The sequence below is a fragment of the Accipiter gentilis genome, chromosome 14, assembly GCF_929443795.1.
Source record: "Accipiter gentilis chromosome 14, bAccGen1.1, whole genome shotgun sequence".
NCBI classification, from domain to species: Eukaryota; Metazoa; Chordata; class Aves; order Accipitriformes; family Accipitridae; genus Astur; species Astur gentilis.
The window spans coordinates 5,952,344-6,240,701 of record NC_064893.1 but is presented as its reverse complement, the minus strand read 5'-3'; the positions used below and the strand labels follow the sequence as shown (position 1 = coordinate 6,240,701).

At 43.1% G+C, this 288,358-nt stretch overlaps 1 protein-coding gene across 2 annotated transcripts; it reads left to right on the top strand.

Annotated features, from left to right (window-relative positions):
• Nucleotides 1-102,166: 102,166 nt before the first annotated feature.
• Nucleotides 102,167-269,278, top strand: EGFR (epidermal growth factor receptor). 2 transcript variants are annotated; one of them, XM_049816629.1, is made up of 28 exons: nucleotides 102,167-102,552; nucleotides 217,707-217,858; nucleotides 219,279-219,465; nucleotides 220,775-220,909; nucleotides 222,678-222,746; nucleotides 225,655-225,773; nucleotides 227,181-227,322; nucleotides 228,199-228,315; nucleotides 228,878-229,004; nucleotides 229,104-229,177; nucleotides 230,368-230,458; nucleotides 231,187-231,386; nucleotides 232,428-232,560; nucleotides 233,997-234,096; nucleotides 235,998-236,155; nucleotides 241,675-241,710; nucleotides 242,990-243,131; nucleotides 244,837-244,959; nucleotides 246,194-246,292; nucleotides 251,057-251,242; nucleotides 254,588-254,743; nucleotides 255,601-255,676; nucleotides 256,892-257,038; nucleotides 259,604-259,701; nucleotides 260,160-260,327; nucleotides 260,427-260,474; nucleotides 260,578-260,680; nucleotides 261,705-269,278. In XM_049816629.1, exons 1-28 carry the CDS (start codon nucleotides 102,447-102,449, stop codon nucleotides 262,079-262,081), a joined length of 3,669 nt encoding a protein of 1,222 aa, XP_049672586.1. In that variant the 5' UTR covers nucleotides 102,167-102,446; the 3' UTR covers nucleotides 262,082-269,278. The 2 variants fall into 2 exon arrangements, with proteins under 2 accessions (XP_049672586.1, XP_049672584.1); XM_049816627.1 differs by having other exon boundaries at nucleotides 260,575-260,680.
• The last annotated feature ends 19,080 nt before the right edge of the window (nucleotides 269,279-288,358 follow it).

Sequence of the window (288,358 nt, the reverse complement as noted above, 5' to 3'; positions counted from 1 at the left end):
TTGAGTGCAGCAGATGTGTGTAAGAGTTTGCTGCTTTATTTATCTTGGAATACAGAGACCCTAAAAGTACCCAAACTTTTATGTGCCCCAGCCAGACTGCAGTGTCGTTCCTCTGGGAAAATGTCTGAGGCTCTCAAGATTTGCTGTAGGCCTGGATTAACTGTGCTATCTTTCTAAGGACAGTTGGGAAGGAGGAAAGCATGCCTAGATAACACCTAAGAGAAGGTGATCATAAGGGCCTGTCTCACCATGTTGTTCTTGTTAAAAAATGCCATTTTGTTCTGATTGTTTTAGAAACTTGAGGTGCTTTTCAGTAGGCTGCTATACCCCAAGATGATTACACAGGATCATGTTCCTAATTATACTTCTCAGAGTGTAATCCACATCAATAGGAGAAGTTGGAAGTTGAAAGTCTGGCAAATGACAGACCAATGCTCTGTTAAGCTAAAGGAGACATATGAGGGATTGTTTTCCTGTAATTCCATTACCTGTTCAGTAATCAAAAATTGGGATTCTGTTTCCACTCAAAATGTAAAGATTTCCTGATGTTTCCAAAACACAGGATTTCAACAGGAGCACTTAAAAATATTTGTAATGTAAAGGTGTAAGAATTGTAAGCATATTTATCACAGGTCAGCAATGCTGCCAGCTTTGTACTCTACTTTTCTATTTTAGTTCCTTCTCCTAGAAATGACCAGTCTGTTGCAAAAAAGCATTGAAGTGACTCCAGATGTAATATATTTTCTTCAAAATCTGTGCTTATATAGCTACATAATCCAGGAATACCTGGTGGAGCTTAGCTATCTTACCAAATATGCAACATCTGTGAAATTTACAGCAGCACCAAAGTTAGAAAGACTGTGGTGATATGGCAACCTTGCATAGCTTTTACTTCTTGTAGGATAGGGATTAATATATTTAATTAAACTTGAGAATATCTAAGCAACCTTGTGTGCAGCAAATCACAAAAAAGTCCACCAAATGCTCTCAGGCCCAAGTGATTCCACTTTTCCATAATCACAGTTCTTTAAGATGTGTGGTCTGTGTCTGGTTTTGTGTGTGTGTGATTGTGAGTCAAGAGGACATAGCACTTTAGTTGTTCTTCTTCCTTAGCAATAGTGGTTGTGGACTGAGGCTCTGCCCCCCTTATGTGTATACATGTGGGCCAGGAGAGAAATTTCTTGCCTTTAGCTCTTCTGAACATACAATCCAAGAAGAAATAGTCAAGAGTAAGGTGAAGGAGGCAGAAAATGAACAAACATGTAGATAACATACCTCAAAGAATTCAAGTCACTGGTAAGTAGCCATCTTTTCTTTCTCCAGCAGAGTCTACACATTCTCCAGAGTACTTCAGGCAATATGCCACACTCATTATTACCAAGAGTTGAGCTATAAAGACCTTCATGAAAAAAATTGAGCTTGAGGGGGTTCTACTACTTGAGTACTGTTCCTAAATACCTCTGACTGCCTAGTATTGGATGAAGAAACTGAAAAAATCAGTCAGGTGTCAAGGCAAGATAATATCCCTTGCTAGAGGAAGTAGCTTATGCAGGATGAGAAAACAGCAAATAGTCCTCAAGCAGAGACGTGTTGTGCAGAAAAAGCTGCCATGCACACCTTGGTGAGGTTATTAGCCAGCTGTAGCCTTGAACAACAGGTAGGAATGGGAGCCTCAGATCTGGCCATCCCCTAGTTCTCCAAGGCTTATTTGCTTGTGACAAATCAAAGCTACTACACTGAGACTGGTGGTGTCAGAGAAGTATGGACTGACAGCTTCAGCACCATCCCCTTTGGTAATGAGGTAAATGCCTGTATGGCTTTCTGCATGTGAGTGGGGTTCTATCAGTGTTCAGGACTTCATTTCTATTTCATTGACTTCTTAGTATAGCTCACAGTCCTGGGACTGAGACTTACCCCTGTTGTCACATAGGAGAAGGTGAGGCATAACACACAAGATCCTCGCAACACTTACCAGACCCTGACTGCAAGAGAAAAGCTGTATCTGCAGGAGCTGGTATATATACACTGCTGTGCTACCTGAACACTTTTTGCCAGTTCCTGGTAAGAGTATTCTGGTGCTGAGATGGGATTGATCAACTGAAAAATGAGTGATAGGCTGCCATGCTCCTCCTAACTTCATTTATCCAATGATCCTATGATCTCTCTTGACCTTGAGTAGTTGTGGCCATGAAGGCCATGCTGTTTTCTTAATAACTCTTAAGTAGCAAGCTGTTTAGGTGATATTTTCTGGGTTTAGAAATCTGCAGAGTGAAATGGCCACCAAGCAGATGGACCACAGGTGTTCAAAGGGGTGATGTGATGTTCATAGGAACATGTGGCACCAGGTGCAGAAGTGAAATGCCACCATGGGGCTTTCACAGCATGTAGGTAGCAGGAGGAGGATTAGGCCACACACTTTGCTACATATGACAACCCTGAGAATATGTAAGGTCAGAACCGGGTCAAAATGAAAGAAAAAAATGGCAAGATAAGAAAGGAATGGCAAACTGCAGCTGGTTATTGACTGATGCCTGCGAAAGCAAAGGCTTCTATTCATTCCATGGGAGGATGTGGAAGGCATGTTTTGACTCATGTGTGTGCCTCATGTTTGGAGCAGGGCTTTGACCTGGATCTATGATATGGCTAATGGAATAGAAATCCTTGGCTCTAGGCCTTTGTGACTCAAAACAGCTCAGAGTATAAATGGACCTGTGCTCCATTACTTGAAGGAAAAATCATAGGCTGTTTATATGGTTACCTGAAGAAAAAAATTAATTCCACAGCACTGAACAAGCAGCAGTTGCTTTATTCAAAATATTTCAGACTGGGAGTCTGGATTTCTTGTCTCTGAATACAGAGTACACAGTGTTTTTCCCCAGGGCAGCAGCAAGCAATCCCATTCACCTCTGTAGCAGCTGGGGTGGACCTGAGATTCTGAATGGCATTGGCTTTGGCCATCGTTGTCCGCTTGCAACCTCTTGGGCTTGTGAGTCCTTCTGACAACTGCTTGGTTGAGTGCAGAGTGAAAAGAAATACTGCTCTGGTTATTTCCTGCTGCGTCCTCTCCTCATTCCTCTCCAACTATTTCTACGTGCAACCTTCTGTTCTTCAGTACATCGACCAAATTTGTGGTAGTTTGCTCTTTGCTCCTGCTTTGCATCGAAGAAAGGTACAAATAAGAAGAATCAGATAGTGGGCTGAATACACGCAGAAGACTGGATACAGGGAACAAAAGCATGAGGAGTATAGTGTGGAAAGAGAATCAAACGCCTCTGGAACTGTCGCTCTGCAAAGTAACTGTGGAAAGATTAATGTGCAAATTAAAATAATTAGTGGCTCCATACCAAGCTATTTGCTAAAAGTGCTAAAAGTGACTTTTAGAAGTTAGGGGTGGAATTTTTTGTGACTATTCAGACCTGGCTGGGTGCATCTCAAATAGATTTAGAGATCAACCTTTTGTCTGAAACTGTAGATGCTCAAATTCCCTGTTTTGGTTGTTGTTTTGTGGGGGTTTTTTTCTTTTCAAAACAGGTTTAAAATAACAGCTAGAGTGAATCTTAATGGGTTAATTCAACTCTTTACATATAGATGAGCTTGAACCAAACCTTGCAGTCAAACATCTGTGAGCTTTGGGGAACTCCAGGTTCATGCTTTGCAGCTGAAACTCATCTTGGTTTTAAATACATTTTTGTGACAAATGCCAAAACTTCCCATGAGTGATTCCTCCCCCCCCCCCCCCCCCCTTCCCCACACAAGTCAAACCAGAATATCATTGTGGCTTTATTATGGAGCTTTTCTTTTCTGGATTTTTCTGCATAGTAGCTTATGGCCTTTTATTAAAAGGTTGTCATCCAAGCTGTCTCTGAATGTAACATGAGATAATTCCCTTCTTATGTGTCTCCCCTGCTTGAACTGCAAAAGGTAATAAGTGCCTCTTCTGAATTGTTTGTCGTTCCTTTTTGCTTCCCCCCACTTCAGCTTACTGCACTGAATTTTGACTTGATACAAATTACAGCTGGGTATCTGATCTAAATAGGAATTTAGTTTCTGGCCTGGTAACCTTATTTTATAGCACGTTGTATAATGGAACCTTATGGAACACACTGATATAGGTTAATGTGAGGGGCCAGGTGTACATGCCTGTTAATCATCTTAAATATCTGTTCAGTATCTCTTGATGCTATTAACATGTTTGTCCTTCATTTCATATGCAGCAGGGAGGAGGACTGAGATAAAAAAATAAGAATTAATAGAGGAAGGCTGAAGCTGGTATATAACCCTGGATGTCCCTCACCAACAAGCAATAAAAAAAGGAAAATGGCAAAACCAAAGAACCTCTCCCAGCTGATTGGATCTGCAGGTTAAATTCGAATCCTAGAAATGGATTCTTCTGTGTATCAGACTCATAATTTGTAGAGAAAGTTGTAGCTACAGAGGAGGCTGCAGCCACAGATCTGCTGTCTTTTATTGTTTGGGTTTTTTTCCTAGGTTACCACACCAGTTTTTGTCCTTTCTCTACCTGTGTTACAAGTTAATATGGTCTCCATCATCCTTGTACTCGAGTGCCTTGCAGTTTGCAATATTCTTATCTTCACAGCCACCTTGTGATGTGAAGAGATGCTTATATTCCCATCTCCCCAAGGATAAAGAGATATGTATGACACATTGGCTAGAATCTGTTGGCTCCTCTGTTATTTATTTACATCTGTATTTGATCTGAAATATTCTCGGTTGTTGCCTTTAATAATGTATTCCTATTTACTGTCTTCCTCATTTCCATTTTCCAGGGTTTATTACCCTGTTTAAACTTGGCTTCAGCTGAACTATTCTTTGGGGCATGCACTGAGTTAACACTCTGAGAGAGAGATTGCCTGTTAAAGGGTTTCAGCAACACCTGTGCCTATGTACTGAGTGGGATAAATGGAGGTATTCTTCTAAACTCAGGTACGAGAGGCAGTAAGAGGTACAAGAGGCATGATTGTTAAATCCAGGACCTCAGGGAGTTTCTAAAAGCATAGTTGTGTCAATTTAATTAAACTGTGATTATCTTTCTTCTTTTTCTTCTTCTCCTTCCTTCACCCCTTATACCAGGCTTAATTAAAATGATGCAAAATTTTTGATGAGCACTGTCTTGGCTTAAATGAGGCATCTATTGATTTAGCTCTGTCACTTAGGAACAGCAGTTGCTGCCAGCAGATAACCTACCTACCATTTACTGAGATAATCTTAATCACAGAGATTAATTATTTCATTCTATTTTCAAGTCTTTGCAAGAAATGAACATATTTCATAATCTTTTTTTATTTCACCATTTCTTTCCATCTTTTTTGCTTGCTTCTAATAGCAAATATATTTTATTGTCCTCACTGCAAAGGAAATCACCCACTCTGTTTATTTTGGCTCATTTTCTGTAGGATCAATCATGCTGGCAGGATGACATACGATGGCAGTGAAAGTGCAAGACATTTTTTCCAAGCCACTTTGCTGTTTTGGATCTAGTTCCAAGCTTCTTAATGCCACAAAGAAAATATTATTAATATATTGTGATTCTTGGCGCTTTCTGAACATGCTGGTGGTGCTGAACAAGTGACTTTCTTTCCACATGGCATATAGAGTTTCAGGGCCAGGTTCCCATTCCTCTATGTACATGTCTGATCAATGTAAATACAATGAAGCCAAATAATGACATGGTCTTCAGTAGTTTCTCAGGATTAGGTGCTGTATGACTGCAATGAGAAACCAGCTCACAATGTCTGCCTCATCTAAAAAATGTTTCCAGTAGCACCAACATAAGAGAACAGGCAGAGAAGTGGCAGCGCTGAGCTCACTGGCAGATCCCTGGCACTGCTATGTTTGTGAAGGCTTTGCTTCCTTATCCAGTTCCTGCTACATCCTTAATTTGTTTAGCATACAGCAAGTCTCATTATTCCTAATAGGAGTTGTTGAGAAATGAGTATTTTTGAAAATCTGCCTGTACATGCTTAATGAACATGCTCAAGGGAATTCAAACATTTGGGATTTCTATTGAAATTCCTCATTGAACCCCGAAGACTTTTTTATGCAGGAAGAACAGTTACTTCATGCAGAAAATATGTTTTCCATGTGCCTTGCTCTTTCTCCCCTGAATCCTTTTCTCAGTTGCTATGTGAGCATATTTTCACTGTTTTTAATATATTTTAAGTTTATTTTACTGCCCACAAGCCAGTGGTAGAGTAAGAAAACTCTATGTTTTTCCATGTCAAATCGGTATGCGGTGTACCACTGGTGCAACTCATTCAAGGTACCACCATGCGGAAATCCAGGATAGGTGCTGGAAGTACCCATTTAACACCACAGGAAAGTACCTAACTGCTGATACACATTCCAGCAACCAACATAGTTTTACACAGGGGTTTTTGCCATCTAGCATAGATGGCAGGTTTTTTTCTGGTCAGGACAAAAGGCATCTCATTTACGCTGAGATGTACACTGTGCCAATTCCCATAGCGTCCATATTCTAACTCATTAGGACTCATCATGACCCATGTCATGATTTTCCACCTTCTGCATTAATTACTGGGAGAAGGGGAAAGGAGGGCATCTTTCTCACTGAGTGCTAGCCTCAGTGAGTTTCCAGTATGATGCCTAGACAAGAAGCACAGTAGTAGAAAGTCTCCTTCTCCCTGTTGTGACTACTGCTGTCCTCAGGAGGACAACCATTTTTATCTAGTACAAATTTTGATATCTAGAGCAAGATCATTAGTGGCCACTGATTCTGTGAAGGTATCAAAACGGTAAAAGTGATGTTGGATGCTATTGTACAACACCAAAAATGAGGAACCCTTCTTCTCCCCTGCATTCCTCAACCAGATTTGAGCCTTGCCTGGCTGGTCTCTGCACTGCTATCACTGCAATTACCTTGTTTTGACATGGTCAAAATGATCAGAAGCATTCAGCTAGGAAAACAGCTGTCTCCTGGCTTCATGCATGAATCACTGTCTCTGCATACCTGCCGGCAGCACCTTTCTTCAGGGCTTACCTGTCCTAATGGTGATCTCAGTGGAAGGCATGAGTCACTTCCAGTGCTTGTGAGTCACTCGGCCCAATCTGAAGACTAAGATAACAGCAACAGCCTTGTGGAAGAATTACAACATGTAATAGAAAATGCCATAATTCCATTAATTTTAAATCCATCTGTAGGTTATTGTAATGGTGTGCAATTGTCAGTGTGCTCTAGAAATGGCTTTATAAGATTTTATAGAAAAAGTATTATTATCTATAAAATTCTGTAGACCTTTGATCTCTCTAAAGCCCTAGCTTCATTTGGGGTTGTTCATCACCTTCTGGAGCAGCCTTTCACGATGAAGAATCATATGAGGATGTCTAATTCATACTCCTTCCGACTTCACTTTCTGCTGAGCTCCTCCTTCCTGCTGACTGGTTTACATGATCTTGGGCTGAAGTCACTGGGCATCTTTGAGTTTGATTTAATCAGAGCTGGGATTTTAGCTTCATACTCTTGCATCTATTTCTGACAAAAACCTTGAACCATTTGACATATAACCTCTGAATTTGGCCTACCGTTTTAGCTGTTCAAAGGGCTTTTTATTTGCAAAGCCCAGCATATGGGCTCCCTGTTTGTTTTTTAATTCAAGCTGGCCTTGAAAAATGACAAAACCAGATTGAAATAACAAAGCTACTTCTCTTGTTTTACTTTTAAAGCTGAGAAACAGCTAAGCAAATGTCAGCCAGATTTAGTTCAAAAAGAAAAATAGCCTTCTATCTAATGTGCCACACTTTACGTTGAATAATAATGAACCCCTGAAATTGATGATAGGTAGATTCTTTAACCGTAAAAAAAAAAAAAAAAAAAGAAAGAAAAAAGGGGGGTGGGAGAGTAGGATCGGGAACTATTATTGTAATTCAGTGATGCTAGACACATTCGGGAGCAGCTCTGCATTGTTAATAATGAGTGACAAAATTAGTTCTCTAAGTCTAGAAAATCAGTTGTATCAATTGTCCTCTCCTGGGAGAAAAGGAGAGCGTGGCATAGATGTGGAGGCTGCCCTGCATCCTGGTTGCCCGGTGGACCCCTTCGTTTCGGACACGTGAAGTGAGCTAGCATACTGTGTTTCTTTTTTGGCAGATGAGTGGAAATGATGCACCAGGGTGATCATGCCAGAAGTATGGTGAAAAAAACCCTAACCTTTCTAGATAGTACTTCTTAAGCTGCTCTCATGACAGGCATTTAAAAGAGATAAGAGTACGGCCGTGCTTTTCTTCTCTGCTGTTCTTGCCTGAGAAGGTAATTTTTCTCAGGAGCAAATGAGGAAAACGTTTAATTACATTCCTGAGAAAGGCAGCAGAGACAAGCAATGAGCTTTCTAGTTTGTACATGTGTGTGTTTGTATATGTGTGTGAACACACTGGGGGGAGAAAAAGTCTTCTCAGTTTCCCTGTTATGCATTACATGTCTGCAGCTTCCCTAATAGAACTCTGACAGGTTATCAGTTCTAAAAAAGAAGTCATTAGGGGATACTGATTTTTCTTCCAATCAACTTTCCCAGTGGCTCAAAGGTGTTAATGTTTATTAACAGAAGAAAGTCAAAGCAGGAGAAGAAAATAAATCTGTGAGCTAACAGGGGGAAAAAACCTGTGACTGCTAGTTCTTGGTAGGCTATTAACTATCCATCAGAGGTATGCTAACAGTCTCTCTGCCTTATTCTGAATAGCTTTTGTGATAAATGTGGTGTCCAGAGAAGGTCCAAAGATAATGGTAAAAATAAAGCCCATTTTCTTCCAGCTAATTGCATAGTCTAGGAAAGTAGGTTATAACTGTACCTAGGAATATTTTAGTCAGACAAATGCATATTGTTTTAACTGCCATGTCTAGCTTTGCTGCTAGACATGTCAGAGGAAGAGATAAGAGCTATCTTTTGAATATGTTTTAATGGAAAGCCTAAGGGTTAGACTGTAGTCATTGCTCAGATTAAATTGCGGTTAAGTGTGTGTGCCCAAATGGCTTTGGTCATCCATGCCAATGCTGAATTCAGTTTAATGGGATGACTTTGATATAGTGAGGACTTGAGGACTGGCATGTTTTCAGAGCTTTATATTCTGCTTTAACTGCCACTTTTCTGTCAGTATCAATGGGTGTTGAACAATTAAAACCAACGCTTCTTGATTCGAAATTCTGTTCCCGAGTGTCACGGTAGATTTACAGTTTAGTACATGCCATACCAAAAGGTTATATCCAGGGCATGATGTCCATCTGTAATCATCCAGAAATACAGACGCTGGGATTTCTTCACAGCTGCAATAACATTACTGTAAGATGTAATGTGCGGGACCACTCATGTCAGCTCCATAGATCATAGATAGTCCCTGGAACAGGATGCCAGATCAGATTCCTAATCCTGTCCCCTTAGGTCTGAGTGTGTTCAAACTTTCAGAAACCTCCCTCTGGGGAAGTCTGGGGGAGAGGGAGATTGAAAAATAAGCCTCAAGACACTTGGTCCTCTCCTTTTTAATCCTATCAACTTCATTACTAAGCCTCTCCCGGGGGAGTTGTTGGGTACTGTGTCCCTGTCGTCTTCTTTATTTGTACCTTAGCTTTGCACTGTCTTCTGAAAGCTCTGTGCATTTACTTGCCTTTACTTGCCTTTACTTCAGCAATTCCCTACTATCCATCCCTTGTGTGATTATGGTAAAAATGAGTTCAGGAGAAGCTCAATAGGCTTTTTTTTTCTGTTTGATGATTAGTTTGTTCTGAACAGAAAAAACTAGAATCTGATTTTAAATAACTTTTGCTCCCTGTTGGTTTTTAGACAAATAGCAGATTTATATTATGGGAAAAAGTCACAGGGAAGAAAAATTGCAATTTTTCATTGCGTATGAAAATGTTTTGCACAGCTTGTAGAAAAGTGACATAGGATAACAGAAGCTGAGTACCAAGGCCAGTGAAAATGTCTGAACTTGTTCAAAATTCCAGTGCCAGAAGGTCAGGCTGTAAAACAAACACGTGCTGCCCCATCAGGTCACTCCACAGGATTCCATGCTGCTAATTTTGCTTTAAAATGCCTCTGACTGATGTGACTTCTGTTAAATTTTCTTCTTAAAGGTCAAGCTGATACTCATCTCCTAAGTGTTGTATAATGGGATTTCTTGAATTCTGGACCAGGCGAAATATTTCTGTGTGGTGAGAAAACCTCTTTTTACATCTTGAAATGAGGGAGGGCTGAATTTTAGACTGGATGTACGCATAAAGCTTTTCCGTAAGTTAGTGGGCCTTCCATGTATGTTTCTTAGAGCAAAATGTAATCTTCATTTGGGAGTGTCTAAAGCACAAAATGTTGTTAAGCACGGTGCTAGGAAACACAGGATTAAGACCCCCAAAGAGTGAAGAGGAAAATGACATTGCACTTCTCTCCCTTCACAGTCCTAAACCAATGCTATTTTGCACAGATTCTGCTGCTTTGGCTGTCTCTATTTGGCAGTTTTGAGGCTTCCTGCTTGGCTGCTCCCCCACACCAGCCATCCTTCCCTGTCTCCCTCTCTTGTCCCTCAGTGAAATTTGGTTCCTCCAAGCTGGCCAGCAAAGCCATTGGGGACCTCTGTCAAATCCTGGCACGAATGACCTTTGCCGTCGGCCCTTTGCCAAGCAGGAATGAACTCATCATGGGGGTCCCAACACCATCAAGTTTCAAGTATGATTTGCAGCATGAATCCGAACTTGGATGTAGCCTTGACTTCTTTCTCATGAATATGACATCTGATTAATTTTACGCACATGTTGCAAAGTACCAATCTTTGTTTGTCTAGAGCCTGATGTATTTAACAGCTTGGAGAATGAAGACAATGCCAGCTACATCTGCTTCTCTTAGCCACATAGAAGATATGTAACTCTCCAATATAAGCACAGGCATGTATATATGGAAAATAAGTTCTCAATCTCTGCTGAGGAAGTAGCAGTGCCCAAAAGTTAAAGGAAAGATACTTTTAGCTTAAGGAGTTCTAATCAAAACCATTCAAAGCACCCAAAAGAAACATTATTCAATTCATTTAACTTTTACCCGAGCATTGGCAAGCATCCATGGACCTGTCCTGAGCCCCACTGTGAATGGCTTTTGAATCTGGGAAGCAGTATGTGTTGAAGTGGTGTTTGGATCTGCAATGACAGCACATGTTCAGCTGTGTAAGAGCAGAGCTGAATGGATGAGCAACCTAATGCTTGGTTCTCCTTGCACCAGACATATGGGAAGATATTTTTGTTTAAATTCACCAGTGAGAGAGAGGAAATGTTGCTGAGATTCTGGGAAGCTTCTGCCTGGGACTTGAAAGGGTGACATTCTCTGGTAGACAAAAAGCAGAAACATCAGGAAGCTCTAAAGGAATTAAATCCTCTTGGCTGGGATGGACTAAGGTTTACAGTGTGGATTCAGCTCTGCTCAAAGTACTCCAGGGGAGCCAAGCTGAGGACATACCTCAACTAGTGCAGTGTAGCACCTCACTGAATAGACCAACAGTCAGATAGAGCCGGTCTTGCACTTTTCACCTGCCTGCCCAAGGTTAAAGTGCATGTTGTTCCAGAGCTTACCGATGGGTGACTGTTTGCGCATTGGACCCCTCTCAGGCTGCATAATCATTCTGGGATAGATTCCAGCAGTTTCTCCAACAGTTTCTCTTCCTTTTCATGTTAAACCACCCCATAGGTCGGCTTTCCCTTCCTGTTGCTCCCACCAGTAGCCAAGTTACATGAACTATTGTGTGACTAAGTTTAAAAATCCTTTCTGCAGGCAGGAAGGCATTTGTGATTATCTCTGACGTGGGGATATTGCTTCAGTCACTTTTTAGGAGGTCTTGAGAAATCAGGCTAGAATTTCCAAAAGTTTGTTGGATGAAGAGTGATGGCCGGTGAGGTTACTGAGGACAAAGATTGCTGCACTAGGGAGCAGCTGAGGACCTAAAGGTTAAATCCCCCACTGGCTGTAGAAGACCAAGAATGAAATCCCAACAGCTATATAGTATGTCATCTTTCATAAGACTATTGTGCAAAACAAACCACTTTCACAGCAGGGCACCCTAGACTGCATTCTTGACTGGCAGTTGTTTCTGAGTGGGCTCTGGCTCCCTTTCTCCGTGGAGGACAGACTAAGGATGCTTTACAGCCTCACCTGAAAGTGAGAGAACTTTCTGTTGCCATGGACTCTGAAATATGCATTATGCTTCTGAAGGTGATGTAAAAGTCTCATGCTTTTGACCCAGAGACTAAAGTATTCACACTGGACTATTTGCCATGACACTTTTTCAGCCCAGCTATAGGCAACTGGCCGATATGGATTAAATTGTAATTTTTATTATAAGTCCCCCTTTTCAATGTTTTAAGATTTTTTTCCCCTGAAAGGACTGTTTTGGTGATACTGATCCTCCTGCTTTAACTCCAGCCAAGAATTAATGTATGTAGAAAGTTCCAGCAAATATCTTCTGATTTTTCTCCAAACTAGCCGAGTGTGAAGGGTCTGCCAGAGGGAATGAGCAGCATGCAGCGTCTGGTCAGGGCGCTGGACTGAATGCCTCAGACAGGGGAAAGATGACTCCAAAGCAACATTTAATCTTCACAATCCCCAGACTTCTGGGAAACTCAAATTTAAAATCTGTTTATTGCAACAAGCTCCCATGCCTCTCCAGAGTGGGGTCATCCCTGCTTTTGCATATCTAAAGGTCTTGTGACTTCACACAGTTTGGGATATTAACCAGCACTTAATACAGTTCATGGCTTGGTGCCTTTTACAATTTGATGTGCAGATGGTAGCTTTGAATTTCAATGCTTCTGTGAATATTAAAAAGCCTGATAACATCATTTTGTTAACATAGGATTGGATGCTGTTGATACCCAATGCTGGAGTATTTTAAAAAGAGCTGGATGCTCATTGGGTTGCTGAGAGTGACTACGTTAAGGTCTTATTCCTGAAGAAGATGTTAATCAGCTTTCTAAGGCTGCAGACCCATCACAGCCAGCTATGGTCTGATTACCTCCTTCCCAGATTTAGAGCAAGCCTCAAAATGCCACGGGAGGACCGACTTTGAGGAACTCGGTTTGGCTCCTGTGTGGCATCCTGGAGCAGACAGCGCACCCTGAGTGTGTCATCTGCTCACTGGCTGCCCAAGAGCCCCACCGCCATCTGCCTCTAGCCAAGGAAACACACAGGGGGAAACGAGGGCTGCGCAGAGCTGGCAGGCTCAGGCAGCCCCAAAACGCTGCACTCTGCATCCCTGAAAAGCATTTCCTTTTAAAATCAGTCAGCGAAAGTCATTGTGGGAGAGAGGGCGCATGAGCGAGCAAGCGAGCACACTCATCAGAGATGGTGAATAAAGATGAACTACTTGGAAAGAGAAGAGTCACGAGTAGTGTCTTGATTTAGAAAGATGCAGAGCCTTACCACACACAACTTAGATGAACCTCCACAGCGACATTAGTAACTCTATTCCTGTTATACATTATAGATTTTACTTTGGTCTATGACTTTTGTGTAATGGCTCTGTTGATTATCAAAGGCTGAATTGATTCCCCTCTAGCATCATGATGGCATTGGCATCCCAATACTGAGTTGATGTCATTTTAGAAATAGCTGGGCGGATCAGATTGACTCATGGCTGTTGTCCAGCTATACCTTGGGGTTTTAGATACTGCTGCTCATCTCTGTAGTGTCTGTCTGTCTGATTGAACCTCACTAGCACTAACACAGTCCCTAGTAGACTGTGAGCTCCTAGGATATTTCCATTTTGGGTTGAATTTTCTGTTTAGCAAGACTGTGTAGATACTGTCAGACTCTGACAGTAGCGTGGGTTTATTAATACTCCCTCACTCAGCCTCACGTTGGAACAGCTTTTTCAGATACAAGGGTCCTTCCAGACTAAACCCAGGTACAGCCCAAAGGCCTCTAACTTCATTGTTTAAGTCTATGTTGCTCTAATTATAGCTGAACAGTATATTTTACCATCTGCTGGCAGTTCTCTTACAAATTGCTAGAAAAGCTCACTTCATTCAGAAGCTTGTCATCCAAAGTTTAGTCTAAAAGCAGTGTATTTGGAAACAAATATTTCCAGATGCTTTCCTGAAATGAATCGCCAGCTTTGATTAAAAATAAATAAATAGCTGAAACAACCGAATGAATTCTGGCTTGTGGCTAGTTCATGCCATGATGTTCCTTTCCTCTTCCAAACACCAGCAGAAGTAAACCAAGTGCACATCTCGATGTTTATATTGGCACTTCAGGCTTGGAAAGGCCTGTGAGCAGGGTAGCTGGAGATGGCTGGGGTGAGCTGGCAGAGCAGGGCTTGTCAAAATGTGCACATCATCAGCTGGGCACATCCCAACGGAATGCCCGACTTCAGCCCCCACTGACTGCAGGGAAAGTACCAGGCTGTGAAACATCCTGTTCTGCCTTTAGGCTGTGATAATGACTGTAAGATAGTCACCTACTTTACTGAAAAAGGAAAAAGGTTTTTTTGATGCCCGTTCAGAGGACTTCTGGTTCCCAGTGAACTGACAAGACCAGATAACCACAGTCATCAGACTATGGCCAAGAAAATGCCTTCTTCCACAAATGTGTATTCCTCCTTGTAGTGGCTACCTCAGCTTCCCTGAAAGGAACAGACCTGAAGCTTAGTAGTCAGACATGTTTCTGAAGAAGATGCTAGACCTAATGACGGTTTTAAGAGTACTTTCCATAGTGGGCCCTGCTTTATGCATTAGTTAAATTGCACACACAATTTGCAACGATGGAATAAAATTCATTAACTCTCTCTTAATTTTTCACATGGCTGGATACTTCCCCACATCAGACAGATACCTCAGCATGATTGAAGAAGGGTAGACTTTCCTCTTTCCCCCTCCTCTCTTCTTCCTCTTCCCCCCTTTTCCCCCCCCCAGGCCCCGTTGTAGAGTACTCAGATCTGCTTTCCCCTTTCATGGAAGAAAAGGGCAAAGTTTTAGCCTATGAATTTTGCTGAATGTAAAATGAAAGTCATCCATGTGTGAAGAGCAGCTATATGATATGTAAATCACAAAATCACAGACCATGTAGGGCAGCCTGAATTCATTGTGGCTTTGGAGCTGGGAGGAGATTTCAGTAGCTGCGAGGAGAAGAGCAGATGACCGTTGCTCCCAAAAGGAACCTGTGTTACTGGTTTTGGCCAGGGGATGGAGATGGCAGCCAAACTGCAGCAGAGGAGCGGGGCGGGGGGCAGGCAGAAGTGGATTAAAGATTGTAGAGACAACCTGGCCAAGTTAAGGTCTTATTAGTCTGTTTTACTGAGGTTCATAGAAGTGGGGAAGCTCAAGAGCTAACGTGGCAATACTGTGACTGACCCATTTTCCTATTCTTTTTACATGGGTTGCGGCTTGGTATTGTACCATTATAAAGTGTTTGTGTGTTTCTGTGTGTAAGGGCTGGCTCAATAAACATTTCACGTGTGAATGACTGATTGCGCTCTGCAGCAGGGGACAGAGTGGCCATCCAAGGCAGACATGTTTCCATATCTGGGTACAAATCTCTTGTGTGGGAACATTAATCTCTCTTTAGCTATCAAAGAAATTTGCATATCAATTGTCCATTTCAGAATGAGACATATTTTTAAGTTAACAAATATTCACAAACTGCAGGATATACATTTAAGGCACACTGTAATAAGAGGCTTAGCCGAACACTTGCTGTTTGTAAACGGGGTCCTGACAAACTGTATGAGTTGCCAGTGTCTCTAGCCTCACTTGTCATGAGATAACAAGAAATGTCACTGAATTTGGTTTGGTTAGTACTCTGAAAACAAGCACCAACAAGTATTCATGCTCTTCACTCCTCCTCCTTCTCTCTTTCTCCTTCTTTCTTGAAACAAGCCGATCCAAAAGCCCTTCTAGACATTTTGAAGCAGTGTTAATGTTTATAGGAAGCTGAGCAAGCCTCCACATTACCCGTATACTGGGTAACTGTTAGAGTCCTGGCTAATGTTCGCAAGTATTTTATTGCTGCCCTCTAAGTCCCCATAAATGCCTTAATTTTCTGAGGCCCCTGCGCCCCAAGGCTCCAGACGATGCTGAGAGCAGGTGTGCACCGTTTCTACAGTGGCAGATATCAGACAAGCTAATTTGTTTTACACGTTTCAGAATCCAAGGTAGCTGGTGACCTACCTGTCTGGCCACCACCACCTTTGTCCTTGGAAAGGCAGTAAAGGCTGTTATGGCAGTGTGGGGAAAAGCAAGATGACTCTGCACGCAGCCAGGCTCCGTATTTTGATATCCATTTTGGAGGAGAAGATGGGAATGGAAGCACCATGCCTTGGGCTGCTTAAGTGTTCACAGCCAGGTGCTACCCGTGCTGCTTCTACAGGACCTGCAGAAGAGAGAAGGGGAGTGAAGGGGCCCACATCTAAAATTTGTTCCCATAGATCTGGTATAGGGAGTGACAAGGAAATTACTTCCTCTAAAAACATGTATCCTTCCTTGTAGTGGCCAAATCAGCTTCCCTGAAAGGAAGAGACCTTAGGTTTAGCAGCCAGGTATGTTTCTTAAGAAGATGCTGGAGCTAATGGCAGTTCTAAGAGTACTTTCACAGTGGGCCCTGCTTTATGCATTGAGTTGCACACACAGTTGCAACAGTGGAATAAAATTCTTGAGCAGTCCTTCATCTCCCCACCACCACTGTTCCTAGACACAGGGCCTTCTATATCTAGGTTCATTGGTTGGATGTGCAGAAATACTTACATATAAAGTAGTGTGGGATCAAATAGAAAGCAGACAGCGAGACCCCTCTGAAAAAAAACAGTCTGCCAGTGATTGGATTTGAGCTGTCTTAAAGCTCCCTGCAACTGTACTGAACAAAGGAAATGTCTCCAAGACATTTTTTGTCTCCTCCTGATAAGATACCATGCTCCATGCTATGTTCAAAAGGATAATGTTTTCTCCCGAGTCAGCTTTTACAGAGGGAAATACTTACTTCCATTTTTTTTCTTGGAGCAGCTCAGACGGAAGGAATGAGATTTTGGCAAGTCTGTAGAAAAGGGTGGTGTGTCTTACAGGGGAGGACGCTAAAATGGAAAAGTTTACTCCCTTGAATTGAAATGATTCTATTATCATTTGGATATAACTCAGTAAATTCCTTCTATTTTCGTAATCCTGGGAACTGTTAAATTTCTCACTGTGAAGAAGAAAATTGTAAGGGTTCCCTGAAAAGCCCAGAAATGTCTTTATAGTAAATGTAAGCAAATCATGGGTTTGGGTCTTAAATTCTGACTTTTTCTTGGCAGAGGGGAATGGTTATCCAAGAGGTTTCTCAGCTTTCCGCTCTAGAAGAAGGAATTCTTTGGTGGGTCTAATTTTTCTAACACATCAGCTAAAGTAGGAACAATTAGTTCTGTCTTTTTTATACTAACCATTAATGATAGTCTCCATCTTCTGATCATTGCTGCCTTTGTCAGCAGAAAGAAATTACAATCCCCATCTATACATTACCCACCCGGGAGACATGTGTTCCTTTGCAGTGACAGCGGATGGGAGCCACACATGGTGGAAATGGCTATGAGGCATGGCCAGAGCAGGAACCGAGCAGGAGAAGCCCAATCTATAGAGAAGCCCCCTTCTGCAGACATTTTTACCTCCTGCGGGTTTGGGGGTCAGCTGGCCAGAAGGCAGTGGGGCCAAGCTGGCAGTGCTTAGTTTTGATCTTTAGCTTCAGGGACTCCTCTGGTAACGCTGGTTTCATCAACAGCATCTCGTGCTGACTGCTTCTCTTATTAGTTCTTCCCACTGGGATTTCTGAGACAGCCACTTACACCAAGCTCAAAACAATATAAAAGACTTTAGACTCGATGACAGAATGAATACCATGTACGTCTTTAGGGGCCAAGAGTCTAAGAAGTAATCCTTCATTACTTGATACATAATTATTTTTCATTCTTTTAAAAGGCAGCAAAATTCAAATCTTCAGACCAGGAGAATTTTGTAATTAAGAAGCTTTGAAGTGGAGTAGAAATGTAGAAATGAGAAGCCAGGGAGCACAAGCATTTCAGTGCCAGCCCCCTAATAAAGAACATATGGGCAAATGATAAACTGGTCTAAGGCTTCATGTAGCACTTGAATGTGGCCAAACTCTAAGCATTCTCATAAAATGTTTTTAATGTGCCAATTGGACTATTATAGCGGGCAGGGGGTGCGTTGGGGGACGGGAAGGGAGGGGAAGGGAGTGAGAAGTTTTAGTTTTGGCCAACAGTTTCTGATCAGTCCAGAAGAAAATCCAGTTTCTCCTTGTTCTTTGATTAATACTTTGGGCTTACCTATGTGAATTTTCTTCCACACAGCGGAACAGTGGTTCTCACTCTCAGTACCTCTAAGTAGTGCCAACAATTTCTGTTGCCACTTCTGGCTTCTTTTGTATTGGTATCTGTCTCCTTAAATCAGACACATGTTGAGAATTCCAAGCAGTAGTTGCTAACGCAGCCTATTACGCAAAATGCAGAAACAGAGCTGTAAACAATATGACAGAACTAATTACTGCAAGCAGCCTTCAGTGTGAGCCAACCTGCAGTCACATGTGCATGCAAATTGTCCTGGTTTCAGCTGGGATAGAGTTAATTTTCTTTCTAGTAGCTGGTATAGTGTTATGTTTTAGATTTAGTATGAGAAGAATGTTGATAACACACTGATGTTTTCAGTTGTTGCTAAGAAGTATTTAGACTAAGTCAAGGATTTTTCAGCTTCTCATGCCCAGCCAGCGAGAAGGCTGGAGGGGCACAAGAAGTTGGGAGGGGACACAGCCAGGGCAGCTGACCCGAACTGGCCAGTATATAAACTGGGGGGAGTTGGCCGCGGCGGGGGGGGGGGGGGGGATCACTGCTGGGGAACTAACTGGGCATCAGTCAGCAAGTGGTGAGGAACTCCATTGTGCATCAGTTATTTTGTATATTCCAATGCTATTATTATTATTATTGTAATTTTATTATTGTTATTATAATCTGTACTATTTTTTTTCCTTTCTGTTCTATTAAACTGTTCTTATCTCAAGCCACAAGTTTTATTTTCTTTTTCCTGATTTTCTTCCCCATCCCACTGGGTAGGGGGAAAGTTTGTTAGCAGCTGTGTGATGCTTAGTTGCTGGCTGGGGTTAAACCATGACAAAATGAGACACTGTTGTGGGGTTCAATCAATGCTCCCATATACAGTGCTTACCTTTGCTTCATATTTATGCACACTCTATAAATGACATGAAAAATAGAAGCTAACTTTCACTTGTGGTATTGTGTCATGGAGGATACGACTGGTGCAGTAGAGAAAAATAACCAACTGGTGCTCTGACTCTGGAAACTGGCAAAGTAGATGTGATTTTCTGCTAATAAAGTGAGGCCTCTGGAATGGCAGAAGCCAAGGAAAGGTGGCAGAGACAGTATCTCCCCTGGGGGCTCGAGGAGTACAGCTGCCATTGTGACTTGGGCTTGCAACCTCAGAGCTTTGCTCCTTAGCAGTAAACTTCATTACTGGTGCATTAAAGTTATCTCACGGTGTCTCACTGCCTTCTGAAACAGCCCATTCAGCAAACCTCTTGCCTCTGGAGGGGTGGGAGAGTTAGATATTTTAGAATCATATCTCTGAAAACTCGGAGATAACAAAACTGTAGCACATGTCCAGTATTTTGAAGTCTATAGCTGCCCTTTCCCTGGAGCCACCAGTAGCCAGTGATAACTTTCTGGTTAGGTTCACTGGACTAGCTTTGTAGCCATGGTATTAGTCAGAAGAGATCTATGCATGTAAGGAAGCACAATTTAGATATGATAAGAAAAGATGTGGCCCGGCCATGTTTCTGTGCCAGATGGGAGAGCCCTGCTGTCTCACCTGGCCATGGATGAACAAATAGCCCCATTTAGCCCCAAATAGCCCCCACCCCACAGGTGCCTGTGAAGGAGCTCTGGCATGCCTTCTCATTGTGCTGCAGAGCAGAGGTGGTGGTGGCAGCTCTCAGCAAATTTCTTGCCATGGGAAAATGGTTGCAGCAAATGGGAAATGAGTGTGTGTGGCTAAGACACTACTATAGTTAGAAATCGCATTGTTTCCTTTACCTGCTTCTCCTTCTCTACCCCCTACCATTTGACATCAAATGGAGATTATAGTTGTGTTTGAAGCATTCAGTGTGTCACTCATAACTTGCCAACTGAAAGGAATCAGTCCTGGGCTGTATCCCAAAGCCTTGGCCGTTTTATTTCAGAGTAGTTACAGAAACCAAAAACATGGGAGAGGTGCGTGTGTCCTTCTTCATCAGCTACCATTTCCAGTTACCCTCCACTTGACCCAGTCCATTCATCTAAGCTTTTCACCAGTGAGATGCTGTTGATGTCTTCTTGATGTCTTCTACTGCAAGCCCAAGTGATGGCACATCTCTTTTTAGTTAGCCCCAAACGAGCAGTTTTCCAGGCCTAGCATCTGGCCCCTGCTGTGCTCTGACCTACTGAGCCATGGCCCTTGTCCATCCGGAGGCCTCAGTGGCCCTATTACTTGGGATGTGAATATTCAGGAAATACCTCATCTCTCATAATCTGTACCCCTGACTTGACCATCTCACCCATTCTGTCCTCTTCACTCATCCACTCTCACAAATCCTTTCTTGACTCCCATGTACTTTGATCTCCTGCCCTTTCCAGCAAACATCCATGTATCTACTTCATTTGGTTTTTAATGGGTTGAGCAACTTCTGGATTTTTTGTCAGCCTTAGACCATATTTTTCCAAATAAAATGAAGCAGATGGCAGCACTGTGCTTTTTTTTTATTTGTTTGTTTGTTCTACTTCCTGCCAAGAGTGAAATCTGGAGTGACACGGGTTGGGTGTAGGTAAGGTTAAAGAGGTTCTGCATGTCCGCTTGAGGTACTAGCTCAAAGCCTGTGGATAAATGCAAAACTGGCAGGATAAATTTTAGCAGTGCAGTTTGTGCATGTGTCAGGTAATCCATCTGTTTTGTGAGTGTTGAGCAGGTGCCTCTTTAGGGATCTATGCTCTGGATTCTTTTTTATAAACTCTTAAGTTAATTACTCTTATCAACTTTCCTTCACCAAAAGGAGAGCATGTGACAAGCTTGAGAAGGGGTGTCAAGCCATTAGGACTGTCTGAACAAGTTCAGAGCTGTGGTTTTATCTCAGAAAGGTCTGTTCAAACCTAACAACCTTAAAGAAAGCTCTTCTCTGTTTTGGGGAGTGGGAAGCTGTATGTATATGTGGCTCAAAGACTGCAAAAACAAACCACTTGGCATATACCCCTCATACCTATCACGCTAGAAGGTGAAGAAAGTTTCAGGACAGTCTGGATAGCTGTTGTTTTCAGAGCTCTTAGAGAAGCACCCCTGAATATCACAAAACTAGGACTTCATTCTAATTGCAAGAAGATTGCATCACATAAGCCAAAAATTTGTCTCTCTTATTTTGCAGTAAGTATGAGTAAACCCCTTCAATTCCATACCCTTGCTCCCCTGAATGTTACATAGTAGCTGGGTAGGCTTCATGCTGGTCTGTGTGGAAGGGTAGAAACTGAAAGAACAGCACTGAAAGATGATTAACTGAACACTTGTTTAGAAAACTCACTCATTTCTTTTAGAGAAGCATGGGAGATGTTAATTTTAGAAGTGCCAAGAGTTATGGGTAGGCAGCAGAAAACCATGAAGAAAAAATAAACCAACAGAAAAGCATTTTATAAATAACTGATATGATGCAATGATGAATAACTTGCAAAATATGTTTAGTTTAAGCTTAGTTCTTGTTAAGAAAGTGATTATTTTAGTGATTTGGCATCTGATGAATTAGGAGAGCTCACTTGACTAACATCCTGAGCCAAGTGGCTGGCAGGTGAGAGAGATGAGGCAAGCCTGCCCTCAACGACAGAGTGACTCTACATAGAAATAGTATTTGAAAGGTATGAAGTTTTATTTGGCTGCTGTGCACAGACGTGCCTTGTCGACTGTACAAACCTGGTTGAGATGGGTGTCTGCAGATGGGCAGAATGTCAGAGGTCATGCTCCCTGTTAGAACAAGGCGACTATGTCAATTTCTGGCACAAAGCTAAAAACAAATGGTAGAGTAGATGTCAAATGTTAGATACCTGAGATCAGAAAATGAGGCTCAGCAACAGCTGGAACAGGTTACTTAAAGATGACAGACCTCCAGGTTGCCTCTCCACTACATTTTTCAAAACGCCCTTACACAAAGCCTAAAGAATGGGTCCTCCTCTGAAGTATTGCCTATTTTAAAATAGTATCTTCTAATTTGATAGAGCTGCTTTCTGTCCTATCTGCTGATGCTGCTCATGAGAAATGCATTTTTCTTGCTACTGACAGTCAGCAGCTCTCTTGCAAACCACTGCCTACCAAACTGTAACCAGCTCCATGTGGCAAATCTGCAAAACCGGTGATGGTGCACGAGTTCTTCTGAGGCCACCACTCAGTCTGCAGCACCTTGCGACAGGTGGCCAGACAGAAGGACCTGGCTCTTGGGCGACAGTTCAGAGACTTGGCAGCATGAAGAAAGAGTGCTGCTCGCAAACTTTGTTGTCTCAGAATTACAGTATCCCAGCACATTATTTTAACAGTCGCTTTTCAAGACTGTGGCTTTGTTGCTCCTGGCCTCCATTACCAAGCCTGGTGTTTTCAGTTTGTTTCTTTTTAAAGCATATAGAGATAATGTACCTGCACTGCCAAGCACTAGGAAGTCTCAAAATATGGTTGGGGAGAGCCCAGCTTATGTGCATCCATGCATAACCCCCAAACGTAAAAATGATGTACTGGACAGTGTGCGTGAAATACCAGACCTCCCTCCAGCGCTGTCAGTGTGGTTCCAAGCCTGTCAATGTCTTCAGAAACCAGAGCCATCACGAATGCCCCATTAGTCAAGGGTTAGCTGGTCCCACAGCTGTCACTGTGAGTGCCCTGTCTGGGGCTCCATCTACAAAGCATTCACTTGCCAACATGAGTGTTTCATGGAGAAGGGGACAGTGGGGCAGCAGGACCATCTGCTTAGTTTCGAAGGACCAAAACAGGGCCAGAAAGTAATTACAAGCGTGTTAGGGGGAAGATGTAGCACAGGACCATGTTGCAAACCCCTTAAGAGAGAGTAGACCAAGCTGTGCTTGTAGCTGCACTGAAATTAACTGTGAAGAGCTTTATCTTCAGTGATGATACTCTGAGGTTACACTGTCTGAAAAAGATAAATATAACTTCAAATTCTATAATATTCTGTAGTCACGTTGAAGATAACCTTTTCTGTATGCGTACATAAAGCTATACAAAACCTTCACAATAAAAATCAAATGTACAAACTTACATTATATAACCATGGAAGTGAAAGACTGGATATTCAAAACTGGATGTCAAAAATCAGGATCATAAACCAGAAGCCAGACTTTCAAAAATGCTGAGCTACTCACTGAAGTCAGTGAGTGAGCTTAGTACTTTTGCTTCCTCACGTACATCTCTGATTTATATACTGAAAGATGTTTTCCTTAATTTCAACCTAAATCTCAATGGTTTCAGGGGGAATGTGCACTCTCAGTGACACTTACAATTCTAATCTTATAGCTCATATCCCTCTTGAAGCTATGGAAAACCTGGAATAATAATGCAAACCACCAGATACTGAAGTTTGACTTTTCTCATGGGTGTCATTCTCACAAAAGAAAAGAAGGAAAAAAAAGAAGAAAAAAAAAAATTTAGTGAGCAATTGTTTTGTTAAAAATTTACTTCTTGTTTCTTTGGGAAGGACGTTCCTTTCAAAAATCTAAACATTTTACTTTTTGACAAAAACCTGATATATAAGTTTTAAAGAAATTTAATTTTAAAAGCTCTAAAAGAAAACTATTCTCATTTTGCTGAATTCTTCATAGCAAATAAACTCTGTGCTCTCATCCACATGTGCGCATTTGCCCAATCTCTATAAAAGACAACAGAAGTACACTTTTATGCTGTACACCAGTGTTCTGGTGCATAAGTATTTCTGCTATCCCATATAAAATACACAACCAGGTTCCTTTACATAACCTCCTTGTTTTTTATTGCTTGTAAGCCTGAACTGAAGACAGTAGACACTATTTTGTTTTGAGTTGTTATAAATTTTGACATTTGTCTAAGGGGGTAATTTATGTACTGCTGTAGGACTGTTGTTTGAATTCCAACAGGAAAAAAATGTCTTGTTTTGAAAGAAAGGCTTGTTTAAAATCACAAATCTCATATGAGAAGCCAGATAATAAAGCCAAAAAAGGGAACAAAACCAATTCTTACAAGGTGGACCTCTAAGCTTTGAATTGCCTGATGTATGAGCTGTCAGAAATCCAAAGTTCACCATGTGCAGAGAAATGTTTTGTAAAATCCCTAAGTTAGGGCTTTCTTGGCAGGATGTATTTCCTGAGCAGCTTTTTGAAAAATTTCATTGCTTACAACTGTAAAAAGCTTTCAAAATGGTGCCTTTCTGCAGTATAAGTAGAAATGCCATGTTAGGGCCTATTTTCAACATTTTACTTGTGCTGCTGTAATCGCTTCTTTGCCATTTCTAGAGCTAATAAAGATGTATATCCTTTTGGTTCAGCTGTGCTACATGAACTTCCTAAACGTTTGGGGGGGGGGGGTTCTGTTAAAATTATTGAGTATTTAGGAAGTAGAATACAGCATCTGAAACCTTAGGTGGAAGGCCACCCTAGATCCATTGCTAAAGAGGTGGACCACCAGTGCTAGTTATTCAGTTAGGTAGGCTAACCTGAGTGGTGACTGACTTACAGTAATGTGAGAAAGAGTTATAGGTTTTAAGGCTCTATGTCCAAACACACTGAAGATACCTTCAGGTTTTGCTAGTACTATTTATTTGTGTGGTACGTTCAGCCCAACCCAGGAAGATAAGTATCAAGCACTAAGAATACTTCAAACCCAATCCTGTGTCTTAAATCAACTTCTGATTAGAGAAATGCTTTAACAGGATCCAGAACATGAATGACAAACATCTTTGGTCTGATTGTGCTTTTTCCGAACTCCTTATGGCAGTTTCCGAAGTAGAAGAGGGTTGTGGAAGAGAGGGACTGGACATAAGAGGTTCCAGCCCACCCCAAACCTGCACTTAGATGCGGTGTGGCCAGACCTGATCTCTGACGATGGTTAACCCACACTTCCATTCGCCTGCCAGAAGTCTCACAGCATCACAGCCAGCTGCATGCGAATGAGAAATGTGGGGAGCAGGAACTACAAAGAGAAAAGGCTCAGCTGATGCCTTTTTAAGAGGAGGGGAAGAGGTATGATAACACAGGAATGGGAGGAGTTAGGGGGGAGACCTGGTGATGAAGAAGCGTCGCCTACCTATTACTCCTCCACCACTACTTTCTCAGAGTATGTTCTGTGAGCTACTGAGGGTGTCCTGCAGCTTCATAGTAGCTTTAGCTTACCCAAAGGTCCACAGCAAAAGCTCTGATGCCTCTCCAGCAAACAGAAGATGGGCTTGAGCAATGTATCTTGTAGAATCCTGCACTTTCCAAGATGCACGTGGTCTTTCCGCTGGATTAAGAAGATACACGTATTCCAGCTCTGTGGTAAGTGCAAAGCTGGTTGTTAAGAAATGGGGATACAGCTGTAATGAGTGCAAGTTAGCTCTGTGCACAGCGCATTAGCCTAGTGGCTTACTTTTGTCCCTAGCTTTGTGTAAATTCTTCAGTATACCGTGGGACTAGAAGTGATGTTGTGAGCAGCAACCTTGTGGTTGTGTGAGCAGCTATTGCCTCTAATCCTAGTGAATGCTAAATCAAGCTCTGTCTCAAAAATAAATAAGCCTTTTGCATTCACTTCTCCCAGTGGCATGACTGTTTCAGATCCTCTCTGCTCAGCTGGTTAGAAACCTTATTTCCCAGCTGAGATGTAGTTATGGCTCTTTTATACTCAGTCTGAATTGAACATCTAGGAGAAATCCAGGACTCATGGTATATTCGGTGCCTGAGATGGAGTGTAATTGTACTGATGGAGCTGCCAAGGAGCTCTGCTCGATGGATTGAGGCGTTTGGAGAAGGGTGGTGCCCTTGCAGTTGTGAAAGAAATATTTCTCCATATCATCAAAGCATAAGCCTGTAGCTCAGCTGGTCCCAGTGGATGGTGAAGTTAGGAAAGATTCTCGTCTTCTAAGCCAAACTTATAAAACTTCCAAACATCTTTTGCCTCTTGAGCTCAAGTAACAATAGGCTTCATTTTCTCAGCTTCAGCTCTGTTCACTGAAACTAGAAGTATTGGTTCCCAGGGGCGAGAACTGATGCTAAGTAAAACAAGCTGTGTTCAATTACTGCTTTCTGAAAAGCAGGAGGAGCTTGGACAGTGCAAATGGTAAGGTTGGGTTCTTGATAAGAATTTTTTCAGAGCAGCACTGAAGGGCAAACCCCACAGGCCTAATTCAGCTAAACATCTTCAAGTCACATTCTGACCAAAAAAAGACTGGACAACTTTTCTGGGAACTACAGCTGCATCTTCAATTCCTTTAAAAAAAAAAAAAATCTTTTAAACATAGCATTTTCTACTGCATCTTATTTTGCCGTAGCATTACTGGTTGCTAGAGAGGGCTTAACTGAGGATAAGTAGTATATAGCAAGTCAGTGATGTTTGAGGATCAAGCAACACCCTGCACGCACCTGTGTTTCTCCCTGCACTTGCATGTTCTTCCAAGTTTGTGAGTTTTGCATCTCTTCCACCATTCCTGCTCCAGCTCCCTGCCCTGCACCTAAAGACTGAAAACATCCACTTAAGTCTGTTTAGGAGATTGTTATGATGAATGCATCAAGAAGTCCTGGCTTGTTGTTCTCTATATGGAGCCATGTGCATTTCATAAAAGGACAGGTTCTCTGATGGCCTCCTCTGCGCTTGCAGTAGCAGTGTTTTCCCATCCTCTACCCAACCTCTTTTGAACTGCTTTCAATATGATGACTGCTTCCCTGTCCTTCAAGGGCTTGTGCAGCACTAAGAGAGGGCAGCAGACAAGTTTCAGCTGGAGTGGCCCTGCATGTACCCAGGTGTAGTTGTCACCAGCTGGGCAAATAGTGCTGTCAAGGACACAGGAGCCAGAAGAAAGTGCAAGTCCCACTCTGAAAAGGCATGGCATTGCAAGGCTGAGAGATCTTGGGGGCGGGGAGTGCAGCAGCGGCGTTGTCACCCAGATTAGCTTACACTTCTGCACACGATGGGGACGTGCTGCCGTGATGTCAGATATGCTCTTTACCATTTTCCAGGATGGTTCCTAATCTCTGTGTCCTGCTGTATTTCTCTCTTCCCCGGGCAGCCAAGACAGCAGTAGCAGCTCTCTGTATCTCTTTGTAAATGGCAGCTAGGGCAAGGACCAGGCTGTATCTTTCACGAAGGCAAATATACTTTTTGTTCTCACACTGCCCATCTCTGCAGGCATCGTTTCAGAACTTTTAGGCTGTTCTGTGAGCTGGGATCCATCTGAAAGATTGTCTGTGTTCAGCCTGCCACTGGGAGCTGCCCATTTTGGACATTTGCAAGGTGTCCCCGGCTCTGCTGCCAGCCTTGCTTCGTTCTCAGAGAGGCTATTAGCACTGGTGGGGCTTTCAGACTTTGAGGGTGAGTTTTTAATCCAGCTGAAAGGTGTTCTTACTCTGAACACCTGCTTCTGATCTGTTCTTCACCTATCCTTACTGTCAATGAGGATGAGTTTTGTTCTGCATTGTCTGGAATGGCTGGATTTTAAGAACAGCAGAGCTGTTTTACTGTGTCTTGAAGCTCTGTGATTTTTGCTGCCCAACAGCCTTGTACTTTGGGGGGGAGTAATATTAGTATTTGAAGTTAAATCATGTAACTCTACAATTGTCAAAACACACATCTCTGTTTACTGAGTATCTTACATCTTAGTGCAGTTTTTAAAAGGCCTCTTCTTCTTCCAGTCAAGATGCCAGGGATAATTTCAGCACACATTCAGAGTCCTAGTTGAAAATACTGCTGATGAAGAATGCCCCTCACAGAGCTATGATAGATAGCAAGTTAAACTGAGTAGTTAGACTAAACTTTGCATAGTTCAGAGATTCCTATTCATAATGCTACTTATTGCTTTGTTGCTTACTTGTGGCACCTTTTAAAAACAAAACCAAACTTGTTAGCATAGTTATTAGGTTTTTGAAAATAAATGAAACAAACTCTGAAAACGCAGTAAGAGCTGTTTCACGAGGCAAACACTGACACAGTAACCTAACTGCTTATTCTGTATTCAAAGCACAGCACACACTCACACAAACCCTTGCTGCAGCTTACTGCAGCAGCAGCTTACAAGAGGGATCTAGAGAAAATAGTACATGACTATGCAGTGGTTAGCGATAACTGCTCCCCTCAGCTCTATGCTGAGCTTCAAAGCAAATAGCTAAGCCCTTCCAGCAAAAAGAACATGATTGTTGAACAAGTGTATGCCTTGGAGCCCACTCTTCCAGTTAAAAAAGGTATCCTTATGTTGTATTATTTCATTGTGAGGCTTAGTGTTGTGTGTTTATTTCTAAGAACTGCAGTAACTGTGGTTCCAGAAGTATTTGGTAATTTTTATTAATAATTGCAACAATTATTTCACCTGTCCCATTCATCTCTATCCCTCTCCAGCAAAGAGGAGTGAGGGTCATCCCCCATACCTTTTGGTCTGGGTTAAAACATTTCCCTGCATCAGGGGATGTGTGGCTTTACAAGGCTTCTGAGAGAAGGAACTGAACCTGGTTCTCTCACACAACAGACAAATTCTCAGACTGTTGAATTACTGCTTAAAAAGGGATTGGGAACATCACCACCACTCCCACCACATCTTCTTTTGCCTCTAGCTATGCTTAGCCAAGAGTGAACCACAAGAGGAAAGGATGTTAGGGTAGTAGGTAAGAGGTCTTGGTGGGAAGTGAGTGTGAGCAAGGTGTTAGTTGGTCGGTGACATCAGGCACTGGGGTGAGGCAGCTGAGGTGATTTTCATGGCTAAGGGATTTACCTCATGTCAGCTGGGCTGGTAACTGATTACCTGTGAAATATGGGGTAAAATGCATGACCCTGTCTGTATCTCTTTGCTTTGCCAAGGGGGAGGTGCCCACTCTCAAGACACAACAACTGAGAATAAACTTCAAGCACCTTTACCCTCACACTTTCAATGGGTTATCCTAAACTTACTCACAGACAAATATTGACTTGAGTCTTCTTTGCATGTAACCTCATAAAAATTGACCTTTTGTACAAAGAAATTCTTCTTCTCCCATGTTAAAGAACTCCTTTTTTAGATTTGAGATTTTTTAAAATTCTTGCCAATATAATACATACCGTCTATGAACCTGAACCTACAGAATATAATCATGCTAAAATCAGGATGGTTATATTTCTATTCCCCATAGTTTGAAAAGAAATTTCATGTTCTGCAACAGATCCCAACTTCCTCTGCTCTGTACTTTAACTGCTTGGACCACAGCTTTCCCCCATGCTGCTCCCTGAGTTGCAGCAGTAAAGCTATTTGTGAGGCTGGGCCACAAACCATATTGTAAATTGTTTTTTTAAAAGGGGGGAGGGGGGGCAGAAAACCACCCAGCAAAACCCACTTTTTTTTTGCCTCCTCCAACTACAGAGGGAGTCGGGTACTCCTATACAAAGTGAATGTCCCATGGGCAGTAGAGTTGTTTCAATTCAGTGACTTTTTACAACCACCCTGGACTCACTTTGCACAGAGCACAAGAAGAAACCAGGCATTCAAGGAGTGAGGCACCAAAGAATCACGGAGGTGGTCACAATATCTGAAATGAAATGTCATTGAAGGAAAATGATCAAAGCATGCACCCAGGGAAGATAGATGTAGACTGCCTAAAACAGCTGTGCAATTCTTTAGGGACTCAGTGGAGTTTTTGCTGGATCTGTGTTGCAATTGTTCTCATGGTTCATGCTTTGTAAATCCATAGCTTGCTCTAACTTGTAGTGGTGTGAACTTGATGAACTGCTGCTTGGGTCATTTGATATTTATTTTAGTAACTTAAACTTGGGTGCCTGACACCACCACCCCCACCCCCCCACCCCCCCCCCCACCCCCAATAAAATACAGCTCAAAAGCAACACTCCAGACTTTTCTACAATACAAATTTAATCCCATAGATCTGAAGATCAGAACTGAATAACAAACACAGAAAATATACTTGGAGAGAATAAAAGGATTAAACAAATAGCTTTCTATAGAAATAGTTTTTTAAAACCTTGTGGAATGTGATAGAAAACTGAGGTGCAGCAGTATGTTTGTGACCATCAAGGAGTGCAGTTCAAAGGGCTTAAGTGCATTCTGGAGGATTTTTTTAATAGGAAATTTTCAGGTCGCTTTCCTCGCAGTGCTGCGGTCTCTTCTGCTTTCTGATTGTCAGCTGTTGAAGGAGTGGCTCTCGTTCCCAGATCTCTGAATGTGTTTGATTTGGGTCCCTGCTCCAATTTCCCAGCTGTTACTTGAAGGCCATTTTGAGGTTTGGAGTATCTTCTCTGCCTCACTTGTTGAGCCCACAGAGGCCTCCAAGAAAACTAGGAGATTTGCCAAAGCATACAGGGTCAGAGGGAGTCCCCAAAACTGTGGTCACCCTTGCAGAAACAGCAAGCTTGGCAGCTGCAGCCCTGGTAGTCCTGGGAAGCAGAGTTGTTTGTTCGTCCGGAGAATCAAGAGCAGCACCATGAATCATTTTTGCGTGGGTAGGACTTGCAGCTCATCTCACTCGTGTCAGTGGGCCCCATCTCTGCAGTGTCCAAATAGCTCAGCCTGAAAAATCCCAGGCACTGCATTACACTCGCTGTCGAACCCTCCCCTCGTTTCTCTCAGATCCTGCAAGTGCTCCTGTCCTTGCCAGAAGCTTGAATGTTTGTTGGACCAAAGAAAATGGAGAAAAACGGAAAGAAGAGCGCAGTGATGTTCTGCAGTAGGACATCCGAGGCGTTAGACATCCAAAAACCTCAGTGGATAGATAGGCATGCTGTCTTTCAGATGACAGTCTTGCAGCGTGTTAGGGTTTGGGAGCTCTTTAAGCTAAAGGGTTAAAACAGATGGATTCAAAACAATACAAAACCAGTCACTATTCCCTTTGCATTCAGTCATAGGATTAGTTGGAAGACACTGAGTGATGTCCAGCAGACAAACAATTGTTGGCCCTGTCCTAGGATCACGCCCTGTGTTAATTACCAGTAGTTAGGCTGTGTTAAGTTGTGGTTATAGCAGTCATGTGTGCCATCTGAAGACAGCTGTGCTGTGTCCCCTCTTGGAATGCATTTGATGGATTATTTCAGTTTCTGCTTTTGAAACTATTAGAAAAGTGAAAACATTATACCTTTCTGCCTGCTATATCATCTAGCCAGGTTCTTGCCCAAGCAGTGCTAGTCTGTTCAATCTACCTATGGCTGTTACTAGGTGTGTGCATCTTACATGTCATCAGGTACAAAAGACTCACGGTAACTCTTATAACTATTATTAAATACAGACCTTTTAGTGGTTACCACTGTAGTAGTATGGAAGACCATCCACTGTCATCTTCCAGAGACTTATGATGTGAGAGGTGTTGTTCCTTCCTCCTTTTAGGCAACATTTTAACTTTATCAGCTGCTGTTAGCTGTATCCTATTTTTTTTATATTTACTGACTCCTCCTATAGACCAATTACCCTCTTACTCATCATTTAGCTGAGTTTTATATATATATATAGATAGATATATATACACACACACCTTTCCCCTCAGCCCCAAGCAATACTGCACACCTATTTGATAATTTTGGGTGGGCCTTTTGTGTTTTATAGCATGAGAAAACAGGCCACCCAAATATTGTAGTAATTAGTGTTGCAGCATTTCTTACATAAAAATCTGAGTTTGAGGCTCATGGGATGGCATGCACCTTGGAGCATTCATTACTTCAATGCATTATGATATTTCCTAACTTAAAACCAAAATAAAATCCATCTGCTGACACCACTTACTTCTAACTTCACTGTATCTAGCCAGACCATACTGAAATAATGCATAAACCTTGTTGTGGAGCCCACGGAAAGTGAGTGAGATCATCGGAAATTCAGCCCAGATTCGGTTAGGACCTGGCCCCAGTTTACTTGATTCACAAACTCCGCAGCATGGCTGATGAACACTGTGTACTATTATCCATGTACAAATTGCCACATGAAAGGGCAATTTTTCTCTTCCTTCCATGAAGCTGTTCTTTCTTAAGCACTGTGGCACCTTTTTTAGACTTCCTCTGGATGTCATTGGTGAAAATGAGAAGAACTGTGTACAGGAAAGCTAGAAGAGAAATTTTAGTGTTTGAGGGTGATCTTAGGAACTGAGTAGGAAGCTCAGGTGGTAAACTGGGAGAAACAAGAAGTGACCTGTATCACCCAAGCCTCTGGGATTAAATGCCAGGAAGTTACATGTTCTCCTCCTGGCTCTGCCAGCTCAGAGCTTTTGTCTGGAAGTAATGTCGGCCTAAACTGTTCCCTTCTGTCATCGCTGATCCCAGCTCCTTCTTCCCATGTTGTCCTTCCTCCCCTCACGTGCACACATTTGTTTTCTCAGTTGTAAACCAGTTGCAACTCAGGGGCTAGAATAAACTCCCCTTATTGTTTTGCAGGATGGTTCATTGTTGCGGTTCCTGATCCCAACCCGTGCATGCTCAAGTTGGGAAGAGTGACAGTATGGAGCAAGGCTGGGAACTCCCTTAGCTGGCACTAACTCCACAGGACAAGGCCTGTGGACTGGTGGTCTGAACTACCACCTACCTATGGGCCTGTTGTTTTATGTTCTGTCCCTGCTTTCCCGCTTCCTAAAGCCACAAGACCTTACATGTGACCATCCATCTCGGAGATGTTCGGAGGATTAAATAGCTAATACTGCTTCAGGCCGAGATTTCTCAAACTGATACTAGGCTTTTAAAATTGACTTAGGCCTGAAAAGTCCCAAAATAAGGCTCTGAATTTTAGAAGTATAGCAAGTTTGACAGTGATTGTATTGAAATAAATAGATTTACATACACTTCCAGAAGCCTGGATGTGATTGAAAAAACTCTGTTTCCTGATCATTTGAGCTTTCATGGATGGTATTTACTGTCACTCTTTGCCCCCTGTTTCTCAAGTTGTTTAAAGGGATGAAAGAAAAAACAGAAAAAGTATCCTGCATGAGCTTTTAAACAGAGAAATACAAGCCTCCTTAAAATGGATTAGCATAATGTATTTAAAATTTCAGAGAAATACAGATTTTTGGCTTGCCGCACAAAAGAGCAGAATTACTGTTAGCACCTTTAATCCAACTCTGAAAAGCATGCTTTATTATATGCTGTCTACTGATGCCCCAAATATCCATCTTCAAAAGTGAACTTTTCCATTTCTAATGAGAACAGTGATCAGAATGGCCCCAGCACTCCCCTTCTTCCCATGTTCCTGCTTCTTACTGCATCCAAACCAAATAAAGACATTAATGAGGATCAAATCCAAGTCAAGCTAAAACCTCAGTTTTTTCTTCTTTACAATGCGTGGTTGGATTAATTTGTGAGACTATTGTCTCTTTTTCATCCTTATTACGCTGTTTATCAGCTGATTGAGCTGTGCTTGTATTTGTGGGCAGAGACCAAGAATGGAAAAGATAATCTTCAAGGTGCCTGAGAAATTAAGACTGCAGGATCATTCCTGTTTTCCACACAAACCCTGCTATAAGACTCATGATCACGTGTCTGGAAATATTTGCTTTTGACAATGTGATAAAGATACTTTTCTTTCAAATAATGAAAGAGATAATTAATTTTTTGCCTAGCAGAAAAAAGATCTACCTGACTTAGCAGGCAGCAGAACAAGCTGTTTACACTTGCAGAGGAAGGAAATATGTAGCTCACATTTTGCACTTCCATCTGCTGCCTTTACTTTGGTGAAAGGCATGTTTCAGGTGGAAAAAGTAGTCCAATGTTTGGTTTCCTGACGCCTGGAGTGCAGAAAGAGTTAGGCTGATGTCTTGTTGAGAGGAATGGGCATGAATAAAAATAATGGATAGGCCTTACGTGTCTGATTTGTATTTGTTTGTGTTATCATATTTGGGAGCATTTTTGTTATAATTATAAGCACATCCTAAAATAGAGCAATTTTATCAAGTGTGAAAATGAGTCAGGTAACTACTTCTAAGCAGTGCTGGAGCCATCTTAATGCAGGGCAATAATTTGCACCTTTGGAGTGCAAAAATTGGAGCCTAAAAAAAAGGAGAGAAAGTTTTTGTAAAACGTTACCTCTTTGAAATGGCTGTCCTTAGCCTTTGTTCTACTTCTGAAGAGCAGAAAGAGCAGAGGAGTGGGAGATTAGCTAGAGTGATCAGCAGAGGAGGAGACGCTATGTAGGGTGGGCTGGGGCTGAGGCCCCATGATGTGACATGACAGTGACCTGACACCCTCCAGCTGTGAGTGAGATGTTCCTGCATGAGGCCAAGTAGCCAGGTCTCCTAGCCAGTCCTCAGCAGAAAATCAGAGGGACATTCACGTGCTTGTTATACTTTGGAAAAGGTGCAGCTGGTATGGCATGTTATCCGTTTTCCTCTTGTCCTTTTCTGTTGTTTCTTAAAGCATCCTTTGTACAGCTGCCCCATATATCCTTTGCAAGTGAGAAAGATTAGCTCATCTGAGCACTGAAAAGTTTATTTTTCCCAGGTTTGTAGGAAGATGCTGGAGCCAATAGTTATTAGTGACTCCTCACATTTGAGTTCCTCTCTTGTTACTGCCAGTCAGAGATCAACAGAAAGATTACATAATGAAATAACTCATTTCAAGGGGATTTAAGCTCCTACATACCTTTTCCAGGCTTTAGCTGGGTCTCAGCTTCCCATTTGCAACAGGCATTCCCATATCAAACGAATTGCAAATCTGTGATAATTAGGTGTTTCATAACTTATTGTAGAGGGTAGAGGCATCTAAATACAATGCATAGGAGGGGTCTTGGAGACGCAAGGTTATCTCCTTCTGTGTGTATCTACTTCTTCCTTACTGGGGATCTTGCTAGTTAAAAAAAGAAAAGAAAAGAGAGACAGAGAAAGTACCATGCCTGGACAGTTTGTTATGCCATTAACGTTACTAGAATTTTTTTTTTGTGACTAACATTTTACAGATTTTATGGAAAAAACAAAGTCTTTGTCACCTCCATGGTTCTAAGAATAATTTGGTGATTTAATTCCTTGGAAATATCTTTTCTTTTTCATGTGCTCATTTCCTCAGTCTTACTTTGAGAGAGAGAGACTTTTCAAAAATATTCCAAGAAATGAAGCAATACAGGACAAATGACTGAGGTTTTGGAATGTGGCGATGTATTTCTTTGGGAATCCTTGAAGCAAATGAAGTGATAGACAGAAATGTTTCACTGTAGCTTCAGCCTGGAGAACTTGTCATTTCAGAGCAGCTGGAGCATTGGCACAAGCTCCCACGTTATGTTTTTCCTTTAATCCGTTCATGATTCCCCCCAAATTATCCCGTTCTTTGGCTTAAAATGAAAATAGGCAAATCCACTATGCACCTAGAAAAACATAAAGCTCTGCTCCTTGCCTTATGCAAGCCTGTATTCACATTCATAAAACTAATTTGCTCCAACTAAGAATGTAGCCTTTAATCTGTTTTCAAACTACTAAAATGGAATAATCAAGAATTATTTATTGTCTAAGGTTCAGATGGATTTAAGTGCAAAGGTACCATAAATCCCTTCTCACTCTCTCTCTTTTCTCCCCCCCCCCCCCCCCTTTTTTTTTTAAATCCAACCAGAAGTCTCTATCCTTCCAAGCTTTAAACTCATCTTGTCTTTGGGGATTAAGGTTGACAAAGAAGTAGCTTTGAGGCTTGCTCCATGTTCTCTTCCTAAATATTTTTCATGGGTTTTGGTATGTGCTTTACACTCATTTTGTGCAAGTAAAAATAGCATGAAATAGTGTAGTCATGCAACCTGTCTGAGGTAAGATTTGTTTCAAGGTTTTCTTGCCCAAACTATGTACTGCAGGTGAGAATCTCTTCTCCCAAATGAAGGACCAATATTCATTTCAATATTTTGCTCTTCATATCTGCATGTTCCCCACTGCCGGCTGAGGATCCAGGAGAAAGCCGTGACTTTGGAGGAGACTAGAAGCCTGCTTAAAACAATGAGGACTGGGCTGCTTTTCCACTAAAGTCTGGATCATTTTGTGGGCTAGAGTTTAAAGAACACACATGAATACAGCTGATGCACTGGAATTAAAGCAGAAAAGCATGAAACCATGCTCGCCGTTGCTCATTATTAATGATCATGGCTGTGTTGGTGGTGTTTTGCACCCCTGCCAGCTAGCTTTTGAAGATGAACATGCCTAATTGGCTTATTGGAGGGAGGAAAGATGACAATAAGCTATCAGAGAGAGCAGATCCATGGAAAAATAACGATGATGGAAAACATGGTGAGTGGAAGGAAAGCAATTCGTAAGAGAAAGGTATTAGAGACCTTTCCTTCCTTTTCTCTTTTTCCCTCCTGAGGGTGGGGGAGTGTGTCCTTCCAATTTTCTCTGCACCACAGGTTTTTTTCCATTTCAAGGCCAAAAAGGACCATCGCAGTAAATCAGTCTGATTTCCTTTGTTGCATTATCTACAAAACTTCCCCAAATTAAGCCTCGATCAAAACCATGTGTGGAAGAGAAGGCAAAAGGAGCCACACCGTGAAAAATCAGCTGTTCCTTCTAGGCAAAGTGTGCGTGCTTCGTATAGTTGGCACATCCTAATGCTTGAATTTGGCGCAACTGCGGAGCCCTGGCAGAGGAACTGCCACTTGGTCAGGACAGTGGCTATGTGCTGAGGCAGTGAGACAGGAGGTGGCAAGGTAAGGCATGGGTGGCTGGGGTGCAGCCACCTGAGACAAGGCTGTCCCTTCTTCTGTATGTGTGTGTATAGGTCTGCTTACTTTCTGTTAACAAAAGGAAGACATGAAATTACATCATTGTATAGATAAAGCCATGCTGTGCTTAGAACTTGGCAGCTGCATGCAATTCTGGGCCAACCCAATTCAAATAGGCAGCGGAACTGGAATAAATATGGACAAGTGTGTCCTGGTTTCAGCTGGAATAAGGTTAATCTTCTTCCAAGTAGCTGGTATAGTGCTGTGTTTTGGATTTAGGAATGTTGATGACACACTGATGTTTTCCGTTGTTAAGCAGTGTTTATAATAAGTCAAGGACTTTTCTGCTTCTCATGCTGCCCTGCCAGCAGAGGCTGGAGGGGCACAAGAAGTTGGGAGGGGACACAGCCAGGGCAGCTGACCCAAACTGGCCAAAGAGGTATTCCATACCGTGTGACATCATACCCAGTATATAAACTGGGCAGAGTTGGCCAGGGGGCACCGCAGCTCGGGGATTGGTTGGCCATTGGTCAGCGGGTGGTGAGCAACTGTATTGTGCATCACTTGTTTTGTATATTGTAGTAGTGGTATTAGTCGTATTTTTAGTATTATTTTCCCTTCCTTTTCTGTCCTATTAAACTTCCTTTATCTCAACCCATGAGTTTTAATTTTTTATTTATTTATTTATTATTTATTTTTACGATTCTCTCCCCCATTCCGCCAAGGGGGAGTGAGTGAGCGGCTGCGTGGTGCTTAGATGCCATCTGGGATTAAACCATGACAAAGTGTAATACGGGTTATCCCAGGTATGAGATGTCTTCAGTACAAGGAAGAGTAAATAGAGTAGGACTTTTAAGGTTCCGTAAAAGAGATGATGTGGGGAAGCAGGTCTGTGAATTTGTGTATGGTTCAGAGAAAATGAATGGTGGATTCCTTAACCATTTTCATAGTTTAATATTTCTGTCTTAACCATTTTCATAGTTTAATATTTCTGTATTAAGCTAAAAAGCTTGTAGTGAAATCATGGTGCAGCAGCTTTAGACAAAAGTGAAGAATGTCTGTCTTTTTTTTTTTTTTTTTCCTTCTTCCACAAAACTTGTGATAATATTCTCATAACTCATTGCTGCAGGATGTATTGAAGTCCAGAACTATAAACAATTTTTTAAAAAAATTATTTTACAAGTCCATGAAAGATAGGCCTATTAGTGATTACCAAATGCTGTGGACCAGGATGCAATCTACACGTGCCCCTTGAAGCCCAAATTTGCTAGTAGCTAAGAGGGCATTGTGATCACAATTACTTTGTGACAAATACTTTATATAAATATCTGTTATATTTCGTGGGTGTCTTACCCTGAGCTTCTACTGTTTGTACTTTTAAAACAGGACACTAGGCTAGACGGATCTTTCGGCTGAGGCAGTATGTCAGATCTTATGTTCCAGGATCTAGGGGAATTACTCCATATACATTTAAGAGCCTTTCCACTGCTTTTCCCCTAAGAAATAGGTGAATTTTACTAGTTTCATGAAAATAAGGCTGACGGTCTTCTGGTTTTTTCTTCCACGTTTTCATTTCCTTTCAGTGAATTTATCTGTACAATGTCCTTTATTTAAAAAAAAAAACAAACCAGTACCGAGACTCAGAGACTTGATTCTAAGTAATTGCACGAAACCTGTCAGTCCCCAAGGCTTGTTAAATACTTGTTCAAAGTAGATTTTACAAACTTAGGAGCATATTGAGAACTCGCTTTCAAAGATGGGACTTTTCAGCTTTCATAGGAAAGCTTCATGAATCTTTGTGCTTCCCTTGGTGGCCTGAAGGATTAAAGTTAAGAGGGGCCACATTTCCGTTCTGGAAAAGCACTGTGAACTGTTGAATTTGCAGGGTATTTTGAGATAGCAATGTGCAAATAAATTTTAAGTGAGAAGAAAAATACGGACTACCTGAGTAGCTGAACTACATCTTTTTGGTTGCAGGCATAAACCATATCTTGGCTTAGACAGCAGCAACGCTGTTGAACCCTCATATCTATCTGAATAAATCCAAAGCAATGCCATAAAACTTCAGCTGTGAGTCATTCTGATGTAATGATCTACTCTGAATTTAAGGAGTATTTGGCCCACCAGTTGAAGGTCTCCTTTCAGCACTCAGCAGCCTGTCCAGTTCTGCTTCTCCCATTTGAGATTAAGAAGTATTTCCTCTATACTTGTTGTAGTTCTTCTTTTAAAGTTCATGAAGTGCATGTCTGGGAAGTACACAAAAACTGCAGGCATGGACTCACGTATCACTTCGTAGGAACGAAATCCACATTGAGGTCGCAGTTTCTCTAGCGATACTGACAGAGCATGCAGAGTGAGAAAATGTGATGCGGAGGTGTGTGCGGTGCCAGCAGCTCATGCAAATTAAATATTCAGTCCCTTTTATTTCACTTGTGTCAGTGATTTCCTCAGCCAGGCTTCAGTGGTTTTAAAAGTGCAGACCTGCTGCTTTCTTCATCACTTGCAGGGCCACTGGGACCTGCACTCAGCGTGCTCTATGGGAGTCAGCAGCTGCTTAAATCAGAGAAGGCATGTGGCTGATTGAATCACCTGTCATACTGATTTATGGAGCTCGAAGGTCATTTCTTCGTGGCTTGTAAGTGATTTTCTTTGGATGAAAAATATAAAAGAAGAAATTGTAGATGACCTCTTTATTAAGAAAAATGTAAAAATAATGAATAAAGACAGATTATATTTTTGGGGGTAATTCCAGTGGAGGAAAAAACCTTTCTCCCATAATGGCATCCATAGTTTAAAAAAAAAAAAAAAGGGGGTGGGGGGGGGGAATAGAAAGCCTCATTCACCACTGACAATATCTTTACAATGTACTGATCTATCTAGTGGTTTCTGACTTGGTGGTTAAGTACATTGCCACTCCTCTTCAGACTGAATTTAGGTACTTGCTCTGCAAGCTCTTGCCATAGGTTAAAAAAAGACTGCTTACAATGCATATGTAGTTACCTGAGTTTCTTGGTCTAGTTCTAGTGTTGCCATGCACCCAGCTAGCATCCAGCCCTTCATATCATGCTTGTTTTCAGTGCATAGTTTGTAGAGTAAAATGCTGTACAAGAAAAAGAAAGAGGAATCTGTTCTGTAAGAATAGAGCAGGCATACCTCAGGTAGTACTGCAAGAGATCTATTGCATTTTAATGAGGAATAATTTCTTTGTCTGGAAGAATTTATCTTTTTAAGCTTTTAATTGAAAAAAAACCCCAAAGATGAAAGGCTAAATAAAACATCTTCATTTATTTTCATTACACTAGTCTGAGTATGTCTGGAGAAGCCTTTTTTTTCTGGCATGCTAGAAGTCATGTGTAAGAGCAAAACTTGGCCTATTTATTTTATTCTTTATAAAGGCTTTTCCTCATGCCTTTCATTCCTTTCACCCATCACTCCTGAGTAGGAATGTTGTTGATCGCATGGATAAGACTGAGAGCAAAAGTCCATGAAGACCCACGAGTGCCAAGTTTCACCCTTGGTCTCCAGGTATCACATGCATCAAATACTGCTTCTATTTTTGTGGAAGCAAAAAGCTTTTCAATAGTGAGGCTCCTGGTCACTGAGTAATATAGAAACCAGGGCAATGCCAAGGCTGTTACCCATCAGGAATCCTCAAAATAACCAGAAATGCCCCCATGGGAGACTCGGAGCTAAAATAAGTTAAAGCTCAAACTATGCAGAACAGATTTCAGAAATCCAAATCGCAGTTTGCAGAACTGCAGTTCTGGTGCAAAGTCTGGGGCTTTTTCTGCTTTTTCACCTCACTAATGAATCAAACATTGTTTTCTTGTCACACACCAGGAAATTTTGTTCCACAGACCTATGCAGTTGCTGCCTTAGCAGCTGAGCTTCATTTTAGTTCTGGCAAAGGAACTAGGTGGATCCACAGGGAAGAACTGCAGAAATCCAGAATTTATAGAACTGCTTACAGCTCTGCCACAAAACTCTGACAGCTCAAATTAAAAGGGATGGATTAACTGTACCAGCATATGCCATTAATATAGATTTATTTCTTTACCACTTTGCAGTGATAAGTCAAAGCTGATAAAATAAAATAAAAAAAAAATCATCCTTTCGAAAGGGCCGATTGTGAAGCCTTAGTGATTCCTCTGAATGACAGCCTCTGGGACCGCAAAGTCAGGCAAGGTGGATGAACTGATTTTAAATGCATAGTAATTTTTACCTTTAGAGACAACTCAAATCAATGTTTTCCTTTTTTACTTTCCAGAAATGTTCATCATAACTTTTCCATTATTTTATGTCCTTTTGAAATTCTAGGTTCCAGACAGGATGAGAAACAGAAGTGCAGTAATTCTGTGAAAGAAATGGTTGTTCCAGCATTTCTGGCTTCTCGGGGAGGAAATAAGTAGTATTATATTTTCCATATAAAAGAATAAATATATGCTTCCAGTTGCAGTGACCTTTCAGATTAAGTGAACAAGACAAAAGCAAAAAGCAACATCTTCCTGAGAGGGTGGATGGTGTTGGCCTGATTGCTGCTGTCTGGAACCCTGCTAAATAATTTATGCTTGTTCGAAGTGGATGTACAGTGCTACCAGATTGCAGGGGCACGTTTACGCTCACTGCACAGGAGTTCAAATGTCAACATAAGGCACCAAACTGAGGGGAAGAAAAAAAAAGTGGAAGGAGGAGGGGAAAAAAAGGAGAGGCAGACTTTTTTTTAAGGCAGGCAGTGCACCAAATGAACCTCCACCTGCCTCCTGAACTTCTGCATCTGTAGGGATTCAGGAAAAACAACTTTGGGCTGCTTCTTACACTCCCTGCAATTGTCTTGGAAAGTCCACAGCCCATTTGCTACAAACCCAAGAGACCTGGATAGTTTGGATAGACATAGACATCCAGGTGCTTACCTGAAGCAAGGTTGCACTTCAGACTTGAGTTATGTTTTTAAGACTTGTTTCCTTTTTCCCTCTTCCGTGCCAGATGTTGCAAGTGACTTGTAGGAGGGTGGGAAGGCACCTCTCTCCCCATCTGCCCACGGAAGGAGCTCACAAGGCCCTGCTGCGGTGGAAGGGCCACCAGCTGGACCTGCCATTAGGAGCACATGCCTCCTGGCAGTGCTTTGCCCTAGGAGGAGCCTTGCTCAAAGGGACGTGCCGCTCTGTTCCGGGCAGTTCCGTACCCTCGCTGGAGGTCGCCATGTGCCAGGGGTGTCTGGTCGACTGGCAGCTGCTCAGCCAGACCTGACGCGTGGGATCTCAAAGCTGAAGAGAGACCGTGGTATTTTTATTACAAGGGGAAGTACCACTGTAGAAGAAGCCAAAATGTCAAAGGGATGAGGCTCTTGCTCAGCATGCGGCAGATTCTCAGTTTTACCTGTTCTTTTCCAAAATAAGCATGTCTTGGGGGGGGGGGGGGCGCCAATGAAATTAAGTTTTCCTCATTTCCTGAGCAAAATCCAAACATCAAGTAATTACAATTTGCTTTTGTTTAAATTAAAAATACAAAAAAGTCATGCATACGTATTATGTTCATATTGATATATATACTTTTAGTTCTTACAATTATGTTTGGCTTTTATCACAGAGTAGTTTTGCTTTATTGTCAGTAGCCAGCAATAGCTGTTCAGCAGCCTGTGATAAAGTCTGTATAGCACTGCAGGTCTCCTTGTTGACCTTCAGACATTTTACATTGATAAGAAGTTACTATTTTCTTTATCTTGCAGATGAAATACAGATGGTGGGACAAGAAGTGTCTTTTTTTGTTCTTGTTTTGTTGTTTCTTTTTTTTCCTCAGGGTTGCTCAAGGAGCTGGTGCAGGGCTGAGAATCATGGTCATACAAACCATGCCCAGGAGCGTGGTTCTCCCCAAACGTGGCTGCTGCATTTCAGCAGTGGATGAAAGCAGAGGAGATTTGCTGCCTCTCTGAGGAAAGTCCTGCAGAGGCATCCTTTTGCAGCAGTCTGTGTTAGGGAGAGAAAGGTAATTAAAGCATTTAAGGTATCAGCACAGAAAGCTTCCTTACTGGTTACTACTTTGTAGTTTACATGAGCCTTTAACAGATATAATTTGGCTATGATATTTGCTGTTTTGAAGTATGGCTTTGTGATCAGTGACCTTAGTGGAGAGCAATGCTCTTTTTCTGTGTGTGGTAGGGTTTGAGGAGAAAGGGTTGCTCTGGTTTTTGTCCTGGGAGAGCAGCATGTCGGCAGCAGACCCAGAAGCATTTTGGAATAAGAGCCTAAAGCCCTTATGGATGACAACTGCTACGTAAATCAAAGGTAGTGAAGATATGATAAGATAGGAAGTAATAAATTCCGGAAGTAAGCTGGTCGGCTTGTATACGAAGTTTGGTTTAGATTTATTGTAGTATTTATGTTGTGGTGTAAAAGACCGGTGCACAAAATCACTTGACAAGCAGTTCTCCAGAGAAGTGGTTTCAGTCTATGTTTGGCAGAGCCCTCATGGCCTGTGAGCTACTTCTGCGGGGATCAATTGACAGGTAAATAAGAAAGCAAGGTCCTGTCAATAAAGTGAAATTTCAGTCATCAGAAGGCTAAACCACCACTAAAAAAAAATGTTAGGAGGCTGCAAATCGATTTAGTTGCAAATCTTTAACCTCGTGTATTCAGTGCTAATGTAGGTTTGTAGGAGGGTAGCAGGTGGTGGGGAAGGTTGAGTATTTTCAGGGCTAGACCATGGCATTTTTTCTCATCTGAAGGAAATGTAAGGAGCCAGTATCTCATAAAGCCCAAGTACAGTATCTTGCTGTTGGAATTGTTGAACTGGAGATGAAGTGGGTTGGTATTATGCAAAGGTTCCTGTTGTACCAGGATTTGTGACATCCGGATTTTATTTTTAGCACTGTGCAACTTCAGGCAAGTCACCTTCTTTTAACAAGCTTTTATTTCTTCCCTATAAACCAGAAATGCTATAGAGAGATATTGTGGAGCAGAGTCACCTCAAAACAGACTTCTTTCATCCTCCAGCTCAGGGAACCAATCTTATGAAGCACTTATCCCACAGAGAGTGGGAGGCATTCATAGCTCTCTTAAATATTCCTTACATTAGAGGTAATGGTGACTGACAATTCTTCATGATCCATGTTGTCATTCCAGGAGCTGATATAGTAGCTGAGGCTGAGATAGCAAACCAAATCAGCAGAAATGAATTAACATTTTGTCAGAGCCATATCTGACATAGTGTTTGCCAGTTTAGCTTCCTATTGCATGACCACTTTCCTGCAATGTTTTGGAAAGGCAACAGTAGCCTTGAGAATGAGCGCTTCCATAGTGGAGCTGTAATTTCTATTTCTACAGTCATGTAACCTTCTCTGAAACTAAGTAAAGCCCTGCTATGGTGTTAAGTGTACTTGATTCTGATCAGAAGGGGAACGCTTGTCTGTATTTGAGGAGAAGGGTCTGAAGAAAATCCATTTAGCTTTGATTGGAAAAAACAGTAATGTGTGTTTGGACTAACGTGTATTAATTTATTTTTTAATTACTATTCCTTGTCTTTATTTTTATTACATTTCTTCCCTTTTCTTTTTCATTCAGTTCTGCCATTAAGTGTTCAGACTAATTCATGGAACTTGTACCACAACATATACCACCAAACTGCCTGGTGGAGCAGTAAACAGCTCATGAGGGAGTTATCTACAGTAGCTGCGGAAACCATGCATCTTTCCCTGTGTAATTTGGCTATTTGGACTACATAAATAGGGATGGGACAGGGCAGACTGGAAGGTACTGTTCTCTTGACACTCAGATTAGCTGAGCCAGAACCAGTTTCTTAATAAATCATTAATTTCATATTGCAAGAAAGAAGCAACGTTGAGTTGCAAGTGTCTCTGCATTGCTGCTTTCTTCCAGGATTTCTTTGCAGTCACAATGAATTCCATGTGAAATATAAAATAGTTGTTTTTTATGGATAAAAAACTATTCTGGATTTCAATGGATGTTCTATGCATAGGAAAAAAAAAAAAAGTGTGCAAGGGTTAAATAAGTCATTATTACCATGTACACTGTAAGGAACTTATGTAGGAACAAGTGTCAGGTAGTTCTCAATGCAGTGTTTTGCCAGAAAAATTTAAGTGAATTATGGAGTCATTTACAAATTCTTTGATGGTACTGGCAGCAGGAAAGTCTGACCTGTGAGATACAATGCATCCTTTAAGCTGCAGCCAAAGATCTAATTAATAATATACCCAGCTGCCGCAACCGCAATCTGCCCTTCTGGGCCATGTAGCTTTATAAGAAGTAACCTGTTAACATAAAAAGTCAATATGTGTTTTCTTTCATACTAATATGCATTTCTTTCAGTCACAGAGCCAAGGACCAGGACAGCTGGGTATATAGGATTCTTCCTCAGTGCAGGAGGAAATGCAGAAATCTTCTTGAGGCCCCTTCCTAACTGACTTTTCCACGATTTCCTCTATGTGTGACTTCTGAAGCAAGAACAATGTTTTTGCATAAATAATTGCCCTGAATTCACTTTTGGGAGGTATCTAGAGGACTTGAACTTGGCAACCGATAAGGTCATCAGTATTTTCTGCATAATGATCTGCTTGCCAATGTTTAGGTGGTGCTTTGGTCATCTGTAGACTTGACTGTGGATTTCTATCCCTGAAACAGGAAGCCCATGTCCTAATGTGGCACGGACTAAACATTTTACACCTAATTTAAGGAAACAGATGATCTCTTTGAGGATGTAGTAGGCAGGAGTTGGTTTTTATGTCAGTGACTGGCAAAATGCTGCTGCCATTATAGTCTTACCTATTTAAATTACTTTCCATGGCCTGGAATGAGGGATTTCCATACCATAGTGTAGATTGTCAGTTTTGATCCTTAAAATGGACAATAATGGTGTAGCAAGCCTACTAATGATAAATCCAACACAGTCTACAGTACATAACCAAGCTCCAGAACAACTCGGCCAATTTTAGAATGAATTCTGATAGATGTCATGTCCTCATCGGACCTACTCTGGTATTAATACTGTTGCTTAATACAACAGCAGGAAGCAGAAAGTCTGTCCTCATCTGAGCTGCTCTAGCTCAGGCTATCCAAGGGGATCCTCCTCTGCCAGCTATGCCACAGGACTGTAGACTTGGGCAGAGGGGGTGAAACTGGAGAAAAATCCAAATGTTGCAGTCTAAGACATTGCTCCTGCCAGCTGTTTTCCAGGCTGGGCACCCCTGGCAAGGGCTTCAGCAGCTGGTGTGGCAGAGACAGGGCTGCAGGATCCCACATTAACAGTGTACCTTGCCCAAGGTAATCAAGTTGTTCAGTGATTGACTGAGAGGATGCTGCCGCTTTCAGAGTGCGTTTTGTTTCTAACGCCTCAGGGATTTCTATGTAGCACCCCATCGCCTTGCAGGGAGGCAGCTTTGTGCGGTCAGTGCTCAGCACTCTGGGGTCCCAACTCCCACTGGGCCCCCAGGAGCTTTGATGAATATTGATAATTAATCACACTTCTGTGATTTTTTTTTTTTTGCCTGCATGTGCATCATGCCCCTCCTTTGTTGGCTTCTGTAGGCATAACCTCAGCCTCTCCACCTCCAGCTTCCATGCAACGGGTCTCTGACACTGCAGAAGACTTATTCCAGCTGTAAGTAAGGATGAGACCGGGCTAAACATGCTCTTCCATGCAGCACAGAGGTTCGTAGGGAGAGTTTTCCAGAGGAAGTGTGTCTGTTTATAAGGACCTGGAGTACACTTCAGTTTCAAAACAAGTAATTCTAGACTTACTGTTAAGGTTGCAGTGCTATCCTGGACCTGGTGAAGTCTTTTGATAGTTGACTGATCTACTGTGAGAGGTTGGGATTTAACCCTGGAGACATCTGGGATGATTTTACAAACTGTGTTACTTGGAGAGAGGAGTAACTGTGATATGGGGAGCCTATTGCAATGCTTTTGGCTGGCAGCAAAAGGAAAAGGCTGGATTTGGTTTCTACAAACCTCTAGCAAAGTATTGCCCTGGGCTGTTGCCCAGAAAACTGGCTACTTTTAAATAATAAGTCCTCCTTTTGGAGCCAAGATTACTGATTACATGAGACCCTGGCTGTTTCTCTCGTACTGCTTCCTTCATTCCAATGCACACGATGTGTTGATGTCAAGTCTTGTAGCTCCATCGTGGTGTAGCCCGGATTTGGCTGTGTGGAGGGAGCCCTCACCAAGTGACTGTTAACCCTGCGGTGTGAGGCTGCTCTCCTCTGCTTGCTGCACCAGTGAGGTGCTTCAGCTAGCTGCTCCCCACTGCTGTCATCATCAGGTGCTTTTATTCACTGCCTACTCCCATGAGTTGTTTCCCAGTTGCCTTTAGTGTGAAGCGGGCGTCCTGTAGCCCTGGGGACCCATAGATGCTCCTTGCTCTAGCTGGAAGACCAGTGTCTTGCTGCTTATCCCTTGTTCTGGGGTTTCTGTTCCTGCAGGCTATAAGCCTTGGAACCATGCCGTAGCACGATTCGGCACATTCAGGAACGGCTGGCTGTTTCACGTGTTATTTTGCTGACTACAATTTGCTCAGTTTTATGGCGTGGCTCCAAGACCTTCCAGACCCCACTGGTTTCTCCTCATCCTCTCCCTTCTTCTCTACCAGTGGTCCCACCCTTCTTGGTGCCTACTGCTCTGCAGCTTTCAGGAGGAGGACATCCTTGCTCACTAAGCCTCAAGCCATGTTCTGCTATTTTTCAGATGGCTTTCCCTGAGATATTCCCTTTTTACTTCTTGGATGCTCTTCCTTCCCCTACCCTTCATCTCTGTGTGCTGGGGAGCCCTCTGCATACAGAGTAACTTTTGCAGGCTGGGTCCAAACTGTGTCAGTGAAAGCACTGAGGCAATTTTCCCATGTAATAAATACACCTCACGTGATGCTTAAATCAGATTAGAATGGTGCCCAAGGTGTGTTTTTTAATAAACAGGAGAAGAAAATCCTATCCCACCCTACCGCCTCTCCCTCCGGTTATAGAGTATTTCTTTTAAGTTTGTCTTTCAAGACAGCTTAAAAATGGTCTTTTGGCCTGCTGATTCCCTTTCATCAAGCAGCAAGAAAACCACTCTGGTCCTTTCAATCCTGGTGAGCCTCAGTGTATCTAGTTGCAAATAAAGAATTCTCCTTTTTTAAAATTTAATCTGACATCGACATCCAAGTGTTAAATTCAGCCACAATTCAAAGCAAGGAAGACTCTAATTTATTGGTTAAACTGTGCTGTGGGAATGGTACACTATTTGCTGTTAGTATTAGCTGAGTGGTATCCCTGGACGTGTGAAACGGGTGTGTGGTAGAGTAAAAATGGCAGTAAGTGTCTAAAAGACCTCCAGCTGAGAACTTGTATCAGGTATCTCTGTTTCGTTTTATTTTCCTTCTTCCACCTTAAAACTCGTCTGTTGTAAACTGGCATAATTCTATTTGGGTCATGGCGAGGATTAAAGGAAATATTCTACTTTTTTTCTTACCTACGCGGAGGAGGAGTTTCAAAGCCTCGGCCGTGCTTGGCATCCCTGTGTTTTGGGTCTGCCTGAAGGACTTGGAAGGGAAGGCAGAGAGCGGACCTCGGGAGAGTGGGGCAGGGGTAACTCGCTGGCCGGGCTGGCAGCAGGGCAGCGGGAGGACTGAGTCACAGCCCTGCATCCTCTGCCTCCCAGCCAACGCACCTCCCTCTCCCTCTCTATAATACAGGGATTTTTTCTGATCCCTCAGTCAGCACGGTGGAACAGCAGTCTAGCCTCAGAGGGAACGTGATGTGCAGCACTCAGGCATTTCTTGCTTGCTATATTCTTCTATATTACTTTTTTATGAAGTGCTTTTAGTTTCAAGGAGCAGCTGACAAAACAGAGGCTAGCTTTGCTGAGAGGAAGCCTTTGCTACGGGAGCAAAGCTCATGCTTACTACAGTCTCAGCTTGAACACGTTTGGTTTTGCGAGCTGGCCCACAGAGGGCTGCTTGGGGAGCGACCCCTTGGGGAGGTGATGCTGGTGGCCCTATGCCGGCGGCAGACGCGATGCGCCACCGTGCCGGCGGGAGGATTTTGGCAGCAGGCAGCATGCCCTTTGCCTGCCTGGCCTAGCCCTGCAAGGGGGCTAGGCTGTGACCCTGCCCTCTCTCCAGGCGAGTTTTGCTGGGTGCTAGCGTACCCAGGACGTGCATGCCAGCCCCCCAAGGACAGCCTGGCTGGCTCCTGCAAAGAACGGGAAGAGGGAGAGGGGGCAGGCTGGTGAGCCATCCCATCTCCTGCCTTTACCTGCTCTCAGTACCTGTCTTGGAAAAGGTGCCACACAGTTGTGGAACATTTTATTTCCCCGTTGTGCGTGTGTCGCCCCAAAACAATGTGTGGTTTGTGGAGTCTGATGGTCAGGAAAGGAGGATTTGGAAGGTAAATAGGAACTTAAAAGAACTTTTCCTATTGCGCAGTGCTGAGGGTGACTGGGGGTGCCCCAGGAAGATGTCCCATGACTGCACCGACACCCCTGTGCCCACGTGTCCCCGCACCGTTGGGCAGCAGAGAGCCTCCGCAGCACCGCCCCATCCCTACGCCCCGGCCCTGGCTGCAAGAAACCCTTTTCATCCACACCCCCCCAATGCTCTGCTTGGGCTGCCCAAGCAGACCTGTCTTCTCTGCTAAGCTGGGGGAAGAAGGCAGAGCTGGTGGCATCCCCTTCATGTTGCCGTGAAGTAAGGTTTAGGTGAGATACGTGCAGTAGCGTAACGCAGGCAAGGAAAACGCTCTTAATGAGCGCAGGGGAAAGCCCGTGCGTGATGGGAAGGCAGAAGGGATGGGAGGAGGGATGACTTTGGGGCAGGCGCTCAAGCTAAGGATTTCTTGGCTATTTTTGTGCTTTAATTCCTATACTTAAAAATGACTCTGTTGTTCTTCCTCATATATAATGGGCCCCATGAGAAATTTCCTAGGTTAACAAAACATTGTGCTTGCATAACATCACTTTTGCAATATGTGCTTCTCCCCAGTGAGCAACCTGGGGAGCAGAAATGTTAAATGCTGCAATTGTCAAAGGACTTGCCTTGATCAAGGAACCCAAAGAAAACAGACTTTCTCGTGTAAAACTCCAGGAGCGCAGCTCAAGACGATAGAGACAGTCGAAGCCTGACTCCACGTTTTACAATGCTAAAAGCAAGGGTTGGCTCACATGGGGTGCAGGGAGTGCTTTGCCACGTGCCAGACACTCGTACATCGGAGGAGGGCCTCATCCATGGAAGTCTTTGGGGTTTCAATAGACTGGAGTGTAAAGCCACTGGTGGAATCAGGCCGGGTTGTACGTGGACTCTCAGGAGCATGGTATCCTGTGCCATGGTCCTGGGTGAGATGAGCAGCCTTGTCTTGAGCTCCCTGTCCTGGTCACCAAATATATTCTCCCACTGAAATACCATCAAATAGGGACTACGTGTCTGCATGTAGCAGCGATAGCAATCTGCTGCTTTCTCTTGTGGATGGAGACATGGCCTTTCAGTGCGGTAAATAATATGGGAATTACAAAGTTACTGCAGGGCTAAGCAAGAATGTTTTGTTGAAGAAAAAAGAAAAAAAAAAAAAGAAAAAGCAATAAAAGGGATAGTCAGGGCTGGCAAAATTGCAGTGTGGGAAGGATGGGAGACAGAATTCAAAGAGCATTTGGTTCATTAGCAGGCAAACATGCTGTGACAGCTCATTGTGAAACAAATGCTTTTCTCCATATGAAAATGCAGGTGTTTATTTAAAACAAAGGCTCGGGCTGAAATTACTTTCTGTGGCTGGCTGCCTGGGTATATGTGGCGTCCTTGGTAATCACTGCTTTACCTGTTTACTCAGGAGCAGGGAAATCTAATGCCCTATAAATAAATAAATGTATGATCGCTCTGTATTTGTGCAGCACGTGGCACAATGGGGACCCAGGGTTTCTAGGGACTACTGCAGCATAAATAATAACAGTAGGATGAGTACCTTGCTGTGAGAAGGCCTGGTTTGTTTTAAATTAGGTCTTTTATGGTAGTTAGGTGAATCATATTTTTTTAATATATAATTTTGAGCCTGTATGATTCCCCAACTCAAAACAGTGCATCTTTTCATTGTTTTTCTCTGCAAAGGGCGGATATATTTCAAATATTCAGTTACTCCCAAAATGATATGCAGTATTTCTAGGCATGGTTTCACCTGGACTCCAATATAAAAGATACCCAGCCACTGATTCATAACCTGGAGCCATGAAAAGTGCATCCCAGGCTCTAGTTATTGTGTAAAGAAACACACAGATCAACCTCTGTGGCATAGAAACTCAGTGGGAATGCTTAAGGTAGGATAGATATCGAGGTTTCTTTTGCATGATTAAACTTCCAAATAATACTGGATGGTTGGTTTAAAAAAAAGCTCAAGAAAAAATGAGATAGGAATCTGTACTTTTTTGAAACTGAAAGTGTTTGTGAGGATTATGTTGATTTTACAGTGTTGAGAAGAGAAAATGTTTAAATGGGGAAATTTTTTTTTTTTTTTTTTTTTACTCGGATGGCATCAATATATTTTGTTCTGGTTTTTCCATTTCTATTGGCCTTGCAGGGAATAATTTGGATTTATATATTACTATTTTATAATGGTTTATCTGTCAAATCTCTTTGAAATGTATAGCTTTGGCTATGATAATTAATTCTGGAGTGTTCATTTTGCAAAATTCTTTCATCTTTTTGCCCCACTTCAAACTAGAAAAATGTCAAATTATCAGTATTTTCTGGGAAGTAGAAGTGTGCCATTTTTGACCTCTTAAGTCCCAGGCCCATTATGCAAAGCCCTTAAACATATTTTGAAGTTCAATTCAGGTTCTTGGGGATTTATGCATGTGTTTAATAACTTTTTACAGAGCTATAAAGAGAAAAGAATAGCTTCACACTGTGTCAAAACTATTACCGTGGCCCCTTTTCAAGCCCAGGTATTATTATTATAACTATAATTTAGGAAATTATTGCAACTGTACATTAATTATTTTCTTGGCACCAAGAGCAGGGCCATATAGACTGGCACTTTCTCAAATGTTATTCAGTGCTACATACATATACATATATGCATGTGCGCATATATATATGTATGAATATGTATATATCTGTGAATACATTTAACATGTAAATTAGAAGGTATTTTCTTGCACAGGCTTCCAATACTTAGAACAAACACATTCATAACAGGGCCAGATAATTTTATAAACAAGATTATACTATACTGTTTTACAGTAACATGAATTTGCCTCTGACCCATGAAGTGTCCTTTTATTATAGACTTCAAATCCACTGAATCACTGAATATATTTACATTCAAGTGAAAATCAATAGTATGATATCACCTGCATGATGCATACTTATAAATTGGTGGGTTTAGGCCTTTGAAAAGCTTTAACATAGGTTCAATAAAAATTCAAGATTGTGTTTCAGCATTAAAAAGAGTGGAGACCTGCTGTGTGGAAAAGTATGATGCCTGAAAATCTACAAGCTGATTTAATTGATTAAATTTCCCATTGCAAATACTGTCATAAAAATAAAATCTCAGAATAATAAAGAAGTATTTTATTCACCAGAAGTATTTTAAAAATCACATACTGGAAATGAGGCAAAGCTTCAATTTTGATTTATAAGAAGTTGTTCATCTGTGAACAGGAAAAGTAAATGTTATGACCGAATTAACTTTGCATAAATAGATGTCGCCCATTTTGTGGAGGTCATTCAGCAAGAAAATGCACTTGTTATTACTTTGGTAGGAAAGAAGAATGTCCTGTTTACAAATGTGTCTACTGAATTAGATATTTTCACATTGTTTGGGATTGCTGCATTAATTTATAAGGCTCCAAACTTGAAGCTGGCAATAGGGTTTTCATATATTTCTCTGAAGACAGCCAAACTGCAGGTGATAGCTCATAAAACATTGCCTCTGAGAGAAACATTAAAGGCACTGGGAGAAATTTATATGATAACTGCAATCAAAATTTTCAGTCCTACCAAGTCCTGACAGACTGCCACGGACCTAAGCCTATGAAGGAAGATCTGATAGAAGGCCTTCTGGACTTGTACCAAAAGGCAATACCTTCAATACGTCTCTGTATTACAGCTCCAGATACATTAGGTCACCACGGGGAGCTATGTAAAACACTGAAATTGTTTTTAAACCTTTGTTGCAAGAACAACATTGCTTCAATTTGGAGCCATGAAGTAGAAATAATGGCTGCATCAAAATGAATGCCTCTATTGGTTAATGAGGGACATAATTTAGAGAATCTTTATTGTCATGCTCTACTTAATTAAAAAAAAAAAAAAAAGAAGAAGAAAGTGAGGCTTTTCTTTTGGCCAGCGCTGTTGAGCCAGTGAGTAAGAGCATACCCAGGCCCCAGGAAAGTACTCGCACATGTTCATTGAAGATAATGGGGCTACTCAAGTGTTCGAAGTTGTATTAAAGATACACATGTGCTTTCAAGTGTATTACTGACTTCAGGCCATAGTAATGAAAGAAACAGAATTTCAGGATAATCACAATAAAATGAATTAAAATCTTGTGCATGAATTTGAGGGGTCATGTCAGGTGGCCTAAATCTCCCCACCAATCCCTCAGCCTAACGTTTCCGGCTGTTGACTGGCTGTCAGCCTCCAGGACTGAATATTAAGACTATTTCAGGCCAGCTCCTGCAGACATATAGCACAAGATGGGTCTGCATGCTTTTTATCCCTCACAGTCTTTCTGTCGATACTTGAGCTACCTATGGTAGAGTTTAGACAAGGTCCCCCCCTTTCTCTTCCTTCTTCACATTCTCTTTTCAATAGTTTAAATTTAGTCATTCGTTATTTAGAATTTTGTTTCAGGAAAGATGCAAAATTTTGGATTGAAACATGAGGATTTGGGATCTCTTTCTTACATTGCTTGTTTTTGCACTGAAGCACTGTAATGTAAGATCTTGAGTGCTGACCACGGTAAATATGTTAAAGCTTGTCAGAGATGACGGGGGAATGTTACTTCTATGTGACACTAATTGGCCCAAAAATGAGCTTTCTGGTTATACCCTTGGCATAAGGGTATCTACATGTAGGATACCCTATATCAGAAATAGCCCGCTCTGACTTGAATGAGCACCAGCTGATAGTCTTGCCCTATGTGCTGACAGAACCGCTTCCAGTTCTGGAGGAAACCAAGACATTTGATACTGAGAGTGCCACACACCAGGCAGAGCCTTGCAGGATAATTTCTTATTTTAATTCAGCTTGTTTGGATTCTGATGAGAATCCAACTTTTATTTAATTTTCTGCAATCAAGCTGGAAGCTCTCCTGGCTTCGCCTGTATTCAAAAACGTTAATTTCTCGGGGCGGTTGCAAGCAGCTTCCAGAGCCCCCTTTCCTAAGGCAGAGCTGTTGAGTGCATGAGCCTTGGAGCCAGGAGCACTCGTGTTTTAGCAGCTCTGGCAGCGGGATGGTAACCCTCAGGCTTGTCTGCTCTGGGGCTGGGGATGCGGCTGCGGAGCAGATGCGCATGTGATCTGCTTTGAGGCCAAGGGCTTCGAGGCTCTGAGGACCACTGGCCTCAGACAAACTCTCCAAGGACCCATGTGCGGCCCAAAGTCTTGGATTTGGTAAAAGTTCAGTAAAAACAAAGTCTTTAAAAGCAGTGGTTTTTTCAAGGAAACTTTGTTTCCTTGTAAGATTTCCAACCTGCACCACCGAAAATCCCATTTATGCCCTGATTTGTTATAAATTCTTGGAACACACATCAAAAGTCTTCATGGATGGAGCTACCATTTACTTTGAGGAGAATCTGTGTTTTGTAACTGATTATATAACTAAATGTAATTACTTCTTCCAAAGTATACACAACAAAATCTCAGCATTTTTTGCCTATCGGTAGATCTTGGTTATTCGAGTTTATATATGAATTTTCATCCATGCCAAGCGTGATGTGACCAGGCCAGATGTTTTCAGACCTACCCCTATTTGAAGAATATATAATAGCACAATTGCAGGTCTGTGAAAATCAAGTGAAAATCAAGCATCAGGAGCATGGGAAAATTTATTTTTTTTCCTCTCTGATGTTTCTCTGCATAAATCCAAGCGTATATGGATTCTTTCATGCCCCTTCAGCTGGGGGAAACTATAAGAAATAGTAGCATTAATTTTGAGACTGGAAAACATTTCTTCTGTCTTCCGACCCCACCCCACCACTCCACCCCCTATGATGTGGAAAGGTTAGAGGTACGATGCAGAATCTTTGTGGTTCTGCTTTGAAACATGAGTTAGTAACGATAACTCCATCTTTGTCAACAGATCTACACTCAGACCTTTTAGATTCATGCTTGGATTGCTCTGATGATAAATATGTATTTCTCATTAACAGGCTTGTCTCTTCAGGAAGAGGCAAGAGGTGTGGGCTACAAAAATATGACCCTTTTAGTGATTCTGCATCACCTGGGGAAGGAACAATGCTCCAGACACAGGACCATGTCATTCTCCCAAGTGCCTGCTTGGGGCCACACAACCTGGTCTGTCCAGTGCTCTTCCTCCTGCGTGCCAAGTGCTTGGAGGTAACGCCAGGTTTAGGCTGTTACCTGTGGCACAGGAGAGGCAGCTCACCCTGATGTGATAAGGATTGGGCTCTCAGGACCACAGACAAGTGAGTTGTTTTTTTTTTTTTAAGGAATAATTTACGATTCAGCTTCCTAATCTGGTCTGAGCCTGTACTGTTGAAGGCCAGTTTTGGAAATGTAGGAGCTGGCTGGCTGCATGTTATTTTATTGGCCTGAAAGAAACATCTGACTAGGTGTTTGGTGAGAGCTTAGCTTTAGAATACCTAGCAGTGAAACATTTAGCTTCTTTAAATGACAACCTTTGAATTAGTCTTTCCAAACTTAGCCCAAAATTTGTTTGAAGGTAACTGGTATGTCACGCAAAGCGAGTATGCTGGAATGCAGTAATGCAAGCTGAAGCTGGGGAGGCATGTTCATATTTGGAAGGCTGCAAAAACCAGAGAGAGAGCAGATGCACTTAGAGAGAATTCATTATAAACCTGGTGAACAAGGAGTGAACAGCACCATGTTGCTCATACAGTCACTCAGGGCTTTCGTTGATATTCATTATTCACTCCTGTGACTCAGAAAGCAGGAAGATGCAGTCTCTGATAGACGCAATGCCCCAAAGTGCATGTGAACTTCTGGTCGCTTCCAGGTTATTTATCAACTTACCCCTTGTCCTCCTGTTCCTGAACACACTACGCTTCTAGATTTTCACTTTCCTATCCTACGTGCAAGTGAAAAACAAAGTATGTCTAACATAAATGTATATTTCATCTAAGGCATAGCAACATTAAGGATGAAGAGTGAAGATGTACTTTTTCAGCAAATGCAGATGTTAAAGACAAAGCTCAAACCCTAATCGAGGCCCCATGCTGAAGCAGAGGTGTTCAGACCACCCAAATTTAGCCACCCAACTTGGCTGGTTAAGCTAGCCAGCTAGGCTCTCCAGGTTCCCTCTGGAGTTAATGGAAAAACAGAGGGGGAGAGAGAGAGAGACTCGCTTCCAGGAGCAATTCGGGAAGCCTGTGTCAGGCTCCTGTTCTGAATTGCCTCTAGGAGAGCTTCTCTATTAAGGGAGTTTAAGGAGGCAAGCCAGGTAACTTAACCAGCTAGGCTGGGCGTCTAAATTCAGTGCTCTGAAAATACCTCTTGTTGTGCTGTAGAAAACAGCATCAGGTACCTGTACATCTGCACATGGTATCCTGTGAAGCCGCAAAAAAGTTCTTTTTCCTGCTTTCCTCTAGTTTGTGTGTGTGCTCTCCATCTTTCCAGAACTCTTTGTCCCTTTTCCCTCGCACCCCAAGAGATCCACAAGTCATCTGCTTAGGAGCCTGGAGGTATCGTTCACACACAGCATATGTGCCATCTAGTAGCAGGGGACATTGGCCTTTATTCTGTTCCTTTTCTCTGTGTCTTTCTACAGAACAGTATCATCGTATCCCATAAAAAAAAAACATTTATAGCTGTAATTGTCTGGCATCACAGGGCCGTTTGGAAATCTCCCGATCAGACAGGAGTCTGCTGGAAGATGGTGAGTTCGTAGAACTGAAATGCTGTGTTGAAATAGGTCAGTTTTGTTGGTGTTTTTAAAGGAAGCCAAGCAAAGCGACTAGCTGCCTGGCTTGTTGGCAGGTCAGCCAGCAGGCAGGCAGGTCCTGAAAGACTGTCTGTTTTGCCAGAACCACCACGATGCCAGCTTGTCACTGTGACACTGAACATAGAGATAGCAACTCCTCAATATACATTACAAAGTGAAAAATCTTTTTCTGGCCAGTTCTGAGCTACCTAAAGTTGCGGGTTTTCTTCCTCTTCCCCCTCCTCCCCATTCCCTATTACTAGGGAAAACCAGTTCATCTGAGGATCCATTGTTATGCTTTGTTTTGTTGTCCCTCCTCCTTGTTCTAGTGCCTCAATTATTTCCGATCTGCGTGTTTATTGTTTGGAAGGGAACTCACTTTCCTGCTCTTTCACCCGATACTTCCTTCCAGAAAGTCTATCTTTCTGGCACTTGGAGAATGTGATTTCAGCTCCAGCCTTGCCAACAGATGAGCTGCAGGCAGCTGCTGCTAACTCCACTGCTCTCAGCTTTGCAGTACGTACTCAGACACAGCAGGGAAGGAAGGAGCCAAGCACAGACCTTGGATATCTTTTCATACTTCAAGGATAATTTTTAAGGGACTTTATATAAGGCTCAATCAGGTAAGGGAACAGAGGTGACAGGGACGGGGTGGTGGAGCAACTGAAGCAGTCAGCACTGGAGCCAGAGGACCAAGTCTCTGCAGGAACATCGCACTAGAAAGGGGCACCTGGTCATCTGGGCTGGAGAATCAGAGGCAGCCCAGGGTGATAGTAACATCCCTGTCCTCTCTGCTGATGGCTGTGGAGTTGGTGTGCCTTGGCCACAGTAGCACGATGGAGCTGTAGGGCTCAAACGCGACTTTGTCCTGGGACAGTGTGACTCTGTTGACAACCAAGGCAAGCCATTATGTATTGAGTTACAGCTTTCCGTGTAGCCTGAGAGAGGGAAAGCTGGCCAGGATGCCTGTATTTGTCTTGAAATCTCCACAAAATGCGTCACTTGGACATTAAGAACTCTCCAGAGATGCGAGCAGGAGATGTGGTGCCACGTTGAGGCCAAAATACACAAAAGCCCATATTAGATACCATTTCACTGGAACGTAACCAGTGTTCCTTATCTGAAGGAAGGCAAACTGTTTGCCTACCCTTCTGCCAGGGAGCCCATCTCTCTGGCTGTTGTAAAGTATGAGAACCACCTTTATTAGGAGGATCCCAAATGTGTTTTGAGGGGCCAAATGGCAAACACCCTGCCCCTGTTCCGTCTCTCATCCTGGCCTTGCTCATCTCATAATGAAACGATGTAAATGTGTGCAAGAAAAGCGTTGACAGCTGTGTATCTGTTATGCCTAGCTTGACATGCAACTTTATTATCTGCAAGCCATTATTTTTTGATTGTTTTCTCTCTGCCAGGAATTCAAGGCAAGAAAATCCATTTTAATCTGAGTAAAACGACAGGCTACCCCAATTTAGTGGAGATCTCATCAGTTCACCCAGGCGGGCAGTGTTAGAAAATTATACAGGGACAGGTGCCCATAATAAATCAGCTTAGGCTTCTGTGCCTTCGATGCATTTATAATGATGATGGTGATATTATATACGTGCAGAGTACCTTTCATCCAAAAGGCTCCAGCACTTTGCAAACTACATACAACACATAATGTTATATCTGTGCAATGTTGAAATAGTTGCATTTTTTTATAGCAGCTTTGATCTAGAAGCCCCAAAAGCACCAGTGGATTCTTCTTTAAACAGGAGACTTTCTAGAAGAAAAATCCTCTCTGACGTAAGATAAATTAATTGTAATCACATGCTTTCAGAGTTGTGAACCAAGTGTATTTCAGCCTCCACCCCAGAAAGCACTTAAGTACACACTAAACTTGGCAAACGTGCACCACCCAGTTGACTGCAATGCATTAGCTGATGATAAGCGTGTGCTTAAAGGCTTCCCGGACTAAGACTAGGAAGCTGTTTCTTGAAGATTCAAACCATCAGCAAAGAGGGAGGAGAGGCAGGGAGTCTGTTCATTGGTTCTCAAATTTAAACCTATTGGCTGCTGCTGTAATTAAAGAAAAATGCTACAAAACTTGGCAGGCAAACCTGCGCTTGCTGTGCTGGCTGGAAACACTTACACTTTCATCCTGAAAAGAAATATTCTGAATGCATTAAGGCTTTTGTGTGTCACCCTGCTTAAGTGATGTGAAATGGAGAGCACGCACAGAGCCAGGACTGGCATCAGGTAGCTTGGTTTGAAATCTTGTGCCATTTCCCTGCCGTTTCTCCATCCTCTGTGTTTTGGCACAATCTGATGCATTCCAAAATCAGACTGATGTTGAGTCCTGAAGGTAAATCATCTCAGGTAGGAATGAGTTAGCAGAATTTTAGTGGCCCCACCATCCTCCACAGCTTTGCATCCATTACAAACGGGAATGCGGTCAGGTCTCCTGAAGGAGCTGCATCGTCCCACCACAACAGAGAGCCTGTCAGCAAGGTGACAGACTCTTTGGGAAGGGGCACTGCCTTGTCCTCACGGCACGGGGCAGGAGTGCCTCTGTGGAGTGAAAATACAGCCTAATTTACCATGTACGTGGTAAGAAAGGAGATGTCTTCTTAGCCTATGTCTGCACCCCACACCCACAGTGTGATTGCACTTGTGCAGCCACACAGGAGCCATTTGAGGTGGGTTAGGCAATGGTAATGCCGAAAGGTTGGCGGTGAAGGCACCTGTCCACTCCTGCTGCCTGCACCAGTGCTCTTGCTGCTTCCACTGATGAGAAAAACCAGTTAGCACTGGCACACAGCACCGCAAGCCATGCAGGTTAACCTGTGTACGGTGGTGGAGCCACTGAGGAGATGCCAATAAAGTGAATTTAGGCACTCTTCATTTGAGCAGCTACATGTTTGCTCACTTCTTGTAAACAGGAACCAGAGGATTTCATTCCCATTTTTGAAGGACAAACCAACCCCCAGATCTTTTCACCTCTGGGAGCAGGAGAGAGGAATATGTCACTGAACTGAAACTGCAAGAAATTTTCAGTAAGCCATACGCAATCCCAGCCCGGGGCTTGGCTGGAGCCTCGGCCTGACGCCTCCGCTCCCACCAAAGCTGTCGTGATCCTGGAGGACGCTCCTTGGCAAGGCGCTCGCATTGTGCGACACCCGTCGTGCGCTGGAAGACCAGTTCGGCCAACTTAGCACAGCTACTTCTAATGAGAAACTCCCCTCTTTGCAGCATTCCCATGTGAAACCTAGCATGTGGCCAGACTCTCCCCTCGCTGGTTAGTCTTCAGGTATGCCATCCTTTAAAAAATTTTGGCCCTGCGCTTTAACATTTCTGAGCATAGGAATGGATGTAACTTCACAGCTGCACATTTTTAATAGGTTTGGATTTACAGCAAGTAGTTTATTTGGAGAGAAATACAAAAGTAATTGGAGTTTGGCTGAGGATAGACGCGGTCTAAAGCGACTTGGATTTTCCTGTAGCACAAAGCTACCCAGCGTAAACAGATCTAAAAAAAGCCCACAAGGATCATGGACATTTTCTCTCTGAAGGATTCTTCAGCACCAAACTTGTAATTAAACAACAAAGGTGCGCTGATCAGCTTTTCACCCACTTGACACACACTGATAAGTCAGACTCACCCAAACACTAATACACACAGATGTAGGAGGCTAAATTTGGAATAGCCTGAGTAGAGTTTTTTAGAGTGCTTCACCAGTGCATGTCAAATAAACACTGTTGCCAGGATGTGAGTCAAGCATCATTTTTAGCAGGCAAGCTGGACTGATCAAATGTCTGAAAAAATCAAACTTGCACAGAATTATTTTATGAGGCCGCATAAGATTAAAACATTAAAGCAAATAATTGGCAAACAGTTAAATCACAAGCAGTGTTTCCTTGGTTGTCAGTGAGTTTGCAACTTTTGTGGCCAAACATAAGGCATTGGTTTTACAGAAACGTTTGCAGAAAAAGAAAAAAGGAGTGGAAAATGAAAAAAAGAATCACAGAGCCTGGACTTGAACCTAGAACATAATGTAGCATCCTTCACTTACCTGTAGGAAGTGTTAAATGATGTGTGAGACCCTCTTAGGCCTCGTTTGTGAAAGGCAAGCACTCTCAGAAGCACGAGGCATCCAAATACCATTGAAAAATGGAGCCTGTGACGGGACTGGATGTGCTCCACCTTGCAGGTAACATTGCCAAGGAAGATGGGCATGTGCCTTTACACTGGGAACTGACCTTTCCTCCCCCCCTTTCGGGTAAGGCCCGCTTCACTTTTTTCAGAAACAAGAAATGGGGTAAAATAAGTCAAAAACCCTGTAATTCTCACTAAAGATGTGTAAGATTAACCCTCACGTGCTAATAAATGTACATACAGAAGCAGTTATGATAGTCTGGGACCCGAGCTTTGCAGGCTTCATCTAGGCAATGAAAAAGCTAACTCTGAAATTACTGACTAGCTTCAAAAATGCATGTGTAAAAATGCATATACACCGATGTATAGAAGTGTTCACTGATTGGTCACAGATCTACTACTGAACTTGATTTAGTATTAATCTAAATCTAACTAGATGGCTTTGAAGAAAAAAATAATTAAAAACTAAGGGACTTATCTTTTTGGTGAAACCATTTCTCCAGGATATAGTTTAAATTTGTTGTTCTAACTACTTACATATTCCCATTGCTGAGCCAAGACAAACTCACAGAATTAAATCAGTGTATTTTTAATGTTCTGTTCAAAAGAATGAGGACTGTAGAAAGTTGGCTTTTCTTGGGACTGGTACCAGAACAAAGCAGTATGGCATCATTCTAATTTAATGAGTATCTTTGTATTAAATTGTGAGCATCACATCTTCACTGCCAGCAAAATATCCCAAAACATCTGAAAACTTGTTCTGGAGAGAATTCTTCAGAAACTGATGGCTTATACAGATATTTCATCACTATTTTTCCTCTTCTCTTTCAAAAGCATTTACAGTTCTCTGGAAGAAGTATGTAGCGAGATTGGGGGAAAAAAAAATGAATCCTTTCTATGATGGACGGGAGCCCTGTCTTCAGCTCAGGGAATTTTAATCCAACTTGTTATATTATCTACAATTAGATCAACATCTGCAAGTTTCAGAATGGTTCTGGAGATGGAGGATTACCTGAGAAGTCACATGAGGCTTCAAAAGCTGTCATCCACATTGCAAAGGCATGGGGTAACGCTGCCCATGCAGGACGTCCTTCCTCATTTTCTGCATGGAAAGCAGCACTTGGCAATAGGGCTGGACAGCCTACAGACCGCTAAGTGCCTCCTCTAGTATTTGCAGCAGCATGATCTCCTGCTGAACTGTTATGCCATCTGGAGAACTTCTGGTATGTACATGGTATCCCTTCCCTGAGAGTTATCTTGCTTTGCTCTCAGGACACGGGAAGATTTTGTAGTAATTTATGGGCTTTATCTTTAACATTAAACATGGATGGTATCTTTTACTTTATTTAAATCTTTTATTTATCACTTTGCAGCATGTACAAAATATGTATTCTCTTGTCTCCTGCTTTCTGGGGCAATACAGAATATTTCCCCAAAAGCTATGCAGCCCTGAACCACCTGCCAGATTCCCATGTATTATAGTCTTTTCGGCCAGCTGCTGTGGTAGCTGTTCGTGCCAAGGGCAAGAATTCCCCTGCTCCGGTTTTAGCTTTCGTGCAGTCCGGAGCCTGCTTTCAGCGGGTGCCGAACAGTGAGCATAAGGCCTGAGTCAGCGAGAGTTAAAATAAAAGGTCAAACTTCTCGGAGCCCATAACCAGTTGGTGGAGCCCAGGGATCATGCCCTGTGCCGGGTGTCAAGGCGATGCATCCCCTTCCTCTCCTCTGTAGTGCTCTATCCCAGTTCTTTACTGAGGGCCTTCTGGGCAGAATAGCAAATATACGGGCATAGTGATCCCAGAGGAAGTTTTTGGCAGCAAATACTGATGTGGCTGATTGCTGGGAGCTGGTGTTGTACCTCTGGCTGGGCCACTCTTAACCCCAGCTGTGCTACGGACATGCCGCTGAACCGGGTAAGTTGGAAGTTTTTCCTGTTCTGAGACCTAATGCTGGCCTTGTTGCGCTTTCTTTTCTTTTCTTTTCTTTTCTTTTCTTTTCTTTTCTTTTCTTTTCTTTTCTTTTCTTTTCTTTTCTTTTCTTTTCTTTTCTTTTCTTTTCTTTTCTTTTCTTTTCTTTTCTCTTTCCTCTTTTCTCTTTTCTTTTCTTTTCTCTTTTCTTTTCTTTTCTCTTTTCTTTATTTTTTTACTTTACAGTTGTATGTCAGATAGGCTTTTATTAATGTTCTTTTCTGATGCCTAGCATTTCTAAATAGTTTGCAGTTTTCTGGTGGACACATCACTTCCTTGTCAGAGTACTCAGAGATATTTGGGAGTGTTCAGAAAACAGTAGCCTACTTCCAAGTGACCATTTGTTTTGGGTGCTCAGTTCAAAACATATGCTGGGTATGGGGTTTTGATTCTTCGGAAATTCCTGACATTCCCCTCTGGAAGTCAGATGTCTCAGATGGGACATCCAAGATCATTGGCTGCTTTTCTGAAAAAAAGTCAGGCCACAGTGCTCCAGGAATATATTTAATCACACTCATGTCCACAACACAGGAGAAATACCATCGCTGCCTGAAGAGCTTGTTTCTGCAGACTGCTGATATAAAGGAAGATCATAATTACTGACTCTGTAGGCACTGTCAGAAAACATCGTAAACATGCACACAGAGAAACTTCCTTCTCAAAACTGGTTTGGATCTGAGCAAAGTCATCTTTTGTGCTGAGCTAACGCAGCTCAGTGATTATTTCCGTTTGGGTTCTGATCTCAGAAAAGGCACAACAGTCCAGAAAAGGAGAAATCCAAGTGGAAGAGGGAGATGAACAACTCTGTGATGAAAAAAACACTCTGATGAAAAATATGCTGTTGAAATTGCTGGGAAGAACCTCTCTGGATCCCTGCTCAGGAGGTGAAAAGCCTTATCTCTTACTGCAGGAGAACCAGAAGAAAAGGTTGTGCTCAGCCATTGAAAGAGTCCAAGTGGAGAAGAGGATATCTGGGAACAAGAGACTTACTGCCACTTGTAGCTGGTAGCTGGAGAGGCTCTGGTGTTGCAGAGCTGGGCTCCCACCAACACAGCTGGGAGCTGTGGAGAAGAAATGTTAGAGACCTAAAGCATTCTGGCAGAGTTTTAAGTACAATTTCTTTACCATCTCTGAATTTTGCAGGATGTGGAAGGTCTGAATGAAGCCTGTGTGGAATGTCTACACATGATGTTGTGAGGAAAAAATGGCACACCTTATACGTACTGAAAAAAAAACATTTCTGACTGCAGAATTAGAAGATTCATGGTAATAATGCTTCAGTCTTTGATACCATATGTTGAGATATTCATGGGTAGCTCCTGAAGAATTATAGATTTGATAACGAATTACAATTGCATTCCCTCAGATAGCCTTAACTTTTGAGCAGAGGCCTATGCCGCTCTTCTGTTGACCTGAAAGCAGATTGAAAGATACCACCCACAGCTTCACTTGCTTTCTAGCATCTGTACAACAGGCTCCTGAGTGGTCAATGCCCACCGGGGCTGCTCAGCAGCACCTGGCCAGCTTTATCTGCTCCGGACAGATGATGGGAGTTGTGGGGCAGAGTTGATCCAAGGGCATGTCCAGCTGTTCATTTATCTTGATTTTTTTCAAAGCCTGAATGGCCAAGTTTCACATAACACAGTGCTGTGCAACTGCTGCCTATTGAGGGTCTTCTCAGGTAGCATAGATTGGGCTTTTCGCATGACAGAAAATTTTTAAATTCATTTTGACTGTGGTGAGCAACAGATTACAGCAGTGTGTGTAGTCACGGCAAGACTACACAAAAGGAAAGGATGCCTCAAGTAAACAGTTAACGGCCTGTCGCTTTTTAAAGTGTTTGTTGAAATGGGCAACTTCCTGCTGCTTGCCGTTTTGACTTGTTCTGGTGGCCGATTGACTCAGAGGGTGACCTCGGGTGCTCTACTGCTGGGCAGAGGAAATTGGGGCATGTGGCTGTGAGAGCAGGACAGGACCCCTGCATCATTCTCCCATTGTTTTTCAGGCCTTTCCATCTCAGTGCATCTCCCTCAATGCTCTCCAGATTGAGCTCTTTGCCATATCTATAGTAGCTGTGGAGACATCCTTTCTCAGGATGGAGCGCAGGGCTAAGGAAGGTTGAGCGTTTGGACTGCAAACACAAATAGTGTCTTTTTCTTCCTGGTGGGTATGTTAATCCAAACAACCTATTAAAGAGCTGAGCCAGTTCTCACATATTTAATTGTGTGTCTTATTTAGGTTTTGGTTTGGGTTTTTTTTTGCTCTGCAAGTCTGAACAACTAGTCCTGCTCATTTTCACCTTTTTCCTGTTCGTGCTGGTCCTGGCTTTTTCCTGTGGTGCCGGTCCTGGCTTTTTCCTGTGAAGCATCTCTCTGTTGTGAGGTAAGTGGTGCTTTAAAGGGAATTCTTCAACAGAAGTGCAAGGGTAAAAACGGTGTGATCATTTGTCTTCATGTGCAAAAAGAAATTCCAATGGCAATTCTGAAGAAATTCTTCATTTCTGACCACTTCTTCCATCTGGTATTTCCTTCTGTCCTTCCCTTCATACCTCCACTAACTGAGCTATGATTTATTAAATAAATGCCAAAGCACTATAGTCTTCTTGTACAGCCAAAAAGCAGTGCATGTCCTGATGATTATCTGCCTCAAGTGTGATACTTCAGAATATTATTCATACTACGTAGGAGCAGACAAGTCTCTCAGAACACCTTTGGAAGAGGGTAAATTTTTCCATCAATTTCCACAGGCTTTGGATCAAACCCAAAAGATGTGTCTCTGCTGCAGTCATGGCTAACAGTCATAACAAACTCATGGCAAACTGGGCTGGCTTCTTTGGGGAAGTGTGTTTAGTCACAGGGTATATCTGAAAAGTAACACACCTATTTTCACCTTGCCACCCTCCAAACACAGAGCATGGAGTGGTGCACAAATATGCATAACTGCATTTTAACAAGATAAAGCAAATTTTGGATTCTGCAGTACCCTTGCTCACCTTGAGTAGGATTTCACTCTGTCGACAGTCTTGCTAGTTTTGATAGAGCTTTTGGGGTGAGGAGCTAAAAGCTGGAACACTGTTTCTTCATCTGTGTTTTTGAATGTGTATGGCAGAACCCAAACCTCATGGAAGAAATCATTAGCACAGCATGATTTAAATTGGAACAGACCTCTGGAGGTCATCTAGTCCAAAAAAAATGACTGGGTAGCATTTCGTTGTTCAGTTTTAACTTTGACTTCATATTATTTTCCCAATTCCTGGAAAAACTCAGGTATCCCATTATTGGGATATAACATGGAAACTATTAAATGAAGGCATCTACAAACAGATTAATCAGAGCTTATTCCCACCTGTATTTGATGATAATTCACAGAGCCCACTCATGAGGCACCTTAGGTTGGGAACACAAAAAAAACCCCAGTTTCTGTCATGATGAACTGCATCAAAATATACCTAAGTGGACTGACTGTAATTCCTGTCCACCAGAAAGTAAGTTAAGAGCTGGGGTCCTCTAAGAAATTCCAGGTAAAATGATAATATTGTAATTGCAAAGATCAGTAGTGGTTCTGTTATTGTGTCCCACATGGTGACAACACAGAAAGCCCATCTCATTTGGAAACAGACTTTTTAGTTACTATTCTCTAAGTTTTAGTAAGGACAAGCGAAGCCTTTTGTTGCACTACTTAGCATGTATAATGAGAAGGCTGTTCTTGGTTACATTGGTGCAACCCAGGGCTGTCAGTGGAGTTATATTGGTATACCTGAGAGATGTTTGACCTCCGTTTCTTCTCAGACATACTTAAACCCACTAAACTCTTCAAATGACAAGTGTAGCCCCATATCTCAGATTTCTATTTGAGTGCTAACTTTTGCTTGCCCACTGCCAGGATTTACTCCTCTGCAGCCCAAACATTCCTGGGCAGGAAGCTTCATGTCTGCCCAGCCTGTGGTTTTTCTGATTTGTATATGAAGTACTAGAGGGACTAACTGGTTTGATGGATGAGAGGTGTCAAAGTTAGACCATATGGCCTGCTTGGTCTCTGCCTGTGTCTGCAAATGCAAGCAAAAATATGCTGGAATTTTTCTCCCTTTGGAGTTCTTTCAGGGATCCCATTACAGAGTGTGCTTTTGCAGAGCCTATAATAACGGAGAGGCAGTTAAAATAAATCCTTGGGGTTTAAAGTTGGCAGCTACAGCACGCCTATACAAAGGGTTGTATGTGAACTAGGCTTTCTTCTCAGGGTCTATGACATGACATCAGCTGAGGACACAGCTCTTGTAGCCTTCCTCCCACCGCAGACTTCTTCTGACACCCCAGTCTGACACTCCAGTCTTAGTTCAATCAACAACGACGTCTTTGATGCCTTAGGTCAGATTTTTTTATCATAGTTAGATCTGTCTGTCTCATGTGGATAGTGCAAGACAGCCAAAGAGTATGTAAAGAAGCCTATAACTAACTGTCCAACTTCCAGTGCTGATTAACTAATTTGTATCTTTTTAAGACAGAAGGAGCCTTCCCGAAATACAGCAATGAGCAGCCCTACCCCTAGACCTTAGGAGAGCTGTGGTGGTAGCAACCATGGAGGCACATCCTTCAAAGATGAGAGGACAGGCTTTCTGGTAGCACACACCTTCTGCAAGAGACTGAAATCTGTGGATTTAGAAAATGAATGTAAGCAAACCCTGATGTGTTAGTTTTAAGGCTTGGAAGCAATAGAGTAATTTATGTATCAGAAACTGCCAAACTCTGGCTCACAATGATCTGACAGTTCCCATGTGATAGTGGCACTTTTTCTCTGTTCTGATAGTTTTACTACAGTGAAAGAAGGGAAAATACGTATGTATAAATTATTTACTTAGAGTGTTAATTTAGCAGAGACTTAAATGTTTTGATTCTTACGACAAGAACATGTAGTCTTCAAAGGCTGAGGAGATGTTCAGTGCTGATACGAGGAAGGGCCCAAGGACTGAGGTATGAGATGCCTGTTGCGAGACTGAACTGAGGAGTGCTCTGCCTACTCCAGAGGAAGACAGCATATAACGTATCTGCAAGAACCCAGGGAAAATTCATCCAAGGCTGTGCCAAGCCTCTTCTGCTGTCCCCTGAGGTTGCCTTTGCTCAGACCAGAGGTGAGGGGCACTGCCAGAAGCAGCAGCTGGAGCTGTAGGGCACACCAATGGGTTGGTGTGTGCTGCCAGCAGGCAGGGAGAACTGGGAGGTCTGCTCCACTTCATGCTGTGAGAGGGAAGTGTTGGGAGGGGAGTTGCACCTTATCACAGATGTTTGAATGTCATCTTTGCTGTGTTCCCCTGCCTTGTGCTCACATAGGTGTGCCACACCTATGACGGTGTCTTCCCAGTGAGGTAAGTGCTCATGCACAGGAGGCATCTCTGGACATCTTCATGAGTTAACATAGAAAACCAGATTCTTTTATGCAACAGAAATTCAGTAAGAATATATTTGCACTGGCTAGCATCTTCATTAGCCCTACCCGCCTACAACCTGCAAGCCATCTTCATAGAGGATTGAATTCCAAAGAGAAAGGGATATGAAAGAGAATTGCATGTGTGTATATTAATAAGAACTGGTCAAAGTATAGAATAGTTTAGGAGAGACTATCTAATGTTTAACTAGCATTTCATGCGAAGTAAGCCATGTTTCGTGGGCTTTCCCGCACATCCTCAGCAGTGGCTATGAACTGGCCATTAAAAACATACCACCTTAGTATAATGAACACTGTCCCACAGGATTTTGCTTATGTGGGAGCAGGCATCATGCTGGGACAGAAGGATTAATTGAGCTCTTTAGAATTCCCTTTGATCTGCACCAGAAATACCCAATATAATACCTCTGACCTGATTATATTTTAAACCTCAGTTCCTCAAGCATTTGGACTCTGCACTGTCCTCCCAAAAGGCAAATGCAAGCTCAGTACTTTGAGTTTTTTTCTTGTATCAGCTCCTTTATTTTAACACCACTTAACTATTACCTGGCCAATTTGGTGCTGCTTAGTGTACCAAAAAGATGATGTTTTCACTTGGAGAGAATGTCATTTGTGATAACTCTATCCATCACTTTGGCACTTACCCAAAAGATACAATTAAATCTCTATTAAAGCATTGGGACTCTGGAACACTGATCTTTCACTGATCATTTCATCAAAAGGCTCAAATAACTAATGGCTTGTAAAGAGGATGAGCCAAAGCTTAATGTGGCTATATATGCATGTATACAAAATTGAAGTGTATGGGATTGTCATGCTTTCACGGGAAGAATTTTATGGCTCTTCTTTTGCAAAGGGTTAAACATATGGTTAAGTTCATGTGTGTTTACATGCTCTTAGCTGTTCCACTAAAGGAAAAAGGCAAAAAAAAAAAAGGCTCAATGGAATATTTTCAGTCAGGTCTAATAACTTAAAAAAAAGAGAAGGAAAAAAAAAAACCCTCTGGCTTTTCAGCTCTTCAAGGTTTCCAAGCAGATGTATTCAAATCAGTCAGCTTCTGCTACAGGGAAACTATGCACAGATTTGGGTAAAATAATTCAAAAAATATATATATGAGGAGAAAAGACCTCAACAAGTAAAAAAAGGTATCTTCATTTAAACTTTAGAGAAATTAAGGAATTGTCCATAAAACATCATTCTTTACCTGTGTTCAAATTTATGTCTTTAGGAGCACATCTTCAGTGTTTCTTGCATAAATAATAGAAAGATCTAAAATGTGTTACTCTCCATCCCACTGGGTAGAGATTCCTTTGGTACTCTTTGCTACTTTATAAATGTACTTTACTAGTTAGAGTCCAAAGGCAACAAGAGGTCCCAATGATTCTTACTTTTCTATATAAATGAGAAGAGAGATCTCCTCTGTACTTACATGTATGTACTCATGTAACGGGTAAGTTCCCTTTCAAAGTGCTTGCTTACATAGGACATGCTCTCTGTGCGTAAACACATATACAGGCAGCAGTGCACAAAAGGTGGAAGCAAACACATGTAGAGGGTGGTTTTGAGACACCAACTGTTAGAGCTACAGCCTTTTGGGAACCTGGCAACCCTACACAACAACTGACTGATCTGGTTTTGTGATGGAACTTCTGTCCTGGTGCTTGAATGTGAGATTGGTGATTGCTTTGCATAGGCAGCTTGATTATGATCACAAAAACAATGCAACTTCTTTACGTATGTGAGTATGTGCATAATAATGCAATTCAGAACACATACGCTGCAATCTTTCTGTAAAGCTCTTGCCACATAACTGGGAGTTGATATACCTGTCACAGGAATGCAGTAGGCATCACAACATATAGTTTCTAAGAGCTGTGCTCAGTGACAAATAAATTAAGAAAGAACTAGTCCTGGTCCCATTGTGGTCATCATTAAAGAAATGGTTCTCCCTACTCAGAACAGGAAAATTGCCAGTATCTCCTGTGACTTGTTGCTATTCAAAGGTCTCGTACTCAGTGTGGGGCATCAGGAAAGTAGAAAAGGCGGCAAACTTTGGAAACAATTCCTTTAAATTATTTTTAGAAAACATGGGGCTGAACTGCCAACTTTGTTGTCTCTTTATAAGGGAGGAATCTCTGAAGTTGCAGGAAATGCATCTGCCCTCTGAGAGGAAAGGGAGTCGGAATTGATGGAGACTTGTACCACCTCCATGCAACTTGGCATGTCCTCTTTCCAAAGGGCCTTGTAACTCTGCTTGTTTAAGGGCAATCCTGCAGGTGCAGATGTAAAGAGACATCCACATTGCTAGTCAGCAGAGCATAAGCCATTCAATGCCCTTCTGACTGCAAACTGTCATTTTTTGTCTTCAGAATGAATGAACTAATGTGAGGACTGCATTGTGTTGTACTGGAGTCCATCTGAGGGCATTTATTTCATGCCCTGATAAATGGCATGAGGACACGTCAGAATGTTTAAGGGTACAAGACCAGCTGGGATAGTTTGGGAGTGCAATGCAGGGTGAAAGGAACGAAAATTAGTGCAGCCTCATTCATATTGGCTTGTGGGAGAGACCCCTACCCCAAACCTTGTGGATGATTGATTGCCATAGACCAAAACAGGGCAAGGACATGACTTAACAAGCCATGACTACGGGTCTACTGGTCAGGTTTGCTCCTGGACCTTCGTATACTTGTTTCTTAGGAAACATATCTATAGCATCCTCATCAGACCTTGTCCAAGCCACTGTGTCTTAGACATGACACAAGCCAGGGTAATACATCATTGTCCGCACTTCAGTGCTGGTGTATTAAAACAGACAAATCTATCTGAATAGAGTTTCATGGCTCAGAGTTACATGTGCAAAAGTCACGGAAATGGAAGTTATTCCCACAATTGTTTAACATGGTTCAGTGACTTTCTCACACAAAGGGTATCTTTTCCTCTCCTTCAGCTAGTGCTATATGAACTGTACGTGCACGCGTATATATAAGTGATGATATGCAATTCTGTAGACTTTATAGTGAAGATTATTAAAGTGTGGAGATTAAAAGAGTGGAGATACACCTTCCATCAGCCAGATGCAAAGGCATTCAAGACACAGCATTGTCTGTTCTTTGTCCCTTCATGAGGATGCGCTATGCTTGAGTGTGTGGTCTCCTCGTTCAGGTTACTCTTGTGTCTTGTGTTCTCAATCCTGTGCCTTGGTTCAATTCCCAAATAAAGCTTGGAACTAATTCCTGAGCACACTCATACCTCTCTACACTGAGTACGTGCACTGGCTACGTCTTTTAGGACATCTCCAAGCCAAGTTAAAGACTTATTTTGAAAGCTTTCCATTCACACATGGAAGATTATCCACCTTTAAAGCATTTCATGGTGGGCCAACCCAGGGGTAACAGTTCTCTCTTACAATCTTCAGGTCTCACCATAAGTCAGGCAAATTTGAAATGACTTTAAGACTACTTAAACCCCTCTTTTTTGAGAGTCTTGAGTTATTCAGCTTTGCTGAATTTCAGACTCATTAAGACCTGTGAAACCCAAACCCTTCCTCTGCAAGTCTTTCAGATGTTGTTACAGGATTTCTGGTTCATAGTATCATAACATAGTTTGGGTTGGAAGGGACCTTTAAAGGTCATCTAGTCCAACCCCTCAGGGGGGGGGGGGAAACAGGGACATCTTCAACTAGATCAGGTTGCTCAGAGCCCCATTTAACCTGACTTCTAATATTTCCAGGGATGGGGCATCTACCACCTCTCTGGGAAACCTGTTCGGCTGCTTCACCACCCTCATAGTAAAAAATTTCTTCCTTATATCTAGTCTGAATCTACCCTCTTTTAGTTTAAAACCATTACCCCTTGTCCTATTGCAACAGGCCCTACTAAAAAGTCTGTCCCCCTCTTTCTTACAAGCTCCCTTTAAGTATTAAAAGCTGCAATAAGGTCTCCCCAGAGCCTTCTCTTCTCCAGGCTGAACAACCCCAACTCTCTCAGCCTTTCCTCACAGGAGAGGTGTTCCAGCCCTCTGATCATTTTTGTGGCCCTTCTCTGGACCTGCTCCAACATATCCATGTCTTTCCTCTACTGAGGACTCCAGAGCTCCAGGTGGGGTCTCACCAGAGCAGAGTAGAGTGGCAGAACCACCTCTCTCGACCTGCTGGCCACGCTTCTTTTGATGCAGCCCAGGATACAATTGACTTTCTGGGCTGCGAGCGCACATTGTCAGTTGTTTACTTCCAAACTGGAGAGTTGGCAGTCTCACTGCTGACCTTGGCATCTGAGGTGAGATTTCATCCTTTGTCTTCTCTTGGCCTCTTCCCTCGGAGACACAAATTCTCTCTGCTTAAAAGCTTCATGTACCTTCCCTTCCTGATGTTACGGTACCCAGTAGCAGCCAGCCTGGAGCCCTGCTCCCAAGAGCTATTCTTGCAGTCCCTTTGACTCAGGTGTGGTGCAGTGGTCCCACAGCACAGAGCTCCCTCTACAGCCATCTCCAGTCTGTCTAGCCCTTTGCTCCCATTATGGCCAGCTAATTTCCCTCCTGCAGTATGTTTTTTCTGCAAGATGCTCTGACTCCCTCCCTAATGTGTCTGGTAACTGGTACAAGCCACCTGATCCCCCAAAATACCAAGATCACTTGTAAGGGTATGGGGGAGGATGCTGCTAATCTGTTTCAGCAAAGCCTGAGTTTGACTCCCCTTACCCTAACCTTACCCCATATGCTAAGCAGCCTATTTGGGGAGGGGGCGGGGGCAGTATTTTTCTGCATTCCAGTTCAAGGAGAGTGAAGAGGCATTGTTGTTCTTTGAAAAAGTTGACAATCAGTCTCACAGGCATAGTCCAAAAGCACTTTCTACACCAGCAGTTCTATTATATATACTTGATCATTGCACAAAGGTTACATGGTTTCAGATTTCCTAACCATAACCGTTTCTGGGAATGTGGACCCAAATTTTTGTCCTTGGCATATCACTAAACCCCCACAGAAGACACTGAAGCTGTGAATGAGACCAGCATTTGACCTACTTCCTATGATTGTTTTTTATTAAGAAAGTAACTTCTCAGGTATTAGGTTCATGTGAATTTCTGTGTTTAAATACACATCTAAAGAGCAGAATACAAAAGTAACTTCAGGAAAAACTACTCTTTCTATGCTGCTGCAGATCTGAAGAAACACTGGATACATGCCCGGAGATAACTTCAGACTCTTAATCAAAATTGGGTCCTCGAGCTTATGATGTTACTCAAGCTTCCCTAATGAATGCTTACGTGTTCCTTGGCAGCGAGCTAACAAGGCCGCATTAAACAAAATGTATATTAATACTGTCCTGTCTAAGTAGTGGTCTTTATAGTCCACTGTCATTATGCTGAATTAGCTGTGCAGAGACAACTTGAGGAAACACATGTTCGACAGTATAATGCATGCATCTTTGGGCAACATATGTATCATACATACCTGAAGCGAGAGTCTGTCAGTTCAGTAACATACCCTCGAATAAGAACAGGATAGTTCCTGGATCTCTAGGGCTCCTATACTGCCATTTATTTTCCATCAGTGGTACATATCGGTGTAGATCCTGACACTGTGTATGTAAATGACTGTGTGTGTGTGTTTCAAAGAGAACAAAGTAAAAAAAAGGGGAATATGAATCTCCAAAAAAAAGCCAGGTTTAGAAGGGGCAAATAACTGGTGGTGTGGTTTTGAGTGACCCTTGGGATCTATCATGGACCACCCTTCAGGACATGTATTTCTGGTTATTTCTGATCACCCTGTTTGGTAGCTTCCATGTTCTTTCATGCTTTGCCTAAAGGGAAAGGATTATTCAACTATTAGGTCATCTTGTACAACTGCTTTTCTTTCTAGGGAGTCCTGTTTTCCAGAAAGGTATTTCAATCAAAATTGTAGCAGAGATTCCTAAAGGATGAGATAATGTTGATAAGATTACAGGCAAAGCCAGCATGACCCAACAGTGTGTCACACCATAACAAGAAAAAAAGGCAAATTTGTTCTGCAGTTGCTCCATGTAGCATCTTTATAGAAATTTCCTAACAGATTAAATGGCAAAGTTTTTTCTCTGCCTTTCCAGCGCTTGCATTCACACAAATATTTTTGTACCACTAGCCACTGTGGCAGCAAAGCTCCAACAAAGATGGTAATTCTGAAAAAAAAAAAAAAAAAAAAAAAAAAAAAAAGGTGTCTATTTAGATATATGGTTTTGCCAAACACAGGTCTGAGATAGCAAAGACCTTTTATCATCAAGCAAACATGATATTGCCAAAAAGTTAATTCCTGCTCTGCCTTTTAATTTCATAGCAATACCACTTTACCTTATGATAGCTTCAAAGTTCAAACACTAAGAAGAATCTTGTGGTCATGCTTCAGGATGCAGGAGGTATTCAGCAGGTGTCATTCCTCACTGTGTTGATATGGTATCAAAGTGCAACATGTAAACTCATTTTCATGAGAATTTTCTTGCCCTCCTGTTGACTTTGGAGATCGGAGTAACTGGGCATGTTGTGGTTGGGACATCCATGGTTTGGGAGGCAATACTGGCAATCAAATTTGGTTTATTTCTTGCTGGTTGCTCCACACTGGCTGTGCTATCTGTTATGGAATAAGCTGGCTCTGTGTGGACTGCAGGTCCTGGGAGCGCTGCCTATCCTCCTGGTGTGGCAGGAGCCCTGGAGAGGTCCTGACACTGAGACCAAGCTAGACACGAGTGTCCATACATTCTTCCCCCAACTCCTCCTTGCATCCCACCTACACACTGCTGTCCACTGCAAGACAACCTGGGTGTGGAGGCTGGGTTGTCTTTGAACTAAAAAGCTGATCAATTAGCAGGTACTTTTTGCAGTAAACCTGCTTTGCTGACTCAGAAACCAAAAAGCATTTCATATATCAGCTACGATTTTGCCTTTCTCCTGCAGGTGGTTTCTAGCACCAGGTGGTGATCCATCAGCTTTGAATCATTCTTTCCTAAGTGGTGTCACTGTCTGTGGCTCCACCCATTGTATCCGTGTGGCTTTTTCCTTGGTGCAGGTGCACACTATGATTCCTCCATCACATACTGTTAGGCTTGGACCACGGAAAGTTGTGTGTGGAAGCTACTTCTGGGGGGATAGATAGATGGATAGACAGAGGAAACTGTGTAAGCAGCAATAGATGTTGTCCTGATACCTGACTAGGGGCAAATTTTCAAGCTCTTTTCAGTACCCTTAGGGCACTAACAGACCTTAATAGCCCAGACCAGCCACACCTGGACCCCCACACCCTGCCTCTGCCAATGGGCCCAGGACCCCTATTTAAGCACAGTCCCAGACCTTTAGTTCTTGCCTAAGCTATGTTGTGGGTGTGTTTGCACTCAGTTCTGACTCTGACTTGGTCTCCTGGGTGGATCTCCAGCTCTGTCTCCTGCTGCTCATGACTGGACCCTGGAATGTCCCATGGACCTGATCCATCAGCCTGCCCTGCAGGGGATTGTTAATGGAGCATGTTATCCCCGCCCTGTTTGTGCCCTGTGGGATGGCACCCTACTTGGTAAGGGCACTACTTGCACTGGGGTCACCCTCGGTTTCTGGCTTATCATTTCTTGTGAGGCAACCCTCATCTCACTGTTCTCTGACATTCTTATAGGTCTTAGCAGGAAGGCTCATTTGAAATTTTGGCAAGGGATTATCTTGTGTGCTCTTTGGTTATCTAATTTTAGTGTATCTTGTTCAAAAAATGCAAGTTGTGCTTATCATAAAGAAATATTTAATCTCTACTCTTGCCTTGTACTATAGGTATGAGAGTCTGGAATTGGAAGGAAACAATGATGAGGATGATGGTCCATCTAGGTTGGAGGTGTTGCCAAGGTTAAGTCAGCCTATGCCCTAAATCAAAACCACGTCTATGAAGAAAAGAAGATGGCTTATTTTCACAGGTGACTCTCTTCTAAGGGCAACAGAAGGCCCAATATGCCAACCAGACCCACTTCTTGGGAAGTCTGCTGCCTCTCTGGGGTCTGGATTAAAAAAAGTTACAAGGAAACTTCCTATGCTGGTACAGCCCTTGGATATTATCCATTATTGCTTTTTCATGCAGGCAGCAATGAAGTTGCAATATGAAGTCCAATGGCAATCAAAAGAGACTTCAGGGCCTTGGGACAACTGGTTAAGGGTTCAGGAGCACAAGTAGTGTTTTCATCTACCCTTCCAGTTGCAGGGAATAATGTTGGAAGAAACGGGCAGACCCAGCTGATCAGTACCTGGCTCTGTGACTGGTGTCATTGGCAGAATCTTTGGGTTTTTGATCGCGGGATAGTCTACAAGACACCAGGTCTGCTAGGGACAGATGAAGTACACCTGTCTCAAAGTGGGAAAAGGATCTTCACACAAGAGTTAGTGGGGCTCATTGAAAGAACTTTAAACTAGATTTGAAGGGGGAAAGGGATAAAACCAGGCTCACTAGAGATAAGTCACGGGATGGCATGCCAGTGTTTCAGGGACAGTGTGCTAGTGAGGTCCTTCAGCCTGCTTCACAATGTGCTGAGTACAGTGGAGCACATCTGAAATGTCTCTATACTAATGAGCACAGCATAAGGAATAAACAAGAGGAGCTAGAAGCTTTGGCCCAGTCCCAAAGCTACAACATCATGCCGTACGTGAAACCTGGTGGGATGAGTCCTGTGACTGGGGTGCTGTGATGGACAGTTACAGGCCCTTCAGGAGGGATAGGCTGGGCAGGTGAGGTGGTAGGGGGTGGCAGCAGTGTATGTAAGGGAGGGGTTGGATTGTATGGCACTTGCAGTTCATGATGACGTGGTTGACAGCCTCTGGGTAAGGATGAAAGGGAAAGTAAATAAAGCAGCTGTTGTTGTGGGAGTCTACTATCGACCACCCAGCCAGGACAACGATGACGCCAATGAATTATTCTATAAGGAATTAAGGGATATCTCTAGATCAGCTGCCCTTGTCCTTATGGGTGAATTTAACTTCCCAGATGTCATCTGGGAACAGCATACGGTGGACACAAACAGGTCTGGGAAATTTCTGAAGCGTGTTGAAGATAACTTCTTAGTGCAGGTACTAGGAGAGCTGACTCAAAGTATCCTCCTAGATTTGTTGTTTGTAAACAGAGAGACTTGTGGGTGAAGTGGTGATTGATGGCTGTCTGGGTCACAGTGACCACCAAGTAGTTGAGTTTCAAATCATTGGCAACAGGAGAAAAACTGTCAGAAAATCTTTGACCCTGGATAGGGGGAGAGCAGATTTTGGGTTGCTGAAGAAGCTAATTAGTAAGGCCCCCTGGGAATCTGCTTTTGAAGGTATTGGAGTCCCTGAATGCTGCTCACTTTTTAAGAGCTATCTTTTAAAAGCACAGGAGCAGGCAATTCCAAAGTGTGGGAAGGCAAGCTGGGGGAGGGGGGAGCAGAAGGCCTGCTTGGCTGAGCAAGGATCTTCTAGAACTTAGGCGGAAAAGAGAAGTGTACGGATGTTGGAAGCAAGGACAGACAACACAGGAGGACTATGGAGACGCTGTTGACCACTGTAGGGTGAAAATTCATGTGACCAAAGCTCAATTAGACTTCAAGCTGGCCAGTACTGTGAAGAACAAAAAGGGTTTTTAAAAATATGTTAACAGCAAAAGGAGGATGAGAGATAACATTGTTCTGTTACTTGAGGTCAGTTCTTTCTGATGAGGTGGGATCTCTCTCCATTATTTTCAACCATCTTGAGGATATGGAGAGGACCCAGTTGACTGGAAGCTGGCAAATGTTGTCCAAATTTTCAAGAAGGGTAAGAAGGAAGACCCTGGTAATTACAGGCCTGTCAGTCTCACTTCAGTGCATGGTAAAATTATGGGGAAGGTTATTCTAGGAGTTATTGAAAAACACTTGAGAGAATGCAGTCATTGGTCATAGCCAACACGGGTTCATGAGGGGAAAGTCCAGTTTAACTGACTTAATTTCCTTTTATGACAAGGTCACCCATCTAGTTGACCAAGGGAAGTCAGTAGATGTGGTGCTTTTGGATTTTAGCAAAGCTTTTGATACTGTCTCTCACTGTATCCTTCTGGGCAAAATGTCCAGTACACAGTTAGACAAGTCCATAATAATAAGTTGGGTGAACAGTTGACTTACAGATTGGGGTCAGAGTTATAGTAAATGGGGTTACATCAGGCTGGTGGGCAGTCACCAGTGGGCTTCCACAAGGCTCAATTTTGGGGCCAGTGCTCTTTAATGTTTTTATAAGTGATCTGGATGCAGGAATCAAATGTACATTAAGTTTGCTGATGATACTAAACTAGGAGGAGCTGTGGATGCCCTTGAGGGCAGAGAGGCTTTATAGAGAAATCTGGATAGACTGGGAGAGCTGGGCAATCGCCAACTGTATGAAATTTAACAAGAGCAAGTGCAGAATTCTCCACCTGGGATGGGGAAATCCTGGTTATACGTACAAACTGGGGGATGAGAGGCTGGAGAGCAGCCCCGTGGAAAGAGATCTGGGGGTTTGGGTTGATGGCACGTTGAATGAGTCAATAGTGTGCCCTGGTAGCCAAAAGGGCCAGCTGTGTTCTGGGGTGCATAAAGCACAGCATAGCGATCTGGTTGAGGGACATGATTGTCCTACTCTATGCTGCACTGTTGCAGCCCCACCTCGAGTACTGTGTGCAGTTTTGGGCACCCCAATGTAAGAAGGACATCAAACTGTAAGTGTCCAGAGGAGGGCGACCAAGACGGTGAAAGGCCTCGAGGGCAAGACTTAAGAGGAGCAGCTGAGGTCACTTGGCTTCTTCAGCTTAGAAAGAAGACCTAAGAGAGGGGTGACCTCATCGCAGTCTACACCTTCCTCAAGGAAGGCAGCGGAGGGGGAGGTGCTGATCTCTCCCTGGTGACCAGCGATAGGACACGAGGAAATGGAATGAAGCTGTGTCAGGGGAAGTTCAGACTGGGCATTAGGAAAAGGTTCCTCACTGAGAGGGTGGTTGGTCACTGGAACAGTCTCCCCAGGGAAACAGTCACAGCACCAAGCCCGTCAGAGTTCAAGCAGTGTCCGGACAATGCTTTTAGTCATATGATTTAGTGTTAGGTAGTCCTGTGAGGATCAGGGAGTTGGATTCGATGATCCTTATGGGTCCCTTCCAACTCAAGATATTCTATGATTTCCAAAGCCCAGGACACGTCCTGCTGTCTGTATGGAGGCAACGCTGTTATAAGAACAAGGCATTTCCACTGGGAAGATGAATGGTGTATGGAAGGCCACGTTTGCTGATCTAAGTCTAGTCATCGTTTTAGAAAGAGCAATTCATAGCCAGTTGGGTATGAGGAAGCAATGCTGCTTGATGAGTTGGCAGGACTACTTGTGTGGCTTTTTTCCCCAGCTTTGGCTGGCTGCAGATGGGTTGGCTGTGCTGCTTGATGCCCAACGTGGTCTCTGACTGTGGGTGGAGCAGCCCAATAGCACAAGAGAAAGTGCACCATTGCTTAGTGATCAGGAAATTGCAAAAAGGGCATTTCAACATGCCTGTTTACACATAGGGCCTCTGTAGCCTTGATAATGTTGCCAATGTCCTGGATGGCAAGAGAAAGCAGGGTGAAAGGAGGAGGTCATTATCCTGTGTGAGCTAGCTGTAGACCTAAGCTAATAGTAGCCATCAGCAGCTAAAGTAGACAGGGGTCAATGAGCTTTGCTCTCTCCTCCCCCACCACTGAATCCAGAACCACAGCCTGGAACACATTGTAATTCTCAGTCATTGTACAGGCAGCAAATTACTGAGCACCTTAAATAAAGAGGAAAGAAAAGGGCATGTACCATCAGAGGTTAATTTGCAAAGCACGATGGCCCTTGGGCCTACAGAAGGGCTCCACAGCTTTGTTAATACAGGTTATTTTGGGGTGAGTTGCTCTGCGAGGAATTTGCCTTGAACGTTCAGTAGGCTTCAGTGATGTAAAAATTGGGTTAGGTGTCCCCAGAGCAAGGACCATGGCAGCGGCCATGTCTCAAGGGGCAACCTAAATCTTAACCCATATCTAGGTGATACCCAGCTCATCCAAGAGTTGTGGAGGTGATGTAGTCTGGTTTCCTATGGTTTTGTCTTGCAGAGGTGTTCTCTGCTGTCTAATTAGATACAAACTCCAGTTGTTTCCCCAGGACTACAGAGTTCAGAACATTCGACTCTCTGCATTCAGCCAGGTCATCCATTCTGTAGCCTTCTCAGTGGGAGAATTCATGGGGATTTTCTCCTCGCTATCATCTGCTTGCCTATTTGCCTAGCTGGAGGAACTTAAAATATCTGAGGCTGCCATGTCTTTGTTAAATTGAACTGGTTGGCCAGCACGATCAGAGTTTACTGGGAGGCGACTGACTCAAGTTACGCATGCACATAAACATACACACAGAGTGCATGATTACATTAACTTCATTGCCTTAGGAAACTAGGCTACAAAGAGCATGAGATTAGTAGGATTATGTGAAAAACTATATTTTCCTCACATAGCAAGACACTCAAGTTTGTTTGGACAACCACTGCTTCAGTGATATCTGAACTTATACATACAGAGAGAAAAAATTAGCAGCAGAACAAAAGGGGACAAAAGAAACCCACCTTGAAAATATATACAAGTGACTACCATGTTTTTGAAGTGTGGGTGTGCTTGTAATACAATATACACAGGCAGGTATACTGACCAGTGGGTATAATTTAAGGTATGTTACTTAAAGCAAGTAGAATCGCTTTTATTATTCTTGCAGAAATAAAGAACAATGTCCTCAAGGTTTGTGGTGGATTTACATTTTTAAACCCACCGAGTGGAGCACTGTCCTGGCTACAGTGGACAGCAAGTCCATCCACAATATTTTCTTATGAAAGAAAAGAAAACCATTTCAAACGTCCAAAACGCAACCGTCTCGCCATGGCCAAGTCAATTTGTCCTAAGCATCCCCTTATGAATGATTATAGGCTATGTTTGGCTCCGCTCCTTGTTTCACATGGAACAAGATGCTGCGGCTGCCCCTCTAACCTATACGCTGTCGTAGTGGTCACGACGTGGTTACAGAATTTCCCACTGCTCCGGAGCTGTTGTGTGTATATTAGATTAGGACAAGATGCTGTTCCCAGTGCTCAAGTTTTGCCTCATGCCAAGGCTATTTTTGAGTGAGTTGCTCCGCACGTATTTCCTCCCAGCATTTGATAGGCTTCAATGTTGGAGGAATTAGGTTGTGTCACCTGAAATCTGCAATCCTCTCTGGTGTAACTGTAAACTACTGAGGTTAAATTGCAGAAGGCAGGAATTGCCTACTTAAATTCATCTTGACTTGTACAATACTTGGTAGGCATATAAAAATTCATAAAAGGAAGGATGGCAGCATTTAGTTCCGAATGATATCTATGAAGCTATTTCCTTTCTTTGAGTATCGAAAGCACTAAGTCCTTGTGCACAGCTGAGTTCATTGCAGACATTTCTGAAAGCAGCTATGAATATATTAACCTCTCCAAACTTGAGTAAGCCTCGGGTAAGCGCAAAATATTGTCAACTCTGTTTTGCATTCTCTCAGTTAATGTTCTGATGTCTGTCTTCAGCTTTATGCTACCACAGAGTTGGCAAGGCACAGGCAAAGCATTTTTTCCCAGCTCCCAACCATATTGTAAACTCCACAGGCTTGTAAGCAGCATTTATTCTGGTGGCATTCTCTAATGCAGTGAGAGAAAAATGCCTTAACAGAAAGGAGAGCTGCATCTCTCAATGATAAATTTAGTACAAATAATTGCTAATAGAAGAAAAGATTTTACTATATTGTGCAAGAAAAATTTCAAAGGCTAGCTGCCCACAGATTGCAATTGTTCTTGTATAAAAGCTGCTTTGAACTGTGCATGGCAAACTGACTCCCTGCTTGGGACTGCTGGAACTTAGCAATGATCCAGCAATATTCCTCAGGGAACCTTTCTCATCGTGCCCTGCTCTCGGCCTCCTCTAAACCCAACCTTCACAGAGATGCAGTGACAGGAATGGCATAGGGACATCTCCTACAACTCATTCTTGTAGTCATCCTACAACTAAATTGAACTTTATGCAGGAGGTGAAAAAGCCTCTGTGTGGAAGATGACCAGGAGCATCCCCAGGTCCCAGGGATGAGGGACCACGCCACCTTTCCCTCCTCCCCTTTCTCCCTGTACAGATAAATCTATATCTGGTATTGCAAGCCACAGAATTTCAAAACTCTGTCACACAGAAATAGTGTGATTGATTTTAGGACTCATGGCCTCTTAATATATATGGGCTCTGCTTCTTTGCCTTTTGGTGGTGCATCTACAGGTGAGATTTTCAGGCTTTTTAGGGTTTTTTATGTCAAGGGAAAAGGGATTTACTTCTCTCTCTTTTTCTTTCTTTGTTTGCCAGTCATTTCAATACCAGTTATTAAAGTTTTCCTGCAGCAACAATGAACATGGCATTTTCTTTAAAAACACATGGAATGGAATTCTCTTTTAAACCAAGGTAGAGGAATTAAGAAAGATACTAAATATCACAGGTTTCACACTAGAACAAGTGTGGTCCAAACCATTATTTATAAACGTGGACTAGATTAAATGCAATGAGTCCAATGAATAGCAAAAGCACAACCTCCATAACATCCATCAGAATCAGACAGGCTTCACAGAAGGATGCCAGACAGCAAGATAGAAATCAAATAATTCCCTTATCAGATGATAAAGGATCATAAGAATGCCCTCGCAGAAAAGTTTCAGGGCCCTGGAGTACTGAACATCTTTGAAAAACTTCAAGGTTGCAAGAAACCTAAGGAAGTATTGAAAGCAATCAGAGCATGTGTAACCAAGGAGGTGGTAGTTAGGGGATGCTCTAGAGGTCAAAACACCTTAAAGGACACCTGGCATAGCCAACCTGCAAAAGCTTGATTAGGGGAATTCTGTCTTCATATGCTACAGGCTCAGCAAACAGACCATCATTTGTACCCTCTGAGAGTCACTTATCTCCTTTGAATCGCAGCTTTGGATTGAACACAGAAGTTTGTACCATTTGAATTAAGTTTTCTGAATACCCATATTGCTGGCAGGTGCTTCTGCAGGGTTCAAATCCTGCCATGGAGAAGAAAGACTCTTGAGTCTCATGGGCTCTGGTTCAGTCCCCAGAACAACTGGGTACCTCATTTTTCTGCTATCCTTTCTCAACTTGGACTTCCAGAAGAAGCCATGATAGGCAAGTATCTCTGTCGTCCCAGAGCTATGCAGTTCAGGGCAAGACCACCAACACTCAACAGATGTGTCCGCCTCACCGCAACCTTTTTAGCAAGAAGCCAGGTAAGGACTAATTTTCCTCAATGGGGTGAGCAGGGTTACTGGCAGGCCCTGCGCAAGAGCCATAAGCGTACTTTATTCTTAATTCATATGGCCTGGCTTCTGGGAAGCAAATTATTGGTCTGTGCTGGTATGAAATCAGCTTTTAATCAAGTGACCAAGGCTTCTTTTTTGCTATTTAAAAATTCAAGCCTGGTAATGAACTATAATGATTCACTGAGAGCACTTTTCAGGTAAAGGTCTCAAGTAGCATCCTTAAAATTTCAAAACTCTCGTGAGGTAAGAATTAATGACTGGCTTTACAGATGGGTACATTTTGCTCTGGGAAGGCAAGAGGCCAATTTCATATAGGCAATTAGGTCTCTAACCCCATGGTACCCATACGCTTTGGCAAACATGGACCACGATGTTTTGCCCACAGTGGGAACGCAGGGTGGCTGGTGCTCAACTGCACACGTGTTTTGCCTGCTAGCCATCTTCTTTAGCCACTGGGTTCTTCTGCCTGGAGCGACTGAGTCCTGCGGTCAAGGTGTACTGCAGGCTACTGCATGTTTTGTGTAACAGACGGGCTCTGCCTACAAGGCAGCCTGGCTTGTTTGCTTCCTTCTTCAGACTGCTTTTTCCCTGGTCTCTAGCTAATACCTAGGAGATTATAACAACCTAGGCAGTGAACAGAGCAAAATGCAGAACTCCTAATAATAGTCACATTGGACTGAAAAATACTAGCTTTAATCCTTTTTGTGTTTGTGTCTGCATTTTCCAGCATCTATAAAACCTTATTGCTTAAGTACTAAAATACAGCAGATGTCGGTCAAGCGTTTCTACAGACTTAAAGCCATGCTTCCGTAACCATCTATTCCTCCTGGAGTGAGAGACTGGGGAATGGTAAAGCTTTCTTGTGTGTTTTATAAAGGCAGTAACCCTCCTGTGAGCTGGTGTGAGTGTGAGCTGAGTTCTCTGTTGAGATGCTTAGCAGGGAACGCCTCTGCACAGATGCCTGTGCTCTCCTGCAGTCATCCCATCTCTTGGAGTTTGCGGGCTTAGTATTGGATCTGCGATCTGGTGTCATTTGGGAATGGGTTTTTTTTGCTTTCGGCAAGCATGTTTGCTAAGTCCATGTCACCTGACTTCTCGTGAGTTAGTGCATGTGGATTGTCTGCTTGTGTTCTTTGTACCATGTTCACCATCTGATTTCTTCTAATAGTGCATTAAGCAACTCAACCAGTTATCACATCTGCACACAGGAATGCTTGAGAGGAGCTTTATTTCTCCATATATAAGTGCTAATCCATTAATCAAATGCATTTACAAAAAAAACCTAGGAAATTATTTTGTGTTAAGAAGGTGTGAATATAAGAACTGCTGGTGAATTTCATCACTATTTCTTTTTTTTCTTAAAATCACAGACTCTTTATATTCCTATGTAGAAAAAGTCAATAATATCTCCAGAGCATGTTTACTATTTCTGAAGGAGACTTAACTCTTAGAGGATTCTCCTTTCCTTATCTTTTCCTACGTGCGACGTGATGTGCTCTCTTCGGGCACTGTTCTCATACGTACAGATTGAGTCATCCATTCAGGGAATAGAAACCACGTTCCCGCGCTGAGTCACACTGGCCAAATACAGAGTGCCAAACATCAAAAAATGCAGAGGAGCCTTTGCTTCAGAGAGCTTTTGGAAATGGAACGTTTCTTAACTATTAAAAACATTTGTTGAGCAATTCTGACAAATCTGTAAAATTTGTTACTATATTGAGTGTAGGAAAAGGAGTAGTTCCAAGAACAGATGAACTAATGAAACCTAATTTCCTATAAATTTCTATTTCATTAAAGAAATATGTAGAAATCCTGTAAGAGTTAAAACTATTTAATTGTTCTAGTCTTTAGTGTTTGAAGAGGATGAGAAGTTCAGTGGAAATCTGTTTCATTACAGAATATTTCTATCTCTGTGAGGGCACTTGCTAGTCTCTAACCATAACCTCTAGTCTCTGTTTCGTCTCAGAAACCAGAATAAAATGACCTTTTATTTTTGGTAACTAGCAGTCACCAAACTAGAAGCAGTGCCTGAAGGGTTAGTAGTAGCAGTGAGGGAGGTGCTGCTGGAGGAGAAACTTAGGAAGATCCCATAATGTCTAACGTTGAAAGATAAAACAATAAAGTCAGATGGTGATAAAGCTATTTGCCTGCATATGAAATAAACTTTAAGTCTCCTATAAGTCTGCTTAGGATTGCATTACCTGGTAAAGCAGCAGTTTTATTCAGGGTCAAATGCAACCTGGTAGCTTGCAGAGTAGCTTCCTGTTTGAATACACACAATGAGAAATTAGACTGAGTCGTCTGGCTATGGAATAGCCAAAAGCATGCTGAGGAGCATGAGTTTAGGTATCAATCACTGTTTGGGTGCTTTTGGGTTTGGTTTCATTTTACAGAACTGCTATAAACAGTTCTGAATACCTTCAGGACTTGAGCCCCGCTTACGAGGTAGGATAGGTCCGAAGTTAGACAGTACTGTTTCCGTTCACAAACAGCACTGTTCACATGTGACTGAACTCGTACCTGGGCAAAAGTACGGACCAGGCAGACAAAGGGGAGCAAAGTATTGTAAGCCTCTTCCTTCTGGGACGGAGTAACATTCAGCTTATGGCTCTAAGCAGAACACTGCAGATGCAGTGATTTGACCAGCGCTGTTCAGTCTGTACTAACTGGCTTGGCAAGGACAATTTGAAACAACCTGCATCAGATTGGACAGGAACCTGGCACGAAGTTTGGAGGAAGGGCTTAGTTCACAGAGAGCAGGAGTATCACTAGAGCGATTTCTTTTAAAGAAAAACAGTTTAACTTCACAAGTTTGTAAGTGATCTAGAAAGCAATACGTGAAACGAGACTCAGTTGTGTACCACACATGAGCTGCTGTAAGACTTGAAGCTGTGAGGTGTCTGTCAGGCAGCGTAAAGGGGTTATTGTTTGGGTAGAGCTCTCAGCAGAGCTAGCTGCAGTGCCATGTACTCAGGATATGATATACCTGTGAGATTTATAAATCTGATAAAATAATATTAAGAACCTGATAACCTGTGGGAGGACTCTGGAAGTGCGAAAATTACGAAGCGTGGGCCCATCTGGAATGAACTATTTTCAGATTGCTTCTAAAATTGCACTTAAAATCAGGGAAATCGATATTCTTCACAGCCGTTTTTCCTTTTGTTTCCTTTCTGCTCCCAAAGCTTTTCATTTCTACGTTTCCAAACATAGCGATTTAAAACTACGTGGAAGAAGTAAGGCCATTCGCCGCTGTTAACGAGACATGCTTCTGGGTCCTGGCCACCAGCCCCGCTGCATTTAGTCTAGCAAGGCTGCTGCTAATTATGTAAGGGCTTTAAAGGAGATAGCAGCTATGATAAATAAGTACATAAAAATCTCAGCTCTCTAGAAAGCGGGAACCGTTTCCCCTTTTCTCCACTGTGACTACAAACCCTCCCCTCTGAGGCTAGAGAAGAGCCAGCAGCACTGCCCGCCCGGCAGCATCCCAGCAGCTGCCAGCCACCCCAAACGGCTCAGCATGCCCCGGAACATCCACGCTAGCCAACGACGTGCAAAAGGGCTCGCTGGCTGCCTGCGCAGACCTGCACAGCTATTCGAGCGTGTGCTCTCTGAATACCGGCAGTACCACCCAGACTTCAGTCATTAGCCTAAGGTCATCAGTACATTTCTGTGCATGGGAGTGTCTGCGTTTTATGTATCACTATGGCTTGTCTGGGTGTGTATATATTTGTTTGTGTGCTTGCCCTGTAATGATCCAACCTATCTTACATGTATATTTTAAAATATTTTATAAAGTGAGGGTAGATATCATTATCTAAAGGAAAGTGAAGCGCAGGGTCAGAGGTTATGCCCTTTGCTGAAGGATACAGAGCAATTCACTGGCGGAGATGTGACCGGGACACCGGGTTGCTGACATAAAGCCTGCAGTCTCCACTAAGCCATGTTACTTTTTTGCCTCTTCTGTGTAGGAAGCATTATGAATTGTATATTATCTAACATGCATTCATGCTGTTGTGCTTCAGAAAGCCCCGTGGCAATGGAGAGAGGAGACTGTATTTCTTTACCTAAGGACCTTTGCCACTACTGCTCCTACTGACAGCAAGGCTTAAGCTCAGCAAAACAATTTACATTGACTAAAACCTGAACAGCAAATAACAGCTAACAGGAGCGCTCACGTGCATCCTTCAGCAAATGTTTGACAGAGTGACTGGCCAAGTCCAGCTGCATTCATTTCCAGTGACCAAAGCAGGTGGTCACGGACCCAATTACGACCTGGAATGCTAAATCGGAGTCCTGCAGACGACCCGATCTGACAATTACTCCAGTCCTCTGCTTTGCTGTGGGTTTGTTTACAACGATCACTCTTTCTTGAAATGATTAGTTTTGGTTAGTATGGAAAAGCTTACTGAAGAGCAGGTTGTTTGGCAGCTTTCAGGTTTTGAATTTTTTCCTTCAGAATAGTTTTTTCCCCAGAATTTTTCAGTATTAAAAAAATGTAGAAAGAATCACTTCTGGGAGTGACACATTTTGTCCATAAGACAGTTTCTTTAGGAACTGTCTAGAAATAAAAGGGAAGTCTAGAAATAAAATTAATTCTTAACCAATAAATTAGAGTGCTTCAATTTCAGAATTTCTGAACAGGCTAGAAAGAATATTTTGGATTTTTTTAAAAACCACAATTTCTGGAAAAATTGAAACAGCATGCATTATCAGTAAAGCCTGTTCTGTGCTTCTCACAGAAAGCTAAAATTTACATGACAAATGTGCCCACCTCCAAAGTAGACTATAAACTCAGAGAACCGACCAAATAAATCACTTTTGAAAGAGAAAAATAATTGCCTTTAGTCTTTTTTTATACTGCAAGCCCCTTAGGGCAGGGATAGTCTTTATTTTATATTATCTATCAGGCCAACCCACTGCTGAAACTTAATAAGTGATAGTTTCAACCAGACTTGATTCGCATCATAAAAATCAGCTTCTGCCCTCTTGTTGACACCTCTGTATAGGACAAGAACTGAGCAGATATTCGGCCTGGATGTTGTTTCATTTCAAGTGGAGTTAGTGAGATAATATGGTGTAGACTGCAGAATTTCTTCATTAAAATAACATGATTTTTTTTATTCATTTCTCAGCTGTCCTAATCTCATTCTCACATCTCATTGTAGACTGTGAACTGCAAGCCATATATGAAGCAGTCAAAGAGCCTAAGTGTGTTTTTGTGACATATTACATGAGTTAATTTCAACACTTACCTTTAGGCTGTGTAGTCGTTGAACACAGTTCTGTTACAACAAAAATAACTAAGAGGGGTTTTTTCCCTCTTTTTTTTTTAATGTGATGAGGACAGACAAGCTTGAAACAAATTCCATTCCTTCTCCTTCCCTCCCACCCAAAATCAGTTACAAACATAATTCATGAGGTTATAATCTGATGAGTTTGATCTCTTCTTCTGCAGTGGTAGCAGCAGACAGGCTGGACCACTGGGCATAGCCAACGGAGCAGAGCAGAAAATGTGCTGTCTTGCTGTATGCTCTGCTTTTCTACAGCAAAATAGTACGTGTCCAGAAGTCTTCAAAGCTAAAATGTTGTTGCCTTTCTTTCTCTGTCATGGTAAATTGTTCTGGGGAATCTGCTGCTTGGGATGAAGGAAGGTCAGGTAACAAGTGTTAATGGTCCTGAGTATCCTTGTCTTTTGTGAGACTCTGCTAGGATCTGTGGAAGCTGTATGTGGACTTACGGAGGCTGGTCTCTTTTCTTAGTTCTGTTCAAAATTGCAATGCCTCTGCATGCGCATGGACATACAGACAGGTTCCATAAGCTCTTAGAGGAGCACATTCCTTAAATAACTTGTCAGCATCTTGTTCCTGCAGTTTGTTGGAAAATAAGATCAAGACCTTGTCCTACAGCTGTGTAAATCAACAGGGCTGTGTTAACTTGGGCAAGCTTGAATGTAGACTGAAGCGCTTGGCACCACTTTCCTTGTTTTGCTCTTTGTTATGCAGTGTTTTCCTCAGATCATGTATACATTGTACAAAGCAGAGATTTACATATTCAGTATTGCTAAGGTAGTGCTCCACATTAAAGGCCAGATTCCAAAGCTTTTACTCATGGTGAGTAGGTCCCTCCTCCATGAGTAATGCCTTGGAGAGGAGAGAAGCTCCTAGTGAAATGAAGCCTTACTTAACATGGGGTCAAGCTTTAGAGCCTTCGCCCGTAAGATTAGGACAAATATTGTCCTTCCCCTCCTGTACTTCTGGGTCAATCCGATCGCACACATACAGATCCTGGGTCGGTTTGTGTCACGTGGGAGTGATTTACGCAGCCAGCAGCCAGAAACACGTGGGCGGCAGCCTGGTATCAGAGCTGAATCAGGGGAACTCAACCCAAATTATCGCCCACCTCTAATGGATATCTCAGAGATCTGGCAGTCCCTAGACCCTCGTCACTGCACAAGTATTTTCTGTAGCTGGACAGAGCGTGTGTCGCAGTCCATGAGCTCAGGGAGAGAGCAGCTCCTGAGCTGACACCACGGAAAATCCCTCTCTGCTCTTCAAAAGTAGATCTGGTGGTGGCGAGTGAGGGTCGTTCCCTCCCCAGAGGAAGGAAAAGCCCTGTTCTGTGTAGGTAAACACCTAAAAAGCTGGGTAACAGTGCCAAAGGACTTCCACTTTTGCTTGCCAGTATTAATGCAGTGCAGCAGGAGAGCAGCTGGACTGTGTCCAACTAAAATCAATGCTTTCGTGACACTTCACCTTCCCCGTCCCACCCAACCCCAATGGCTGCTGTGGTGGTCTCAGCTGGGTGCTGAGACCTTTTCTGAGCCGACGGTTGCACTTGTGTCCCTGTATTTAACGGCCCTCAATGAACTTGAACTCTTTCATTAATTGCTCACGTACATCACAACATCCCGTGGTGATGAGCTCCATAGCAAAGCTGGGCACTGAGGGGTAAAGCACAGCTTTGGTAAAATAATGTTGTTGTCAAGTGTGGGCTACAGGGCCTGCAGGACATGGCCAGTGACCTCTGCTCTTCTTGGGCAAGTTTCGGCAGCACAATTTTCCCAATGTCCTGGCCCTGTCCCCAGCAAAGCTTGTGCCTGTAGCAACGCTGTTGCTATTTGGGTGGGAGGTAGTTATCTGTGTTAGACCCAGATTTATGAAGACATTGCAGTATTTAATTCTTAAACTTAAAGAAAAGATCTGTGCTGTGTTGAATATGAAGTCTAATCTGCCAGCTTTGAGTAGAGGCATATTGGTGAAACATTGGAAGAGAGCTTGCAGGACCTGTTATACTTGTTCTGTGAATAAGACGAGGCTTTCTATTTCCCAGACTGCCGTTCTGACAAATTTTACGGGCACTAAAATAAACAAATGCCTTTCCTAGAGAAATGTTACTATTAAAAATGCTCAGGCTGGATTTTTGTTTTGAAATGGAAAGAAAGCAAATACATCATTCCACTCTGATTACCAACAGCAGTGAATTATTCATCTGCTTTGGACCTGCCTATAGGCACATACGCAACCATTATGAAGCAAAACCCATCGGAGTTCATTGCCCTCTTTCACACTGGGCTCTGAGTAAGCATTAAGTGGGCTCCACATTACGGGCTAAGGGCGAGGGTTGAAGCATCTATACCAGCTGAAACCATGGAGTTTGCTGCTTGCAGCCTCTGTTCCCCTCACCCGCCTCATGCATACAAATGAATGGCCTCCCCCAAGCTTTTACCCTGGTTTTAATCCCCCTTAGAAAATGAAGTGTCAGATGATCATATTAATGTAGTGGTTAACCAGCCCGTGGCAAGAACTCTTTACTGGACTGGCTTGATTTATACAGCTCGTCACCACACCAGTAATTAAGAGTGAACAGAGCAGCAATGCCAATGCTGTATCTCATCGACTTTGCCATCCTTCTGTTTCAGGGATGAAGCTTCACTTAAGAAGTGAGAGTGCAGCTGTTCTGTCAAACAGCAAACACCCTCTCAGATATACCAAACCAAAAATCATGGTGAAAGGTCAAGATTTTAAGAATATTTAGCATTCCTAAAGCCTGCCCTGGCTGTAAAGCACCATGTAGTTATGAAGTTGTTATTCTTAAAAATTATTTAGCTATTTGTGCTACTTGTTATCCCCGTTTTACAGAGGGAGGTTGGGCTCAAACAGACTTACAGCTTACAAAGCTCTGGGTCCAACTTCAGCACCTAATTTTTCAGGCAGAGAAGTTTACCTCCTTTGAGAAAGACTTTTTTTCCTTTTTGCACTCATCAGCTGCGCAGGTCTCCCAGAAAGGCAGTGACGTGCTCCCACTTGTGTTTTTGAGACTTTTTCATTGTAATTCTTATTTTCCCTTGCCGCCTCCTCTCTACTTGGATAAGCCTGGTGTTCACGTATGGTCAGTCTTCTGGTTCTTGAGAAACTGCAGAGGAAACGCGACCTCCTTGGTTTCCTTTCCTGAGGGAAGACCGTGCGAGCCGGTGGCCGACTCTGCAGGGTAGCCCTCTGACTTCTGTGTGGGCTTGTCCAAGTAGGTCTGGCTTCTGTTGCACTTTATGTTAGCTTCAGGGGTGAGATGCAGAGATAAAACCAAAAGTCACGAGCAGATCTGTGAATGACAAACATTGGGATCATGGAGCGTGTATGCCTCTCCCATTAGCTGTAACAACTTTGGTAACCTTGGATCACACTGATGTCCCGATATAGTCTCTTTAAACTTTAAAAAAAAAAAGCCTTGAGAGAGTGTTCAGACATACTGCAGTGTGCTCCAATTCAAATAAGGTCATGGAGTTGCACTGTCTAAACCTGTCATTATTCCTGAGGCGCTAGCAAGGACATCAAGGGCACATTTCAACTGTTTCAAGTCAGGCAATCGCAGCTTCTTGCCAGCTCCCGATTTTTTAGCCTGGAAGCAAGATTCATGCAGTCGCTCCATCTATTGGTCCCCATCCCTGTTCACTAATTTTAACCAAATTCCACGGAAGAGCGAGGACCTCGCAAGCCTTGTGAAACCTGGCGGTAGGTAGGGACGAGAGGTTGCAGCCTCAGCAGCTTTCTGTTCTGTTGCCATCAGCCCACGTGGCCAATTAACACGCATACATCTCTGTACCGGCTGCCTCTAATCCAGCTGGGCTCGGAGGGCACAAGAGGGTATTGCAGATGACAGGCAACAAAGGGAGAAAGCAAAATCATTTGTAGAAAACCAGTCTCCAGTAGTCCTACTGCTGAGAGGCCCAGGTATTTGTTTTCCTTCTGCGGCAAACATACAGGAAACAGGCAAGATTTTAAACCACTCGTCCATTTGCAGACTCATCTGCAATTCCCACAAGACCCTTCTCTCAAATTAATAGATTGAGCAAGGCGCATAACAAAAAAACACTTGCTCACCCAAATAAACCAGAAAAGCCAAAGTATCGGTTTGCGTGAGCAAGTGCTTGCTGGGTGAGCGAGGACTAGGCAGTGTAGCATGAACACATGAAGGAAGAAGATTATTGAAGTTTAAATTAATAAAACCTTGAGGAGGTTTGAGTCACTGCTGATAAATTTCTGTCTTCGGAGGAAATTAGGTTTAAAGGGAAAGGAGCTGCTTTACAATATATTTAAAGTATCAAGTTGCATGTATTTATGCCAAAGTCACTTTCCCACTCCCACAGATTTGGAATAGAAATTGTGGTCCTCACTTGCCTCTTTGAAAACTGCAGCATCAGTTCTTTTACAGTCAAATAAGCAGTGGGGTCAGGAAGGAAGCAGATCCGGAGAAGTTAATGCTCTTGCACTAGGTCTTATTTTTTAAATGACTGGGTCTCTAGTTCTGCAGAAGTGGCTGGGAAAGGAAGTAATGCATAAAATCAAATGACAAGGAGCTTGTAGTTTGGTGAGCTGCTTATGAAGGTGGGGTGATGGAGAATGTGAAGTAGCCTACCCAATCTGACCCATTTCAGAAAAAAAAATGGCGGGAGATGGGTCGCTTTATTCTCATATATCCCTGGGCTATTTTATGGTATGCTTTCTATTATACCAGGATATTGTGTTCTTACCAGTGGTGCGGGATATCACGTGCTGGTAGCTGGGGGTTCTGATGGAGGTGGGAGTGTGCACACGGAATTGATTAGAGGTTCGCATCCTCTCGGCGGCAAGTCACGTGGGGATTTTAAGGGCCGAACCTGACTTTGGAGAAGAGGAAGCTGCAGAGACAGCTGTATCTTAATTACCTCTGGAAGGTTTACTGAAATGCTTGGAGAATTGCTCATCTGTCTGAACAGAAAGGGAGTACTGCCATCAAAGCTGCTGGGAGCTCAAGAAGTAAATACCAGGGAGCTGAGATCAAACAGATATCCTGAGGTGTGCTGGGGACCATGTTATAAATAGGAAGAAAAAGCTCAGAGCATTCAGGTGACCCCTCTCAACCCCTTTTTGTAGCCATTTTTTGACAACACCTAAAATGTGATGTCGGCCCTTGATTATCTGGTTTGTGGATTAACTAACTTTCCCTTGATCCAGTAGCGGCACTGGGTTCCTGAGGACGCAAAGGCCGGCGCTGGCTCCTGCCCTGCCTGCCCGCTACTGTGTGCCGCTGGACCGGCTCTCTGTAGAGCTGCCCGACTGTTTTCAGCCTGTTCTTTTCATTACAGGGCTTATGTACGTTTTGTATTACCCATGGGTTTACTTTATCTAGCTTATCTTGCAGTATCGCTGGGTAATGGGAAGGGCTTGGCATTCTCATCCCACTGTCATTTTCATATGGAGCGGTTTTCTAGGTAACCTGTGAAAGACTGGGTTTGTTTATGTTCTGGGTTTGGGGTCAGCCCAGTCTGGAAACCTCAAAGACTGAAGTTGGGACCCAGGCCCCATCTTGCCTTCTAAAGATTAAAACATCTGTAGGAACTCAGATATTTTTTTGTTGTTTCTTTTTTCTAGAAAAAGCAGATTGCGGTCAAGGGTATTGGCAAAGGGAAATAAGGAAGAGTGTAAAGAAACCCCATTTGTAAAAGCGTTTTGCTACGGAACAGGAGTGTGCTTTTGAAGGTGATTCTCTTCATGCTGTGGTCTTGGGGTGCACAACCTGTGTTTCTTCCAGGTAGAGCTGAAGGATGTCCTCCAGGGGCACATATAGCATACCCCAAGCAGTAATGGATATTCAGTCCATAGGATCACATGAGAGGCAGTCTGAACTAAAATGCCCAGAAACACGCGGTGAGGATGTCAGGGCCTCTGTACCAGCTGTTTTGCTTTACAGATCCAATCCTCCAGTGTCACATTACTTGCCCAAATCTCAGTTTCAGTGTTGTACATTGCTACATTGGCCAAACTGCTGTAAGGCCTTCCTCGGGGGCATTTACATTAGGTCCTCCCCATTAGAAAGCAAAGATGCCATTGCTGGGAAGTCAGGCACAGCATGACCTCTCTGGTCTCCAGAACCTGCTCTTCTGCTCAGACACATTTAGTGATGGTCTCCAACACACTCCAGAAAATATCTACTTGGGAAGGATTTTGGAGGTTAAAGGTATGAGAAAGGGAAAAAGGGAACTGGCTGCCTGGCTGTGTCCTGTGGGATTTGTTTCAGCACAGTTGCAATATCTCTGGGATACAGGTTAGATGATTAATCATATTGAATTGCCCAGCCTTTGCCACATATGTCTTTATTATTTAGCTATGCAGTGCTGAACAAAATGTGATAGAATTTCTTATTTAAGCATTATGACTCATTTTGCTTTAAATAAAAATGACCATCTACTCTGTGGTTAAAATGCTTTGGGGACACAACCTCCAAGTGCATGACAGAAAAATCCTTTTCCCATTCTCTTCAGTGACAGCTTTGCTATTGGGCCAAGTTTTCATGTGGAAAATGCAAGGTAATGATTTCAATGGCATATCCCTGGAGTCATAGAGAAGAAACAAGCAATGAAGTGTCTATAATTGTTAGGGTACTTCTTGTCTTACAGGGCTAGGAGAAAAAAACTGATGATCATCTTTGCTTTTTTTGGCTAGAAAGGGAAATTCGCCTACTGAGATACTCTAGTTATTGAATATGTGCGTGACGACATGAGTAAGAAACAGAACTGCTGATTTTGAAACATTGAGAAGTAGATTTGGCCATGTCCTTGTTGGCCAATTATGCAGGGAGTGTTGTCTGCACATTGTGCTAGATCATCTGCGCTATGCATTTATACAAACAGTCCCAGGCTGGGGCGGCTAGCGTTCTCCCAAACACGGCTTGAGAGGTAGCAGAGGCCAAGGATTGCTCCTGGTAGGTAGATTGGATGCAACCACACCCATCTGGAGGCTGAGCAAGTTTAGCCTTCTGATGGACACAAGCTACTCTGTGGCAATCCATTTACATGCTGGAGAATGGTCCTGAAAATGCTGAATTTACTTGTATAGTCAGCCTCCGTGTGTCTTTGTTTTAATTTCAGTAACACATAGGAATTCATGTAGGAAAGTCAGTTAAGGCAGAGATACCTCCATAATGCAAAATAAGGGATGGATGTAATGGAAGGCTGACTTCTTTCATATTTGCTAGCCCAAATAAGGACTGGTAGCTGCAGTTGTTTAGGAGAATCATGGTGTTGCAATCTCTTATCATTCCTATCTGTGACCGCTTTGGATGCAAACAGCAGGAGATGGCTGAATCTGAAGAAACCCCCGTTAGCCGCACCCTTGATGCAACTCACATTCTTTGTGCGTTGACTCAGGGCTATCAGCTTTCCTCACTCTCTCTTTGCCATAGATCTCACAGCACTACAAACACCTAAGGAGATGGTATTTTGAGCAGCCGATTGCTGTATTTGCATGTGGTGTTGAACTTCAGGTGGGAGCTGGGCAGGGGTAGATCAAAGGACTTTACTGGGAAGGGAAGGGATGGGGCAGGATAAGCACAACCAGCCCCAGCCAACCACCACACCTGAGCTCCCCTTCATGGCGCTTTTACTCTTCTCTGAAGTTCAGGGCACCGGCTTGTGCCTTGTTGTCCCCCTTTCTTTGTCACTGTGGACATAACGTGGGCTATGACAGCCTATGCGGCGTGTCAGGAATTTGGTGAGCAAGGTTATAAAGCTCCTTCTTCTCTTGTGCAGAATGGACAGTGAGAGTAACGCAATTAGCAGTTTTAGTGTTCGTAATCAGACATGTACCATTACTAGTCACCCATCTTGAATAACCATACGGTGTCATCTGGTGACATTAGCTCTGCTTCTACTGACATCCGATTTATTGTATTTGCTGCAGGCATACAAAGATCTGTGATTTCTGGTTGAGCGAAAGAGCATATGTAGTACAGTAATATCAGCGTAACTCACCCTAACAAAGTACAGAAATAAGGCAGAAGCTTGTTTCTATGTAGGAAGATACTGCACTGTTTGGTAACCAAGATTTTGGATATAACATACATCATTCCATCGCAGTATCAGTCCTTATGTCCTTGCACATACAAACGGTAAAACTTACTTAGGTAAGAAGATAGCAAGAAATGCCTAGCTTCAGGATTTGTTAAAATATGTGAAAAACCGCAGTAGTCCCTGCCTGATGTTACAAACACCAAGGCGATGGATGCTTTTAAGCAGGAAGTTTATTCTACCCTTTGAAATGATCTATTAGATGGCAATGGAGATGCCATATTCCCCAGCAGTTCAGTAGAGATTTTGCAAGAGGGGAAATAATAACTATATGGGAATTAAAACTACATACTTTTGTCAATATAGTATAATTATTCCCATGATACCCGGATAACATTGTTCAGTTTATGTTATGAATTGTAATGATTGTCTTCAATACTGAAAGAATTTGCTATAACCTTTTTTTGTTTCTTGTAATTATTTTAGATGTTAATCAAAATGCACAAAGCATTATTTTTTTATTGTTATTTTCTGCTTTATACTGGACAAAAATTGGGGGTCTTTTCAAAGAGAAGCCATCATTCAGAGAATAGATAGCTAGCACTTTCTCCTGTGCAATGGGTGGCAGTAACATCTTTGGGTAGTAAAACCCACTGCAGCCACACAGTTTTTATTTTTATATTTCCTTTTTTGTTGCCTACTTTCATTAGTGAATAAGCTGATGCTGCAAATCCCTATCAGAGCTTAAAACATTTTAAAAGTCTGTTTCTGAGTTAAGTGCAACTTCCCTGGAAAATGTGACATGGAACTTGGTGACTGAGATGACGGATAGAACCTGGATGTGAAAAAAATAAAGAACATGTAGGAACCCTCTTGAGATAACACCACGGTCATGTGTTGAAATACTGGCTGTGCAATTTACTATAATTAAGGTTTAATTCCAGCACCCATGTGTGTGTTGGTTTTGCCCTTTCTAGGTGGTGTTATACAAACAGTGTTAAGAGAAGGGAAAGGGAATCTGAGTGTGTAAGAATATGTAGATTTTCATCAGGGACACTCTCTAGAAGCAGCATGATCTGAGGTTTAAATACAATGTTTGGAATAAACAGCTCTTGAGTGATAACCCTAGCTCTGCCGCTAACACTCTGCCCAAGGCAAATTATTTTACATCTATAAAATGGAAATGATAGCTACTAACCTGCTTTACAGGAGATTTGCGAAGATAAATTAGTTAATGTTTGTGCAATGTTTTCAACATGCAAAGTGCCATAAAGCTCCGTGAATTATTACCTCAGTCCTTGCCTTAAAATGTCAGCGAGGAGTCACAGAATACAAACTACACTGCAAACTACAATGTCCACAATCTCAAACACCATGCAGATGATATCTGAGCAAGCGGGACTGTAAAACCTGGCTAATTCAGCACTACTTAATTTATTCTCTTCCAGTAAAAAAGCCTGCCCTTTAAAATCACTTTTGGAACACGCAGAGAAGACCTGTGTTGCCATCGAGGAACAGTTGCTGATGGATTTTTTTTGGAGGGGCAAACGCTGACCCACTTCTCAGTGGATAACGGAAACCAACACACGTTTTTTGTTTCATTCAAGGAAAGGATCCAGCAGCAGGAATTTCTTTTCTCTTGAAAGGATTTTGAGATTATATTCTGTTTTGAGGGAACGTGGAAGAGAGAGGATAATTAATCCTGCTTTTTCCACTGATAGGGAAATCAGTTATTCATCCTCTTATAGTTACTTCTCTCCATGTGTGTGGCACAGTAATCAGCTCAGCGGCGCAGGCAAGTGGCGGTGAGCAATCGCAGTTCAGTTCTGCAATCCGGCAGTATCTTCATGTGAAGGAACTACCAGCTTACCTGGACTTTATTTCACAGGTCAGCATGTTTATGCTTAATATCTAGAAGACAGGTGATATATACATACTGTAAAGCAAGCCAGTCAAAAGAAAGCTGAAGCAAGTTGTTGCATTTAGTGTGATATTCTCACTGTGCACTATCAATTTAAAAATTGGGGGTCAAAAGGTTGGCCTTTGTCCCATAACCTTTGATCCATGCACACATGCAGCTGGTAATAAAAGTTTAGCAATATGAATATTGCATGCCCTCGGTAAAATTCACGTAGTTACATTAGCTTCAAAGGAGTTATACCAAAGACAGTCACTGGGTATGTGACCAGCTCTTTAGGGAAAATGTCATGTTTGAATTCAAACTGTTTCAGAAATTGTTCTGTTGTGTAAAAAAGGCCTGAAAGCCCTGTCTGTGATCATAAGCGTTTCAAACCTCATGACCTTGGCAAGTAGAGCACAGATGCCATGAAAGTAACACATTTGTGCTCAAAAAGGTGGGAGGATGGAATTCATGGCAGCTTGCTGCGCAGCCCCTCCAGCGGTACTGCACTGCCAGCAGCGGATGAGAGTCTCCTGTAGTGGATATCTGCAGTGTGGGAAAGAAAATTTAAAGGGGAATTTGCCTAGTCTTCTCTTGCCCATCATGTGATGGGAGGTGTTTAGTTAGGATCAAATTCTTGGGTTTATGTGCATTTATGGAGGGACAGTACATGATGGGAGGTGAAGCAACTATGAAATGTTCCTGCTCCGTATAGCAGGTAGAATCACAGTTGCACAAAAAATTCTGCAAAGCAAGTATTTGTTCTTTAGCATGTTAGGACAGGACTTGGACAAGTTTCTCCACTGAATTCATATGCAAAAGATGTTTTCTTTTTTTTTTCTTAAGTTTAGTTTGTTTTTCAATTGTCACTTTGAATCCTATCTTTTTCTAGATTTTAACAACTCCATTGCCTTCCATAGTGCTCGCTTGATGCTCAACATGCGTGTCTAGGGGCACAAGTCTTTTATTTAGTATCTAGCTACAGAACTGATCTGAGGTTCCTTTCTTGGTTGTCTTAATTGCGTTTCCTTTCTCATAATGCAAGCTGCAATCATTAGTGTGTTCTGAGGATGCTCTTCAAATCCTCCCTCCCCAGAATTTGATCGTTTTTTCCTGCTCCTCTCATTTTTAAAGATCCTTCTATTTGTATAAATAAATGAAAATGCATCATATTCATGAACGTTTATGAAGTTGCACTGTGTGAGCATCTCTGAAGCAAATTGCATTAATGTTGTATTGTAAGCCCAGATTCTGCCCTCAGTTACAGCCATGAAACAAATCGTATGAGTAGAGTTCCTGTTACCAATGTCCGAGTTTACTTCGAAGTACATCTTTCACGTTATTTACAAAATATAATCAAACCAGAATGTCAGCTACGGCATACAAAAGCTGACTTGTCCCCCAATTCCTCTCAATAAATGATTACAGGCATGGCGGGATGATACCTGGTTAAAGGCATGTGGTCAGGCATTGGGTTTTGTGCTAGGGTAAGTAAATGGGATGGTGGTTTACTCTGCCTAGTTAGGACAGTAACTAGTTAAACTATCAGAAAAAGATTGTACAGAGGAAGTTGACTGGTAGGAGAAAAGTAATGCCTGTCTCAGAGGAACATGCATCACAGAGGAAAGTCCAGATACACTCAGAGGCTATTTTGCAATCTATTGTGTTCCAGTACCCTGTGATAGACACAGGCATTTAGCATGTCATCTCCCAAAACTCCTGTCACTCTGGACTTCGATTCTGGAGTTCCCAGTTAATCATAACAGTTCTAAGGCTTCATATCCTATTGACTGTGTGACCCAAGTCTTCACAAGAGCTTTCCAAAGAAATTGCCACCAGCATTTAACAACTTTGTATGTTGAATCATGATTTACTCAGAGATATCCCAGTCCAGACAAGTGACACTTCTATGTCCTATTTATGTGCCTGAGTGACAAGACGGTGCTTCCTCCCAATTTCCAGAGGAGCAGCCTGTTTAAAAAAAAAAAAAAAAAAAAAAAGAGAGACTGCAACCATAAGCGTATTTTACTGAATACTGAAGAGCTTGGGTTTGCCTCTCGGCGAGGAAAGATGTCGGGGGGGGGGGGGGGGGAAGGAGCACCATGCCTGTACTCTTCTGCTTAACGTCTGTGGATGTCCCCGGAGCACCTCAAGAACACTTATACTATTGCGTGTTTATTAAGTTGTTACACAGAGCAAGGAGCCCCTTCTCACTGCCACTGCAGGGCAATAGAAACGGTATGCACAGGTACGGACCCTCTTATCCTTGTGCTAAAACAAGCATAGAAACAGTGCTGTTTTATTTCACGCACGCACCTGGCCTCGCAAGCATTGGGCTTAAAATGCCCAGAACGAGAACAGGACTGTTTGCAGGGACGCCCAGTGGGCTCCGCTGATTTGGGAGGGGGCAGAAAGGAGGGCCGGAGCCCCGGGAGATGCGCCCCTGAGAGGGAGCGGATTTTAACCTCCGCAGCCGCTTCGTGGTCGCTGCTCCCCGCTAAAGCGCCTCAGCCCTTCCTCGCCCTCACTCCCCTCCCGGGGGGCTGGGGGGACGGGGGCGGGACGGGACAGGGTTTCTGCTGCAAAACGCCCCGGGGAACCCGCGCCGCCGAACAGACGCTGTCCCCCCGCGGGGGCCCGGCCTCCCCCCGGGAGGCGACACGGGGCGGGGGCGGAGGCTGTGCCGGGGCCACGCCGCTTTTTTGCGAGCAGCGGCGCAAATGCAAGCTCATGCCCTTTGGCAGCTGCCGGGCAGGAGCCACCGGGGAGCGGGGCGTCCCCCCCCCACCCTCTCGAGCAAGCAGTTAGACCGTCCCCTCCCCACTCACCCCCTCCTCTCGTCCTGTGTCCCGGGACAGGTGACGGGTCCGTCCCTTCCCCACCTGGGCGGGGAAGGCGCCGCCGGTTCCTCCTCCCCCCTTCTCCTTGCTCCCGCCCCATCCTCCTCCTCCTCCTCCTCCTCCTCCTCCTCCTCGGCGTCCCCAGAGGGAGCCCCTGCGCTCCGCGGCCGGGCGGAGAGCGCAGCCGGGCGCGCCCCGTCCCGCAGCCGGCTCCAGCCGCTCCGCAAGCCCTTGCGCACCCGCCGCCGCCTGCAGAGGGAGGAGGAGGAGGAGGAGGAGGAGGGAGGAAGAAGAGAAGGAGAAGGAGGAGGAGGAGGAGGAGGAGGAAGGCAGCAGCCCGCCCGCAGCGGGGCACGCACGTGTGCGCGCAAGCCCTCGACGGCCGCCCTCCAGCATGCTGCGCGGAGCCGCGCGGGGCAGAGCGGCGGCGCGGAGCTGATCGCGGCCGCGGGAGGAGAGCGGAGCGGAGCGGAGGAGCGGCTCCGCGGAAACCTCCGTGCGCCTCGTCCCGTACGACCTCCCGGCCCCCCCCCCCCCCCCTCCGCCTCCGAGGGAGCGGCGGTCCCGCAGCATGGGCGGCCGCAGCCCCCTCGCTGCCGCCGGGCCCCGCGGGGCCGCTGTCCTGGTGCTGCTGCTGGGACGCGTCGCCTTCTGCTCCGCCGTGGAGGAAAAGAAAGGTAAGGGGGAGCGCGGAGGGGGGGCCGCCGCCGCCGCCGCTTCGCCGGCAGCCCCCCGTGGGACCGCGGGAGCCGAGGCTGCGGGCGGCGGCGCGGCGCGGCCTCCCGTGGGGAGCGGCGGAGGGAAAGTCCCAACTACTTTCCTCAAGGAAAAAAAAAAAAAAAAAAAAAAAAAAAGGCAGAGAAAGAGAGGAGAAGGGGGGAAAAAACCCAAACGTATAGCAGCGATCACGCAGCTCTGACTTCCTGATTCTAGGTTTATTTTCTTTTGTGGGGGTGGAGGAAATAAAAGGGAATAAGCCTTGGCACATCTCGTCGGTCGTGCTTCTCTCCTGTCGTGTTTCTTTTTCTTCTTTCCCACCCTTCCCGCGTTGCCCAATCGCTCCCCGGAGCGCGGTGCCCGGCCGGGCGGCGGGCTCGGCCCCGCACCGCCCCGCACCGCCGCTGCCGGCACCCCCGCGGTGGCGGCGGGGAAAAGCCGCGCAGCCCCGGAGTAAGCACCGCTCCGGTAACCGCCCCCCCCCCCCCCGCCGCCCTGACCCGCACACCTCCGCTTCTCCTGTTAAAAAGAAAAAAAAGTATACACCTGGGAAGGCGGGGGGGGGGGGGGGGTGGCGTGGAAAGAGGGGAAACCTCAGGTGTGTTCTGGTTCCCCAATTATTAAAAAGCAGGGCGATTTATCCCTGCCTGAGCCGGCGTGAAGAAGCCGTCCCGACTCTGCCGGCGCTGTCCCCCCGCGCGGTGACCGCCCGGCCCGGCGGTGCGTGGGAACGGCGCGGAGCGGGCGCCTCCGGCTCGGGTTCGCTGGTGGGGCTGGTGGTTTGGGGCTTGGGTTTGGGTTGGTTCTTTTTTTTTTTTTTTTTTTTTTTTTTTTGAGAAACTGGTTTAGAGGGTGAGAAAACGTTTCTGGCTGGTCGGATCCGTCGTTTTTTGGTTTTTGTTTGTTTTTTTTTTTTTTTCTCTGTGTGTGGTGCTCTCTTTTGTGAGTTTGGAGAGCAGGCCCCGGCTGCTGTTCCAGGCAGAGTGCAGTCCTCTTTATCTTGGAAATCTGCCAGCCAGGGAAAAATGCAGATTTGGGTGGTGTGGATTGGGTTGTTTTTTTTTCTTTTCTTTCTTTCTTTTTAAAGAAAAAGCGGGAGAAGAGAATTAATAGTTTTTAGAAGGGCTGATGCATGGCATAAAGCAACCGAGTTAGTCTTTCGTGACTGTGGACAGTAAAACCGCCCTGAAAGGGAGAAACACCCCGTCCAAAAGAACTAGTTGCACAACCTTTAAAAAGTGGAGAGATTCTCTTGTTCCAGGAATCAAGTTCATACCTGTTGTTGATGTAACATGGGCAGTTTTTCTTTCCCGGTTTTCTTTTTCTTCTTTTTTTTCCCCCCTCATCCTTTGAAAATGATGAGAAGCAGGATGATTCCATTTGCTGTGCTTGTGTTAAAAGCCTTTTGAGATGCAGCCTCAGGTGCACATGCCCTGTAGAATATAGAAAGCGTGAGGACAAATACCATGTTATAGCGTTCAGTTCTGTGTCTCGTAAATTTAGGAGGGTGCCAGTATTTGAGGATTACTAAATAATCAACGGCTAAGTGATAAACCCAATAGAGATTACTCTCACTATGTTCTGTCAGCAAGTAACTGTTCCTCTGCAGAGAGCTAGAGGCTCAGTGGCAGAGGTGAGGGCAGAAGAATTTCTTCAGGAAGCGTTAATCAATCGATTGGTCATTGTTAGTTTCTCCCCACGCTTAAGGATAAGCAAGAAAATGAGTCAGGGGTACAAAATGAAGCGGCATTTGAGAATTGCGAGATACTGGTTTGAAGCAACAGGTCCAACAGGTAATAGAGCATCAGTGTATGTTGTGACCTGCCTCCTTGGTCGAGTGATAGGGCCTAGCATCAGAATTCAGAGTAATTCTGGAAGTAAATGTGCTGTAATAAATATATGCAACACTCTTGAGTTTTAAGACCAAATTCTGTGGATTTTAAAGTTCAAATCACCTATGAAATTACACTTTTAAAAATTTCAACCTGATTTGTTCTATTATCAAAAAGAGGACATGTCTCAAAAAAAAAAAAAAAAGTACCTGGGCAAATGTTGGTTTTGTTAGAAGAACATGAGAATCAACCTACAAAATCTGATCAACGTAATGTTTGAATGGAAATTTAAATACAATTTTGGTTTTTCCCAAACTTTTAGAATGAGGTTTTTGAATGTGGATGAGAAAAAACTGGTTTAGTTATAACATGGTAGTCACTAAGACACAACCCCCTTGCCCCCCAACTGTGCATATTTCAGAACCAAACAGCATTGCTGGAAACTGAAGTACACTCACAGGGATCGATACCTGCCTCTCTCTCTTATCTACCTCCTCTGATGTTGACCCACATTAACCACAGGGGAACTAATCCGGATTTCCAGTAGTGTACCCCGGCTGGCCTGCTCGGTGGTACCCGAGATAAATACCTGCGACCGCCGGCGTGCCACTTACTCAGGATGCATTTGACCCATGTCCGTTTTGTGTGGCAATGCTTGGTGACAGTGCTACAGTTAAGCGAACTGCTTTTTGTTGCTATATATTGGTTTTATATCGCTAGTTTTGATCTGTAGCTGCAGCCGTTGTGGGATGGGAGCGTGCCGCTCCATGTTGGGAGTGTGCATGCAAGCATTCTGGGCAGCTCGGGACCTGCAGAAGCCGGCTGTGATGGCCTTCCGTACCAGATGTCTTACATTGCTCTCTGAAAAACAAAGGAAAACTCAAGTTCCTTAAGGATGTTGAAGTATTCATTTTCACGTGAAATGAAAAAGCTCCATCTAATATCCTGTGCAGTGTTTACGTGTGGGCTACATGTGTACTGCTATTATGTATTGCTGCCCTTTACATTGTTTTGTAGTGTCTGCACTGTATATTATTCTGTACCTACTTGTGACAGATGTATACAGGTAGACTAATCTTTGTGGGTTGTGTAGGGCTTGATCCGGTTACGAGCAGGCATCCAGTGACTTTTCAGATGTCCTCCTGTGTAACCTGGCTGCTGCTCCGTGGGAGCAGAGATTGCTGCTATGCTGTTCTGTCATTCCTGTATTTGTCTTATCCTGGTACAGGTGGAGTTTTCTCTCTGGAGACAGGAGCGAATATATGCATGGGTGTAGGTATTTGGTTGTTATCTAAAGTCTTGTCTATGCACCCATTCGGGTTTTTTTTGTTCTCCTGGGTAAATGACTGAACATTTTTGGATTTGGAAACTCAAATAAATCTGTGCAGCCTTGGCAGAGAATGCAATTAGAGATATGGAAATTTAGATACTGATATGGTCCAATTTGGTGAGATAATATAATTAAATAAGTAGTCCTGAGTATAGACCCACTCTTACTCCAGTGCTGCAGTGTGTGAATGATTAAGGACAAACCCCAAATCCCATCGTGAAGGGCAATTTCTGACAAGCAGGGAAGGGAAGGTAAAGTGCCAGCAGTCATCTCCTTAATTTGATCAATCTGCAAAATACAGTGGCTCGGTGAAAAAGTTACAAAAGAGATTGGCCTCTCAGCAAAGTGTGTGTGTATGGTGAGCAGACCGCACTGAAGTGACAGTAAATACAAATGTGTTATTTCTTGTGTCAAGAGTATATTAAGAGAGTTGCAGATAAATAAGAAATCAAGATCAATGCCCTGGAGACTTTACAATCAGAGTAGTCCATTGTAATTTATTTGTTAATTTATAGAGAGAGACTTTCAGGGAGTGTCACACAATGCCATTATGGTCCTCAGGGCTGACTTTTGCATTTGAGTATCCATGTATCACTGAAATCACTGGGATATGCTAGCTTTAGCAGCAAGATAGCTGACTAGCCAAACCAGTTCCTTCAGAAGGTGTCCTTATCTTCCTTGAGCACAAACTGCCTTTGCTTATTAGCTCTTCGGAAACAAGCCTAGTGAAAAGTTTACTTCACTTTAGGGAGGCCGACAATACCTTCACGGAATGGTTTTGCATAGAAACTGTTGATATTGGTACAAACTCCTGGATTAGTCCAAGTTTTGGTAGTATGAGTGCATCAGAGGGTAAAGTCACCCTGTGTACGTGAGTGGAGTATCCCAGTAAGAACTAACATACGTTCAAAATTAGCAGTCAGCATGTTATGTTATAAGCATTGGCGTTTACACGTATGAGAACTCATGTCAAATCTCATGTTAGATGGATCTGTATGGCAAAAGGGCTTGTACTGTCAGAGAAATGCTTTGACTTGTAGAACCTTAATTGGGGGAGCCAGAATTGGCTGTACCCACAAAAGCATCCTCTGGCCAGTCTACATTAGGAGCACTTGCTGGGGTGACCTGGCTGGCAAACCTTTATAATTTAGACTAGTCAAAACAGGCGTGAGGTCTATCTGATTCCATAAAAAGGTGACTTGCTAGCTAGAGTAGTTGTTATTTTGGAAGTGCGTGTGAATTGCATTAAGCATCTTCTGTTTGTGTTTATAATAAACCTGATTGTGCTGTACTGCTCTCCTTGAGCATCTGCTAGGGAAAAATGCAGTTCTGTCGGTCAGGGCTCAGCTGGCACAGCAATCGCACTCAACCCAGCTAGGATTTTGCTAGTTTTAGCAAAAAGCGAAAGTTATAAGGAAAGGCAGCAGAGCTTTTTTTTCCCCTGCTCAGTGGAAGGCATGGTCTCACTTTTTGTTTCCCAGATTTGCTCTGTAGCAGTCATAGAAGGTGTGTGGCCTCCAATGAATACTCAAGCAGCAGTTATTGCTGTGACGGGGATAGTCACCTGCCTTGCTCTCGCCTCCAGGTGAGCTTGAGCAACACGTCTTGCCGTAAGTGCAGTTGGAGAAGTTAGCGTAGAATTTGCCTCTCTGGGTCCTAAGCAGCTCTTCACCCAGCACCAGTGATGGGGGCAACGACCAGGAGCTGTGTGGCGCTGAGGTCTACAGCAGGACAGTGGGAATAATGACGAGGGATTAGCCGATGGGCCCTCGCCTCTGGGATGCACCATTCAAATGAGGCTGCTGCAATGCCACAAGTCCCCTGGTCCAGGTGATGAGAGTGGGATAAAAGCTGTGTTGGATGTGACTCATCAGAAGTCCTCTGGTCCTGAGGACCGCTGCCGTTCCTACCCGTTACCTCTGGAGAGGTCGTGAGAGGCATGAGGACATGGGGAGCCAGCACTATGGATTTATCAGCAGTGTGTAGGTGTGGGTAGAAAGTGTTCAGCTGAATTTTTTTGGCCAGGAATTAACGGTGCGTAGGGTGGAAATCCACTGCTTGATGTTTTGTGTGGACTCTGACGTTTGTTGTTCAGGTTGGTACAGTACATGCTGACCCTGAAATATGTATTGATTTGACATTCTTCTATACCCCTTCACTTCCAGGAACACTTTATTAGTAGGTGCAGTATGAGATCTAGTATTGTTTCTGCCCATTCTGTTTTTTGATGTGTTACCTCTTGGCTTCCAGCTACAGCAAACGGGACTGTAATACTTTTTTTTAGGACTGAATTCTGCTGACCTAACAGTATTGAGTAATAGTATGTTTTTTTTTCTTCAGAAATAGTTACAGAACATTTGGCGTGAATATGGGCAGCAGAAGTCATTCCTAAAGGAAATGTGCAAAAAAAAAAATAATGTACTTCTCTGTACAGAGAAGTTGTACCAGAATAAATGTCTATTCCTGCCGAAGCAAGGTTGTTATTTATTAAGAGCTGTGACATGCCTTCCTAGTTTGTTTTATAGGCAGAATGTGTAGGTGTGGGTCTTGTGCTCTCTGTGCTTAATAATGTTATTGAGGGTTGCTCACAAGGAGGAAGTGTGAGAAACCCACTTCTATCGTGTGTTTGAACAGGACAACTTTCTGATGACCAGAGTGAAAAGATGAGGCCATGTGGGTTGGCCATTGAGCTAAAAAGTACATGTGCTACCACGCTGCACCTTTTAAATTTTTTTAAAGAACAGAAGGCATTGCTAGGAGAGAGCAGTGCTGGATTTACGTAGCCCATGAAGGCGTGCGGCGTGCAAGCTTTCATTTTGAAGTTTTAATGCAAAGTGTGTTTTGCCTGTTGACAGATCCGTGCAAGGCAGATGCAAGGTTCCTCCTCTTGCCAGCATGCCTTCTCCTGCCCAACACATCTGCGTACATGAAAGTAAACATCTACGTGTTTGCGTGCATGTCGTACTACTAGAGTGCATCAAATCATGGGTGGGTTTTGTTTGTTTCAGTGGTTGAAGAGAGGAAAAAAAAACAACTGGAAAAAAAGAATAACTTCCAGTCAAATGAAACAAATGCTAGGGTGGTTCTAGTGAAGTGAAGGGAAAAAAAAACCCCAAACCAACAACAAAACACCGACAAAAAACCCCTGTTTTAAGATCATTTGAAAGACTAAATTTGACCTGAGACCATTTCTTTTCTTTTTAAGTTGGGTAAGAAGGAAAATGAAATGCCGTTTGAAATGAAAATTTGCAGGTTTATTTTGAAAATACCAGAACACCACTTCATTTTCTTATGCCTTCCTCCCACTCAGTTTTTTGGCCAAGGCGTGTTTGCTGAGTTTGGCTCAAATTAATGAACTAACTTCAGTTCGCTTCTCCCCCCCCCCCAGAAAAACTTAAGGTCTTGGGGGTGGGGTAAACTGTCATTTACATACACATAAATAGCTCCGCTCCGATCTGGGTGAATGTTAAGTGGAAAGATAAACGCAGTCCAAAATGTTTGTGATCACTTTTCCCCATTTTCAGCAAATGAAATAAAAAGAATGCAATAATAGAAATAATGAAATATAATAAATAATTTTTTTAAAAAAGCTTGGTAGCCATTACATCCCTGGCCTACGTATGTTTGGTGCCTTCACCGTACCTTGCTAACCTCTGGCCAGAGTTGGAGCTGGAGGCTTGCAACCTCCTTGCTGGAGGTACACAAGCAGGCTGGCCGGGGCTTTGGGCAGGCGGTGTGAAAGCTGCTGAGCAGTAGCAATGCCCCAAGGGCTGGCCGAGCTTCTGTGTACGTTAAAAGCCTTCTCCTCCGTCTAGCGGTTACCGCTCTGTGGTTCCTTTACCTTGCAAAGGTGCCATGTGAAGGGTGGGTGGCTTCCCCAGGTGTACCCTCCAGCTCCCTGGAAAACTGGTGGGCTTGCCAGCCCCCTCCATCCCAAACCAAAGGAAAAAAAAAGAATAAATACAAATATGCAGGACCAGCAAAGGCGGTTTTGCCAGAACTGCTCTGCCAGAGTAGTCGGCTTCTCCTGGGGCGCGAGGCCAGCGGGGCTGGGCAAGTCGGCAGGGACCATGTCAGGCAGGATGTTTTCCAAGGAAGATGTGGAAGGAAGGAGGAGGGGATATAAACCAGCTGTCTCGATGACAGGATAGTAGTATTTTAGCTCTGGCTTTTATGAGAAGAAAATTATCAGTTTGTGGGAATGGGTTTTGTGTGCATTTGGTAATCAAAATGCGGTGGCATAATCCCTGCCTTCCCGTCACCAGATTCAGCAGTAAATATGAAGATAACCAGAAGAGCCCTGGAAATCAGCCCCTCTTAGCACTGGGGCACCACGAGTTCATGCAGCGCTTCTCCTAGGTAGGGAAAAGTCTTATTTTACCTATCAGGAGCCACGGGACCGGAGCCATGGAGGCTTTGAATGGTTGCCTGAGGCAACACAGCTGGTCGCTGGCGAAGTTGCCTGCTAGGATTTTGGCCTCTCGCCCCACGCCCAAGCCAATGATAAACACTGCCTGGAGTTGGAGATAACCGACATCCTATTCGGGGCTTACTCGCAAGCTTTGAAATGACGTCTCATGCAGAGCATCGTTTCTCCTCTTTCCTGAAGGCCCTTCTGCGTGTCCTTCCCTGGGGACGTGTCCCTTGATGGAGCCTGGCCGGAGCCTGGGCTGAGGTGACCTACGGTGGCACGCATCTGGCTTGGCTCCTTGGGACCGAAGTGTGCTCATTCCCCGCTTGTGGTAGGGCTCAGCATGCCTGGCCCCTTGGTCCATCGCCCCAAGGGAAGCCCCGGCACCTCCTGAAATAACAGTGGCGTGAGACAGCTGCAAATCAAGGTGGGGTGTAAACAGCTGTAAAGTCTGAATTGTTTCCTAAGTTATGCTGTCCACATAGCTGCAGCACAGTTGTGATGGCGGTTTTCATGTTTGCAAGGTCTAACTTAAAAAAAAAACAACAACAAAACAAACAAAAGGAGACTATAGCTGCTTCTGTCTGGGGATATGTATACACCCCCCCAACCCCCCACCCCCCATTAAGATCTGAGAGACATATGTGCACTTTGTGAATCAGATTCAGCTTTCAGGTCTGAGGTAGTAAATATTTTTTCTTGAGAGCTGTGTACGTAAATTCTGCAAAGTGCAATTACGGCTGCACGTGCAGTTCCCAATTGCTAAGCAATTCTCTGATCTTGGAAATACCAATTTTTTCCATTGCATTAATTAATACATTGCAGAACAATCGTGTTTTCTGAAGTTCACTCAGGAGGTAAGACTAAGGAAGGAGGCAGGGTTCAAGGAAGACGCTTGTTTTAGCAGTCAGGTCAGTTATTTCAACAGTGCCTTTAGCAAAGAAGTAAGAGTCTGTTTGCACAAATCAGTAACTAGTTCCCATGATTCAAGTTCATTCAAGTCATTTGAATAAATAAATGACTTCTAGTAAATGAGACAACCTCTGCAATTAGGATGGCATGCTGCATATTTCATGTTATTTATTATGTGGTTTTCAATAGATATGATTAAGTTGGGTTACACTTGGAACGCTGGGTAGCATTTCAACACAAGCCACTTAACCAAAGCTTACATTAAAATGAGATACACATTTGTTTTGTACAGGTGGCATTGTGCTGTATCTTCAACACTTATGTTTTCGTATTAGTTTTCCACGAGCAGATACTTAACAGGGAAAAGGAGTCACCTTGCCAAGTGCACCTCTGTTTTCTTTAATTGCAGTGAGGAATTCTCAAGCAGGTGCTTACCAAACATTTACAGTTTGCTGCAGTCTTAGCTTTCCTTCATGTCTTCCTGGGCCATCAACTCCAATGGATGTGGCATAACCAGAGTTGCAGAAAACTGCTTTTCTCAGATGTGCTCATGGATTATGCGCTATCCCTGGTGTTTCCAAGGGGATGTGCTTCATGGTTCACTTGCAGCTTCTGCTATTGGGTTTGGACTTGTGATGAGGCATGGTAATTCAGTGCAGAAGACAAGGAAGAAAAGGTCTTCTTGTCCTTTGTTTCCTAATGTTGTTATTTTGTAGTTTGTCTGAATTTTAAGTAGCTGTATTATGCAATCAAAAAATCCCATGTGCTTTTGGCATTGTGAAAGTAGTACTTAAAAAAAAAAAAAATATGGTCACTTTACTCCTCTGTCATAACTGGTTATACCACATACAAAGCAATGTTGATTAATTTAAGAAAATACAACCTGAGCTATCAAAGGCAATAAGCAGCTCTGGCTGATGGTGCACTCTGGGGATATGGAGAATAGGTAAGATTTGGGGAACCGCTGGCCTGATAAGCGTCTGCTCTATCCAGGAGAAAATTTTGCAATCGTGTTTCTTTCCAACTTTTTCACTTAACATAAAAGATACATAAGACGCTAGGGATACCTATTCGATAAAAAAAGCCTTTCAAAATAATGAAGATACCAAATCTTCAGTGCCAGATAAAAATAACATTTTGCATATGTGATCACTGTTTTATCTTCTGCAAGTAGAAGTTACCAGTTCTTCTACCTGAAGGAGTTGGTGGTAAACTCTGCACAAACTATGACTTTGGAAGCTGGAAAAAACAATCCTTCTTCACTCCCTTTAATCATTGGGAAGGGAAAGCTGTGGTAAGAGCAGATGTGACTAATGTTTGACAAGCTTACTTCTCATGTGTTAAATCTGAAGGTACAGAGATCATCTACTGGGCATGTGAAGACAAGGAAACCTTTCCCACAAAAAAGTGGTGGGGAGATGTCCTCAAGTCCCTGAGTGCGAGCCCATCAGTGGTTGGCACAACATTCTTGGGAACTGCTGAACAGAAAGTGCCTTTAGTCAAAAGCTGTTAAATGTGTGGAGTGTTTTTTTCTCCTCCATTTTTATTGCAGCCTGTTTCTCATGAATGGAAACTTGACATTCTCACTTGTTGAACAGGATTCAATTTGTTTTGCTGCTCTTCAGACTAGTTTTGCACCAAGTCCATCCCTTCCCCCCTCCCTGTTAAAAACAAGCAGAAAACCCCAAGTGGAAAACCGATGAAACCAGAACAAAACAAACCAATTTTTTGGAAAGAGAAGTGTTAGCTGGCAAAATCCTGACTCTGGTAGCTGTTTTGTCACAGCTAGACCATAATTGAAGCTGTTGGGCCTCCGCATGAACATGGGTTTTGCACCACAGAGCAGTGTGTAGGACACAGGGCCCTTGGTGTTTGCTGAGCGTTGGGAAGTGGTGGAAGTGTGGCTTCGTTTTCAGAGCCAGACTAAGGGAGGGAAGTCACTCCCTGAAAAACAAGCTGTCAGAAAACCTAGTAACAGCCCTATCTTCCCCTTCCTCTGATACTGATCCAGGTCTTTCCCAATGGAGACCTCCGGTATCGTGAACAGAAGATGAATTTTGCCCAGGAAGAGTGTTTTTCCCTCTTCAGGTTCAATATTTGAATTTTGACTCGTATCTGATTGCTCACAGCCAGACTGTCCTTACCAAGGCACAATGGCTGGCAGGACATTGAACGTCCATACAGGTGTTTGGCTTTCTAATGAAAAACTCTCTAACTGGTCCTTGTGTACTCCTACATGTTGGGGACAGAGCACAGGCTTCTGTTTGAAGTTTCACTCGTGGAGAAGGGGAAAATCAACGTTAGAATTGAGCTGGTGTCTTTGTGCAGCAGATCGAATGAAGTGCATGAGGCTTGCAAGGTGATATCAGCTCCATGTTTTGCCTTTATTGTCGTGGTTGTAGCATCTAGGTAGACATTGATGCTGTTATCACTTCCCCAAAATTAATGGCAGAAGTTCAGTCTTTGAGAGTAGGAGCAGGGTCAAGTATTTCTCAGCAGATCCAGAAAGGGAAACATGCAATTCATACTTATGTTGCACGCTCAGCTTCCACCTACCTGGAAAAGATGATACGTAGTTGAGTTGCAGCAGTTTTAATTCAGTGTAAAGGGAAAAATGTGATCTCTTCCACTTGTATTTCCTAATCTGACCACTTGCAGTGAGGATGTCTGCAGTAGGAGGTGAAGTCAAAACTTGAGCATCTTCAATTATCTGGTAGGATCTGATCATTTCTTAAAACATCTGTGTTTGGGAACATGCCCAATTAATGGATCAGTTTGATATTTGTCTTTTTGTTTGGGATTTGAAAGGATTATCATTTAAATGCTCTCTCATTTCCATCTGGTCTTCATAAAGTAATTAAGTGTTGAATGATGGTATTGTCAATCTGTTTCCTACCTAATAAGATCTGTAAGGTGCTCTTGTTAATGATGTTATTATTTCAGAGCTGCTCTTGTTCTCTCTTCCATCCTTAATGAGGCAGATCCCCTAGGCAGCATCACTTTATCACAGTTGTCTATGGTAGATGAACTAATCCAGCACCATGGAAGTTTGTGTTCATCAGTGTGTAAGGTGCTCCCATCAGTATGTGTGGATAATTCTCCCTGACACTGAAAAGATTTGTCAAGCGCAAAAAAGGAAGAACAGACCCTTTTTCTAAATGAAGATCGTCTTGATTTGAACAGCAGCAGTCTGGTTTGCATCAATGAGCACATGGTATTCAGTGAATTAAGAGTAAAAATAGCTAATTAACACCTTCTCTGTTTCTTTTGCATCTGGTCATTAGTACTAGGAACCAAATTAATTCATGATAGCATAGGGCATGGAAGGTGCTAATGCCAAGGTCAGGTCAAGAACTTAATTCTTTGAGGTTCTGGAGAGAAATGTTCCCTTTTTTATTGTATTTCCTATTTTCCCAGAGCTGCCTTCGTGTATCGTGGAATTTAATATGTGTATGCTTGTATGCTCAGCTGATGTCTGTATTTTGTATTTCATATGAAGAGAAAATCTGAATTGGTTATGGGCACTTGAAAGGGACTCGGGCTATTTTCTTCCAGTTTAGTATGGTACCGATTGGATCCTGTCTATGAACTAAACTCAAATACTGTTTCAAAAATCTGGATCATTTCAGAAATAGCAAACGTATGACTTCTGAGTAAACAGACTAGTTATAATAGACAGGATTAGAAAATGGGTTGTTCTGGGCCAACACTGTACTGTTGAGAGTGATGATATCGTATTGGTAATTGCACTGTTGGGCTTAATGGCCCATAAACTTTGATAAAAGCTTTTGTAAAATTGTCAGCAATAATTCCCTCCATTGTTAGATTGCCAGTGAACGTCTTCAGCCCCTGGAATAAATTGCTACCATCAATTGTGTTTATGTAATTATATAAAATAAGACTTTCGTTCTGAAAGTGTAATAACTCAAATAAAAAAAAAAAAAAATAGCGTCAGCTGAAAATTAATGGGTCAGGTCCACAATTGCTGTAACTGCGCAGAACTCTCTCACCTGGGTTGGGCCGGGGTAGGTTTACACCTGAAGCTGTAGTCCCATGTGTGGAGAATAGGCGCTTTTTCATTATCTCTGCCAAGCGCTCACTAGGTCAGCAGAAATGGGCAATGTTGCTGCAGGTCTTGTATGAAAACTGAAGAACAGTTGAAGTTTACTATAGTTCTATTCTGTCGTTAGTTTTCTCTGTGTTTTTTTAGCATGACAGTTATTAGAATGTGAACATTAAAAAGGTGTAATTACTTTCACAGGCATTAATATGCCATTCAAAAAAAAAAAATTGCAGAAGCACTTAAATTTTGTCCATAGCTTACAAGCTGTGTCAATGTATGGACCCTTTCAAATTGTTCTCACAGCTACTAACTTCCTACCTTTCCTTTTTTTCCCCTTCATCCCTTCCACATGATTGGTTAAATAACAAATTATCAGCCACAGTGTGATACAAAATGGGCTATAATCCAAAGCGGGAAGAGAAGGAAGTTCTCTTGCAAGAAAATAAATAGCACAGGGTATTTAACAGTGCATTAAGCAACATAGCTGTTAGACTGCACTGATAATACAGTGATGAGAGCAGGGAAATACTCTATATGTCATTAGTTTAGTCAAGCGGTGAATTGCTCTGGCTCTGATATTGTTGGTGATATTCAACATATCTAATGCAGATGCATTGATAATGCAAAGCATAGTGAAGAGTTGAACATGGACTTACCACTTCTGCAGCATGGGATGCAAAGAAGGAGCTGCCTTACCTGCCTGCAGGTGGAGTTTCATTTTTATACTCTAGGGAGGAGGCGAACAGAAATGTTCCTATTGCTAAATAGGCACAGAGTTTGTCCTCCTAGATTTATCGCTTGCCTGTGTTTATTTACTTAATTTTCTTTAGGGGGTGGCAGCAGAGGTAGGAACATATCCTGGGGCAGTATGTTCTCCAGTCTCCACCTATGCAGTTTCAGGAGCGCTTTACCCCAGAATAACATAATTCTTAAACTAATGATCTTGACTGGCCCACTGTCTGTGATAAAATTGCTTGCTCCATCTCCACCTTCCTGATGTATTTGGCAGTGGGTGGTAAAGTGGAATTCAAGGAGGGCCTCGAAGAGAGTCTGGCTCCCCAGCTTCAGAGAGTACAGCTTTGAAGAAAACCACTGCAGCTACATGCAGGGGAGTTCATGGAAAAGGTAAAATCATGGAGAGCTGGAGGAGAAAGAAGAAAATCTGGAACTCTTGCTTCTCAATTACAGTAACACTGCAGCAGGGACACGCATCTTCAATTGAGGCTTGATCCAGCAAACCTTAGGCATAATATCCCTTTGAAGTCTATGGATATTTTGCCTGCCAGGACTGCAGGATCAGGTTTTTTTATTACTTTATTTGCCTAAGAAAACTCTTCTCATCTAGTTTAAAGGGAAAAACTGATATAGAATACCACACTGTGTTATATGAAGACTATGCCAAAAAGTAATTCTCCTGAAACAGAAGGTAAGATTAGAAATTATAATCACATCACAAGGTATTGTGGTGTCAGCGTTATAACTTGAAATGAGCCTTTTGCCTGGGTATGCTTGAAAGTAAGTCTAGTAAATACATATTCTGGTAATTGTCCTTCCACTTTCTTTTCCTAAAAAATTGTTTCCAGATATATTGTTGGATGGGATTAATATGGGTGAATTCTTTAGGTAGTGTAAAGTGGTGTGACTTCAGCATTGCTTTCTGCCAGCCAAAGCAGTGATCTGATGGTTTAGCAAACAGGCAACGTCTCTAAACTTGCTGGAATGAACTTGATGGAGTTGAGCGGCATTTCACTTGTGCACTGGATGTGTTGGAGCCAAAACTTTTACATGGGAGTTCTTACAAAGAAGCGTGTGTGTGCATGTGTATACATCTCTCTCTCTCTCTCTCTCTCAATTATTTACTATAGCCCTGAGATGATATGTTAATATGCAATTCTTAGTTTATAGAGGCCTCTGGCACTCTTGCTTTATACTTAAGGAAAAAAATGGTGTTGCCACAGCAACTGCTATACCACCTGGTACTGAAGCAGCTCCCGTCTATGTAGCACTTAGAAAAGTACATTAGACAGATTTTTAAAGTGCACGTAACTAAAGTGAGAGTAGGAACTTAACACTTGCTGAACGCTACAGTAAAAGGAGAGCATGAATTTGTTCAGAAGTTGAGAAAAGTTCTTAATGGAAATAATAGCAATAGCTCTGATCTAGCAAGCTGCTTTGGCAGATGCGTTATTTCAAGTCTATGTGTGATCCTTTTGAAATCAGAGGATTTGCTTGTAGGCCTAGAGTTGGTACAGGTTCAGGACCGTTGTTGTACAGGGGACAAAAATGACATTGTTTAAGGGAGCGATGGTTTTGAGAGGCTCAAGTGGCGACAATTTTGTAGGGCGTGACTGGCGAGGGCAGATACTTGGCATTTCTCAACAATGAGCCACTGAAGATGATTGAAATGGAAGTAATGGGTAACTGGAAGTGTCGGAAGTTTTGATTTGTGGGCGTGAGTTTTGGACAAGGTTTCATATTACATTTGTGCATCACCTGTGTTTGATAGCAAGGAAACGGTGTTGGGGTGTGTGCATATTATGACGTTTTGCTGTCTCTTAAACCTTAATAAATAGACTTGCTGTCTATTTATAATGTGGTATATTATAAAAGTTTCTGTACAATAAAATGTAATTGTTGTAGTTGAGGCAAGAGACCTAGGAAAGACTAGGAAAGGTTTTAAGCTAGTCTGGACTCCATAAGACTATTATACCTTATCCTTGAAAACCTAGTAGTGTAAGGTCAATATCCTATTTAGGAATTTTCCTTTTAAGATGCTTTAGTATAGGAACACTTTCTATGCTAATGAATTTACTATATTTCTTTGTATTCTTAATCCATATCAACTCTTAGAAACTGAGCTGAGTATCTGTGCATTAATAAAACTATGTGCTTAGAAAAAGCATACTTGGGATTATGAGGAATTACTTATTACTCTCGGTAGCACTGTGTTCACATCATTATTATTGATTACTGTTCTCTTGTGGACTTCCCCCACAGCTACTGTTTTTATCAGATTGCATAAAACAAAAGCACAAATGCAGCTTTCTAATTCTTGAAATAAAAACCAGAAAAACACTATGCACGTATGCTGGTCCCTTTCCCTGTTGACAGAAATTTCTGGACGGCACCTTTAGTCTTTGAAAGTGCTTTGAAATCAGCATATGGACAAAATTCTGCATACATGCTAATACAAAACTGTGTAAAAATGAGTCCTGTGGTCTGCAGCCTAAATTTTAGTCTCGTCTACTACTGTTTACCAGTGAGCTATTGTTAGTTGTGAGATAAATGACGTGGGGGCCTGGAGGGAGCAACTCTTCTAGTGGTGTCTCTGCTCCTGCAGGGTTACTGTGCTCTCTCTCCCCAGTACGTTCCAGGACTAGTCCTGGCGATCCACCTAAGGACAGGCAGTACTGGGGATCTCGCATTGTTTCTCCCCCGTGAGGGTCCTTAGTTGGGTGACTTAGGAGGGAGCATTGCAGAAGTTTGTCTCATCTGCTATAGCTGGATGTTCAGAGCTGAACCTAAGCCCTGGTGAAGCCAGGGTGCCGTTAAAATGCCTGTGAAAATTCACAAGTTTTGCGTGAAAGCCATGTTGGATGGAAGGCAGCTGGCCCTTTCCCCTCCTAGACTGAGTCAGGTAGGCATGAACACTTAAAAGATCACTTTTGAATGATTCTGAACCTCTCGTTTTTATGCTTTCACTGTGGTATAACCTCCAGCGCTTGAGGTGATATTCCTTCTCTGTAATTCCCATTCTGATCTTCTTCACAGATACTCTCCCTTGATAAGTATCTTTATTGTCACTTGTACTTTAGGATGGTGGAGCAGGCTTATACTCTGTAACCATCCTACAGCCTCACTACATTTTGTTTGAACAAATGCCAAAAGCACTCTGAAGTTCACCAAGTTAAAGGCAGTGACAGTGGCTGTATCCTGGGACTGGAAACTTGCATGCGGCATCTTTGCAGTGCTGCCCAAAGGATAAGGAACGCTAAGCGAGGTGGACCCCAAGAAGTCTCTTCAGTAACTCAATTTAGTTCTGGTACAAACATGCCACGGGGCTCCAGCTCATGAAAGATTTTCCACACGTATTGCAGTACTGTATTAAATGAAGAGATTTTTAGTGAGGGTATTCAGACACGTAACATGTATGATAACTTGCCTGAAACATAGCAAAAAGAATTCAATTTGTAGTCAAAAGTAGAATTCTTTAACGACGTATTTTGTTGTTTGTAGTCAGTGTTTTGAATGCACTGCAGCAATAATTAGGCAGGCAGTGATTTATCTCAGAAATGTACATACACCTTTAAAAATGCAACCTGTCTGCCTGATACCCAATTAATCACTCGCCTCTGATGATAAACTCGATGTTACATGGGGAATGCTTTCCAGCACTAGCAGGATTTTTAAAAGCTGCTTTAGATGTATATTAAAAATGTTTTTGGAGACAGAGAGACAGAAAAGCTTAGAAGTCTGATGACTGTTTATCTGAAAGGAGTTCCCAGGGGCAGAGGAACTGGGTTCCCTGTTCATAGTGGTTTAACCAGGCAGGGAATTTATTTGGTCGTCTGCTCACAGAGACATTGAGGGGACAGTCTATTTTAAAATTCAAAATCAAAGGCAGCGAGATTATTCCAGTACATGAAGTTCAGGGCCTTGTTTAAAGGATGCAGTGGTAGCTAGGACTGATACCTGAAGACGTTTTCTCCGTAACTTGCAACCTATGCACAAAGCGAAAGCGAGTGACTGATGTCAGGGGGAGGAAGCTTCGCAAGGCTTAGAAAATTATTTCGTAGGCTCCATATTTCATTGCACCAAATTTATTTATAATGCTTGGCGCTCCTTGTTTAAAATGCATGTGTTCCCTTTCTGGGTTTCCTGATTGCATGCGATGCGGTATGCTAAGAAGAGAGGGCTTGCTTTAGCTATGGACTAAGTTAAAAACCAGAGGCTTCTGAAAGTCGTATAAGAAAGTCTTCAGTTTGACAGCAGAGTTTCATTTATAGGGAGGAATAGCAAACGTTTACCTGTGCAGCTGGCAGCTGCATGGGCAGCTGTTATCTAAAGCTAACAGTGCCTTTATATGAGCAGGAATGGAAGGGGAGAGTGTAAGTGTAGCTGCAGCATTGTGCTATGAAAACACGAGGTCACATTCTGCCCTCAGGTACATCTTCCACAGCCCTGCCAAAGTGCTGAGGTACTGTACTCGGGACTGAACGTAGACCTGGGTCTGCAGCCAGGAAAAGCAGCGTTCAAAAGCAGGGATGCAAGTCTTTCAGGTTTCCTCCCAGTCTGGGCTGCCTGGCACAAAGGGCTTGTGGCAGAAAAAGCTGTTTGTCCTTTATGTATCCAAGCCCTTGAAGAGAAGTCCTATGCAGTACTCTTTCAATTGCTTTTTGTTGTTTTGGGTATTTATTTCAGGCCACTGTGTAACTAACTGCACTAAAGAATTCTGCATGGAAATAATAATTAATCTGTTGCAGATAAAGCAGGGGATTTTCATTTAGCATCTCAGAGTAAGTGCTGGAAGAAGTATGGCCAAGAAAAAAAAATGCAGCAAGGAGGAACTAAAATTACCTGAATTCAAGTATTAAATCTTCAGCAGGTTCTGGGTTTTGGGGAAGGGTGGGGGTTGGTTTTAGGTTTGTTTGGGTGGGTTGGACTGACTGTATAGGGATCAGAATAATGGATTTCCCATGAGGTAGTCAAAAGAGGATTATAAAATCAGGATCTGTGTATTATAATTGTCTGCACTGTTATATAGATTTGATATGGTCTAAGCCCCGCCCCACTCCCAACCCCAAGTAATTGTACATAATCAAGAAATTACATGCTTCGATACAGGGCACACAGACTAAAGAAATTAGTTTTTTTTTTTTCCTCCGGGCATTTACTTAGCTGTAAAACAAAGGGTGGGTGAAGCCACAGCAGGATGTAAATGCTGGGGTCTTAAAAAGTGCCTGTGTGTGCATGTGTGGAAATTGCCACGAAATCCGATGGGTTTGGGAAATATGTCCATTGGTAATTGCCTCTGACTTCCCAAGGAGCAGGTAGGCACCAGCCAGGGCCAAGCGCTACACGGGGGCTGCTGCTGGGTGGGAGATGCCCTCATGGGAGCCCCTCTCCTGGGGCGCTGGGGGGGGAGGGCTCTGCCTGCCCCGCAGCTCCTGGCACCGCTCGCAGCCTCGCATGCTGGCCCCGCTGCACGTTCGCTCTTTGGCCCCGGCTTGGCGGCTAGAGTGGTTCGAGTCTCCTTGATAAGCTGGAAGGTTGTGTTTGGGTTAGGCATGATTCACGGTGTTAAAACTCGGCTAGGTGAGGGATTGCTTAACCTCTTCCTTAGGGTCCTCTTAATTTATCCATCGATAGCATTTTCTGGCAAAGTCTGTCAGGATTTGTAAGTTGTGGAGCAATAGAAAACAAAAAGGGGAAGAAAGAAAAAAAAAAAATCTATTAGGCTTTGAACTACATGTTGTCTACAAACTGCCATTAGCCAGACTTTCTATTTATTAGTTCACAGCTTTGGGATATTCTGCTTTCATTAATATTGAGAATTAATCTGCACTGTGTTTTCCTGCAGCATTAGCAGCAATCCTTCTGCTGAATACAAATTAGATTTTTTTGCTGCAGTCCAAATTCAACTATGGGTAGAGGTTTAAAGAGGATATTTATGGGACACCTGCATGGAGTAGTGGGTTCTGGTTTGGGTGTTTGGAAGGGTGGTATTTGGGTTTTTTTGTTGGTTGTTTGTTTGTTATTTTTTTTAAAGTGACACTACTTTCTGTAGCATGCCAGGATAGCAGGTGGGATATTTACATCTCCTTTCTTGCTTTCTTTTTTTAAGGCATTTGATCCCATAGGGGCTTAGGACTTCATAGCGTATTTCCATCAAAAGAGAATTTGGTCCTTTTATACATTGGCAAAATCTCACAACAATAGTCGGTTTGCAGATCTTGCATCATTTCTGAATACAAAAGACCTTTGTAAGCAAAAACTAGCCCTGCAGTATCTGAGAAGCCTGGAAAAGGTGCTGAACAACTTCTGCACTTAACTAATGTGTTACAAGGATACTTGCAAACTGGCTGGATCAAGCCCTGAAGAAGGGGGATGGAGACTTCTCCCTGGCCAAGGAACCCAGTGCCAGTCTTGGGCGTGTTGTGTTTGCTTTCTCTTCTCCCAGGCCGAGATAGGCTTATTCCTTTGCCCAGCCACTTGCCTGTTGCCCTCGCCAGAAGTTTTCAGGTGGTTGAGCGCATGTAGGGCTGATTTGTGCCTCTGGATGAAGCTCCGAAGGAAGGAAAAGCAGCTTATAGCTGGGTAGTTTGGGTTTGCTTTCCCCCAGACAGCAGTGCCAGTTAATTCGCTGCCCCCAGGGTATTGGTACCTGAGGCCTTTTTCTTTGGGGTGGGCAGTGGAGAAGAGAAGAGCACCATGTGGTGGATGGCCATCATGTAATTTGATTCAAAAGGTGCTCCCTCCCCGCAATCTTTATTTATTTTTAATTGATTTTTATTTAATTATGTGCATTGGACAGGCAAGGCAAAATCCCCTTGATCTTTGTAGCATTTTGAAAATGAATGACAGTGAAAACGTTTGTTCTTCAAGCTTCATTTTGCATCTCGGCCCTGGGCCCTGTTTTATTGGCAATTTATATCCATTAGAAAGAGAAACAAATCTCCACAGATCCTGTTATGTACAACAGCTTCCCATCTAAATTTGAAGCGTAATCATGCACAAACATTGACTTGACCTGTATTGCTAGTGGCCTTCATGTTAAGCGGATAGTTAAAAGCTTAATGACCCCTTTGAAACCCAGTGCTTGCTTTCTGTCACATATCGATGGTATTCTGTGAGGCCAGCAATTGAATTTTTTTTTCTTCTCAGTGGTTTTTAGAAAACATTTCAACTGCTGGCACAGTTTGTCCGGTCCATTTCCCGCGTTGGTTAAGATCGAGCTATTTGGACAGGGCACATGGCCATGTGCCATCACAGTCTAGCGGGTTCATATAGCATCCTCAGGTTTTCTTCTCAAATCTGGTGAACGCTCATTAACTTCCTTTCCCAGTCATCGTGGCAAGAAGAGAAGTTGCCAGTTGGATGAGAAATTTATATGATTCAAAGGAAAATCCTTCAGGCCTAGGATCTATGTAGCATTGAATATTTTCCTTGGTGAACCTAGTCACCAGGAGTTCTGCTTGCGGTGAAGTCTGAGAAGTAAAGGCAGGGAGGCCCTAACACTGAGTTGTTGCCCCTTGACTTTGTCCATAGTGGGCTTTTTGTTATATGGCTTAAGGGTGGAGAGGGCAAAAATTGCCAAGTACCTGGTTTCTAAGTATCTGTGATGAATGGCAAAGTAGTGCACAGAGGTCTAAAATGCAGCTGATTGAAAGAGTAGCTGGTTTGAGATTTGGTAACGGAACAAATTGCTGGAAGCTTTGGGATGAAGTACATAGGGACGCTCACTTTTTACGGCACTTAGCAGCAGTTTGGCACAGAAGTGTGTAGCACAGACCAGACACTCCATGCTTTTTACATAGGATTGGCACTTTAATGCTTTCAGTCTCCTGCTCCTACCAGACAAACGTCTGCATCACGCACTGGCACCAACGGAGGCCTTGGGCTGTTGGGTGAACATCTCTGGCTAAACACTGAGGAACCTGAACAAAAGCGAGTGAAGCTTTCGCACCTTGCTATTCATAGTTTCTCATCCCCTTATGAATTAAATTAATTTAATTGAAAAAGGCAGCTGGTAAAACCAAGAACATACTGAACTTGGCGTTGGTCCTCTTGTGCAAGTCTGGGACTCATAAAAGACTTGGACACGGGACGAAGCACCTTCAGCAAGAGCCCCTGGCTGCTGCCCAGGACAGCTGCAGGGACGCCGCAGCCTCCTCTGCCAAACAAGGGTGTTGCAATACACAGCCACTCCTGAGCACAGGGGGTCTCTCCCGCTAGCTGCCCTCTTCCATGGGAAAACATACTCCCAAAAGCAAAGACGGAGAGCCGTTCTCCTCCTGGGATCGGCCTGGGGGTCAGATAACATGTTTTGAGATGCCACCCTGCAGCCAAGAGATTGAATAAGCATTTAGATATATCGGTTCGCTCTTTGGGACACTTAACAACGGTTGCAGCGTTCGGTGTTCCCCAAAGTTGTGTGTGTGTAACCAAAGGCAAATGGGTGCTTGTGTAGACAGCAAGCTCTCCTGCCAAATCTGCCTTTGTTCATCCTTTGTGGTGTTAAGGGAAACTGTGCTTCCAGATCAAGCACAGCGCTGCACTCTGTCTCCAGGAGATCTTTCTGCCTCTCGCCAAAGTGTTTGCATGCCTCTTCTTCTGGGGGAGCACTAGGAAAAGTTGAAGGGATGCTTAGGAAAGGCGGGGAGGGTTATTGGGGTTTTGGCAGGCCTGTAACCAAGGAGGTTTCTGAAGTCCCAGTTCTACCTCTGGAAAGCTTGTTGTCACGTTATGTAGAAGGAGCTCTGCTTACGAAGGAGTAACTTGCTGCCCTCAGTTTATGGAAATGTACAGTGGGTCTGTACCCTTGGGTGGTTGATTCTAAGACCAGTAGAGCTATGGTTTCTTTAAAGTCCTAAATTAAAGGGTAACTTTTATTTTTCTTCTTAAGCTGTGCAGTTTGGCTGTTTGCAGTATTCCAGAGTCGGGCAGCAAAATTACTGTTGGCTTTCCCACAATCAATCCTTGACCTTCCCCGCCATTTAAACATTAGCAGATTCCCTGCACTGTATATGGGGGTGGAGAGAGGAGCTGTGGAGTTACACACACACACTGACACACACGCATGTTTGTGAGTAGCTTCTAGCGAGCACTTGGCCTGCAATCTCAAGGCAGTGTTTGGGGTTTTGTTTCCTCCTCTGCACGATACTGGACATAAAACAGCTATGTTGCAAAATGATATTCTACAAGTTATGTCAAAACCACCGCTCTGTACAACTCGGATCACGTTCCCTGGGGAGACGCGTAACATTTGTTGGTGTGCATCTGTGCCTCCTCCTGTGCCCAACCCAAAGGGCTCTTGTGGTGCTTGGCTTCTTCCTTCGAGCTCTCCGTGTTCACACACTGCTCTGTCATCTGGTGATGGCTGCAGAAGTTGAAACCTGATCTGTGCGTGATGCTGATCATCAAGATGTAGAGTGAAATGGAGTTTTCCCCCCCCCCCCCCCCCCCGTACGTTTCCGTGAGGCTCGGAGTTCGGCAGCTCGTGAGCTTTATGTAAGCTGATGGATGCTAAAGGAATGCTGAGCACTGTAGGTGTAGGGTAGGGAGAGGGGCAGGGAGGATGGTTTCAGGGCTGCACACATCTGTTACCTACGTGCCATGCTCACGACAGAGCAGCGGGGGCTTTTTGACACGTTGGATTTTTTTCAGTTCAGTTGCTCGATCCCAGCTTTTGTTTTGTACTTTACTATAGTTTCACATTTCACTGTAAATTATTCACTTGCCATGCCAGAAGTAGGAAGTTTGGAGAAAATACCGAGCCAGCCGTGAGTAGGTTGAGGAAAGATGAGCAAATACTTGTGTCGGAGGTGATTAGCTCCATGAGTTACGCTCCTGTTCACATGGAGCAGATGAGCCTTGCGTGGCACATTGGAGCCAAGCGTGAAAATAACGAGTACGAGTGTCATCCATGGCAGATCCCAAGCCATTACCTTTGAGAATAAACCAGACAAAACGGCGTCTGTATGCTTCTAACGGCTGAAAGACCTTATAAGTTACAGAACACGTTTAAAACAGAGTAAAAATATACGGTGTATTACAAATCCAGAGAACTATTGCTAGTTACCCGCTTTTGCTAAGCTAAGGTTACATCCCAGGATGGAAAATATGAGGCTCTCCTTTGCCTGCATGTTCTGCAATAACATTTTATCAGCAGGCAAACTCTCATTAAATACACCCCATCGGCGGAGCTCAGGCTGCCAATTTTTGAGTGGAAACATTGTATTAACTTGGCTGTTCCCTGCAGGATATTACTCTTGGAAAATTATAACAAAGTGAACAATCCCCAAATCAGCATTTTTCATTTATAGCAGGCCATAATTTACAGTACGGCATGGATCTATGCCTGCCTGGAGAATTCCCTGTCTGCCGTGGCAGGGAACAGCATGCATTTCTGTATTTGCCCAAAGAAAGCATTTGTCTTAAATGTACGCAGCAGTTTGGATCCACGTGGCCTCTGCCTTTTGCTATGTGTTACATGTAGTGACTCATCAACTGTCTAATCCCAGACCGAACATCCTTTTTAGGACCACAGTTTATCTCCTTCATGAAAATGACATACGCTTACCAGTGCCAGAAGTAAAGGGCATGGTTGTGCCCCTCGACCCATCAGATCCCAGCCTGCAATAACTCATTTGAGGTGAAGACTTTACAAGGGAAAGGAAAAGAAGTTCTTCAGATGCTAAATAAAAATCCAGCACCAAACTTGTTAAAGAGGAGTTTCAGGGTGCTCGGCTAAGATGACTAAGCAAGCCATCTCCTTGCACTCCAGAAACTTAATACCTGTAGCATCTATAATCGTTAAAACTGCATAAAGACAATGCGGTGGTTTCATTTAAATTTTGGAAGCTTTAAGTAAGCAATGTCCTGGATGTCTGTGAAGAGAGTAGAAAATTTTGCTATTACAGGAAAGGGAGAAGAAACCATGTGGGTTTTTTCCCTGTAAAGTTTTCTTTGTCTAAGTTAAGCACTTTACTGCATGTTCATAGGTACCATCCTCTAAGTAGTTATTCCCTTTTGTTTGCATAACAATTTTTATCAGCAAATGAAAACACAATTCAAGCTATCCACTTTGGCAGTTTCTTTTCAATGAAGGAATGCAAATACTAAATTGTAGCATGCTGGAAATGTTCTGAGTCCTGCATGGGCGGGGGGGGGGGGGGAGGGGGGAACCAACCCCTAGTGTCCACAGAGGTGAGGTTGTTGGTGCATTTCTGTATGTATTTATTTACATGTATCCGTGGAAACGTATGTATATGTACATTCCTATTTTCACACATCTGCTGCATAGAAACCTTGATTTTTTAAAAACATTGCCAATGAAGTTTTTGTCAAGTGGCTTTAGTCTAACTCGGTATCAGTGATTTCACGACAATGGGAAGAGAGCTGGTACTTCTGAGAGTGCCAGCCTTAGATACACAGTCTGTGGATATTATTGTATGTTTAAAAATAAAATGAAATAAAATTTACTTGGGGAAGTATTTTTTTTTTTTCATCCAAAACATTCTTTTTTTCTTTCCTGCTGGAGCATTTTGCAGAGGCTAGATGGGAAAGTATGCTTGCCTTAATAACATTAGAGATGGGGAGAAGGGGGCAGATATGGTCTGCGTTAGTGTCGTTCATTCCCATCCACTCCAGTATGGCCTCTCCCTTTCATATTCAATTTCATTTGACTTAATATTCTGCTTCAAAAGAGGGCAATTAAACAAAAGGTCTGCACTTTGTGCCAGCATCTTTGAAGCCAACCATGAGACTCCATTCCCAGAGGATGAAAGATAATTTCTGAGGAGGCCTAAAATTTCTAGTGCGTAAACAAAGTAAGTGCATGGTTTTACTAAATGGTTGTATTTATTAATAATTGTATTAACTGCCTCTTATGGGTCTACACCCGTTGATTTTTGCATTATTGTTCTGGTAACTAGCTCAGTCTTCTCAACACCAGGGAGGTGTAGTGAGTGATGGCTGGTGCTGTTTCTGCCCACCTTGTGCTACTGCCTGGAGAACAGGATGGAAGTGAAGCTGCCAGATATTTTTTTTTTTCCAATAAATTTTTTTTAAGAAAGAAGGCAGCAGGAATAGTTAGATCTACCCTGTACCCTGGCAGGTGATGAAATTGTATGGAGTGACCTTCTGGGGACACTGGGAAGTCACGTTACTTTCATTACTGTCCTGTGGTTCTGCCATTAGAGTGAAAGGACCTCTTCGCCAGTTTTTATTTTTCTTTTTTTACACTAAAATACATTCACCAAGACTAGGTTCTCCATTCCAAATTTGTTATTAAGAGTCAGCATATTTGATGCCTTTGTGGGTGGGCTCATAAAAACCTGATCTTGCTTCACGTTCTTTGCATAATGAAGAAGAAAAAGTAAAAAACGCCTCTGGGGGATTGTGATAATTGAAACCTAATTCCCAGGTATTTAAGCATATTAATGTCTTTAAAGACAAGGCAAGAAACGGATGGGAATATCCAAGGACTTTGTACATATTTGTGGGAGGGGAAAAAATTTCATAGCCTTTACATTTTTTTTTTTTTATTATTATTATTTTTAAATCCAGCCTTCTCATTGTTTCTTGGAAACATAATGCAAACTGCTGCAATACATAAGCAGGAGCAGCATATAATATACTGATTTTGATTTTTCAGCCCTGACACTCACTGAAGGGAAAGTAGATGCTTCCTGTGCGGTTGTACTTCTGTTGAAATTCACTTTCAGCTCCGAGGAGTTGAGAAGAGGTGCCTTTCTGTACTTCACCGAAAGGCCCATGCCAGAGCTCACCCCCTTAAGGTCGTGGGCTATTCACCATTGCGCTCTGCAAAGGTTGTTCGTGCCTCTTAAAGATATGTGGGATTACTAAGCGAAGATAAGGTTGGGAACTAGCGCAGTGTAACCTGTTAGCCCAATCTGAGCCTGCTGTGCAAAGAGAGGGAGTAGGAAGCTGAGTGAGGAGGCAGTGACGAGACTAAATGGAAAACAGATCTTGCTGCTTTTCAGCTGAAAGGTATCCCTACTTTTCACCTTCTAAAAGAGAAGGTATGTTGTTTTGGTTAGTCACTGGGTTCAAAACCTAAGCCTTGGCTGTAATGAAATGTAAAAAAATAAATAAATAATGAGAGAGAGAGAACAATTGTTTCCCTAAAGCTAATCTGAGGAGGTAGATTCATCATCTTTCAAACATGCAGTGATACAATTCAAAATACCACCCCCAGCAGTTTAATACCAGAAATTATTCTATAGTTAGTAGAATATGTATGCAGAATCTAGCAACTTGCTTGTAGCACCCGATTTTGACCTTTCTGGGGAACTTCTTTCTGCCAGTAAAAGTGCTTTGTGAAATTGATTTTTTTCATATACTTCTTTTCAATCCTAGTCCTGCATTTGCAACACAAAGCTCTGCTGCATCAAACACAGTTAGGACCACAGGTCAAGTTCAGACACATGCTTCTGAGTGAGACTGGACTGGTTGAAGGAGCCACCTCTGCCCAACATGGCCGAGCCCACCAGAGGGTCTGCGGAGGGAAAAGCGTCTCCGTTATGGGAGTGTGAATCTAACACCTTCATTTAAATCACCAGTGAGCTAACTCCAAACTGCGTACAACTGACATGGGTATAAGAAAAGTGAAAGCTCAGAAAGCCTAGGGAGGCAATTCAGGTTCTTTAGGATGGAGATGTTCACTCTCAGCACAAACCCTTACGGTCTTACGGTAGGCTGTGTGAGTTAGAAGTGATCAGCAGTGTTGACTTCTGCAATGTTGACAGCTTTCTCCTGGAGTAGCAGTAGGACTAACAGAGCATCAAGGTATGACTAAACTAAAATGATCAGTCTCGGCACGTGGTCTATGCAACTAACAGTTAGAAGGCTGTGTGCAAGGGCTTTCATTCTGATCTGGAAGAAATGTCCATGCTGATATGCAGAATTAGGTTTTAATTAATGAGGAAATCAGGATGTGCTGTGTGTAGTGCCACACCTGAAAAGCATAATCTGACTTTTAGAGCTGAAATGAGATTGAGTGGGTGATGTTGTAGAGAGTCTGCTTTTATATAAATCTCTGGGGAGGGGCAGGATGGAGGAAATTCTTGTATCCCATCATCATATGACTTATGTTTGCAGTGGATCTCTATCCTTCGTCTGATAGAGAAGTCATTTGCTATGCTCACTGGCCCACAGGACTGTGTCTGTTAGCAGTTTTAAAAGCACGTAGGATTCCTGGATCACATAATTATAGATAGGATTTAAGGTGCTTCATTTCTGCCAAGAGAGAAGCAAAACATTACAACTGGAAAGCTACTGGACAGTTCCAAATGTGTATTGGCTGCTTTGCTTTTATGGGTCTTCTGGTCCACCCTTCAAAAAGGAAAATTGTTTTTATACCCCTGGCTTTGAAGTTGTTAATGGTTTCTCGCGGTCCTGGTGAGTTCTTGGGATTCTCCCGATCTTCTGTGTGGAAACTGGATGCTTGCCAGCTGCACAGGTTGGCGTGAGCTATTCCCACAGGGCTCTTGCTGAAGCATCAGATATGTCAGGGCTGTTCTAACCTGTTGTTGGGATGTCTCCAAGTTCTTGTAGATAACGTGGTTGAATTCCATACGTTTGTCTTTGGGGAGAGATTTCTGGGTCCCTTCCCACATTTCAAATTGGTACTTGCCTGCAATATGGTTAAATGCCCATGGCCAACACTGCAGACTGGTGAATCCCTTCTGCATGAGACATGCAGAGGTCTAATGCGTGGCCCTTGGTTGGAGGAGTAAAGCTGTATGTTCTGCTTGCATTGTCTCATTCCTCAGCATTTGGAAGAGCAAAGGGTTTTGGGGAGGAGGGTCTTTTTGTTGGTTTTTTTGTTTGTTTTTTTTTTTTTTTTTTTTTTAAAAATGCTGTTCCATGGGCAGCTGATGCGTAGTATAGGATCTGTTAGACATCTCTCATACTAGCATTGCTTCTCTATCAGGGAGTTATCTTTAGGTTTTTCAAAATGTCTGCCCTGGGGTCACAGACTCCCTCTAACGCTGCTTGTGAAGAAAATTACTGCAGCCAATCTTTTATGAATGGGAGACAATGAAGTCAGGAGAGATGTTGTAGTTGTCTGGGATAGTTACTGGCTTTTCCTACCTTTCTCTGGAAGACATGCATGTTGTAAAAGAACCATCTGTCCTCTTGTGCTGAGGTGGTAGACCTGATGAGTGACTTGATACCTGGCAGATTGTTATATGCAATTAGGAGCTATAGTGCTACTGAGATGAATGCTGATTGTCCAGTTTTGTACAGGTAATTGTATTGTGTTTTGTATTTCAGCAGAGTATTTTTTTAACCTTGTTCCTGCATGTCATCCTGTTTCTGTTCCTTTAGTCCCTTCCAGGTGACAGCGTGCTCTGTTTGCATTACCACACAAGAATGAACTTTCCATAGTCCAAATCTTTGGCTTAAGCATGGGGTGCCTGCTTGAATCTGTGGACTTTGTAGTCTGAACTAAAAACCAGAAAACAAAAAAGGCTTCAGACGTTGTGGTGGAGGAACATTTTAGTGGAGACATTTCAGCCCAGCCAGTCATTACTCATCCAAATTCAGTGGTTGCACTTAGCCCATGGTGGGGCGGGGGGGGCATTGCAATCCCATACTGTAGGGAGGAAGTACAAATAAGGGATATTGCCCCAGAAAGAAATTTAGCTTATTTTCACGGTGAAACTGTGTGCATGTGTACTGTTGTCCCTGTGGTCCTGATACTAATGGCGGATGCAACTTTGCCTGTTAACTTCAGCAGAACATTGGTTAACAGTTCCTGTGCTTAATTTTAAAATGAAATGATAAAACTATAAAAAGTGTTTCTGCAGCAGCTTCATGTCCTGAAGTCTCTGCTCCTTTTGCATGCAGAGATCTAACATCCATTCAGCTTCACCTGCACTTTGCTAAAGCTTTGGGATTTTAAACAATTCTCAGGTTTGTTTAACATACATGTTTTCTGGGAGCGTTTAAAATAAGATAGTGTATTTTCAGTGTCTAAAGAGGTGGAAGGAGGGATGGAAGTAAGAAGTACGGAGTTATTAGGAGACCTAACAGACCCTTTTACATTGAAGCCATGATGTACATAGCACATGGCTACAGGTAGGAATGACAGGTTCGTTAAAGCTAAAATGGAAAAATTTGTATATTATTTAAAAAAAAAAAAAAGAGTAAGAGCTATGATGGACATGTGGAGCAGACACTTCTTTTACCCTTAATGAAGAGCCGAGTCTGTTTAATGTAGAAGGTTGGAGTGACTTCTCATCAGGGCTGTGCATGCCAGGCCATGTCTGAGCAGGAATATTTTCTCTTAGTTAATAAACATTTGTTCTTTGCCCGGGGTGCTAAACAACCCTGTTGTTCTGTTCTGCCGTGTGGAACACCTCGATGAGCTTTACAAAGGAGACAAAAAAAATTCAACTTGGCTGAGCAGAGCTCCTTATGTTTATATTAAAAGCTGGAACGTGCCCCCCCTCCTCTGCCTTGAACTTCTTGATTGGTGAAACTACTCCCTGCCCTCTCTGAAGAGCTTCAAGTTGAGACAGTTTCTCTGCAGCAGTAGCAGCCCTCCCCGCCAAGGTTTCAGCTCTGGGATCCCCTGCAGGAACGGCGGAGGTGGGAACCAGTGTTCCCTTCGGGTCATCTGGTGGCAGGACAAAGTGGCCGGAGTAAAGGGTAGAGCCTGCGGCTGTCATGGAGAAGGGTCTCCAGAAGGAGCCCCTGGGCTCTCCAACCCCTGTATTTACACTACATGTGGTTGCATCTCACAAGCAAGTGCTAGCCTTGGTGGAAGAGCTGTGCTGGTGTAAGCGAAGGGGTGAATGTAAACTGATGTATCGGCGTAACTTCATGTGTGGCCAAATCCACTCTGAAAAGTCAAAGCAGATTAGGAAAGCAGAAAGCTGTCTGTTTAATGGTGAGCAGATACTTCTGAAGAGCACAATATGTGGGTGGTGGTGTAGCAGAAGGTCAGTATGTGTGTGTGTGCGCGCGCGCGCGAAGCTGAACACCAATTGACTGTATTGAAGCAGCCCTGTCGATTAAAACCTATATACTCTTGTATTTATTTCATGACACTTAGGAAGGGCTTCTTCTGTTATTGTGAACGTGGCACTAAGACAGCTGATACCACATACTGTGTTTTTATAATATTTTAGCAGCACAATTTTCTCACAAAATATTTTCTACTGGAAAGAAATGAGGAGGAGAAATGATGCTACAAGCCCGTTACTAATGCACCAACTTTTTTTTTTTTCCCAATACGCTCGTGCCTTGCATGCCTTTTAAATGCAGCATGCAGTTTAACATCTGTTGGGGACTTGTATTTGTTTGTTTTCAGAGAATACAAATTGGTTTGATCCTCACTTTTAATTCAGGAGGAAGGCTTGAAAAATCACTGTTACACAAAACCCAACCCAAATGGTAAACTTAATGAACGTTATATATGGCACAGGCATAAAATGGAGAGCTATTCATAGGCTTCTAAAAATTAGTGAATCATGTCCACTTAAAGTAAATTGAATTGTATCTTCTGCCCTGGCCTCTGAATAGCAGAGATTTAGCACTACTTTGTTGCAGTAGTTCATATTCAGAACATCAGATAAAAGCAGATATCACAGAATAGATAAAAACAGTTCACTTGAGGGTTCAACTCCAGTAATATATTGTGTCTACTAAGAGCACCTTAGTTTTTGTTAGAATTAATATCATCCTTTATCTAGTTATTTTTCATGCAAATAATAATAATGATGATGATGATAATGATAATAATAAAAATAATAATGTACCCTGTGCTGAGAAAGATGGTACGATTTCACTTCTAACTGCAAGATAGCAATTATTCAGGCATCGTTCAAGAAAAATCTCAGAATGATGCAGTACAGCTTGGTTTCTCATCAGACTCAAAAGGCCCAATTCTTTTCCCTGGCAAAACTATCAAGCCCCAAATCAGAATTTCAATCAAAACTGTGTCCTCTGCAGGATGTTAAATGGCTGGTTGAGCCCGCTGCCTTTCTTTTGCAGCGTTTAACAGAGGCGATAAGCCTTTCAGAGCGGTATTGCCCTTCCCAGACTCAGCAGCAGCAGTTTTTTAGTGATTCACAGCTTGGAAGAGAAGCCCCGAGGCTTCCCAGCAGGGTTTGAGAGCTGCATTCCCCAGCCCACAACCATTTCTTGACCTCTCTGGGAGACTCAGTTGCACGGGAATTGGTGTGGAAGGTTTGGTGGGGTTTTTGCTTTAGCTTATTTACAGTGCATCTGGAAGCATTTGCAATCTAGCAGGGATTTTCCTGGTTGTGCCCCAAGCTGGAGCAGGAGAGCAGCGTGGCTGCAGAAAGCTGTTGCAGCCATCTGATGTAAAGTAGCTGTGCAGTGGGAGGATTCCTCCCTCCCACCCTCAGCACTCCCTTAGGAAGTTCACTTTGGGAATTGTGTTACTGTATTTGGCCAAGAGGACCATGCTTATTTTAAAAACATCCTGAAAACGAGCCATACTGAATTTTTGTTGCTGATACTTTTTTGAAAAATTTTATTTAATCTTCATTGCAACCTTTTCTGAAATCAGATGGAGGTTTAAGCTTTTGCCTTTGCTCCATCCCAGTTAAACACCACTTAAGTCCATGCCATCGGTTGAATGTTCAGCCATTAAGCAGAACTTAAGCTAATTGCTGTACTGATTAAACAGCAGTTGTCACCACTCCCCCAAGTGAGTTGCCTGGGAGATATTCTTTTCAAGCGATAATAAAAAAACGTGCAAGAAAGCAGAGGTAAATTGATACGCAAGGGTGTAATTAAATGTAGTTGTTACGGAATCTGTAGCAGGATCCCACTTGATTTTGTAATTTTACTAGAGTGTGTTTTTTCTTAGTGGAGCTTTTTCAGTATTTTCCTAAAAGCACATGAATTTTATTTCTAGATATTAGTTTTGCAAATAGCATGTTTTCTTGTTTGTTTGTTTGTTTGTTTTAAAGCAGATGAAATGAAACACGTAGTTGGATGTTCACACGTGCAAAAGTTTGGACTGAACAAGTCCAGAAGGTGTTTGTTTGCAGTTGCACACATTCCTAAGCTAAAAAATCTGGCCTATGGGTCATAAATACCCCTTGGGTCTCTCAGGATAAAAGGTACTAGGTAAATAGAATTATTTTTATAATTGCTCTGCAGCGTAGCAGAAGTCATTATCTTCTAATCCTAAACAAAGGAATGTACTTAGAAAAGCCCAAAACAATCTCTTTCAAACCTTCTGCTTTCTTCTTTGCCCTGTGTCACCGCAGAGCAGCTCCGTGAGCACTCCCAGAGAGCTCTTCTCTCCTCTGGGGAGCTCGAAACCCTGCCTGAAGAAGTTGTTATTCAGGACTCAAGGTGGTCACCTTCCCTGTAGTTACACACTCACAACAGCATTAAATTCATGCCGCTTTTCCAGGGTTTACTTCTCAGGTCAGAGAAGCGCCGCCAGCAGTGCTGGCATAGGTTTTGCTCCTCTGCCACCTTTCCCATCCTGGTGTATGCAAGCCCTCCTCCATCACAGCTCTGCTTTGTTATGAATTGCTGCACTGGCCCAAGTCAAAAATCCTCCCTTACCAAGACAAACGGGCTGGCCCCCGTGCTACCCCCCAAAGGTTGGGTTGGCGTGGCTGGGAGGAGGGCTGCCAGGTGAGGACCCAAGCAAGCAGGCTGGCCGAGATGTGCAACCACTCCTCTCGGCCAACGTTTGCTGCCAGTGCCCCTCTGGGGCACAGAGCTAGACCCTCAATAATCTACTGTTTGCGCCAAGAAAAGAAATGCGGGTAAGGTCTTCCCGTAGCAAACGTGGAAGTGGGTAAGTGCTCTGATGCCCAAACCCCAGGGAGATGCACCCTTTCTACACGGGCTTCCCTACGGCTGCCCCACTGCTGCAGCCTTGCTTGGGCCAGGGGTGCTGCGGTCAGGTCCCTGGGGTTTTGTGGCGGTGAGTAGCTCAGGGACCGCTGGAATATGCCTCGTGCTTGCCAAACGCCTGACCTGGCTTTGAGCTCCCTCCTGCCCTGCCAGCACGTGGGGAGCTGTCGGGAAGTACCAGGGATTTGTGGTGCTCCCAAGGAGGTATTGCTGCAAAGGTTGTACCAGTCGGACCTTCAGGCCACGTGTCTGACAAACTCTGGTTCAGTAAACCACCTTAAGCGTCGGAGAAGAGGTGTCTGTATGTGCATAGTGCTTGCATCAGGGGATGGCGCTGCATCTGTAATTCGGGACAGCTTTGCTGTTCCAGCACTCTTTGGGCAGTGACTGGTTTTATACAACAGCGTGGTGTAGTACCATGTGCAGGGGCAGGAGAGTGAGGCAAGAGCCTGTCTCGTGCTCTTTTTAAATTTTATTTTATTTTATTTTGGTTTGGTTTGGTTTATTGTTATGACTAGAGGAAGAAAAAACTATAGAATCTTTTTAAAGACAATATTTGGAAACTGTAAGCTTTTCCAGTGTACTGAGCTGTGTTTCCGAAACACGACTGTGTATTGGCAGAGACTTTTGAGGCTGAAAGAGACTCGGGTGGCGGGGGCTCTAAACCAGGAGAGCAAAAGATGTGAATTCTTAGCATTTCAATAACAGGTCTGTTCCCTTGACCTTCCTTTGACACAGTGCACCTTGCTGTGGGATTCAAATTCTCCTGCATCCTTCTGTGAATAGGTATGTAACATCTCTTTGAGAGTCCCCAGGTTGTCCAAGGCAATAGCAAATATTTGGTGCTCTTAGAGTGTCAAACATTAGCAAAGTGGCATTCTTCAAACATTACACACTTGCTTTGCTTTAAGCGTTGCTTTAAGCATGTGAGGAATCCCACTGAAACTGAGCTGGTGTCTAAATGTTTGCAGGACAGGTCCTTTAATCATCCCTCCAGGCATGGCCCTGTGTCACTAGTAAGTTTCTTCCTGCAAAGGGCATCAAGAGACAGGCCCGTGCCTTCCCTTTTCAAAGCATACACCAATGCCTTTAGCTTTTCTGTTTGCTTTTTCATAAATACCACTGTATTGCAACAGGACATTGTAGTCTATGTCATGCATCTGACAGCTGTGTCAAGTTCTATTTAGAAGTTTTTTAAAACCCTTGAACTCATTACCACAGTGTTTACATGGCTTCAGAGAGCAAGCAGGGGAAATTTGTAGATGAAGTATCTATCAAGTGCCATTAAATACAAGTACATCCCCTGGTTCCAGGATTTGTTCAGTGGCAGGTTGATGGAAAGACAAAATATCATGAGAGGTATCTTTTGTTCTTGACTGCTGTCCTGGCTGCTTTCCTTTGCTGCTGCTGCTACTGGAGCAGAGGACAACATGGAGAGCCTTATGGTCCAAACCATCAGAAGGCTCTTGCAGTCCTGAGACACGCTGAGCTTGATTTATTTGAACTCTGCACAGGTTAATGGGGTTTTGAACAGTATAGGCTTTGAAGGAGAACAGAAACGACGGAAGCATCCTTGGAGATTAAGCCACTACTGAATAAAATTGGCCTGGCCTGTTCTTCTCCATGTGTAGTTACCAACCTGGTTTTAGCATGGTAGTTCATTCAAACACAGGCGGTTTCCTACTCCGAGTGATATTGTGAATGTCAGGCTGGTGTACAGCAGGGTGATTTGACATCAGGAAATGGGTGATCAAAGCAAAGATTTTGAGGACTGGTAAAACTTGGTGATGAATTTCAGAGAATTTCCTTTTACCCTCTCGCAAATTCCGGGAAAAGAACTTGGGCTCGTTGTCCATGCTAGAGCATTGCTCTATACAGCAGTTGTTAAATTTTTAAACCTGATTTTGAATTTTAAAAGGAAGATCAATCGAAACGTGTGAATGCTGTTGTGAAGTTTCCACCACCAGCCTGATGTCTATATTGTTTATAGGGTTGTGCTCTTCTTATTCTGCTGATCTGTAAAGCCTTTGAAACAATTAGTCCATTTTAAGAGGTTTTATAGTTAACCAGGTCATTGCTGAATTGGCTAGAGGCTATTAACCTCCAGTCCTTCAACTGGTTGAATGTGATTCCTGCTGATTTGCTGGTGCTGGCTCATGCAGTCTTCTGACCCCTAGATGCTTCTCATAGCTGCCATAAATGGCTTAGTAAAGCAGCTCCCTGAAGTTTTTGATATTCCCAGGAGCAAAAATTCCTGAACCGGTTTCAGTTTTCCTCTAGACAGGCATATTCAGATGGGCAGAAGAAGACATTGTTGTTGTTTCTGTGCACTTTGCCTTTTAGCATTCACTGGTTGCAGCTCCAGGAGACCATTTGTACAGTGATCGTGATGCCTTTTCCAGCTAAAGCCACTTTCTTGGATGAAAATCTCCATTTTCCACACACTAAAAAAACCCTCCAGGAGTGCTCGTATGCCACTTGTTCACTTCAAATGTCTCTGCTCATTTTTTTAATGAGTGTTAATCGCTCGGAGGAGCTGGGCAAATCGCCACTGTCTAGTTTGCAAAATTCAGCAAATGCCTCGAAGAACCGGCAGTGCCGATTCAGAGAGAATGTACTGTTTGACATGTAGGAACCTTCTCTGAATTGGAAGTAGACCCTGTGTTTTGCCTGTATAGATTTGGTGAACTACAGATTCATTCAGTTAATGGTGGTAATAACGGACGATGCAGATGCTGTGGAAATCCTGTGGATTTCAGCAGCACCAGAGCATCTGTGCTAAAGCTGTACTCACTGAAAACCAAGCTTTAGTCATAAAATTAACTTCCCTTTCAATATTATAGAAATTGAGTGTACCATGGAAGTATTATCTGTTTATTTACTAACAGGATCCTGCCTCTAAACGCTTAAAGAACAGTTAAAAGTGCAAAACACAGCTGTTTCTTAAGGCTTTTCTGGGGAGGCTTTGCATAACCTCAGCTCACACTGATTTGAAGAAAGCAAGTCAGTGCATGGGTGTGACTTTTGGGATCAGGCCCAATGCTTTGTAAATCAGCCATCTCCAGTATATTAATGAGTTTTTACTTTAGTATAAGGAAATAATACATCTGCGGCATATTCTTTATCTCTGTAACAACTTTTTTTTTCTTAAAACATTTGATAAAGCTGTAACTAATATGGCTCCAGAAGCCTCTGAGAAGCCTAAAGTGAGACTTGAAGCTCTGTTACGGTCAGATGAATGTTACACAGATTTCGTACGCCTCCTCTGCTGCCTGTTCTGAAAGCTTCATCTTTTTTCCTTTAAACAAAGTTCACAAATGCTTGCTGATTCTATAGTGGTGACATATGCAACTGATGAGATGTTTGTTTGTGTGATGAATATGGAAGGAAAATCTGATCTGCTGGACACGACATAATTGTGCAGTTGTGTGTTTTACCTGTTAACATACGTACTTATGGGCACCTAAAAGCCAGAACAAGGAGCGCATGAAGCATTCTGGAGGCATGGTGCCCCTTGATAAGAGGTAGGAGGCAATACCCTTCAGTCATCAAGGACAGAAATGGCTGGTTTTTATAATGGCAGTAGAAGAATGTTATCGATGACTTGTGCAATCCAAATGTATGACGTCGAGGCAGCTGCAGGGCTTTTGTTGTTGTTCTGTGTCCTGATTCCAGCCTTGAGTACATGCCAGTTAAGTCTGGTCACGGGAAGTGTTCCTGGACGCACATGATCTCCATGTGACAAAAATGCCTCTTTTCTCAGAGGTCGGAAAGCATCTCCTTTGCTTCAGCACGGGAGGGCTGCCCAGCCTGCCTTCCACTAACCTCCAAAATGGCAAATGTCAGATAAACACCCCTTGGAGAAGGCTTCACTGTTTTTGCCAGTGTTTTGGGGATGCAGGTTTTCTGTGGTTCCCATTGTCTCCCTAGGCTCTTTGGAGATAAGTCCTTGTTTTTCTAGAATGCATTCCCAGGAACTGTCAAAAAAAGCACAGTGGTCTCTGGTTGTTGAGAGCTTTAAGATACTTGTTCATGCTGTGGCTGATCAGTTAACCTCAAGGACACTGACTCTTTAATTTGTTCAAGGCATTTCAGTGCTCTGATGGTATCTGCTAAGTTCATCAAGAGGAAAATAAATAGTGTTAAGTGAATAAGGGCTAATTTATTACTGCAGGAATACATTTGAGGAATGTACCCTCTAGTACCCTCTAGTCTGAAAGCTCTCCTTCCCAATAGACAGATACGAGGTTGTATTTTCACAATTGTATCCCCAAACCAGTAAATCCATTTCATGGATCCACCTCAGAATTTATCAGAAGGAGAAAATTGTTTACCTGAATTGGAAATAATCTCCAGTGTAGATGGTAACGAGTGTGACAGAAAGATGGCATTCACGCACAAGTAAGAGGTTTCCAAACCAAAGCAGCAGAGGAATGCAGGTCAAGATCAGGGTGTCATTGTGTTGTGACACAGCGTCGCTGCATGTGGTGGAACAAACGCAGTTCGACTCTTAACGGCACTTGGACATGAAGCAGCAGTGGCAGTGGTTGCTGATACAGAAGGGTAAGTGTCTGCTAGGAACAGACTCGAATCATCTGAGCCTCTCTGATGCGTCAGTGCTCCTGGTAACTTAATGTCATGATGGCATCACTAGCGTCCCTGCTTGGTTTTAACCTTGTGGTTCAGTCAGTGGCTGGATGAAATTACGTTTGCAGTCATTAGGGATAGTGATTATCATGCTTAACCTTACTCCAAAGCAGCAAAAGTAAACCTTTCTCTCAATTTGTCTTTTCTCTGATTATGATGACTAATATTTTTATCACTGTTTGACTTCTGGGAAGTGTGTTTTTGAGAAAGACTGTTTATGAAAGTGAAAATGTGTGTACCCAAATCATGCCTGGTGAGGGTGGGCAGATTCTGAAACCATTAAGCATGACTTGATCAGATGTGCAGGTGAGAAGCTCTATATATCTTTAATAAACACTGACTAGTGCAACGTGGTCTGTGTGGTTTTCTCACTGAATTAAGCAAAACGCAATGCTCTTGTGTTTTTCTAAAAATTCCTCGAAGGGACCCAGAAAAAGGTGTCTAGAGGAGGTCTATGAGGGAAGAAGGCACTTTAGTCAGGGGACTTATCCTGAACCAGGGTACCATAAGGAACTAGTCAAACTGAGTTTCTTTTCTGATTTATGCACTCTTTGGTCGGTCAAGGTATCTCTTCCTCTCCCTGTCTTTGTAGCTGTCTTTCCCTCCAATATGTCCTTTTTCCTCTTTGGGAGCATCAACTAAAGTATCGTAGATAAAGATATTTTTGTCTTGATGAAATGCGCTATTAAATCTCCAGACGTTTTGCAGTGAAAGTGTTTTCTGTAATTACTTGTCTTGAAGAACCACTGAGGAGTGAAGAATACAGAGAATCACTTGGAAATGCAGTTGTATGGCAAAATATTTCTTTCTTTTGCTAATCTTCATCTTTTAAAGTATCAGCACATTAGCACATGCGCAGTTCTGTGCTAGATACAATGGACAAGCTCTTAGCGTTGTTTGAACAAGGTACAAATCTCAGCTCTAATGCACTGATGTGTTTTGTCCTTGCCAACAAGATAAATACAAGCAATTTTTGTTCTAATGCTTCTGAGCAAATAGTGCTGTCTAACTGTAAATTGCTTTAAGGGGGAATCAATAAGGTGCATCCACTTTTAATAGCCCATTTGCCAATGTTTTTCTAAATCTATATATAAAGTTTGGGCATGGATGATCATTGTTCATTTTAATTCACAATATATTGTGTATAACTAATGCAACAATTCAAGGGCACAGTGAGAAGGTCATGAGTTTTTTGAAAGCAAATGACAACTGAGCATGGCAAAGAGAATTTTATTGTTTTTACAGTGTTTTGTAATTAATCTTAATAGAGATTTGCTCTCTATAAAATAGCCTTTCTTTTATTCAGTTGTTACGTAGTGGCTTTTACCTCTGAGGATCCATGGGGCATCTTCTTTCTGTCCTTATTTTATAAATGAAGCTTAGAGGAAGATGCATTATTTGACCAGGCTGCTTCCTCCTTGGTAACTATATATTTTTCTTACTCCTCCATTTCAGCGTACCACTTTATTACATGCATTTCCATGGCAAATACAATATATCAAAAGATTTTTCAGAGTTGATTTCTTACCTTGGGTTTCTTTTATAACTAGCTGGATCCAACAATTGCTCCCAGAAAGTACCCTGAGAGTGTTGTCATTTCACCTCTAAATTTTTGTGGGCACGTACAAGTCTCACTGGACCAAACCTCTCCTGTTGTTTTTTTGTTTTGCTTTGGTTTAGTGGAACTCGCCATTGACTTTGATACCCTATTGAAAGCAAGAATTTCTACTTAAAACTTGATTGCCTATATACCAGAAGGTTTTGTTTCTAACTGCAGCGCTGAGAGGGAATGCTCTGGAGGCATTTCTCTGCAGGGTGGACAGTGCTTGGCTGTTCTCAATTTACACATGCTTGAATTTTTTGTTTCCAAAAATATAGTTTCCATCTATACCGACTAAAGTTTTTCTAATATCTGGGGGGTTTTGGAATCTAATGAAAACGCATCTGATTTGTGTGTTTTCTGTTCTAGTTTTTTTATAAGATCTCTGTATTCTCATTAAAAAATTTGCAATGGGATTTGTGTCTGTGTCCCAAAGCAGATGGATGCAGTTAGATAGGGGAACAGCTTTCCCAAGGACCTGGTGCTGAGTTTTTTTCAGCACATCCCTCTGTCTCATGCTCAGTAGAGAAGGGCCACTGATCATAGGGTATGTGTTGGCATCTCCGTCTCTCACAAAGTATGAGGGTACGTTCCACAGTGGGCAGCATGAATGAAGGGGCGAAGGCCTCTTACCTTTCCTCCTTTCTGCTTAATCCTTGCCTTTGCTTAAGGCCTTGTTTGTGTTTATGAGAACTGTACCTCAGAACAGATGTGACAGTCTTGACCAATTTCACCAGCGCATTAGAAACAAACAGATTTTTCCTACATCTGTGTTGCGCATGTGTTTTCTATTTTATTCCTCCCTTTCTTTCAAATGTTTTTATTATAACCCGGGTGATGAAAGCTTCCTTTTTTGAGCCTGTTTTCAGAGCCGAGTACCTTTCGTAGAGTATCCCAGGGCATTAAATCACTTTGTGCTATATGATTGTAACTCCAAATTAGAGCACCAGGGTAATGTGGAGGGCTGATTGCCTTAGTCCCACGGTGTGTGGGAGAAATATAAATGATAACTTTCTGTTTTAAAAGAAGAGGCTATTGTAAGTAAGTTGTGGACAAGACTTGCATCTAAAGCAAGATCATAACCTCTGCAATCCATATTAGAAGGACTATAATGCAAATAACACAGTGGGACTATTCTGTCCACACAGAAGGTTTCGGTTGATATGCATGTAGCTGCTAAGAAGTGGTATTTTCAGTCTTTAACCCTGAAAGTTTGTACCCAAAGTTGACTGGTGTAAAAGCAGACTCTTAGATGGGTTCCTGTGAAGTGGTGAAGAAATGGTCGCCTTTATTTGAATAAGGACTATGGCCACCTCAGACAGGTAGGGGCTCAGGTAGCTTTGATGGCACTCCTTAAAGGAGACCTGGTAGCATTTGGCCATTTATTAAAAGGAAATTAGAACATTATGTTGCAGAGTTGCCAAAAGATGGTTGCAGATTTCCTTTTCCATAATGTTTAATGTGAAGAGATTTCAAAAGAATGATCAAGAAAGACTTTCTGTAAAATACACTGTTCTTGGTCTGTGACTTTCTCATGATGTTGCAAGTGCTCCATGGTTACCATCAAAATTCATAGCAGGAATAGCAGTGGGAAAGTCCTCTTGCTGCTTGCAGCCATGCTAGAACTAGCCTTCACAATGCATGCTCTTTCTTTGGTGTTTAATGTTGGATTACATTTGTTTTGTTTTCCATTCTGCTGTCAGTTCACTCTTATCCTACATGTCTCTGCAAATGGGTATTGCTTGTCACGTGGCACTCTTACGGTCTTTTGTGTTGTGCCACCTCCTTCTACTTTTTGGAACAATGTATTGAGATGACCTTGAATTGCCAAGTCTTGTGGGAACTTTGTTATTAAACTGTGGCCCATATTCTCCCTTCAGGGACTGAATGAAAAAGACAGATGGGGTCAATTTACACATGAATAAAAATTAAGAAATAAATGAATAGGAAATAACCACTGTACTTATATTGCCTTTTGCCCATTTCCGATTCTTTTCCCTTCACTATTACTCCCCTGTGATGTCAAGTCTGCTTGGAGTTATTTAGGTCTGGGGCTTTACTCCCCCCTGCCATGTCCTCTCTGTTAAAGTTGCTGACTTTAGTGTCACTCTAGGTACAGCTACCTATAGAGACCATGCTACCTTCCCTTGCAGATGGGTAGACAAGGTGTTTTGGACAGTCCTTGTAAAAGACGAGACAGGTAGTCTGCAGAAGGGAGGACTATTTTACAGAAACTCCTGAGATTCACTTCCATTCTCAAGCACTTGCTGGTCTGTTCCTACCTGGGTCACTCAGCTGTCACTGCAACATTTGCTACCCTTGGGGAGCTGAACCTTGTAACCAGCACTGTCAGCTGCATTGTCAGAAAAGAAATGGGGGGGGGGGGGGGGGGGGGCGGGGAGAACTGATATATAAACTATATGAAAGAGCAGGGTGAAATCACAGGTTGGAAAACACTTTTCTCCAATTCCTATCTTGATTTTTCTACAACAGTGCTCTCTTCTTGTAATGGTTTTAACCTCTGGTCTATAGTTTGCTTCCTGCCAACATCTGCCAGCAGGCTAAATGCACACTTGTGTTGAAAACAGGGATAAACCAACCATCTTAGGATTTTAGCTCTTTCTGCTCAAGAACCTCATAGTGCCTGAAAACATCTGAAGTTCATGCTAAAGCTCAGCTAACAACTTGAAGATTTTACTACTAAATTTAAGTGGGGCTTAAATCTTTTCAGGTAATCTGTGACTTTTTAAGCCCCAAATTCCAAAAGAAAAAAGTAATTTTTATGTTATCTTAAATGTCTTTGCAGTGATGGTTTGCAGGTGAAGAAGGTCACCAGGTTTCTTAAACATCGTGCCACCAAAGTAACTTTGTTTAGTGTTTTAAGGTAAAATGATTAAACTCTTTAGGCCAGCAGTTCAGAAATACAAGGAGAAAAAAGGGATATTAATATAAAGATTGATTACTTTATTGTAGTTTCTTGTAACTGGAGAGACATCTGCTGTAATAACAGAGGATCCTTTCATAAAATACAAGGTATTCCCAAACATTTACAAGCACTGTGCATGTAAGTGCATTTTTGTTTTCCAATAAAGAGACAGACCTGGACCAAAAACCTGGATCAACCTCTGCAGTTTAGGCTCATCACATAAAATGATAGTTGCAGGAGGTGAAAAGCCTGGCTCTAGCTCTTGTCCATTTGCTGCTTTAGGTATTCTTCAGCAGTGAGGTTGCACTTGCAATTTGAAGACAGTTGGGTTTGGGGGATAGAGGGAATTCTCCCAGGCTAAGTCTTCAAACTCCTCTCTGTTCTTCTGTGTATCTGCAGTAATCTACTTTTTAAAAACGTGTACCTCCACTTCCTTGAGTCTAAACATCTTCTTTTAAAGATTCCTCAAAGAAACGACTGAGAATGTTTAAGAAAAGAGACCTAGCAGCAGACAGATTATTAGGTATGGTTTTATTAAACAGAATTGTTTAAGAGTTTGAGTTAAATTGAAGGGGGAGATGTGAATGACCTTACTGCACCAGCTGAAATAGAAGGCTCTTGAGTGCCTACAAGAGAGTTTCTCTTCCTTAGCAAGACATTCTGTATGCTGATTAATTTTTTCAGAGCCCTTTGGACCAGAAACCACACTGGAATAGCAGAGTCAGGTCTGAAAACACTGCGAATGCATTCAGGGCACGGAGCCCTGGCTGCAGCAGCAGGCGAGTGCCGCGCTCCTCTGGCTCCGTGCAGGGACGTGCCACGCTGGTCCACCCAGCCGCGTGGTGGAGGGCTCATGGCACCTGCAAAACTCCTCGTGACTGCTGCAAACCCAGCTCCAGAAGAGGTATGGTAGGTGGCATGTCCTGGCATTGACAGGGAGGACTTCTGTCAGGGCATCTTTCTTTAGCTGTGCACAAGCCCTCGGCCTCAGGCTCACCTCCTCAAGGAGGAGCCTCATGCTCTTCTGAAGCCTTTTGGCAGGCTGGAGAAGTCATGATTCTTGTGGGAGGCTTTTGTGAGGCATGACTGGAAGGGCCGGGGTCAGGTACGTTATTAAACAGTGGCCAAGTGCGACGGGCAGTTTGATTTATATAGTGTAGACACCTCGCCCCAGCTTACTGTCTTTTGCTGTGATGGCTTTGTGATGAGGTAAATCCCACTTCGTTGTTCCTTGCACATCCAATCTCAAGACTTCTATTTAATAATTAAAGAAGAGAAAAGCTGAGTTATGTAATTCAGTACCGATTGGCTTGGTGCCTGATCAGATACTAGCTGTTCTTCTACAGCTGGCGTGAAGGTGGTGTACAGGCACCAAGTCAAAATAAATGTCACATCACAGGCCCCAGCTAACCCACCAGAAATGCCGTCACATGCCTGTGGCTGATCTGAAACTCCCATGTTCTCTTGTGGGACGCTTGCCGCGGGCAGTTGAGGAGCCATGGCTTTCTTGTCCTCTTGTTCAAACCAAAGAGGGAGGAAGGAGGGTGTCAGCATGACCCGCTGTAGCTCCAGCAGCAATTTCTTGAAGGGAAACCAGCCATTTCACATGAGGGGAAGGGTCCTGCCCCACTCCAGCTCCCCCACCTGTGGCCCCCCACGGATTTAGCACTCACTCCGTGCCTTCTGTGGGGTAGTGGTAGTGGACAACCCTCAGTCCTCTAGTGTACTTCTAGCCCAATATGAACCTCTTTATATGCAACCAGTAATGTATCTTTTCAGCGTTAGCGACAGTTCATTTTTCCTTGTTGAACATCTGGCTTTGGCATCTCTTCTTTTTTAATGTATCAAGGATAGGTATGCTGTGATTCTGGAAGGAAAAAGAAGCTGGTGGAAGACTCTGCCTGGCTCCTGAGCTGCAAGCCAGTGAAATTTTGTGGCGAGTTGGTTCCTGAGTGAAGGCTAAATAGTGAGACCTGGGTGGGGTTCGCCTCTGCTTTCAGAAGTAGTTTGAATTTTCTGTGAAGTACCAAAGCGATTTTTAGTTCTTTGATGAAAGCACCAGCCAGTTCTTGACAGTTTTGACTCTTCCTGTGGAAAATGAATCTGGCACTGGCATTGTTTAAAAAAACCCCATAAAACGAAACAACAAAAATCTGAGTTTGGGTTTGTTCCAGAGGTTGTTACACCCTTTTGTGATTTGAAGTATCTGGGTTTGGTAAAATAAACAACACCAGTGCCAACAAGAAGGGGGGGAAAGAGGAGCCGTTTGCCCCTCTGCTTCCCACTGGTGATCTTGCCTCCTGCCCTGACGAGGTTTCTTTCAGCCATCATTCCCAGCTGGAAATGTGCCTGCAATGCACTGGTGGGTGCTGTGGCTTTCCTCTGGCACTGATGTGTGCGGTCATAAAGCTGTCATCTCAGGTCAGCCCTCTTCATTACTCCTTCCAGTATTTTATCTGCACTAAACTGGATTTCAAAACAAGGATAGAAAACCATCTCTGCAGTCTGGATGATGAATATAGAGTTGCTATCTTCATCTGTGAATTGAAGAAGAAACAGCAAGGCTTGCCTGAAAATCGCTCCTCAGAAATGAGCGAAAATATCAAATTCTGGGGAAAAAACAAGGAAAAGTGGAGCTCCTCACGCCCACATGATGGTCTGCTTTGCCTATATGGTACCTATTATTTTGACTCTTTAAATAAGCTACAGAACCTGAAGCTGCTGCGAATTAAAGCCCAGGTGGCTACATCCAAGTCTTGATCAGGATGGGAAGGAAATGTAAACTGAGAGTGTGTCAGCTTTGGGGTCTAGGTCCATCAGCCCCTGCTAGCAGAGCCAGGGCCAGGACAAGTATGGAGAGGAAATGGGAGCATGTTCAATTGCTTCAGCTGTTTGCTAACTGAGTGCATGTCTGTGGGTCTCTACCGCAGAGCAATGAAAGTGTGAAACATCTCAGTGAGATACTGTCTACCTGAAGATTTTCCTCCCCTATTTTTTAGAGAACTGTGAACCAAGAAAGTTAAAACCCATGGATGGGTTTTAACTGTGGCTCTTAATTGGTGACAAATTATCCAACTGCAGTTCAGCCTAATGGTATGAAAAGCAAAGACAAATCAAGACAAAAGTTAAAGAGATGAAAAGGAGATCTCCAGTACTCTTTTTTTTTTTTTTTCCTTTTTTTTTTTCCCCCCCAGCCTGTGAGCTGAGAAGACTGTAGGGGTAGGGGCCGGCTAGATATCCATCTTGCTCATAGGCAAGAGCCACATCTCCTTTTAAGGACTCTCTTGTATGTGAAGTGGTTTAATAAATGGTGGGAGTTTTCTACTGGAAAAGACAAAAAAAATTAAGGTCATTTGTAGAGTTGAAAAGTAATATATTTTTCTGGTTTATTTAAGGGAAGTTTGTACCAAGCATTCAGTCTTCATTTAACTGATTATTTCCATATGGACTGACTTTTTGTGCTCAGCTAATGTTAATCCAGCTGAAACCTAAGCAGGTCTTAATTCCTGTACTTAATCACTGCAGAAAATGCACCTCTCCTTGCATGCATATTAATTGCATGTTAGTGCAGGGTCTGTAGCATTTTTGGAGGAATTGCTATAATTGTGCTTAAAGCAAGTTACTGAAATCACTACTGGGCTGTTGGAGTGGAGTGGGTTCAGCACGAAACAGGAGCTTTTCCAGCACCACAGCAAAATTCTCTGCATCTTGTTGGTTGTTTAAAGACATTTCCTTTTTTCTGTATTTAGGATAGTAATGAAATTTAAACTAAACTAGGAAATTAATAGAAATATTTACAGTGCAGTTGAAATAATTTGTGGTGTTAATACAAAAGTAAACATTCCCAAGAAAGGGTTGAAAAGCAGGACTATATTTTTAAAAGAAATAGCAAGCGTATTCTTTTTGTCCCATCTCCCAACCTGTCAGTTGTGTTTGTCTCTCCCAAATGCCACAGACTCTTTGCGTGTTTATTTAGATTAAATAAAACATACAGCTCTATATCTTATTCACATTGGGTCAGAGAATATAACTGGCTGAATCTCTAAAGCATAAATGAAAAATATAAATATTTTAACAAGTGAGCAGCTGCTGCATTTTCACTTCTTACTGTGTGTGCTATTCTTGAAGGGAATAGGAAGGGAAATTGGGCTGCAGGGGAAGGAGGGAGGAGAGATGGTATGTAAAGAGAGATTGAGAAAATGCGTTAAAATGACACATCTTGAGAGAATCTGTTTGAACAGTGGAGGTTTACAAAGTTTTGTCCTACTCCATGGCAACTTGGGTACACAGATCAAACATGTCATTGGAGTAACATTGGGCAGGTAAGCCTTGTGCCAAAAAATGAGAGCGGGAGTGGTGTGAGGGGGTGGGTGAAGCTGAAAGACTTGCGTGACCTCTGCTTGCTGAACATCAGCAGCGGGCCTGATGGAGGAGGTAAGAGGATTCGATGCCCATCATGGGCTGCCATTAGCTGCAGCTGGAGATTTCACTTTGTTTTTAGAAGAGCGGACAGTTACTGATTCTTGGGGTTTTTTTTTTGACAAAACCTTTATTTACAAGTCCTGTAACACTGGATTAAGGAAAAATACATGTTTATTTGCTTTGCTTTGCTTTAGAGATGGGGCTTGCTCCTCGCTTTCCTATGGTCTGCCATGTATGACCAGAACACATTACTCCATGTTGACTTGCTGCTTGTTTTCCAACATGTTCTAAGATTTGCCTTTCAATTTGGGGGCTTCTTTTCATTTACTTTTGCTTATGTGTCTCGACTTGTTTATGCTGCGATAGCACTGAACACAGGAACTATTGGTGTAGTCTCTGTTATGTCAGAAACTAAAACTGAAGTGTTCGTGTAAATTTGGTGCTTTAAGACCTTTTTGAGCAACACCAGAAGTCTTAGATCATTTCAAATGCATCTTGATTGACAGGGCTGCCCTTGAATGGAAATTACAGTGTGAGATCACACTGAGACACTACAGATTTCTCATGGCAGCTTAGCACATTCTCAGCTCAGTGTAATTCTTGAGCTTGTACCACTCAATATATGCCATTATCTTAGCTCAGTGGGTCTATCTCAATTGACAGATTAATGACAAATTGTTTGGTTTTGTTCAATTTCATAGTTAAGTATAGGGATTAAAAAAAAAGGGGGGGGGGGGGGGGAAGAGCTGACTTCTTAAAATAGTCTTTATTGAAGCTTAATGTCCCCTGCAGCTAGAGAATGTACATGAACTGGAATAGGAAAGCATGCCTCTCCATGACATTATTGGTGTTAGTGGATTAGTGCAGCTGAAACAAGAATTTGATGTGTGAATTCTGCCTGTGTAAAACAGGGTCTGCACTATCTGCAAGTGAGACAGGAGCTCCTGTTCTGTTGATTTCTGGGTGGGTTACCAGCAGTCCAAGACATGATCAGGCTCCCCTTAGAAAAGGTGCTGTATAGGCAGATAATGAAGTACAGCCCTGAAGATCCTGTTCTAGGTCAACCCATGGAAGTACCTGTAAGGAAAGTAGGGATGAGACATTATTCCAGCACGGCCCATAGTCCTAGAGCAAGTGAAAGAGCCGCATTTAGTTTCAGAGTCAGCTTCCTGGGGTGAACGTTAGAAGCGTATTCCCCTCTCTGCGCTTCTTCCTCTGGCCCATCACATGTTGTTCAGATTGACTTGGTTTGAAGTGACCCAATAGCTAGATCTGCCCTGTTTTACGTGACAATGTGGTTTCTGACAGGAGGTGGCTGCCTATATTGTATCAGAGCTCTAGTCGGCTGGAAACAAAACCGATCATAAACAGGAGCATGAGTTCTCCCTGTGCCATCCAACAAAGAGGGGAGAGGGGAACAATATGGGAAAGATACGGGACAGAAGGAGATGTCCTCCTCCCGTTACTTTAACTTCTGATGATACTCCTGAAGAATGAGTGCTTTTAACTATATTCTTCCACTTATTTTCCTTGCTGTATTTGTGTGCATTTCTGTCCTTTACCAAAGCGTGTTTGAAAATGATAGCTGGTCATGAGCTCCTCTCAGAGCTTTTCATTAGGTGCAATCAATACCTGACCCTAGCTAAATTCCGAGGGGAAAAATACCTGAAGCAACATTACTGCTTTAAAACATTAAGTAATTAATTGCCAGTAACAACTCATTGTTTGCCCTAACAGAAGGCAGAGGAGAAGCAAGCTGGGCACCATGAGGACATCACAATTATTTTACCAACCTCTCCAGCCCCTTCAGCTGGGCAGTGCTAGCACTACGAGGGAGATTATTTGTCTATTTCTCTGCTCAGGGAGGGCCAATTCAAGTGGAAATTGTCTTCATTTGTTCAGTTTGTTTTGTGGGTGTCATTTCTTTCGTCTTGAAAGCATTGTTAATTCAAACAAATGATGAGAAAGAGCGAAAGATGGTTCCATCCTTCTCTGAGATAAACTGAGGTTTTTGGTTTGTGAGAGACAACATTTTTCCAGCTCCAGAGACTAGGGCAGTTTTTAGGCAGTGAGCAATAAATAGGTGGCAGTTGTTAAATAAAGAGAGCAAGGAGGGAGCCTGTGGTTAAAGAAGGGTGAGGTGAGGCTGGGACACCTCTGCCAGGTTCTGAAAGTGGGCTATCATTGTTTTGTCTATGCTGTGTCCAAGAGGCTGGGTCATTCTTGTGTGACAGACCAGCTGCTCAGCTCCTTCAAGTAGCAAATTTAGCAACATAAATCCAGAATATTAAGGTTTTTGTAAGAACAGTGCCTTGTTTATGTAAGTTTTTGTACTCTTTTTCATATGCTTTGAACAAAGCTCTTTTGGGCAGTGTATCAGCAGGGTGTTTGCTGCTGCTTTCATAGCAGGCTCGCTTCTCGTGAATGAGCGACATCATCTTTTGATAGTTATGCTGCACTTCTGAGCAGTTAATTTTTAGCTGAATGAACCTAAAAGGAGGTGAGAAATCTTCAGAAATTGATACAGTTTCCAAAACGAAGCACTTCCCTTACTATGCTGTTCATCAGAAAGACTTTGCCTTTTTTTCCAAGACCTTTTTCAATAGTTTATCTATCCAAGAAATGAAACCTAAGGGTGGGGTGAAATCAATAGTCCTCTTAACAGTGACCAGGAAAACCAATTATGATGTCTGCGTCTTCTTGTTGAGAATGGATGGGTTGGGAGACAGCACACACAAGATCGTGTCCAAGAAAACCCCCTAAGCTGGTCCCAGCTGCTGGTTTCACTGGTGCCCATTGAAATTGCAGCCAGGGCAGGCTCATCCCTGAGAAAACTCGAGGGTGACTCAGGTTTGGGGAGGAAAGTGAGAGGCGTGGAGTTGATTGACTCAGTGGGATGGCTGGTATCGGTGTAGTGGACAGAGATACCTGTCGGCCGCGCCGCAGCCTGGTATGACTGAGTGGGAACATTGGAGGGTGATGGAGGCAAATGTGATGCATCATTGCTTGTGTTCTTCATAGAAATGGTAGTCATTGCTAAAAGCAATTCATGGGACTGTGGGTATGTAGATTAGCTTTGTATTACTCCCTGTGCTCTGCACACTATATTGTTATCCTGCATTGTAATGTGTTACTGGAGTCCTTTCTTCTTGCACCTCATTCAGTGACTGTGGAAAACTGACAAGCTTTTAATACCAGTACTTGCAACAAAAGACAGCATGCAAAAACCTTTGCATGTGTATTTAAGTGTGTTTTCTGGAGCATGTTTTTTGAGGGTAAATGTTGTTTAATAGTTAGTACTGGTCAAAGCCAAATCAAAGATCCTCTATGTACTTGGAACCCCTTTTTCTTCCATTGTCAGCACTGTCAACTGATGACACTTGACATTTTCTTTAAAGCCCTGTGTCCTGGAAGCAAGTGATTAAATGACAAAATTATTAAAAAAAGCCTCACAAACTCAAACAAGCCCACCCAAAATGCTGGGTTTAGTCTTCCTGCTTCTAGAGAATGTTTTGAAATAAGACATCAAGGCTTCCTAGGGCTTAAAATGTAAATAAATACAGCTATCTCCACATTTATTATCATACATTTATTTTTATATAACTCCTTTCTGGAAGCCTGTTTACTTTATGATTTCTGAAAAGATCTAGGTGAGTGTAATAGTCTATTCAAAGACATAGGGGTTTTCTTCTATTAAGCCTATCTTGTGTTAATAATACCTGTATGTATAATTCCAAAATGTTTCTTAATCCATATAATAGCTGCAGGTTTCTTCTTAATAGGTTTGAAATTTCCCCATTTGAAATTAGGTTTATTTAATTATAGTTGGATTAGGCAAAAGAGTGTGTATTGCAGAGCAGCCTTGAAGGTGTTATTGAGCAGGATGGTGAATCAAGCCCGAGCACAATCTCTAGAATTGGTTATTTCAACATTATATGGTGTGCAAGCTCCTCGGTAGACTCACTTTTGTGTTGTGTTGCCTGGCTCCCAATTTCTCCCAGATTGCTCGTGGCTTGATGTCTATGAGCTTACTATCAGGTTTCTACCAGCTCTGAATATAAGCTCCAATTCCCTGTTATGCTCAGAAGAAGGTAAGCACACCAAGACTGAGATATCTGGGAAGGGGGATTGTTGCTGCGGGAGTCCAACCTGGTGTCAGACTTTTTTTTTCCCCTATTTTTTGGCCAGCTCCAGCACCACATAGCTGAGAGCAGGGGTTGGCAGCCGTTCGGGGCTAATGTGCCAGACTGTATTTTCCTTCCCCAAATTAAGCATGCTGGTAGCATGTCTGCGAGAGGTAGTGGCTCCTGGCTCCTAGCTCTTGCTGAGTTTGGAAATCGCTGGAAGCCAGGAGCTATTGCGTGCCAGTCAAAACTGGCCTTTGTACCGCAGCATGCCAGCTTGGTTTAGAGCATCCTGGAAACGATGGAGAGCCCTGTGTGAAGGCTCATTTTTAAGATGTTTTACCTTTCCTGTGCTCAGACTTTTCCTCCTTCGTTCCCTGTGAACTTTTAAATAATTCCTGTATTTGCTCACTTAATGGTAGCATACTTTTTTCTGTCCAGATTTTTGCCTCTGAAATGAGGGCGCAGACATGATGTTATCTGTGTCTCAGCCCACCCAACTGGCTAGTCGATGAGTGAGACCCACAGCTTCTGCTAGGTCTGATAGCAGGCTGGCTCACTTTCTGCAGGATGCTGAAGAGACACTTTACTCCTAGACGTTTCCAAATCCAGGTCCTGGGTCTTTCTAATTCTTACATGCTTATACTTTCTAGCCTTCTTAAAACTTGTGGTCTCTAAAAAAAGCTTTTTGTAACAGAGGTGCAAGCTTCAGAATTATTCTCCAGACTGCCGAGTCTTCCTCTGGCTGTCCTATCCTCCCATTCCTGTGGAGTGGTACGTGCAGGCTATGATGCACAAACCCTTGCTGAACCTGGGGTAGCAGCTCAGCAACTGGTGCAGCTGCTCCTGGGATTCCTGGGTGCTTAGAGGTAAACAGTGGTGGTGGTATCTTCATCCCAGTCATCAGCCCAAACCTTTAATTACTTTGGCTGTGAGCTATGCCACTTCATTTCTTCTATCTCTGTTAAAGCTGTGGCAACTAGAAGCCGCTTGGCGAATGCTAATGCTCTCCTGTTATAGTACAGGGCGCACGTTCGGATTTATGGTGCTGTGTTGCTTGCAGTGCTCGGGCCAGTTGCGAATGCTGTGTCTGGCTGATGAAGCACGTTTCAGACTCTGCTGCCTTGCTGGTTACATGGTGTAGCTAGAAATCTTTTCTGGATTTTTCTTTGCCTTTTGCTTTTGATTTAACGCTGCCGTCGTATAGATGTGTATCATTGATCTGCAGCTGGTTTCCTTTTATTCAAAATAGGTGTATAAATGAAAAGTGGTAGTAAGTGTAGTAGTGAGATCACGTGACTTCTCCCAGCATGGAGTGCTCCCTGAGCACTTTCCAGGTTAACAAAGCAAAGTTGCCGAGTCCGGTTGCTATTTTTGTAAGGATTTGTCCATCCGTTCCCATGTTCTGTCCTCAAATCCTCTGAAATTCAGTCCAAGCAGAAGCTACCTCTGATGTCCTGGGTTATCTTTTGCCATGCAGACTTGGTCAGTCTCTTCTGTAGCCTTCCACAAATAAACACAGGAATCAAATTCTGCTCAATTTACAAGTAGGTCAACCTCATTGATTTCACTGGGACTGCAGCAGACATAAGTCAGCGGAATATCTGCTCCATGTTATGCTAAGTTGTTGGCAGAAGGCGGATTTGTATAAGCTCACCAGAGCAGAGACTGTCCTTACATGAGAAAAATAACACTAAGTACAACGGTCCCTAATTCAGTTTTCTGAGGTGCAGCAATAACAAATATACTAGCCCTGGTTACCAGCACTTAAAAGGATAACCTCATCCCTGTTTCTTCACCCAGATGTAAGGGGGAGATATATTTAGAATAAAGCCATTTCCCCCACTGTCACCACATACAAACAAAGTTCTGCAGTTGTAGAAATACTTGAGGCAACATGTGCAACTCATTCTCGCTGGGTTTGGTAACTGAGGAGGAGCACGGTGGGAACAGCTTGGAAGAAAATCTTCAAAGACTGCTTAAGGATAGTAGGGCCTTTGCAGTTGGAGCCCTACTGCAAACATTGGCTTTTATAAAACCATTCTGACACTTGCGATCTGAAGGAAAGAATCAGCAGGTAGAAAGGGAAAAAAAAAATCAAAGGCTTCCCTTACTTGTCATTCCCCGGTGTGCCCATGTTTCCAATACTATCCTCCTGTAGAGGAGTCAGTCACCAAAAGATGAACAGATCAACAGACAAAAATTCACAAGGTAAAATTCACAGTTCTTCAGGTTTCCCCCGCCTCTGCTTAGCCCTGTGAGAGAGCCTTAGAGGTGCCCTCTGTGAGCTTGATAGCTGCTGAATATGCTTTGGGAGCCCGTAACAGTCATGTGAACCCTGAACCAGCCTTTTTCTTCCCTGAGACATCCTCACAGGCAAGGGCAGCACAACTATCTCAGGTGCTGATGGATGTTCTCCTTTTGCAAACAGGCTGCAGATATTTGCACTATCACCTCTTCAACAACTTGGGCAGCACCAAAACATTGGTACAAGCCAGAAATGTTCCTGCGGGCAGAGGATTAAACAGGGACATACTGGGCTTCTTGGTTTCTTCCCATACATCTTCCCAAAACGTTAGTTGAAAACAGTCTTTGATTTTTTTTTTTTTTTTTTTTTTTTTTTTGCCTGTTTATATCTCCCCTAGAAGAACTAGGCACAGAAAGCATATAGATTACATCTCCCATGCAAGTAGCATCCGGGTAAGTGCATTGTACACCCACCCACCATCATGTTGGCAACCCTCCAAATCTGTCTTTATTCTGCGATTTTCTTCAAGGCGAGGGCTCCCTGGTATTACGTGTAGTATCTCTGTGTGTGAGGAGCTGAATGCGCAAGAGGAGATTAGGTTGTGGGCTTTCAGAAATAGCCCTCACATGCTTCAGGTCCTCTGCCTCAAAACTGCAAAATAGACTTTAGCATTGGTGTCTGCTCCCCACAGCACAGTTCAGCTTCAAGCAGTAGTGCTGGGTTAAACTCCCTGCAAATGAAGCCACTGTCGAAAGCAGCTTTTGCCAGCTGAAAAGACCATTAAATGAGGTGCTTGGGGCTTTCAAACGCCTATGTTCTCAATACACTGCTGCATAGCCTCTCTTCAAAAGGCTGTAAGCGTATTACATGCTAATCCCAATTAAATTCAAAATATCCCTGGGTGTTTACCGCTGTTACCCTCTCTTTTTCATTCTTAATTGCATTGTAGCTGAATAACTCTGTATCCACATTGGATTATTCATGAATAGCATATTGAGTTGTACTCTTTCTCGTTTCGCAACAGGGATCTGCTGTTACAGGATTGGTGTAGTCTGAAACAAGAAACTAATCTATGCGTTTCAAGTCATTAATCTTGTCTTGAACCAAATAATAAGAGTTGTTTGGTTGGTTTTTTTTCTATAGGAATGTGGTTTCCCAGTGAGATGTACAGCTTGTAGAATAAAAACATGGTAAACAAGATCTATGACCAATCAATATTGATTTTGGAGATTATTTGAACGTCTGCTTGTGTACATTATATGCTTACCTATGCTGACACTTGGGGAGGGAAACGGTAAGACTACGTAAACCAGCACCAAGTTCTTTGGCTGCAATAACACTGATGTATGGTGTGGGGGCAGAATGTGTCGGGGAGGAAACCCACCTGGTTTTGCTTGTTTTGTTAAACCTCTAGCCCACAAGTTCATCCCTGTGCCACGTTACCGCTGGCTGTTGGGCTTCTGCAAAATGAATGATGGCTGCCCTGGGATGGTGGTTGGCACTGCTTGCTACAGCTGCCGTGCAGAGGCAGAGGAGTGGTCCTCGTTGCTGAAGGCAGGTCCTCCTGGGGGAGCTAGCTGGAGTAGCTTCTGCTACTTGCAGTTCTTCTGGAGATAAACTGAATTTCAGTTTCTGCAGCTATTGCAATCTGTCAGGTGCTATATGCGGGTTTTCTTTCTTTTTTTTTAAAAAAAAGCCAGCCTGCTTATATGTTCTTTTTAGCTTTAAGGAAATATTTTAAAGTCTGTTTTATCATTTTTTTACCCTATGCAATGGGTGAATACTGCCAGTACTGAAAATAAGTACTGCAGGTATTTTCATCAGGTGTTCACGCAGATATGTCTCCCAGCGATTTTAATGAGTGGCACACGCTGGACAAGGAGAATAAGCATGTACACAAGCGGAAGGCAGGCTTTGAGGAATAGAAAGAGCTGGTTTTGAGGTTAGTAATATTAAAACTGATCAGCTTCACTTTTTGTTTATGGGTAAGAATAACCTTTTCTCATAAACAGGATGGCAATTGAAACTTCAAGAACCTTGCAAGTCATGGTGCATTTTGGGGTTTGAGGGGGATTTTAGAGGAGGTGGATGGTTTTGTTTATTCTTGACTTTTAAGCCCTCTGAGAGGTCAGGTCTTGGATGCAGCAAAGCCTGCAGAATGGATCTGCTTTCTGACCTGGGCACCTTCTCCTACTGTCATGAAATTTACTTCAGCTCATGTGAAGTGGCCACTGGTGCGTAGTGCTATGGAGAGGCCCTCAAGACAGGTCTTGTCCTTTTTCCCCTTCGGTTCGAGGGGCAGGGGGATATTCATCCTGACCTGCTCCAAAGTAAATATGGTACAATTAAAAGGACAAGGCCATGCGTGCTGGCTCACGCCACCATGCTTAACTGTGCACCTGGGATGCCCGAGTTTCTGAGCTCTTAGGGACATGGGTTGCGTGGTGGGGGATGGAGGGACCGTGTGAGTCAAAGCTGCTTCAGCTGAGACTGAGGTTTGGAAGAAAAGTATTGAGAAGGTTTGTGAGGTTAAGGTACAGTGACTGCATGCATAGATGTAAAACCAAAAGTTCATCTCAGTGGTTTATTTGGATTCTGTTGACTTTTTTTTCCTGAACGTTTGGCACTTCATCTAGATTTTTCTGTTTTTTCTTCTCTTCATCATCTCCATTAGCTAAGTCCCTTTCTGAAATGTTTCTTGTTGCTTTTCTTTTTAAAAGCACTTTGAATTGAATGGAAATTGTTCTCTTTTTCCCCTTTTGCCAACCATGGCTGTGTTCCCCCTATCTGACTGGAGGAAACCTTTGCTTCGTACCCAAGCCGACCCTGGGTAACCCTGCCGCAGCTGCTCACACGAAAAGCCTGGGATTTTCTCAGTACAAGCTGAAAGGCACATGCAGGAAAACTTACTTTTTTTTTTTTTTTTTGCTGACTAACAAAAACCCGCTGGGGAACTGGAAGATTTCCCATTTGGTTTAATTATGGAGGTCTAATGAATTGCAAAAGTTAAAGAGGAGGAAGAGTTCTTTAAATGAATCTCAACTCTGATTTTTTTTAAATTGGGGGGTTTCTGTAGCCTAAGCTGGCAGGAAGAGAGGAGACTCTCCAGTGAGACATGTTGAAAGGCATATCAATGGGTATTACTCTATTAAGCTTTCACCAAAATTAAATCAGAAGCACCAGGGGGAGAGCTTTTTAGCTTTTTATATGGAACAGAGCCTTAGTTAAATAACCTCCATTACTTAATTTAAAATGTTTGTAAGTAGAGTGTCTAAGAAGTTGACGTAGACAGAAGAGTAGAAGATACGGGCAGTGAATGAAACGCCAATATAATTTATTGTATACATGTATTTAGGAAACTGCTTCCAAGACTTGTTTTCCTCATCCACAAAGCTGGCTTGGGGAATACTTACCCTGCCCCCTCATTCATAAACACCTACTGTAGTTTCACACCTCCACCTCGTGCCTGTACAACTGTTTGTAGGGCTGCGCTGGAAGTCAGGTCTCTGGTCATTTGGTCAGAGTAGTTAATTTGTGTTTAAAATAAAAATAATGAGAATAAGAATGTTTTTCTTTTGGGAGTTTGGGGAGAGGCTAGAGGGTAGCCCAGTGCATTTTTGTTACCTGCTAGGGAAAATTATTGTAGATCTACAACTGAAGCGGGAAATCCTGCCATGCCATGGGTGACACATGGGGTGTTAAATCCCATCAGCTGCCCCCAAAATAAGCAAGAACCGAAAGCCTTGGATCCCTTGCAGAACCTGACCATGAGATGGTAGAGTATGGGCTGGAATTGAGGGAAGGTCTGCTGGTGGTAGCCAAGTGTTTTCTCTCCCCTGGGAGCTCAGCACAGGTCCTTTCTCCCTGCTTCTTGCTCCCTACACTCCTCATATATACAAACATAGGCATATAACCTGCACTGCCTCTTTCTCTCCACATGCAAAGAATACTAAGCTAAGCATACCAACAAAACAAGGACAGCTGGATGAAATACAGATTTTTTTATATTTTTTTTTTACCCCCACTTCCATTGGTGTAGCTGCTGCATATACTGCTGCTGGATGGAAGGATTTGAATGTCGCAGTATCCTGTGACCTACTTAGAGCATTGGAGAAGCTTATGGTTGCAGTTCATTAGAGAAAGGGATTTTAATATCTAGAAGAACATGATGACTAATACAGTGGAATTTTTATAATAGCAGTCATATATATTTGCAATACTTCACTCTTGTCTGAACAGCAGTGTTTCTGTGAAAGTGTGTAGTATGTCCTGCTCTCTCAATTTTGAGGACCCTTCAACAGCACTGAGTGATTATCCAGTATCTTCTGCTTTCTGAGGAGATACAGGTCTATTTATGCATTGATACATCTTTTTAGAAACAGAGCCAGCAGCCTTTGATGTTAAGTGTATGCTACCCATGGAGAAAGCTCATCTCTAATTGAGTTAGTTTTGTAAAAAGAGCTGCAGTTCAAGTGGCTGCTCTGAAAATATGCCATTTGCCCTTGATATTTCCATGATTACTGTGGTATCCATAGCAGTTCCTGTAAAGAGCATTGAATATAGCTACATGATATGACAGTAAAATTAATTAAAGGCAAAGTGCAGAGTTTTCAGAAGGGTTGACTATATGTATTGCATTTCTGGCAGAGCTTGCCATAAGCTCTGCAGGTCTGCTTTGCCATGCAGACTGCCAGCTAATGCCCTCTCTTGCTGAGAACATGTTAGATCCAAATTTTCTTCTGTTTTTGCTTCGCTTTGTTGCTAGCAACAATTTCAGCAGCATTGAAAGAAGAAAGTGCTTAGAGAGGAGTTTCTTACAACAAAGCCAAGTAATCCCTCTTAGGCTTTGACCGTCATGAGTTTAGCCCTTGTGCCACTTGCCCACATTGCACCCTTGGTGGGATTGTTCTGATGCAAATACTTTGAGTGTTATTTTTGGCATCTTTGTTGTATTTTTCTCTAAAACAAATGAACAAAAGCCTCTGCTACACACCGGAATAGCCTCATCTTTGATCTTGGTCGTAGTTGAGAAGCACAACGGGGAAGGAAGCAGAGAATCAATGAGAGTGATGCGTGTTTTCTTTGCATGTATTATTTGATATTATTCATGTCTCTGGTATGAAGGAATGCTGGTTTAGGCTGCAGCAGCTTTCTGTTTTCCAGGCAGTACCTCGTGTACGCCAACACCTGCTTTTGTTTCAGATCATTTCAGCTCCACCGTTCCCGCTTTCCTTCCCCCTCCTTCAGAAGAGGCAAGGGTCAGACAAAATCTCCCTTCCCCTTCACTCGGATTAAAATCTCTCAGCCTATTAGTTCACAGGGACTCTTTCCAAATCCTTAAAAGGGTTATTGGCAGAGCCTCAGCCGGTGCAAATCAGTACAGTACCGTTGCTTCTCGGTGGCCCTCTGCCAGGCTCTGCCAGCTGAAGGGCTGGCTGAGGAGCCCAAGTGATTTCTTATACCTCATTTCACCTTACTCTCGGGTCTGAAAGAGGGTTTAATTTGCAATGGAAAAATTCCTGGAAGAAGAGGGGTCCTAAGAACGGGTCTGTTCCACGCTGTATGTAACTCACGGCCTTTTCTTAAGGAGCGCTAGCCCAGAGGCATTGCTGCAGCGAAAGCTAAGCGAGGCAGCAGCAGCAGCAAGCAATAGCAACTCAGCTGCCAGGCTTCTGGCTCTTTGGCTATATGTGGGGGATCAAGCACTTTGCTGCTAACTTGCTCTAGTTCTGTTAGACACATTAAAAAGGAGAAAAAAAAAAAAAAGCAAACAAAAAAAATCTTCTTACCCTGGGTTTAGATACACTGAGGGAATGATTTATACTCTTGCCAAATTGAGCTGGGGTTACCCTCTGCCTTTAATGCCCTGGCTGCTCTTGGGGCTTTGCCGTCCCTGTCCCGGGGGTGTCAGAGGTGGCAAGCACAGGGTTTCCAGCCCCCATGGCTGGCCTTATCCATTACATGGTACTCACCAGTCAGCAGGCTCCAGCCGGGCATCAGCCAGCCCGGCTGGCTCCGCTGCAAGGCAGGCTCACGGGGAGGAAGGGCAGCGAGACCGGCAGGGCTTTAGTATAATAAACCATCCCAGCAAAGCCTTCCAGAGGATGGTGAGTGAGAGCCCGTCGCAGCTGTCTTTCCCACAGGAAAGGAGAAGGGAGGTTACTAACCACCTTCGAGGAATGTGTTTAACAGATCGCAGGAGCCTGTGCTGCTGACAACTGCAATTGCAGTTCTGGAATCAATACAGTCTCAGAAGTTTGGAGTCGCATGACAAATCGCTGGTGAATGAAAATCTCTCCTAGATAAAGTGATACATTTTCAAGCGAGCACTGGGTTTAGGGAGAAAAAGAGCGGTGAACAAAATCCCCCTGTGCTGCTTTGACGGCCTGCTCCTGTTCCCAGCAAATTACAACCTGGCTGACGTTATGAAAGCATTGAATGAAAGTCTAGCAGTTCTCTACTATCATCTTAACAGAACCAAGGTGTAGGGTTGTTTGGAGCTGAAGGTGCTGTGAGGCTCCACCAGCATCCAGTGCCTGCTACATAGATATCAAAAGCAGGCTGAAAGGTCCAGGTTGCTGTTAAATTCTACACTATTCATGAGCAAAAGTGAGCCGAGCACACAGAAGTGAAATGTTATTTTAATTACTCCAGCTCTGCTAGTTGGATCAGTAGCCCATCTTTCTGGACTTTCTTGTGAACGGGCTCATTTTGCACCACAGAATAACGCTACTTCCTCTAAGTCTTCTGTCGTCATTTACCTTTATGGTCTTCCTGGCATTATTCAATTCCAGGCTGTTTGGAGAAAACCTCTGTGACTGTGAGTCAGAGTATAACATGTTTTCACTTTCCTCTATCCCTATAAGTTGACTGCAAGCAGCAGCAGAACAGCTGAAGGAAGAACTTGTAACTGTCTCCCCTGTTCACAGAGCTCCCTCCTCCTGCTTCGTATGTATAAAAACTACACGGGGGGGGGGCGGTGGGGGGGGTGGTGCGGAAGTCACAGTGACACCAAATAAACTCCTTTAATCGACTCAGAGTTTCCATGCCACTCACCATAAACACAGTGGAAGTAGAGATTTGCTGGCCCTTAAGTTCAACCACACTGCATGGTAGGGAAATCCCACAAGGTGCAGGGATTTTTCTTTTGGGGATTTGAAGGTTACAGAGCTGTGAGTACCTCCTGATGCCACAGGAAGAGCTCCCGACAAGGAAGGCTCAGGAAAATAAAACTCGTCGGTGAAGCAGTGTGGCTCCATACTTCAGTCAATGTGACATAGGTTTTGGAAACCAGTTTTAGTTTAAACGTAGCAGGCAGTCAACTTTACAAAGTCTGGGCTTAAATTTTAGCCTCACCGAATTTTACAGTTCAATAGGACTGGGATATCATCCTTGGAACCAAATATCCCGTAGCCAAAGAATATTTTTAAATGCTTCCATGAGGACTTTCCCAGGAAGAGTAAAAGCTGAATGGGGACCTCTTTTTGTTATTTCAGGTTTTACATTGGTATAAGGCACTGGAAGACTTCATAGTGGCATTGAATATATGGTTGGGGACATATGAATCAAGTAGGGACCCATGTTTTAAAACAATAACCTTTAGTCCTGAAGCACAAACCATCACTGCATTAGGATTCGGTGTGTTACAGCGCAGGAGCTTTAAATGGGAAAAATATTTATAATCCAGGCTTCGCATGAGGACAGGTTTTGACCTTTATATTGACGGGAGGAATTTTTTGTTCTGAGCTCCATTTCAGGGTTGCTGGTTGACATCTGGATGGCATCCAGAGCACATGCAGGTGGCGGCTGCCTGTTGTGTGTTTAATAGTAAATGTATATAGCATCCCACCTGCATCACCAGAAACCCATGTGTAATAGAGGGGGTATTTTAAATATCCATTCTGATCTCTAACAGTAAATGCTCAGCAGCTCATCTACCATGATGCATAGCAGAGATGATAAATTACGTTAGCAAAAATACCTCAGTGAGACAGCTCTGAATTTTTTCCTTCACGGATTTTGAAAATTGTTTCTGCTTCCAAAAAGCCTCCAAAGCTTCATACACAACGGATTTAAGTGATAGCAATTTCATTTCTCCACCTAAAACTACTTCCAGGGGTGTTAGTGCCAGTTCATTTGCCCATGTCTTTACACTGTCTGTGCTTTGCCAAATGCAATGTCTTTTCCAGGTACTTTCAGACAATTTGGTAATACAAGTGGTGGTCATTCAATGCCTAACTAGCATTTGATGTAGGTTGTGCACCCTGGCATAAATCGCTACCAAAGATGACTTAAAAAAAAAAGTCCTGAAAATTCTGTCTGGTTGGCTTTCTTCCAAGAGTTGGTAGATTTTTAAAAATGTTTTTATAAATCAAAATGTAGAAGTTTGAAGAAATTAGTAGTAATTTAGAATGTCTAAGCTAGCACACAGGCTAATATGACTCCAAAATCAGGCCATCCTAAAAGTAACAACAGGGAAAGCAGCCATCATGAACTCTAATGGAGGAGAAAGGGAGGCCATACATTCCCTTTGACAAAACCTTTCTTGATGTTACCTGCTATAAGAGCGTCCTCATTCCCCGCCTGCCCTTACCTTGTGCTAATAAGTACCACCCCCTCACTTGTACCTGCCACGTCGTGTAACATTGGAGAATTTAAAAATAGCCTGGCAATTAAAATGGTTTGGTTTTTTTCTGGGGGAGCCAGACCTGTTAATCCGGTTCACAGAACACGGCTGCTGAAACAGTTGTGCTGGTACAACTGAGGGAGTGGCAGACAGACAGCGTTGTGGGGACAGGCAGGGACGGAGGAGCAGCAGGACAGCAATGAACCGGGACATACGGCTGGTGATGAATTCACCTGGAAAGCCACATCCTTAGCGCATCCTCGTTTTCTGCCTCTGCTCCTTCTCCACAGTGGTCCTCGGTTCTCTTTATGAAGACCCCTCACCATCCCTTCTGGGGTACACGTCTGAGCATTTGTCTCTTTCTAACCTCTCTGCAGGCTGGTCTTGGGGGGTGATCTCTTTTCAAATCCTCCCCAGGCCACTTACCTACAGAGCATCTGAGGAGAGCTATTTCTAGAACCACCATACCCATTTTCATACAAATTAGCCATCAGCCTGGGACTTGGGATGAATCTCAAGCAGACTTCTCTTTGTCCTGTTGGATGAGTTTGAAAAGAAAATTTATGGGGTTTGAAGTTAGTGCAGCGAATTAGCAGCCGCTTGTCCAGTTTCTGGTGCATAATATGGTCATGTTGCAACAGGTTTGCACTGGAGTCGGGAGGCCCTGGTATGCAACCAGGCTTCGGCAATACACAAATCCTTCCTGGGCACTTGTTCCTCTTTAAGTGTGTGTATCGTGATGAGTGAAAACCCCCTTTCTCCCCTCCCCTTCCTGAGCCCCCTCCTTTGTAGCTCAAATGCCCCCAAAGCATGTTGAATTAGCATTGAATTTCTGGTATGCAAGCAGAAAGTTCTGAACAAAATACAACCCTACCGTAGGTAGCCTCTGCTCACTTTGTTGCATGTGTTGACGGGAGTGTGGGAAAACAGATGGACCGAGCTTTACCAAATGCAATTTGGAAAGCATGTAAGCATGTAGGAACGAGCAGCATAGGCAGCTATTAATACTTTAAACACTGGAGTTGTAGTTAAGTAAGAAAACTTTTTTTTTTTTTTTTTAAAACAAATGCCAAGGGTTTTTTTCATAATACCACTAATTGTTAGAACACACTTAAAAGGTGTTTAACTCACTCCAGCCACTTCATAATGGCATCTTTCCTACTACAAAAACTGGAGGGAATGAGGCAGGCTTGCCCACACAAGCTCTTTCTAATTTACTAGTCTGTAGTTTGGTTTTTTTGCTTCAAGATTTCATCAGTCTTTCACATGGCTTGCAGTTTGTGTGCTCTGTTGCAGTTATGGGCCACCACTGCGCTGATAGGGGTTTGCATGGTTCTGTAGCAATTTGTTAACTTTTTGTAGCTGAGCTTGTTTAACGAGATGAAATGAGATTTCTGTCCCACAGTTCCCCCTGCCCAGCATGGCAGGTCTCACTAGAGGTTGATGAGGTTTTTAGGTCAGCCGGTTATTTCACAAACCCTCAGCCGTGGAGGAGAAGAGGTATGTCTCTGCAGCGAAGCTGGTCATTTCTGTAATAATGTATTAATAACACTTCCCAGCTATGATCAGTGAGAGCTTTGCAACTATTAGAGAATCCAGTTTTGATTTGACTCGTCCATGCCTGGCTCTGCAAAGATACAGGGAGAGTGATTTACTTGCCCAGTGCCACACAGGAGATGTGTGATGGTGCCCAGGCTGGAGCACAGAGGTAGTGTTTCCTCATCCAGATCATTAACTACAGTATTTTAGCTACTTTTCTCCTGAGGTTGCTTAGAAAGAGGTGTTTCTTAGCTGTGAGAACAGTTGAGAGGTCCCATTAGCACAGGATGAAAGCAGTGTTTGAGGAGATTAAAGTGTTGGGCATGGACAAAAAAGCAATGCTTTGAGTTGGGCTAGGGATACGAACAGGCTTGGAGAGAGAAGTGGAGAAGACAGGGTCCTAGTAGGGCTGGAGGTAACCATGCTCTGGCAGGGTAAAAAAAAAATAATAATAAAAAAATCCTGCTTTTTATGTTGTGCAACATTGTTCTGTGGCAGAATTGGAAATGGTGGATGGGGCTATGGCTTTCCCATGTTTTAGACTTCAAGTGCCTTGTTTAACATTCCGGTTGATGCCAAGTGGCTTCAGTGGGAGAGCATTTACAGTGGGGAAAATAAATAAACCTCATAATCTTAACCCAGCAACACCAGAGTCCTCACGTGGGCTAGTGGTAAGGAAACAGTGGAAGAGCATAAGAACGGATGTCTGATGATCAGGCCTTGAAGACAGTGGGCATTCAAAGTGCCACGTTGCCACCGTGTTGAACAAGCAGTTGGTAGATGTATAGACCATCTCTTTGGCAAAGTTGGTGGTCTTGTTATAGCTGACAAACCGTTATGCTCAATGAGGTTTGTGAAAGAAGTCTTCTTCTTTAGAAACAGCAGCTGGAAGAGTTTCATGCCAGGAAAGCTTTAAATGGAGGGTGAGCTCCACACAAACTCCCCAAAATGTTTATGGGGGTGTTAGAAGCCCACTGTGCCCCAGTGGTTGCCTTCTCGTCCTGGAGGAGAAGAGGCAGGCTGAGGTTTCCCAGGCTACTGATAGTGATGGAAACGGTGAAGGGTTTTTGACATGGGCAGGCATCAAAAGTGAAGCAGTCTTGCAAATCGCTCCTACCTTGTATTCTTGCTATTTCATTGGGCATCCTTATCATTTACCCTCAATGATCTGGAAAATGTATTTTATTCAGCTTTACAAGGTATGAACTGTGTCCCAAGGGATTCTGGGCACTTATAGCTTTCACTGAAACTTTCAGATGTAATAGCGTCCATTTTTTATCAGTAACTGGATCTGTGGGGTTTTGTTGTTTTGTTGGGGTTTTTTTGTTTGTTTGTTTGTTTGTTTTTGTTGTTGGTGGTGGTTTTTTTTAATGCTATTTCCTAGAAGTAGATGCGCAAGGCACAATTGTTTAAGCTTTTCTTAGCGGCTGTCTCAGTTTGATGCTAAGAAGCAGAAGTGTTTCAAACTCATGCTCTGAACAATTTACAGGCATCACTCCGTGCTCACAGGAAACCCCAGAGCAGAGTGAATAAAAGGACTATGGTGACCTTCTGCAGCCCTTCCCCTTGTGATTTCATATTCAGAAACTTATTTCACGTTTTACGTTTCTGTTCTGTTTCTTATATTTCCTTTTTCATCATTCTGGTAAAAGTATCACTTGGTGAAAAACTGGGATTGGGATTCATGTGCTAGAATTATCCAGGTAAAGCCCCCGTGAAAGAGGATACCTTGCTGCTGCTTCAGGGAGCTGAGGACAGGAAAAGGAAATGTGCTGGTCAGGTAGCTTGAAACAAGAGTAAAACTTGGGATTTCTTTCTTTCATTCATTCATTTTTGGCCAAGTTCCTTAGTTATACAGACTAATAGGACTCAATGGAGTACATTCTTATCATTTAAATGAGCATAGAGGTAAATGCATTCAACCAGAAAAATTTTATTATTAGCCAGTTCAAAACTGTTTTCATACTTTTTTCCCTTTTAAAGTTACTTAACTTTAACAGGGTATTGTCAAGAGTACTCCTCTTAATGCAGTTAAAAGAAATTTCATTCCAAGTAGTACGGATGCAAAGCTGCACAAAACCCCCCACCTTACTGACATGCTGCTCCCACAAGCCTGGAGCTAGCGTCCCTTGTTTGGGGAGGTCTAATAAAAATGGAACATGGAAAGTCTCTGTCTTTTTTTATTTTTCTTACATTGAAATGCTTGCATCAAGAAGATACGAGTCTTGCTGCAAAGAACATCTCTTTCTGAGGTTATTTTTTCCAAATTTGCTTATGCCTTCTTTTTGTGGTGACACTCTCAATTCAAAACACCTAGTGTAGTCGTGATGGGAATATTTCTTTCAGGCTTGAATAAATGGATGGCCCCTATCAAGGTAACCCTTTCTCATAATCATTTACCATGTGATAACAGACACTAACCCTTGCACTGTACTTGGCCATGGTAAATGATTTCTTCTTTTTGGAGGATTTCCAACAGGTCCTTCTTCAGAGAAGACAGTCAGGTATGATACTTGGTAACAGCACAGGCAAAAGTCAAAGTTAGCAGTTAGGCAGATTTGATATTTAATTGCAACTTCTCAGCCAAGATTATGACAACTGACTCCTAGTGTGTTTACTGGTCTGGACCAGTCGTTTTTAGAGCAGTTGCTTTCTCAGAGCAGCCCTGATGAGCTCTTAGTAGCTTTGAAGGCTTCAGTAGCAGCACAGGTCCTTGCTTTTCAATATGCTGCCAGAGCCCCTAGGTGAGGTTTCACCAATGACAGACGCATACCGGAGTTGATAGAACAATCTTGTTTCTTGGAAGACTTTACCAGCCAGATCTTAGTGGGGAAACTCACCCCAGGCCAAAGCCCAAAGCTGATGTGCTGTGTTGGCTTGGTGCTATTCACCTTCACGGGAGTGGGTCTCACCCCCTCCTGGGGACCCCATGAATGCACTTGCTGGGTCCAGTCCTGCCTGTACCACTGAGGGACCACAAGAGGAGCCATTTAACAGCTGTTGTAGAAGTTTAATGCTGCAACATATGCTAGCCAAGCACTAGATGCTAGTCCACGTCCTGAAGCTCACACAAGCACTTCTGGCTCCTCTATTTTACCCCCACCACAGGTCTGCGGCATATCAGGCAACTGCCTCATCGTAGGTACCCAAGGAGGTCTTCCAAACCACAAGCCATGTTGAGGCTTGACTCAAACCTACAGGATGCAGTGACAGGGCTTCTCACCAGCAAGTCTTGGCTTCCTTTCTTCCTCACCTATCTTGCGTGCAACGGCTTTGTTTTCTCTGGAAAGGTTTATTTTCCCCATTAAGTGCCCTGTCGAGGTCAGTCTTTAGGGCTTGGAGGAGTGTGTCAGACCTTGAGTCATATCCGACAACGTCCTCGTCTCTTGTTTGGTTGCTCATTTTAGGAGCTTTTGGAATTGCTTTCTCTTTGTTCAGGCTTGAAAGATGTCTGTCTTTTCATACGTGAACCCTGTTTATTTAATGACAGCCTTTCTGGGAAGAAAAAAGATTAAACAGCCACTAACCAGAAAAAAAATTGTTTATGATCACAAGGGCTCCTGAACTGACTCTTTGGCGTTCCTAGGAGGGTGCTGAAACTGGAGGAAACAAGCTTAGGCTTTTCTTTAAGTCACTTAAAAGTAGACTAACATCACTTTTTCCAGTCCTGCAGAATGACTTTTCTACCTCTTAAGGTTTTGGATGAGCTCACAGCTGGTGAATGTTTTATGTTGGAGGCTTACTAAAATACAAGTGCAAAATTTGCTTTCACTCTGTTTTTTTCTGTTTTTTTTCCTCTGGTTGTTCATTTTCCCATCCAGGGGCAGGTATTTTAGGAGGAAAAATTTAGGAGAATATCAGAAAGGACTTGTGAAAAATTAAATTGCGATTATTTGCACCAAAATCTGTTTAAGCATTACTTTCATCTCCGCTGGCACAAGCTCAGTTTTACATTTCAGCAACCTGCTCTTCCCTCGCTCTCACTCTCTCACGCACTCTTTCTCGCCTTCCTGGTGCCTTCATGTGGTCTCCTGGGTCTAGAGCTTCTTTCCCTTCCTCTACGGTTCTGGTTTTTAAACATACTCCCTGCTCAAGTGAGAAGCAACAGATTTAAGGCCACTGGACCAAAACTGGGGCATTTACGGGTTTGGTCTTTTCTTTTTGTTTGGTCTTTTTTTGCTTGTAATGTGCGTGTCTGTGTTAGCTGTGTATTTTTTGTTCAGTTCTGAGCACACAGAGATCAGAGGTCTCTGTCCGTAGAGGCTATCCCCTTCACTCCAGTTACAGACCAGTACTTTCTAGTTTGACATTCCTGTTCAGCAGTTGGCACCAGTCAACCCAGTGGCCAACCCAATGCTGCTCAAAACGGAGGAGCAGGTGTTAGGCTGTGAGGAGTCCTGCGCAGATCCAGCCCACCCTTCCTCCACCGAAGAGATGGTTGCTCTTGGTGGGATTTCATATTGAATGCTGCAAGAAAGGCTTTAAAGTGGGTTAGTGGGGAAGGAATGGGAAATGTCTGTAAAGGAAGTACAGAGCAGTGGGGAGCAGGGGAAGAACTGAAAACTTCTACAAAAGTGGGTGGTTCAGAGAAGAGCATGAACACAACGAGGAGTGTGGAAATAAGTGGGAAATACAGCTGTCATCTGATGCAGTAGCAGAGAGTGCTAGGTAGAAAGTTCCCATTTGGTACAAAAGCTGGTGAGCAGGTTTGGGGAGGTGAGTAGCATCACCTGAGAGGCAGCGCAGTGAAGTGGTCTTAGTTGCTGCATTTTGTAGCAACATTTGTGTAGATGGACCAAGCTAAGCAGCCAGAGCGGGACCTCACAGAAGGTGAGGGGTGCTTGATGGACCAGGAGGAGGTGAAGAGAAAAGGAGAACTTTGTAACAGTTTGGGTGAGGAAGATCTCTGGGACTCCAGATCTAAGACACACCGTCTTCCAAATGTGGTGTTGAGTGATCTACTTCTCACTGCTTTCACCTTAAAAGAGAACAGTGAATATAAACAGCGCAAGTTAGTGTTTTTGTGACAGCCTGGAGCATCTGGTTTGAGCCTGAGGAATTGTAATTGTACATCACCGGTGTAGATGCTTTCCTAATGAGTCTTAACAGCTTTAGCATACCAACAGTATCATATATGCAGGCAAAAAGGTTAACAACCGTGCATATCCTTGACTGAGGTGACTTAAGTGAGCAAAAACCTTTCCAAAGTTCTGAAAGAATGAAATGTCTGTGCAGAGAGGTGATGTACTGGAGAGAAAAGAAAGGATATCAGAAGGGGCAGAGCTTTTGCACTTGCCAGCCAGTTGTTTCAGTATAAAATCTGGGGAGGAGGAGCTAACCCTTCATAAAGCATGCATATTTTTAATTGCCTACTGTTAAAAAAATGACTATATTTCCTCAAAAAGCCATTTTCTTTCCTCCCATTTTTATCTTTTAGTTCTTTTAATTACCAGGGGTGCTCCCATCTTCGCTCTGTTTGCTCTTGTCGCTGCTACCCAGGTGCAGAGATGCCACCGGGGAGCTGCGGCTGTTCCCCGCCGGCGCTCCCGGGGTGCCGCTGGCAGTGCGGTGGGATCCATCGCCTGGCAGCCGGAGCGGCTGGCAGCCTGTGCCCAGCGCCTGTGCGAAATGTGTGGGGTTTATGTCCCGCAATAGAAACTTAAAGGGGTTTTTTTGGCATGAAAAGAGGGTCCTCCTGGCCTTGGCTAAGTATACAGTGTGGTTTTTAAGTAGGGGGGGGGGGGGGGGGAAGAGCAAATAAAAAATACTAAAAAGAAAAGAGAGAGAAAGAAGGAAGGAAGGAAACAACTAGAGTTTTCATTTGACATACTGAGCACTCATCCTTGTGTTTCCTTTCCTTCAGGCAGGAACAAGAACTGTCTCTGTTTTTTCTAGGCCATTCAGGAAGTCTTACAGAGCAATAATAGCCCTGTTATCTAATGGTCAAAGTTTATTTAGGCTTTCACTGCTTCCCCTGCCCACTTGAACCCTCCCCCTTCCCCCCCCACCCCCCACCCCCCCCTGCAGTTTGCTGGGCTGCTCTAGTCTGAGCTCAATTTGACAGCCAAATGGGGGAGGGAGGCTGTTGCTTGCATGTCATTTCCATTACACTCACGGATATTTTCATCTGGAAACTTTTTTCCCCCCCTAAAGACATCAATAACAACAGGAAAAAACCCTATGGCAATAAAGCATCCCGTTTATCTTCTTGGCAGAGCTTTGGGGACTCACCCACGAGAGACCCCTGAAGTGTTACGTGCGTGCTTTAATCCAGCAGCACTGATTTTGTACAATGTTGTATGAAGAAGTCTTCACCGCTAGGGCTGCCCAGAAGTTACAGATATTAAATGGTTATTTTACTTTGGTATATTTCACGAACGGGAGAATCAGATAAGAGCACTATATTAATCATTGCAGAAACGCTTATCTTTTCCTTCTTTTCCTCTACTTTGAAGCATGCTGGTAATATTGTGATAAATTTAGATTAGGCAGTGGATGATAAACCCGAAAGGGTGTTTTGGTGGTTGTATTTGCTTAGAAGTTGTCATTCAAGTGATTCTGATGCTCGGAAGTAATAGTACATTGGGAAAATAGCTGATGTGGACTGTGCCGTACAGTAATATATACAGTGACACTGCACTGTGGGAAAAAGCAAACATTCAGTTATTTTGCCAACTTTTCTTCCAACTCTACTTACTGAACTGGCAGGATGCATGGATCTGAGACAGCAAAGACCAAGTCAGTAGTAATTTGAAGCTGGTTAGCCCTCAGCCCTTCGCCTTTTCCAAACAACACAGAGGCAGGTTTGGCTCTGAAGGTTGAAGGGATATCGTATGCAATATCATCCACAATACTGAGAAGAGCCTCTAGGTTTCTTTTTCATGAGTGAGGCTTAAAATCTGACATCACTGATCTGATTTTGATCATTTTCTCATTATCCATTTGATATCTTCACACACCAAGAAGGTGGGCCTTGGCCAGCAGATGATGCTCACCTTCTGGTGGGCAGCTCTCAGGCAAGGTTATTCCCTTCCCCAGCTAATTCCTGCATTTTCAGGCAGCGAGCAGATCAAACACATGCATGACTAGTTGCATCAAATGAAGAAAATTTCAGTGCAGCTTCGAAGTGAATTGCCAGGTCTTTTTAACTTTAAAAATAAAATCTGAGGGTGTTATTTTGTTAAGGTAATGCTACATTATAGAGCAAATTATAGTACAGTGGCACACCTATGGGCATGTGACATTTACAATAAAGTTGAGTAAGTGCATTATAGTGTGAGCTACCCCTGTGATTTACCACATCAATTGGCACTTGAAAGAAATCTTCCCTGATGTAACATATGTGAAAGAAAAGATCAGTCCACTCTTTTAAGCTAAATCAGAGTCTTTGCAGAGCTACAGTTTCAGCTCCTCTTCTGAAATGCTGACTTTTATTGCTGTATTTGGTTTATCCTGTGAAAGGACTATTTGGCAAGTCAAATATTTAAAGACTTCTTCTTCCTTTTTCTACAGAGCCAGTGAGTTGCTTACAAGATTAAATTGCATTTATGAGCTCTCTCGGGGGGGGGGGGGGGGAACCGCAAAAAAAAAAAAGCATGGGATTGTAGTACCTCTCTTGCAGCATTTCTATTAAAGGTAGTAGTCACCCTATGGCATTAATCAAGCCAAAGAATGAAATGTGTACTAAAAATAAATGCACAGGAATTATCCTTTATATGTTTGGTCCTCCTCAGTTTTTGCTGAAGATGGTTAGGGCTGAAATTACCAACTGCAAAGTTTCACCAAGGGGGTTTTTTTCCTGGATTTCCATTTTCTGGCACCAAAGTGGGATTGCTGTTTCCAAACATGCAGGCTGGTGGAAGTCTCAAGGTGGGCGAAGCTACGGTCCCAGCAAAGGGGGGTGCTGGTGCAAGGCTGTTGCAGGCTGGTCCGTCCTCTGCTATTGACGGCCAGCCGTGCTGCCAGCCAGCAGCCTGCTTCTGCAAATGCACGCTCGCTGGCTTCCACCGGTGTGTGCCAGGTTTAGCCTCATCCCAGTGATGCTGGCTGGTCTGGGGTGTGGGCGCCGGCAGGACTTTGTGGATTGTTCCCTCTTTGCCCTGGCTGGGTTTGGAGCAGAAAACATGAACGCATGTCCTCCGTAAAAGCAAGCATATATAGTTGAACCGGACTGTGCCGATAACGTATATTCTGCACTCGGAGCACACAGCTCCCGAGTGATCTCAAGGCCCTTTATGAACTTGTGCATCTGCAGTCGATAGCTGCATGCAGAAATTGCATGTGACTGCCCCACCTGCACTCTGCCCACTTAATCCGACCCCCCAGCCGCCACCAGCAGCTGCCCTCGGTTTTTGGCCCATCCCATCCCCGTGGGGTGTGTGCTGCGGTCTCACTCCTGGGGCTGCAGCTGGGAGCTCCCAGTTCCTGCTCTGCTCCAGCAGCAAACTGGGGGCTTGGTGGGGGCATTATAGCCAGTGCAAAGGAAGACTGAAAAGCTCCTCCTCTCCTTAATCTACTATTTAAAATATATCAATGGGATATTATTTCTATTATATATTATTTCTATTATGGGTTATTATTTATTTATAGAAAAGGTCCTTCAGAAGTGTTCCAAATTCGCAGCTTTAGCCTATTATACCCTTCTGCGGGTGCAGTTGTAGTAGATCCTTCACATGTACTAATGGGGGAGAGTATGAAAGCTATGGCTGATAACATATTGTGAATCCTGAAGCAGGTTTTCTGGAGATTATGGAGCACGATAATTGGGGGGGTGGGAATTCAGACTTCCTTAGCATCGCTTTGGGATAACCTGTGACTTTGGTTTTGCCGTTCAAATATAACAGAGGTAATCCAGCCAACCTGTAGGTGAGCCACCGGAAAAATTGTTGTGCATGTGGCAAATCACAGGATCTGCTTTTTGTCAGGAACTTTGTGCTGCTTATTGTAGAAGAGGAAGGAAAAGGCAGTAAATGATCCATGTTAAGGCAAATGGGAAGGAGAAAATAGTTATGTGATCTTTGAACCCCAGATTTACATTCATGTTTTACAATTAATTTGTGTTGTTCTGAAAGTGGGTTCGGGATGAGCGGTGGGACATTTTGGCCTGTAAAGGCATTGCGGGTACGTGAGTGCACACATGCACACACCCCAGCTCTTGCTGCACATAGATGTTGTGCCAATCATGCAAGTCTGCAAACTGTACTAGACAGACAGCATTTATTCTTTGGGTTTTTTAAGCAAAAGTGCCCCAAATAAAGCTAGTGACTGCTATCGTAGTTCAACACCAATTAGATTAATATTCTCTTAAAATGTTTTGAAGGGGCTTTGTAGAAGACGAGCAAGCAAGGGGCAAAAAAGAGCTCCCTCCCCTCCCCGCGTGTGCTGCAAGTGAGTCTGGAGTATGTCTGTGACCAGGAAGAAGCTTATGCCGGGCCCCAGTGGGGTCTTCTTCTGGGCTGTGGTCCTGAAGGAGGGGGTTAGGCAGCACTGCTCCTGGGGCGGTCTGTCCCCTCATTATTGCTGCGCCCAAAATCTGAGTGAGTTGCTGGGCTCTTGGGCATGTGGGAGGAGACTTTGTGCATAAGCCATCTGTTAACTAAACTCTTAGTGAAAAAATTTTGGAGGCTAGGACAGATGTGAAGGCATGCAGAAAAAGCCTTCCTGGATTTGCAGGATATGAGAAACGGTTCTTGCACCTCCTCTTTCTCCTCTATAGCTTCCAAAACCATCTGAAGTGCCAGTAGTGGAACCACTACAGTCACAATGGCCAGTATGTTACTCTAAGAGCTGGCCTTGGCTTTTCTTAGGTGCATCCAGTTGCCATAGGGAATCCTCTTGTGTTCATAAGTCATACCTTAGGACTCTAATAGACATCCTCTATGTGTACCCAAGGAGAATAAGGTAAGAGGCGTATTTTAGCAATCAAATGCAAACCCTGTCATTTATTAAATATGTTTCTCAAGTTAACGAGAGAACATACTGTCCACAACGCTCCCAGAGATGCTGCACACTGAATAACTTTCCACATTGCAAGAGGAAAACATAATTCCTGAGGCTGAGTCCCAGGGGATGATGTCTGGTGATAACATTAATTCCTTTGGAACTTTTGTTTCTCTGCAGATGGCAGTTGCCATTGATGGAAGAAAATATATTGGTACAGTATCAAACTGCACACCCACTTAGCACATAACTCACCCCGTCTATTACACAAGAATATTGTTGTTTCACATGTCTCCTGCAAATGGCAGGCTTTAGGCTTCAGGGCAGGTTTGGATTAATTTTGCTGAACCAGATGCAATGATGAAATGACATAAAATTCATGTGTTCTTTTTGCTGTGGTCAAGTGACATTAACCACAGCCATCTCCCAAGGATGAATTCTCAGCTCATTGTTTAGAGAACATAATTAATTTTTTTAAATTAATTAAGACTTCTAATGTAAGTGGTGTTGAGCTGCATGCAAGAAGTTCTAGTCCAGGGTAAAAACCCTGGGATATAACCAGTGCAGTGCTGTATGCTATATTGAACTCCCTAAGAAAGATATCCAGCACATTAACAAGGTAGGTTAAATAAAATGTGTGCTGCTGCACTTTTAGTAGAGTACTTGTCCTGTGCATTTGTTTCATAGCTGATAAAGTTAGAAGAGCACTGACAAATGTTTAATTTTGTCCATCTGCTCAGACCATTTAAAAATGCTCTAAAACTAAAACTAAAATTTTCATGGAAATGTTATATGGAAATAACTCATGAGATAGAAACTCTACATTATCTAATGTTTGCTTAATACAAATAAAACACCTTTATTTACAAGGTGGCCTGGGCGACATTTGCCAGCACAGAACCCTTTCTGATGAATTGGGTGTTATTCCACTTTCCGTATGAGTCTTTTATTTTCATTTTGTGGGCATCAGAGTCTCATCTCACAGCAACTGCATGTAAGCTCCAGTCCAAGACTCCAAGACGTCTGATATACAGAGCAGAAAATGGTCCTGTGCTATAACAAACTGATGGGAATTTAATTGTTGAGTCTAATCTTGTCCCTGGTTTAAGCAAACAGGAGATAAACCTGCAAAGCAAGGGCACAAATGGACACTTGAAAGTTTATAAGGTGATAAACACTCTCTACTTTCTTTGGTATCAGAGGGGCCTCTGAGGCCAGAACTTGCAAACCTTATCATCTAGACTTCATTTACTTAGTGGTGCTCAGAGGACTATTTAAAGCTTCCAAGTCAGGTGAATAAGAGCTTTTACAGCTGAGAAGCAGAACATAAATTGCTTGAATAGTCCCTGAAAATTTGTTCAATGTAATTCCCTTTTCTTTCTGTAACCTGGTTCTCTTTTCTCATCCATCAGCCAGTTACAAGTCTCTCCAAATTATTTAGATATTGAGGATTTTTCTTCATTTCCTTAACAAAAGAACAGACTTACATTTTGAAATAAGATCTGAGATCAGTTATTCATAATTTCTGTTGTCTGCTTTGATTGCGTATGTAAGCAGCCAGCATAACACAAATTGCAACCCTAATGACCATGCAATTACCTGAACAATCATATATTTAAATGTTACAGTGGTGTTCCTTTGATTATCTCAGCTGTGAGCAGGATTATCATTGCTTACCATAGTTGCACTATCTTTGTTTCACCTATTTATTATCTATCACGTGCCGGTGTAATGTGCTTTGGCATATGCCTCGCAAAAATAGCCCTTCTTTAGAAATCCCACTGCATGTGTAACCGTGCAAGGACCATCACAAGGATGCTGTATGTTGGATGATTTTGCTGATACAATTCATTAAGTTACTTATTGTTCATATGCACGCTTGCCTTGGCCTTGCTGATGCTTAGTACGAGGGTAGTTTCAGGAGCATGACATTATCCCCTCCCAGACAATAAACCCGTCAGGACCAAATGTTCCTGAAAAGCAGGATGGACAGACAGACCAGTGGAAGAGCGCTGCACGTGCCAGTCGTAGGGAAATTCTTCTCATGCTCCTAGAAAACAAGGCTTTCATCTTAGTGGGTTTTCCCTTACACGGTTAATAATGAGATTAACATTTTTTCCCTTTCTTTAATTAAAATTCCACCTACTTACAGGGGGGCCTGGTTCTAAAGTGCTACTGAAGTGAATGCACAGGCTCCTGCTGATGGCCACGGGATCTGATGGAGCCTGCCAGCAGAGCCAGCAGCAGGAGAGTGTCCGATGTCGGACGTGCTTCTCGGCATTCGGGGGACAGTGGTATCTGAGGGAGGGCTCTCACCCAGGCATCTGGCCTTCTGATGGCTCTTAACTTTGTGTCTTCTCTCCTCCCCCTCCGCATATCAAACCGACAAGGACAACACTGGACTCTTCCAGCCCCCGAAGGAGTGGATGGGGAGTAACGCCTTCTGTCTGCCTCCAGCTGGGCCGTGCAGCTGGAGTGACTTTGAAGCCAGCAGAGCTTCTTTTCTTTTGTTTTAAGTCAGTCTATCTGGAAAAGGGCTGGAATTTTAGAAAAGTGAAATGCGTCTCATTAAGCGTGAGATTAAAACTGTTTTTGAAAACATTAAAAGAATCTTTTGGTGTCTGGTCTTTATTAAAAATGCTTTGTTTGAGCCCATGTTTTATTAAAAAAATTATGTTAGTGTGTGCAGTATCTTGGAATTACATGCAGACTTTTCATTTGAGGAGTTGTATTCATTTGCCTCCAAAATTTCCGTGGATATGTTCATGCAGAAAGAGAAACATCAAGGAAAAAGCACCTTCTCTTCCTAGAGTGCTACCCTTAACTAAGGCTTACCTGATGCACACTGTTAGTAGGGGAACTAATAGAGACAGAAAATGTTGGTCTGACAGCCACCCAAATAGGGTGTTTAGGTTTTTCTTTTAATTAAAATTGAAAGGCTTTTCCTTTTTATTGTCTTTGACTGGTATTTCTGCTGCTATGCTTCTTTGCTTATATAGTTAGTGGGATTTGTCGTTTGCGTGGTTTGGGTTTTCTACCTGTAAACCAGCAGCAGAACTTGATACATTCCTTCATAGATTTTTCAGGCTAGAAGTGACTCTTAACGCCATCCAGAATGACATAGGCCATTTAATCGCATCCAGTTACTCCTTAAAGTGTTATTTCTTGGATTTTGTCTTTCCCTTCTCAATGTTACTTTTGAGCACCGAGGACTCTCTAAGTGGCAGAACTAAAGGAGCTGCTTCTCTGTTGATGTTCCCTGTGTCTCCTGCATATGGTACCTCATCACAGTAACCCCAGTTGACCTCCCTGTTGGGTTCTCATGACCTCCTTTTCCACCACTGCTGGCCTCCCCTTCCATGAACTGTAGCTTGCAGCTGGGAAGGAGATGGTTCATTCAACTTGGTCAGGGATGGAGGAAGGGCAGAACCAACTTTATGCTGGTGCCCAGGGAGAGAGAAGTTAAAGTTTTGACACACAGTGCACCAAGGTCAATGGAAGGTTTTTCCGTTTTGGCTCCCTAGAGCCTTTATTCGCTAAATAAGGGGGCTGAGGGGAGAATTGAAAGACTACCATGTGAAGCTGTGCTTTTTTTTAAGCCCATAAGTTTAGATGTTTTGTTATTACAGTAATAGAAGAAGCTGTATATGAAGTCACATGCAGGAAGGCTTGCACTCATGTTTGGTCTGCATGAGTGACTTTGAGTGGAGACTGGTTTCTCTGTCATCTTCGCTGCTTTTTTGCTTGTTCTGGGCAAGATACAGGCAAGTAAACAAAAGCATCCCATTGTCAAGTGCTCTGTGGTTTTGAGAGCCTTATTGGCCGAGTGCTCAGATGGAGGTGCTGGGGGGTGCTGCTTTCAGGTGCGCCTTTGCATCCCTCAGACTTTGTGACTGATGGTTTTGGAAACGGGCACCTTGGAAAATTGAAATAAAGGTGCCTCGGATTGTGTGCCTAAAAAAGGAAACCTCCCAGATGGTGACTGCAGTTGAAAATTTAAGCTATATCATTTATAAATGGAGGAGACAGAAGCCAAGGATCTAGGAAAGAGCTCCAGGCTTAATTGTCTTTGGCTTTTCCAAACCCATGTGAATCAGAGTATGTATGTTTATCCATGTTCCTGGAAAGAAAACTTTGCCACAGCTAAGAAACCGGTTTCTTGCTTTTATTTTTTTTCTGGACAATTCTGTTAAAAGCAAATAAACAAAAACTTCAGCTACTCAGGTTTTTATATTAATAACAGGTCTTCTTTATTTAAGATTTTTCTCTAAATGCCATTATTTGATACACTGGAAATCTGAAACAGCAAGAAAATCCATGGGCAAATAACCAGCTCTTTTTCATATTTATCTAGCAACTTTGATTTTTTTTTTAGCCTTTTGAGCCCTTTGGTGGGTTCGTATTTGTAGAGGACAGTGCAAAGAACAGCTAATATTTATTCTAGTCAACTGATAAATAACTGGGTGATTCAGGGAAACTTAGTCAGAATACCCTTGTCACGGTCATTGCTGACGTCTGAGACAACAAGTTTATTGCTCATTAGGTTTTTGCAGGAGTCTGTAATAAAACCCCTAAACGTAGTGAGAGCTCCTAATGTGGGGGCTGGGCGCATAGTACATGTGGAGAGAGTTTGCGATTGCAGAAACGGAGGGAAGGGATTGGAGGTTCAGAATTAAGCTTAACCCCCAGCACTTCCACTCACCAGAAAGGATTCGTTGTTTATAAACTCCGCTTTACAAGGACTGGGCACATAATTAACATCCTAGCTTTTAAAATCTCTATCTAAAAGGCTTCCCCTCCCTTTTGTATGGGTTATTCTCTGTGCAGTCATGCGAGCAGTAAAGGTGGCATATTTCATATTTTCAATTAGTGCACCCTTTGCAAAAGGAAGTTTGGGAAATATCAGTGGAGCTTTTCTTTTAAACTAGCTGAAGCTCTTCAAGCAAGCTTTAACTGTTCCCTTGCCACCACACCACAATCTCTTCCAGCCCTTTCCAGTTATCACCCACAGCCAGTACATTTCGGTCTGCTAGAGAAGCTGTTGCTATCTGAAAAGTCTCCTGCTCTGAAGCTGCTTTGATTTCAACCAGCTGAGCTTCTAGCCTTTGTAGACCAAATGTTAGAAAGCCAAACCAGGCTCTGGAAATGCAGAAAAATTAATTATAATGGAAGCTTTTCAGCTGTGTATTGGAACAATATAATACAGTGCCAGAAGCTGGAATGGCCTCATTAGAATAGATCCATGTTTGAAATAAAGCTGCTAACAACTTTGGTGTGTAAGTTAAAGATGTGTGCCATATGGTGTATGTTTAGTGTTTCTCTAACAATATTTATGGTCCATATATTGAAAAAATAAATCTGTATCTTTTTAGTACAAAATGCTCTGGTTAATATTTCTATTTGTGGTATATTGCTCAGCTTCTAAATAGCTCTGTGTTTGGTAAAGGGAAATGTGATCCTGTTATTAAAGAGTGGTTCTGGTCCACTCAGAGATTGATAAGCTCCTATTTGTAAAAATCTCGTTGAAATGCTCTCGTGATATTTTTTGAAAGTTTTTCCATATCTGCAGTAGAGAAGAAAATTGTGATATGCAAAATGACATCTCATTTTGCCTTCACGAGAGCAAACAATTATTCTGGTGGCCACACCTTCTCTGTCCTATTTGTTACCTTGGCATGTTCTTGATAAATGTAAACCTCAAGATCTGGCATGGGTTGTGTGGGGAGATGTTTTGTTTTTAATAAAACTCTGCAGCGCTACTAAGTGCTGTTAACAGAGCTCGTATCTCACCTTGCCTCACAGATGAGGACCATCCAGATGGCATCCTGCACTCAGATCCAGTCTACTATCAGTTTCCATCTTGCTTGTGAATAATTTTGGAGTCATCCATGTGCTCTTGGGCACCAGGGTCTGTCTGTCCCTGTTAGGTTTGAATGCTAACTTACGAACTGGCGAATGTCCTCAGAGTTGGCACAGAGGTGCGGCTATGTCCTTCCACTGAAATGTTGGAGATCTTAAATCTGTCAGCCATAACATGCCTCCATTTAAAGTAAATTGATTTTAAATAAATTAAGACCAGAGTTTCTTCACCAACAGGGAGACCAACGTTCCTATCTGGAGAGGGTTTATAGTCAAAGGAATAAGTTGTGCAGGCTTTTGCCCACATGCAGCTCATTGAAGGGGAGGTGTTGCTGTGGGGTTAAAATCGGCAGCTTCTAAACAGAGGCCATTACGGGATGGCAGGAGGCTGCTGTGGAGAGGCTGTCTAGGGAGTTGGGTGGGGACAGTGGTTTTCGAGAGGGAAGCATGTGGTATAGGGAGAGAATCCCCCAGGGAAGGAGAGAAATGGGAATAGTTTTCAGTCTTGGTTTGGTCTCTTTATGCTTGAATTCTGAATGAAAACTTAATGATTTAAAAGCTTTGGCCTCAAACTTTTAGGGAATAATAGGCTAGGGCTGTTAGAAAAGCAAAACATATGTATTTCCTAACGTATGCCAGAGATTCTCATCTGTGGTCCTTCAGAGGAAACATTACTTTCTGCAGCGGAGGGGGAGACTGGTGCCGCTTGTTTCCCATTCCTCATCATACGAGTATGCTCATTTCTCCTTCCAGCTCTAAGCCTTAGGAACAACACTGAAATTTTATCCAAATATATTACTAACAAGTACAGAAACGTTCCTGGAAAATCGCTCGCTGCCTATAAAATGTCACCTGACTTAATTCATCTGGTGAGGCATTTTCCTAAAGGTTAATTAATACACTTGCTCTCAAAGATGGATTTGGCAGTGGATTCAAAACTCCCAAGAGATGATGAGAAGGAAGAGGACTCAGCTGGCTCCTGAAAGGTGGCAAGAAGGAAGAGGATCCCCAACTGCCTTTCTCAACAATCCCTTCAATGTTGCTATTGCATCAGCTGTCTGGTGCGATCGCGGGGACCACAGTTGCAAGCTATGGCGAAACCAAGTTTATTAGAGCACAGCAGCTCCTTTCCCTTTCAGGTCTTCCACTTTTCACACTGATGCATTGGGCACGCATGAAGGTTGTTTTTGTGCCGGGGACAGGTTCTTGTTCCCCATGTAAACTGGGGGACTTTGTGGTTGGACTGATGATTTGCATGGGGATTTGGAAGGGTTGCTCAACTCTGAGCCTAAAACATAATGCAAGGTGCTCAGCAACTAGATGGTTGCTCTCTTTTCTTCAAAGCTAAAATTCACTGTGTAGCTTGCACAAGGTTCTGCAGCCTTTAAGTGCCATTGAAACCCTTCAGGTTAGGCTTCTAGCATGCCTTGTACAAGTCTGGCTTGTGGCTTACCCTACAGAGTAGGGGGAAGGAGTTCAGTTAGATTTCAGGGTAGGTCACATGTGTGTCCTGTCCCTTAAAAGATCCTCTTCCCTCTGGGTGGCAAGGAGAAGCTACCCTGGAGTCCTTTTGCCAACGTCTTTGCTATTCATTCCCCGTAATTACGCAGCTGAGCTACAGAGCTTCCATCATTTTCCTATACAAATATTTGGCTAATTATATTATCTTGCTTGTAATGCCTAAGTCAAAGCCTTATGGTGTCCTTTTTCATAGTTGTAGAATAACAGCAAGAAAAACCAATCCCCCCATCCAGAAGCTGATTAGTGGAGACTGAGCCGTCAGAGGTAAAATAAGAGGATGCATTCTCTTTGGTTTCCTGGAAATACACCTTTTATCTTAGCATCCAGCAGTCTTTGTACTCAGTACATACTATATTTCTAGGCATTTCTCTCCATCCCTGTTGAGGGTACTGTTCATGATGTTTCTCTTTGCCACATTTTTTTGGACTTGTGTGACAAGGAAGAAGGAAAAACTGCCATGCAAGAGTTTTTTCTGGAGAAAGGCAGTAACATGCACATCTGGTTTATTATGGTACTGTTTAGAACGAGGAAATCAGGGGGCGTGGAGTGAGGTTTTGTTTGTGTTGCTTTTTCCTTTGGCTTTTCCTACCACACGCAGGCTCAATCCCTGCCACTTGAACTGATCAGGCACCTTCAAATTGTCCTTATGCTGCTAATGCGGTGGGTGTTCAGCAGCTGCATTACTAACTACTGCAACAGGGGAAAGCCTGGAGCCTTTTTGTCCCTGAATTGTTGTGGGGGGAAGTCTAAGAGCATGGTCTCCCCGTGTTCCAACATGGTACCAAGGTGCAAAATTAGTGAGGTATTGGGATATGCCTAATATCTGCAGGTTGGCAGGAAATGCAATGAGGCTGGGGCTTCTGCCTGAGACAGTACGTGCCCTGTGGAGTCAGTGCCAGGATCCATCATCCATGCTGCACTTACAAGGCCCAGAGGAGCGCTGGGGAGGGGAGGGTGTCTGGGTGTCCGTGAACCAAAGAGACTTCTTCCCTTACCAGTACACCCCTTGCCTGACCTGAGGCACTAACGTGAGGACAGTCTTCAGGTGGAGACCTATCAATCCCTGGCTGCTGCGGAGATTTGTAGATGTCGTGGTGGCTCATAAGGCCACAGAATGTGGTCTGTGGCTTTTCTATTAAAAAACTCTTTGGTTGGTGGGGGCCACGCTGGCAGCCCATGAGGTACACTGAGGCAGGTGGCACTGCTTTCCAGTCCTGAAGCCTGACTTTCCCTTGGGCAGAGGATTTTCTCCTTTATCCCTCCGTAAAGCTGAGTATTTTGCTGGCGTTTGTTGTCTAATACCACTGCCTTGTTTTCAAAGGTCAGACTTTATGAAAAGCCACTGTACACGTTAGGTTTAATGGCATGATGATCAAATAAGGACAGGCTGGTCCAGGGGCTTCTACATAGACTTAAGTAAGTGTAGGTCTTACTTTTTCTGGTAAAGTTACTGTGTGACTCCACAAGATACTGCTCCTTATGCTTAAAGCACCACAGATGCTTCAGCCCTTTCTTTAAGCAACAGGCACGTTATTGCTGCTGTTATTGAAGCCTAATGCATTAATACAGCAATTGCTTCCCCAGCTCAATCGAGCCTGGTTAAGAACTGTGTGTATTGACCTTCCCCTCTGTTTTTGGGGGAGCATCAGACCTCACAGCTTGTGGAGCTGGCCGTGGTTTGCTTGGAGAGCTCTGTTATCCTCTACTTGTAGTGCACGCAATTAAGCAGAAGTTCTCCTGAGTAGAAGTTGGGACAAGCAGCAAAGAAGCCTTCTTGCCTAATAAATCCTGGAGACTGATCTGACCAGAAGATTTCTCTTTTATGTCTCCTTTAGTTGTAAATTGAATTTTGATTACTTCAAGAACTTTGTATAGATGTACATTTCCATTTGTGAGTCATGACATCATGGTCATGAGACTATGCAATCTCAGCTGGGTTTTGCACACAAGGACTGTGCTTGGTTGTACAGATGTTTTCAGCAAACAGTTGTATCAGAGATATCTTGTAAGAACATTTGTTGTAATTTGTCTGTCTGGGTGTTGGGGGTTTTGTTTGCTTCCCAGCAAGATAAAAGAAGAGCTGATCTGATATATGAAAGGAATGTTGGTCCTAAATCAATTGTTTATTATTTTCTTCAGGACAGTATGAGAGAGAAAATACATTGGGTTAACAGCTGTTGACTCATCTGCAGTCTGCTTTTCTTCAGCATCCTCAAAGTCTCTGAACTTTGATCCAGTTCTTCTTATTGAAAAAAAAGGATAACACCTGTCTCATAGAATTAACCTTTATGGCTCTTCTGGTGAAGGGCCAAAGAAGAACAGGACATTTTTGTTTATAGTTAACATTTTGTTGCTCTTATGTTTTATCAGCACTACTGAGTGAAGTATGAAGTATCTTGAAAGAGTGTAAGGGATTTGTTGCAGCAATAGACAAATTGACATAAAAAATTGGGAGAAAAATCAGCTGTGTGTGCAGATTTCATGGATGTTCTTTAAAACTACTACTTTAAATTTATTTTCTGTTTGTACTCTGTTTTTAGGATAACTGCTTTAAGAACAGATGTGTAAGTACGTGAGTTTTGTGCTAAGCCATTATGAAGAAGGCAACTTAGGAAAACAAGTTGAACTCAACGAAGGTACATACTAGATGTACTTCTTACAACCAGCTACTTTATAAGCAGAATTATTGGACTCTCTATGAATGCATTTTTCCAGATTAATAGTATTAGAAGCGCAGGGAAGCTGCTTAGCTTTTGTATATGGGTGTAACTTTGTTGCTCAGCATATATTAAGTGCCTAATTCTGCTCTCCTGAAGTCATTGGGATCTTGGCTGTATATGAGATTAGGCTGTAACAGCTATGAAGCTGTTGTGTGTATATTTAAAAACGTGTCTGATGAGACTCTTGGAAGTTAATTCTACCCTTGCTATTTGGCATGAGAGAACTGGTTGTGCTCAGTATCGTAATTCACACATCACAATAAAAGAGTCAAAATGACATGCCACTATCTGTAGAGCCCTAACCTTAAGGGAGCTCACATTTACTGTTTTCTTTTGCCGGATGCTAAGTCATGACAAACTCAAACAAGCATGTAGCATATAATATCAGTTCAGTCTAGTCCGCAAATAACATTAGCAGGGCCAGAAAAGTTTCGCTGCTTTGACGGCAGTTTTGGTTGGTTGGTTCTCAAGTAGGCATAGTGGCTTTTGTAGCTTAGGAGGCCTTTTTCATGAGCTCTATAGCTCAAACTTTGAGAAGGGGTGGAAACAACCTTTGAATATTTTTTTGTGCCTGCAGATTTTCAAAACATTTTGATATTAAAGCCTTTTCTCCTTCTTTTGCAATTGTATTGTTTACAAAGAAACAAGATGATCATAAATTTTTGGCAAAGGAGTTTTCTGGGGGAAGCTGCCTACAGCTGAAGTATCAGCAGATCTTCAACTCCAAAATCGTCACTAGTGTGTCTGGGATCCAAAAGAGGTGCAGATCTCATTCTGGGCATATTCTGCTATTTAGGATAATTGTGTTGGTAACAGCAGTCTTATTGATTTGGGATTTTAATAGAATCTTTAAGTGTCTTTAACAATCATTAACGATAAAAATGCGCAACAGCTGGCAGTGCATCATAGGTCCTTTTTAACTTATGTGGTCCCAAACTACGAAGTGTAGTTGGAGAGCACAAAGAGGCACACTCTTGTCCTCATACTACAGCATCTTACCTTGTCGCTATCCCTATTCCTATATGCTTTCTCTTGTTTCTTGTCTTTATATTAAACCTGGATGGATTTAAGAGTATTAACATAAAAGTTCTATCCAGTCTAGGAACCCAAACATATTAGAAAGCCTGGTGTATTCATTATCACTTTCAGTGCCTTCCAAAAAGTTATTTGATAGTGAGTGGGGGGAAAAAGAGAGAAAGGATTTTTATCGTCCTGTATTTTTCATTAAGTTTAGGCAGAAAAGATTTCAGCTGAACTTCTAATATACAGGACAGAGGAAAATACTGTGAAGATCCTCTGGGTACTGCAGAGTGAAGTGAAAGGCAGGAGAATGGTAAAGGCAACTTCCCGTTTTCCTTGCAAATGAAAGGTCACGTTTACCAACTTGGAAATGCTTTGGAAAAGTAAATGATTGCCTGTTCATCAATTCTAGGACCGTTTTGGGAAGCTTTTTAATAGGCTATGTAGTCTACTGCCTACAAGTAATTTTTCCATACCAACAGGATGTGAACTTTCTTTTCAAATATATATTTTAAACGGTGCTAGAAATGTACTTTTTTGTGTTGTAATATGAGTGATAGGAAAGAGTCTGTGTTTCTGGTTTTGAAGGTAAGCATTGCAACCTTGCTAGAAATACTGTGTCTGGGAGCATGCATTTAGCAAAGTTGCTCCTTTGCCCAAACTCTGGAAGTTCAAGCAGATTTTCCAGCAAGTTATGACTTGATCGTATCAGCTGGACACTAGGCACGCGTGGCCATTTCGATGCTGTGCTCCCTTCCAGAAGCAGAGATCTGCCAGAACCTTGGTTGAGGCAGGTCAAACGTGCAGAGCCTGGGAGAGGATGCTCAGGTGGCAAGTCTGGAAAGGGCTTCTCTTCCTGGTCTAGCAGAAACTGGAGCCTGTTGACCTTCAGGCTATCTTTGAGCCTGTCTAGTAGCAGAGTGGATGCTACGAAGAGACGAGTATCATGACTGGGGGAAGGATTTGAATCATTCAGCTTGTTGCTAATTTTCTAAATTTATGCTGCTGTTCTTTTATAACTGATGATACACACTAAGAATGACCTTAAACAGATGACAGCAATGTTAGTTTGACAATCAGTTTGACAGCTTTTCAGGATTTCTTTTCAGTTGTTAGGCACTGAAGCCTCACTGACGGAAGGCAATATGCCATATTTGCTGACGTAATGGTTGCCGGCTTATAAAGGCTGTCCAGCAGGTGACCTGTCCCTCAAGAGCAGGAGCAATGGATGCATTTGGATTTATCTGAGCTTTAGATGAGATGTCTGCAATGGCTGCTTCCTAGAGTTTGAGGAGGGGGCAAAGGCAAGGATCAGAGGAGTTGCAGCCATGGTGTGAAGAGGTACAGTGGTCCCAAGGTATCTCCTCCCAAGCTCCACGCAGAAGCGTGTCTCCTTCCAACTCATCTGGGCCCTAGGGCATGTTCCTGGCTCTTTAAGTCGAGGACTTGGTAGGTTACTAAACCAGGCCATATCCTTTCTGATTGAGTGATTTAACTGAATTAACAATAGCTGTGTGGAGGATAGTTCCAGCAGCTGTACTTTAAAGAAATTTGCGATCCTATAGCCCAAGCTCTTTGATGCAGACTGCTTTTGTATTTTTTGTTTAGATACCTCGTTATAGGGGTTCTGGTTTTTATTTGTGCTATTCTGAGGACACCAGGATGAAAAGCTGGAAGTATAAACACATCTGGAATGGGGATTCCTTGGGGTCCTTGAGTCAACCTGTTAGAAAACAGGAGAAAAAAAATCTTGCCTTGACTGATGACTTAGAAGAAGATTTAGAGCCTGCAGTGCAACGCCTCCACGCTTTTCTGGTACCCGACCATGTTCAATTCATTTCATCGGGATTTTAATTTCTTAAGCAGTAGAAAGTATTCAGCTCTTCGTTCTTCTAGACAGAGGATAAAATCAGATGCTCAATTTCAGTATTGAAGCCCAATTTCTGTATTCACATTAATCATCTGAAAGATAATTTGAGCTCAGCCACAAGCATTTTGCATCTGCATTGGCTTTTTACAAAGACAGACAACACAATTACGCACAATCAATCAATTTTTCTTATTAAGACAGAGGAGAGGGCAAGTTCATTTCTCACTATTGTAATTCTGAGATTTTCTTTTAACAATAGAAGGAGCCAGGAGGAAAGCATAGGAATGTTTACCTCAGAAAGTGAAATTTATATCACCTCAGTGGGAAATCAAACTTTGATTCATGAGAGAAAGAGGAAAAAATTCACATAGATATTTGCTTCTTTGGAAGTCATATAGGGCTGTGGTGGGTGGTTGTTGTTTTTTTTCTTTTTCTGTTGGCTAATTAAAAGCAATCTTAATAACACAGTGAACACTGATTTCTCTCTAATGAGGTGAAACACTGTAAGATGGTCTCTCAGTCATCTCAAAGTCCAGCATGTTGCCTTTGGAAATCATCATTGCAAATACTAAGTAAAGAGCTCCTGTTGGGCGGATGCCTAGTCTGTTAGCCCTTCTGAGCAAGCCACAGCCAAAACCTTGCTCACTTTAACCCATGCTCAGAGGTGGGATGTGAGCAGGATTCGTCAGGAACAGAAAGCAGTATCGGGAGGAATAGAAGCATCTTAATAGCCTGGTTCTCTGTCTGTTTCTGCCACCTGAGAAGACGGTATTGTTTAATGCTCTGCCCAGCAGTGTCCAAACAGTGTTTTGCTGTACCAGATGGACCTTGGCCAGGATTTAGAAAACAAGTAAGAAGCTATGATCAACCATGTCCAACATCTTCATCTTAATATAGCAAGGATGGTTTGTGTAGGAGAGAGGAGACAGGCACAATAGAAGATATAGCCTTGCATTTAAAGCCTTAGCTATTAAGACCTGACTGTGAAAAACTGGTTTACACCTCTCCACCTGAATAGTGCAGATGAGCTGGAAGAAATAAAAAGATGGAAGGTGGACCTGTTCCACCAGCGATAAAAATCCCACAGTCATTTTGGTGGAAGAATCTCTTCTCTGCCATAACTTCTCCGTGTGAGGATTGGTTGTGGGTTGTTTCTTTTTCCCCCCGAAACATCTGGTTCACTCAAGGCAAGGGAAGATCTCATTGTTTACACAGAGCAGTTCATATTGCGAACACAGACACTTTAAAATAGTAGCTCTCTCTTTTGGTATGTTGTTCATGGAAAGGCTTGCTTTCTGGCATGACATAAAAGGGAAAACTGTGAGAAGCAGCTAATTATTGAAAGAATATTAATAGAGGAATGACAGCTTGGACACCCCCCCCCCCCCGCTAGGCTAGGTTGCTAAACTGAAAAAATAGAGCTGAATGTCTTTATTTGAAGTGTATTATCATTGCTAGTGAGTCACGAACTCCTATAGAGTTAAAACAGTACAAATCCTGTTATTTCAGGTGGTTGTGTAAACTGCTTAGTTTCTGTGTAATTCTGCCACTCCTGGTAAACACAAGGCAGAGAGGAGAATGGGAATAACCACCCCTTGTACTCAAACCTTCCCTGGTGAAATTGTACTTTTATTTGAGGAGACCTAGCACGAGTGGTTTCGTTAGGAAAAAAGGTACAAAATAAAGTCACCTTTTTTCCCCTGTAAGCCCACCAGACATGTGAGGCCCTGAAGCAAGTCATCGGCAGGCAGGATGGACTGTTTGGGAGCTAAGAAAAATATTTAAATGCTGTGTAAATATACAGAGCATCAGTGCATAAACCCTTCCTGGTAACTAGATGATGACTTTCCGTTCACTCCACAAAAGACTGAAAATGAGGCATCTGCCTGCAACAGAAAAAGAAGAAGCAGTGGAGACAGCTTGCTGTCCCCTTCCCTGCAATACCCTCCCATATGAATTAAAATGCTCTCACTAGGTCACCATCACAGCTTCAACTGCCACCAAATTCCCATCCTGTGTCTCTGTGGGCAGCTGTGTTGGAGTTAAGCTGAAAGGCCGGGCTCTGCAAGGTCTGGTAGGGGCAATCCCTGCTGCAGTGAGCTGCAGGTGCTGCACAGAGGTGTGCCCTTTGCAATCAATGGGACATGAATAATTTGCATTTTTAAAGGTATTTTCATTGATATGATGCGTGTCATTGCAGATGTATTCATGTGCTGGTGCTGATAGTGAGCTCTGATAATTCGCTAAAAGGAAAGGAAAAGTTGCTAAAAATTTGTAAATTTTTAGGAGCAGTCCCCCACCCCAAATTCCAAGAACAAATTTCTCAGTTTTTGGTTTCAGTAACTTTTCATCCATAAAGTAACTTTTGAAAGCAGGAAGGATGGGGAAGCAAGACAGACATGCCAATACTGAGAAGGACAAAAAAAGATTAATCTTGCCACAACTCATGCAAAGCCCCTTCTGTGTGCAGAGATGGGCTCAGCTGTGTATCTTTGAGGCAAAAAAAGCAGGTGATCTCAGAGCACTTTAAAAAGGAAGGTGGGGTAGTATGCACCCATTATCTGTTGGTTAATAGTTCTTTTCTTTACAAGTATTAAGCTGCAAAGCAAGAAGGGACAGGTACGAGAAAAATAATTGGGAGCTCTTGCTTTTTCCCAGATGAGTCAGTCTTCCTGAGAATATTACCTTTGCCATTTATGCAGATGACCAAGAAAAAGAGCAGAGATTTAAAGCAGTACTCTCAAGTTCACGTGCGGATCAGCTGTACTTTGAAACCTGCTTCACAGTGGCCTTGCTCATGTACCCTAACGCAGTTTTTGCTTTGCAAAGAAGCTTAAGTTACCTATTGTTTTTAAGGCCATCCTGGAACTGAGCCATAAAATATGGATCTGGTAAGCACTGCCTTGCATGTTTTAGGCTATGTCCAGAGACCCTGTCACCAGAAACACTCGAGCATCCATAGGGAAAACCCCTCCAGTGTTCTTGCCAGCGCTGCAGGCAAGAACACGACATGAAATGCTGGGGTGAATTACTGGTAGTTTGAACGGGGTAGTTTCCCATGGCAGGCAATTAAGGGAGATGTGTTTGCTTTGGGACACAGTTAACTGCATTTATTATTCCTGTTAGTTATGGTGTGCTGTGGACTGTGTTCTGCCCCACGTCTTTATCTCTGCAAGTCAGAGGATAGCATTAAGTGACGGCAGAATTTCGTTTAATAACCTCAAGCACGTGGCCTCTGGCACGCCCCTTATTGTCATTCAGAGTGATTATTAAGGAAATTATTCTATACAGAGAATTTTGCAAAGTATTTCACATTATACCTGGTGTAATGTCAGCTACACGTGCGTACATTGGAGCCCCTTTGACAATTAGCAGCCTTGCTCAGCTATGCAAATCAGCCCCACGTGCTGTAATTTGCTCAGTTTCTGAGAGAGAACAGAGGTGGGTGGTAAGTCTGTACCAGAACTCTTTAGGATTTCTGCACTGTTACTCTCTTCTTGCCCTGCTTGGCGCATCCGCATCCTGGCTGGTACCGCCCTGGAGAAGAGGGACGTCAGGCTGGTGGAGGTGGAGGTGTTGGTGGCCCCAGGGGCACCTAAATGGCTCCAGCCTGTCTTTCGGAGAGGCCTGAAGAAGCAATAACTTGCACTGACTTCAGACTTCCTCGGGCTCTGGCATCAAGTGGACCAAAGTAACCTGTGTTTCTTCATAGTAAAACAGTGTGTCACGCCAGATCCTATGAGTAATTCCTGTTTGGCCTCACATAGGCTGCCTGTGAGCTGTACGTGAACGTACCGGAAGCAGAAAATCTTGAGTAATACCTGACACGTAGCTCCCTTGTCCCTCACTGGGTGGAATTCTGATTCGTAATGAGATGCAACATATTTATTGAGGATGGGTTTTGTCCTATCAAATTCCCAGTGCCGCCCTGGGTAGTGGCCAGCAACAGTAGAGCAGGAGTGTATCTGCAGGTGGGAAAGCCAACGCCGTCCTGTGTCCCAGCTGGCTTTGTTCCCCTGCTTTCCTCTCATCCCCCGAAATGTAAAAAGCAGACTTGAGCGGGTGGCGGATCTGGTGAAAATTCTGTCCCTTGAGTGGGTGCCTGGACGTTCCTCCTGCGTGTAATGTTTTGCTGCTCGTGGTTTGGATTTTTCTGTTTACAGCCCAGAAGCTGACTCAGTGGCCGTGCAAATCCGGGCCCGAGTTGGCGCCTACTCCGGCTGTTTGCTGCCCCCCCCTTCCCAAATCCCATGTACGTAGCTCAGCGTGTGAATTTAAGTTTTTATTACTATTATTTTTGATTTAACGCTTCTGGAGGTCATGCCGTATTGCAGCAGAACGCTGGCTTCTCTGCTCAGCCCGTCTGGGCCTTGGGACAGCAGGGCAAGAGCTCCTACAGCCCACGGTAACCTTGACTCCAGCCAGCCATCGTGCTCGGGCAAGTTTCGTCTTGCTCCGTGGTGCTTACCTGGCCTTTTGTCACGGCGGCTGAGGCCCAGCCCTGCCTGTCAGGGGCCTGTATATGCTATGAACTGCCAGATGGCAGGCAGGACAGCTCTCGGCACCCTGCGGCGGCTGAGAAACCTCCCGACGCGGCCTTTTGGGGCTGGAAATGGAAATCCAGTGGAGCAGAGTGAGCTGGGTTCGCTTGGCTTGCCACAGAGGGTCTTTAGTGGCCCCAAATAAATGTGAGCTGTTACAAGAAAGCCAGAGCTGTAATGAAGGATAAAACCCAAGCATTTTAGTAATTGGAGAAGTACTTGCAACAAGTCTTTCTTTCTTTTTTTAACAATACCCGCTCAGCATGACTGGTGTGTTGTTTAGAAAAAAGCGATCCCACTTTGGTCTGGGGAGCGCCCTTACTGCCTGATGCTCAGCCGGCCCCAGCAGTGCTGCCAGAACCACGGGCAGCTCGCGCCGCTTCGCCGAGGAGCTGATGGAGATGTCGTGGGCCAGTTCGGATCCTTTGGGATCCAGCTCCTGGTTGTGCTCCCCGAGCAGAAATATCACCTCTCCCTTCTGCAACTCACTTGGTGTCCACATGTCGGGAGGCTAGGGTGCTACTTCTCCACCTCCTTGCCATCACAGATGACCCCAGCACCTCTTTTCCCTACAGCTGCCAGCAAGAGAACCGTTGCCTGCTAAAAGTAAAATGCATCCTAAAACGTGGCTGTCTTGATTTTTGCGTTTTTTTCCTGTTATTATTTGTGGTAGGGTTTGTTTATTTATTTATTTTTCATTCCTCTCAGAACACTAAATAATCTAGGGGGTTTGGGGTTTGTTGGGGGTTTTTTTGGTCTGTTCACAAGGGGGTTTTTACTCATGGCTCCAGGAAATTGGCACTTCACTAAAGTCTAGCAGTTTGTAATATCAAAAATTGTCAGGGATTCACTATTAGTGGTCACAGAGGAGATTAAACACCTCCTGAAAGTGGATAAATACATGCAGACATTTTAATAAAGTGATAAGGCACAAGGCCACACACATTAACAAACAATGACTCTACTGTTAGTTATTAAATTTACTCTGGGTAAATTTACTCTGAGTGTGTCACAGCCCTGATTTTCAGTTTGCAAATGGTTTTGGGTGACACAGATAACAAGGCAAAAGAATTTTGCTTTTGAGGGTTTCTGGATAATGGTGTCAAGCAGGGGGAAAGGAAACAGTGTTGACTCTGGGATGGGTGCAAGGATGCAGAAGCGATGCCCCCCAGCCCATGCCAACCCACACGGGCTGCAGCCTGTGGGTGCGCTCCTCACCGCACAGTAAGCTCATGCCTTTTTCACTCCTGGGCATTGCTTTTCTAAAATGAGTCCTTTCTTCTTTCTGCCTTTTTCTCTTTGCTGTATTGAGAGAGGTTGGGGAAGAGCAACCTTCTGGTTCGCTGCTTTCTGGCTGCTTGTTTGGAAGAAAGCAGAAAGCAGAGGGTAGATGTTTAAAAGAAAAGAAAAACCTGAATCTCAGTGGTAATATGCCAAGTGAAAAGATGAAATCAAGAAGAGCCCAGGATGAAGAAACACATAGAGAAAGCCTTGGATGTGTTAGCAACAGACTGACGGTGACTGATCACAGGAAAAATAGCCCTGCTATTGATGATGGCAGTATTTGTCTTTGCAGACTTTTGGCTCGTCAATCCCGTGTCATAGTTTGGGTGGAGAGGTCGGTGGGTGGAGGTGCATATCAAAACAAATGATGAACCAAGATTTGCAAGATTGTAATTTCTCCCTCTTGCTTTTGAGATGTTGATGCTCATTTGGCCTTCAGACTAGCACGTGTTAGGACAGTTTATCCTTTCTGGTGTGCTTGTTTCCCTGCGTGGCGCTGCCCAACTATGAGTGGTACCCGAGCACAGGATAAACTACAGGATAGTTTATGTTGTGGGCAGTTTTATCACTTCTTTTACTCATTTGAGCACCCCTTTTGAGGAGGAAAGCAAAGATTAGAAAGCACTTTCTGACCACGTCATTCGTCTAAACAGTGCTGGCTGCTGTAAACTCGGGTGCATATTTTTGGAGCAGGGAAGGAGAGGCACCAGGGCAAGGCACAGATGCTGGGACAGGTAACTGGCCGCACTCCTCTCCCTCCCCTGACCCCATTAGGTACTGTGGATGCACATCCTGATAATTACATAAGCAGCAATATACGATATCCTCCCTTTCTCCCAGAACTTAAACCAGGGCGCTGAGAGCTCTGCAAAAATAAGAAGGATTTCATTTCAATGGTGAAGACAGATGCTCTCACTTTCATCTAGGAGAGAACGTAGTCCCAGATGCCTTCGGTGGGGATAAGAGTGGTCACACAGTCTGCAGAGTGCAGGAAGATATGACTGCCAAAGAAGTTGTTTTGACTGCAGCAGAGAAAATAAAATGTGAAAGCCATTAAGGAAATATGAAGGGGAATTCAATGCCGCTGCCCTCTTAGAGGATAACTTCTTACTGGAAGGACCGTTTAATCAAAACTCCAGATCAACCAATTATCTAAGTTAGGAAAGTTATTCTCCTTTCTGCCATAGCTTCACTGCTATAACGCATGTGCGTGTTCATCTTGAATTTAATGGTGTTTTGTAATGCTTTGTGGCAATGAGACTAACACACTAAGACTATTTTTTCTTCTTGCTCAGAACTTTTGAAAGTATGATGAATTTGGATTTAATTAACTGGATTGTCTTTAAACTGTTCTTACTCAGTGCTGTCCATGAGAGAGATGTAAATCTGGGATAATTTTGCAGCAGTCAGTGGCATTGCTTCTGTTTTGATGTGGACGTAAAATCTGATTGTCCCCGAGAAAGCCATCATCTGCTAGTTTAAAAGGAAGGCTGGGAGCTCAGTGGGTTATGGAGAATATTATTAATGGTCTGTCAAATCTCACGAATTTGCTTTTTAAGAGGAAAGGCAGGGTTAATTTAGTTAACAAAAAGGACTTTTTATTTTGTAATTTTTTTCAATTCATTGAATTTGACATGGATTTTCAGAAAGCACAAAAAGAAAAGCTCCGTTTCTGGCAAGTCTGGGGCATGTGGTTCATTTTATACACGTACATGAGCTTTCCTCCTCCCTCAGGGGAGAGAATGTCTTCAAATGCACATTTTTTTCACATTCTCCTTGTAACACAGCTTGATCCTACAGATAAATCACTTCTCACAGTTTATGTTATCACTGTGGAAAAGTTTGTGAAATCACAGATTTGGCAGCATGGTTTCACAAACATCCTCAAATAGGAGAGCACTCTCTGGGAAAAGTGAAACGTTTTATTACAAGTTGAGCTCTCAGCTTAGATGTCTGCAATATCTGCTGAAACACCTCCACCCCCAAGAAAGATGGGAGGAAGACTGATCTGCCGGCACTTACAGTATCATTTTAAAGTCTCTTTTACATTTTTTATTTCAGCTGTAGCCTGCGCTACTTTTGGCACTGTTAGTATAAAAGTTGGGTTTCCCTCTTTTAATTTCTGGCCATTTTTAGGCACGGGTTGATGACAGTATCAACTGCACATGGGAGTGGTGTCTCAGAGCAGTAATGCTGTGTCACAGGTGTAGCCCTAAACATCTGTCCTGGAGACACCGTGAAGGGGACAGCAGCCATCACCCCTGTTGTTAGAGCAAGTGGAGGTGCCAGCAAAAGGTTAGTAAAGGATGCAGAAGTTGTTGGTAGGATGTGACATCCATTGCGCTCCAGAAATATTTTGCTGCTTGCTGCTCAGAAGCAGCCAGTAGGAGAGAAGAAAACCAAAATTGGTCAGTAGCATCACAGTGAATTTTAAAATGTTGTCATCAACAGTCTTGAAAACAGCTTTTTTTCTCCCTGAAACATGGAAGTGGATTACATACCACTGTGTAAATAACACTTTTTAAGAAAGCCAATAATGGAACAGAAAATTACAGTTCTGCTCTTTCACTTATCTCCCTCTAATTTGCAACCAGCAATAATGAACAAATTACTGCATGTGGAAAGAGAGCCTTATTGCTCCCCCTGACCTTTCTGACCTTGCCTGAGGCAACATTTGCATTTGGCTTGCTGAATAAGTTTTGTTTTTCTGATAAATATTTGGTTTGTTTATTAAAAAAAAACCTATCAGATTAATTGTGGTTAATAGTTAGCCAAACAGTGACAGGTAAGTAAACAGAGCTTTACAAACAAGGTGTACGGGAGGCAGCACTGAGTATTTTCTAAGGCATTGCAGACAGGTAATTTATCAGGTACAGATCATAGAGCCTCAGTGACACAGATATGACTGTCTGGTTTTGTTTTTTTTTAAAATCATATTTGCCCTTAAAAATTAACTTGGATTTAAAAGACAAACCTTCCTTATTTCTCTGCAAAGGGTGTGAACTCCAGAAAGTTGCATTGGTTAAGAAGGAAAGGAATCAGAGGTTAACTCCAAATTGTGTCAGGTTGGATTTTGCCACCATGAAGTTTGTTATATGATACCAGAGACACACGGGATGTTTAAGTGTACAGTAAAAGGTGCATGGCCAAGAGATTATCTGTAGGAAAGTAATTCTTGAGGGAATTTCACAAGCTTAAATCTTCACTGAGAGAAACGTATCATCTCCAGTTTTCCCATCACTCCCCAGTCACAGCATACCCAGATCAAGCTCCTATTATGTGTAGTTTAGAAGGAGTAAGAAATACTTTATTTAAAAAGCAAGCAATTTAATCTGTCATCAGGCAATCAAATTTGACATGCCTATGCAATAAAATGAAGTCCCCGTATTTTCAAGGAATGAAGAAAGCCACACAGTTATAGAACCTTTATTCTGCCTTTGAGACCATGCTCAGTTTCAGAAGTGTTTTGAAGGAAAGGAAAATTAAAGTTAATAAAGTAAATAGAAAATAGTTAAAAGCTTTAGTTGCGTTAGCAAAGATCAGTCCTACCAGGTTCTGTTTCTTGTTGAGATGGTTGGGTTTTTGCTTTTCTTTTATTTTAGGGAGATAATTACTTACTTGGACTTTAGTAACACAAGTAAAATAATGAAATGGTGGAAGTTACTACATATCTTGAAGGAGGTGAAGTTTAGTAGAAGAGTTTAAATTTGGATGAAGAGCTGATTAAAGAGGACACAACAGATTGTATCAGAAAAGCTCTGGAGACAGGTGTCTACTGGGTATCCTTAAGGATTGTTCTTGGGACATGTCTAGTTAAATATTTTCTTTAAGGATCTTGGCATAGGATGTAAGTTTGTCCCAGTGACATTTCACGAGAGAGAGCTGAGAGATAGTGAGAAGGAAGAAGAAGGTCTGGATGGCCTTTAAGTAGAATTGGAGTTTGCTAAGAAGTGGAGTGAAAGTTAGATAAAGTTGCATAGAACCAGAAGTACAGACTGACTTTAAGTGCAGACTCCAGCTTTAAGCTGGAAGAACAGTGGAGCCCTTGTGTATATGAAGAAAATAATGATACACTGCGCAGAATGTCCCAGTAAGGATAAAGGATTAATAACATTTACATTGCACTGCTAAGTCCTCTCCAGGAATACTCTGTACAGTTCTGGTCCCTAGCTTAATGGAAGATGGATATTAACTGGAAGAGATATAATAAGAGGAAAATAAGGGAAAATACACTGATTTATGAGACGGGTCTAAGTGAGTCTGGCTAGTTGAATAAATCAAATTAATCTGGGACTTGGTGCATGCATTGGAAAAGATAATACCAGACTGGGGAACAAGCCACTTTACATTAAAGAACAATGCTAGCGTAACAGTCTGAAAGGTAAAGCCCAAGTTTAGGCTGAACATTTAGAAGCAAATTTCATAAATGTCAGAGGGATGAACATCTGGAGCAACCTCCCAAGAGGCATGGAGGACCCCACTGCCTCACTGGAACTCCGTGTGTCTCCAGAGGTGAGGGTGGCATGGCACAGCTGAGCATTACCCAGGGAACCTATAGGAATATTATATGACCCTATAGGTTCCAATGGATAAGTAGTTTGCTTATAGCTATCACTGATGTCATTCATTCCTATGAATCTACTAGTCGTCTCTAAATTAATAAATCACAGGCAAGTTAGGTCTCATTATAACTCAGATGTTTGTAGTGAAATATGATTCATATTGTGTCTCTTGAAACCTGTAGGTTTCTGCAAAAAAGGGACACGGTATCTTATGCAGAGGGGTTGAATAGTTCTCTGGGTTTGCTTAGCTCTCCCCGTTGACTGCCAAGGGTCTAGTGGCAGCTCATGTCAACAAGTCCTTTGAAAGCAACTGTGTCTGTTGCTTCCTTTTCCCCGACGCGAGTGATTGAGTAGCACCCAGTCGGTAGGAGCAATAAGCTTGGGGGGTGACACGAGGTTTCTGCCCTTGCAGAGGCAGGGATTGAGCCCTACCAGCAGGGAATTGATGGGGGGGATTGAGCCCTACCGGCAGGGAATTGATGGGGCTTGTGTACATTTGCAGTACAGTTGGACTTGATATTTGTTTGTCCTACAGCTGGCATAACGATAGGTGACTCTTCCTCCATCTGCAGCGCTTTGCATATAATATCACTATTACAGTCCCCTTGCAGGGGAAATAGCTTGATAGTTGTCCGTGACCACTTAAAGTACACATTCATGAAGGCACTCCGTGCTAATGTAAGGTGGTTAGAGGAAGCGTCAATTTTTTAAATCTCTTGTGAGTGAATCACTTTGAGAAATACCTCAAGAGTCTTCAGGAATATTTGTAAGATTGCAAAGTTGAAACATTTCCTGCAATTAGAAGGCACTCAGAAAGCGTATGTTGTATGTCAAGGCCATATCATAAGCTTACACTGTAACTTTTGACCCCTAGCCCTCTTGAGCAAGAGATTCCCAGGCTATTAAATAGTTTTTATTGCTCTATCATATATTTGTAGCATGTGTTCAGTAGTAAATATCTCATAACAGAACTAAAGAAAATCCTGTGCTTTCCTCAAAAAAAACCCCAAACAAACAAACCAACCTTTTCTTTTTTCTTAATCAAGACAGGAGCATGACCCTAGAGGAAAAAAAGACTGGCTGAAGAATTCAGGCTCTGTTTTGAGTCATGGTATTGTGCCATGGGGGATGAAGTACATTTTTAAGAGACTGATAAATATGCTGACTACTTATATTTAGGGACACGCTGTTACATACTAGTGCAAAGAAATAATTATTACACTGGCTTGGGTGTTTGTCATAAGGAACATAAACACCCCCCGCTGTAATTTCCCCCCTCCGTTTCTTCCAAGCAATTGGTGAACACAGAAAGAAGCTTTTCATGTCACAGCAAGGAAATAGTTACAGCATCTGGGGTATGTGATGATAAACTCCTGGGGAAATCGAGACAGCATTGGTTTTCACACACAGCCATGTACGTGTTAGTATCATATATAGCTATAAAATATATTGAGTCTCTGTTCTTTCTGAAACTGTTCCAGAGCTCTTCCTAGCCCACTGTGTCAACATCGGGATTTTCATTATACCATTAGAGGGGTGTTTATGCATCTGATCTGGAACTTTAATTGCTCTGTATAAATTAAAGCTGATGACATGCGTTCGTTCAAAATAAGAGAGGAAGAAATGATGGTGGCTCCGTAGGAAGACTCGTGTAAGCACGTGCATGATTGGGAGCATTTGCTTGTTAAGGGGTCTGCTCATTAGCACCCGAGACTTTATGAAAGACCAGTAGGCACTCTGCACGCTCAGGGAGAGCTCAGAAATTGGTCTGCAATGCTCATACCGCCTGTCTGCCCTGGGGCAGCCCTGAGGAGCATCTGCCCAGGCTGCTGGAGCATGGCTTTGGGTGTGCAGCACCATGCTGGGAGCTGTGCAGCCTTCCCGAGCCTGGACTGGGGTGGGACCCTCCGGGGAAGGGGCTCGGCCCTTCGGGGTGGGATGCCTGCCTCCCAAAACCAGGCTGTTGGTCGCTGTGAGTTGTTAGTGCTGAGGTCAAGTAAGGTTTTGTGCATTCAGAAGATGTCAGCTTCTTTATGTGGGCCAGGACATGAAGCTTCATGTTAGGAATGGGAGGCGGGACTAGGATATAGTTGCTGCACTATTTCCTTTTTGGCACTGGGTTATTTGGGTGAGACAGAAACATTTTTCCTCTTTAAGAACTGCAGTCCTTAAGAGAAAAAAATAATACAAATATCTATCTATCTATACATCTATTTCAGCTCAAGAGGGTGTAAATAGCTTGTTCACCTATTGCTGATTTCCACTGTTGCACACTGAAGCATCACTTTGCCTCTTCAGTCTGCTCATGCATGTGTTTCCTGAACAAGAAATGTATTAAAATGGGATAAAGAGCATTTAGCACCATCTGGCAAAGACAAAGTGCCTAACAATGCCTTTTTGACACCAAAACATGCTTTCTCTCTGGCCAACAGAACTCCACAGGAGTGGAGGTACCATGGTGGGAGTGGGACTGTCATGGTGCACCACTGGTAGCTCTGCAGCCATGTGCCTTCATGGGGAGTATTGATGAGGTCAGTGAGCAGGGACGCAGGGGCTTGTGATGGTTAAATGGAGCAGAGCTGACATTCTAGCTACTAAGTTGTTTATTCCCCACGTTCACGTTTCTATTTTTAATCATAATTAGGCATGTGCATTCTCTTTGTCTATGAAATGAGAATTTATACTTACCTCCCAAGCCCAAGAATTGCAAGTTTAGTCTCACTTTTAAGTACTTCAGGTAGACTTACAGTGACTTCAAGAGGCCACTTAATATATTACCTATATAAAAAAGAAATATACATCTATGTGTGTGTATGCAATGCCGTGGGGGGAAAGGCAGTGGAAGGAGTTGCTTTGAAGGAGTTCACAGTACATTTGGAATGGGATTATGCATACTAGTGGTTTCCAGCATTGCTCAATATGCAGGCACCTACAGTATTTCTAAGGGAGATGAGGTACAGACCTCTGTCTTGCAAGTGTAAGCCTGCTATTCATTATTTACCTTTCATGGGCATGAAAATAGTCCAGGGACTCCCAGGGAGATGCAGAGCACAGGTTGAAAATCACTGGTGAGGAAGCACTTTAAATGATGTCTTGGAATGAATGAGGTAATTAATATGCTTTTGAAGTAATAACCACAGAGACCTAATGGCATCCCTCTACTAAAACACAGGTAAAAAATAAGTTTCAAGTGCTCCATCTGAGAGATGTGTGTATTTATTCACTGCTTCTGAAATGCTGTTTTATGTCCGTTACTTTTCACATAATGATCACGGTGAAAAGCTTTCCATCAAGAGATGGCCTTCCAGTTCTGTGGTATAGGGTTTGATTACTTATAGCCAAGTTTGATTCTGAAAAAGAGCTTAAAACCAAAAAGAATGGAGTAAGGCTTTAAGGCAGAAGTGTCAAAAGCAGCAGTATTGCCATCAGAGCTTCAGCAACATCATCTTTACATGGTCACTGATCTAGGCCAATGCAGATTTTCCACCTTATGAGTTTTTTATTCCTGAAGTGTAAAACGTGTTTTACCTTGCTGATGGAAAGCCAAATTTTGAAATAAACGCTATTAAATGGAAAAAGAAGACCAGACAATTTTGCATGCTTGAAGACATGTGTTATTAGGAGCAGATAAGAATGTTTGCTGTTTATGAGCATCCCCACAGTTCTGGGTAGGATTAACTCCTGAGAACGTGGGCTCAATTCTGAGGTTTCAGGAAGCCAGTATTTTGCTGTGTCCTAATGTCCTGCAGCGCATCAGTCACATCGTGTTAAGTGCAGTTGCAAGGGTTGTGGGACTCCCCCTTGGAACCATCGGCTCCAACACGCGGAGGCAAAAGCAACACCCTGAAAATTACATCGGAGTTACTATTGGACCCACATTTTCTTTTATGGGTTGTGTTAGTAGCACATTATCTGGAATAGGTGCACGCTGACAGAGCTTTTTCCCACAAGGGTAAACTGTATTGCCATTTATTGGGAGACTTCACTAGAGTATAGCAGAAACTTTCCGTAGACTGTTTTGAGACTTTTAATGGAAACTTATTTTGGCAAAGCTCTGAAAGCACTCAATAATTTTTGTTATGAGATCTGAGAGCTAAAACACAAACCCCTTCTATTGCAGGCTGCCTCATAAAAGCAAACCTGGTGACAGCAGAGACATCCCGTAGCTGTATAACATATTCAGATCACAAGCTCAATTTTCCTATGGGTTTTCTCAACTCCTGTACCAGAACCTTTTGGGACCTTATAAGCTGAGTGAGGATGATATACGTCTACCAGCAGCTGTTTTCTGTCTCTTTTAAGCCCATCTTTCTTTTTTTTCCTTTTACCACTATTATTTTTAAGGCTGTGTTGTATTCTGCGTAATAATGAGGAGACTGCTTCAAGGTACTGCAGCCCAGTGCAACTAAGTGAAGTCATTTTGGAGTGTGACAAGTTCTTGAAATGCTCCTATGGAGCGCTGATATCAACACAGTAATTTGGCGTTTGAGGCAAAATTTGTGCTTCGGTCCTTCAGAAAGTTCCTTCACAGAGGCATAGTAGGTTTGCAAACTTCACTTCTTGGTAGCAGAATTTTCATCCTTGTTTGAGCAGTACTGATCCATCTTAAAGAGGGGATTTTCAAAAGCCAGCACTGATAGCCATCTCCTACTGGTGTGCTGTATAATTTGCATGCTGAACTCCTATTCCTACTTTGGAAAATCTCTGCCTAAATGCTTTGCCACTGAGGTTTTGTAATGCAGACCTTTATTTCTAGTTGGGCGAAGAGGATTGTTCCACTTTGTTTTTCCAAGACTGGCCATACAATCCAATATAGGACCACAGTGTCCCATTCAACACTGAAAAGTTTATTTCCTAGCCCATGGAAGAAATAGCTTGATTTGTTCAAGATGAGCATTTGTTTCCAGGTTTTGGGAGGTGAAGATGAAGGCAACACAAAGCTGCTCTGTTCTCCGGAGCTGGTAACATTTCATTGCTTGCAGCTAAGTAAGTTATTTACTGGGCTCACAAGAGCTGCTGCAGCTCCTCCATGAAGTGATAGATAGCGATGGAAGACTGGCAAATGTATCAAAGGCAGCCAAACAGACCTACAGCTTTAAAAACTTGCTAGGTGTCATTTTTCCCAGATAAGGTGGCTCTGGTTTTAGTAAGGCTTATCGGAAGATACTTAACGTGGGGAGCAGCTTCCCAATGGGGTAGGAGAGTTGGCTGTGTGACGTGCATATTTGCTCAGAAGGTGACTATTTTGCAATATTGGAAACTTTCTGGGATACAGTGGCCAAAGCCAGAGCCTTCCGAAGTTAACGTTATGTTGTGGAAAACTAAGTGTGATTTTTTTTTTTTTTTTTTTTTAAAATGAAGTTCGTAAATGCCTGCCTTGCATCAATTTTTTTCACTGGTATTTTTAGTACTCGGTAAAAGTCCTTGAAATCTTAAAGATTCAAGCATGCAAATTCTTAGAGTGGTGGATCTCAAATCTTAACATTGCTTGCCTTTACTATCTTCCCAGCTTGCTACTCTACCAATTCTGTCTTTCTTTGAATTTCCACGCAAGAAATGGGCTAGAGAAGAATCATGTGGCACCTCCACATGATGTACCAGAAATATGCCAGAACATGATTTTAATTCTCCTGCTAAAGAAACGTCTCACAACAAAACCTGAAGGCAAGGAAATGCCTGGGACATGAAGTGCAGTGGGTTTCCTAGGCAGGTGCAGCTGGATGTTGGAAGGTGGGAGGCATCCTAGCAGTGTCTGAGTGATTAGCGCGTACACAGTGTATGCACCTGGCAGATGAGCAGGGGCCATTTTCCTGCAACACTGCCGAGGTGCCCCACAGCGGTAACCCTGGTGCTGGAGCTTTGAGGAGGACGGGACTACGAGCCATTCTGCTGGTCCCTGGGACACCATCGGTGCACGTTGGGGAAGGATGGGTGTGCAGCAGGACTCGCACACCCGCTCTTACCCTCCTGTTGCCTGCAGGCAGGCGACTGCTTCTCTGCCCAGGGACCCAAACTTGTGTACAGCAGTGAGTTTCCAAGATGCTGTAATACAGTAAAAGACCAAAACTGATTCTTTCTAGTCAGAGAGTGGAAAAAAAGAAGAAAAAAAAAAACAACCCCAAACCCAGCAGATTACAAAAACCCCTCCATCCGTCAGAATACTTGAGTGTAATCTTTTGCAGAAGAAACACTGCAGGGATGGGAGAGCAGATGGGAACAGGAGCGAATGAGATCAGTTTTACAGTCAGGCTTTCATGTCTCTACATGCATTTTGCTGCACTAGTAAAAAGTTTCTTTTTTTTGCCTCTCAAGACATCTTTGGCAAAGATAAGCAGAGTCCAACCAACTGCTACCGATAACATTTTTACATTCTGTGCTGGACCTTAGGTTGTAGATAATTTATCAGCATTTTGTATACAAGGGGACGTTTATTCCCCCCTTCGCTGAACTGATGGAGCACTTTCTTTCTGGCAACTTTTTCTGCAGGGAGTGGAATGCCTTAAAGCAGGTCTGTGGCATTTATGTAAGGGTGGATTTTTTTTATCTCTATCTGCATGTCGTCTCCTGGATTTTCATATTTGCATGTAGGGTTTTTTTCTGTGTTTGAGAAAGCCGCGTGGCATTTTGCCTGCCTCTTTGCTTAGAAGAGGTCCGTGAGGAAGAAAAAACTGGTACCATCCATCAAACTTTGGAGACAAAGGAGTTGCAGAATCAAATTTAGCAGCTGCAGTCATCGTCATAATGATTTTAAACCACTCACAACTAAACAGCCACAAATTCCGAGTATATATGAAATAATTGACATAAAAAGACTGGTACAGGATGATGTATCGGCTTTTGACAAATCTGTATTCTTGTTCTTTTCAGGAAAGAAAAATATTTCGTTTACCTGTTTGTTAATGTGTTTCTTTTATTAGTGTTTTCAAAGACAAGAGATAATAAGGGGTCCTCAAAAGTCTGCCACAGTAACAGTTGCTTTACAGGCTTTTGTGCAGCCCATTGCACGTGTGGGCCTCAAACTTTACACAGAAGCAGTAATGTTTCTTTTAAGGAACTGGAGAAAAAGAAGCAGGAGGAAGTGGAAGGGCTGTTTTGGCAAGGTCAGAGAGAAATAAAACCTGTGCCTGGGCCCTATTCTATAACCAATCAAAACAAAAGATAAACCCCATCATCTCATTTTCTGGGACCTGTGCGAGTGGGCATTATGATGATACATGCCTGGGAGTGTTAACAGAGGTTTATCCAGCATAAAACTGTATTTCTGGAGTTCAGATTGCAGAATTTCTGGGCTCAGTACTAAGCCAGGGAGCAGTTGCTTTGCTGAAGAGGGTGAAAGACCGTGAGGAAGGCTGCCTGCCTTCCAGCTCAGGTTGCATGGCAGAGGTTAACCGTGCAAGGAGAGGGAACTTTTTCGGAGTTTGAACAGCATTTAACATACTGTAATTGTGCATTTCAAGTACCTTTTAAAATGTTCAAACTTGTTTACATTTCTTCACAGAACTAAACTCTGGCATTAAATGTGGCTGAGATTCCCTATTGCTAAATAAGACCGACTCTAAAAGCAGTCCACTTGCTGTAACATGCAACATTTATAGTACCAACGACTAAATTCAATGTTTTTTCTTCCCAGACTTTTGAAGATAAATTGGTCTCCATCTTCAAAACTTACCCAGGTGCTGTTAAATCACTTTGTGGCTTTTTAGCTGCGCTTTCAAAATGTAATTGTAGTTCTCCTCCTTCCAGAAAAAAGGGCGGTAGAAAGTCTATTTACCTCATTTATTGAATTTCACACAGTTAAATGAAGTGAAATAAGAGCTTGATTCAGATCCCATTGGTTTCAGTAGCAGTCTTTCCATTGAGTTTTAGTCAAGACTTAAATGAAGATCAGAAGGTGATCCAGAGCTCATTTACATTTAATATGCTCTTCAGCTATTCCTTTTAAAATTAAATATTATTGGAGGCTTTTCAAACCCAGCAGCGTGTATTAACTTGCTTGCTTGTCAACATGTGCAAATATCCAAATTTCGACTGGAAGCCCTAATGTAAGTGTTAACCATAGCATTCATTCCCATGAATGTATAGTAGCTGGAGACAAGCTTTTAAAGCTTTTTATCGGCTTTTACTTGTTCTTTGTAGTTAGTCGACAGGGCGTTTGCTACATTAGTACAGATAACTTAACAGTACCTTTATTGTTTGAAGCAGTAAATATTGTTGATCTTAGTCCTGTCTGCAGTTTTTGTCTCGGTTTAGCCTCACTCAAGAAGGCAATCTCGTTCCTAAGGGACAAGAAGTCTCCTGGGGAATTTTGGGGCATAGATCCTTCTTTCTAGTAGCTTTCCAACTTGAATCTGTAGAAGGCTGGAGTTTGCTATAGTACCTTGCTATAGACCAGCTTCGGAGGAAGCATTGTGCAGTGATGCAGCTATAGAGGCCTTGATGTAGCATCCACTGTGGTTGCTGACAGCACTTGCCATGACTTCAGTGGGCAGAACCACGCACAGAAGTAGATGGGGTTGTTGTGGAGGTGGGTACTCATAGTTCAAGGCAGTGAACAGAACTTGCATGGTTGCTGTTGTCTTTTCAGCAGTTCTCCAGATATACTGCAGTCTCTAGAAATGTAAGTCCAGTCATCTGGGAGAGCTACATATATAGCATATGTATGTATATATATTTATTAGTAAAAAAATGAGAATGTGTTGCATTTGTAGTAGTCTTCTACTTGGAATCAGATGCAAGTGGTTTCTCTTGCCCTTTTTGAGTCAGTGTGTGGGTGCTCACATAAAATTTACACCTGAAGGGATTCAGAAGTACATGTATGAGCACCACGGCTCATACATTTCGACATAAGACTTGATTTAATATAAGTAAAGAAAAACGTGATTTCTTTTCATTGAAAGGCACAAATGAAAATATGCAATTGCAGTGTCTTAAGAAATCCCACGTGGTAAAATATTCACAGCATAGTTTAATGCTTTTAACTCTCATTTCTCAAATTAACTCATTTTGAAACAATTTTAAACAATTCAGTGCTGATGTAACTAGAAACCGGTCCCACGTTTTCATGGGCACACGTCTTCAGTTTCTTTTCATTGTGCTATAAAATCCTGCTGTTCCGTAGATGTTGCCAGAACAAACAACAATGAAGAATGTAATTTTTTTTAGACCACAGGGCACAGGCTTACGTATCCGTTGTCATCCACTTGTTTTCCCAAATATCCCAGTGTAGGTCTTGAGATACCTCACCCCTGTCACACGTCTCACCAGATTAAAGGCTCGGTGAGCCATGCCCATTGTTGGATGTCTCTTGGCTGTTTGCTGCTGCGCTCTACACAGGCTTTTTATACCACTTGCAGCAGCACAGTAGTACAAAATTCACGGTGACTGTCAAGAACTGTTGCGTTTCTCCGAGCCATTTCCCAGGGCCTGAACCTTGCATGGATGGGACTGCGTGACGGCCCTTCTCGCACTCCAGAGCGGATGCACACAGCTTTTTTGTGACGGGTGTAGTAGCTATGCTGGTGCGTGAAGCAGGAGGGCTACAGCCAGGGATTGTTAGCCAGAGGCTGTGCTAGCTGGTGGGCTCATCCTTGAGGGAAACCATCAGAGGGCATGGGGCCTGCTGGGACTGACACCAAGGTCTTTTGCCCTTTGCATGGTCTTATTTGGGGTTGTCTTCCACAGTACAAGACAAGCTTACTTTGGTCAGTGTGTGGGTTTCACGCAGCATAAAGATCACTGTCCTGAAACACAGGCATGAGCAATGCTTTCTCTTGGAAGACCCAGCACAAGTTCGATGGCAATACTTCCATCCAGCCTTACCAAACAGACCACTTACTCTGCCTTCCACCCTGCCCCCCACCCCCCATTTCCTCCACAGTGGTTTCCAAAGCCTCATTCCTCTCCATAGTGCTCAGTGACATTTCCCTGTGCTGTGCACTGCTTGGAAGTCTAAGCTGCAGCTGACATGTTTTGACTTGAAAAGCTGCATTTTGCACATTAGAGCGTTCACCTTCAGTCACTCTGCTGTACATAGGGAACCGCAGGCCTAAAAATGGCAAGCCATGGCATGAACGCATCACTTTGCCCATCCTGGTCTTGATACATTTGTAGGGCCAAGCTCGTCACTGTACTCCACCGGGCTCATATGGAGAAACTCAGTGGGGGAAGACCTCAAAGTTGATGTTGACTTCAAGTAACACAGTCAGTGTGGCCTGAGTTTCTATAAAGATGGTTAAAAAGTGGGGGAAGGTGCCTGTGTGGTTTTCTGTGCAGAATTTGTGAAGTGGTGTGTATAAAATTTATAAACTGTTATCATTTGTGTGTATACGTGTGTGTATGTTTGCATAGCAGTCGATAGATATCAAGTTTCCTTGTTCTTGGGTTTCCCTCACTAATAAATTGTTGGAACAGTTCATTATTTGATTTCATTGGTGATTGCACTTGGCGATAGACCTGGCCATTAACCTTGAGCAACAGCCCAACAGAGAAAGCCCCACGCAAGCTCTTGGTTTCCTTTCTAGCAGCCTCCCCGAAGGATGCCGATGGGAGGAACAACCCAGCAGCAGCCCCCCAGCTGCTGGTGAGGACGTATTGGGGAGCTTGACTTTCCAGCCACCACTCTCAATAAATAGCCTGCAAAACTCAAGGCAAAGTCATACTGGACTAGCCATTGGCCATGTGGCGGGGACGTGGGCTAAAATGCAGCTTGGAGAAGGGTTGAAGCCCTGGTGGAGCATCCTAGTGCCCTTGGGGGCAGGAGCTGTGCCTGGTGGCACCTGCTTTGCCAGGAGAGAAGAGCCCTGTAATGCAGAGGCCGCTGCTCTCAGGCATGCCGGGGCACTGCCGGTGATTAATGCCTCGCTCAGCATTTTCCCGCTGATGCACCCAGCGGCTGTGGTTTTCTGTTGCGTCAAGTGATGTGCTGGTCACCTCTTATTATCCCCAAGTCCTTTTCAGGGTGATTGTGTCCCAGCACCCCATTTTCTGTCTCATACGTGTTCTGCAGTCTTTGATGTAAGACCTTGCCTTTGGCTATAGTTCAAATAATGTTGTTCAGAGGGCTTATTTTCCTAAATCAGACAAACCAGCCTGTGCAGGTCCCTCTTTGTTATTTAGAACCCAGGCAATGTTTGTGTCATCTGCAGGCGTCCTCAGCAGTGATTTGGTGTTTTCTTACAGACCACTGACAAAGCCATTAGAAGAAAACTGATGTAAAACCAGGTTATCTTTCAATACCCTACTAGAAACACTCCCTCAAAAAATTATGATTTATTATTCACCTTTAGAACTTTTCCCGAACTGGAGAAAATCGGTGACAATTCCCATTTCTTTGCAGTTCTGCTGGTACTTACAGAAAAGCTTGTTTTGTGCTGTATCCCTCCCACAGTTACATCCTAAGGCGTTTAGAGGGGAAAGCTCAAACTCTGGGCTACCCCACCATGTCATTGTAGTTGCTCCAAATTTACACCAGCAGCTGCGAGAGAAGAGTTTAATCCCCCATGCAGTTTGCATTGAAGCCAGGGGAAAGACTGATTTCAGCACATCCTGGTCTGGCCTTAATCTGGAGGATTAATGAAGATACATGCTGAATTAAATAATGGCAACAGAGAAGAAAAACTGAAATATTATTTAATGATATTGGCTGGGGACGGGGACGGGGACGACAAAACAAAACCTCCTAGGGAATTATTAAGGCTGAATCCCTTGTCAGAAATGCTCTGACTTTGGAGAGGTCTTCATTCGGGAGCAAGTTGGTTTGTATATAATTATTTATTCTTTCAGGTGAAGGCACTCACCAGCAATCAGGCCATCCAACTGTCATGCTGTCTCCACCCCTCGCAATTCTAGACATGACTTTTGCCATCAGAGGGCAGGTCTCCACTCCTAACCAGAGCAAGGGAAACTTAAAATTAGTTTTAGCTAGAAAAGTTGCTTTCGTCAAGTAAATAGAAATAAGAAACCATCTGGGAAACCTTTCCCTTAAGGCATATTCTTTTTCTCCAGCATGGCACTAGTTTTGGGTCACTTGTGCAATTACGGTTTCCATTTAAGTATTTTTAAGAGCTCTGTCATTGGTTTTTTCCCAGTGTTTCTAAAAGTCGGAATTAATCTCAGTAACTACATTGCTCTAAACCACACTGTCTGAGGAGGGACATAGTACAGCCACACGAGGCTATTTTTCACAATGTTTTAAATTATAGTATTTAAATATGTGCAATAATTTATTATCTTCTGTGGCAGCATTTCCAGTGCCCGAATGCTGCCGTCATTAAGCTGAAACTGGACCTTGTAGGCATCATATGCATTTGCAACCACTGTTCTCAAGGGAAAACATCTGCCCGTGTCCGAGCACTGTTTGTACTCCTCACCTGTTTTCTAGCTTTTCCTTTCCTTTTTGTAACTTCCCACAGCACATCACAGCAGATTTGGTTTTCTTTTTGTCACATGGACTTTCGTCCCTCTTGAAATTCTTACTCAGTATGTAAAACACACTAAACCCAGTAATACCAAAATTTCTCTATCACATCTCTCTAGTGTTGAGGAACTGGTGAATCAGTGTTTCTGTTTAAATGGTTAATCACATATAACATAATGTTGCTTTCTTTTCCCAACCTCTGACATTTCATACCCTGTTTGCTTTAGGGAAAGCATTGCATGCTTCTTTCTATCAGAAATTAGGTTAGTCATGATGACAAATGTCCTGTCTGCTCTAGTACTTCCTTGTAAGCTTAAATGCCATTGTTTTGATCATTTGACAGTACTAGCTGCACTTTTCTGGATTCCACGGTGGGGTTTGTGGATCTGTTCGATAGCTGTAAGGGACTGCTTTGAGGTCAGTTAAAAAAAAAAGCCTGATACACAGGGCCTGCCCTTATAGCTGATGTACAGATTTGTGCTTGAATGACACAAGGATTTTCATTTAATTTCTGAGGCTCCATTAGGTGAAGGTCAGTGGCAGCCCTCATAAGGGGGAAACAGTTTTTCTCCTAGGGAGGAGCGTGGAGGCGCAGGGCAGGATCCCCCATGTGTTGTGCAGGGCTGACCCAGGAGGTGTGAGGGTTTTGGGATGGTGTGATTACCCATACAGACCCATGTCAAGCAGTATTTTTTACAAAACGATTCCAGTTCACTTGAAAGGATTTTTCCCCCCATGTGCTGGCTAAGGTAAATTGGTTGTGGGCAGCACCAGTGGTGGGACATGAAGTGCCATTGTCTCCCCTGGCCTTCAGAGGCAGCTTTGTATCTGGACCAAGTGCCCAGGAAGGTACTGCTCTTCCATGAAATACTTAAAATCAAAAGTGAAATTACTGCGAATGAGTGAGGAGAGAGGAAAATTTATAAATGTGCTGGCAGATTAAGCAAATATCTCGTCTGCAAGTTTTGTGTTATTGTCAATAATGACTGGAAAACACGCAGGAAAAGTATGTCAAGCATATTATGCCAGGGCGTATAGAGTTATAAGTGATATATGAAGCATGGAAGTGGACTTGCGTGTCTCCGAAATTGCCTTTGTGAATTATTATTTTGATGCATCTGTCAGAGCTACAGAGAGACTAACACAGACTGGGCATGGACAGGAACAGCTGATGATTTGGGGATTGGTGATAATTTGGTTTCAAAGCATTCTCCAGGGTTTTTCTCAAGTCTGGGACAAACGCGTGACAGGATTAGGACTTCAGTAATCAGAGATTTTCTGGGGAAAAGATGAAAACAGATTTCACTTGTATCAGGGCAATTGCTGCAGGGACCACTTTGTTTAATCTGAGCTTGTATGGATTTGGGAGAATATAGTCGCTTAGCATTATGGCTGGATGGATGTTTTCTGTCTCCCTACCATCACTTGTGGAAGATGCTATTTAGGAAATGCTTTGGTTTCACTCCACTTCTTTGGGCTGCACAAGAAAATAAAGGCCAAGGAGCAGAGGACTGCAGAGGGTGACCCCATTTGCATCACCTAGAAATACTCCTTTAAGGCCAAGTTTGATGTAGAGAAGGGGACCAAGCATGTCTGTGGACAGAGAGGATTTTAGTGTCCAGGGCAGCCAACCCTGCACTTTTCATAAGCACTAAAATTCAGTGAGTTTGCATCTATCGGTACAGTGTGCCTCTGTCTTCAGCTCTTTGATTGCTGCTGTCTTGTACAGCGCCTGACATTTTGGGTCATTTCAGCAATATCTGCATTGTTTTTAGTTTGCCTCTTGAGGTAATCCTGTAACTGATTCAAGATCAACATCACTTTGGCATTTAGGAAGTGCAGCATGTGTGCTAAGAGCAGTATCATATAGAAATAAAATGCTTTGCAGTGGTAATCCCATGCTGCTGCCCTGCAGACTTTTTGGGATGTCTCCAGGTCACAGGGGTGGTGGCTGGGGCTCTGGGGCTCCAGCGGGTCGCCCGGGCTGGGACAGGAGAGCCCAGCGCTCCCAGCAAGCAGCCCCGCTGTCAGTGCTGCAGCAGACAGCAGCCTCCTGGGACATCCTCTCTGTGGCAAAACTTTCCAGACTGGCTGTATTTTTATTATATTAACATTACAGATAAGAGCAAAGCTTTTGTCTTTTAGGGCTCAGTCCATGTCCTGAAGTTCAGGTCTGGATCTTGGCTTTGCTACTGGTCAGGGACGTTATCACCCTGAATTTTCATCAGGAAACTTCTCTGGGTTTTTTACTCTCATTTAGAGCTAGTACGTGCCACAGCCAGGTGTAAGCATCCGCATGGGACATACGTGGTACATACTACCACAGCCCCCAGTAGTACCACGCAAGTATCCACACCCACCAGTGACTCCTAAACCTGGATAGTGCTGGCTTTTCTACACATTGAAACAAAAGTGTATAATGAATGTAGGTGGCATCAGAACCTGTCCTTTGGAGGACAAATAGGTCAGCCCAGTAGAGGTTAAATCATAATATAATTCGTCCATCCACTCATGCATGCACATCCCACTTAAAACTCTGCAGAGCAAGGGGAGCACCATGTTGTCGGTGCTTTCCCCTCTGGCCAGAATGGCATTCACATTGTAGTATTATATACAGATAATTATAGCATGTATCTTTTCAGAACAGTTTTCATAAGCAAAGAAATTGCAGGAATGGTATTATTCATCACATGCAAGCAGGCCATTCCCTTTTCTTTCAAAATACTCTATTTAGAAAATTATTCAGCAACTTTGCCTGAGTTCAGTGATGCTGCTGCAGTCGTTTAGCTTGTTTTGTTTGATTTGGGTTTTATTTGCTCAGCATATACTGCTTATGACCCAGGTTCTCATTTGGTAAATACTTCTGTGATGAAGTTCACTTTTGGGATGTACTTAGATCTCTTTGTAGCAAACAAGGATTTGGTCCTGTATCTCTTTGAGCAAACAAAAAATTGTGCATGAAAGGGAAAGCTCTTATATGGTAGTCTGGCTGATACACTGATATGACTATACATATACTGTTGAGATCTCAACAGAAGCAACCCATTTTCTTTTCCTCTCTGAATCTTAACTAACATCTCACCTACATCTATTTACAGTGTGGAGGATGTGATGAGCCTGCTGGAGGGACAAGTGGGTTTGCATGTGGCTTAAGACACCTTTGGTAGAGAGCCATCGAAGTTTCCCCCCTCAAAGGGGAAGAAAGTAGGTCCTGGAGGAACAACCTGAAGACTCTTAAGAGCTCATTATGTCTGCATTTCCCTCTGCAGCTTCACAAGCTGGCGAGCTCCTTCTTCTGGTTATTTGCTCCTGCCCCCTTGCTGTCCTCAGAGCAGTTTCCAACGCAGCGGTTCATGGGGCACCACAGCGAACCAAACTGGCGAGCTTTCCCGAGCTAAAAATACCCTCTGTCCATTTATTTATTTATTATTCTACATTATTTGTTTCTTGGATCAACTCTTAGGCATGGTTCACTGAGAGGCTCCATGGGAGAGCAAGAAGGCGAAAAAGAAGAGTAACCATGGCCTCCGTCTGCTGTATCAACCCTGACCTAGTAAGCAGTGAAAAAGTCTGTGTTTCTCGGGATGGCTGAGCCAAGTTCAGAGCTCCAGCACTTGTCCGATCCCAAGGGAATCACATTCAAGTGTGTGCAGTTTCTCCTAGGGCTTGTTTCCGTAAGCTGGACTGTGCAATCCAACCAGTGCCAAGCTGTGTGGGGTCGATGGTGGGTATGGGTGGCCAGGATGCCACCACCAGAGAAGGCTTCTCCTTTCACCTGTTCTTCAGTTCAGACGTAGCATAAATGCTGCAGCTTTTGCATGGGGCCTGTCTCAAGTACCAGGGCAGATCTTTGCTGCTGTTAACACCAGAGATGCAGTGAGAGCATCAGGCCATTTGTAGACCCTGAAGACCGTAACAGGCTGACTCACATGTCTTAATTTCAGTGAGCACTCTAAACTGCGCCTGTTCCTGCATTGTATTTGAGTGCATTTCAAAATCACACCTGTTTTAGAGATCAGATCCAAAAATGCCTAAAATGAGCATCCGAGCTGAGGTTTTGAACTGTCTGAAAATCTTTTATTACTGACTTTATCCTAGGTTGGAGAATACCATTGTTTCAAATTCAAGATGACCTCTGGGAGGACTCTCTGACTTTCCCAGTCAGTTCAAAGCTGCTTTACCCCCATCCTCAACAACAACACATTTTCCAGGGCAGACCAGCACATGACAATATTTCTAACTTTCTGCGTTCAAAATGCGACCACTCCACAGAACAAGACCCCTCCTGTGCCTCTGGCTAGTAATTTATGGTCCTTGTACTTGAGGCAGAAGGCAGCAAATGCAGATTTTAAGCATGAACACATTGGAACAGTTAAGTTTGAAACTGGAACAGAAAATCCTGCTTAGAAATTTGTTTGTTACAGGAATTCAAGGCAAATGTAAAAAGGGTCATTTTCTACACTTGAGGCTCATGTAGTAACAAGTGGCTTAGATGGTGTAATCACAGCCCCTATTAGACTGTCCCCATTTACTAGCAGTTGCCACTCTGATCCCAAACACCATAATGTTTATCTAGACATATAATGAGAAATAACTGAGGAATGTGAGTGAATAACCTTGCTTTAAACACAGACAAAGAGTATTTAATCTGTTATCACTGTAGCTCCTTAATGGTGATCCCTGTACTGAGAAGTAACATATGTTCAGCGAATGGTTTTAGCAATTGATAACTGTGTTTTTATCACTGCTTATTAAGTTATTTTTCCTACAAATAAAACATCAGTTGTCCGGTAAATCTTCAAAAGGTGTTGTCTTATGTTACTAGCACCAAAACGTCTTCCCAGCTTTGTCAAGAGTCTTTGTTATTTGCTTTGCAGCACCCCACACAATGGTGTTTCAGTTTGTGACTGGTGCTTCTAGGAATTATGGCCCTACAAAAGTATCATTTCATTTATTATTTTCTCCAAGTTAAAAGAATGCAATTCTTCCAGTGCGTTGTGGAAAGCCATGAGGTCGGGCTGGTGTTGCATTATAGTGATGATGAGATAAGGGCCTCCATTTGCTCCCACTGAAGAGCAAACTTGGGCTGAAGCTTTCCACCTGGAAGGTGTGAAGTTTTTTACCATGTTGCCTTCTGTATCATTCTCTTTTCCTCTGTGTTAGCATAACTCGGAGATGTTTTAATTTTGGCTATGTAGGGATAGTCCAGGGGATGACTGGATGGCTACAGAGTTTCTGGGGCTTGTGTGTGGTGTTTTTTTTTCTTTAAAGCAATTTGCATTTTGCTTTTTCATTGCAATCAGATGTAGTACTGGTGATAACTTTTGTCAGTTACTCTAGGTTTGGTAAAGCAGAGTAATACAATTTCAGGTGGGGGCAAATTTTTCCATCATGCTGTTATAAATGTTTGTAATCTCAGTGGTGCTCTCTGCAGCACCACTTCCTTCCCCACCAGCAAAGCAGGCGTAGGTGGATTTGTGTGCCAAAGCTGAATATGCCAGGAAATCTCCTGAATCTATCATACTCCCAATATGTCAGAGTGGCAAGAACTGTGTGAGCCCTGGAGGTTCAGTTTGCTCTTAAAACCCTACTTGTAGCTTGAGGGGTCCTGCAGGAAACCCCCACTCCCTCCTATGGAGCTTCCAAGGAGACCCAGTGCCTCCCAAACTATTGTAAATGGGTCCTCGGGGAGATCACCTTGCCTTTGGTGATACTGAGCAGCAGTACGTGGCAGGGTACACTTTCAATAGTGTTTGATGGCACAGAATCAGTGCCCTGTCCTCAGGAGCTGAGTTATGTTTGTGGTACAGAAAACCTAGTGCTACTGATGTGTAAAAGCATCATCTTGGGAGGGGTTATATAACAGAAAGTGACAGAGGGTTATTCCAGCTCTTAATTCTGGTACATGTCTGTGCTTGGGAAATGTTGCATGCTCCCTACGCTATTGCCATTATCATCAATCAAGATAATGTTCTTGTTTCTTACACATCTGTGCTGATTCTTCACTTATGGTGGTGCTTGTAAAGATGGGTGGGCAACAAGTCTTTGCCTTGTACTTATTCTTGTTTCCTTCATGGAGTTTTCTTCTTTCTTCCACAGTTTGTCAAGGGACAAATAACAAGCTGACTCAGCTGGGACATGTGGAAGACCATTTCACCAGCCTGCAGAGGATGTACAACAACTGCGAGGTGGTACTGAGCAACCTGGAGATTACATACGTGGAGCACAACCGTGACCTTTCTTTCCTGAAGGTTAGTGTTCTTGGCCAGTGTGGCTTTCCCTGCTAAAGAAATCTAACTGCATTTTTAAAGTGCAAAGGATCAGCTACCTGTAAAATTCTGTGGTGATCCAAAAACATAGCTAGCTGATGTCAGAGAAATTTCAGGTCACAGTCTCAGCATATTTGTAGGCTGCAGGATACGCTCAACCCTACTATACTAAATCAGGTACTTTGAGAAAGAGCTTTTCAAGCACCTGCCAACCTATGCTGGCTGCCATGCAAGTGGGTTTCTTCTTATTTACAAATATTATTACATCCTTATGCATTGCCTCACTTCTCAGAGGTTCCCCACCAGCAGAGACCAGGTGAGGGGTACGGGTCTGTTCTCCCGCTGCCAGACTGCCACCAGTGGCAATAGCGTCGCACTTTAGCTTATATTTTTTAAAGAAGGTGGTTTACATGCATTGATTTTGGCACGCCCAGTTATCAGACTAGAATGTTTTCAAAGAAATAAGCAGGAGAGGAAGAAGTTTTTTGACATTAGTGTATGTCTGGTATCAAGAGCTCTTGTATGGAAGATTTGAATAAACAGGTCAGTCTGCTGGATTTAGAGGAGTAACCTCTTTGTGTGAGCTTTCCTCCTCAGGGAACAAAGGGAAAAAAAGCATTTAATTATAGTAACAAGCAAGAACATCAGAAAAGAGATGTTTCAGACGTACGGGTTACAAATATGATGGTATATTGCCATTTTTCTTTCCCAAGCACAACTTGACCATGTAGCCCAGTGTCCCCAGGAACATAACAGGTCTCCTGAAAAATCACCGGTGGTCTTCACAGAAGAGAAAAATATCCTAGGTAGTAGTCTGAGGGTTTCTCATTTACAGTGATTTCAGTACAAGGCAGGAATTAACCTACATCCAGGAACAGTGCTTCACTTGTCTTGTTGTCCTGTAACTATTCAGTGCTTGAGAGAGAGGTGGTTACCTGCTTTTTTCCTCTGCTGAGCATTGGACAATCCACTAGGAAAGGGGCTCAGAAGAGAGAGTGTAAAAGCCTCAATCAAATAGCATCTTTGTGCTGCCAGTTGTTGGAGGGCAAGTATTCAGGGGAAGCATCACACTTGGTTGCCATATCATACATGCTTGCCCTGTTCTGCATCCCCTAGGCAGCTCCACTTGCCCTTGCTTGCAGACAGAACAGGGTAAGCTGGACCTTTGGAATGACCCCCTGGTAGCTGCTCTAAGGGCCAGTTTATACCTGCTTAGACAACAAAGTTTTCCACCTAGTCCCTTCTTGTTCTTGGATTTCTTTATTTTTTAATGAGATTAAGTGGTTTATCATTCCTTAAAATTGAGAGACAGTGGATTGGAAGGGTGGGAGGAGGAAAGCGACTCTTATCAAGAGTAGAATAGTGTTATGGATTAAGCACCTTGTTTCTTCTGTTCTCTCAGACAATACAGGAGGTTGCAGGCTACGTGCTCATCGCGCTTAACATGGTGGATGTCATTCCCCTAGAAAATCTCCAGATCATCCGAGGCAATGTGCTGTATGACAACTCTTACGCCCTGGCAGTTTTATCTAATTATCACATGAATAAAACCCAGGGACTCCGAGAGCTGCCAATGAAACGGCTATCAGGTGAGACAAGGGCAAGAGGTGGAGGCACCTGTAAAGCAAACTTCAACTTTAGGTTGTTGGTATCAAGATCTGACTGAAGATCTCCTCTCAAAGTCATATGCCATCAAATCCTGTTTTAAAACCAAGGTTTTTAATGTAGTTTCCCAGTTTCCTACTTGCTTTCCTGCTAGCCAGCCTTCTTCAAAAGGTGATGAAAGTTCGTAATTTTCCATTGCAACAAGATCCAGAAGATCCAAAGCATCAACAGTATGGTGAGATTTATTTGTGTCCCCCCAAATGGCAAAGAAGTATCCACTTGTTATTTTGCATTATTTGATTCCAGCGCATACACGTCAGTATTTTCTGTTAAATTCCAGTGGGAGCTGGTGGTATGTAAGTTAGGGTCTTACACAGTCTCTGGCTGACAGTCTGTCCTGTTTCGGCTGGGATAGAGTTAATTGTCCTCCTGGTAGCTGGGGTAGTGTTATGTCTTGGATTCAGTATGAGAAGAAGGTTGATAACACAGTGATGTTTTCAGTTGTTGCTAAGTAATGTTTAGACTAAGTCAAGGATTTTTCAGCTTCTCATGCCCGGCCAGCGAGAAAGCTGGAGGGGCATAAGAAGTTGGGAGGGGACACGGCCAGGACAGCTGACCCAAACTGGCCAAAGGGGTATTCCATACCATGTGACGTCATGTCCAGTATATAAACTGGGGGGAGTTGGCCTGGGGGGGATCACTGCTCAGGAACTAACTGGGGATCAGTTGGCAAGTGGTGAGCAATTGCATTGTGCATCACTTGTTTTGTATATTCCAATCCTTTTATTATTATTGTAATTTTATTATTGTTATTGTTATCATTATTAGTTTCTCCCTTTCTGTTCTATTAAACTGTTCTTATGTCAACAGTAGAGTTTTACCTTTCTCCTTCCGATTCTCTCCCCCATCGCACTGGGTGGGGGGGGAGTGAGTGAGCGGCTGTGTGGTGCTTAGTTGCTGGCTGGGGTTAAACCACGACACAATCTCTGGCTGTGCACACCAACAGTGCCATCTCTGCTGAGTGTGGTGGCCTCTGGAGCTGGGACCAGGCAGAAAGCCACATGTAGTAGCACCTTGGTGGCATCCAACAGCAGCTGACCCTTCAGACCCCATCAGTCTGAGCCTGGCGTTAGTTGTACCATCAGGAGTGCTGGTGCCATGCAGGTTGTCCTTTTCTGTCAGCATAGCATGACTGAGAGGAAGAAATAAGTGTTTTATTTCCCTTTCTTTAGATCAGAGACAGAAGGCTTAGGCAGGTTGCTTCACTTACCAGTTTTTTTCCTTCCATGGCAGAAATTCTCAATGGAGGTGTTAAAATCAGCAACAACCCCAAATTGTGCAACATGGACACTGTTCTTTGGAATGACATCATTGACACGAGCAAGAAGCCTCTCACGGTGCTTGAATTTGCAAGCAACCTGTCTTCTTGTGAGTATTAGCTTACCAAAATGCTATGCGCTCCCCCATTTCAGAGAGAAGAACGAACATCCCATCTTTCATGTGGTGGGTTTCAGGTCCACCAGTTCCTGCATGCAGGGCCACCAAGCCCTGTTCCAAGGGAGGTCCTTTCATTTCTTCACTGCTGGCTGAAGATGTAATTTTTCATGGTGGTTAGGTCCTTAACTCATAGTTCACTGAAGTTCTTTGGAAAGCTTCTCTTGGTTTCAGACAGTACCCTACGTAAGTGTTCTTCAAAGACAGCTCAGAATAATGTGCAGTCATTTGCTTTCCAGCAGTCTTCTGTTTACAATATAAGGCTTCGGTCTAGAAAACCCATATGGGTACCTTCATGGAGTTACTGTGGGACTTAAAGCCTTTTTAGTGCTAAGGCCCAAGCTGAGTGCCATAAAACACTGGTGTTTTGGGCTGCACAGATTATCCTTGCAAAATTAATGATAAACAGGCAGATAGATCTGATGCTTTAGATCAGGAGGGAGATGAACTTATATTTAAAAGTTTGTGTAGCATATGCTCTGAGCGGGCTCAAGCTAATCCTTCAGCCTTATGAGTCCCTTGTAAAATCCCCAGTCATTTCATGTAAAGGAGAGTTTATTTTCGTTTCTGAGCATTTCATTTCTGGCATGGTAAATTGGCGGAAAAACGTATTTTCTTTATCTTCTTCCAGTTGCGTAACTGCCTGAGAGCTAATAGCCAACTCTGTGTTGACATATTTTTCTGCAGAGCCCTAGCGTAATCAAGGGATTGCAAACGATACAAGTCAGCAGAGGAGTTTGGCTCTAAACACCACAGAAATGTTAACCTTTCCCTTTTCAACTTTAAAAAAAAAAAAGTTCTTTGGTCGCACACCAAATCAATCAACTCTTGGACAAGTATTGGCGTTTGTTCAGCTATTTGATGGGCAGTAGAGGGGCGGGAGAATCATGTGTTGTTAGCAGGAAGAATCATTCTAGTAGGAAATGCCTCTTAAATGCAGTGAATTCCAGATTAATCTACTTAGCCATTTATGGTTTTAATAACAATCCCATAATCTAAAATAAGTTGTTTCTCTGGGACTTCGCTTGTCATTAAGAGAGAGAAAAAGAAAGAGAAGAGTAAGGAGGGATGGTTAGGAAAGAGCCCAGCACTGAACCTTCAAGGTCAGGCAGGGTGTCTGTCCATCCTGCCACCTCTCCACCGATTGTCCATCTGCTGCGTAGTCCCATGCCGAGGAAAATTTTTGGCAAAGGGCGGGAGGAGGGTGCGAAGCAGACAAGTCGAATTACTTTGTGGTCAGAGCAGCTGGCAGTTGCCTGCGAATCCAGTTGGGTTTGTTTTCTTTTTCGAGCCACGTTGTTCAGAAACATTGATTTACATGTGGCCTGTAGCGAACAGCTGGCACATGCCCGGCCGCAAGACGGCGGTGACTTGCCATTGCATGCAAACTTCAGCAGAAGGGCCAGCCGGGCAGTAGCTGAGATTCCTGTTCCTGGGAAAAATACGCCTCTTTCGTAAGCTAGACTGGCTGGGTATTGTGCTCGCTTGCTCAAAGGTGTGGAGAACTGCACGTAGGAAATCAGAGGTGAACAAAGGATAAGGATATTATGGTCCAGCTTTCAAACTTTTTGAGCACTGGTATATAGGTGCTTCCTCCCCTGATTTATCAAGAAGGAAAACTCAAGTCTTTGTTTTCTGTAACTCGCATGATGTTGTTGTTGTCCATGTTTATAAAATATAATACTCTGCTCATGTGTTTTAGGTCCCAAATGCCATCCGAACTGCACAGAAGACCACTGCTGGGGCCCTGGCGAACAGAACTGCCAGACATGTAAGCCTGCAGATTAAGAAATCTTGTGTGCTCTGACATACTAAATTTCTATCTACCAAAAAACTAACACACCAAGCACCAATCGATGACATGTATTTCACACTTGGCCTTCTCTGCATCTCTCTATGCTGGGCTGGGGCTCCTTGAAGCACACCACGGACGGACGTGGCCTGCTTCCCACTCTGCAGAAGTGCAGTCACGGCGAGGACGGCCATGCCCGCTCCCCTCAGGTAGCTTCATTTCTGGAGGGGAAACCTCAAGGTGGTTTGACTTGGGCCTGGAATTCCCTGCAGATGTGCTGTTCCTTCAGAGGCAAAAGACTGCAGCTCTCTCCTGCTTTGAAAGCTGTCACCCATAACTTTCTCCCATCTGCGCTTGAGAACATTTATTCCTTAAGTCATTTTACCATATAAGTTAGAACGCATTAGCTGCATGGTGAATTGTGTGCCTTCCTGCCTTTTCCCACAGAGCCACTCTGCAGGCCAGTTAACGATACTTTGGATTAATTTCTACTATTAGAAGCAACAACGTAACTTGTTTTTTGCTGGCTTTAATTCCTCTTTTTGGAATGCCGGTGGCTTTCTTTTGTAAACACAAGAGATGTCACCTTCATGTGGGTAATCACACTACTCGGAGGATCTTTGGAAGGCTCTTAGAAAATGTGTAGCCATTTTTTAATTTGTAAGTGGAGATACTTGGCATCGTGAGGTTGTTCTGTTTGGCTGCCTGTGCTTTACTGTAAAAATTTGCAGGTAGGATGTTTGCCTGATGTTAAGAGAGCAACAGAAACGCCCATTTAGAAGTGCTTGAGATTTTGCAAGGCCTTATTTTTCCTCAAGTAAAGGTTGAGGAGGAAGACCATTTCAACTTTTTTGCTGCTTCATTATTTCCTTTTTCTGTAATAAGTGGGGAAATGCATTGTTTCTGATTCTTTGTTTTGTGTAAAGTTCAGTGGAAAGACTGCTGATCTAAACACAACACAAATGAAAGCAACATCCTATCTTTGGTTTTCCATTACAAATAATCACCTAAACCTAAGTTTCTTGCTTGCAAGTATCAGGCCAAATCTGTATGGCTTCTAGATCTTAAGGAAAAAGGAACACAGAGCTTTTCTATCCTCATTTAGTATAAGGTTTAGTTTTTTTCGGTCAGCTCTGCAGTTCGGCTCTTGAGGTGGCCAGTGGCTGTTCACACAAAGCGCTTCCCAGGTTGATCCCTGCAGTTGAGGCTGCACAGCTGTCCCAGGGGCTTCCAAAACCTCAGATCTCAGCTCTGGAAGCTTCCAGCATTTACAAACTGTTGCTGGCTTCAGGAGGATGACTACGAGTGCATAAAATGAAACCGTTTGCAGGCTCTGGCTCTCCTCTCCAGGCATTTGAGAATCTGGCCAACTGAAAATGTATCCCACATTTCCATATGTGGGAAAGTTTGGGATGATACGTATCTTTCTCCTTCAACGAACGTGGGATATTCTGTATGAACTATAAACGTTTGCCATGATATATGTTTCCAGCAGGAAGCTCAAGTCAATAGCTATCAAAGTGATGAGCTGTTTTACTCCCTGGTTGATGCTTATGGAAAAAAGATATCAAAATGCTGTTAGTGTAGAACAATGTTCCTTTTATTCCCCTGTTTCTAGTTGAACGAAGGAGTTGCTATCAGAGAAGCTTATGCATATTGTGGAAATTATCTGTTTCCTTGAAAATACAATATCTTGCTTAAAGGCCTACAAGAAAAATGAAATAATCCAGTTTGGATACAAAAATGTGTAATGAAAAAAAGATAGGAAATGTGATTTTTAAAAAAATCACAGTTATATATACCCTGTAGCAGGCTACATTTTCCAATAATTTTCTGTTAATTAACAACCATCTGTTTTGGACTTACAGGAATTCCTGATGATATTGTAACTCATTTTCCCAACTGCGAAGTTGGTAACAGTTACTGTAGTGCAAAGCAGAAATGCTCAGTGTGCTGTAATGCAGCGAATTAGCCATCGGGTTTCTCCGAAGTTTAATGCCAGGTTCTGTGGATCGGTAATTTTTTTGTAGAGAACAAACAATCCCATTTGGGGTTTTAATGCTAACCATTAATTTCTGAGGTTTTTTTAATTGTTCTGATTATTGTTTTCTCTGCTTTGATATTCAAATGGAGACGATTTCCCAATTCTCAATGAAATGTTGCAGGCAGTTTTTGCTTCTCTGCAAAAAGCTGAATCAGGGCCAGTTCTTCCTCCAGGTTGCTGCACTGGTGCAAACCCTGTGGGAGTTGAGTAATGAAGATAAAACTTGGCCAAGGAATTGAAGCCTAAAGAAAAAATAATACAATATGCATATGAAATCGGTTTGCTAAGTAGTCTCCTCTCTCTACACAAATTTCAGAAATATTTTTAGTGCATTGAAGGGATCCTAACACCACACCAACAATGTACGGCTTCCCGTTATAGTACAGAGTCCTGGCAGTCCTCCCGTCGTGTTGTTTTTCCCAAAGCTAGCATCAATAATAGCAGATTTTCTCAACAAAATGGAGCGAGATCCTTCTCTGTTGCCCAGCTGTAAGATGCAATGACTCCACAGAGTTTTTCTTGGTTTAGGCATTGATGCCACAGGGGCCTGGATGCTCTTTCTAAGCAGGACATGGTTTGCTGGCTGGGACCAGAGCGCTTAGCACCTCGCAAGAGCCAAGAGAATTACGGCCTGAACAGAACCCCTTCTCGCCAGCACCCACACCAGCTCTCGGCTCTCCTGAGCTTTGGCCTTATATGAGGACAGAATATGCATCCCATGGGGAAAATCTAGCACAGATCTTGCACCAGACTTTTTCTCCATATTTCTTGATCTCATTGCAGCAAGTACAGCTTAAATGTTCTTCATTCCCGATGTTTTTCCTTTTTTCTTGTGTCTTTCAGTAACGAAAGTCATCTGTGCCCAGCAGTGCTCTGGCCGGTGCAGGGGAAAGGTGCCCAGCGACTGCTGCCACAACCAGTGTGCTGCGGGGTGCACGGGGCCTCGGGAGAGCGACTGCCTGGTAACGATGCTACACCACCACCATAATTGCTTAAATCCCTGGCACAGCAAGGCAGGCTTTCAGCTGCCTGTCCTCTAGCCTTCTTCCATCTGAGAAGGCCTCTGAGAGATGCTGATGTGGAGGGTGCTCCGGGGCTTCCCTGCATGGGTGGTCAGCGGGAGGGAAGAGGACCTGAATTTCACAACACCCTTAGCTGGTCTTTACTGACTCTGCAGGGGGACCTTCCTAGCACATGCCAAATCAGCATGAGTGCTTCTGAGAGCCCAGTGAGCTCAAAGCTGTTGCAGAGCAGCTAAGTGTTTGCTATAGGGTGACTTCGCCACATAGGCAGGTCCCCAGGTCCTCAGCTGCTGCCACGGTGCAGTCGTTTTCCATGCCAGCACAGCTTTGCCTTGTGCTCCTTAGCCCTAAGCAGTAATAATCTAGGTTTACTAAAGCAAGAATTTGTAAGGGGAATAAGATAGGATGGACCTTCACTTTGTTTGCATTTCACCGAACTTCAGACATGAAATCAAGGTTTCTGGTTTTCACTTGCCCCACAAGCACAGTGTTTGGGGGACCCTGGGCCAGCAGAGAGAGAAGGAGCAAATGGGGGAAAAAAACCATCCCATTGCTTTTCTACAAGAGTTTCAGAGGGTTGGTGCATGCTGTGGTTTTAGCTCTTCCCCATGTTTGCACTACACTTCATTCTGAATTAAGTGACACCTGAGTAATTGCCGCAGAAACCATCCAGTCTGGGTTTTGTTGTTGTTATCTGTATTCCTGGTCCCCTTATAAACTGCATGGCTATGATGCCCTTACTGGCTCACAGAGAAGACAGTTACTCTCTCTCATCTTGAACGCCGGGGAAGAAAAAAGAGGAGAAGAGAGTGATTATTAATTTAATGCAGAATTAGACTGGAAGAACCAACTTGTCTTTCATAAATGCCTGCTAAATTGTTCATTGCCTGCAGCCAAATATAATGGCTTCAGTTTAATATTTAGCCAGAAAAGTCAGTAATCGGCAGGAAAGGACTTGATTTGATTTAGGTTATTAAAAAGCGGCCAAGAAAAGTACTGTTTTTCTTGATCTGGTTGCTGCTTGTAGGGAAAATTCTTCTGTCTAAGGCATGCAGATTCACTCCTGTTCCCACGTGAATCCCAGCAGCTCTCCACCAGAGTGCCAAGGTTTCTTGTTCAGAACAAGAAAACCTCATGTTGTCTCCTTTTTTTCAAATGTTAAAACTCGATTGATGCAACCTTTCACCTTCAAAGCACGAGGGACCCTCCCTCTAGCTGCTTAGGGTTTCCATTAGAGCCAAGCAGGAAACAGATGAGCCCATCAGAGTGTTTTTAAAGAGCTCATATAAAACCATTGTCACTTTTTAAGGAGAAGGTAGTTTAATGGGTGCTGTTGTTCAATGGCAGGCATGCCGCAAGTTTCGGGATGATGCTACATGCAAGGATACGTGTCCCCCCTTGGTCCTGTATAACCCCACCACTTATCAGATGGATGTCAACCCCGATGGAAAATACAGCTTTGGAGCCACTTGTGTGAGGGAATGTCCACGTAAGTTCATTTGAGGTTGCATCCGCAGAGGAGGTGGGGAGTTGGAGCAAGGTGGGAAGGGACCTGTGTCATCCCTCTGCATTATGGCCAAGTGAAAAAGCACTTTCTTGTTCTCTTCAGCTTCCTTGAGAACCGGGAACAGGTGTCAAAAATGACAGAATAGCTGGTAAAGAAGACAGCCTCTTCAAACTGTCTGCATCCATCACCTTCCCTGATTTTTAACCATTAAATTTTGACTTCTGAAGATTTTTCTCTTGATGGAGAGAAAAACATCTTATGAGAATCATCAAAACAACAGCCATATGGGATCAATTCTGTGGATTACCAGAGCAGAATCAACTCTTAGCTGGTTCTTAATTAGGACTGGTAGAAAGTCATTGGTTTAAACACTCCCTCTAAAAAGCCTGTGATCATTGCTTCCTCTACAGATACTTGCTTTTTCTTTCACTCTGTTCCATGTCCATGTTTTTTCAACCCATCAAGTCTTAAATGTAAGAGAGGGTTTACCATACAGAACAGGTATCCCTTTCTGAGGTTGACAATTGCCCTGCCTGGCCCTTAGCCTGAAAGAGTGAGTGAAGGTGAGGGATGAGAAATGCTGTGTATTGATCCCAATTATGCCACTTCTGCACAGCCTGACCTTGGCAATGTTGTTTTATCCTTCTGTGACTGTTCTCCTCTCTGTAAAATGGTGATAGCACTGTATGTCTATCTACCTTCAAAGGATGTTTGTGAGAATTAATAATTAATGCCTGTACTTCACTAAGTATGCCAAAAGTTCAAAACCCCTTTTTCTTCCTAGTATTGCAGTGCCTGCGTAGCCCCCAATGCATCCCACTTGCATTTCAAGGACCTTTGTATCCTTGTTTTTTCCAGACAACTACGTGGTGACAGACCATGGCTCCTGTGTTCGCTCGTGCAATACTGATACTTACGAAGTGGAAGAAAACGGTGTTCGGAAGTGTAAAAAGTGTGATGGGCTATGCAGCAAAGGTATAGAAAGCATGGAATAAACCAGTAAGGCTTTGAGATTATAGGTAACTTATTAGAAAAAGTACATGGAGTTCTGAGCTTAATTAAGTACAAATTCAACATAAATATCCAGTGATAGTTTGGAGATCTGACAAGGGGGTTGATCAGGAAACATGACTGTGGAGCATGCTTTCCAACTGGGATACACCACAAGTACAGTGGATAAACTGTGCGTTATGTGTATCTTGCACATCAGCCTTCTCCTTCGCTTGTCCTTCCCAGTATCTCATCAAGAGGAATAATATGAAAATGGGACAAAGAGGGAGAAGTGCATGTGCCAGAGCCTGCGTGCAGAGATGCTCGAACCCGAGCTGCACAGCCAGGCAGGCAGGAAGAAGTTATCCTGTGGTGCTTTCTGAAAAGCAAAAGTAGGCAAAAGATCTATGAAACTCATCTTACAGTGGTAGGTTTGACCATATGGGAGTGCTTTCTGGCCTAATGGCATCTCCATGTTTATTCCCTTCCATGTGATTGGGCTTCACTCTTCTTCCCCCGCCTGACTTTTGCATCTCCCTTTTAACAGTGTGCAACGGTATCGGAATAGGTGAACTTAAAGGGATCCTCTCCATAAACGCCACAAACATTGACTCCTTCAAAAATTGTACCAAGATCAATGGGGATGTCAGCATTCTCCCAGTTGCATTTCTAGGGTGAGTTGCCTGCTGGTCATTTAGCACTGGAGGAGAAGGGCTAGGGAGAAATTCAGGCTGAGCCATTCTTTTCCCAATTCCTCATTCTGTTTGTTTCAGTGATGCCTTCACGAAGACCCTACCCTTGGACCCCAAGAAGTTGGATGTCTTCAAAACAGTCAAAGAAATATCAGGTTAGCAATGAGTTTTAAGCTGAGGTGTTCTCTGACTGGTACTGCCAAACCCACAAAGGCAGACGAGGGAAATTTTTTAAGCACATGAAGAGAAATACAAGCGAACAGTTTCTGTCTCTGAGCTACCAGGGGTCACTCTTCGCAAAGGTGGTCAGCAACATCTCGCCAGCATTACACCCACATAACCCATACTGCTCTCCCATCCAAGGTGTGTGATTTGGCCAGACTATCCCTCCTGCTGAACTGTCAGCCCTAGCAAAGAGTAAAAGCAGAAGAGATCCTCAGCCACCCAAGAAGTATGTGGTGATGCAGAGGCGTGCCACTCTGGCTAAAAAAAGCCACGTGTGTTTCTATTTGTGGAAAACCTTTCAGCAGCTCCTTAGGGAAGCGTGCTCAGTGGCTTGCATCATCCTCATGGAGACACCCTCTCCAGCCTGAAGAGCTCTTCCTTGGGGTGAATGTATCTCCACGAGCACAAAGCAGCCAGTGGAGCGCTCGGCTGCCGTCTTGCACCAAGTATCAATTAAAAGTAATTTTCTTCAGCCCATTATAAAATGAGCATAACGTCAGAGCTGGGTCCACAGACGTGACTCCAATTCCCCTCTTCTTTCTCTCTTTTACCTGTCTGGCTCCCTTCAGGGTAGAAATGACTAATCCCAGAGCTTCATACAGCAGCCTGCAATTTCCCAAATTCTCCCCCTCCTCCTGAGTGCCTCGGCTGAGCAGGGAAATCTGCTTGCCTTAGCAAATCCACTCCGAGCGGCTGTCTGTTCTGCTCCGTTTCTGCTTTCTCTTCAGTTTTCCTGTTCCCTGAGGGCAGCTCAGAAATGGGACAGAGTGATGTCTTTCTCCCACAGCACTGGAGCCAGCAGCTTCTCAGCCAGGGTATCTGCTGGCAAGAGCCGTCATCACTGGTGGCTCGGTGTGGCAGGATGTGCGGCGCACCAACACACTCCTCTCTGACGCTCCTAAGGCCTCGTGCTGGGCTAAGAAGTAAACTGTTTATAAAATGGGGTTTAAAAATATCTCCCTGCTCCCTAAAATGTCATGTTTCACTTTGAGATTCTCAGATAAGCATAGGGAAAGCACAAGCGCCTTCTCCTGGTGCAGAAGGAGGTTCTGCTGCCAATAATGACCGTGGCGTTTTTTTTTGTTTGGGTTTTTTTTTAATCTTCTTTTCTTCATTTCAGGATTTTTGTTGATTCAGGCCTGGCCTGATAATGCTACTGATCTCTATGCTTTTGAAAATCTGGAGATTATACGAGGCAGAACCAAGCAACAGTAAGTACATCATGTGCCAGAGTGACTGTAAAAGAAACTGTGTTTAGAGATGCGCTTGTCTGGGCACACCAAGGCAACAAGCAGTGTGAGACTCAGGTGTCCCTAAACTGATGCAAAATGGGAAAAAAAAGAGCAGCATCTTTGTAGCAGCAGATAATGTGCCCTGTGTCGATGAGACCCTCAGCTCTGTGCTGCATGTGGAGGGCTGCCCTGAGCCTGCCCACCAGCCTGGAAGCGCAAGCAGGACAGAGAGCACTCTTTGCGGTCTGGGGCAAGTTCCGATGTGATCAGAAGCACTTTGGGGTTTGAGGTAGCTGGGCAGTCGGGGATGGAGACCGTGGCTGCCAGGCAGCATGGGCACCGGCAGTGCATCCAGCACCCTCCTGGGCTTACCCTGAGAAGAAGGATGGCTTGGTGGACCAGCACAGAATAATAGCTGCTCTACTTATGACCATTGTTGCGCTTCATTACTTGACAGAGCGCGCATGTCCTGCCAGTTTTAGCTTAAAAAGCCCATGCAAAACCAGATATGAGTATTGCAGTTGATTTACAATAGGTATGTCATGTACCAGCCATTAACTTCAGAGGGCTGAGCAGCATCTTGCTTGAACAAAATTCAGTGCACAGCAAGACACATTTGAAAATCAGAAGAAAAATGTGCTGAGTAAAACCCTGCTTACTAATTATCTTTCTTCCGTGTGTTTTCTTTTTGTCCATCTCCATTTTAGTGGCCAGTATTCCCTTGCCGTTGTTAACTTGAAGATACAGTCCTTAGGGCTGCGCTCTCTCAAGGAAATAAGTGATGGAGATGTTGCCATTATGAAGAACAAGAACCTCTGCTATGCTGACACCATGGACTGGCGCAGCCTGTTTGCAACTCAGAGCCAGAAAACAAAGATTATACAGAACAGAAATAAAAATGAGTGTGGTAAGTCAGCGCTGCCTTCTTGCTCCCCGCAGAAGCTCCTGCTGAAATACAAGAGTAATGTGAACAAGGCTTTTTTCTCTGTGTTCCCTTGGCTGCAAAATTCATCAGTGATACTGCTTTAATGAAGGTTGTGAGGGAAAAGTGGGAATTTTTTTTCCCACCAAGGGTGTGGATTTCATGGTGTCCAGCATATGGGAAGGAGCTGCTTCACTACTAAGGGCATAGTGAAGCCATGTAGGTTGAAGGACGCTGAAGCTAACCGCAAACATTGGACTTTTTTGACAAGGTTGAAGCTGTTGTTCAACCATGCTGCTGTTGACTGCAGTGGTCCCTGGGCCAATATCTAATTATTTTTCTTTGCAGAATATTAATTTGTTGTATTTTAGAAATTGATTGTAGAATCACAGAATGGTTTGGGTTGGAAGGGACGTTCAAAGATCATCTAGTCCAACCCCCCTGCCGTGGGCCAGGACACCTTCCACTCAACCAGGTTTGTCAAAGCCCCATCCAACCTGGCCTTGAACACTTCTAGGGATGGGGCATCCGCAGCCTCTCTGGGCAACCTGTTCTAGTAGCTCACCACCTATCATAACTATTTCTTCGTTATATCCAATCTAAATCTACCCTCTTTCAGTTTAAAAGAGTTGCCCCTTGTCCTGTTGCTACAGGCCTTGGTAAAAAGTCATTATAGGCCCTCTTTAAGTATTAAAAGGCTGCAGTAAGGCTCCCCAGAGCCTTTTCCTCTCCAGGCTGAAAAACCCCAACCCTCTCAGCCTGGTACTGGTTTAGCTTTATTTTACGGCTGTTAAGCTGTCACAGAGGAACTCATTCTTATTTCAAAAGGCCAGAAGTCACTCGTAGTTTCAGGCTTTGGGAATTAAGAGAAGCATGATTATTCCTCTTCCACACTGCCAGGACCATTCACGTCTGCTTTGGAACAGGTTGGAGAAACTGGCTGGTCAGAATGGAGTCACTGGCAGTGCTGGTTTTGCCCTCTGTCCTGCCTTGATGTTCATGGTTTTTCTTGTCTCTCTCTCCCAGCTGCTGCCAGGCACATTTGTGACCCCCTGTGCTCGGACGTGGGTTGCTGGGGCCCAGGACCCTTCCACTGCTTCTCCTGCAGGTTTTTTGATCGCCAGAAGGAGTGCGTGAAGCAGTGCAACATCCTGCAAGGGTAAGGTGTCTGAGGGGTGCTTGAGGTTTTGGCAATGATTTGGGGATTTTGGTTTTTAAAATGTGTTGTAGCTAGAAAGAAAGCAAAAAAAATAGGGTCTCTGGTTGCATGGGATTTCACTGGCTTTGCAGAGATGTATGTGAGCATGGTACCTAGCTAAGGTACGTCTCCTTCCCTGTTCAGCATTGCTTAGGAGTTTGCTCCTGCCACGGTGACTGCCGAGAAAACATCCCCTTAAGCCCAGGAGGAGACTCTCTGGAAGACTAAGGAGGCTAAGCCTTACACTTCCTTCCCATAAGAAATAAAGGAGCTTAAAGCCCCAGTGGAAATCCAAGCTATGCCTGTCATGTCAAGCACATCGGGTGAGAGCCGGAGCCATTTGCAGTCCCCGGGAGCTCAGTCACCCCTGGAGCCAGGGCTTCACTGCTCAGTAGGCTTCCTTATTGCAAAGGGACTCTTACATTTGCTCAAATGAGCGGCTTGTCCTTGCAGTTTGTAAAGTTGCAGCCAAGGGAGAATGAACTTTCATCCAAAAAGCACTGGGAGCAGCAATTTCAAGCAAAATTACTGCTTGAGCCTCACTCAGGCCGAAGGAAACATATCGCTGCCCGTGCATCAGGACTGCAGCTGGGTTTTTCAGTCAATTCAACAGGTGATGTAGGCAGGAAAGGCACATCTAGCACCGAGAATTACAGGATTTTTTAATAAGTCTTTCAAAGTTTGAATTCAAAAAATCATGAGTATTAAGCAAGTACTTGACAAGGTGCTGATGTCCCTGATGTTTATATCTCTCTAGCAACTTGCAGTTCAGCAGCTGTCTTTTTTGTAAGTGAATTCCCTCCAGGAGCTATTATGACCTGAAGGGCAGATCTGGGCATTTTTTGTATCAGATGATGGGTAGATTTAGTTTAATTAATAACACCATTACTTGAAGTGGAACAGCTTTATTGCTATTGAAACCATCTGTTCCCAACCTTCATATTTTAATGATTCATTGTGTGTTGTAGGGAGGGCATGAATTTAATTATCAGTGCATTGCTGTTTAACTTTCCTAATTATTATTTGGAGCCTTGGAATCACTTGAACTGTTTCTGCTGATCTCTCTGCATCACTACCATTTAAAAGCCCTTGGAAATCGTTGCAAATATTCTGTGTCGTTAGCTTAAAAGGGAAGGTAAACTAATTTGTAGTGTGCAATCTGGAGTGCCATGTGTTTCACCGTCAACCAAATTTCCCTTACTCTTGCCTACCCCTGGTTGCAATGAGCAAGTGCTACTGGTGTAGCCAGGAGGGTCCCCCATACCTCCTCCTGTCTCAGTACCATCATCCCAGTCTGTTTAAACTGGAAAAGTCAGAAAAAGGAGAGACGACCACAAATTATCACTCGCTAATCAGGCTGGGGTTTAATTATTTCTCTTTTTTTTGTTGCTTTCCAGGGAGCCAAGAGAGTTTGAAAGGGACTCCAAGTGCCTTCCCTGCCATCCTGAGTGCCTGGTGCAAAACTCTACTGCGTACAATGCAACCTGCACTGGACCTGTAAGAGCAGATTCAGCTTAGCAAACCTGTGCCTCAGACCGTGTATTAATACGTATTTCCTGTGTTGAGATAATCTTGAGGTCTCACTTACCCTTCTTGGAGATGGAGTGGAGGTGGTGGGGCTTAGAAGTCAAGATCTTGGGGCAGGGGAGCAGAAACAGGAGAGGGAACCTCAGGGTGTTATTTTTCTTTTGTGTCACCCATCATACATGTAATCCACAGTCACAGGCATTGTAGGGCCTTTCTTTTTTGTGTCTTTTTACACACACACACAAAAAAAAGGCTTACTTACGTATGTGATGATAAGGTAATTTGGCAAATATTTCAGGAACATGTAGCTACTGAACTGCCAAGTTGGCATGAACAAATTACATTTCCTTATTCAGAGAGGAAAAATGTTTAAAATAGGGGATTAAAACAGTAGCTTTTTAACCTTTTTTGAAAAGCCATGATAAATTTGTGATCAAAACCAGATGTTTACCAAAAAATATGCAGGAAGCAGTTTTTACTTAAAACCATGTTCCCTCCTTGAACAAGGTTACAGTCAAGACCTATGTTAAAGTAATTGCAGGTGTAAATTATGTTCAAAGAAAGGCAATCAAAACAAAACAATTGGATTTTCAAACTTGTTTAACTATTCCAAAACCATACAAAAGCTCCTTCTACAAAAGTCAATACAGTGTAGTCTTGCTAGTCATCCAGAGTCTTCCTGAATTTTGTTCTTCTTTAATTTTGAGAATACTCTTTTGTGTTACGAAATGTCCAGTTTGACAATGGTACAAAATGTTTTCCTTTTAATCAGATCAAACTCATATCTTAATTGTAAAACGCTAATTCTCATTGTTTTTTGGTAATTGAAATCAAATCTCCTGCTTCCGTCACAGATCCTCCTCTGTGCTACTTAACCCAACTCTTTGAACACCTCTTACCATCCCTTGCAGCCACTGAGGGTTCGACCCCTGCCCATCACCAGTCTGAAGAGTCACTGCTCAGTAATGTGAAGCATTTCCATCCTCCCTTCTAGCTTAGACCACCATGGCCTCAGAGATGTTATTAACTTTGTAAGCTCCTTTAGGGGGTTACCACCCCCTTGTTCCATATTTGCCCAGCATCCAGTAATCACTCTATTATAGTGGCCCTTAGACATTACAGTAATTAAAATAATCTTCTTATAGCATGTCTTACTGCAGTCTCACTGAAACTGGCACTATGGATCTGGTCTGGTTTTTCTTCATAGTAGAATTTGACCCAGAATTGCTGGTTCCCCTGCTTGAAAATATTTAGGGCATTCCTGGTGTTGTTATAGTCTGAATAAAACCAGTTCTGCCAAAAATGGCCAAAGGCAATGCCTTTAAACACAAACTAAGTGCTTTTCAAAGTAAAAAAACCCACATGGACACCTTGAGTTGCCTGCATTATCCCCTACTTCTCCCTAACAGAGGAAAGAACCCACGCTGAGAAACCAGGAAAATGATGATTTGAGGCCAGTACTTCAGGGAGGTGTCAGCAGGTCCAGGTCCATCATTTTAAATTGTGTGATGGTAGATTGCACCAGGCAGCAGCTGGGCCCTCTGCTTTTCAGCTTACCCCTTATCAAGGTGTCATTAAATCATGCCCCATTTTAAATGAAAAATTCAAGCTTTCCAACCAGGCAGAAGGCAGGGGGAAAAAAAGCAGCGACATTGAAACTCAAGAAAATATTAGCTTTAAACATCAGGTACTACCTTTTGTATGGTCAATCCTACAAGAGCAAATACTTGCAAGAATATGAGGTAGCAAGGTAATAAAACCAGATGATGCTGGCAGCTTCAAGCAGTGGAAGGCATTTAGATTTACTTTCTGAATTTCCTCCTGAATAGGCTGATGCAAGGGCATTATAAACAAGCTGTTTCTCTTTGTAGGGCCCTGACAATTGCATGAAGTGTGCCCATTTTATAGACGGCCCCCACTGTGTGAAGTCCTGCCCGGCAGGGGTTCTGGGTGAGAATGACACCCTTGTCTGGAAATATGCCGACGGGAATGCTGTTTGCCAGCTCTGCCATCCAAACTGTACTCGGGGGTGAGTAAAATCTTGGGCTGAATGGAGATGGCGGGGGAAAGAAATAAGGGAACAGCTTGTCTCGAGCTCTTTCTCTTCCTGACAGTCCCATTTCAAACCACTGAGAAGAAGAAACAGCAGAGAGTGAGGGAGGTCAGGAGTACACAGGTAATGTAAGCAGAGAGCGGCAGGCTTTGTAAATAGGAAGAGTTCAGTGGCACTTCTTCTTTACACAGAAGGCGGGGGGGGAAAGGAAAATGTTTTAGGGGGGTTGAAACAGGTTTGTTTGTTGATTTAAATAGGAAACTTCCTGGAATTTTACAGAACTCTCCCACCAGTGATGCACTTTTCTTTTTTTTCTCACCTGGCTTGGTGCTGGGTCCTCTGGTTTTGGGAGGAACATCAGTGACATCTGGTGGATGCTGGGCTCCCAGGGCCCATTTTTTCTCTGCACCTTTCATTTTTTAGGAGGGAAATCCCAGTGAGACACCACAGTATTTTCTTTTTTATCTTCTTTCCATATGCTAGCACTTGGTCTGAGTTGAAAGCCTTGCTTGCCTCCTGAGTATGGCTTTATTAATGGGCATCACAGTAAACCCAATCTTTATGAAGCATTTTTGTCCTCGTCTGGGGGCACACTTAAACTGCCACCTGTCATGAGCTGTTAATCGAACTGTATTTAACCTCCATGACAATAAGTAACAACTGTATCCTCTCTTGGTTTCCTACCTGCCAGGGACACGGGATGCACAGTAGAAGGTTTTAGGGTTTCAGACTTGGTTGTTGGACTGTGATGCTTTCAGAGCAAAAAAACCAGCCCACGTTTGCTGTCTATTCCTTCACAGGCCCCTGCCCTGTACCCTGCATGTCTGTCTGATCCAAAATCCTCTGTAATATGCCTGTAATACATGTTGCAAGACAGAAGTTATAACATATTCAGTCCACCCATCATCCCATTGTATATTAGCTAATTCAGCTGTCAGGTCACCAAAGAGCAGAGTGCACAGGCCCCCAGCTTCATGGAGAAAAGGAGATGAAGGGTTAAACCAGCAAGTAACAGCCCTTCCTAATGCTCGTAGTGAATTCAGTGCTCTGTTTTTCAGATGGTAGCTGTAACAGCCGTGTGGGTTTGCCATGATTTACGGCAGTGTCCCCTGTGTTTTGTTCCAGTTGCAGGCAAGGGTTATTGGGGCTTCCCATCACATGCCTGAGAACAAATGATCTCAGTTGAAAAGGGATCTTAATAACTTTGCTCTTTATTAATGACCTCAATAGTTCCTACTGATATGAACTGGCCATGGTGATCCAATATCCTTCTTCTAACTGGCCACATGGAAGTGCAGCTGATGACTGGAGCAGCGTAATGGGTAACCACATCTGAGCAAGGCTTTCCACTGTGTGGCCTCGGTAGTGAGATCAAACTCTAGACCCAAATGATTGTAAACATAGAGAACAATCTGCCAGACGTGGATGTAATGATGAGCCATGCGGTGGTTCTTTGTGCACAAGCAAGTTCCCAGAGCAGACTTCATCAGAAAAGTCAGTTCCTGCCTGTCTTTAGCAGTGGATGAGTGTACCACAGGAGTCTGCCAGGTGATGGGGGTAGGGTAAGGAGACATTTTTTAAAATTAGGGGTATCCAACATATAGCTCAGTGTATTTGCCCTGTGTTATTAAGGCAGAATATAAAAAGTTCAATTTCATCTCTTACATGAAAGAACTGGGCTAAGTTTGCCACAGTTAATATTGTGGACATGCTCAATGGCCCTGTTCGAGTTGCTGCCCAAATGTGGCAGAAGAAATAGGCTGTATCCCTGAAGGACTCAACAGAGCTAGAAGAAGGTACCGTTAGTATTTTTGCTTTACAGATGGGTCATTTGAGGCCAACGGCATTGACGGGTAGGGAGCCAGTGTCAGAGAAGTAATCTGGGAACGTGCGGTCTGGCGCAGCATTGTCCCCATGAAGACAATCAATCAGTAATGCCACTTACTTCTCTTCATGCCTTTCCCTTCTTATGCTGCGGGAAAGGGATCTGTTCAGCAGTGGGTGGAAAACATCTGTCTCACAAAGTTTTTGCATCCTTAGAAACCACAGTCTCAGCGATTTCTGCATGACAAGAAACAACAACTTCGTTTCTGTCTCTGTCCAATTTCACAGCTAGAGCCCGCAAAATCTTATCAGCATGATTAAGTGCACTGACTTCAATAGTCATGCAAGTAAGGGTTTCCAGGATCTGGCTTTGTTTTCCTTATTTGAAGAAGCTGCAAGTAAAGGGGACTTCTCTTCCCGGCTGAGCTTTGTCACAAACTTTGGTTTTTTACTTCAGGTGTGCTTACTGGTAGTGCAGTGCTTCTTTTGTACTGCTGTGAAGAATCCTATCTAGTCTCATTTTCTTTACTGAGTTGTTTTTTCAGCCTTCATTAAAAAACAGAATGGAGAAAGCTTTCGTCTGCTCAGCCCAAAAGACCCCTTCTCTCCCATTTCTCCTGTAATCTCTTGGGGATTTTGTACGCAAGCTTCCTGCTGCTCTGCCTCTAGTACAGCTGAGAAAATATGCTCCGATAAAAAGAGCAACATCCCAAAAGCCCTGGAATTACCACATTTATACCTCCAGCACCTAATGACACGCACCAGCTTAATTAATCTGCTAGGCATTTAAGGATTTGGTTTTCCCTTGCCACTCTCCCAGAGTACAGGAATTAAATTCAGCCACAGCCCCTGGAGTGGAAGAGCAAGGAGAGAAGCCACTACTGTAGTTAATAGCACTGGATGATGTGTCCTGCCTCCGCCATCGCTACCACCACTATGTGTCTTGCCAGTCTTCATATTAAATGACAGGGGATTTTTGCTGGGGGGGTGAGAAAGCAACCAGGGGTCCGAGAGGGAAGGTTGCAGCAGCACAGCGCAAGTGTGATGCCTTTGTCACACTCTGAAGGTTAATGAGAAGGAAGGGGCAGAGGGAAGTTTTTGTAAGGCTCCAAAAAACCCAATGGTTTTCCATTTCTTTTATGACTGTGAACTAGCTTAGGCTGTTATAGTGTGAGTCCCCTCTGAAGGGCCATAAATCATAGCAACCTGTCTGTATTATATCAAATTAGGAACTACAGGTCGAGGAGAAAGTTGTTAAAATCTTGATGGATTTGGGAAATAAATAGCTGTGTCTGCACTGGGATGAGTAATATTTACATAGACAGATGAAATCTGAGTTCAGGATGCAATAGTTTTCAGGGACTGTACACAGCACCAATTTTCCAATAAGTAGAGAAATATTTCAGAGACTACAACTGCCGCTGGATTCCAGCTGATATATCCATAAGATCTTGAGGCAGTTCATAACACAAGGTCACATTTCTCATTTTGCTTTCTGTAAGCAGGAGAAAAACGATTCAGGAATGGAAAAAGTGATTGTTTAGATTCCATAAAACCTGGGTTACTTATGTTAGGTGTCATCATAAAATTCCACATTAAGAAAGACAGTTATATTTAGTCCTGGATGGATATTTGTCATAGGCTTTGTTTCTTCTTTGACTTGTGAAATGAATCAGAAGCACAAGCTGATCTGTCATTTTCTTCCCTAACACCTTTTTACTTTATCCCACCAGAATTTATATTGATGGATTTGTGTGGGAAATAATTTTAAAAAAGAAGGGGACAGATGAAAATCTACACTTCTCCTGCTTCTACTTTCTGGTGTAGGAAAATAAGTGGTCGGTCATTCCTCAGACTGTAGATGCTATCCCCTCAGCCAATTTTGGGGTTTTTTTTGCTGTTAGGAAGCGCATGGAAGACTTGCCATCATAAAGTAGCATGGCAAACCAAAATTTTTAGGAAGAGTTAATCTGAGGGACCACAGTCACATTCTGAAATGAAGTGAGGTCTTTTAATTTCACATCCTTATTGGGAGAAACTGCACATGCTTTGTTGCATTAGCATGTAGAAATTCACATCCGGGTGGTAGAGCATGACAGGATGAGGTCTTGGGTCCTAGATCAGTTTTCTGTTGACCACCTGAGGAGAGAAGCCTGGTGCAAAGCAAGATACATCTCCTGTGACCATAAGCAAGCTGGTGGTTCTCTTCTGCCCGTGCAGCTTCTCTGTACTTAGTTACACAACTGAGCAAACAAACCGAGCCGCAGGCAGACAGGGAACGCTAACAAAGCTGGGCACCCAGGATCCGGGAACCAGTATGCACAGCCCTTCCAGCATGTCCAGGACACCAGGATGCACATTCTTGCATGGGAGCCCAGTGAACTCACAAGACCTTCCAGATGCTGGATCTTGGAGCACCGTGTTGGCCCAGAAACAAGGCAAATACACGAGGGAAGATCAGAGTAATGAAAACAAACAAACAAACAAAACCCAATAAAATGAGTGATTGCTTCACCTCTTCCTCCCCCAGTCCTAGATCAAGTTATGAGATAAGATCTGCAACTTCACCTGCCATTTTGAAATTTTTCTTGTTCCTCCTCTCGGTGAGAGGGAATTCAGAGCAGTTTTCCTGGCACAGGCTCACTCCTTACCCCCTACTTGACCTCCTCTGGAGTTGTTTTGGGATGATCCATTTTCTTTTAAGTCAGCGCGGGGAGCGGATACCACAAACTGGACTTTTCTCCTTGCTGTGCTCCGTTTTTCAGAGGTGATGTAACTCTCTCTGTAATGCTCTCCTTCCTCAGTAGACACCACAAAGACCACAATTCCCATGAAGAGTATACATCTTGTAGCCCAGCAGCACTTAGGGAATGCACAGTACCTCACACACCCGTTAGACCATCAAGTGAATGCAGTCACTGTGTTTCCATCCGTGTTGTTTTTTGCACTGGGCTGCCAGAATGAATTTTGGGCATTTTAACCTCAAATGGAGGTTGAATGACTTGCTAGTAGAGTTTCTGACTCTCTGGATAAGTGTTGTACCTGTTTACATTACCAGTAACATAAGACCTTGGATTCTGAAAGAAAAATATCATGGACACATACCAACAGACTATAGCCAAAGGGAGTGCTGTCAAATGCTGTTTCCTGATGGGAGCGTATATCTGCTACACGAGTTTTCCATTGCAATAGAAAGTCTGGAAATTGGCGTATTTTACTTATTAGGAAACGAGGGTTCTGCAGGACAGTCTGCAGTGACACGTTTCCATGTGGCTTTCTGCCCTCGTGCAGGGGAGAGGGTGCTTCTGTCCCCCTCCGCTGTCAGCCCTGAGCTTCTGCACTAACACAAATGTCCATGCAGAGCCAGGGAATCCAGGTCCATTTGAATTTTGTGTATCTGTGTCCTCTCCCTATTCTACCACATGACAGAAAGTTGTTTTAAAATATTCTTTAAACTGAGCATGCAGCATAACTATGCTTCTAGATAAAAGATTTTGGAGCAAGGCCATTGACTGATACTTAAGAGAGTGAATGACTATTATAAATTCCTATGTTAATACTTGGACTGCTGTGAAACACAACTTTTCAATCGGTAGCACTCTTCTTAGTTGGAATTATAGAAGTATGTACACCAGAGCTAATATGTTTGTAACGTTCATATCTTTTTACAGGTGCAAAGGGCCAGGTCTTGAAGGCTGTCCAAACGGGTGAGTATTTCATCTGCTACAATTAACGACAGAGCTGGAAAGAATGCATGCGTGTTTACATTTCCATGCTGGACACTGCAAGGCTGGGACTTCAGTTAAGTCTTCAGCTCTGTACAGGGAAGTGACAGATTAGAGCAGGCTCCAATCTATAAAAATGATTTAAAGAACTAAGAAATATTCCTACTGGCACAAGACTTCAAAACCTTGTTCTGCTTAGCTTGTTTGTCAAGGTGAGACCTGGGATCTGTTACTGAAGAACAAAAGGAGGACCTGGAGAAAGAAAGAATTATGGGCTAGTGGCAGAGAGAGATATGTTTAGGATTGATATGGTTACCTGCATTACAGGGGATTCATCTCAGAGATGCAGGGCGTCTTTTCCAGCCCTGTGATCTGTAAATCTCCAACTGCTCTGTGCACAGATGGGCGTTCATTCTTCACCAGATCTTACATCACACTGTTTGGCCTTATGACTTGCTTAAGGTCATGCAACAAGTGAACAGGCTTCTCTGACTGAGAGTGATTTAGTTTCTGGCCACAGTCATGCTATGGCAAGACAAATTCAGCCTAGAAGTAGTGTTAAAATGTGACTCTATTTAATAGTAATCCCTGGGGCAATTTAGAAAGAGCTGTGATGGATCTCTATGTACAGACCAGAAAAACAACCTTGGAAAACAGGTTTTTCTTTTCAACTTAAATTTGAAATGACCCAGGCTCTAATAAAGAGGCAGCAGTCTGTATGTACGATGTGGATGGTTCACACGTTACCTGGCCTCAGACATCTGTACTTGAAGAGGACCAATGATCTGAAGTTCATTGTGACCCCTTACAGCATGGCCTCCCTAGTAATGGTGAGATGTCAGCTTCATTGCTGGAATCACAACTGCGTATGCCTTCTTGATATCACCTTCTCTCCATGTGTTTTGTGTGTATCTGATCACACGCAGGCTGCCCATGGCTGGCATATATAGGCACCACAGATTTGATGTTTGTGTGTTTGGTGCATTTGTCAGAGGAAGGAGAAATCCTCTCGCTTAAGCCATGAGCATCAGCTCCAATTGCAAGTTTGAGAGAAGAGTGAAGGCTTTGAGCAGGTTACTGGATGAGGAACTTAAAAATACAGATGCCCAAGATATCTGAAATGTCAAATAGGCTTAAGTGGATGTCCAGAGTGTGTGTTTGATCAAAAGCTACGGCTTCACGCAACCTCTGTATGTGTTTTTTTTTTAAATCTTACACCTAAGCATTTTTTTCTCTTTCTGCACCCCCTCCTGTCTTGCAGCTCCAAAATCCCGTCTATCGCAGCTGGTGTCGTCGGAGGTCTCCTGTGCCTGGTGGTGGTTGGCTTGGGCATCGGCCTTTACTTGCGGAGACGCCACATCGTCAGAAAGCGGACCCTGCGCCGGCTGCTGCAGGAGAGGGAGGTGAGCGCCGCCGGCTCGGCTGCAACACCGGCTGCTTTATGTGGGGCAGTGGGTGCCAGCCTGCTCGTACCAGAGAATTAAAGCACCATGCACCTGCCTTGTAACTCAACAAGCCCTTGGGTTGGCAGACACGGCATCTGCCACGCTGGTCGGAAAAGAGGCGGTGTGCACCTAACACCTCCTCACTTAATCTCAAATCTGATCCTTCTGGATGTAATTTTCAGAAGCTTTAGGGGATTTAGACGTCTAAATCCCAATGAAAATCATTGAGATTGTGTGCTCGGAAGAAAACTACGCCTTCAGGGTGAGGTGCAGCGTGTTTGCTGATCCATGCCACCTTGCTGTGTAGACTCTCAGCCTCGAATCGTTTCTCCCTCCAGACAAGCCTTGAGGCTGCTGTGGCAACTTGGGCGCTTTTGAAAATTCTACACCTTGATCAGGCGTATGTCTGATCCTGAGGGAAAAAATAAGAGAGAAAGGAGAGGAGGGAAAGGAATTGAGGAAGTGTTTGTGTCTTGTCTTTGGTTTGTTTTTAGCACAAAAACCCCACAAAATCATCAAAGTGAATGGTTCACCCTCTTGGGCATGAACAGGGTTTCTACACTGCTTTTTGTTTTCTGCATGGTTTTGTGTGCTTTACAGCATCACCCTCTGGGTACCTCACATATAAAATAGCAAAATTCATTATCCTGGATTAAAGCTGCTCTTTTATGATTAGCTCCCTTCTCTTTCTAGTCCAATTCTAGTAAATAATTAGCGAATTGTGTTTAGCATACTGCTAAAAGCCCAGTTGCAGCTTCCTTCTGTTCGGGCTTTGCAGAGTCAGCTGTGAAAATCCTTAAAAAAAAGCTGTCCTGCTTTTTAATGCACTACCTAACGATATTTTACATACCACTGTATTCTACAGTTGTAGAGATAGGAGAGTTCCGTTTGTGCTCAGCTCATCTGGACTCCTCAAAATGAGGATATTTCGTCACAACAGAAAGGTTGCTAGGCCACTGAAATCAGATTGTATCTAGCTAAATACAGTTTCATTCAAAGGAAAGGAAAAGGAAAAATCACTAAGCAAAAAAGCTGATTTATGCATCAAAACAATGTTAAATATCTGTCTGGAGGGCATTACTGCTTTTTTGCAATAAGGCTTAGATCAAATTTTGAAAACATCAATAGTCAATTTAACATTGCCTGTTTTACTGAGAAAAGAATCACTCTCAGAGTTTCAATTGCTGCTTGTAAACCCTGCGGTCTCAGGGAGCCACTGGTACCATGGGAATTTCATCCAGTTAAACAAGAGCAGACCTGAAAGATTGCAGGTGATTCTTGCCCATTATTTAAAACACTTTTATAATTTATTCTCAAGTTAAAAAAAAAAAAAAAATCTTCTTTAGGATCTGTGGTAATTACATTGTTCTTCATGCCATGTGTTTTAAGGCTTTGAAGTCAAAGCCTTCATTTGAACAGTAGTATTCCTCCATTCTCCTTTAAAATGGCAGTTGCCACTCTGTGATTGATTTTACCTCTTAAACTTGGAGCAACTTTAGATATTTATTGCTGCAGGACAGAGTGGAGCTGTCCTCCCGTAAACTTCATGTGGGATAAAATGTTCATTATTTTAAAGGAAGGATTTATTTGCTTCCCCAAACCATGCTGCTTGCTGTCCTCCTAGACTGTATGTCCTTCTAACGTCATCTTCTCTCTGCACCAGCTTGTCGAACCACTGACACCCAGCGGGGAGGCACCGAACCAAGCTCATCTGAGAATTTTAAAGGAAACAGAATTTAAAAAGGTCAAAGTTTTAGGCTCAGGAGCTTTCGGCACTGTTTATAAGGTAAGATCACCATGTTTCTCTTCCCCTTTTCATCTTGCTCCCTCATGCAGAAGCTACCCAAACAAAGCATGAACTGGGAGCCGTGATCATTGTGTAGATTTTTGTTTTAAAACTAGATTTTATAGCATGTATATATTGAATGGTAGACAGGTGACTCAGTCATTATTAGTTGAGTTGTGAATCGGGTAGCATGGGAAGTTTTACATAAGATGTTGCCAAAGCCACACTGCTGAACCTGGAGGACAAAGATCTCAACTTAAAAACTACCACAGCCAAATATACCCTGTCGCGAATATTAGGAAAAAAAAGAAATGCACTTGGTCAGCTCAGTGCTAAGCCATTTTTCTGTGTGGTCTGGGGTCTTGTTTTTAGAATTGTCAATCACTTTTTCATTAGAACTGACTCAGATGTGTGAAAATGTCAACATACCTTCAGCTGCGTAGGTCCACAAGGTATTTTTTTCTCTTGGTGTCTGTTCCTCTTCACCAAGTTCCACTTTCCTGTGCTCCTCCTTTTATTCAGGATATGTGTTTCAGGCTTTGCCAGTAGTACTGAAATATAAATTGTAGATTCGTATATCTCTTTATAAAGCTCTCTATTCTGAAGCAGGCTTCCAGCTATGGCTAGGAACGTCAGGGGCACAAATCCCATTGACCTCTGAAAATGTGCACCTACCTTGCTGGCTGTGTCAGCAGAGTGTCCTCACAGTGCCATGCTGTTCATCTGCCACCTAAATAGCCTCCTGACTATAGATGTAGAGCACTGAACCAGTCAGACATAAACCTACCTGCCGCTGCATATGGTTAGGACTGGATTATTTGCACAGTACAGATGCCATCTTGTTTTCGTAAGAAAATGCCAATTCTTTTCATCCCATGATTTATAAATTGAACTGGCAAGGTTTTGCACATGCAGTTGCTGTGATGCGCTAATTAATTAGATTTCCACCTGCAAAAGTTGCTGTTTATGCATCTCTCGGGCTATTTATACAGGGAAGATAATCAATATGGTTTTTCAAAAAAATACAGTAGAGGTGACTGAAAGACACTCACTCCACTAACAGGATTTTCTTAACACCCACAAGACATGTTTTTTGCGTATTCTTGTTGTCTGCCATGTCTTCCCATTGCTCAGAATATTTAAGTCTACTCAGAAGTTGTAAAATGTATAAGTAATTGGGAGAATTAACACATAGATGTGAGACTGAGTAACCCTTCGTACTTCTTTTTGGTAGGGACTTTGGATCCCAGAAGGGGAGAAGGTTAAAATTCCTGTTGCTATTAAAGAGTTGAGAGAGGCTACATCACCAAAAGCCAACAAGGAAATACTCGATGTAAGTTTTTATGTTTGTTTTGTCAAGTTGTCAGTGATCTGTGGGTTTTCCTCTGTAACAACTAAAGGAAATTGGACTAAAGGATTTTGGGTGGGAAGAAATACTTTGCACCCCAAACTGCATTCTCCATCTAGAAGTACTGTACTTTGCAGCCCAGTCTGTGAAGTGCTTTTGTGCCTTCTATGAACCCCTTGCTCACAGTCCAGATACTGATGTTTTAATCGTGGGCTAGCACCTTAGGAGAGGTCAGGACCGTACATGTACAGCTAATTCTGTTTTCTCTGTTCTGATGTTTCAGGCCTTAAACTGTGGCATTCATTGCCATTATGGCAGTAGAACTAAAACCAGTAACAACATATCTAATGATTTTTGAATCCTGACATTGCAGATTGTCGTAAGCTAGTTGCTTGGTTACGTAGCATTAAATTAACTATAAATCCAAAAGAAAAAAGTATCCCAGCTGTCTGATTTCTCTGTCATGAACAGCAAGAAATTATCTTGCTTCCTGAAAGAGGCATGGGAATTTTATTTTTTTTGCTTGGATATAGCTCATCACTTCAGAAAACAGGGAAAAAGGCTATGGGATGCTGTTTCAGGAGTTTATAAATGTGTGAGTTTACAACGGGTGAGCCAGAGCCCTAAATACAAAGTTCCCTGAATCTGAAGTAGCTAAAAATCTGAACTCTGTTGCTAGATCTGAAGCCATACAACATAAAGCACCAAAGATATTTATTTATATACGAGGAAAGGGAAATGCTGAGTGCAGAGAGGAGCACTCGGATATTCAGTATACATTCAGTTCAGCTTTCCTGTGCTGTGGTTCAGTCCTCAGTGACAAGAAATGCCTGGGGGGGGTGGGGAGGGTTGTCCCCGTCCCCTGTTCAGACCTTCGAGCCTTGAGCTGGAGCCTGCAGGATCACTCTGGAGGACTGGTCAGCCCAGGGACTCTCCAGGCAACACAGTGTGTTTGGTACAGATGAAGTCTTTAAGCTTCTCCTTGCTATACCTGCATGAGCGTGCCTCTAGAAAGCGTAGGTTGGAAGCCTGGATTTGGCAGGGCCTCATCTATTGAGTGCTTCTTTGCAGGGAGAGGGCACACATCCCTGGTATGTCCTAAATGGACCTGTAAAGTGCAGGTCCACAGCTTGGGACAGCCTGTTTGTGTGGAAGTGATGGTCCTTCAGCCATGGGGAAAAAATGTGGATTTTTTTTAATTTATTTTGGTAAGAACTGAACCACTTTAGCAGGAAATTTATTTAAAAACAAACAAAAATCCAGCTGTGGACAGCAAATGACACCTCAGGTAGGAAGGCTCATCTCAAATGGTTCAAGCTAGTGAAGTTCTTAACAAAAGGCCAAGTCTCACCATGAGAAGTGTCAGGATGAATGGCTGTGAACAAACCTACCTGTGCTACTGATGATAATAAAGCACACTGGATTTTTCCAATCACCCCAAATAAACAGTGTTATTCCAATACATTACTTCAACAGAGCATGTGTTACATACCATACGGTTTGATATGTGTATTGCAGCAATGCAAAAGAATAGGTAGTCCGTCTCAGAATCCGTACACGAAGCATCCTGATTTTAGTTTAGTTAGACTGCAGGCCAGTCTCAGCCATTTCCTAGCTCCCTGACCCCTGTGGCCCTGGTCCCTGCCCCTCGCCTGCCTGCGGGCAGGCTGCAGTCCCTCCCTTCGCTGGCGTTCCTGGATTGAGGAGCTGGCAAAGATGCTGCTCAGCTGCCTGCCCTGAGCTCTGCCCCTTGTTTCCCTCTTCACAATGATAAGAAACATAACACAGTCTTCACAAAGGATGCTTTGGACTTAACCGCCTTAAATTCCTGTCCACTGAAGGAGGGGTTAATGAATAAGCCTATAGTACTGCATCCTGCCCTCAGCAGATCAAGATAGTCACACGACAGGGCAGTAGATGCAGGGACTGCGCACTCTTTGGTGATATCAAAGTACTTGCTTTTTTCCAGGAAGTTTCTGTAGCATATCCCCACGTTATCTTTTCCGTTGAATTAGGATGCTTAACAAAAAGCTCTTGCTTTTTTCAGTCCTGTTCATTTTTTAGATGATTTGGTTGGTGGAATTCATTCTATATTTCAGGAGAAAATTTTTAAAAATACAAAACCAGTGAAAGAAGTCAGAGGAATGATTCAAAAAGCTCCTCTCAAAACAGATTTTTGCTATGCAACCAACTTTTCAAGGTCACTGAAACCTCAGAGATAATAATGTCCAATTAAAGATGATTTGTCTTACAGAAACACGCTAGGTACAGAACAAGCACAGCAGCTTTAGCTCATATAATCCAGGCGAGCTTTTGCTAGCTTTATTAGGGTAGGGCTAATTCAGAAGATTGTTGTTGAATACCAAGCATACTTGGAGCAGGTCAGAGCGTACCGCAGAGATTTCCAAGATAAACAGTTGAAACAAAGGCCCACTTTAATGTCTTGGGCTACTTAGAGGGACCCACGACCGCACAATAGCTCCCTTCTGCTCCCTGCGAGGAGGCAGTGGCCTATTTTAGTTTGCAGTATTGAATGTAATAGGCGGTGTCAACGCTTGGACACTCTCCGAAAGCTGTGTGGCCCGTACGCCCACCCCGCTGTCTCAGCATCCCAGTTCTCAGCCCCCAGGTCAGCCCCGCGCGGGCTGCGCAGCAGATGGGCAGTGAGAACGGCTCCGACTCTGCAGATTCCACACCCCCTCCCCCACCGCTGAAATGAATACAATATGGATCTGAATCCCAACAGGAAGCAAGGCAAGGAACAGACACCCTTCATCAGTATGATGGCTCACTTGGGAAGCCTAGGGAGATGAGCGTGTTTCGGTCTGTTTACATCTGAGCATCCTATAACGGATTTGCAAGATTCTCTGAAAAATGCTACCACAAATATCTATGTAACTGAATAGCAGATTGCGTTCTTGCTTTGTCTTTCCTCAAGGTAGCCCACAGAGTCAGTGCCATCCATGACAGAGGGTTGTTTTTCAATGACCTGCTCACATGCTGCAGTAGGTTGAGGAGCACTTACCCAGTTCTGCTGGAGATCTTCTTTAACCTGGCTGCCTGGAGGCCACTTTCATCCCAGGGGTTCCAAAACAAGGATACCAAATGCAGAATTAGCACCTCAGAAGAAGATGCGTTACATCATGTTTTGCTTAGGCTGGTACAGCAAACAATACCAAGGCCAGAAAGTATTGCTCAAGAAATGGGCTTGCTTATTTCTTGAACGTCATTGCTTTAATAACTTTGTTTAATAATAGTTCTTACCAGCTACACAGCTATGTGACATCTGTGGAAAGCTTGTTAGATGATGAGTAAAGTGCTATGGTATTTCTTTTCTTAAGCTCTTAGAAAGTGCAAATTTGCTCCTTTGCTTGCCACAGTAGTGTCTTCACTATGATTTTAGGCTTTGGGGGGCTGCTAGCCTAATGCTGAATTGCCAAGGGATGATTAGTTGGTGTCACTCCAGATGCTGAGTTAAGATGCTGACCTAAAAGCTCACTGCATGGAAAAATTCCCATTTATTTCCCGTTGTGTTGGTTTTCAATCAGATGGCTTTAAAAATGTCTAAAAGTAATACACTGTAAATCAGACACAAAGATACTTAAAAAAAACCAAACGACTTCAGCTCTACTTTTTTCCCCCAATTGGAATCCATTCTTTGAGCTGGCACTTGACAGTAGATGTCAATATAAACATAGATCTCAATTTTCAATCCATAAGTAGTTTTTGCACACAAAACCCATGAAGTCAGGGGGTTTTACCCCGTGGCCATGTTAAAGGATGTTTTCAGTGTGTCTGGAGTGTACTGCACAAGCCTTTGAAGGGGCCCCTCCCTTCCTACAGAAGAGCAAAGGAAGAGGACGTACCTTGGGTACCTTTGCTAGGTACCTAAAGCTACACAGGGTGAACCCACACTTGAAAGAAGAGTTTTTCACATATTTATGGAACTCAAACACAAAATTCCATTTGACCAAAGGGTTTATGATGCTTGGGCTCCCACATTATAATCGCCTTCCTGGTATCATTTACATTGCTATATGGGTCTAAAACAGTTTTTCCAATTAGGGACAATATTTTCCCCAGTGTTGCTTAAAGCAAGACACATATTCAAGCTTCTAAAGAGCTGAACCGATTATTAACCTGTTTGGTTTGACATGGACTGAAGAACAACATGGTCAAGAAGAACATGGTCTCTTTTTAAAAAGTCAAACTGTCAGTCACATCCTAGATGACAACTTTTGACTTTCTGGGTTAGTATGATCCTTTGACAGAGGGCGGAAGTCTCAAAAATACTAATTTCCAGTCAGTTTTGAGAAAAGATCTGTGGAGGAAAAAAAGCCACATGACACGTGTTCACAAGATGTGTTGCCCTTGCAACTAGGTGCTCAAAATGATGAAATCCCATCAGATTCCAGCTGATGTTCAATTTATTAATTCCTCCTAGGTCTGTAAGTTTTGTCCCCAGGATTTTGTGTCCAATGTTTGCTTGGCGTACCAGTAGTGGGAGACTGACTCTGCTGCGGCATCTCGGTGATGCTTCAGTGTTCAAAACCTGGAGCTCCCACTGAGTGGAAGAAATTTGGTCCGTAGAGTGGGAAATACAAGTATTTTGTATGTGATAGGAGGCACAGAGTTTGCATATAGTATTTTAGCAACCTCTTGAATGACCAACTTATTTTAAACTGCCTCTAAATATTTGTGTCATGCCAAAGGGAGTGTTTCGCATTGCTTTTTTTTCTTTCCTCCCAGGAAGCTTACGTGATGGCTAGTGTTGACAATCCTCATGTGTGCCGCTTGTTGGGAATCTGCCTCACTTCTACCGTCCAGCTCATCACACAGCTGATGCCTTACGGCTGCCTCCTTGATTACATCCGAGAGCACAAGGACAACATCGGCTCCCAGTACCTTCTCAACTGGTGTGTGCAGATTGCAAAGGTGAGCGGACCAGCACACCTCCAGATCAGCTAAAACTCAGACTCTAACACGGAGATCTGACAGCGCGTAATGTATTTATTTACTTACCTGTCTCTGTAAATCTTTCTATTCACCACACGGTTCCTAGATACCTTATATGTGACAGTAAGTGGTTACTTTGTCTTAAACAATTTACCATTTTCAAGCTGCTGAGCAAACCTTAACTATTCTTCAGAATGCTCCTAGACAGCGTAATATTATCACCAAGACATTTATGTCCAAACCAAACACCCAGTAATGAAATGATAATGTGATGCAACAAAGCTGTGGCAGGGAAGGGAATAGAATTTGGCAATTCTCATACCAAAGTGCTGCTTCCGTCTTTGGGCTGTGCCATGGGGCAAACAGTGATGTTGAATACACCTTCTTGTGTGCCTCAGAGAATTTCAGGCTGAAATCCCTGAGGCCTGGGGATTGAAACTGCTGATTAATAAATACCAGCTCCATTCTAGCTCAGGCTCGCTGTGACTGAAAGACATTCAGGCACCTCAGGGCTGTTCTGTAATTTATATGCACTGAGTTGGTGCCTGTAATCTACTTGCAATGTCCATAGTGCCAAATAAAAGACTCGTTATCACACCTGGAACTGTTTGCCAAAGAGAAGAGCAGCAAAGTAAGCTGAAGTACAGCCTCTAGCCTTTAGCAGCAATATGCTGTGTTTGGAAGGCGGTTAGCCATTTGCAAGCGTGAAAGAATGGAGCAAAACCAGCAAAAAAAATAGCTGCACTTTGTTGCAGATTCGTTGTATGAGATGGCAGTATCCACAAAGCTCAGCTGCTTTAATGCTGCATATTTTGGGAATGCCAGTCTGCAAGTTAACCACACACTTAGAGCCTTATCAGTCCCTTGAGACCTTGTATACATCCCAGGCTCGCCCGGCCATGGTTTGCTTTCAGGAAACATGCTGAGGACCTCAGAAATGTATACACCAAAAGCATACAGAGCACATTTTTCATCTCAGTGTGTGTACATTTTACAGGGCTCTCCGCAGCAAGTGAGTTTTAATTTATGTGTCCACCCAGGATGTGAACTGCCTTTTTCTGACTCTTTTGCTCTCTTGTTTAAAATCAGTTCCTGCTCTGTCCTGGTTTCAGTCCTTTTGGAGGATGAGCTGGAGGCCACATTTCCCTCCTCCTCCTCCTCCCCCTCCTTGTTAGTTTTTAAGGTGGCAAAATTCATCCTTGGGGCATCACTTGCCCAAAAGGTTGCCATTCACAATTGTTAGCTTCTGTTTGATTTTTTTGGTGTCAGTTCAACACTTGCCCATAGCAACCTCTACCCTCTCCAGCGATGCCTGACCTTCAACGTACTTCTTTGTGCTGCTCCACACTGAAGTTCTTCTCAAAGTCCTCATAAATCACGCATATGGCTTTTTCCCACCAATGTGTCTGGTGTTACTACTCTGATAAAGTCATGCCAGATTTTTGGACATTCTCTGGCTCTTTAAAAATGTACTTTTGGAGGGGGAAAAAAGTTGAAACAAATATATTTATGTCTGGTAACTAACCAGCAGGAGGCACGTTCCCTAGGAAGCTTATTTTTGTTTCTGTTTTCACAGCTTTGAATTAAAGTTTTCTTTGCATCTATAAACATTATCTTTCTCTGAGGTATGGAGTCCTCTCTTTCAGACAAGATGTTATGACAGAGCATAGACTCTCCACATGCAGAAACACTATGAAGTAACTCTTTGAACACATTGGTCTCACACTTAATGATGAAAAATATCTTAAATCTGTACACAATTACAGATTTGCTGAGCTTTCTAGATGAGTTCAATGTCTTCGGTATATGGTCATGCCTGTGCACAAGTCTTTTAGCCACCAGCATCTTAAAACAGTTTAGTGTGAAACTGATATTCTGCCTTTCAGCAGCTTTGTGTCTTAATAAGTCTCTGCAGCAAGACACGTTTAGCTGGAAATTTTTTGTCCTGTTGGGGCTAGATTATGTGATTTTTTTTTTTTTAAGATAGTCTGCTTTCTGTCAGCAGCTCAAGATTTTTTGTTTCAAGAGCTCTGCTCACTAAAGATGTATTTGTGCAATTAAATGCACGCTCATAGTGGCATTGTGCCAGTTTGTTTGGGTGGTTTGTTTTGGCAACATAAGCAGCGCATGGGTGAAGTTCTGCTGAGGGACTTGGGTGGAGGATTCGATGGTGGTCCAGGTTAGCAGTGGGCTTAGGAAGGGAGTGGAGGCTGGAAGGGAATTATTCCCTCCAGTGCTCTGTCATCACATCAGCATGATCATTTTGGTGTTAACTTTGTAGGTTAGAAGTACTTTTTTATTAATTCTCTCTTCATAAAAATACAAGAGTGTAAGCTGCTGCCAGCAGAAGCCTATCGACTGGGAATAATTGTGGTTTTTAGAAAGGATCTTGCAGGAAACTTAAAAATTATGAACTTTTTGATTCCATACACCAAGAGACTGGAGTTGAGGGAAAGAGGAATAATCTCTGTGGTCAGAAACGCAGCTGTTAGATTCATACCTTAAAAGTCAAACTGGCACAATTAGTAGTATTCTTCCTCTTCATATGCCTCACGAGACGCAGTTGTACCAAAAAAGCACATATGCTATGGCAAACCCAGTGTAATCATGGGAGGCAGTGAAACTGGAAGAACTTGCCTTTTCAAAGAGGACCTGAAAATAGATGCAACTCTGACCTCAGCCATAAAATGATTTTTTTTATTTTATTTCCTTTTCTCACCTTTGTGGTGGGATGCCTCATTGTTAGCAGGGAGAAGGCAGAGTACACTGTAAGGAGATGCAGAATTGACAACTTTGAACTATTAATTTCTTTTTGTTTGGACTCTTCTCCCAGGCCATTAGTGTCTACATACTCTCTGTAGAGTTGGCCTCTGTGTGAATGGAAGGTGATAGTTAAATTCTGCACTGTGCTCTCCTGAAGTCACTGGGGTTGCACAAATGCAGCTGAAAGAAGGGTTTACCCCCTTATTTTCAAGTCCTATCCCAATTTTATATTTCTTGAACTAAATCCTAAAGGAACTGCCTCCCCTGTTATACCTGCTACTGTCCCTTTTCTCTCCATGGCTCCACTGGCACATGGACCCACAATAAGTTTCCTGGAGGGTAATAGTTACTTCTCCTTGTAACTGTGCAAGCGCACATCCTCACCCTGCAATAACCATCGTGTAAATTGAAACAGCAGACCTTTTTCTGAAGGGGCGATAGGTTGCCACGTGTTTATGGTGGTGTGCATACAGTTACCACAGAGTGGCTGACATTTGGTAACTCGTTTGCGCATCCAAGCTCAGAGTGTGTGATGCCTGCCCATGGTCTGTCGTATTTTAGGGAATGAACTACTTGGAGGAACGTCGCCTGGTGCACCGTGACCTTGCTGCCAGGAACGTCCTTGTTAAGACTCCTCAACACGTGAAAATCACGGACTTTGGGCTGGCAAAGCTGCTCGGCGCTGATGAGAAGGAGTATCACGCTGAGGGAGGCAAGGTAAAGCGCATCAGCAAAATGAACCACTGCACATTTGTCGGCGTTTGTGCTCGCGCACAAGCTTTAAACACAGGGCAAATTAAGAGAGTGGGGTTTTCAAAGCGCTCAGCTGCCATCTCAGCGTGCTGCCTTTGAAGCCTGTGGGAGACCTCTGAAATCAGCCAAAGCAGCATCAGGCCAGTGGGACTGCAGTGGGAGCGGAGGTAGTAGAGCAGCAAATGCTTTTGAAATTCCCACCCAGAATGTCTGGGAAAAAGCAACATTATTAAAAAAACATAAAAAAAAAAAAGCTTCGCTGAATTCATCAGTGTAGCCAACACCAATAACACTGTGCCATTTATGAAGAAAAAGGCAATGCTGTATATTTATAGCAGAAGAAAGACCTGTCAGACTTGGTTCAACACGTCTTTGTGTTGTACTACGTGCTGGTGGAGGGAATGTGTCCTGCTGAGAAATTAAAATGAAGCTGCTTGCAAATATTGCAGAGACCATAAATGGAAACCATATGAGCGCAGACCAGTTTTTGTCATATAGCCTGAGACTGCATTTGTGTCCTGTTACGATAGGAGAAGGTTAAAAAAATAGTAATTTGACTGTTAAAAATATGGTAAAACTAATTTGTAAGAGATATTTCTAATATGCCTAATATTTCACAAGTTCCCAGGTTCAACATAATGAATGAAAATAATAATAAGGGACTCAAAAGTTGCCTGCTCTACCACTCTGATAGTTGTGGTGTTTCTTGGTTGTTTTTTTCCCTTCTACAACCAGACTACTGGTTTAAACACCACCTGGTGGTAAATACTGCTGATAAATTTTGGTTCAGCCTCTTAAGGCTTATTTGTGAATTTTCCTAGGTTCCTATCAAATGGATGGCCTTGGAGTCAATTTTACACCGGATTTACACTCATCAAAGTGATGTCTGGAGTTATGGTGAGTCTAAAACCTAGTTATAATTATTGCAAATGGGTTGGAAAATTGCGGGATTTGCTAGTGACTCTACACAGAGCTTTCTTCTTCCTATTATGAGAAGACTGAGAGATTAAACAAACAATGGGCCCAAATCACCTATTCAGGAAAGCAAAATTCCCATGAAATTTCATGCTAGTGAGGTATAAGGTGTTTTGCAGAATATCCTTTCAGATGATGAGCCCACCCTGAAAGGGACTGCAGGTAGGAGACTCTGCTCCATTTACTGAAGTTCTGCTGACGCTTTTCTTCAGCAGCTTTACGTGAAATATAACTGAGCTGACAATAAAGCCACATAACTAGAGGGAAGACTTAAAACCATTGGCCATGCTGTCAGTCAGTGTCTATCAGTGTAACTGCTGTGGCCTAAAATGTTTGTGCTGTCCTGGTATTGAGAGGACAACGCTGAAAGGGAAGTAAAGTGGAAAGCAATTCTCCTCCTTAGAGAATTCATTTTATATTTGGTATAGTTCATAAGCCAAGTTGAAAGAAAGAGAAGCAGAAATGTAACTTTTCAGAGCAACTTATTCCAAAATTTCCACTCCATGAGCTCTTATATTCCTGGAAAATATTTAATGCAGATGGTCAGATCCTGTGTCCTTTTAGAAAAAGTGCAGCCTCTGGTCCTCTTAATCCGTTCACATATCTTGGCATCCAAAATCTTGTTTTGTATCCTAAGCTACCAGACAATCACAACAGCTACATCACAAGAGTACGTGGTTTGTCAGTAAATGACACTGAGGCAGCTGGTTTACACATCTTTTTTGAAAACTGCTCTTGCTTGTCTCCAAAGAGATTGTTTTGAAATAAAAATACAACTTCCATTTTTGAAACCACTTGCTGGGTTGGAGTCAGGAGGCCGTAACCTGCATTTCATTTCTATGGGGCTGGGCAGTTTGTGGGATGTTGAACACTGAGCTACTAGTAGCTGAGATTAAAAAAAACAACAACAAAACCAAAAAAACCCAAAACCTGAAAAGGAAACCTGAAATTATTTCAATGTGTTTTACTAATTTGTCTCTCTTCAAAATCATGGCAGAAAATGCTTTTCCTGGGTGGGGCTCTGGCAATGCAGTGCCTGTGGGAAAGCTCTCTCTACTCACCGCCTCTCTGCGCCCAGGCCAAGCACCCCGGCTCCTGGAAAAGCCTCTCTCACGATCTTCCCTTCCCACCCTGCAGGTGTGACAGTTTGGGAGCTGATGACATTTGGGTCCAAGCCATACGATGGGATCCCTGCCAGTGAAATCTCCTCTGTTTTGGAGAAGGGCGAGCGTTTGCCCCAGCCTCCCATCTGTACCATTGATGTGTACATGATCATGGTCAAATGTGAGTTCGCATTTGGGGTTGTGGGTGCTTAACCTAAGTCAAATAAGTAGCACAACTGCCTTCATTATGTCGCATTTGTATACGCTGTGTTCTTGGCGATCGCACCGAAATAGGGTTATGTGAAAAGAGTGGTGACACCAGAGTGTGTTCCCATCCCTTGAGCTTTAACTAGGAGCACAGGATATGGTTTCGTTAGTCGCTAATTCAGCCAACTAATGTTTTTTCACCATTCACACCACTGGCTGATATTGTCAATTATTTTAAACTGATAACTGTCAGGCAGTATAAATCAGCATAACACCACCCACTTTACCTGATACTCTGGTTTTGTGTGTCTAGGAAATAAAATTAACGCTGCCTTTCCTCCAGGCTCCCCCTTAGTTCAGTAATATGCCTCCCCCAGCAATCACACGCACGGATTATGTGCTTCTTTTACTAAAGGAGTGCTGTAAGCACAGGCACCGCTGTAATGGCAGATGCAATGAGGATCTGGAGTTCCTCATCCCATTTCTTCCTCATTTTTGGATGGCTCCTTTTTGGCACATGGCTGTTGCTGTAAAGTAGCACAGGAGCCGGGGGCCTCTGAAGCACTTTTTGGTCCTTGTTAGGGCACATCAAAGAGCTTGTGAAGCCCAAACCCCTTTTCCATCTATATCAGCTGCTAAAATGTCAGATTATTACCTGGCTTCCTGTGCATCCCTAGACCATGACTGCCGCATCCCTGCTCCCTACCAGTAGTGTCTGTGAGGATGCTGATAAAAAGCCCACTAGGTGGCATTTAAGACCTTCTCACTGGAGCAAAATGTACCTGTTCTGAAACAGGAGCCATGCTACCATGAACACCCCGTAGTGCAGCAGTTTTGGGGAGTCCTGCAGTGCCTCAGTGTTGCCTTGTCAGGACAGGCACTGCACGGGGAAAGCCTGATCCTGTGCTCACCAAAGCGAGCAGGAACCAGATCCAGATGTGTGCACCTAGCCTGGGAGGTGCCCAGACCCAAAAGCAGTGTCCTGGAAACTCCTCCTCGGTGATGCTGAACCCTACTGACACCTCAGTCCTGCCAACATCTCTGCTTGCAGCAGACATGTCCCAGGTCTTTAAAAGCTCTGCACTAGACCACGTCCTCGGGGGCTGAGCCTTCACAAAGCTCAGAAGCTCCAACCATTGCCCTTTCTTTGGGTCAGGCCAGATGTAGAAAGCAGGCATTTTTCCAGGCACCTGATCAGGTATCTGTTGCTTTTAAAACATGACTAGTGGAGTCTCCACATCCCCTCTCATCCTGTTACACTGAATTCAAATGCAAGAACATAAGAATCTGGGCTTTCAACCTTCCTTCTACTACAGGACTCGGTTGCACATCTTTCACCGCTCTGATCACCCTGTGTTTGCAGGCTATAGCACAGACCCTGTTGAAGCCATGCCATTTTGTCTAAAGGAATTCAGGACTCCTGGTCATCTCTTTTGTAAGCAGAGAGTATAAACTGAAATGGTCAAGGTTATTGCACAACAATTTTTATTTTTTTATTTAAGAAGCAGTATTTAAACATATGCAACTCAGATAAATTCAGAAATAGTAGATGGTACCTCTGCAACAGCAGCGAACTCCCAAATGCTCCACTCTGTCTAAAAGCAAAAAGGATTTCTTCTTGAATTAGCAGGGAATCATACTTCTAGCATGGTAAAAAGTCACCAGCAATGATGAGATGTTGTCTAATGCAGATTTCAGATGTCATATTATCACTTCATTTCTCCATTACTATAGATAGGCTGCTTCTTATGAGTTCAGCCAGACACACTAAGCTTGACCTTTATTATTTTTAATGTTAAACACAAGAGTCTCTACACCAGCTCATCTGTTAGTTGATAACAGAAAGTGTGGGTTTCCTAAGTAATCTCACAAAACCACCAGTATCTATATTCGAAATCTATTCTAGTATTGATCCACACTAAACTGTAGGACTTGTTTTTGTTAAAGTCCATTTACTAATTAAATACAGCTTAGATACGGTTAATCTTTCAAAATGTCCCCAGCAAGGATGTTTTGAATTTTAGAAGACATCTGGTACAGAGGGTAGCTTCTGCTTGAAGCTTCCCAGGATTTCACGAAGCAGTGCAGTGAGGACTAGATGGTCAAATGACCGTGCGCCTGCTGAAGTTAGTTTGCTTCCCCTCCTTCAGGAACTTCTTCAGAGCAGCCTAATTCGGACCCGATCCAGGCTGGCCACCCATTTGGTATCCTGAGGACTGATGCATTATTATCGCTCAGGTGCGACCTGCCTGCCCAAGCGGAGATAGGCCAGCAGGAGAGGAGACAGGCTCAGCCTGGAGCTTTTCCAGCATGGGGTTTTATTACCTCCTTCATCCTTCCCCAGACTGCCGAGATGTGCATTTTGAATGCTGAAATTCACAGCAGTGGCTGGTGAATGAACTTTTTATGGTGGTCCCTTACAGGGACCTTAACAGCACACGTGGTGCTGTTCTTTTCACAGTTACATTTTATTTTAAGCTCTGTGTTTGATCACCAGAAGAACTTTATTTGTGCGGTGCTTTACCTGTTGTCCCTCCAGGCTGGATGATCGATGCAGACAGCCGTCCCAAGTTCCGTGAACTGATAGCGGAGTTCTCAAAAATGGCCCGTGACCCCCCACGCTATCTCGTTATACAGGTACTAATCCCAATGGTAGGAAGATGTTTGATGTGCATTTAATATGAGGCCCAAAATGATTAGTAATGCATATGAGAATATATAATATCAATAATTTAAGGCCAGATTTACTGTTGCTTTCCAGGTCTTAACACATTCAGCTAGAACCCCAAACAGAATTTCAAGACCAGTCGTTGTTCTCGTAGTACTGGTCCCAGTCTAGGACCAGTAACAGCCTATACTGCAGTCCTGAGAGGAGAACAGAGTTTGATCCTCTTCAAAACGCAGACATTTTACAGCAGCATAGAGAGAGATTGCAGGCCCAAATTCCCCTAAACTCTAAGTAAATTTGGTTAAACATATAGATCAAGATTATACACCTTGGACGTCTTGCTAAATTACTTTGTCTCTCAGAGAAGGGGATAATGAGAGCTTGAAGGGAGTCTGCGAGTCCTCTCTCACACCAACTTGTCTCACAGGGAGACGATAGGATGCACCTGCCCAGCCCTACAGACTCCAAGTTTTATCGCACCCTGATGGAGGAGGAGGACATGGAAGATATAGTGGACGCGGATGAGTATCTTGTGCCGCACCAGGGCTTCTTCAATAGCCCCTCAACCTCCCGCACTCCTCTCTTGAGTTCATTGGTATGAAACTTTTCCTCTGTAGAAACATGACAAGCAATTTTAAGAGTGAACTGCTTCTCATGATGTCTGTATTTTCTTTCTCTCTCTCTTTTTTAAAAGAGTGCTACTAGCAACAATTCTGCTACAACCTGCATTGACAGAAACGGGGTAAGTGGGATGACCTTTAAAAAAGGAGCAACTTATCCTATATGGATCAACTTCTACAGAACAGTCCCTTTAATATTGTTTTTGTCTCCTTCAAACCTAGCAGGGGCACCCTGTGAGGGAAGACAGCTTTGTCCAGAGGTATAGCTCAGACCCAACAGGCACTTTCTTGGAGGACAGCATAGATGACGGCTTCCTGCCAGCCCCGGGTGAGTACCTCTCCCATGTTTACGTCCCATGACCACTCATTCACAAGCCATTTGGTTGTGAATATAATCATTGTCCTTCCTTTTCTGTAGAAAGGAAGCAATCCAAATGCTTCCTACCTTTTTTTTTGCTCGGTAAACAGGAGTGAAAACATGTACACGTATCCTTTTCCTAGACTTTATCCGGCTGCTCTAGTCATTTCTCATTGCGGTTCCTTAGAAGCCAGGTTCCTCATGTTTGCCATGCGTGCCATCTGGCCAGGGAGTTTGTGTGCGTTATTATATGTTTAAAGCTTTCTACTTGGGAAAATATCCTCTAAAAACTGGGTTTCACCCCTTAAACCATTTCAGCAATATAAACAGCTTTCTGGCAGTTTCACTGTTTTCAGATGTTGATACACAGAAGGCAGCTCACGGTTGCATGTGGACTTAACAGTGTAGGCAGTCAGAGAGCGAGACAGCGAGCACCGAGGAAGCTGGTGCTGGGTTATGCAGTCATGATGCTTTGTGCCCTTAAAAAATCCCAACCAACCCTTCCAAGAATACGCCACAGCTAACAAGGGTGAAAGACCCTGCAAGGGATGGCATTGAAGTTAAAAGTGGAGTCTCTGTTACTGCCAGTCCTGTATTTTCTAGGTGTTTTCCTCATCTCTAAACATTTTTCTAGGGAAACAGCTTCTGGCAGCTAAGCTCCGAGACTGTGATTTCAGAACAGTATCCGGGACGTAGCCACCCACGTGTCACTAAAATCAGCAGTAGCTATCTCGCTGTCTCATGGTCCAAGCCATCTTTCTGCTGCTTTGCAAACCGAATTCCTGAAAGTGAACTTCAGGGCAGTGCGTTTGGTGCCACGGCACGGCAGTCCCTGCCTTTGGCTCTCTTCTACTCCGGGAAGTCCAGTGAGATGCTGTGTGCAAAGAGCAAGTGGCAGCTGGGTTGAAACTACACCTCAAGTGACGCAAATGGCTGCATTAGTTACATGCCTTCATTTTCATTCCTTCTAATTTTTATTTTCTTTTTATTCCAGAGTACGTCAACCAGTTGGTGCCCAAGAAAGTATCTGCCTCAGCAGTCCAGAATCCAATCTACAACAACTTCTCTCTCACAGCAAACTCAAAGGTCCCCACGGACTCCAGCTACCAGAATTCACACAGCACAGCTATGGATAACCCTGAGTATCTCAACACCAACCAGTCTCCACTGGCCAAGACAGTCTTCGAGAGCTCTCCTTACTGGATCCAGGCGGGCAACCACCAAATAAATCTGGACAATCCTGACTACCAGCAGGACTTCTTACCGAAGGAAACCAAACCTAATGGTCTCTTGAAAGTTCCCGCGGCAGAAAACCCGGAGTACTTGAAGGTAGCAGCACCAAAAAGTGAATACATTGAAGCCTCAGCATGACCATAGAGAATTTCTTCTTGCAGCGAGGCAAGCCAGACTCTCGGTGAACTACCTGGCTGCTGCAAGAACAGACTCTTGCTCGGAGCGAACAGCAACTGTAATGCATCAATAAGCACACCTGTCTTTTTCGGCATGGGGGCTGAAACTGCAAAGCCTATCTGATGGTAGTTTGGGTCTTTTCTTGCCCATTTCCACATAATAACTGAGGCCCATAGCCTGCACTCAGATGCATGTTGGGATGAAGCAGGGTCTTCCTGGACAGAAGAAATACAGATGCATTCCTTTCATTTTCAAATGGTAGCATGGTAAGAAGCCACTCTGGGATGAACTTGAGAGCTGTACACATTGTACAGTCAAATTCCTTTCGACAGTCTGTATTTTTATAAATGTTTCTAACAGAATTTTTGGATCTTTTACAAGATCAGATGCTTGTACTGCTGGTCTGCTATGTGGTGCTCAGATCACCAGCAGGGAAAAAAAAAAAGTTACTAAATAGTTTTCCAAAACTCCTGGAACAGAAACAGTTATTCCAAACCACTGGATTTTTATAAATTGGCTCCATACACTGCCTCTTGGCACGAAGAGGAGAAGTGCATCTGGGGGACGTATGGGAGATTCTGCCCGGGGCAGTATGGCATGGATCGCTCCAGGGAAAACTAGCACAAGGAGCAAAACAGCACAGCACATCACCTACTGACCACTATTGCTAAAAACTGACAGGAGGAGCTCACCTCTAAGTTGACTGTACATGGTTATAAAGTGCTCACTAGTCTATTTTCTAATGGTCAAACGCAAGACATTTTTTTTCTGATCCCTTATGCAGCTGTGAAGTTGTCAAAATGCCTTTCTTCAACAAAACTGTTAAAGATGTTGCCGTAACTGAAAAATGAAGTGTCAGATAATGTTCAACAGACTTTAATTAAATGTCAAGGAAGTGCAAATGGTGGCAAATTGGAGCATTCATGAGACAGACTGGAAGAACTATACTAAATTAAACTTGACTAGGGCAAGAAACACAGGTAGCTCTAGCCAAGCAGTTTCATTTGCCTTCTTAAAGGGCCTCAGAGCAGAAATCATTTTCCCTTATACATTTGGCAAAGAAAAGGGATATATCAGTGTTACACTTTAGTCGCTTCAAGGTAGAATACTGCCAGTTGCTGTACCAAGCTGGGGCAGAGGCTGGAGCTAGTTACCTGTCCCTTTGGAGTTACATATCCTGGCAATGCAGGAGGGGCAGTGAGAGTGAATTAAGGAAAGGAAGAATAATCTGGAGTGATGGAAAATATTATCTCCTTCTTCTGAGACACAGGGCTGCCTACTGCTTCTTTAAAATACCCAGCATCATCTTCTGTTGTTAGTGTGGAATAGGCAGGCAAGGCAAGACCAAGATTTTAGCTTGATAGTATAAATCAATCATAGCAGCAAAAGCAGCTATTCTTTCTAGGGGCCCATGATACAGAACTTCACATTCTTCCACCATTAACATTTCTTATGAATGTAGGAGGAGTAAAGTTCCTAAAGTGTGAATTTAGTCAGTAATTTAGATGCATCCCCCCAGCAGCTTAGCAGTGCTATTTTAATCAAACCACTAGATCAGAAAGCAAATGTGCATTTGGTGATTTTGGTACAAAGGTCCTTAACTAGTTGAACATTGGCAACTTGCTTACGGGTAGCCTAAGCAGCTGAGTTGCAGAGGATCTGTTGTCTATGTTAAGTAGCAAGAAATAGTCAAATTTATGCTGCCACTGTGTTTTGAATACATCAGTATGTGTTTCAGTTTAAGTATTGTATCTGGAGTCCAGGATCAGGCAGCAAATCCTCAGAACAGATTTATTGAGGAACGAAGGAGAAAAACGGTCATGTGAAGTGACCCCTTTTATAAGTAACATGGTGTAAAATGCATTAGCAGCTTGTGTGTGTGCAGTAGCTCATTGGCCACGCTGCCAGTCTAGGGTAAAGAAGTATATTGGGTCAAAATCCAAAGACTGTCCTGTTTGGTACATGTGTGTCACTGTGACCAAGTCCCAGGTACAGCGGTATGGAGGATGCAATGTTTGACTTTGATTATTACTGGCTTGTATTTAAAACGCTAACCAAAATTCAGTTCCCACGTCCAATTAGTGGCAGATTTCTCCTTGCATTCCTGAGAGCAGAGCTGTTGTGTTGCTCTCACAAGTGTGCAACATGTACGCACAGGCAGCACTGCTTTTCTCCACCCACCGCCCCAGGAGGAATGTACATAAAACCAAAAAAAGGACTTAACAGAAATCACAGATAATTTTCAATTTGCTAAATCTGTTATGTCTTCAAGCAGAACACTAAAAAATCACATAGTGCATGTTCTCCTGCAGAATCTTTCCAACGCTATAGGACAAAGGAATTTATTGATGTTTTATTTTAATCTGTTAGCTGAAACAAGAAAGGCACTAAGAAGTAGCAATATATATCACCAGCATTATGTAGCATGAAAATTATTTAATAGAGTTTAATATGCTTGCCCCTTTCAAACAATTCAGGAGGGATTCAGTAGCGGCTTATTGCTAGAAACAAGGAGATTCATCTAAAAATTAAGCAATGGAAGTTTGAAAGAGCATCGCTTTTTAAATATATTGGTTTTGATGAGAAAAGTAGGAAAGAGGGTGTAGGACCACAGACTCTGAATACAAATGCACAGATTCCAGCTTGGTGGGATCAGCTATATTGTAAAGTAGTTCTGGTAAATAGGCATCCTGTAAGCTGTGATTTGTAAATCGGCAACTCATTAATGATTCAAAAGCCAGCAACAAACAAAAACTGGGCAGTGTGCTGTAGTCTGTGGGCAGTGCCTGCAGGGGCAGATACAGCGGTGCTGGGAGCAGATGGGACCACGCCGCTGCGTGGCTGTTTGCTGGAGGCACGGGTGCTATGCAAGGTGATGCTCGTAGAGTAACAGGCATTAGCAATGTACTAAATGATTTCCACTGAGATGAAAAAAAAAAAAACCAATAAGCAGCTGAAGTGGTCTGGTTTTCCCACTGCAGCTCACTGACCATTTAATAGCAAGGATCCCCCTGCAGATCGTAGGTGCTCATAAAGGCAAACACAGTTAAGCAGCATAAATCAGCATTCAAAAATAACTTGAAAGTTCTGCCATTGTGTCTTGGGAGGTGTGGGTAGAAAATGCTGATTTTTAAAATGCAACTAAATGGGGAAATGTATCAGGCCACAGCCACTTTTAAAAGCTAACATAGTCCCACCAATCGAGAAACTTGAAATTTCCCTTTATACTGTATTTCTCATGGAAGGCAAAATAAAACCACTCACAAGTTAGTGCTTAGCGTCTCTTAATCATAAAGCAGCAGTTAATATGGAACTGCTTTTGCAATAATAATTTAAGACATTTAATAACTGCTAAGTATATGAAAATGTAAGTTAAGTCAAGAGTCTTCATCTTACTTTGATGTTTTCCAGTGATCTCTGTACAGTGTCAGCGCACTTGACTTCATTTGGGCCTTGGGTTGTTTTCTTCTGCTGAAAAGGGAGTTGGCTTGGGAAATTTCTTTCATGTTGCAATTGGTCTTGTTGGGTAAATTAATCCGAGAGGCCGGGGGCTTGCTTTTGTTTCCAGCTGGCAGGCAACAATACAGTGAGTTTTCTAGAGAGAGCAGTTGGAACTAGATGGTGGTTTCTGGGACGCTTCAAGGTGATGCCCTGTCCCACCAGCATCATCGTCAGATGGCCACGTGAAGCCCCGGCATTAGAAAATATAGTCCTGTGGTTTATTTGAAAGTAAGGGGCTTGTGTAGGTTGAGTAATGCCAGGGAAGGAATGCCAGCCGGCCAATCCATACCCGAGACAGCTGCCAAATTTGCCCAGGGACATCACTGAGGCTGTTGACTGTTCTGGCAGGTACGGGTGGGAATAGACACACGTGGCTCCTGTCCCTGCTACTGACTTGAAGTGAAGCCCTCTTGCAGAGATTGCTTGTGCGAAAACCAATGTATGTGGCGTTCGTGCTATGGGGTGAATCTGTTCCCTGGGAGACGCAGTTAGGGCTACAACACTGTCACAGGACCCCAAACAGCTTAAAGAGGTCCCATCACAAAGTGCCTGGGGTGTCCTCGGTCTGTCTGGGGGTGCTCCAGGGTGCCAAGGAGAAACTTTGCATTTCCAGACAAGCGCTCATTTTTCAGATTCAGAGTTCAACGTCTTCTTTTAGTACAACTGCTGCCTTTCCAAATGAGCAGTTATGGTACTCTGGCTTTTGTTTCCCCCCCATGTTTCTCTGTGAGAAAACATCTGAATCAGGACAAAGTATGAAAATGTACCTGTGTCCTCCTTCCTGATGGAGACCATATACTCATGAAATGTCAAACTGTGTATAACACTTAGCAAGAATGCTTTATAATGTTTTATCACCACTGGTTCAAATTTTTATATTGGGATCCCATTTTCTAGCTTTCTTTTTGTAAGTGTTATCTCTTTGTTCTGACATACAACTTTTAAGGAGCCTTTTTGAAATAAAAAAAAAAAAAAAAAAAAAATTATACAAAAGAAAAACACGACACCTTCAAGTAGCTTGTCAAATGGGCTGCATTAGGACCAAAGATGTAACGTCTTGTTTTCTTGCTTTAAAGGAATAGGGTATTGATCACCACTTCCACAGCCTCTCATTACGGGGAAAAGCTGAAGATCACCACTCTTCACTGGGGCTAGGCCAGACCTCCATTGAGCCAAGAGGGCTTGACAGGTGTGTGAGGCCTGTCTATAGAAAACCAAACAAGTATCGGGACCAGGTCGCACTTCAGGGCCAGACCTACAACCTCTACTCCATTTCGATTCGTTTTCTACTCAACGCAATAGCTAAACAGGGACACAGTCAAGAAAAAAAGAAACAAATACATGAAGTTTTGGCTCAGTATCAGGAAAAATACAATGATGTGAAGATGAGACATGATGAGATAACTGCTTTTTATGTGAGGAAGTGTGTAGGCAGGCAGTGAGACTTGAAACCGATAACACTTTTGGTTATGTATTACTTTAATTATGCGGGGGAGTTGAAATCACAGCGCTTCCATGATAGGCTTTACTTTCTGCCACGTGTCCTGCCTCCATTCAACATTGTGTGTTTTGGCAGATCACCTGTATTACCATGGCTGCGTGGACCGAGAATTGCGGGTTGGTCAGAAGTACTGCATGCAACCCCTCCTTCTTTTACAGGGAGAGAAGAGTGCAGCATTAGTAGGCTGTACCACAGTTAGTGGTCAAGCAAACCCTCATAGCATCCAAAAAAAAGGGTTTCCTGAGGAAAAACTGGTAACTGGAGACCTAGCTGGCAAAAACATGCAGCCAAAAGTCAGCAACCAAAATGCCTTTGGCCAAGATTCAGGGCAGGTGCTCGCCAACTTTGCTCTCATCTTCTTACATGGTGCAGATGGGGCTGTCTGGATGCATGACAGCGGGGGCCTTGAAGTAATGGATTTTTCTGATTAATAAGGTGAAAACCAGCAATCAGACCTGCCGCTAATGACTGAACTGGTTGAAAGTGTTGTTCCTATGTAGCAGATACGGTACATCGTTTCCAGTCATGCTGGAATTTACCCAGACCCGTCTCCTTACCTCTCACAAGCTAGCTAGAGAGCGTGCATTTGCAACCACCATCAATGTTATCCTTATATTCTATGAAAGGGAATAAGTAAAGTAGTTGTCTACAATGGTAGGAGGCTTGGCTCACATAGCTAGGTTGCTTTTTAATCCTATGTTCCTAATATCGTTCTCCTTGAAATTAACGGGATGTTTAACTTGATTACACTGAGAGTATAAAACGAGGCTAATGTTGAGTGATTTTTGAAAATCCCTCGCAATAATCAGAGATCCTATGGATCCATTGCCCATTTTAGGCTGCTTTGTATCGATGCAATCAACCAAGTATAAGGTATCATGTCTTGGTTTTAATAAACTGTCAAGCAATATATCCATAGATACAGACGGTACCCTCGCAGCATTGTAAAGTTACTCAACTATGAAAGCACTATTTGTACTATAAGAAACTCTTGACTTTTATATGGTTTAATGGTTTGTACTGTTGATCAAAGATTGTTTGTATATTGAGCGATAAAAATGAGGTGTATATTATTCTTTTTAATTGTTTTTAATTTTTGGAGAACTTTTATTGTAATATACTGTTGTATTTGGGGGGAAGAAAAATCAGTGGCTAGCTTGTAGGGTTTGTAGCCAGAGAAGAACTCACATTAAGGGTTCTTTATTGATGGACTTAGATTTTTTTTTTTTCTCTCCTAAAAGTTGTCACCTTGGGGATTTATCCAGAACTTAGTGTGAAGCTATTAACAGGACCCTTTCCTCTCTTTAAGACTCTTTGGCTCTCTGCATGCACAGTGCTGGAGTTTTGTAATGTGAGCAGTAATACAGCTAACACTTGTGACCATTGGAAGTGCAATATGAAAGCCCAGGTGCTGCTTATCAGGGCACTAATAAAAGCTGCTCTTTTGAATTGCATGGCAGGTTCTCACTTCACTTTTATGGTAATAGCAGAAGCAGAGTCCAAGCAGTCCCACAAAAGCTCATCCATGTGATGTGTGGCATATGAAGCCGTACTGCTGACCATTTCTGAATTGCACAGCTATGATCTGTACAACAGCAACACAGGACTCCCTTGTAAGGAAAGGCAAAATAAAGTCTTGACTCGAGTCACACTGGTGACTTAAATTGTTGTACTACACTAGGCAGAAAGGGAAATTCTGTTAGCTAAGCCAGTCAAATGAAGCCCCAGAGTCCCCTGAGTATTGGTGTTTAATTATCCAACTGGTGGAACAGGTAGCAGACAAAGATTAAAGGAATTACAGGGTCCTCAACATAACAGAGCAAAATACACTGGGTTGGCAAGACAGTGAAGAAGAGAGGAGCTGGAACTGTCAGTACACATTCAGCCTGGATAAGTCCCTGGTATCACAGTTAGTAAATTAAATAATTTTTGTCTTTATAGATGAACTTTGTACACGGAAAATAAAGCCACTACAGCACCTTGCTCATTTTATCTTTCCAGCCAGTCCCTTCCAATACGTAGGCTGCATGTCTTACCAGCTCAACCTATTTTATGCAGAAACAACATAGTCTTAATCTTCATATTACTGGTTCTCAGAAATGTCTAATGCGTATTAATGCATGATATTTTTATTTTAATAAAAGTCATTAAATAAATCTTTGCTGGTTTGGCATGTGATTTCCCCCTCCTTTAGTGATCAGCTGGCTTGGGGAAGCTTCTATGTATGTTAGTAATGATATTATGAATAATAATAATTATTAATATCAAGAATTAAAATTAAATATATGTTGTACATCCATACACCTCCTCTGTGAAGATCAGAAAACAACTTAAAATACAAAAGTCTTTATCAGACAGGAAACTGCTGTTCTCCATATTTCACAAGATGGGATAACAAAGGCAGAACAATGCCTCTGTACTTACCCCAGAGAGGTGGGGACGCTGATGGGGCTAAATCCCACTGTCAAAGCACCAAAAGAGAGGAACTTAAAATGAAGAATGGTGTAGGTGTAGAAAAGTGCAAGTATTTGGGAAGGACGAGCATTCAGAACTTACACTGAGCTCAGTGCGGCCAACTTCAAATGAACATAAAAAGTGACAGAGGGTGCAAGAGGAGGCGACAGCCAAAGAAACAGCTGCAGTTTAACCCCCCTGTCTGCCTGCACAGGATATGGTAGGTTAAGATAAGATAAAGGAAATTGCTGATTAAAGATAGGAGAGGAATACCAAGTCTCTTCCAAGCCTCACCCTTTGGCGCTCCTGACCTCGACCCAGGAAAGCAACAAAGCCAGCCTCTAGAGAACTAATCTGAACGCTCGATAATTACATCAGATCATGTAAGAAATCTCCAAGGCGGCCAATAAAAGATCCAACACACTCTGAGGAGTCCCACAGCCATAGCTGGACCACCTACCACGGAACCCGGGACAGACCTATATGCTCACTACGGCACTGAACATGGAACGGCTTTACCGGCGCTCTTTGGGGCGGTCACATTTTGGCAGTAACTGGTCACAGATGGTGTCCTGGTTTCAGCTGGAATAAAGTTAATTTTCTTCCTGGTAGCTGGTATAGTGCCGTGTTTTGGATTTAGGATGAGAAGAATGTTGATAACACACTGATGTTTTAGTTGTTTATACTAGAGTCAAGGACTTCTCAGCTTTTCATACTGCCCAGCCAGCAGAGGCTGGGAGCGCACAAAAAGCTGGGAGGGGACACAGCAAGGACAGCTGACCCGAACAAGCCAAAGAGGTATTCCATACCATATGATGTCATGCCCAGTATATAAACTGGCGGGGGAGTTGGCCAGGGGACACCACGGCTCGGGGATTGGCTGGGCATTGGTCATCAGGTGGTGAGCAACCTCTCCTGGGTTCAGCTGGGATAGAGTTGATTTTCACAGGAACCTGGGAGGGGGCACAGCTGGGACAGCTGACCTGAACTAGCCAAGGAGCTATTCCGTACTATGTGACATCATGCTCAGTATATAAAAGGGGAGCGGGCCGGGGGGGGGTGGCTTTCGGTGGGGGAAGTGGCGGAGTGTGGGGTTCTGGGTGGTGAGCAGTTGCACTGTGCATCACTCCTTTTGTATATTTCTTTTATTAGTCCTGTTGTTGTTGTTGTAACTTCTCTTTTTGTGTTGTCCCAGTAAATTGTCCATATCTCAACCCACGAGGTTCTGGGTTTTTTTCTTTTCTCCTTTCTGATTCTCCTCCCCATCACACCGGGGCCAGGGGTGGAGAGGAGGAGTGAGCGAGCGGCTGCGCGGTCCTTTGTTACCGGCTGGGCTGAAACTGTCTTTATTAAACTGTCTTTATCTCAATCCATGAGTTTTACTTTTTTTCCCCCCCGATTCTCACCCCCATCCCACTGGCTTAGGAGGAGTGAGTGAGTGGCTGTGTGGTGCTTAATTGCCAGCTGGGATTAAATCATGACAATGGCCTTGCTTGTTTCTGTTGTAAGGCTGCAGACTGGGGCAACACTTCTGCAGCAGCATTTGACAAGGGGTATTTGTACCAAGCCTGAGTCTGGTGAGAAAGAGGGACCTGCAATTACCAAAGGCAGGTGCTGAGAACTGCAGAGAAGGTCACTTGGCTTCCTTAAGATCGCATGATATCTGCTGGCAGAGACAGGCCCATCTCCTCTGTCAGCACCCACCTGAGGCAGACCCCTGGCAGACCCCCAGGAGGGGTGCCGAGGGACATGTCCTGCTCAGGGCGCTCAGCCGGGTGGCTGGTCTTGCTCCCTACACCCCTGCCCACAGCATAAGCTGGCCTGCTTGGAGCCCACCTGTAAGTATATATGGGGGAGTAAGCCCCCAGTCCCACGTTGTGGATTATTGTTGCTGTTTAGTTGAGAGAGGAGCTGGAATTACAGATCAGGTGGTGCATTAAATTGTTTGTTGGGAATTGAAATCTCTAATAAGCACCATCTGTGTGAAGTTCAACACCAGAGCTCTTGTTGCAGAAAGTCTTTTACTTTAAAACCTGTTTTCTTTCTAAAGGGAGCAGAAGGAATGTTATTTAATGCATATGTTAACCCCAGAGACTGCTGCCTTCGGTGAGTTACAGCCCCGTGAAACTGAACTAGCTCAGAAATAGTGCAGTAGGTGTTTGTCATCTTTATCCAGTATCATATGGGCTGGTTTGCACTTTTCTTTTTTCCTTTTCTCTTTTTGGGTGGCACGGACTTACGAATTGTGCTAGGCTTCACTGGCCACTGCCACTCTCAGATAGGAGCGATGATGATACAAGAGATGGTTGTTCTTGTCTCACGGACAGCTTTTATTTAGCAGTATTTGTACTGGCATTCAATGAACAAGCCAAAGTACAGCTAATAAGGGTCACAGCTGGTCATATAGGTTTCCATCTCGCTCTTGGAGCCTGTTAAATCATCAGAAGCAGAGGACCTGCATGTGAGTTTAATGCTCATGGATAAGAAATACAGCACGTGTGGCCTCTACCACTGCCCGTGGAGACCAAGCCATGCTACGTCAAACCAAGCTGGACTAGGCATAAACATATAACTAGGATGCAGTTCTGGCACAGCACAGTGGTGAGCTCCTCCAGGCAGAGCTCTCCCCTGCGGCCAGACCTGCCGTAGGGCAATCACTGAAGGCACATGCAGCTATCTGAGATTTCCAAAAGGAAACCGAGCTTGCAAAGTCTGCGTAGTCTCTGGTGCCTGTACCTCTGGCTTGGCACTTGGGGCCCAGCCAACAAGACTACTACAATTACCCTTGCTCCTGAGAGCAGCAGAAGGAAAGCTAATAGTGCCCTCTCTTGGAAGAAAAAGAAACTCTGCCCACAACATACATTGCTTTAAAATAAGTCTCCCAGCAAACAGAGCAGAAAAAAATGAGCTTGCATAGGCGATTTATTTTCCAGTCCATTTGGAGTACAGGTTCATGGTACATTTAATCCAACCTAAGTATGGGCTGCTGCTGGAAAGGGTCGCCGCACTGATCCGATGGAAAATTAATCATTCTCTGGTGGTTTAGTTTCAGCAGACTTGCAGTGCAGTTGCATGCATGATAGAGCTGACATCTGACATGGCAACATATATTTGAAGGACACAACCATGCCCCTTGGTGACGAGTATACAAGTGACAGGATCGTAACAAGTGTGACATCCTCCTGCCCTCAGAAGCTCTTGTGTATGTTACTGTACAGCACTCCATTTCCATAATGCTGAGTTACTGGGTTTCTTCACATCTTGCAAGAAAAGCAATATTGTGCAGATGATAATGCAAATAGGCTGTGTCAGGCAAAGAGATTTAGGTTCATTTATGGACTGTGATCATTAAACTCCTGGTGAGGAGAAGTCTTTATCCCGCCTTTCTGTTTCATATAAGGAGGCTCCAGCATAGATTTATCACATTGCAGAGATAAAAAAGGCTATTTTCAGTGAACGGCAGTTTTAGAAAAACCATGGTCTTGCTTGCCTAATGCAAATAATGCCTCCATATACTTTTAAAAAATAGTATATTGACCCCTGGGGATTGCTAATGCAAGATTATTTCTAGTATTTGGGGTTTTTGTTCAGAATCCAATGGAGATCTGCCTAAAAACTCTGGCCGCTCTATGTTTTGCTGTGAATAATGATGCTGGAATAGACTTGTAAACAGGTGAGGCTCTGAATTGTTCTCAGGTTTTGGATGCTAAGCCAACAAACCTAACTTCCATCAGACATCAGCTGTGTCAGCGGACAAAAGTAGCAAAATGCCAGTGTGCCAAAAACTGAGATCTTTGGGTGCTTAGCTTTCTTTTGTAGTCACAGAGGGCAACAGGCAGGCCTCAGAGGCACACCTCCTTAAGTAATATATAACATTACAAGAGCATACACAGCTGCCCTCCTCCTGAAAGTCAGCCTGCTTTCTCCCCAGTTCTATATCAAAGCAAAACCATGCTGATAACCCTGCTGAGGAAGTCTTTGTATACCAATGGGGCCTTCCCCCACCACGGGATAGGCAGCAGCAAGGTTGTGGTGGATTGACCCTGGCTGGACACCAGGTGCCCACCAAAGCCAATTTCACTCCCCTTCTCAGCTGGACAGAGGAGAGAAAATATAACAAAAGGCTCATGGGTCGAGATAAGGACAGTTTAATAAAGCAAAAGCAAAGGTCGCATGCGAAAGCAAAGCAAAACAAAAGATTTTATTCTCTACTTCCCATCGGCAGGTGATGTCTGGCCACTTCCTGGGAAGTAGGGCTTCGGTACTCATTGCTGTTGCTCTGGAAGACAAACATAAATAATGAATTCCGCCCCTTCCATCTCCCTTTACTTAGCTTTTATAGCTCAGCTGACATCATATGGTATGGAATATCCCTTTGTTCAGTATGGGTCAGCTGTCCTGGCTATGTCCCCTGCCAAGATCTTGCCCACCCCAGCCTACTGGTGAGAGAGGAATGTTGGGGAGACAGCCTTGATGCTGTGGGAGCACTGCTCAGCAGTAGCCAAAACACTGGTGCGTTGTCAACACCTTTCTAGCTACCAATGCAGAGCAGAGCGCTGTGAGGGCTGCTATGGGGAGAATTAACTCCATCTCAGCCAGACCCAGTACAAAGGTACACCTTCACAGTCACTTGATGGTCAGGCTGCCTCTGATGGGCACTTGAAACCAACACAAAAACGCAGGCACCAGGCAACTCCTGGGAGAAACAGTGATCCATATGTAAGTAAACAAAATGTGATTAGGCAATAGTTATTAGAGATAACACTGATCCCAAATTCATGTTTGTAAGCATCCTTGTCAGAGCGCTAGTTGCACTGGCTTTCTAATGCTTCCCTTCAACAGAAGCTGGTTCGGACCAATAGGTCACTTCTCCCAGGGGGAAAATCCTCACTGGGAAGCTTAAAATCACTATTTAGCCAGAGATGAGCCCATTGAAATGCCGGTAGGTGGGCCAGCTCAGAGGATTTCCAGCAGGCTGGTTTGCAGGGGGAAGCCAGAGGAAGGAGGCAGGAGGGTGGAGGTGGCACATTCAGACTACCCAAAGTAATCCTGGAGACACCTCCATGGTGGCCCTGGCTGCTTCATGACATGTGACACAAATTTAGCCTCACAGGGACCCTGGTAGGTAGGAAAGCGTGTTACACACAGGTAATAAAAATAAAAATTCTTAATTTTTTTAAATTTAAAAAGAACAAGATAAAGAAACACAGCCTGGACGGGTGTGGAACGGTCTAATAGGAGGGAGCAAATAGGTGTTGGTGTGACTGCACAAGGGCTATCGGGATGGAAGAATTACATCTTTTTTAAGGACAGAAGGAAAACTTGAAGGAGGGATTAGCTACAAAAAGACATGTCAGAGGCTGGTTGACTGACTTGGGGAAACTGGTGTTTTCTTTAAAATAATCTGCATCAGAATTCGGTCACTGTTGAGTGACCAAACACACACATGCACACACACAGCATTCTATTTCCTGAGTTATTAACTGAATATACATGTTGTTACCCCTTTATACATGTTGTTACTCAGTTTTGTGACACAGGTTTGAGCCATCTGGAGATGTTTTGGACAGGATTAAATAGATTTGCTCTTTAGTTCATCTTTTGGACTTGTTTTCTTTAGTGGAGGAGGATGTAGCAAGTGGCCTTCTAGGAGGAAGAGAAGTGCTTGTAGGTCCTGCCTGGAGTGGGGAGGAGAAGCACAGGCTGTAGGAAGAGGCAGTTTGGAGGAACTAACTACAGAAGTCAGTTTTTGAGCCCACGTTTAAGATGTCAGCTGAGGTGATGGCAGCCTTTTATTCAACTCCTTTAACAAAGGGTCAGTGCAATTTCACAAGCATTAGCCCTGTAGCTGTACTACATACAGGCTGCAGACTGTTTGGTGCACTGCATGTTTCTTAGCAAGCTTTCTTAGGTACTCAGCTCATTTAGGTCCCTTTGAAATCAGCCTGTTAGATTTTGCATGGAAAAAACCCAACCCTGTACCAAGCATGTCTTGTGCTAAGAGATGCTGGATATGTGGTCTTCTGGTTTAAGCTTTCCATGCAAAGAGGTTTGGTCAGTAGGTAGAACAGGGCACAGGCATGTATATATATCCTCTCGCAGCATGCAGTTTCCTATTTGCAAGCCTATCAGGTGCTTACATAGAGAAGGTATTACCTCAAAGAATTTTTAATGGACTCATAGATGACATTTCATCCTTAATGCTGGGTTACCAAGTATCAAGGTTATAATTCAAAATGTTCACTCAGAAAAGTTCCTTGGGTGAAAGACTGCTGATCTATTAACATCTATTTCAAACTAATTTAATGACCACAACTTAAATTTATGCTTTCCCACACAAAGTACACCAAAAAAATTACCCAGAGGCTATCGGGAAATTAATAAATAGATTCAGTATAAACTGCGTTACCCCAAGAGCATAGATGCCTTCTTTCTCACACACTTTCCTTGAGCACCTACTTTTAGCCACTGGGAGAGGAAAGATATTTTGCTATATAGACCTTTGGTCTGATGACACCCAGCCAGAATTTTAATAATACTGATGGAAACTAGAGGGCAAGCCTGGCTCCAGCCACCCTTGAAACACTTTTGGCAGGTCACTGCCGTTCACCAAGCAGAAGAGTTATTCCTTGTTGCTGGGGCTGCTTCAGTTCTCCAGTGAGTACAATGCAATGGGGTCTGATTGGAGCCCTGCTGATTTACATCCACTGAGCCAGCAGTTCTTTATATCAGTTCACAAATTTATGGCTTGTCCTCTATTATGTTGACTACGATTTTTGCCTTGAAATATGTAATAGGGACACTCTTCATATTGAAAATATAAATATAGAGAGAGCAACTGCTTACTCATAGGTGGTGAGAAATTAGTGCTTGATAAACTTGTAGTGATAATTTATAACAGAATTTCAAGAAAAAGAGGGAGAATTATTTATGTGCTATAAATGCCTTCTCTCCAACATAATATTACTCTACAATAAATATTTTAACAGAGGTTGAGCTAAAGAGGCTTCTTGGCTGTGAATTTTCTCTTTGCTAGGGAAATGCATTGGTTTTTCATTTTGTAGGGAGCTTGTACCTTTAGAAAATTCTCACTTTGCACATTGTTTTGTCATAATACAAACTCTTTCAGTAACACTGCTGATTTGCTCTAATTATGGGTTTCTGTCATAGTGCTCTGGATGCTCTTTGTAAGGAAGGTGCAGTTCACCACGTGGAGACGCAAAGCAGGCAAACAAAGGAACAGGCAATCCAGTAACTAGCAGTGGCTAAGATGAAGTCCAATGGGTGCTATTTGCATCTTCTCAAGGTATCCTCATGTCTCAGCTATAAACACATTCAAATGTGTAAATGCCCCAAAACATATTTTTACCAATATAACCTGTTTCATAAACCTACTTCTATTAGGTATAACATTATCCAGTACTACAGTGGTCTACCTTAATGAAAGCTTAATAAATTAGGCACATCAGATTGCTGGCAGAATAACATTAGCTAATTTTATTGAATATATACTAACTTGTGTGATGAAGGAGACTACTGTTTGCCTTGTTCCATGCTTCAGTTCCTGTGGAAGCATATGTGGTAGATAAAGAACGACCTAATGAGTTTAATGAAGAGAAGGGGAAGTTTCTTTGTTGAAACAGCAGAAAGCTGTGAGAATTAGACTCAAAGCCTGTTGTTGCTGCTGAGCTCTTGTATTCAAACGAACAAGGTGCACTAGTGCAGACTGTTTAGCACTGGGCTTTTTACTCTAAACACTGTCACTTTGTTTGGGATTTCATGGAAAGAAGGTTTTGTCAACCTTGCCAGTGGCAAAGCAGCTGTCACACTTTGCAGTCTTGCAAGGGTAGGATGTCTTACGCCAAGCAGAACATCGGTGTGGGTGGAACATCAGTGTGGGTTGCCTTTGCAGGTGAGAAGAGTTAGTCTCGGAGGTCTTGTTCAATAAGCTTCATTTCCTGGGTTGCAAGGTTAGGTTTCTGTTGCTTGTTGAAGTCAAGGAGAAACGATGATCGACTTTAATGTTACAAACAGGGAGGTTCTTCCACTTGGCCCACAGTAGTGTTTGCTGGTGGTGTGCAACGTGGCACCTGAGCCCAGCCTCCTCCTGGGTTAGCCGGCACCCTCATCAGTGCTGGTCCATGGGAGAGATGGGAGCATAACATAAAGGCAGCAGCAGATACACTGACAAAGCGCAGTGAGGAAACTTGCCACTGAAAATCTGGCAGCAGACTGGATTCTTAGCAAACCACTTCAGTGCAGCATGCAAAACAAAGAAGCTGTCAGAAATCCCTCCTTCATAATCATCAGCATGTTTAGCATTTAAAAAAAAAAAAAAAAAAAAAAAAGAAAGAAAGAAAGAAAGGAAGAAAGAAAGCTTTTCATCTTCAAAGTCCTTTACAAACATTCACTAATTAACCTTCCATGTCTCAGTATTGCAGCTATCGTGGGAAGGGCCTCAGGGGAAATGGTAGTAAAGTTTCTAAATATCCCTTTAAGATGTTGGTTGAAGCACAGATTCCTTTTTTTTTTTTTAACTCACCACTGAATGCAAAGCACTTCTATAAATACTTCAAATAGCACTAACAATGCTATTGAAATGTATATCTGTGTATACAACCTATGTAAAAAGTTATGCATCATTTATGCCCCTCTTCAGTCTTTAAAACATGACGAATGGCACACTGGCCCTCTCTGCTGGAGTGAATTGCTCTAGGTGAGTCTGCAAAGACTTGCATACATGATTAACTTTGTAAAGTAGTCCCACTGAAGCTCAGTGAAGCTGTTCCTGGTGTAATATAAGCATGCAACATTTCCATGAGCAAAGCCATAATGAGTATAAATTGGCAGTTTGGACCATTACTTTTGTTGGCATAGACGGGCCTTTACGCACAGATAGGTCCTTCAGCCCTGCTGCCATTACTACTCTCACTTGTTTTTTTTCTGGGCATCCTTACACCCTGGAGAGAGAACTTTGTGCCTCACTTGGAGGCCCAAGCTAGAGTGTGCCCCAAGAAGCCTCACCACAGTGGAGTTTGCTGCCATGCCGCTGAGAAAAGCATCAATCGTTTGTGCATGTTATAAAAGCGGAGTTCAACTCACTAGCTGATGATTGTAATCCAAAACGTAAAACTGTAGTAAAATCTGTATTTTTAAATGACACAATTCTGTATATATTTCCTCTTAGATTTATGGACATCAAAAATACTGTATGGCATAATGTGAATCCCTTTATGAAAGCTCAGTGAAATAGACTTCTAAGTGTCTGGGTCTCTTTTACAATGGGATTTTGAATAACCAGATCACTTAGGACCCAATTCTTCAAAGTACACGTACACTTAGACATTTAGACAGTCTCCTAGCAGATGGATTACCATCTGACTCTCACTGCTTTCAAACTGTGGTCCTCATTCATTTATGGAAAGTTTTCTTTACTCTTTTCTCATAAACCTTCTTAAGCTGTTTTAGGAAAGTGGTCGTAAAGTTTAGTTTCCCATCATTGGCTACAGTAAGGTATAAGAATCCACCCAAAATCAAATACTGAGTAAAGTGTTCATAGGAGACATTTCCTCCTGCTCTGAACTAAACTCCAGATAATTTATGACTTTTTCTCATAGATTTTATTGTCTGATGCAGTTGTGACTGCTTTAGTGTCACACAACTTTGCTAAAGACTATATTACGTAGTTCATTTCAAATGCAAATTTTTAAAGGCTCTGCCATGATAGAGTCCATGCTTGTCTTCAGTTTTTGGGCTTCTGTGGTGACCACCATGACAGAGTGACCAAATAATCATAAGCAGGCATCACTGACAATTAAACAAGAGCAGCAAGATTTGCTATTTACTAGTCCAGTTGCAATTTTTACGACTTCAAGCAGTTTGTCGGTCAAGGGAAACTGTGCAAATGGGAAACTAGATCCATAAAGTTGCAGGTGAGCAACTGGAAACATCAGAAACTTTTCTTCAAGCATGGTTTGCCAACAGTGTTGGAAGCAAAGCGAAGTTGTCCAAATGCGGTAGGACCTTTTCAGTTTTGTGGTGTGGAAATGGTTGCAAGACACACACTAAAACAGCAAACGGACTACTATAAATGGGATTTTTCTCTTTAACTTTCCTGCAGGAAGAAGGGTACATCTGTTGATACGGATGAAAGCTTTTATGCAGGCCTGCACAGAGGGACATCAAAGTTCATCATATTCACTTTCTGGAAAGTTTTCACTGGAGCTTTTGTCTCAGCTTCACACAAGGCAACCTTCACATCTTTTACTTCTTTGACACATATAGCTATCATCTGTTTCCATCATACAAAGGGTTTCCTCATCTTTCAGGGAAACTTTCAGCACCAGAAAGTTCAAAGAGAGCTTGAGTTCACATTGCATGGCTCAAGGGCTCCTCCTTACCTCTTATAAACCTACACCACCCTTTCCTTCTGCAAACCTCTGTGGGACTGTTGAAGCTCCTAGACTACCAAAACTTTTTGCCATGACAGTTGTTTTCCACAGCTGGACTGTTTTGCCCAACTTACAGGGTTGGCCTGGAAGTTAGCAGGGTTAATGTGTACTGGCTGTGTACCTAGGGATATGTGAGTTAAAGTTCCTGCCCCTGATGTAGTCTTTTCAAAACTTTCAGGCCTTGAATGACTCCATGCAAGTTTTGATCCACTGCATCAAAATTGCAGAGGTATTGTTTCAGAAAGTTTGGCATTGTACCAGAAATGATGTTGATTTCCCCCTGTGCAACAAAGGGGCAAAATACAGCAAAGTTCAGAGCCCTGTCTTCACTCTTTCCTCTAAGCAATTAAGTGTTTTGCTATCAGACACATGCTAGCACAAGCACTGTGTGTTTCCTACTGTCTCAGCAGCTTTCAGAATCTCACATTATCTACATTATCACTTTGGGGGCTTTTTTTTAAAAACCTCTCCTTCCCGGTTCTGCCCCCTCCTCTTCCAGTCCTTCAAGTGGTAGGTGAATGCCCACTGTCCTCAGACATGCTACCTGTTTATCAGCAGCACGCACTGAAGCACACACTGTGCACAGCTACTCATCGCTAAGACAGCCCACTCCGGAAGCAAACAATTTCAGGAGAAAATCAAACCAGTGCTACTTCTGAAAAAATAAAGGCTCAAGAGTAGGAGATGAGACTAGATAAGCTTCTTAAGAGCTTACTTCTTTCATCTATTGAGGACACTTTATCTGGGTATTTACCAATAGCTAGAAACCACACAGTGTTTCCTTTTTATTTTTTCTAAACCCTCCATCTGTTTATATTTAAAACTAGAGATAGAAAGAAAGAGAAATATTCACAGAGAGATCAGGAAAACCCATGGAATTGGTAGGGGACTAGGATGAATTTCTAAATTAGTGGGACATGGCTGTTTTGAATTGGGGTTTGCTGAAAGCTGTCTTCTGACAACTGTTTGACGTACATGAAGTAGGTAGATGGATTCAGTTTAATTGTTGGAATAAAATGGTGACATCACCAAAATGTTGGATCTAATCATCATGAAGACAGACATGCCTATTTAGCCTAAGAAGTAGACCTAGGAGACCTTAATACCACAGAAGCTTGCAATGTCTGTACCTGAACGTGAAAAATTTCAGCCTCTGCAGCTACGAGAATATAACTTTCTGTGAACATAAAGATCAATATATGATCAAGAAAGTATACCCATTATGCCCACATCTAGGGTGGGAATCAAGGCATCAATCCACTATTTCCTTTTTCCCATCCTGCAACAGTTTTTTGGCTCAGAAATATCTGAAGCAGTGCGAGAAAACACTTCTGGTGAGAGGAGCACATCTCTCCTCCTCATCCCACCTCACCAGGCTTGGGCTGCTCAATCTGTACCACTCATGCCTGTGACACGTCTGGTCCTCTTGTTCCACTGGACACCTCATCTGCCTCATCACAACTCAAACAGCTCGGTATAACCCTGAAAACCCACCTTCTACATCCGTTATCATATTCCTTGAGAAAGAAGCACCTCTCTGGGAATGTCCCCCAGGGCTTTTCATTTTTCTCTCACTCCACTCTCACCACTCATTTCTGTTACATGACCAAAGAACTCCTCCTGGCCAAGACCAAGGAACTTTTCCTGACCAAAGCTAGGAAAAAGTTGGGGAGTTTCTTTTCTTTTTTTTTTTTCCTAGGTTTTCTTTTTTCTTTTTTCTTCTTCACATTCTTAGCCTACTTGCTGTGTAGGCCACAATAGTCTTCTTTACCTTATGGGACCTCTTCCCACCTCTCCTTCACCTCCTCAAACCATCCACCAGCATTTTGGCTTCACATCCCTTCCCACTTTCTGACCTCAGTGCTGTGCCTTTTCACATTAACATGTAGCCCTGACTAGCACCATATGCTCTTAGGGAGGCCAGATCTGACACAGCTACAAGGAGTGTGCACCCTGCTGAGGAGGAAGATCTCATAACCAAAGCCTGTAGCTATCTCCATCCTGTCAGCCACTGAATTCATTATGCTGACGTTGCCTTCTCCCCTCAGGGGTGCTGTTGTAGTAGCTTAAACAGAATGCATTGTATAGTCACTTCCTAGCTCAGACAAAATTCTTTGCACAGCATTAATAGGAAGACTTGGTAAAGCCTTAGGCCACAAGCGGTGAACTTAATGCTGAACTTATACTTACTTACATGAAGGGACAGCCCAAGAACATGCATCCTGTGGAAAAATAAGGTAGCCACATCTGTTGGCAAGAGCTGCACCCCCGAGATAGGAAAAGGAACGGCCTGCCCAGAGACCGAAAAAGGATCCAATGAAGAACAAGAAGACCCCAGACCCAAATATTACTATTGGACCGAACTGCCACGTGAGGGGAGGGGAACTTAGACTGTAAGGGTATATTTGCCCAGAGATTTCTTTGTTCGGGGTCCCTCTCCGGAGGCAACCAGCTCGAGCTGTCCTATACCGCTGTACCACTCAATAAATTTGTCTGACGGACGTTGCGTTGGAGACTCTGCCTGAGGGAAGAGGGAGCACCCAAGGGTGAGTGTGTGTGTGTCTGTGTGTCTGTGTGTGCGTCTGTGTGTGTGAGGAGTCGGAAGGGGCACCCATAGGCTCACTGGAGCCGCCCGCTGTGAAGGGACTGTGGTCCTACCAGGTAAAGTCTCGGGTGGCGTGTGTGCGGCTCCTTGAATGGTATGTGAATGCTCGGGCAGCAGCCTCTCCCTTAACAGCTGCTTTGTTTGAAAGATTATTTTTTTTTTTTTCCCATGCGAAGCTGATAGCTTAACTTGCTTAATGAAGCACTCTGCAGCCTGATGACTCTGATTTATTCTGCTTCCCAAGTGGTTTAATTCTACATCAAGTTATCCTTGATTTGTCAAAAAGGAACAGTAATTGGGAGTCACAGTGGCTGCCCAAGATCAAATTACGCAAGAATTCCCCACAGTCTTCAGTTGGCCACTGTTTTTCTCCTTTCTGGCTGTATTTTTTTTTTTTTTTCAGTGTCTGCCAAAAATGCTTATTTTTGTTGAAATTTCCAACAAAAATAGCTCAGCAGTTTGGAACAGGAATGTTGTGTCAAAAGTGAAGGGAAGAATGGAAGGCATCTTGTAAGTAAAAATGATCTCATGCTTTTAACAGCCCTGAAAAGCAAAGAAGTTAGCCTGAACTAGGCTTTTCTCAGCAACTGTGCTTTTAGGTATCACAAGAGAAACTGATTCTGAGTGAACAGATTCTTCTGCTATGTTAGTAGGCTGCACATATCAGAAACCATTCACTGCACCAGACTGGATGCAACATTTACTGGGATGTGAGATCTGGCCAGATACTGTCAGGACATGGAGGGTTGTTGGGAAACCTCTGTCCCTTGCAAGGCAAAGAGATCCTCCCAGCATTTCATCAAGGTAGGTGCTGATTCAGAAGTGTCCCCATGAACATCACTGTGCAAAATCTAAAATAGGTCTTTTGTCACACATTGCTGCTGAGGGGGTCTCTGAGCACAGATGCCTCCCTCAGACCAAGTCAAGTGAGACATCACTGCTCATTAGAGCCTGGACACCTTAGGGTGTTTTCTGATGGGCTGACTCCGGTGTAGGCAAGTGAGATGAACTGGATTATAAAAAAAAAAATTTTGTTCAAGTTTGGTTGTTTCACAAAAGTAGAGCCCTAATTCTGTTCATGCTCAAATACTTGAAGTTTGAGATGATGCAAATCCAGTATTTCATAGATGTCTAATGTAGGAAGTACCAATGTGGGTCAACATGCAACTTCTGACAACCATTGAATGCTTTCAATTGGGAAAATCCTGTGAGGAATTCAAGGTTGCTTATATACCAGATTTCTGTATTGCCAGATCGCACTTGGCCTTTGCATGAAGGCAAAGAAGGGAAGAAGGATGAAAGGAACATTTCCTCAGCTCTTCAAAGTGCACCTATAAGCAGCAGCTACGCTGGGAGTAGACTCAGTGCTTTGTGATCTAAGTTTATCAGTGCTGACATGAAATGGTTTTGTTGCAAAGCCATCAATGTTCTATCTGTCTTATGTATTTGTAAGCCTTCAAAAACCATTTCCTGATGCTCTCCCAATCTGCAGACCTGCAGCTCCCCTAAACCTTGGTTCTTCTATGTGGGAGACTTCATATCTCAGGATCTCACATCCTCAGCTCTGCCAAGACACCAAAGACCTAGCTGTCCTTGGCTCCAGATACTGTCAAAACCTCCCTCTATGTTCTAGTTCTTCCATGGTAGCCCAAGACCAGCCTTCACCTTTTTTAAAGTAAGGACTTAGTAGTATTTATGATAAGGAAATGAATGTGGCTGAAAAGGTCAAACGCTACAGCAAATGGCAGTGCAGGGATATGAGCACATGAAATTTAGGAAAAATGAGAATTACTAGACGGATATATTTGCACATTGCAAAAAACAAGGTGTTAGCCTATTTTAAGATGTCTGTCTAGCACATGGTGTCCTGGTAAGATTAACACCACAAGCTTAAATGGTAGTAATGTCACCAAAAAGGGCATTTTCCTTCCCTGTGACAAAGTGTTCCCAAGGATCCCTGTGAAATTGCACGGCTTCTGAACAACGCTATTATGGACTATGTACAAGTAATACAATTGAGCTTTGGCAAGATTTTCAGCCAAACTCAGATCCACTCATCTTTAGGTTAGAAAATGCTCAGAACAAAAGAAAACTGAGCTACAAAATGTGCTGTGATCAGATACATTTTATTAGTTTGAACATGATCCTGCCATTCGGTGTGGTGATGGTAGAAAACATTAGGCATCAGAAAACACCCACTTGAATACTGGGTGTAAAAAAAATAATAATAAAAATTTGGCAAGCAAAACACATCTGACAATTCCGTTAAAACATCAATCTTAAGTTTTTGTCCTCCTGTACTTAAGTGAACTCCTGTCTTGAAGAAAGATGTAGTGAATATGCATATTCCCTAGTACCCTATATAACCAGTAAGTTAATTCAGTCTGGGCTTGAACACAAAATCTATTCCCAGGTTATGTGCCTGTGATTCTTTTGCATCCTGAGGCACTTGGCAAGAATCCTGACAAAGAAGGTTAAACTCAAAAGAGACTCAAAATACCTGAGGCGGTGGGTTTCTAAGCCTTGATCAACTGGAAAAGAGGGAAGCATTTCTTTTTTCAGGGAGAGAAAAAAGAACAAAGAGAGGTCATTTAAGCAATGCAAACTCAACACAGATACCAAGAATAAAAAAAACAACATTGACTAACCAGGAGGCAGCAGGCAGAAAATACCACATCGCTAATATTGTCAGTAGAACCAAACTAGCACAGGAGTGAATTTCCACTGAACGCAAAGAAAAATCTGGGGATGGTATAGACTGTAACCAGCTTTAGCAAGCAGTGAACTCTGATTAGTCACCACTGATAGCTGTTTGGTATTGTTGAGACATAATGGTTCCTCTAAAAGTAATGCAATACATTTCACTGGGGAGGGATTACAACTAATGTAAATCTTTTCCACTGGAGGCAGATCTTTAGGAGAATAAATATCCATTTTCCATATTTTACTCAACACCGTAAATTCTGGAAGTGTCACAAGTGCAACACAATCACAATTTTTTTTATCAACGTGTCTAATGAGAGGCCAGGCCACAGCAAAACAAGCTGCTTTTCTTGCTACACCAATGCCCTTCAGCTTTGACCTTGGATAAGATGGCAGCATCACAAGGATGTATGTGTGCCCATTTAGTTCTTTCTTGAGGTTGCTACTGGGTTGCTGCCAGGTGTGGAGTTAATACATACTGTCAAGATACTATGTGTAAAATGCACATCTTAACTATCATAAAGTTAATGTATCTTTCATTAGAAGAGGAGCAATATATATGCATTTCAATGAAAGATATTTCTGTTGGTATTCTGAAGCAGTAATAAAAGCCAAAATACCTACAGATAAGGACTGAGGCGATTGAATAGAATTTGTAACAGAGAGAAAAGCAAGCCAGGATGTCCTTTTAAAACATGCTATAATTCAAAGTTAAGTTCTCCACTAGCTGCAGAAATTTCTGTGTGATGCTCTTTGGTTTGCATTACTTAGGAAGACTGATGCATAGAGATCCATTTTAGCCATAGAAATCTGAATGTCAGAGATAAATTGGTAAAACCTAGAAGCAAAGAAAAAAGTTATGAAAAAAGTCTTACTATATCAAAATACATTAAAACTTCTGAGTCTTCCCAATTCTTTCTCACAATACTTTTACTGTTAGTGAAATCAGGAAAGTAGCCATGTACATAAGGTGTTTATTATTCAGCTGGTCTTACACAGGCTTCTGTTCAGAATCTTCTGTGCTGATTTAAAGATAAAAATACTGTTGTTGTTTGAATCTTAGTTGGGTGAGCTCCAAAAATGCTATACAGCCAGGAAAGCACAGAACAGATTCTAACTAGCTTTGCTTTTCATTGAGAGAATCGTTTAATTAAATCCCAGCCAAAAAGATTATACAAGTTATAGGCAAGTCTTAATCACTGGTGATGGTGATTAAGCCAGGGGAAACCAAAAAAAAATCACACTCAGTTCTTAAATATCATGTTGAGTTTTACAGGATTTGCAAATTATCAACATCCTCTTGTTACAAATCCTTCCTCCCTTCTCCGCAGTACTCCTGTTACTAAAGATGCTCAATTTATTGTTAGATAAATAGGTATGCTTACACTGATTTGGAGTGCGTTCTTAGAGTAGACATCTGTTCAATAGCTCCTGATATGAAGAAGATAAGCATATCATGTTCTCTGGACAATGCGTTGCTGGGTGTTGACTAACTCTCCACCCATCTGAGAAAATGTGAGCATAACTAGCTGTAGCACAGGCTACCTCATCATCTGGAAGTGCCATAATAAGCATCCTGGATACAGAAAACAGAGATCGCATCATTGCATATTAACTTTTCTCTGTTGAGGTGCTTGAAGTTACAGATTAAAAGGCTTTTTCTTAAATTTTAATCTTATCCATCAGTGGGGAAAGGCTTGTTTGTAATACAGTAAGAAGAATACCCAAAGTTTCAAGTAAGAACTATGCATAAATCCTTCCCTTTGTAGAGAAATAATATGTCCTATATACATTAAGCCTTTGCCTATTTTATTGTTATGGTCAGTGAGATCTTCTGAGGCACACTAGCAGAAGAGCTAAGCAACTCTGTCCTTTAGCTCATTAAGATACCATGTCTTCTTTCTTGACAGGAGCAAAATTTTGTTTTTATTGTTTCCTCTAAGAAAAAAACCCTGCTGTTTAACTTCTTATATGTACAAGACAAATGATTGCCTTGAACACTTCAAAGCCTCAGGGATTAGAAGGCAAAGATGCTAACCTTATGGCTGCTTCTGCCTTTTTTAAAAAATCAAGCGGACACATTTAAGACTCATAGGTCACTGTGCCTCAGGGTCCAGCTCTACTTCAACCCCAAGCATACACCACATGGGATTCCTGAGTCCCTGTAAACTACAGTAGGCGTACATCAATATTTCAGGTGTTCTGCTTGCCTCAGATGCAGAAAAATCACGATTTTTTTCCTTCCTCAGTAACAGCAGCAGTCTGCTTAAGGACAAAGAATTAACAAATCCCATCTGCTAAAGAATCTACCTCCCTCAGCCGACCCTTATTGCCCACTATCTATTGCCGTTCCTCTGAGATGCAGGTCAACGCGTGTGTAGTCCCGTACCTCTGCTCAGAAGGGTAAGAAGGGCATTTGTAGTCACTGGTGCTTGAGTATAATGACTCCTGATTAACAGCCAGGAGATTAATGTGGAATAAACCTAGAACTCATTCAAACTTAATTCCCTTTGCTTCTGAAGCTTTCTCAGAAAACACAATTGCCTCAGAACAGCTTCTTCCTTCCCTCCTACTCTGTGCCTTTTCTAAACAGCATACTATAGCAGATGCCAGGGTTTCTGCTAAAGAGTGGAAACCTTCTTGTAATTGGTCTTTTGCTATCAGACATCAAGATTCAGGATGCAGTGGGGACAGTATGCTGGCGACCGAGTGGAAAAGGGAAACCTTTTTTCCCCAGACCATGGGGCAGCTCCACTTGCATCCCAGACCCACTTCTTGTGTTGAGGGTCTCCACCTGCCTTCCCCACGTGAAAGCAAGCGTGGAGCCCAGGCTCAGCCCCAGCACTCGTGTTTGATGCAGAGATCCCAAGGCCCCTGTCCTTGGAGGAGTGCTGCCGCAGAAGTGAGGTTCAAACAGATGTGTGTGTTGCAACTGGGAAAGCATCCGGGGAAAGGAAGCCCCGGCACCACACCGTAAGGCTCCTGGCTGCCGTGTCCCCAGGTCGGGTGGGAGAAGCTCTGTC

Excerpts from the sequence above, each read along its gene's own strand:
- EGFR (XM_049816627.1), top strand. The coding sequence starts at position 102,447 with ATGGGCGGCCGCAGCCCCCTCGCTGCCGCCGGGCCCCGCGGGGCCGCT. Across the intron at positions 231,387-232,427 it reads CAGAAATAAAAATGAGTGTG|CTGCTGCCAGGCACATTTGT; the intron begins GTAAGTCAGCGC and ends TCTCTCTCCCAG. Across the intron at positions 259,702-260,159 it reads CACGCTATCTCGTTATACAG|GGAGACGATAGGATGCACCT; the intron begins GTACTAATCCCA and ends CTTGTCTCACAG.